The sequence below is a fragment of the Oryx dammah genome, unplaced genomic scaffold, assembly GCF_014754425.2.
Source record: "Oryx dammah isolate SB20612 unplaced genomic scaffold, SCBI_Odam_1.1 HiC_scaffold_8, whole genome shotgun sequence".
Lineage (NCBI taxonomy): Eukaryota > Metazoa > Chordata > Mammalia > Artiodactyla > Bovidae > Oryx > Oryx dammah.
The window spans coordinates 42,314,834-42,595,261 of NW_024070192.1; the positions used below are offsets into that span (position 1 = coordinate 42,314,834).

Genomic DNA, 280,428 nt, shown 5'->3' on the forward strand with positions numbered 1-280,428 from the left:
TCTCACCCACCAGGGCCGGCTGGACATTGCGTGGTGGTGGTCCGTGCCGTGGCAGCAGTCCCGGGCCTGGGAACAGCGGGCAAGATCCCTGGCCTGCCGGAGTTGAGGGTACCGGAAGCTTTCCGAAGGAGGTGTAGGAGGCAGCCAGCCTCAGTTCAGAAAGAAGCACGGTGATATAGGAGGAGGTAAAATTGCCAGATCTTGGTGATTCGCTGTGGAGAATAAGGGAGGCTCAAGGGCTCGTTTTCAGGCTGCGCAAATATTGATCTTTAATTACATACTGGACCTGGGTCTGCCCTGAAACAGGACAGGTGGGGCATCCATTCACTGAGAAGAGGGACATAGATAAGTGAGTCGAAGAGAAAGATAATTTGGTTGTGGCCATGTTGTTACTGAGCAGAATCTGCAGCATGAGTGGAAAAGTCCAGAAGGCAGTTAGGTGAACACGTCTGAAGATGTGGATTTGTGAGGCATCCGTGTTTGTTGGACGTGGAAATTTTGAGAGCACAAGGCCTGTGAGAGATCTTGGACGACCTCAGGGGTCAGGGGAGGAGGGGGCTGAGATATACAGGTAGACAGCAGGAGTGTGATGTCTCAGAAACGCAGGGAAGGAGGGGGTTCTGCTGTGTCAGAACACTAAGTGGTATCCTCCTGTGACTTGTGAGAGCAGCTGTGGTTGTTGGAGGCAGGAGCCGGATGATGACAGGCCGGCAAGGAACCAGGAGGTGGGGAAATGGAGGTAGGGAGATACACAAGATTACGAACCGGAGGAGAGAGCCGGGGCAGGAGGTGGAGGGAAACGTGCTCAAGAGAAGGCTGATTTATCTTCTTTTCAAAGAGAGACCAGAGCACTTTCACGTGTCTAGATGCTGCTTGAAGTCTCTGGGTCGGGGGAGAGGTTGTCCAGACAGGAGTTGGAGAGAATGGATCAGGGTTAGGTCAGAGGTGCACTGTGCTCCCCAGGGTAGAGCACGAGGACAAAGAAACAGTGGTCAGCGTGGAGGACCCAGCTGAGATGTGTGGCCCTTGATCTGGGGGCCTCTCCCAGGCTGTGTGCTTTGCTCCGTTGTGAGGGCTACACAGAAAAAGGCTGTTGGGGTGAAAGTTAGGAAAGACAGCATTGATGTTGAGGAGTTGAGCAAGAGAGTGATTGAAGAGATGGAGCAGGCTGTTCGAACAGGATAGGGAGTGGGTGATATAAGGCCAGAAGGGGCTGGTAGACTGGGAGAAACTGGAGAAGTGCACGGATTTGAGGCCTTGCAGAGGCATGACTGCTAATGCGGTGGGAGAAACTGGACGAATGAGCCGGAAGGATGGGCGAGTGGAACAAGTGGTACAATGGCTGGGTTCTGGGTATCAGGAGGAGGTTCTGCCCCAGGGAATCTGGCTGAAATGGAATGGAGGGGAAGGTGTTCGGAGATCACAGAACAGAGAGCCCAGAGCTTGGGGTGGATCGACCACAGAGGCCACTGTGAGCCCATGGCCATAGGCTCAGCGTGTAAGGGGAGTGGCTAGGAAGGAGGTGAGCATGGGCTGAGGTCTGGCTTGAACCTCAGAGAGCGGAGGGGAAATGGTGTGGAGGTGGCCCTGGGGAGTAGGGAAACTGGTGACCCCACTTCCTGACCTTGAACTCTGTGTGAGATAATGTGTGAGTGTGAGAAAGTGAACAACCTGTACTGGGGCAGGCTGTGCTGCTGCTAAGTCGCTTTAGTCGTGTCCAACTCTGTGCAGCCCCATAGACGGCAGCCCACCAGGCTCCCTCATCCCTGGGATTCTCCAGGCAAGAACACTGGAGTGGGTTGCCATTTCCTTCTCCAATGCATGAAAGAGAAAAGTGAAAGTGAAGTCACTCAGTCATGTCCGACTCTTAGCGACCCCATGGACTGCAGCCCACCAGGTTCCTCCATCCATGGGATTTTCCAGGCAAGAGTACTGGAGTGGGGTGCCATTGCCTTCTCCAGGGGCGGGCTGTGGGAGAGCCCAAATCTCAGGGGCGGGGGAGCCAGGTGTCAGTTACTGCAGGAGGTGAGGGCTGAGGGTGTGGAGGGCTTTGTGAGCCCCATAGTAGAGGGGTTTGGGTTCTGGTGAGGAGTGGGTGTTTACTGGGGAGGAGAAACAGCTGGGTGGAGGAGAGGGCCCAGCAGGAGAGGAGTGGAGATTTCCTCCTTGGTGGTGAAGTGAAGTGAAGTGGAAGTCGCTCAGTCGTGTCCCACTCTTTGCAACTCCACAAACTGTACAGTCCATGGGATTCTCCAGGCCAGAATAATGGGGTGGGTAGCCTATTCCTTCTCCAGGGGATCTTCCTGACCCAGGAATCGAAGCGGTGTCTCCTGCACTGCAGGCGGATTCTTTACCAACTGAGCTATCAGGGAGGGCCTTCCTTGGCGGTGAACAAGGGATAAACATTATCAGAACACAAGGTTCTGGTGTTCCTGGGGCCTCTAGGGGGCAGGCAGAAGCTCTCTTGCGCAGATGCACTCAGGACAGGCCCTGGCCACAGACCCCCTCCCGCACCAGCAGGAATGGCTAACACCTGCTAAGCTGTACTCCATGCAGACTAACTGCTCGCTGGGGAAAGGGGCCTGGGGGGCCCTAAGCTGGGGTTTGCCCAGGGAATGTGGGAAGTGTACAGCTGTTAAAGTCACTGTTCCTCTGAAAGCATCTCACTCAGCCAAGCTTCTTATCTGTAGATAAAGATTTTCAAGGCCAGGCACTTTTGAAAGGCCCTGCATCCAGCGAAACCTCTGTCCAGCTGCTGTGTTCAGCTTGAAATTCCTGTAGTAGGGGCCCCAAAGCTTGAAACGGTCAGAGAAGGCATAGAAGGTAAATGGCCCGGGGGAGGAGGACACAGCTAATAACAGATTCTTACCCAAAAGAAATGTTGAGTAAAAGAATGACTTAAAAAAAAAAAAAAGTTCTGAGCAGCTTCCCTGTTGTGAGTGAGAAGAGGTGATGACCTTTTGGAAATTATTCATATCGTGATAAGACAAACACTGCTAGCTGGACAATGGACCCCCACAGTGGTGGGAAAAGAATTCTAGTCTTATAACTCCAGCTAAAAGGCACTTAGAGAAGGTCCGAACTAGACCTGCCACCTGCCTCCTGAGCAGCAACTATGCAAGGCCCTTTCCTCTTGTCGACTTAAATGCGCAATGTGAGAGCTGTGAGTTAAGTTTTATTGGAAAATGCAAGATGAGGACTGCAGCCTGGGAGACAGCACCTCAGATAGCTCCTGAGAAACTGCTCCAAAGAGGCAGCAGGGGACAGGTCAGTCTGTATATGATATTGGTGAAGGAGGAATACATGCAATGAAACATATTTTTCCAGAAACTTACTTCTAGTTTTGTGAAGCTTTTGCTAGTCATGAGGAAAAGTCGTCCCCACGAACAATTTTAGTGCTTTACTAGATATGAGGAGGAGATACAAGGATTGGGCTCATAAAGTTGACTCCTGAAAATATCTTATCTGAAGACCTGTCCTGCCAGTTTCTCTTCCCCAGCACAGAGTGCCTCCTTTCTGTTCTCCACCCTGGACTCTTCATGGGTATTGAAAATCAGCTATAGCAGCACATGGTTTAATCCTTAGAAGTAGATGGCAAGTGCCAATTTGTAGTTGACACTCTCCTCTCTGCTTTTGTTTCACTCTTCCCTCTCCTTAAAATGCTCCCACCCTCTTCACCCCAACCCAGCCTCCATCCCTAGTTGTTTTAAGGCCCAATGGCCCCCTGCCCTGACTGCCTCTGAGTGGGGGTGGCTGCTGTCTCTGAGCCTCTGCAGTACTGCCTCTGACACATTTGCTCTTTTCACTGATTGTTTTCACTGATCTGAGTCTGAGTACCTGTCTGCACCTTTCCTGCTAAAGTCTGGGTTCCTGGACCACAAAGACTGTGCGACCGGCATCTTTATTTTACTAAAAGCCGGGGTCATTGTTGAGTGAACTACATGTGACAGTGAGGCTCCTCTGTCCACCGAGACAGAGACGGTCACCCAGTGTAACTGTGAAGGGTTGGATCACTGGGTGTAAGAACAGCCGACCGATGGCAGGATATAGACACAGCAAATATCAAGAGGTTCTGCTGCTAATGGAAAGCGGTTAGACCTGGCTCTAGAATCAGCAGGGGGCTCCACACCTCAAAGCTAAAACATGTCTTCATTAGTAAGAGCTAAGATTCTGTCAGTGCTGGAAGCAGAGCGAGGAGGCTGGGTTATAGAGTTGGGGGGTGAGATTCAGATGGATCTCTCTGCAGATCCGTGGGTTTTACCTGGGCAGAGGGCAGCTGGCCCCCTGACTTGAGTGATTACCTCCTTTTTGTGTCAAAGAAGCTGTAAACTCATGTAGAGCAGGTGGGGGTTAATTCTGAAAGACTTGTTTAAAATTTGGGTCTTTTGTTGTTTGTAACTCTTTTTGCATTCATGTTGATTTTTTAAAAATACTGCATTAAAATATTATCTGTTCCGAGGACTGACTTTGGGTGCCCATCCAAATTGTGTGCCTGAGGTGTCTCACTCACCTCACCTGGTCCCAGCACTGGCTCTCAGGTAGGACTGGGGTTAAGTTTGATTTGGGGGAGAGAGTGTTAGGTTACTGGGGCTGGCAAGCTAAGCGTAGTAAGTCTTTTGATTTGATATCAAGGCAGCAGGGAGACAGGTAGGTGGGATTACAATAGTGTTCCAGGAGGATTCCTCTGGCCCCTGTGTGTGCAAGGTGGACTGATGTGGGGGTCGGGAGCTGGGGAGGCTGGAAGCAAGATATTAGTGTTTGTCACTATATCATGTATTTCTAGAACTTTAGTAGTTAGCAAAGGAAAGGGCTGGAAGTATCAAGATAGGTGTGTCTCAAGTATATTTGGTCGTGGAAGTAGTGGGGCCCATTTAATGAAAGTTAATATTTTTCACTTATGGAGTACCTACTGTATACATAAGAGCAATGGTTGGCAAATGTTTGCTATAAACAGAGCAGACCGTATTTTAGTGTCTCTGGGCTCATCTCTGTCTCAGCTACTCAACTCCGCCATTTGTTAATGGGAACAGCAATAGGCCACGTGGACACGAGTGAGCCTGGCTGTGTTCCAGTAAAACTTTATTTATGAAACCAGGCATTGGGCCTGATTTGGCTTGTGGCTGTTGTAGTTTACTGACGCCTGCTCTAAGGCATTGCTGCCTTTGTGGTCAAGGCCAGGTAGCTGTGGGTTCTAGTGAGTGAGGAAAGGAAGCATCAGGCGGTGTATGGGTCATCCTAAGGCCTAGTGTACACACACCCTAAGGCCTGGAAGTGTACACAGCTCTTCCCATCACATTCCATCAGAGAGGATTTAGACAGATGCCCACATCTTCCCACCAGGGGCCTGGGGATATACTCTGGCCTTGTGCCAGGGAAGGAGGAAGAGGAGAGTTCAAGGTCCATGAGCAGTCTTTACTCTTAGGGGGAAGCACACTGACTGGAACTGCCCACCCTGGCCAGGCCCTTTAGTAACCATTCGCATGAGTTGTTTTATGACAGGAGATCCTGGTAAGGAATATGGAACTAATAAGCCACCACCAACCGGAAGAGTTTGGGAGAGGTCAAAAGGAGACACCGCGTGTCCGTCCACTTCCCAGAGTCCCTCTCACTAGCATCCATCTTGGCTGAGCAATGCGTGCGCCACCAGGAAAGACTCTGAATTAGAATGATTGGCCAAAGACAACCCAGAAACTAATCCCATCACCATAAAACCCGAGACTGTGAGCCGCAGGGCAGAGCAGTTCTCCTGGGTTTCCTTACGCTACTGCTCTCCACCCGGGTGCCCTTTCCCAATAAAATCTCTTGCTTTGTCAGCACATGTGTCTCCTCGGACAATTCATTTCCAAGTGTTAGACAAGAGCCCATTTTTGGGCCCTGGAAGGGATCCGCCTTCCTGCAACAAATGGCAACTCTGGCAGGGACTCTTCTTCGCTGAGACTGACATCCTGACCACTCGGGGTACTCAGGGGCCAGCTTGCCTGCCAGTGGACCAGACCCAGTGGCTGCAACTGGGACCCTTTTGTCCCAGGTCTCCTCCTGACACGGACAACTGGCCAGAGTGCCCCGACCAGTAAGGAACAAGAGACTATTGACCTCTCTCCCCTTCCCTCTCTCTTTCCTCTCCTTAACCCTTCCTATCCTCCCCCTTTTTTCTAGTCCCCCGGTCCTGGACGCAGGAATCTGGTCGAAGGGCCCTCAGCCTGAGCTGAGGATTGGAGACTGATCACCTCCTCTTGGCAGAGAACTCGAATTCTGGTTCTGTTCTGGTCTGATTTCTGGTAGGGCTGAGTTCCAGTCCTCCCTTCTCTGGAGGCCCAGGGTAAAGTCCCATAACGCCTGGGTATCTGCAGGTGGCAGGAGATGTCTGTAAGCCCACCCCTTTTGCTCCCCTCTCCTACTTCCTCCCCCTGCTTCTTTCAACCTGGCTTCCTTTCCTCCCTTTGAAATCTTTGAAGACCTGAGATGTTTTCCTTAAAGGGTTAGTACTTGAATCTGAAGTTCTGTGTCTCTATAGGAGGGTTTCTGAGAGACTGTATTCTTATATTTAAGGGTGTGTCTGATGAGGACTGCCAGATTTATATGTGTGTGTTTTAACTCTGTGTTCTGTGTTGTGATTTTTGATGCCCATTTTGCATTGTCTGGCCACCACTTGGTTTAGACCTGCCGCCATTTTGTTAGAACTAGATTTTCTTTCCCTGTGCCTTGAGACCAGGGCTCTCAGGAACACTTATCTAGACCATCTCTAACCCCTGACACTGAGGAAAAATGGGAAAAAGCCTTTAAAACTTTTATTTATTCTGTTTTTTATAAACTAGTAAAATTTATATTATAATATCTAATTCATGACTAAACTTAGAAAATGAAGCTAGATCTTGCATTGTATCTGTCTAAATATGTCTCAGTGTGTCTTTATCTCTGGATAATATTTTTGAGATTAATTTATAAATGAGCTCTATTTAATTGGCTTAAAAAAAGGTAAGTGCTTACAAATCAAATAATTCTAAATTAAACAATAAATTCCAGGTTCATGTGAACCGGTAAATATTCAGTATTAAATACTTCAGAGGCCCCCTGAAACATCCCAAAGAGAGATATTAAACTGTGTTTATTTGGTTGGTTAAATTACATGAAGAAGATTATCAAATGAGTAATAAATCCACTCATGTTATAATGTATGGTAAAATTACTAATACAGATATCCTAGAAATTATATGGAGTTCTTTTTTTTTTTTTTTTTATGGAGTTCTTAACATTCTGATATGTCCTAGTATTCTAATGGAAAACCTGACAACTTCACAAAAGTTAACGAAAGGACTGAATAAACCAGAGAATATGCTTATAACTTTTATGGTTTCTGTCTGAAAAATTACAGGTTTAAATCTTACGTTTTCCAGGGGTAGAGAAAACCTTCCTCTCTAATTATGACAATATTTGGTAAAATTGTACATTATAAACAAAACAATTATATTTTCTCTCTGACTCCTCCAAAAATTGGAAACTCTTAGGTTTCCAGTAAGTGTATCAAATGAATTAGGAAGGTTATCTCACTAACAGGTACAAAAATCTCAAGAAATTTTGAGACCTTAAAAAAGAAAAAATTCACTTAGATTTGTTAGGCAAAATCTGTGATAAGCCTTTGGTGTGAGTTTCCCAGCCCTGTTTTATTTTAAAAGTTCAGTCTGAGACTCCATAAATGTTTCAGCAAAATAAAAAGTCTATGATCAATTGCTGCTGCTGCTGCTGCTGCTGCTGCTGCTGCTGCTAAGTCGCTTCAGTCGTGTCCGACTCTGTGCGACCCCATCGACGACAGCCCACCAGGCTCCCCTGTCCCTGGGATTCTCCAGGCAAGAACACTGGAGTGGGTTGCCAGTTCCTTCTCCAATGCATGAAAGTGAAAAGTGAAAGTGAAGTCGCTCAGTTGTGTCCAACTCTTAGCGACCCCATGGACTGCAGCCCACCAGGCTCCTCCATCCATGGGATTTTCCAGGCAAGAGTACTGGAGTGGGGTGCTATTGCCTTCTCCGCTATGATCAATTATGGTTATATAAATCATCAGACCAAATTAGTGAAAACAGATCTATTTTGCAAACAAACTAGGCTTAATTTGGTTATATTTGATAAAAATGAGGGTAATTTTAGGGAGAAAAAGATGTTTCAATAAATGTTAAATCCCAGTTTGTTAATGGAGGTCTGCATATAGTAAAACTCATTTCTTGGATAGATCTTTGCTGTTATGTGATATTAATGTAAAATTTAATTAAATTCTTAAAGAACACCCTAAATTTGTTTCTGAAGCTTATCTCAGTAATCTATCTTTGGATGAAGATCAGATGCCTCATGACCTGCAACCAGGACTGAAAAAAGACATAGTTTAAGGGACTGTCTCCAATCTGGATGGAAGGGCTTTTTTATCAGGTACTCTTAACTAGCTCATGCACAATGAAACTAAAGAAAAATTAACTCTTAGACTAATTCCAACTTCCAAAGGCCCCTACATTGGATTGGTCTATAGAGAAGATAGCTGACCTGATCTCACTTAAAATGATGCTCAAACAGAGGAGAAACTACACTACATCAGGATGAGAACACAATGACATCAGAGGTAGACAGCTTACCCAAGATGCTGGACCTGATTCATATGATCATTTATAATGTTTCCTTGACTTCTTAGACCTTTGCATATAAATCAAATGCTTTTCTATCATAGGCCTGATCCTATGCTAGTTTTAAAAATCAATCCAATTGTTGGGTTTGTGGCCAATTATCTGTGTCTAGTTCTGGGTTACCTTTGCAAAATTCTCTACTACAAGACTCTAAATGGTTGGCCCTGAAAAAATTTACTTAAAAAAAATTATAGTCATATTCAGGTCACTATGATATTTCTAGATGGGATCCCCTCATTGGGCCAATTAATAATGTCTTCTCTGACTCTGGCCATAAATTTGAGCTTTCTTCTATTACTCAAGCTCAATCAGAGCAACAAGAAAAGTTTCAACAACAACAACAAAAATCTCCCACAATTATGAGATAGATTTATATAAATAACACCAGGATATGGTAATTTAGGTTTAAAGTCTCCTCTGTGTTGAAAACAATTAAATCATACTAAAGATAATCAGTCTAGTAACACTAAAAAACTGGACTATGTGCATTATAGACAGTGCCAATACATAATTTCCCTAAAAGATAAAGATTCTACAGAGCAGTCTAAGTCAGATGACCTGAGATATACTGGGCTACATCTAATGAAAGCTCTTAAGTCTTACTTGTGACTTTACTAATACTTCTGGCTATGTTATTTGTAACATAACAAATATGTTATTTGTAAAACATTCACCTGTTTTACAAAATTGCTATTTCTTACACTGCCAAATGTATGACTGAGGCCTCTGATAATATATTGTTCCATATGAGATTGATGATGGTAACAGTGTAACTCTATATATGAAAAAAGCAACAAGAGATATTTTCCTGGACCAAGAGGCTAGTAAGACAGGTGGTCCAGAAAATTTTGGATACTGTTTTATGGCCTAGTCCAGTAACAACACATTGAGTGGCTTATCAACAAAATCTTTGCCAAACCTGAGAATGGACATTCTCAGCACCATGAGATAAAATGGTCATGAAATGCCCCACTCAAAATCATGGTCAAGTTTATGAACAAAAAAGGGCTCTGCCAACTGAAAACTGACACTTGCCATCTACGTCTACAAAGATTAAATCATGGCCACTGCAACTGCTGACTTTCAATGCCCTTAAAAAGAGTTCAGGGTTAAAATCAAGAATGAAGCACTCTGTGCTCTGGAAAAACCCGGCAGAACAGGTCTTCAGATAGTTAGATCCTTTCAAGAAAAGATTTTATGAGTTCCAATTCTTACATCTTCTCATACCTAGAGAAACACTGACGTCATTAATGGTGACATCAACTTTGGCTATTAAAAAAAATTTTACAGTTAAAAAGTCAAAATAGAGTGGCTATGGTTCAGACATCCTGGAAAATAACTAGGTGACACTATGCTGTAATTTCAGATTAGACGTTGTATTGCTAACAGTTGAGTTTTCTGAGTTGTGTCAGGCTTAAATGCCACCATTCTCAAAACAATGTCTGCTGAAAGCTAGTAACTGCAACCTTACTTTTTATAAAACTAGGCAACTGGCTACCTGGCTACAAGTCTCCCCAAAGTGCCAGGTCCAGACTGGGTTTCAGGCCTATTATTCTAAAAATAAATGAGATTTATTTTGTCTATTAAAATTCCAGTTATCCCTCCTCCAGCTACTTCTAATTGGGTCTGTTACACCAAAATGGCAGACCAAGGGATTAGGATTTTAATCATACAAGACTCAGATCTAGGACTTGGAACTCAGGAATACTTCCAATTCAGTGTCTATTCTCCAAGCTGAGGCAGTCCTATGCCCCATTTTGATAGGAAGTTATCACAGTCATAGTTGCCCAGTTCCCTAAATTAAAACTGAGCAGGACTCTGTGGGGCTCTGGAGTACAGACCTGTTCTGTGTTCTCCATTTCTTGTCTGTAGGATATAGGCTTCATTCAGCCTCCTTGACCTGCCCTGAGTTCCAAAGGGTGGATTCAAACAATTGCTAATCAGGGAAGGGAGGGGATACAGAAACAGAAAAAACAATCAAAGGTTGGTACAGCCTCCAGATAGGGTCCTGGTTCCTACTCAAAAAAATATACATAACAATGTTTTGAGTTCTTCTATGGAACTGGGGCCCCCACCCAGGTAAAAGATGATAACTTCAGACTGAACACAAGATTCCTCGAACACAGCTCTTTTTTCCTCACCACCAACCAATCTAAAAGGGTCACAGACCCTGCAACCGTCACCCCAAATGTTGCCTTCTGTTTCCAGGGACCAGAGATGACCATCCTGTTAGGTCTCCTGTTTGGACCCTGTCTATTTCATCTCTGAAAGGGGCCAACAGTTTCAAACTAAATTGCTGTTATTACAAGGGTGAATGCTGGTTTCAGGCAAAAAAATACCTTGACTTAGATCAGGTAAAAAGAGACTTCTGCTCTACTAGACAGGCCTATGCCCATGCACAACAAAAAGAAGGTAAAAGAAAGAGACCTCCGCCCCAATTCCCAAGAAGTATCTTGAGTATAAAGTCTCTCAAGAGAGAGTTGTTAGGGGAAGCACGCTGACTGAAACCGCCCACCCTGGCCAGGCCCTTTAGTAACCATTCGCATGAATTGTTTTATGACAGGAGATCCTGGTATGGAATACGGAACTAATAAGCCACCACCAACCGGAAGAGTTTGGGAAAGGTCAAAAGGAGACATCGCGTGTCTGTCCACTTCCCAGAATGCCTCTCGCTAGCATCCATCTTGGCTGAGCGATGCGTGCGCCACCAGGAAAGACTCTGAATTAGAATGATTGGCCAAAGATAACCCAGAAACGAATCCCATCACCATAAAACCTGAGACTGCAAGCCACATGGCAGAGCAGTACTCCTGGGTTCCCTTACCCTCCTGCTCTCCACCCAGGTTCCCTTTCCCAATAAAATCTCTTGCTTTGTCAGCACATGTGTCTCCTCGGACAATTCATTTCCGAATGTTAGACAACAGCCCAGTTTTGGGCCCTGGAAAGTGTCCCCCTTCCTGCAACATTACCACAGCTCCGTTAGGGGCAGTTTCAGAATCTTTTTGGAAGGTATGTCCACATTCTCAGAAATTCTGATGAATCCTTCACTAAACATCTGAATTTATAGTGTAGAAGTGGAGAAGGAAATGGCAACCCATTGTAGTATTCTTGCCTGGGAAATCCCATGGACAGAGGAGACTGGCGGGTTACAGTCCATGGGGTCACAAAGAGTTGGACATGACTCAAAAGATTAAGCAAGCATAGTGTAGAAGGAAGGATAGAATTAGGGGATCACTATTATCCAACCACTAATGTGATAAATAATTGGGGCAGAGATCATCAATAGATGGCACTGGATGAAATTTACTGAGGAACAAGATGTGGTCTCAGCATCTCTCTCCATAGATCACTTAATTACAAAGAGAAAAAGTATCTTCACCACGGAGCAGTCTGGCGACCACCACTTTGATCAAGTGATCAAATTTAGTATCATCAAAAGTGTGACAAACATTTGTGTCTCCAGGTTTGATGGAATACATCATCTCTATAATAAATCTTTCCAGAAATGTTTAACCTAAATCTAATCATGAGGATCTGGTCCCATCACTTCATGGGAAAATAGATGGGGAAACAGTGGAAACAGTGTCAGACTTTATTTTCTTGGGCTCCAAAATCACTGCAGATGGTGATTGCAGCCATGAAATTACAAGACTCTTACTCCTTGAAAGGAAGGTTATGACCAACCTAGATAGCATATTCAAAAGCAGAGACATTACTTTGCCAACAAAGGTCAGTCTAGTCAAGGCTCTGGTTTTTCCAATGGTCATTCATGTATGGATGTGAGAGTTGGACTGTGAAGAAAGCTGAGTGCTGAAGAATTGATGCTTTTGAACTGTGGTGTTGGAGAAGACTCTTGAGAGTCCCTTGGACTGCAAGGTGGTCCAACCAGTCCATCCTAAAGGAGATCAGTCCTGGGTGTTCATTGGAAGGACTGATGCTAAAGCTGAAACTCCAGTACTTTGGCCACCTCATGCGAAAGAGTTGACTCATTGAAAAAGACCCTGATGCTGGGAGGGATTGTGGGCAGGAGGAGAAGGGGATGACAGAGGATGAGATGGCTGGATGGCATCACCGACTTGATGGACATGAGTTTGGGTGAACTCCAGGAGTTGGTGATGGGCAGGGAGGCCTGGCGTGCTGCAATTCATGGGGTCGCAAACAGTCGGACACAACTGAGAGACTGAACTGAACTGAACTGAATCATGAGGAAACAGTCACAAAAATCCAAATCTTTGTAGGGAAAATTCGACATGATAATTGGCCTTGCACCTTCATAAATGCCAAATGCCATGAAAGAGAAGGCAGAAGGACACTTCTATATTAAAGGATGCTAAAAAGACATGAGAAGCAAGTGCCAAGACATCCTGGCTAGATTCTGAATTGGAAAAAATAAAAGCTAAAAATGAAAATTTAAAATTTGGGGGATAGCTGGAGAAATTTGAGTATGTCTTGTACATTAGGTAATATACTAATTATTAAATTTCTTAAGTATGATAATTGTAATTATGTTATTAGGAGATACATTAGGAGTGAAGTGTTATGTTTTAGGAAAAAGTATATAAGCAATAAAGCAAATGTGGTAAGGGTTTAAAACTGATGAGCCTAGATGAAGCATGTATGGACTTTTACTATTCCCTTTCTACTTTTTAATTTACACGTATTTCCTTCCTTCCTTTATTTATTTGGTCGCACCAGTTCTTAGTTGTAGCACATGGGATCTAGTTCTCTGACCAGGGATGGAAAGCAGGCAACTTGCACTGGGAGCTTGGAATCTTAGCCACTGGACCACCGCTGCTTCCTCTGTAGAGGAAGTAGATTTGACATTTTTTCAGAAGTTTTTGCCAGGACACAGATAGCCGAGACTAACTGCCCCCAAATAAAAGTTTTCCTTATTAAATGGCATCATCAATTTTAAAAAATAACTGAAAACTTTTCTTTATTGCCTCAAGAATAATGAAATTAATTATTTTCCCTCAAGAAAAACATGAAAACTATATAAAAATTTGATAAGTGTTTTTCCAGAGGACATTAACTTTATTGTAAGATCCTAAGTGGAATACGTTTAAAAAACTATTATGACTAATTAATGAGTTCATCCAGATTTTAGGATAGTTAATAATATACAAAAATCAGTTGTAATTTATATATTAGCAGTGAAAAATCTGAAAACAATTTCATCAAAATTACTGGAAGTAAATTTAACAAAGGAAAGGCAGGATTTGTAGGGCTTCCCTGGTAGGCTACAGTCCGTGGGGTCGCAGAGTCCCACACGACTCAGCGACTTTCACTTTTCCCGAGGCCCTGATGGGCGAGAATTGACCAACCTGGGTAGTCTGACTCAGCCAGTCACCCCTTCCCGGGTGTACCGGATCGAGGTCTGGAAACCCCCTCCAGCCCCTCCGTCTGGTGGCTCACGCGTAGAGTCTGCCTGCAATGAGGGAGACTCGGGGTCAATCCCTGGGTCGGGAAGATCCCCTGGAGAGGGACAGGGCTATCCACTCCAGTATTCTTGCCTGGGAAATCGCATGGACGGAGGAGCCTGGCGGGCTGCAGTCCATGGGGTCGCACAGAGTGGGACACGCCTGAGCGAGCTAACACAGTAGGCCGCAAGAGATGCCGGTGCTCCTCAGGCCACGCCCTCTGTCCTGCCAGCGGCTGCGGGTGGGCGGGGCCGGCCGGGGCTGGCGGGTGGGAGGAGGGGCCATGGCCGAGGGTGTGGCCCAGTCTGAGCGGGCCTCCGCCGGACTTTCTGCAGGAGTTGCTGGACTGACACCTGCTAACGAAGAGGAGCTGTCACCTGCTGCTGTCAGTTCTGTCCAGACAGAAGTGAGGAAGCAAGAAAAAAGGCAGTGGGAGCCACGAAAGGAGGGATAGCGGAGATAGGTGAATGGAAACACCCAGACCAGGGCCATCCCCTGCGGCCTACAGCTCTGCGGGCATGCTGCCACTGGTGTGCTTCCAAGCCCTTTCCTCCACCCTGATCCGGGATGACCTTATCTCAGATCCGTCACTCATTCTGCAAAGACCTTTTTTTCAAGTAACGTCCCTTCACGCACTCTAGGGGACACATCTTTTCGGGCCACCATTCAACCCACTATGTTTGTATAAAATGGTCCTCTCATTTTAGGAGATGACTGAGGTCCTATGTAGACAGGCGATTTAGGTAATTAGATTTTAAAAAAAAAAAAGCTAAATGGAAAACAGTGTGGAGGTTCCTTAAGAAACTACAAATGAATTGTAGCCCACCAGGCTCCCCTGTCCATGGGATTCTCCAGGCAAGAATACTGGAGTGGGTAACTATTCCCTTCTCCAGGGGATCTTCCCAACCCAGGGGTCAAACCCCAGTCTCCTGCATTGCAGGTGGCTTCTTTAAAACTGAGCCACCAGCTCAGAGTTGCAGAAAAATGGAGCTTGCTACACCAGCTGGGTCCAAGGAACAGGTGTAGGTACTCAGGGTCAGGATGGATATGGGACTGCAGCTCTGGCTTGTTTGCTAATCATTTTAACTGGCCCCTGAGTGGGAGACAATTTCAAGAAGACCCTCTCCTCTTGAGAGGGATCTGAGTGTCAGGGAGAGGAGAGGTAGCGTGTGGAGGCAGGGGCCTGGTACCCGGGGTGCTGTGGAAGCCTTTGGAAGACCCAATGAAGGGAGGTGGCACAGAGTGAAGCCCAGGTTACAGACTTGTCCAGGAACAGCTGTTTGTTAGTTGAAATCCTGCTCTGAGGTGCTCATGGTCAGGTCTGACCAACAGGTGGCCTGGGACCCTCTGCCGTGAGGGCTCTGTGCTGAGCTCTGTTGAGGTGCCCACCCAGATGGACCCTGTGCCCTGGAGGGGGCTACCCATAAGAGCCCCATGGGCTGCTGGGTGCCTGCCCAGGATCTAGGAGTCAGGGCGAGGAGGGCTCAAGGAGGGCCGGAGACAAGCCCTGATGCCTGGGTGCAGTGGAAGCCTCTAGAAGAGCCAGTGGAGGGAGGCCACCCAGGGTCACTGACATGTCCAGGGGCTGCTGTTTGTTCAGGTCCTTCTCTGAGGTGCTCAGGGTCAGCTCTGACCAGCAGGTTTGGCAGGGGGTGCTCTGCAACCAGGGCTCTGCGTGGGGTTCCTGTGTGCCCAACCCTGCTGGGCTGCCTGCGCAGGTGGGCCCAAGCCCTGAGAGGAGTCTCCTTGGGGGAGCATCATGGGCTGCCCAGGTGAGTCCTATGCTCTTGAATGTGTCTGCCCACGTGAGCCGCATGGGCTACTGGGTGCCTGCCCAGGTGAGCTCCAAAATCCTGGAAGTGCCTGCCTGAGAGCCCCACGCCCTGGGAGGGGTGTGTGAACTAATGTTCTCTCTTTGCAGCTGGCACAGAGCTGCCTAGCAACTCCCCCAGGGACACCACTGGGGTGAGATGAAACAAGGGGAGGTTGCAAGTCCCTGAACCCCCACCTGGGCCTGGGTGAGAGCGACGAGGTCGGCAGGTGTGTGTTGGCTGTTGAGCTGCATGAGGGAGGCCCCACGGCTACCTCTTGTTTTTTTCCACTGACACTGGGGAGCTTCCCACCCAGGACGGAGGGGCCAGACTGCCCTAGGTGGGTAAGAGTTCCTGGTGACCCTGCAGGGGACATTGGAGGGAGGGACCAGGCAGGAGGGGAGTGGGCACCCAGGCAGAGCCATGGGGCTTAGGGCCCCAGGGGGTCTCCTTAGGTCTAAGCTGGGAGTGGATGAGCGAGCAGTGGTGAGCGTGACCCAAAAAAGCCTCCCTGATGACATGAGGCTGAACCCCCTTCTGGGTGACAAATCTCCCAGGTGACCCCCAAAACAGGATTGTAAGACAAATCCTGTTAAAAGAAGGTCTTGTAAGATGAGTCCCGCTGAGGAGGAGGTTTTGCGAAGCTAATCCCCCTAAGAGTAGGCTCGGTGAGCTCGTCCCCTCAGAACAGGGAAGTGGAAGGTGCCAGGAGTGGGCCCTGGTCGGGGGTTGGGGGTGCAGTCCCTGCTCTGTGGCCCCACGTCTGTGCTTCTGAACAGGTTACTTGCCTTCTCGGAGCCGCGCCTTCCCGGTCTGTTCGAGGGGTGACGGCAGTGTGGATTGACTAGTGAGTTGCTCAGAACAGGGTAGCGGGGGTCTTGTGGGGATCTGCGGGGTCAGCAGAGGGAATCACAGAGTCAGCACTTTTCAGAGGAGCCCAGGGATGGGCTCGGTTTGGCGGGTCCTCCTGTTTGCTGAATTGGAGATGGGGAAGCCCCGGTGGGCAGTGGCAGGTTCATCCCACCTCAGAATCTTCTGGGCCCCAAGGCCCAGCAGCCCCTGACCCCTGTGTCTGGACCCCCAGGGGGCAGGTAGGACAGGCTGGCCGCCGCCTTCCTCCCCAGGACGTGCGAGGGGCAGGCTGTTGTCAGCAAGGGCAGAGGTGGAGGGGGCGTCCCACATGGGAAGAGGACATGGCGGGGCAGCTTGTGTATGTGGACGTCCACACCAGGAATGTGGGTCCATGCGGGGGGTACTCGGGCACCAGGAGGTGCAGCTGGGGGGCCTGAGTGGGGAGGCTGGGGGGGGGCCCGGGGGGGGGGGGGGTCAAGCTTTGCTGATGCTGGGCCTCAAACTTCGCCCCCCTTCCTTCTGGTCACTGGGAAAGAGGCGCTGACGGGCGTTGGTAGAGTGACAAATTTTGTCCCCAGGGTTGGTTCCTCAGGCTCTTGGAGGGAAGCCCATGGAGTGCCAGTCCAGCCGTGCCCTCAGGGAGGCTGGAGGGAGTGGGCAGGAAGCGCTGGTGTGGCCAGCACCTGTGCACAAGCTTCCGAGCCTGTGTCCAGAGGGAGCTCTCACCCTGCACGTGGGGTTCCGCTTCTAGTGGGCTCGGATTATTTTCTAGACACAAAGTCCCAACATCCTGTGTACCCACGGCCGGTGGAAAGGCACATCCGATTTGGCGCCCAGTGCTGGCCTCTGGGCCCCTCCTGACCGGCCGCCCGACCGCCAGTGTCATCTTGTCATGCCCGTGTGTCGGGTGTGGGGGGAGGAGAGCGAGTGGTCCAGCCCCCCGATGGGTCAGCCGTCCTGTGGCTGTGCCCTCCGCTCATGCCATGGGCAGACTACCGTCCCTTATAGATGGGCAGGTGGTTGGTCTGACACCTGGGGCCAGCATGCGGAGGCGGCATGAGGTCAGGGAAGGCTCTCTGTGTGGGTGCAGATGCTGCCGGGAAAACCCGAGTTCTTTGCTGAGAACATTGAGGGGCACTCAGGCAGCAGGGCAAACAGCTTGTTCTGGGTGCTGTTGTCAGGGAGTGGGGATATAGACAGGGGCTCAGCCTGCGAAACCCCAGGACCTTGCCCAGAATGGCAAAAAGAAGTGGTTCTGCTACCTACTACTGGAGGGAAGGAGCAGACTTGCTAGGAGGAAGGCTCACCAGGCTCAGCACATGCTCGTGTGCTCAAGGCTAAGACTGACCTCAGATGGTCTCAGCTTGAAGCAGGATTTTGGTTCCTGGGCAGAGATTGAAGTCCGGCCATGGCAGTGAGAGCGCAGAATCCTAGCTACTAGACCACTAGGGGCCAGTGAGCCATGTAGAAATGAATTTCCACATAGAGATGGAAAGTAGTGAAGCCAAGTGTTTATCAGGAGGCAAATGAGCATGTATGGGTAGACCATGGGCATCCCTGTGGTAGTGTGAGTCACTTTTATGGGGCACTTTTAGGGTTCCCTTGGCCAGTCTTCTTGCTTTGCCTGATTGCCAACTGATAGACACTTTAGTGGCTTCTATATCTTGGCTGTTGTCAATAAAGCTGCCATGAACTGTCTATCGTGCTTATGATTTGTTGTGCTTCCTAAATTCAGTGATTCCTATGATCAAATGTAAGACAATTTCAGCTATTATTTAATATTGCCCCTCTTGTATCCTTTTATCTTTGGAACTCCGATTTTATATAGACCTTTTTCACTCTACCCCTCGTGTCAATATCTTTTATTATTTTCTGTGTATTTTTGTATTTCTGTTGAATATGAGGCAGTGTATACTGGGTAAATTTTCACAAGTTTTAGTTTTTCTTTGATTGTGTTCAATCTGCTGTTTATTTTTACTTTCAATGACTTTATTTTTCATTTGTGTGAGTTGATTTCCTTTCAGATTTGCCTGGTGATATTTCAGTGATTTTAGTCCTTGATTGGCTTTTGGATACCTTCATTTAAAAAAAATTATCTATTTTTAATTGGAGGATAATTGCTTTACAATATTGTGTTTGCTTCTGCCGTACGTATATCAACGTGAATCAGCCATAGGTATACATATGTCCCCTCCCTCTTGAACCTCCCTCCGACCTCCCACCCCATCCCACCCCTCTAGGTTGTCACAGAGTACCTGATTTGAGCCCCCTGTGTCAGGTAGCAAATTCCCACTGGCTGTCTGTTTTACATACCGTGATGTGTATGTTTCCACACTGTTCTCTCAATCCGTCCCTCCCCCACTGTGTCCACAAGTCTCTTCTGTGTCTGCATCTCCATTGCTGTCCTGCCAATAGGTTCATCAGTACCATCTTTCTAGATTCTGCCTATATGCGTTAGTATATATTTTTCTCTTTCTGACTTACGTCACTCTGTACAATAGGCTCTAGGCTCATCCACCTCATTAGGACTGTGTTTTTTTAATTTTGGCTGTACTGGGTCTTCATTGCTGGGTGGGCTTTTCTCTAGTTGTGGCAGGTGGAGGCTACTCTCTGGTTTCAGTGCGCGGGCTTCTAACTGTGGCTTCTCTTGCTGCAGAGCACAGGCTCTAGGGCGTGGGCTGCAGGAGCTGCAGCTCCCCGGCTCTAGAGCACAGGCCCAGTAGTGGTGTACAGGCTTCGTTGCTCCGTGGCATGTAGGGTCTTCCCAGATCAGAGATCAAACCTGTGTCCCTGCATTGGCATGCGGATTCTTTACCACTGGGTCACCAGGGAAACCCTCTAGATATTCTTCAAGCATAATCAATTTGTATTCTTCATCCAGTACTTCCAGTATCTGAAGTGCTTGGGCTGTAATTGTCTCTTATGTATGCGCTTAGTCATGCTGTGCTTAGTAGCTCAGTTGTGTCTGACTCTTTGCCACCCCATGGATGTAGCCTGCCAGGCTTCTCTGTCCATGGGGATTCTCCAGGCAAGAATACTCGAGTGGGTTGCCATGTCTTCTTTCAGGGAATCTTCCCAACCCAGGGATTGAACCCGCATTGGAAGTGGATTCTTCACCAGCTGGGCCACCAGGGACGCTCTTACATACAGTGGCTTCTTTCTCTGTGCTTTGTAATTTGGTTGTGAGCTCCTGTTTGGGTGGGCTCTGTCTATGAGAATCTCTGGAGCCTTAGTTAAGGATGCATTTCCCTCAAAAGAGCACCTGCGTTTGCTTTTGCCAGACACCCCAGGGCACTACCAACTGAGGGCATTTTAGGTTCATATCTTGATTTGTTTCCTAAGCCTTGATGGCAGCATAAATCTGAAATCTGATGACATGTAAGGGCACATTTGTGGTTTAAATTTCTGTGGAGGACTTTTTCCCCACTGGAAGCTGAGGCTGTAACAGACACATTTCACTGTGGCAGGTAGGATTTCCCCCCCCCCCCCCCGACAGAGCTCTTACTGAAGGTACAGCCCTGTTAATGTCTCAACTACACGTGGGAGCCTGTTTTAATTCCGTATCTTGCTCAAGGCCACATATCTTGTCTTCCTTGTAGCTGTTATTAGCCAAGATTTTGACTTCTTTGTGCCTCAGTCTTTCTCTGAAAGATAGAGCTAATAGTACCCATGTTACAGGGTTGTTGTAAAGTACTTGGAGCAGGGTCTACTGCTGCTGCTAAGTTGCTCCAGTCGTGTCCGACTCTGTGCAATCCCATAAATGGCAGCCCACCAGGCTCCCCAGTCCCTGGGATTCTCCAGGCAAGAACACTGGAGTGGGTTGCCATTTCCTTCTCCAGTGCATGAAAATGAAAAGTCAAAGTGAAGTCCCTCAGTCGTGTCTGACTCTTCACGACCCCATGGACTGCAGCCTACCAGGCTCCTCCGTCCATGGGATTTTCCAGGCAAGAGGACTGGAGTGGGGTGCCAATGCCTGGTCTGGCATATAGTAATTAGTCAATAAACATTAACTATTAGTGTTAGCTGTTATTTTTACCAGTTGGCAAAAGGCCTTAGGGAAGTAGTGGCTCGTGATTTTTTTTAAAGAATCCCCTCTTTCTGTAAGCTCAGCTATTTAATGTTTGTTATAATCATCAAGAAATCCTGGGTGTTTATGTAATTTTTTATTGTTGGTGATGTATAGCTGATTTAGAATTGTGTTAGTTTCAGGTGTACAGCAAAGTGACTCAGTTATATACATGCATCCATATATATGGTTTATTAGAACATATTGAATATAGTTCCCTGTGTAGTACAGTAAATCTTTTATTTTGTATATGGTAATGTACACCTATTCATACCACACTCCCAATTTATCCCTCCCCTCCATTCTCCTTACCGTAAGTTTGTCGGTGAATCTGTTTTGTAAATAAGTACATCTGTACTTTTTGTTAGATTCCACATATAAGTGATACCATATTTTTCTGACTTGTTTCACTGTATGCTAATCTGTAGGTCCATCCACGTTGCTGCGAATGCTATTTCACTTATGACTGAGTAATATCCCATTGTGTATATGCACATCTGCTGTATCCATTCATCTGTTGATGGACACTTAGGTTGCTTCCATGTCTTGGCTGTTGTAAACAGTGCTGCTGTGAACACTGGGGTGCTTGTATCTGTGTGAATTAGAGCTTTGGTCTTTTCTGGATGTATGCCCAGGATTGGGATTGCTGAATCATATGGTAACTATTTATAGTTTCTTAAGGAACCTCCACATGTTTTCTGTATAGTTGTTTGCAAATATCATCTACATTGCTTGAAATAAAAGTTCAAATATTTTTGCTGCACTTAACAAGGTCCGAACATGACCAGTTGCAAAACTCAGCTTAACCTGCAAAACTCAGCTTAACCTGATTCTTGATAGATGAAAAAGCGTGGGTGTTAATGATCTGGTCATTCTACTGGTCTTTATTTGCAATCTGTAGGATGATGTATGCTGTGTTTAGCTGCTCAGTCATGTCTGCTTGCCACCCCATGGACTGTAGTCCACCAGGCTCCTCTGTCCATGGGGATTCTCCAGGCAAGAATACTGGAGTGGGTTACCATGCCCTCCTCCAGGGGGTCTTGCCAACCCAGGCCTCCTGGATTTCAGGTGGGTTCTTTACCACCTGAGCCACCAGGAAAGCTCTGATGATGTATATGAGACATTAACTTTTAAGACTGTTGTTGGTAAAAATAATTGAATGATAAGTTTTGGTAAATAATAGTATAGAATGAAAAAAGGTTCACAGACGACTAGACAGGGCCACATCTGAATCTGGTAAAAGTGAGGAAGCTTGTATAGCTAAGTACCTCTTGATTTTTTTCAGTGTGTCTTCAGTTCAGTCGCTCAGTTGTGTCTGACTCTTTGTGACCCCATGAATCGCAGCACGCCAGGCCTCCCAGTCCACCATCAACTCCCGGATGGAAAAAAACGGTTAGTTTTTTAAAATGTGTTTTGAATATTTTGCTTTTAAAACACGTGTAGTAAAGTGAAAAATGATTTAGAAATCCTGTACTACTACTACTACTACTGCTGCTACACGTAAGAGCAATGGCTTATCTGGGGGAAATTTGGTTGGTTCTACCTTGAGTTATTTTTCTTCATGGAAAAGTCATGACAAAGGATAAAAATATAGATAAGAGGTAATAAATTCAAGTTACTCATTGTTTGCTTTCATAATAAGGAAGTGGCTCAAATTAAAAGCTTTAGCTCTGTGTTCATGTGGAACCACCTTCCCCAGCAGTCCAGTGGACAGGACAGGGGCAAGCGGAGGCTCCTCTCTAGTTGCGGTGGGTGGGCTTCTCCTTGCTGTTGCTTCTCCTGTTGTGGAGCACAGGTTTCAGTTGTTGTGACACATGGGCTTAGCTGCTCTGGGGCAAGTGGGATCCTCCTGGACCAGGGATCAAAACCTGTGTCTCCTGCAGTAGCAGGCAGATTCCTTACCACTGAGTCACCAGGGAAGCCCCCACGATATAGCTTTTAAAAAGAAATCACAATATTGTCTTTATTAAGATTTTTCTTCTCAAGGATAAGCATTCTCAGAAACTCTAAGGTAAAGCCGCTCATTAAAAAAAAGTGTAATTGCTATAATTAAGAAATGGATAAAAATAGTTGGCTGTGGCAATGAAGAGCTGTGAAAATGAGTATTATCAAAACATAAGTAAAAATAAACCTATTTTTATTACTTAGAGATCTTTGAGTATTTCCCTGAGACAGCAGGAGGCTGACCACTGTTTGAATCTATTGAAGTCGGCTGCTTAAGATAAAACACCGAACTCTTAGCAAGAAGATCTGTGTGTTAAACATTCTACCAACAGCAACCTGAAAACGTGATTTACCACTTCCTTCCAAGTATCTGGGCATTGTTCATTCACTGGCAAAGGTCACAAGAAAATGTTATCACTTAGGTGTTTGATTCTCAAAATATTTTAAACCTGAGAGACAAAAACTGGATGTTAAATCAGTGAGCAGTATCAGTTTCTTCAATTCAGCCCTGGCCCCAAAATGGAAAACAAGACTGAACAGCATTTATTCACTGGAAATTTTTTTACTATTTTTTCCTTAATGGTGTGTCATTTAAAACATTGCGATAAAACTATATCAAAGAATGGAATGCAAAATGCGCATGAATTCTGGACCTGAGAGGGGAGTGAGGAGGACTCTGATTTGGGGCTTAAGTAAGTGGGTGGATGGTGAAGCCCAGGGTTGAGGGGTAGAGAGCAGACAGAGGACGGTAACTGGAGTCATTTGCTTCCATCTTACCTGCCAAAAAAGAAAGGCCTGCTGCTGTACTGTCCGGGGCACTACCCTGGCACTGGTCCCCCTGAATGTGAATAGGCTGACTCAGGGCACGACTCTGGCACCCCTTGCCCCCAAGCAAGTCATTTTCCTTCCACAATTCCTCATGAAGTGCTCAGGATGGCCCTAGCTTGTTAAGCCTCAACTATTTTGCTAGTCGAGGAAGTGGGAAAAAGAGCTAATGGGGCAGTAAGAGTGATGGGGGAAGAAACATTAATTTCATTTTAAAAAATAACTTATTTGGCTGTGCTGCATCTTAGTTGTGGCATGTGGGATATACAGTTCCCTGACCAGGGACTGAACCCAAGCCCCCTGCATTGGGAGCACAGGATCTTAGCCACTGGACCTCCAGGAAAGTCCCTTAATTTCATTTTTGACATGGGTGAGGACCTATAAGATACCCAAGTAGAAATTTCTAGTAGCTACCTAGAAGAATCTGGGTATAGAGATAAGATTTGGGGTCATTGTCTTACAGTCAACGAAGGCAGGAGGGTAGATGAGGTCACAAGGAGAGTGTGTCCAGCAATGGATCTTGGCTGCACACTGGAAGGACTTAGACAAAACCAAACTACAACAAATTGATGCCTGACCTCACCTCCAGATTCTGGGGTGCAGCCGTGAAATTTCTGAAAGTTCTTCAGGTGATTCTACCAAGTGACCAAGTCAAGAACCATTGACTTTAGGATGAAAACCCAGGACTGATCCCTAGCCCAGAGAACACAACACGTTAGGATAAAGGAAGGAGCCCGTAAGGGAGAGTTGTGGCCCCTAAGAGGAAAAAAAGAGTTGTGTTTCGGAAGCCAAGGAAAGATCTGAGGAAGAAGAGGTGGAAGAGTCATTGCAGGGAAGACACTAAACGTGTCCATTTACTGCTGTGCTGTCTAGACAACAGTCACCACCACAAGCTATCTTAATTTAAAATCCATGCAAGTTATGCATCCTATTCTTTAATATATTTTAATATAAGTAATATTTAAAATTACTCACCATACAGAAAAAGAAAATCCAAATCTTATGAGCTAGCTCAAGAGATTATCTTCATATTCCAGGTTCTTATAACTTAAATTGCAAACAAACTGCAGCTGCTTCCAGCCCTGACTTTCTGTCCATACTGACTACTGGCTGTACACACTGCACATTTTTGCAATTATCAACAATTTTAAATTAAAGAACAAGGCACAACCCCCTGGTTAGATGAATAGGTTTTAGTGGGAATAGGTCAAACAAGTTTTCTTTAATACTTACCTATGAAGAAGTACACATGGTATCTACAACCCCAAGAGTATTCTTGCTTTATCCAGCCTCAGGGAAAGTATTCTGAAGTTAGGCAGTCTAACACGATAGGCTGGTACCAGACAGGCAGTCTGGCATTGAGTCTTGATCACATCACCACCCAGCTGGGACGACTTCTTTAGCCGGAAGGATGCCAGGGGCAGGAGGCAGAAAGGAAGCGGAGGGAGGGGTCAAGCCCCCTGAGCAGTCTGCTGCTTTGGAGCAGTCCACTTTTGTTTGTTTAATATAATGGACTCTACTATATTGGAGTTTGATTTCACAAGAAAATAGGATTAAGAAAAGTTCGAAAACCACTGGGTTAGATTGACTCTAAGGTCTGGAAAGATGTTCAAATTGCATATAAACAGTATCTCTGAAATTAGTTAATAAGTTTTCAGTTATGTTTTTGGCAATCTAAAGTCTCTGTGAGAAGGTTAAAAAAAAAACCCACAACTAATTTCTTCAAAAGTTGAAATGGAAATATAAATAGGTAATGTCTCAAAACTTTGCAAATGCAGGCTGCAAGCTATACTGAAGAGAAAATAAAGGAAATAAAACGGCTGATACATCTTTTTCAAATGTCACATTTAATGTTTTCACCACTGTACTTCAAATCTACATTGTACAAAGTGACCAGTAAGTGTGCCACGGTAATTGACCAACCTCTGAGATTGTACCTTTCACACCAGTGTCTTCTTGGGCTCTTTTGATACTAAACACGTTTCTCATTCAAGTGAATTGAAATGCTTCAGTTGGGTTGATTCTCAGGAGCCTCGTAAAAAGAAAACAAAGATATTGCACCATCTTTGTTTAGTAATTCAATGTTTGTTTCTTTCACAGCAAATAATTACTTCATTGAAGTTAAAACTTCCAAACATAACTTATTAATAGTCTTCAAATTCAGCTCAGATCACTCAAGATGAAAATACTCTGCTAAATACAGATAACTTACAATAACTTTAACAGTTAATTGTCCATAACACACACCAAGGTTTTTCCTAGACCAATTTTAAGACGATCCATTAGTATTCCTTGTACAGGTGAAAAACGATCTTCAATTTTCTTGTCTTTTTATTTTTAATATAAAAGTTGGAAGGGACATTCAAGTTTCAAGTCTCCACATTGAACTTAAAAAAAAAAAAATAGTCATCATCAGCATGTGGAGGTAAACAAGCCAAGTTGTATAACTCCAGGAGGTAGAGGCCTTCAATTTGTATTCATATATACATATGCACAGAAGAATTCAGTGTTCCAACAGAAAAAAGAATTTGTCAAAAAGTAATAAGTTATTTACTACTGTGACATTTCAAGACTCCCACAGCTTTGCCTAAGGACACAAACACATTTGACATAATTCCCTATGTGCCTTTTTTTGTGGCTTAAAAATTTTTTTTAATTTGTTTTTATCTTTATTTTTTTTTTACTGTCCAGTGCAGGAAAAGTCTCACAAAATTTCACAGACCTAAAATGTGCAAGCTAGTTCTCTCTCTATACAGCAATGTTGGGATTCTTTTGAAATTAGCCCAGAAATGAATTATTTACACACATGAAAGATGCATGCTTGGGGATTCTTTTATGTAAGAAAGAGCAGAAAAACTTCTAATAAAAATAGATTAAATATATATATATATATTTATACTGGGTAAGGAAAACAAAAGTTTAGTCTCTCCTAGTCACAAACTCATTCTCTCTACCCACAACATTGGATTTTAGACAGCACACATCACCGTCACGGCTCTAATGAGAAGCTAATTATAGGGCTTGATCATTAGGTGGCATGCCCCCCTCCCCCACCCCCCAGGTGCAGCCACGATCAGCTCACGTGGCTCCATGATTGGTCGCAGGCAAGGTTTCTAGATTCTTTTGTTTTAGAAAACCCCAAATTTTCAGGAATGGCTCAAATATCAAAATGTATGACTGTCCTTTGCGTGTGTGCGTGAACAATCTCACTTCATATTTTTAAAAAAGAAAAAACAAACACAAAAACCCCAAACTCCCAAATTTGGTTCAATTCTCTTTTGTTCTGAGGTGAGCCATAACAGCTGCACTAAATTCATAAAACATGTGCAACTCTGGGTAAAATATTTTTTCTTCTAAAAGCACAACCACTTTACAAGATTAAAAGTCTAGTAACATTTCTAAATATTATTCCTATCATACAAGTAGTGGTTGTTAATTTAAAACTTCATTAGTAAAATTACAGTACAAGCATGATTAACCTCCAGAATTGCAAATCCCAGACTCCAGTGGAGAGCTACATAACATCTTCAGTAGTACATTATCTTCCACCGTCACTCCCACACCAGAGGAGATGGGGGCATCTCAGACGGCTGAGCGACAGTGGAACTGGAAGAGAACAGAGAGACGGTGAGCCGGCTGTAAGCACCACAAAGGGAGTTCACTGCTGCCTGTTTCCCCCTCTTCCTCTTAAAAAAAAAAAAAATAGGGAGTTTTACCTGTTTCACTTCTCTAACGGTGCTTCTATCTATCCACCTCCAGAGGATATGGGGGTGAATAAATGAGATAGTCTGTGTAACGTGCTTTCCACGGTGCCTACTTCATAATACGAATGGAAGCTATTATAAATAATAATGCCTATAATCAACTGGGAAAATAATATTAAAGGATACAGAATTATCCATTTAAAAGTAGCTTCTCAAAATAAGGTGATTTTAAGTGGGGACCTATTTTGAATGAGCCTCATAAGCATTCTTTTATCAAGTTTTAACTGATAATCATTTAGCACTTGTTATCCACAGATCTGTTTTGTCGGTTATTTCACAGGTCTGTCTAATGTTGTCTGTCTAATGTTGCCGACTAAGATTACAGACTCGAGGCAGCTGGTGTCACCCTGCTTCCTTGGGGCCCAGGATAATGAATAACTTGCACCTGAAAGGCATTAAAACACTTGACTGACTGGGTCACTGACTCTTAGGGAAAAATTTAAAACAAAGTAATTTAAAACCACAGAGAAGTAAAAATGCAACTTCATTCCTTCTTTCTAAGGAAACATACATGGAAGGAATGAAAGACGACTAAAAAATTCTTGACCTTGGTTCAGTAAATTCAATCCCCTTCAACACTATATCCAGGCCACTTAAAAGGAGGAAGTGTGAGGGGAAGGGAAAGAGAAGCGAGGAGGAGAGGAAAAAGGAGTGGGAGAAGGGCAGGAAGAGCACGGCCTCTCAGGTCAAAGACCCCCTACACGCTGCTCTGGGATACCCCAGCCAGACCTGTACACCTTTTTCCTTTGCCGCCCGGCCTGATGTAAGCCTTTGTCAACAGAGGGCGCCCGAGGGGCGCTGCAAGGCCACGGCGTTAGGAAGCTGCTTTCCTTCCAGGTTCTGGTGTGCCTTTTTTCTGGGGGGGGGGGGGCCTTCGGTCTACCCAACTTTCTCTGTTCCCAGCAGGCTCTGTGATGCACCAGCTCAGCCCACCCCTTTTGAAAAGTTTCTTCACCACCCTCAATGCTGTGTTCCTGTGGCAGCTAGCTACTCTCCAAAGAGGTCCAAATCTTAGCCTGGGATGGAGGGGCTTCCTCTGAGTTCTGAGTTTCTCTCTGTTCACTCTCCCTGGTCCAGAGGGAGCGCTTGCTTTTCTGCATTTGCTACTTTGGACTCCTCAGCATCCTCTTCCAGACCTTTGAGTGGTTTGCCATCTTTTCCTAGTTAATGCTTGTTATTAAATGTTCCCTGTTCGTATTACTAGATGGGTTTCTTTCTCCTGTTGGACCATGATTGATACAAGGAGTCAGGGAAAAGAAATGAAGAAGAAAAGGACAAACAGAGCATGAGGCTTGCTAGGTTCTAGAGGAGGCTTATAGCTCTTGAGCCAATCAGACTGTTGGCTTCTTTACTAAAGATATATCAGCAGTCCACCTATAAAATATGATTTTCTTGCTTGCAGTTATCATTAAGGTGGTGGGGATGGTAGTGGGAACTGAAGTGACCACGTCCAACTCCAGGACAGTGGCTGCTGCAGAAGGACGATCCCCACGCACTTGATCAGGCAGCATAATGGTCATCTGGGGAAAAACTGCCAAGGCAACCACAGTGAACTGAAGTGAGAGTGGAAACACATGTTCACATTTTACATGTGCTTTTGAGTAAAGCCAAAACTCAGAAACTTTCTGTTGGACCTTTTATTCATGTTATCTAATCTAAATAAAACAAGAAATACGCTGAATAATAAACTCACAGTGGCATCCTTTCAATTCTAACAAGGAAGTTTGAGTTACACACAGTTACCTAATAAAGCTCTTAAAAGCAGCGGACTGAGGGTTGATGCAGAGAGGCACTCGGTTTCCTTTCTGCTGTTCCAAAATGAACTGGTGAATGATTTCTGTGGAGAAAACAAACATCATACAACCCATGCCAATTTGCAGGCCTGGGAGCAGTGGATTCTTGGCTTAACTCTAGTCAGCATCTGAACGGCATTTCCTAGTGGTTTAGTTAAACCAAGCACACACGTCATCTCTCGGGCAGAATTCAGTGGAACTTTCCTGAAACCAAGACGACAGGTGCTGCTAAATGCAGGCCAACGCTCCCAAAGTGGCATTACAGGGGCTGGAAATCCCACCCGTGGGAGGTGTAAAATAGTGTATAAATTTGAGAGTGCCTCTACTGGGTTGGCATTATACAGGAGCTCTTCTAAACTGCTGGTAATTATTGCCTTTTTGAAAATCACTTAAAAAACCTGAGTTGGTATTTAGGTACATAGTTTCAGGCTGGTCACTTTGGGGACAATTCTTTTCTAAAATGTCCTAGAGCAGACACTTAAAACCACTCAGAATTTTGGATATCATTAACCCCCACCCCAATAGGAGATTGTGTCAGGATATTTTATGACTAGACTATCAGAAATCCTCTTCTTGTCATCATCTAAGGAATGATTCCCTCAGTGGCTGTTTATTCTTTTTAAAGCTTTGCATGTTATATAAAAAAGTCCAATATGTTTCATTCCATGCAATCACACTGAGTGAATACATATTAAATATATTGAGTCACAGTAAGTCAGCTCTAAAAACAAGAACAAAATGTTCATTCCTCTGCCAGACCTTCCCTTGGATATAAAATCAATGTTTTTATAACACACATAGCTTTCTTGGCTTATATACTCTGGACAAACGGCTATATGCAAGTTTTTAAAAATAAACATATAAAGGAGCTTTGATCACCATCCAGACCTCAGCTTTCCACAGTTACATAACAGAAAATGTTAGAGTCATCCCACCTGGCGGAAAGCCAAAGAACACACTCACCTTTAACCTGTCGAACAGAACTGAGGTTCTTCTCAAAAGTGTCATCGAATTTGGGGTTGGTGACGGGCTCAAAGTCACTGGTATAAACTCTTCCAGTAGAGGTGGAAAAGCAACATTTACACATACACGTGTGATATCGTAGTCGCCCTTCATCTAGGTAGGGGTGGGCTAAGGCATCCTTAGCGGATATTCTTTTGGACTGAAATCAAATTGAGAGACCAGCACATCAACACTACAGATAAACAGAACTGTCCATACAGGATCTTTCATGAGCCACAGTGGCTGCTTTATATAACTTTACACTTATACAACTTTACACTTAATTTACGTACGGTACATCCTGCATACAGGAGTGACTGCAGATGGTTGAGGGTAAGAGGATAATTGAATTTAGAGGCAGGTAATACAGCAGTAAAGGGAGTTTTTGACATAAGACAAGAAGCTACTGTTATAAACCACCACACGCTGCCAGAAAGCACTTAGAAATGACTTTCTGCTAAAATCCTGAAAAGTTTCCTACCTTGAAATGGATGTGTGCAGGGTCAAAAATGATAAATATCATGACATTTAAATATGCAATGCTTTGGAAGGGATACATTTACATTTTAAGTAACAGTTGTATTTTCTAAATATGTTTCAGCACTTAGATGTGAGCATGGTGGCAATTTTACAAAGCTGCTTGAAACTTTTATCCTCCTGGACACCAAATCAACTTGAGCAAAAGCCTGACTGAAAGCTGCCGGGGTTAGGCAGCAGCTAATAGCCTGCATGCCACGTTCTGATATCCATCCCAGGGTGAGTATCAGCAGCCTGGGGTTTTCTGGCACTTCAGATCAGAATACTGAGTGTACTAGTTTCCAGTTACATACACCATAAACTTTTAAACTTGCTTCTCCATGAAAAAAGAATAAAGCTGTCCCTTCTTGTAGCTCAGTGGATATGTCAGTGGATTTTAAAGGATTTAAGGATGATTCAGTAGTAGAGAGGAGAACACAAACTGACCCTCTGCCCTGCTTCCAGTCTGCCAGCACCTCACATAACACAACGAAAAATGAGAAAACCATTTGCATTCAAACCCAAAATAACTGGATCCTCCAACTGATTCTGGTCCCTCAAATAATAGAATGTTAAGTATTTCCCTAAACCTGGATTCCCTAGAAAAACACATTATCTCTGATTTTTTGCTATGCTAATATTAAAAAGCCATGTCATGACCTTTTGGGATACGGTAACAAGAGAAATCGGCTGTTGACCTACCAAGAAGAGTTGAATGTGAACTTTACAACCCGGTTTTGTTCCTTTTGCTGCTTATGTTTTGTTATTTGGTGACAGCATTTCTAAAGTCTGACACACTAACATGCTTAGCAACTAAACCTTTTCTTTTTTCCTAAATGAGTCCAACTATTCCCAGAGGCTCTGCTGGGATCAAGGTCTACTGTCAGAACCAAAAAATACAGGACAGTGCACCTTGCCTGGTTCTGGACCCTTCTGAGGCCACAGCATCTCCAGCCAGGCTCACATGCAGGGTCGAGAGCTCTTTGGCTTTTGCTCACTGGTTACTGGCCAAGTCTATTTCTGTTTCTGAGTGAGCATGGCTGATCATGTCAAAACTGGTAGCAGCAGTGACTGAATCTGGGTTTTATCATACAACCATTAAGTCATTTCTGTCAGGCGGCAGATGTCAGAAACTGGGTCCCTGTCAGCTGTGAACCAGCAGATGGAACCTGGTTTCACTGTCAGTCTTGTCTGTCTAGGGATTCTGGTATCTCCTAAAATTTCAGATGCATACCTGGAGAGATTTTGGTGTTTTCCTAACTATGGATGGCATTCTGTATGTTGTATGTTCTGTGGGTACTAGGCCTGGGTCCTCTGAAGTGTCTCAGAGGCTTTACAAAAGAAAAGCCTTTGAACAAAAAGTAAATCAAATCCCTAGCATGCAGTGATCAATTTTCATTTCTCTAAACAAAGTCTCTTTGAAGTGAAAAAAAAAAATCACAAAACTTCTCAGATTTAATAGTGATGTTCTTTTGAAGTATCTGGTGTTACATAATTATGTCCTCTATGTCATAATTACATCTTGTTTCTTGATCAACATCTGTAATAGGTATGGATACTTGTTTTTATGAGATTCTGTTGCTTTATCAAAATTGGCTCTTCTAAGTTTTGAATAAGAGTGATAAAATTTTCCATTTTACAAATATAAATGGATATACTTTGTATACTTCTGAGAGGAGTTAATACATCATATTATGAGATCTCTTAAAATCAAATGGAGCAAACTCCTATTGCAACTGGCTTTTAGAAACAATAACAACATGTTAAAGACTATAAAAAGAAATGGAAAGATATAAAAACATTATTCTTCCCTATGAATGAAGTATTTTGGCTCTTTATAAATTTTTTCTTGCTCAAGTTGTAACTCAAAGATTAAAAAAGCTTTAATTGTGAGTTAATACTATTACTTAATTCCTAGACCACAAAGTAAGCAAAATACTTCTCATAAACAACTTAAAAGTTTTAATAATTGTATACGACTCTCTGGACAAATCAGTATGAGTTAATAGTTAATAAAAATTTAAAAACATCCACCTGTTTTCTTTCTGATTTTACAGTCATGTACAAATAATGCTAATACAATATTCTGGTTTATATAAATTTTAGGTTTTTTTCCCTTCATAAAAAGCCTAATCATTTTGAATTTTTTTCCTACTGGAAAAATTACGTGTTCAACTAAATTAGATAAATGATAATAGGTAATGTGTTTCTAAAAAGAAATTAATTTTTTGTATGCTAAAAATTCTAAAGACTTAATGAGTCAACTTAAAATGTAAACTCCTAATTTTTAGTTAACATTAAGACCTTACTAATATTGAGTTAATATGTGGTCTTGGATATATGGGCAACATAATTTTAATATATGCAGGCTCTTAATTAATATATTATTTAGCAGCCATCAACAAACAGTTAAAAAAAAAGATGGCAAATACCTTTGCGTTAAAGTACATATGTATTTAAAAAGCATAAAAGAAATGTGTGATGAAAGAAAGATGTGCATATTAAGATAACAGATATGCTTTTGTTCATCAAGAGAAAAAAGTGAATAATTGTCTAAATTCCTAATAATTATTGTTGTACTTTTAAAATATTGCTTATCACTGTTGTCTTTAGATAAATTAAGGTCTCTGGAGATTTGTTTAATGTCTTCACTATTTTGAGGTAATGGTTAATCACATCTTTTAAAATTATTTATTGTACTCCATCCCTTTCAGTATTGTTGGTATTATTATAATAAAAGAACCAGCGCCTTTTCATCTCATCATCCCCTGGTTGTTTCTGCTTTTTCCTTATATTTGCCTAAAGGCTCCTGCTACAAGATAAAGATTAGGAGTTGAGTCTTCCATATGAACCATCACAAGGATCTCTGTAAAGAAATGTGATCAGGTACTCCTGACTGTTGTCTCTGGGGTACAAACTCATGGGTACAGCTGCTTATCATCACTACAGACAGCCACAAGGAGCAGACGCGAGGTAATAGACTGCTTAACCCAAGATCAACAAAATAAGAATTAACTACTTCAGACTAAATGGATTAAATAAACTTATTTAATTATGGCTAATGTTCTATTTTAATGGCTTAAAAAAAATCTCATTTCTTTCTTTCTAATGTATCATTAATTCTCAAATTTAACAGAACAAAATCAGAATGAAACATTCTTTAAGCTAGATACGGAGCTCTAGTAACTAGAAAGAAAAGAATCCCTAATAAATCATTCATAAACTAAATTCAGTAAGACCCTATCCTCCTTACTAGATAAATCAAACCTTTTTGTACATAAATCTAATTTGTAACTATGACCACACCAGAAGTTTCATTTAATTAAGTGTGACAATCCCACTGCTGAAGAATAAGGACTACATTTCACATGCAGAACTGACATCTGAAAGGCCTCTGGGGAGATGAACGTGGCATCCAATCTGTGGCTTAGGAAAAGGGCCCTAGAGCTGTAAAGACTATGAGCTCTCAGCAGGTCACGGTCATTAATAAACGTGGGATCTCAGAGAAAGAGGATACCTTACAGCTACAAGAAGTGCAGGTAAAACCTGGGACAGGTGAATTACATGGTTCCTCATTCCTAATCTAAGTAGAACTAATAAAGAGAGTAACATATGCTTGACAAATAAATTTAACCTCAGGGCTTTTAGAAAATCCTCTATGGGCAGAGAGAAATTACCTTTGAAACCTGAAATTCATGTGCCTCTAGTTTTGTTAACCATACAAAAGGTCTTTATGTATTAATCAAAATCTCCTGTGAAAGCTATATAGATAAACTTGCCAAATAAAATAGCAAACTAATGACACTAAATCACCAGCTCATTCAGCAAGTTATGTGGCTGAAACTGTCCTTAATGGCAGGAACTTGACCACAAGAAGGGACTGTGCAAAATAACTGCCACTTTGTCTTGCTCCCTGATCACTAAGAACCTCATATACCAAAGTAAACAAACAAAAGGAAAATACCAAACAAAAAATCCACTTTGTACCAGGAGATGTGATAGCAATAACTTGATCACTCTGACTGGTTCTTGTTCAGCCACTTAGTTGTGCCTGACTCTCTGCGACCACATGGACTGCAGCATGTCAGGCTTCCCTGTCCTTCACCATCTCCCAGAATTTGCTCAAATTCATGTCTATTGAATTGGTGATGCTATCCAACCATCTCATCCTCTGTTGTCCCCATCTCCTCCTGCCTTCAATCTTCCCCAGCATCAGGGTCTTTTCCAATGAGTCAGTTCTTCACATCAGATGGCCAAAGTATTGGAATTTCAGCATCAGTCCTTCAGTAACTATTCAGGATTGATTTCCTTTAGGATGGACTGGTTGGATCTCCTTGCAGTCCAAGGGACTCTCAAGAGTCTTCTCCAACACCATGAATCAAAGGTATCAGTTCTCTGGTGCTCAGCCTTCTTTATGGACCAACTCTTAAATCCATTCATGACTACTGGAAAAACCATAGCTTTGACTAGACAGACCTTTGTTGGTAAAATGATGTCTCTGCTTTTTAGTACGTTGTCCACGTCTGTCGTAGCTTTCCTTCCAAGGAGTAAGCGTCTTTTAATTTTATGGCTCCAGTCACCACCTACAGTGATTTTGGAGCCCAAGAAAATAAGTCTTTTACTATTTCCATTGTTTCCCCATGTATTTGCCATGAAGTGATGGGACCAGATGCCATGATGCTGTTTTTTGAATGTTGAGTTTTGAGGCAGCTTTTTCACTCTCTTCCTCTTTCACCTTCACCAAGAGGCTCTTTTAGTTCCTCTTCACTTTCTGCTGTAAGGGTCATGTCACCTGCATATCTGAGGCTGTTGATATTTCTCCCGGCCATCTTGATTCCAGCTTGTGCTTCATCCAGTCCAGCATTTGCATGATGTACTCTGCATGTAAGTTAAATAAGCAGGGTGACAATATACAGCCTTTATGTACTCCTTTCCCAATCTGGAATCAGTCTGCTGGTCCATGTCCAGTTCTAACTGTTGCTTCTTGGCCTTCATACAGGTTCTCAGGAGGCAGGTAAGGTGGTCTGCTATTCTCATCACTTGAAGAATTTTCCAGTTTCTTGTGATCCACATAGTCAAAGGCTTTAGTGTAGTCAGTGAAACAAAGTAGATGTTTTTTTGGAATTCTCATGCTTTTCCTATGATCCAACAGAAGTTGGCAATTTGATCTCTGGCTCATCTGCCTTTTCTAAATCCAGCTTGAAGATCTGGAAGTTCTCGGTTCACATACTGTTGAAGCCTGGCTTGGAGGATTTTGAGCATGACCTTGCTAGCATTCTGGTCCCTCAAGTAAAAAAACCCTGTTTCCTACAGACCTGGACTCCCTAACAAATCATTTTTATCCCTAATCTTTGTTCTAACCTTTGCAGATTTAATAATCAGGTACAAAGCTGCTGTTTCTCACTGTGAACAAACCAGTGTAAACCTAACTGGTAATTTTGTGGGTATTTTTTCCCTTTAAATATCTGTTGTGTTTTGTATTGGTGACTTCCATGTACTCTTGGCAAGTAAAATTTTCTAAATGCTTTCATTTAAAAAAATCTTCTTTGACAATAGTTATTGGCACAGACGTGATAAATATTTTTCAGATGAATAAATGAAGAACTGAACTTTGCCCCAGAGGAGTCAGGTCTAGAAATGGCATTTAGAAAAGCCACCATTTGAAATGTTATGATAAACCTAGACAGCATATTAAAATGCAGAGATACTACTTTACCAACAAAGGTCTGTCTAGTCAAAGCTATGGTTTTTCCAGTAGTCATGTATGAACGTGACAGTTGGACCATAAAGAAAGCTGAGTGCCAAAGAACTGATGCTTTTGAACTGTGGTGTTGGAGAAGACTCTTGAGAGTCCCTTGGACTGCAGGTAGATCCAACCAATCTATCCTAAAGGAAATCAGCCCTGAATATTCACTGGAAGGACTGATGCTGAAGCTTCAATACGTTGGCCTCCTGATGCAAAGAACTGACTCATTGGAAAAGACCCTGATGCTGGGAAAGACTGAAGGCAGGAGGAGAAGGGGATGACAGAGGATCAGATGATTGGATGGCATCACCAACTCAAAGGACAGGAGTTTGAGCAAGCTCCGGGAGTTGGTGAAGGACAGGGAAGCCTGGCATGCTGTCCACAGGGTTGCAAAGAACTGGACACAACTGAGCGACTGAACTGAAAACCCAGAGTAAATACTTCCTTATGCAATACAATGGGCAGATTTTTTTCAAGTAATGTTAAAAAAAATTTCCCCTAACTTAGCCTGGTGTCAAACTCCTTTTACAAATATTGAGATAAATAAGGATGATGCCCTTCCTTCTCTCTCTTCACGTAGTATTATGTGTTACTACTCGAACTTCTTTGTGATGGGGGAGCATGATAAACTTCAGGCCCCAATTACATGAGTTATCTTTTAAAAAGTCATTATTTACATTGCCCATCTGTTCAAAGCCAGGATATTTTTCTTAGAACACATTTTTAATTCATTAAAATAACATAAAAACAAACACTACTTACTGGATCAAAGACCAACATCCTACAAAGGAGATGAACAGCTTCATGTGTAGCCTGGCTAGACAGGGTATAAAGTACAGGAAGAGATGGCTGCAAAAAAATAAAGAATTCAAATATGTGAGCGAGTCTTTGTGTAAGTAGATGTGGAATAGAACCAATTTATGACAAGTTAAGTACCCAGCTCTAAAGATGTGTGCAGAGAAATCTCAACTCAAAGGAGATGAGTATTCCCCTCATTAACCAGTCTTCAAAAGCAACAACTGACTTTCAGTGCATATTTTATATTGCATGATTACCCATTGAAGGTCAGAGTACAAAAGAGCCTATGAAAACTGAAAGGTAATCCTGCAAATATGAAACCCCTATTAGCCTTATATTATACACACTTTGGCAAGGGAAAACCAAACATGCCAAGGGATGGGAGAAAAGATTAACAGCCTCGGCCACTTGCAAGTAAACTGTGCAAGTAAGCATGTGAACGATGTCTTATGTCAACATTACCATAAAGTTGCCAAAATGCTGAAGGAGCTTTAGGACACTCAGGAATTTAGAGTCTTCTAAGAAAGCATGACACTGCTTTTGCTGGTTCCAGCCATACTGCCTTTAGCACTGATTACTCACTCAGTAATTGTCTTTTGTATTAGTAAGTGGCAGGCATATCCACACACCCATATCTAACCCTTTTGCACTGAGGCAGGAAGATGATTCTAATGAGCCTGGAAGCCACAGAGCTTATAAAGCTGTTAGTTTGCTGCTTGGCAGATGAATGGTGTCACTGCTCTCTCACTCAAGTAACACTGAAAGGTCCCCTTGTATCTTGACCACAGCCTTAGAATCCTGCCATGACAACTACTAGCATCAAGTATTCTATGTATCTGCCTCCTTGCAACAGTTAAGCCGTATAGGAAAATCCAACAAGAATAAGAAGACACCTCAGAATCACCAGAGGATAATTATTCACCTTACAGATGTTTTCTTTAGGATCCTGAGTTAACAGGAGATAGAAGGAGATGGGAGTTCTACTTCACTAACTAATCAACATGTCTGAATCTCAGTTCCCTAAAAAGAGGAGGCTGGACTAAACAATCTCTGAAGTTTTGTTCTAACTGTACAATACTTGATAGGATTACTACAGATGAAAAGCACTATGCTCACAGAACTCATACATAGTTGGCATTCAGGTATTTGTAGACCAGTTTACTACTCCTGGGTGCATTCACCAACGAGTAAATATGCAAGCCTATGGCAGCTCTAAAATTATTTGTGTTAGTCAAGAGAAGGAGTGGGGGTTGTGGAGAGTGTAGGGAAAAGGTTTTAACCTACGATTTAACTTACACATATTTTCTTTAAGAATTTTTTTATCGTAGAAAATGAAGTCATTTGATAATCTTGAAAGATTCTGATTCTTGGTTTAACTGAATAGTTGTCCTCTTTTTCACTGATTTGTATAGGCAGACAGCCAAATTCCAGTCAGTTTTTACTGACCAAAATGTCTCCCCGTAAGTAATTCTTTTCCTTCCACTCTCAAAGTGAATCTACCCCTCATCCCATTTTTGTGGTGGAGGCAGGTTATGCCTTAAGGAAGGTAATACTAAATACTGGAATAAGTACTAGAAAATGTGGCTTCAAGTTTTAACTCTGCCATCACTAGACTCAGGTAAGTGACTTGCTTTGGCTCCCTCATCCATTATACTACTCCAGTACAGACCTGCCTACCTACCAACATCGCTGCTAATCCTGACATCCACGAAGTGCCAGGTCCTGGGCTAGATGCTGAGACAACAGAGATGATTAACACCTCTCTGGTGGGCAAGGAAAACATGAACAAGCAGTTCTAGAGGCCACTGAATAGAGGATCTAAGATAAATTAGAAGGCAAAATTTATGACTGGAGGACAAATGGATATGGGATGGGGAATTTGTGAAAATCAAGAGTGGATGTTTAAGGCTACCTGAAATATTACAAATCCACCCTCCCCCCAATATTATTTTTCTTTATAGAAGTATACCCCAACAGATACATTAAAAATAACCCTAAGTTTCATTTCAGCCTTAACAGTAATTTGGTATGCTTTCTCCTTTTCTGTGTTTATAAATGGATGTTAAAAAGAGGCCCAGAGAAAAAGAAGACGCAGTTCAGTCATGCCAATACCTTTCCCGAACGATAACTATCAATAACTTAGCCTTGGCTCCACAGGAAAGATGCAATACTACAAATGCTGCATTTCTTTTTTTTTCTGCACTCTGTGGAGCCAATGCTAAGAAGTTTGAATTTCTCCTCAAGTGCAATAGAATCAATTTGAATAAGAAAAAGTAGAAGTTCAGCTGCTGCTGCTCAGTTGCTTCAGTCATGTCCAACTCTTTGCAACCCCACAGAGTGTAGCCCGACAGGCTCCTCGGTCCATGGGATTCTCCAGGCAAGAATCCTGGAGTGGGTGGCCATGCCCTGCTCTAGAGGATCTTCTCGACCTGCATCTCCTGCCTTGTGGGCGGATTCTTTACTGCTGAACCACGAGGAGGCCCAGAATGCTTAGAAATATGCCTTAAACATCTCCTTTGGAAAAAAGGTTCTGCCAACTCCCCCAATACTCACACACATTACTTTTCTCCCTCTGAAATATATGGATCCATTATATATGGGTCCATTTTCTGTTGTTCTTCAAGTTTGTAAGTCACTCAGGCCATGCAGGAGTGAGCGGGTGCCGTGCCGAGTCATGAGCACAGGAAGGGTTATGAAGAGTGCTCCAGTAACGACTATGAGTAATTGCCACTGAAATGAAGCAAGGATTAGCCCCTGGCTCGAGCGAGAGGCCCTGGGTGATAGATGCCAGTTATCAAGAGCCAACTTCAGAGTGTGGTCACCGCAGCAGAGTCGGCCAGGCTGTGCAAGGCCCGTTGGAGATTCCTGATACTCTTTACCTGGCAGCAGAGAACCTGCGCTCATCAGTCAGCAGCATGAACTGAACTGCACCGTGTGCGTGCACTACAGTAAGCACTTTGGGGTTACACAAAAGAAACCCCCATCTGAAAAATAATAAGTCTGAAATGCATGAACTCTCTACAGTACTCTGATTCTCTTAACTGGAAGATAAAGTCCCTGACAGGAGATGGGACTATTTTCACCTCAGTGAAAATATTTTACTTGTATCTGACACAATTAGCTGAGAACAATCTGAGGAAAAATGAAGCTCTCAACCTTATGACATGAACAAAGGGACTAAGGGCTGGTAGGAGACTTCTCAATCCTATCAACACAGCAGAGCCTCAACAAGTATCTGCCTTAATAAGATTCCTGGGCCGTGGCAGCTAAGATTCCCTTCATCCAAGATCTTGAGTTGTAGTTCAGTTCAGTCGCATCTGACCCTTTGCGACCCCATGGACTGCAGCATGCCAGGCTTCCCTACCCATCACCAACTCCCGGAGCCTACTCAAACTCACGTCATGAGTTGTAGAAAAGAGTCAATACATAGAAAATACCAGTGTTCCTGTCTGCCCATTATTTCCTAACCTTAAGGGACCCAACTCCCTTTCTCACTCTCAGGTCAAGTGATTCAGCGGGGCTTGATTTCAGTCTCCCAGCTGCAAAGATGAGCAGAGGGCTTGGCCAATCAAATGATGTCCTGAGCACCACCTCTGCTGCCAGGATGATGTACATAGTAAAACAGGTTGGAACAGTCAATGGCTGGCTAACCCAATGCACCCTCCCAACCCTTTTATCCTTTATCTCTACTCTTATTAACTGGGATAGAAAAAACACTTTTTTCTTTTTTTTAAAAACGCCTTTCTTGCCTTCTGAGAGGCCACATGCCATACAGTTCTGGACAATAACACATAAGCAGAGGTTTGCTAGGCAGGCTTCTGGGAAAACGTTTGCTTTCCTGAGAAAAGGAACAGATACTGCTAGTGCTCCCTCTTTGCTCTGCTTTCCTGCACTGAATATGGATATGGTTGTGGAAAAGCTATTGTCATTTTGTGACTATGAGGCAATAGGAAAGAGAGTATGAAGTCACATGCCAAAGGTGAAAAAAGAAAGAAAAAAAATAGATCCTCGATGACATAATTGAGCTGCGACGCCATCACCAGACTGCCTACCTCTGGGACTTTGATATGAGGTAAAAATAAACTTCTATTTCTTTAAACCAGTATAAGCAAGGTTTTGGGGATTTCCCTGTAGCTCAGATGGTAAGGAATCTGCCTGCAATGCAGGAGACTCAGGTTCAATCCCTGGGTCAGAAGATCCCCTGGAGAAGAAAATGGCAACCCACTCCAGTATGCTTGCCTGGAGAATCCCATAGACAGAGGAGCCTAGTAGACTACAGTCTATGGGGTCGCACAGAGTTGGACATGACTAAGCGACTAACACACAAGCAAGGTTTTCCATTCCTCATGACCAAGTACATTCCTAACAGAATCAGAGACCCTCCAAATACTTTTATGAATCTAGTTGTGAAAGCTCTTTCCTGGATTGATATGCTAATAGAACGTAGGCCTAGACTGTTGGCTCCATTTTGGCCAACTCATGGGGGAAAGCCTGTTCTGAAAATGAAGCCAAAATACAGGAAAACAGAACAGAAGAGAGGCAAAGTTTTGGTATGAAATGTCATCTGACTACCTGAATCCAGCAGAGCCCAAAGTCAGTGGTAGCTCAAGACTTTTCAGTTACATGAGCCCTAAGTTAAGTATCCTTTTTGGCTTCAGTCAGCTTTAACTGAGTTTCAGTGGAAAGAATCCTGACTGATAAACCACCTGGAAGGATGTATATTAATCAACCAACACAAGTATATTAATTTGAGGCAGTAATCTGTGACTTTAAGAAGATAGCCAATTAGGTTTTCCTTCTGTATATGTGTATTTTTTAAAAAGTCCCAACAAACAATAGGATATATTTCTGTTTGTACAAATGCATAGAAAAATGTCTGGAAAAATATTCTCAAATTAATCCAGAGGAGACTAGGATGACGTGGAGGTAGCTGAGAATGACTAACTCTGTACAATTTTTATTTTACATGTACCCATATTTACCTGCAAATATACAAACAAAATTTTAAAAAAATCTCCTTTGAAGGTATATATGCCAGGTATTGATAAACTAGTTTAATATCCCTGATACTGGCCAGTAAATTGAATATAACAGATCTTGTTAGATCTTTCTTTGAATATAAACCTTCCTCTAGGTTGAGACTATGCTCTTCTAAGGGAGTCAGCGACCTCATCATTTCAGAAAGATGTACCCAGCAGGGGGCTGTTTAAAACACCATCTCTAGTAGTAAATCTACAATTCAGGCTGGTTTTAGAATATAACACGCTTTACCCATTGCCTTTTTTGCCTGTAAAAATGGAAGCTCCAGATTCACACCAGAATCATAGACAGGGAACTCCAAAGAAAAGGCAACACCTTGATCAAATGTCTGGCAGGTAATCTGAGGACTGCCAAACTCGGTCTGTCACTTGGTCTATCAATTACATCAACCAGATCTTCTAACGATCAATCAGATCATCTCAATGTCCATTGTAAAAGAAAGCAAGGTGAAGCCCAGGGAAGAGTTGCCGAGGCTCCTTGGTCAAGCATTCTCCCTTCTGTCTCGGTTTGTTGTTCCTAGGAAAAGTATTCCCCTTACTCATTCTTCACATCATTAAGCTGTTTTCCCAAGGAGATTAGGAAAGTGCTTCTAAAAATGCTGCTCAATCAACAGGGTGGAGATAATAACCATCTCATCTTTCTCAGCAGTGACTTGGCTGGTTGCAAGTAATATTGATCAGTGCAAATCTGGCAATCTCTCTTCATACTTCTTTTCTAATAACATTCACATCTAATTCTGTGTTAGTGGAAAGAGTGCAATAGAAACAGTTTCACATTCCTCGCTGGAATAAGAGATACCGGGTATTTTGGCTCAGTATGTGAAAATGACAGCTTGATACACATATACAAGGTTATGGTACGGAGGTCAAGGCTCCACCCCCGGTAACTTGTCCCCAACAAGGCAAAAACCAGGAGACCAAAGCCAGAGGTCATTTACTAGCAAAGGTACTACAAAAATACTTTCTCCTACAGCACCGGGAATTACTATATCCTATTGGGTTTGACAAATAGTTTAACATTTTACCTATGGCCATGACATTAAAAAAAAATTAATAAAACATACATGTAATGTTTTTGTTTAAAAATTCTCATCTCGTTATTCTGTGGGAGGGAAACTCTGCCCAAACAGATGGTGACCAAATACAAGGCCCCCCTGTCTCCTCTCACCTGTTTATGAGGACCCCTGAGTATGTGTGCCTTAGCGCCTTCACAAGCCGTCCTCATTGCTTCCAGTGATGGTGTGCCCAAGAGATCTGTGATCAAATCCAACTATGAACAGGAAATACAGATGGTTAGTAAGCTCATGGAAACAACCTTTCGTTACTCTTATGTCATATCCTGAGAGATGAGGACCAAATATGGAGGGGAGCAGAAAACTTAAGGGAAGTTCCAGATTAACTGGTAGGAGCCTCTATTTTCACTTTCTGGACTATATAAAAACAAAACAAAACAGAAAAATGTTCACTTGGGATGTACATGACAGAAATAAAGAAAATGGTTTTGGCCACCATGGCATTCCAAGGTGACAGTAATTTTTAAGTCTGTATGTGCCTGCTGTGTGTCTTCATACCATACATAACCTTTTACATTGGTGAAAAGCTGTGGTGCCCAGAAAACTGTGATACTGTGTAAGGCCACGTCTAGTTAGCTGGGCCCAATAAAAGAGACCAAAAAAAACAGTCTTCTCACAAACAAGCCCTTGTAGATAGCAAACTGCATTAACAATTTTCTGTAAGTGCTATGATTATTCTAATCCAATTAGCAATGACATCTCATTCTAATTCTTCCAGGATGGAAAATTCTTACCTAGAGAATACTTCTCCTTGTTCTGGGATTTCCAAATATAAAGCACTATTTCTTGCACTTAACTAAACCATGGGGTGGCCCTCAGTATCACTGCCCTCCAGGATAATGGAGTTTGTCAAGTGGCTTGTTTTGCACAGAATTAAACATCTCTGTGCAAAAGCTTTCTGGGAAAAGTGACTTGGCAATACGTTTGGACCTCTAATAAACACAAAAGGAAACGAGCAGTTCATGAAAACAACTAGAAATATTGAGAAAGTTGTCTAAAATGGGTCAGATCCAGGCTTCCCTGATGGCTCAGTGGTAAAGAATCTGCCTGCTAATGCATGAGACACAGGTTTTATCCCTGATTTGGGAAGATCCCACATGTCTTGAAACACCTAAGTTTGTGTGCCACAACTGTTGAGTCTGTGCTCTAGAGCCTGGGCTCTGCAACAAGAGAAGCCACCGTAAAGAGAAGCCCTTGCTCGCCAAAACTAGAAAAAAACCCAGGCTGCAATGAAGACCCAGCACAGCCAAAAATAAATAAAATTATTAAAATGGCTCAGATCTTTGGATAAGAAACATTTTAATGAAGTCTGCTGATACTATAGCACATAGGATATTTATTTCTCAAAGAGAAAATGCTTCAGCAAATATTTATTAATACTTCCATTTATAAGTTAGACTCTGTTTTTGTTATAGATCTTGATTTCTCACTCCAAAATACAATGGTGACTGACAGATGTGAGTTCTCCTTCAGTGGCTACACCAGACTGAAAAACTCAAGACCTTTGTTATTTCTCTAGCAAATGAGATGTTTGAATCCTGTTCCAGTTGCTTCACATTCTCCTTTGTACAGTCTTTTCAGCACTGGGTCTTTGTTGCTGTGCATGGGGTTTTCTCCAGCTGTGGAGAGCGGGGGCTACTCCCTAGCTCAGGCTTCTCTTGTTGCAGAGCACAGGCTCTAGGTGCATGGGCTTCAGTAGCTGGAGCTCTTGGGTTCTAGACTGTGGGCTCAGTAGTCGTGGTGCATGGACTTTGTTGCTCCGAGGCACGTGGAATCTTCCTGGATCAGATCAGTGATCAAACCTGTGTCTCCTGCATTAGCAGGCGGATTCTTACCCTCTCTACCACCAGGGAAGTCCCTACTTAAGCTCTTCTGTATGGCAGCTTATGTCCATATATGACATGTCATCTTATAGGTAAGGCTGTTAAACTCTACTTTCTAAAGAAATTGAGTAATAAAGTGGATATTATCAATATTACCCAACATTAGATTTATATATGATAATTTTTTTATCACCACCATCAATTTTAAAAGATGTAGACTTAAACAAAAATGACTGGATGTATAGCAGAGAAATAAATTTAAATGTTGATCAGAGCATATACAGTTTCTAATGTATCAGTTAACAATTCTTGGTAGACAGAGCATAAAGGAGATGGCTTCATTTTTCATCAAGTGCATGAATTATTTACAAAGATACACAGTAGGCAGGGTGATCTTTTCAAATGTGATCAATCAAATCTTAACACTCTCTTGCTCAAAAACAGACAGCTCTCCATCACACTTTGGACAGAATAGAACCCAAAGTCCTTATTAGGTTGCCAAGGTCAGGCAGGCTCTTTTTCTGTGACCTCATCTCCTACACACTCTTCCTTCATCACGCCATCACTCCAACACACCCACACTTGTTCCTGCCTCAGAGGGTTCTCTTATGCTGGTCGTCCCTTTTGTCCCAGGTGTGCTCCTGGTGTCACCTGCATCCAGGCACCTTCTGGCTACCCCTATGCCTGGAATATCTGTTCCCGATATCTGGCTCCCTCATTTCACTTGAGTCTCTCCTCAAATGTTACGCCCTCAGACGGCTTTTTAGCACTGCTCTGGCTCCATCATCATTCTCTATCCCTAACCTGGTTTAATTCTTTTTGATAGTACTTATCATTACTTGGGATTGTATTTATTTTCTTTGAAAAGATATTTGTTTGAACACGTCAGGTCTTTGTTTGTATCATCTGGGATCTTCCACTGTGGCGCACAACTCTCTAGTTGTGGGTCATGAGTTCAGCAGCTGTGGCTCGCAGGCTTAGATGCTGAGGCATGTGGATCTCAGTTCCCCGGCCAGGGATCGAATCCACGTCCCTTGCACTGGAAGTGCAGAGCCTTAACCACTGGACCATCAGGGAAGCCCTCCATACCTATTTATTTTCTGTCTCACATGAAAGTCTCAGAAAGCTTTGTCTTATTTACAGCTGTACCCCTCATACCCTGGCACACTGCCACCACCACCACCATAAGTGCCAACATTTATGGAGTGCTTACCAGACTCCAGGCCTTAGTGTTGGCTCTGCTACCTCATTTGTTCTGCACAACAATCCTCAGAGCAGTTTAACTTGCCCAGAATTTGACTGATAGCAAGTGGCAGAGTAGGATTTGAATCCACCAATTGGATTGTACAGCCTGACTCACCATTATTACATTCTTCTCATGCAAACAAGACTGTTAAAATTTTTATGAATAAAAAATACTTAAGAATTAGACCAAAGAAAATGTGGGTAGTAACGAATCAGTTTATAAAGGCAGACAGTTAAAGTACCACAAATGGTTTCCAACATTTTAATCAGCTTCTGATATTCTCTGCCATATTTAAATAATTTAGTCCAATAAAGGTTGGAAAGGGTTCTAAATGTTCATATTTAAAGAAGTCACTCAAAATTTATATTCTAAGCACAAAGTGTAAGTACATTAAGTCACCAAATACATTTTCAAGTCAGATCCATTCAGTTAGAAAGAATAGAGGCTCTTGAACCACTGAAGATTACACCTGTGCAAACTGTTACAGCGGAGTCTGCTGCCATGCATCAGTGCGTGTAATAAAGTCAACATTCCCTCTAATAGGCTCGTAAGCTGCAAAATCAATCTCTCTGTAATCTTCCTAACTTTCTGAATTTTAAGAGAACTTGAATTTGCTAAAAGCAATTTAGACAGTACAGTGAATAAGCCCAAGATGGTTTTTCCTTTAAATCTGTAATAGAATTGAAATTTCCTAAAGCCTCAAGTGAAATCATACCTGCTGAATGGGACTCTGTGCCTGAAACAGTATTCTTCGTCCTAGTAGTTCTGCAAAGATACATCCGACAGACCAGATGTCAATAGCATTGCTGTAATGACGGCTGCCCATCAGGATTTCTGGAGCCCGATAATACTGAGTAACAACTTCCTGAGTCATATGACGGGATTCATCTAATTCTTCCACTCTGGCCAATCCAAAATCACAAATCTAAACAGAAGAGATTATCAAAATGTTGTCAAATGGACAAATATATATTTACAAGTGGAATAGTAGAACAAAATAATAAAAAACTAAAACATTGACAGACCTCTGAACTTTGCAAAGTTTTCAATCTGATTATTATTTGGATGAGAGGGAAGAAAGTCTCATACTTCCATATTTCTATATAGAATTATTGTAAAGACAAGCTTTTCAGTTTTCATTTGTTTTTAATTGGTAATTAATGAAACAAACAAAAAGCAGTTGAATGTATACTTTTAGGTTTAATGAAGAAACCAAGCTAATTTATTTTCAAGGCTGCTTATGGAGGAAGATATTATAAGGGAAGAAAAAGACCTCCTGAGCTAACTATGTTCACTATTTTTTTGTTTTTGGCCGCACTGCATGGCTTGTGGGATCTTTGCTCCCTGATCAGAGATGAACCCCAAGCCTTGGCAGTGAAGCCATCAAGTCCCAGCCACTTACACCACCAGGGAATTCCCATATGTTCACTATCTTTATGGAATATACACAGTAAAATTTCTTCAAAGCTATGGGTTTCTAACAGAGTCCTGCTGAATCCTAAGGTACTTCAGGAGTTCCATGAACATTTTACCTAAATTTCACATGAATCTATAAATATTTAAAATATTAATTCACAGTCCAATGTGTGAATATGTCAAAAAGTAGCACACTGTAGAATACTAATGCTAACAGGTCCCTTCAATTCTTCATGCCATAAACATTTAATTAACTGAATGCCTATTATATTTTAGGCAGTATGCTAGAACATAATAGTAAATGAGAAAGACTGGTTAATTCACCTACAAACCTAGGAATAAATCTTTTCTTGTGCTGTTTATTTATTTTTGGCTGCGTTGGGTCTTTGTTGTAGCACACAGACTTTTTTTTCTCCTCTAGTTATAGCTCATGGGCTTGGTTCCCCTGCAGCACGTGGTATCTTAGTTCCAGGACCAGGGACCAGGGATCGAAGCCATGCCTGCACTGGCAGGCAGATTCTTAACCACTGTACCACCAGCGAAGTCTTGCCCTTTCTGTTTAAGTGAAAAGTTTTTGGAGGCTGCAAGGTGAGCTGTTAGTAAACGGCAGCAGTGCCACCACCAGCAAATTTTGCTTATTTTCAGGAATTGAGGCTTTCTTGATACTGGGCAACCAAAACAGAAACTGGGAGCACTGAGGAAGAGATAAGAGAGGAATGACCATCTAAGCTCCAGTGTTCTCATTGATTAAGTCTGAGTCAATATTATTAATATAACTGACAAAATAATACTTATCTGCCTTCTAAGTTGAGGTCCTAACATAATATTTTATTTGAAAAAAGGATCTCGTAGCTTAAAAAAGCAATGGAAAACTACTGCTTTAAAGATAACATATTTTACCCCTAATTTTTTGCAATCTTTATCTTTTTATCTTGAATCTACTATGTCTGGTCACATCAAATGAATGCATGTCTGTATGTGGGGACAAATCAGAATGAAACCAACATCTTTGAAACTTAAAATGAAAGTACATTTTCAGACCACACAGAAAAACTATACCAAAAAGGAAAACAGGCATATGTTGTTTATTAAATCCTCCCAAAGACCAGTGTTCAAATAACACATAATATTTTAAAACTCTATTACTTGACCAAAAATTTTTAGGCTATCTTTTAAAACAAAACAAAAAAAACTAAAAATCCACTTTATTTCTCTGGTATTAGAACAAAACAAAACACCACCTTAACCAACAGAAAATGTTTTCTCTTATAAAGCAGGCCTTTTGTTTAAAAAAAAAAAAAAAAAAAAGATCTGGATTCATTTTTTGGCAATTTATCTGGAAGACAGGCTAAATCCAAAGTAAGAAGCTTACATGATCAGGTAACCAAAAAGATATTGCAATTTCCAGCAAAATTATCTGCTTTGTGCCTAACAGTAAACAAAATAGATTCTCAATCTGAAAGGATGATTTTTATTTTTTTTTGTTTATTTCTTTTTTTTATTTTGAAAGGATGATTTTAAAAATGTTTTGTCATAATTATTTTCTACGAATTTTTACATTTGAGAAGAGAGAAATAGCATCAGTAGATTGGCAATCTACTCTAGCTTTTAAAAGTAGGCTGCTAAGGCAAGTTAAAGGAGCAGAGCAAAATTTCAATTTGTTCTGATCTATATGCTGTTTATTCATAAATGACATTTTCTTTTAGTTACTCTCTCATGTAGCTGGAGGTTACAATACCATAAAAGACAATTTAGAAAATGGACTGCAAGTAGTTAACGGCATCAAGCATGACAGGCTCTACACAAATGCTTTGTGAAGTTTTCCAACCAGAAACTGAAATAAGCAGAAACTGGTTTAAACTGTCATATAAGTGACTTGGTCTGCATAAGCCAAAGAATTTCTGACTCTAAGGTTTTTGATTATTTTAAAGAAAGAATTAAAATGGGTTATGGAGATAAGGTCTGAAGATGTTTATCACACTGTGTTTCAACAGTTTGCCACTACTCTATTTATTTTTGGCTGTGAGGGGACTTCGTTGCTGTGTGGGCTTTTCTCTAGCTGTGGTGCCTGGGTTTCATTACGTTGGTTTCTCTTGTTGCAGAGCATGGGCTCTAGGGTGTGTGGGTTTTAGCAGTTGCGGCACATGGGCTCAGAAGTTGTGGCTCCGGGGCTCTAAGAGTATGGGCTCAACAGTTGTGGCATACGGTCTGAGTTGCTCCATCGCACGTGGGATCTTCCCAGAGCAGGGATCAAACCCATGTCTTCTGCATTGACAGGTGGATTCTTTACCATTGAGCCACCCGGGAAGCCTGGTTACAGCTCTTTTTATTTTTTTTTTAAATTAATTTATTGGGCTGCACTGGGTCTTAGCTGTGGTAAATGGGATCTAGTTTCCTGACTACAGATTGAACCTGGGCCCCCTGCAAGGAAAGTTCAGTCTTAGCCACTGGACCACCAGGAAAGTCCCACAGTGAAAAGCAACAGGGGAGTGAACTCAATGACCTATAAAAGGAAATTTTACTTTGGTAGTTTTTACTTTAATGGTTTTTGGGACAATTAATTATCTGTGGAAACAAAAAGAATTAAGTATAATATTAGATGTTTTCAAGGAAAATATGAAAAATAGGTGTTTTTAATCTTTCTAGACTTAAAACAGGATCAGAGTTCTTTACATATAGAGTGAAGGGAGTTTTTTTTTTATTCAAAAGCAGTTTAACACACTAGTTTTTAAAGAAAACTGGCCCACAGTTTAAAGAAAGCATTTAAAATAAAAAATGAAATTCATTTATATACTTGGTTTTAAGGTTTAGTTTAACTGCCAACAGGATAAGTACTATGACAGTTGATTACATTTAAAGTAGGCAACGTTTATAAACAGTTCTTTTCTTTTTCAAATATATCAGTTGAAATGTTAAGAATATTTACTGTAGACTGAAGCACCATATAATACTGCAGCTGCTCATAAAATAAGTGGAATTTTAATTTGCTTTCACAGAGATGACTCAGCTCTAGGAAGGTCCTTACCTCTAATTTCTATAATGGGGAAAGATGGTGGGCCCTTCACTATTTAGGAGGTCTGTTAAGACACATTTCTGTTAGGGAGAGGGCAATGCACACATGTGGATTTTGCTATTTGTGAGGCACTCTAACAAAAGACAACAGGGGTGGTACTGCGGTGAGAGTAAAACTGAAATTGATGTCTTGAGATATGGGGGCTGCTAACCATAATAAACCCTGAAAGCAATACCCCTTCAGAGGGGTAACTGAGGATTGGCCACTACATACTGTGGAAATACCTTTGACCCTTTTCTGGCTTAGTATTTTCACTTCTACATGTTTCTATTTCCCTACTTTGCTGCCTTAGGCAAACAGCATATAAAAACATCAGCTGTGCAAAAACATACAGTCTTCTTAAAAGCCACACTTGATTGTCATGTAAGTAGATGCTTACTGGTCTTCCAATCTTTTTTCTGATACATACTTTCTTTGTAATGGAACAAGCTGAAAAGAAATCACCTTCTCTAGTCTTCTTTCTAGTCACATTGCAATTCCGATTCCAGTGTTTCCAAAATATGTGCAAAATATCAGGAAGAAACCATGAGCCAAGACTACAAATTAAGTTACTGTTTTGTCCACGACTAGTGATATTGGTGGAGAACACTGGGTTCTTTAATTTCTGGTAAAGTGATGAGAATAAATTTAACCATTTCTTTCACAAAAACGTGTTCTTAAACACACTCTACATTCCACTTGTTTCCTAGATGTTTAAATAAAATGAAAAGCTACCTTTAGAACACAGTTGCTGTTCACAAGGAGATTCCCTGGCTTAATGTCTCGATGTAAAATGCCAGCTGAATGGAGATATTTCAAACCTGAAATAACAAACAGATTTAACTGCAGATATTTAATTCCTTTACTCAACCAATGATTTTGGGGAAAACCATAGAAACAAGAGTACAGGATTTTAAATTGTTCTCTAAATAACTGCATAATGAACATTATTAAAAGCTTGACTTAGTCCTATCTCAAAAAACTGTAATTTTGCTACAGTAAAATAAAATGTCATCAAAGGTTTGCACAGTCTAGAGATAATGTCTATAATTTGAAAGATTATTTAGGTTTAAGTATAGTTAAGCATTCCAAGCCCTGGAGTTAAGGCTGACCAGACCAATAACCTTGAACAGTTTCTAAGTGTGGCTCCTGGAGCACTGGATATTCTGGATACTCTGAAGCTGATTGTGAGCTGCTGCCACAAAATAGTTCCCATTAACCAACAGCAAGCCTTTTCCAGGACAGATTTTCACTGATTAGACAAAATTCAGAAACTTGCCGTCTGTTGGTAGTATTCTCTACCACTGAGAATCAGGAAGGTAATTAATTACTTTAAAAATATTTTTGCTATCTTTGTAAACTCTGTGGGCTTTAGCAGTGCTAGATAAAAAGGAACAGCTTCAAGGCTGAGTCTTCTGAATAAAAGAAAGCAAATCACATTTTCTACAATGTTAAAGAAGATCCTCTATCCAGTATCTTCCCTCTGCCACCTCCCCCACTCCCAAGTATCAACAAATCTACAGAAGGTGAACTTTCTAGTTTTAACACTGTGTATGTGTTTTAGTTCCTTTGGCAGATGCTTTTCAATTTTTATAAGGAATGTCTTAATTCTTTGAATCCTATGGGAGAAAACATTTTACTAGGTAAGAAAACTGTTTCAGCTTTAAACAGGTGTAATGCCAAAAATCTGAAGGACACCAGAGGGCCGGAGGAAGCCCCAACAATGTCAGCCCAAACTGTTTCTCCATCACGTCAGTGCTCCTTAATGAGCCAGGCTGGAGGGTGAGTGAGCTGGCTGTTTCTGTCAGTCTTCTCCACGCTTTGACTTTAAAACTCATTTTGCTTTTCTAGAGTGGAACTCAGGCATGCCTGCCAACTCTCAGACCAGGCCCACCTACTGCCGGCTTAAAGAATGTATGTCATCCATAGGAAACACAGTTCCTTTTCAGTTAATCATCTGATGCCAGCCACATACTCCTACTAAAGGCTATTCAGTGGAAGCTTTGTGGCAAAACATCCTGCTTATGTACCCCCCGAGATTAACCCCCTTGACTACCTAATGAATTAGATAGGACCTTCTCTTCCATCACTGAAAATAAGAACCATTTGGCTACCCTTAAAAGCTTCTTATTTAACATCAAGTATAGAGAGTATTAAATATACTTCGGTTTTTTTTTTTTTTTACTTTTTATATTTATACATTTTTAAAAATTAATTTATTTTTTATTTTACAATTCTGTATAAATATACTTTGGTCAGAAGAAAAAAAGTTGTTAGGTAAGAAGTTAGCCTTGGAAGGTCAGATTAGTTCAAATGAAAAGCAAAACATTTCATTTATACAGTGACACTACCTTTTTCTTCACAGAGAAAGTCTTACCTCGCAAAATCTGATAAAGAAAAACTTTGACATGATCTGAGCTGAGTGGTTGAGGAGAGACGATAATTTTATGCAGGTCACTCTGCATCAGTTCTGTGACAACATATCTTGAGGTTTTTAGTTAAGGAGAGTTCAGAGAATTCAGCCCCCAAACCCTATAAATTAGGTACCAACTCTAAATAAATAACTTCTCTTTTTAAGGCTGGAAAAAGCTTTAAGGAAAGAAAGCTTTAGGACAGCAGGAAGAGAGGTGACAATTCCAGCCCTCCTAAGATGAAAACACTGCCAAAACAAAATTTTAAAAAGTTAGAAGTTAACAATCAAGTGACTATAATTAGCACTGTAAAAGAGAAAAATAAGGGTAAATATTTTCAAAGACAGTCAGATCAGGAGAAATGTGAAGACCAGCAGTCTCAGGGTCTGTTCAGACATGTTCCTGGAGTGTCCTCTGAATCCAAACAAGAAAGAGTGCTGGTCTCAGGCTAGGCCACCATGGCACCAAAGCAAAAGATGTAATCCATCCATAACAGTCGCTTCAAGTACTCCGAAAAACATGCAAAATGGTTAGTTCGTATCTCAGTCTCTACAGTCTTCACAACTTAACTTTTATTATTTAACTTCTTATACGTGTATACCTCCCGTACTTAATTTTAAGCTTCCTATGCTTTGTACTCAGTATATCCTCAGGGTTTTGCACAATTAACATGAGGCAGATGACCGAAGGCTAGGGCCCAGGGAGTAACGGAGATGTGGAACTCTCTTGGTAAAGACACTGTCTTTTGCTTATCTAGAAAAGGACAGATTCGTGACTTACCCCTGCCTTCAGTAACAACTCCTTAAAATTTTAGGCAAATTTTATGATTTAAAAGCCTCCTTCAGACAAGGGAAGAGGGCCTTTGAGTTTAGGAGGCTCTTACAGGATTTAAATTCTTTTGACACATTCTATATGTGAAAAGAATCTAAAAAAGGGTGGGTATATTATGAATGATTCACTTTACTATACAGCAGAAATTAACACAACATTGTAAATCAACTGTATTCCAATAAAACTTAATAAAGACAAACGAATAAACAAGAAAAATAACCCAAACAAATCCTTTTGACACCTTGTAAAAGTTAGTTTCACATTCTGAGTAAAACACTATGGTTTCTTCCCCGGCCCTGTGCACCTGAAAACAGGGAAAGGCAAGACAAAAAATAGCCAAGTTAGTTTGCTTTCTTACATATTTCCTCAGATCCTAAAATTTTTCTATGAGAAAGATATTATGGAGGCTGGAGTCTCTGGGTGCTCACCATTAGCTATAAAAAACTAAAAGGATCTGAGGCAGGGGCTCTTGTTTCAAAACTGGCATGCTCATTGGAAGGGTAAGTGCTGGACCTAATTTACATTTTCAAAAAGTGACAGGTTTTGTATCTTACCTTTCTGAGCTTTAAAAAGTCTCTTGTAGTAAGTGATTATTTGGGGACTTAAAAACACTTTTAATTTAATGTTTCAGCACAAACAAGAAGGAAAAGGGACAACTTGGGCATAGGGAGAATGAAAAATTGGTAACAGCTGACATACACAGTCGGACAACCCCTCCTTTATGAGACATTTTCTCCAAATGGCTAGTGGAACATTCGGCTCTGACTTTCCTTCCCCCTTTCTGTTTGTTCCCTCTCATTCCCTTTGTTGGTGCTCCTTCCCAACCACTTACTGTTGAAATGCCCCAGGGCTTGGTCCTCTTCAGATACTCACTCTCTAGGGTAATCGAAGAGAGTCCCATGACTTTAAATAAACATCCATGCTGAGGACTCCCAACTTTACATCTCTAGTAATTTTCTTGCCTCAAGTCCAGCCTTGTATATTTAACTGTCTACTCATCATCTCCAATGGATGACTCACTGACGGCTCAAAATAACATGTCCAAGATATTCTGTAAGAGCCAGGGAAGAGCCAAAGACACCATAGCTTAGCTCCTGCTGTCACCGGGGAATAAGGCTTTATTTGGTCTCCTGTGGGATAGGAAGACACCTGAACATCTTTACTACTTCTAACGAAGGCCTGAAAGCAATTCTGGGTTTAGACCTACGTGCATCCCTACTTTCTAAGATACCTGGTGTCTCCAATTCCTTAGCTGCTTTTATGTTCTGAGCAAGAAGTAACCTGCTTCTGGGTTCTCATTCCTGCCAGTAGAGGTTTCTGCCTCTTCTAGTATGAATTCCTGGGGACTGTAGGAAGGATTTGAGCAATAAAGATCTGTGTTTTATCAAACGTGTTTTCAGATGGAAACTGTTTACATGTTTATTGGCCACATATATGTGGGAGTATGAGAGGAGAAAAAAGAGAGGAGGGGTGAAGAGAGAATTCTTTAACTCAGTTTTCTACTGGGGTGATACTTTTATTTATAGAAGTGCCTTACATATTAAGGATATTAACCCTCTTGTGTATACTAAAAAGTCTTCCCCGCCTCCGCCCTGGGAAATCTTAATCATAGGATAGAGACAGGGGAAAAAATTTTCTATCTGCACCATTAAGCTTTAATCAGAGGTTCTAATATTCTTGAGTTGGTTCCAGAAATCTCAAGGGATGAAAACAAAGGAACATTACACAGGGAAAAAACAGAACAGAGCAAACACAGAAAAACTTCACAACTGACATCCCCGTATTGTCAACTTGTGGTTTTACTCAGGAAAAGAAAACTCCTAAACAGAGTACTTATCTGTATGGGATGTCAGTCATGTCTTCTGAGTTTACTGACAATTTTCTTCTTCCTGCCAGGATTGAAAAGTTCTTACATGGAAGTGAAGAGCAGGTTACATTCTATTCTATTTCACATATCTACAAAGCAGGCAGCCAAGCTGCAATGCCAGAATCTTTACTGTGACTGGTGACAGTTGGTATGGATACAAACAGCAGAGAGAAAACATCTTAATTTTCAAGTTATTGGGTTGATTGAATTCATGGTGCTGGCACTTGAAAGATCTTGCTTTGACTTATAAAAGGAAAAAAACTGATACAAAAGCCAAAAACAGAGAATAAGCATGAAATAATGTCATATGCTTTCTTCTAACAGTAACTACATTTTCAAAGAAAAGGGAAAAGGAAAACATTGTCTGGCTGGAATGGGTACTATTCTAACCAGATATTTTACAAATAATTACTAATTTCAGAAAACACTCTTATGTTTAACTTAGCATTATGAAACAAGTATTTCCAGGTCAGGGTGTTGTTCCCACCTTGGACCTACCGGATTTGAACTGATAATGTTCAACCATTTTGACCAACAAAAATAATTATTTCACATGGTTCAACCTAATACAGAGCAAGGTATTAACAGACAGCAAAAACAAAACAAGCCCCCCAAAACCAAAATGAACCTGAAAGACAAGGTGTTCAAAATGAATATAAAGGATGACTTCAAATAGTAAGTCAATTCTTCTACACTAAGAGCACATTATGTGCATAATTTCTTACAAAATATAAACCAGCAGGTACTCCCTCTGCTAAACACAAATGACCAGATTATCATGTTACTTGTTTTCAGGATCTGTGAATTTAAAAAACCTTTCATTCAATCTCCTGTTATAATATTTAAGAAAGAGTTTAAACGAGTGTTACTTTCATGTCTCTGCTTCTTGAGAAGATGACAGTCAGCGTTAAAAAAAAAATGAGGGTAGTGTTTAATAATCTCTTAATTTAATCAGAAAGTCCAGGGAAAACCACATATAGCCCAGGCTACCTTGACAATTTCATTTACCCTTGTACAGAGATATTTCCCTTCCTCTAATATCTTTTAAATATAAAAGTCTGAGAAATTTTAAAAGTATACTTTTTACAAAGTAATCACAACAGCCACTCTGCATAGAATAAGTTTTGTCAAGCTTTAGTTTAGCAAAATAAAGTCTTCAGGGTTGGAAAAAATATGTTTCACCTCAGGGATAAAGCAAATTTTTTCTTCACAGAAAACAAGCCAATGGCCAGGCCAACCTTTAAAAATTTTAACTTCTCTGGAAAAATACAATTCCTGAATTGGCGATTGAACAACAGAGCTGCAGAAATTTAGAAGCAACACATACCACTTTATGATAAGGTTTCTGCTTTGCTCTAGCAGAAATCCTCTAAAGTCTCAATCCCCAACATAATGTCTCCCAGATGTCTCAACTAGTTGCCATGCCAACTAAAGCAGCTTAAATTAAATGAGGGCCTGAAAAGGCACCTGCACCACTCCAGGTCTGTCACACATTAAATAAAGCTCTCTTGACAGGGACTCGGAGGTGCCATTAACTTGAACAGCAGCTATCTGATTATTGTTTCTGAGTAATTTAATGAGGGTCTCCAAATAAGAAAAACAGGGTGCTCTTTCCCTCTCTCTGTCCTTCTAAATGGGACAGCCTCTCCAACAGCTGGTGCACCCACTGGGTCACTGACTTTGCTATGGCCTTTAAAGTTAGCATTGGGTAAAGGTAAATCACAGAATCAAAGTTAGGACTTTCAGGAGAATATTAGCAGATTAACCATTCTCCCTTATTAAAACTCATCATTAAAAATGTGGTTGTAAAAAACACACTGTGCATGGTATGCCAACCTCACAGTGATTTGAACAGCCCTGCTATAAAATAAATTGCTGCTGATTGCAGCAATTAGTTAACTAGCTCCATGAAATATGGATTTCAAAATGTACTGATTTGCTTCAGAAAAACCAATGATGCAAATTAACAATTAGAAATGCAAGGCGGGGGACGGTAGCAGCTCTTGATACCTGAAGGTGCCCAAGAGGCCCAAGTGTATCTGTGTTGTTTTAAAGAGTTAATTTTGTGTAGGGTTTTGTTTTTTTTTTTTTTTGGTAATACTGACATTTCAGAAACTTCTTTATATGTAACGGGGTAGAAAACAGTCCCTTCACTTCTTTCTCAAATATTACTCGTCAATGGAGAACATCAGTTAACAGAACACAAACTTAGTCACAGAGAGGTTATGGGATTTACCCAAGGTCACATTCCAAGTTTGCAAAAAGCCTTACTACCTTATGCTTCCCAACTCCCAGCCCAGCGTGCGCTCTATCCCACAAAGCCGCATCCTGCTTGCCTCCTATTCCCATTTCTTAACCACATGTCACACAGCATGCACACTACTTTGCAATAAAGAAAAGCTGAATTACTTTTAATTAAGTGCTATGAGGAGAAGAAAAGAAGAAAGGAAGCTAACTTCCTGTTGAAGCTACTTATGTGCCACTTTATCACCTCATTTCATCCGTGTATAATACCTAATTTGTAACTATTTCTATTAAGATATGAGCACATCGAGGCTGGGAGAGGTTCAGCTGCTGACACAGAGGTTGGATTCACACCTATTTTGTAATGATCCCTAAGTCGGACCTTTCTGTGAAATTCTGCCTCACTCTGTTTACTGTCAAGAGAGAAAATGAAATTCCTAAGACCGATCTACTTTGCACCTCAAAAAAACCAGATTCCAAAAAAACAATCAAATTCACGACTGGGTTACACGATGGAGCTTTTAGAATCCCTCCCTCACTATGTGTCTTAAAATGAGAAGTCACTCTCCTCGTTCTCCAACAAATACCCAGAATAGCAGCATGTGCCAGACATGGGCTCCGTTCTAGGCACTGAAAATGTGAGGGAGTGTAAGAGCGTCACTGCCAAGATTGAGTTCATAGCCCACCAAGGCAAGTGGACAATCAAACAAGCAATTACAACAGATTCACTCAAAGAACACAACAATGTCATGGCTGTTGATCTCGTAAAGCCCCTTAGGCACTGCTTTGGGACTGAATAAGGCAGATCTGCCATCACAGAGCCAAGAGGAGTTAAGAGAAGCAAAGCAGCACAACCAAGACACATTCTTCTAAAAAGAAAAACCTCTAAATTATTAGAATTGCTAAATGCCAGTAACTACAGAGATTTACACCATCAGTGAAACATGTGAGAAACCATCCCGGTTTCTTCGGCTCATACTGAACTTCTCATTAGATGCACATTCTAATTGGCAATTTACCTATATCTATAAAAACACACAAACATGCATTGTGCTCAGTTGCTCAGTTGTGTCCAACTCTTTGAGACCCCATAGACTGTAGCCCCCAGGCTCCTCTGTCCATGGATTTTTCAGGCAAGAATACTGGAGTGGGTTGCCATTTCCTACTCCAAGGGATCTTCCCCACCCGGGGATGGAACCTGCGTCTCTTCCAACTCCTGCATTGGCAGGTGGATTCTTTGCCACTGAGCCACCAGGGAAGTCATGCATTAGGTTTCCTAAAATGGTTCACCTTAAGAATTAAAAAAAAAAAAAACAAACACACAAGAAATAACAAAAATAGAAGCAATGAACATTTATTGAGTTCCCTCTATATGTGAGGCACTTTGGAAGCACTTGCTATGAATTATCTCTTTGATTTCTCACAGCACAAGTTAGGTTATTCTACAGAACTGTTCTCTTTTTGAGTTTTAGGCTTTCCTTCTGGAAGGAACTGAATCCAAAGGTGTCTGAAGTAACTGCCATGCTCTTACTCATTTCCTCTAGTACCTGAACTGTAGTCTTGGTTCTGTTACTAACAGGTCAGACCTCAAATAAAGCACCCTTGAGCCTACTATGTGCTACTCTTAATACAGATCACCTCATTTAATCCTCATAACAACCTCATACCACTCCCATACAACAGATCTACGTTGGGGGTGAAAGAATGTCAGGTTGACAAGCTAAATAATGATACTCCTTTTGCCAGCAACTGAAAAATAATACAAAGGTTAGAAAAAAATGATGGATACAAGTTTTTCTACCTCATACTCTCTCTCCCGTGTTACTTCATTCAAATTTTATTCCTTTATTCCTTCTTTCTTTTTCCCTTTTTAAAAAAATCTGTATTTTGGCCATGCCATGTGGCACGTGGGATCTTAGTTCCCGGAGTGGGGACTGAACCCTCGCCCCCTGCATTGGAAGAGCAGAGTCCTAACCACTGGACTGCCAGGGAACTCATTTCACCTTTGTTAAGCTACAAAACTAAAACTGACAATTCAATTAACACTTTCCTATGCCAACGAACCATACACACTTACTTGAATAGCTTCATATTCTCTATTTCTTCAAATGGATAAGGAAAACACAAAAAATTAGCATATGCACATTAATGTGTGTATATACATATATATAAAAAGAAGCCCCAGCTAACTTTGTGTAGTGGTATCCCTTGAGAAGAAAATGAGGAAGAAAACAAGTCTGAACTATAGATTGCTGGAAACATAGGACAGGTTTTAGTGGGAGATTAAATTAAAAATGTAAGTTTATATATTATATTACATTAGACATGGTAACAAGTAATTACTACTAAATGAAATCTGCCACAGACAGGGTATTAATTTTGCTTCTGCTTACAATCTTCTTTTTCTTGTACAAAGTTTTTCTTTTTTTAAATTTTTTTCTATTTCTTTCCTTTTGTTATTAAAAAAATCTGGATTTCTAAATTATGGAAGCATGTTATCATTAATGAATTATAAAATTCAGCCTTAATGACATGATATTCTTTAGAATAACGCCCATCAGTGTTAGCAGCTGAGTTGTTAGTGCATAGGGCCCAAGTATCAATATAAAATGCAGGACACCCTGCTGGACACCCACAAAGGGTTGCTGCAAAATAAAATGTGTTTATGAGGACAGAGTTTGAAGCAGAAAAAGCAAAAGTAAGAAATCTTCTGAGAATCAAAGAAATGAGGTAAGAATATATTAGAGATACCAGAAAGGTGGAGAAAAGAGAGGCATGTTTAGGATTAAACACAGTTTTGTACAATGTTCTTTGATGCCAGAAAGGATTATGGGAAGAAAACTAGGGAACTAATGTAGATAGAGTCTGGTCGTCAACTGCCCCTCAATGGGAGGCCTCCCCTGACCTCTCGCTTCAATAAAAACAAATCTGTACCACGATCAGTATTTGTTAACCTACCTTTATGATGCTGCATCTACTTTAGAAAGTAATTTAAGAATGCATGACAATCAGTCTCATGCCAGAAAGCCCGGCTACTCCAACTGTCAAAGGTAATTCCACAGAAAAAGCTACATAGTCACCACAGAAACAAATGCTGACATTAAATTCTGACCTTCAATTATGAGAAAGATGATTGAGTCTGTCTCTGTTTTTAGGAAGTCATGATTACTCAAGCAGTCTCAGAGGCTGCAGGACTGGTGCCAACACCATCATTGTTTAACCATTATCATTAGCATCAATAAATACTGACTGGGTACCAAGGGGTGTAGAGAACATGCTAACTCAATGACAAAACAGAGAAAAAAGATGAATGAATGCAAAGCAACATTCATGAGATTAGAAAAAGTGTTAAGACTGACAAGTAAAAATCAGGTAGAAAAAGTAAGAAGGAAGCAAAAACATTTTAAGGTACATGGCCACAGAAACATGATTTTTAAAAATTGCTATTTAGTTTTCTATGTGTCAGACCTCCAACTTAAAGTTAATTTGTCTCATCTATTCATAATTACTCTAAGTCCTATTAACATTCCCATTATACAAATAAGCAAAGAGGTTTAGAAAGGTGAAGAAACTACCCAGAAGTCATACCTTGTACACAGCAGAGTTGGTGCTAAACCCTAGCTTTTGTTCTTAACCTGTGCTTTGTCTTTCAATAGATGAAACATCAAAAAAGGTGAACAAAATCATTCTACTTGAGAAGAGGGCAGATTTTTAGAATGAGGAGTTAAAACAGAATTTGGTAGTTGGAGACAGTGTGGTGTAGGCTTTGGAATTAAAGACCAGGTTAGAATCTCGACTTGGTCACTTACTGGCTTGGTAACATCAGACAAGTTAAATAACCTCTCTTGAGTTTTTGCATTTATAAAAGAAACACAGCAACATCTACTACACTGCTGGGTCCAGATGCTGTATGTGAATCACATATAAACGTCTGACACATAGCTGCTGCTACCATCATCACTGTTATGGGAAAAACATGTAACTTTATTCTTATCTCCTCCTAACATTTCCCTCTCCCTACCCAAGGGAAAGCCAAAAGAACCTAAGTTAAAAAGAAAAAAACAAAAAAACAAAACAGGCAACCAATTTAAAAAGTTCCTTTAAGGTACTGATCTTAAGAAATGAATCCTAAAAGGATATCACTGCTGAAAAGGAAAATTATATTCACTTCTTATTAACAGGTCTCTTGCAGTTTTCTTGGCATACTGCATACTACTTTTGAGAGAGGGTTGGTTCTGGAAGGACTGGAAACTCAAGGGAGCAATTAAAAGTATTAATCGCTGTGAGACCTCTACCCATGGGACTCCTGGTTTTGGCAAAGAACTTCTAGTCACCTGGAGTTTCTCAGACTTGAACTCAGGGTGGCAAAAATTAACTATTAGATCGGCATCTGCTAACTGGTTAGTATACCACATATCCAGAACACCACACACGAAATAAAACTCTGCTAGGCTTGTGCATATCGTATTTCCTTTGGAAAAATGCCACTTCAACCTAATTCTATTATCTATCATCTGGACAGAAATGGTATGGACCTAACTGAAGCAAAAGATATTAAGAAGAGGTGGCAAGAATACACAGAGAACTGTACAAAAAAGATCTTCACGACCCAGATAATCACGATGGTGTGATCACTCACCTAGAGACAGACATCCTAGAATGTGAAGTCAAGTGGGCCTTAGAAAGCATCACTATGAACAAAGCTAGTGGAGGTGATGGCATTCCAGTTGAGCTATTTCAAATCCTGAAAGATGATGCTGTGAAAGTGCTGCACTCAATATGCCAGCAAATTTGGAAAACTCAGCAGTGGCCACAGGACTGGAAAAGGTCAGTTTTCATTCCAATCCCAAAGAAAGGCAATGCCAAAGAATGTTCAAACTACTGCACAATTGCACTCATCTCACATGCTAGTAAAGTAATGCTCAAAATTCTCCAAGCCAGGCTTCAGCAATTGAACCGTGAACTTCCAGATGTTCAAGCTGGTTTTAGAAAAGGCAGAGGAACCAGAGATCAAATGGCCAACATCCGCTGGATCATCGAAAAAGCAAGAGAGTTCCAGAAAAACATCTATTTCTGCTTTATTGACTATGCCAAAGCCTTTGACCGTGTGGATCACAATAAACTGTGGAAAATTCTGAAAGAGGTGGGAATACCAGACCACCTGACCTGCCTCTTGAGAAACCTATATGCAGGTCAGGAAGCAACAGGACATGGAACAAGAGACTGGTTCCAAATAGGAAAAGGAGTACATCAAGGCTATATATTGTCACCCTGCTTATTTAACTTATATGCAGAGTACATCATGAGAAACGCTGGGCTGGAAGAAGCACAAGCTGGAATCAAGATTGCCGGGAGAAATATCAATAACCTCAGATATGCAGATGACACCACCCTTATGGCAGAAAGTGAAGAGGAACTAAACAGCCTCTTGATGAAAGTGAAAGTGGAGAGTGAAAAAGTTGGCTTAAAGCTCAACATTCAGAAAACGAAGATCATGGCATCTGGTGCCATCACTTCATGGGAAATAGATGGGGAAACAGTGGAAACAGTGGCAGACTTTGTTTTTTTGGGCTCCAAAGTCACTGCAGATGGTGACTGCAGCCATGAAATGAAAAGACCCTTACTCCTTGGAAGAAAAGTTATGACCAACCTAGGTAGCATATTCAAAAGCAGAGACATTCCTTTGCCGACTAAGGTCCGTCTAGTCAAGGTTCTGGTTTTTCCAGTGGTCATGTATGGATGTGAGAGTTGGACTGTGAAGAAAGGTGAGCAATGAAGAATTGATGCTTTTGAACTGTGGTGTTGGAGAAGACTCTTGAGAGTCCCTTGGACTGCAAGGAGATCCAACCAGTCCATTCTAAAGGAGATCAGCCCTGGGATTTCTTTGGAAAGAATGATGCTGAAGCTGAAACTCCAGTACTTTGGCCACCTCATGCGAAAGAGTTGACTCATTGGAAAAGACTCTGATGCTGGGAGGGATTGGGGGCAGGAAGAGAAGGGGACGACTGAGGATGAGATGGCTGGATGGCATCACCGACTCGATGGACGTGAGTGTGAGTGAACTCTGGGAGTTGGTGATGGACAGGGAGGCCTGGCGTGCTGCGATTCATGGGGTCGCAAAGAGTCGGACACGACTGAGCGACTGAACTGAACTGAACCGAACCATCTGGGTTCTCTTGCCACCTCTGAGTGATGTATCAATAAGAGGAAAACTGTTAAGTAAACATGTAATTATTAAACCCACACCAACAATTCAGTGCACTTAACTTTTAATAATGGTATTATATATTATACACAGAGCAAACCAATGTATTAATAAGTAGTACTTAAATTGTACTCTGGTTAAAATTCAGATTCATGCTAGTGTGCTACAGGTTTATTAAGTTCCCTGAAGTATTGCTCTTAAATAAATTGAGTTGGTAGCAGGAGACTCAGCTGGTCTATGAAGTGGCTAAAAGCCCCACTGCTTCCCTATATCCTCCAATTAAGGCAGGTCTGATAAATTTAGTGACTTCTGAAACCTCTGGGTCTCTATGTAACACGTCTCCCTGGTGTCTACCAACCTTAAAAAATAAAGTCAGAACAGTGGAATAGGACAAAAAGACCAAATAAATAGCCCTATGAGCGTCCCCAAATCCTCACACCTGAATTAAAGAGGCTAATAATCAGAAGGTTAACTAGAAGGTTAAGCAGTTCAAGAGAATGATAATGGGGTTATGAAGCTTTTCAGGGGCTCAAATGAGGTATGGCTTTGTTGTTATTCATTATTACCCTCTAATAGTTGGGAAGGCTGGCAGCATTTCATTCCCCACCAGCTGGGAAGTTTTAGAGGTATATTTATTTTGTAATAGAGGTGGAAAGACTAAATTCTAGCTTTAGGTTTTTTTCGCATCACCTGAAACACAGGTGTTTCAAAGAGCTGGTGTGAGTAAGTTGTTCCTACTATAGCAACTCTCTTCAAAGCAGAGGGAAAAAAATTCCAAATGTGAGTTGGAACTTGAAACAGTTCTTTTAAAACCACCTCAGGATTTGCACATATACTACTGCTGCTAAGTCGTATGAGTTGTGTCCAACGCTTTGTGACCCTATGGATTGTAGCCCACAAGGCTCCTCTGTCTGTGGAATTTCCCAGGCAAGAATACTGGAGTGGGTTTCCATTTCCTCCTCCAGGGGATCTTCCCCACTTAGGAACTGAACCCACAGCTCCCGCATTGCAGGTGGATTCCTTACCACTGAGCCATGGGGGAAGCCCTAAAATACATAAGGCCAAAGTAATCTTCCTGTAGCCATGAAGGGACTACTACTAGGAGACGTGACTACTACTTTAGGGCATAACAGGGGAGTAGTCTTTGTGCAGAGGATTAGTCACTGGACCGCCAGGAAGACCCAAGGTGACTGGTTGTGGGATGATAGGTTGAAGGAGGAAATTATGTCTTTCTAATTAATAAGAAGTTTGGTTAAGGTAATGGAAAAAGTAGTAAGAAAGCTATAATGTAGATGCAGTCTGGATGGGAGGCTTGGAGGTGCCGGTGAGATGTATACAGAATAGATTTTCTGTATACATCCTGAAACAGTGTTTCAAAGATCTGAAAAAAAAAAAAAAAAAAAAAAAAAAAACCGAATGGCAAAAAAAACTAAAGCTAGAAGAGACCAGGTAAGAGAATATGAGGTACTGAGGTTGACAAGCCACTCTTCATTAACAGTTAACATTTAAAAAAACACACGTCTCTATAAATGGGCTAGGTAGTTACTGATCAGCCATTACCAAAGTCCATTTGTGATGAGGACTTGCTAATACCATCTGTTCATAGCTGGCTTGGCGCACTTTGCATCAAAAAGTCCATAGGAGTTTCTATTGTCTTCCAACTTCACTAAGTTCTACTTCATCTATAAGGCCTTTCCTTACTATTTTTTTGCACTAGTTAAGTACTGTTCTAACTATCTTTCCCAATTTATTCCTCAAAATAACTCTATGGGGTGGTTGTTGCTCATTTGCTCAGTCATGCCCAACTCTTTGCAACCCCATGGATTGTAGCATGCCAGGCTTCCCTGTCCTTCTCCATCTCCTGGAGCTTGCTCAAACTCATGTCAATTGAGTCAAGTGATGCCATCCAACCATCTCATCCTCTGCCGTCCCCTTCTCCTGCTTTCAATCTTTCCCAGCATCAGGGTCTTTTCCAATGAATTGGCTCTTCACATCAGGTGGCCAAAGTATTGGAGCTTCAGTATCAATCCTTCAAATGAATATTCAACATTGATTTCCTTTAGGATTGACTGGTTTGATCTTGCAGTTCAAGGGACTCTGAAGAGTCTTCTCCAATACCACAGCTCAAAAGCATCAATTCTTTGGCACTCAGCCTTCTTTATGGCGCTACTAAATATTTTCATTTTATTAACCAGGAAATTGAGGCACAGAGAGGTTAAGTAACTTGTCCAAGAAAACACAAGTAAAAGGCAAAGCTGGGATTCAAATCTAGGTTGTCTGGTTCCATGCTCTTTGCCACTATGATAGATTTTCTATTACCTCAAGCTAGCAAGAATGCTGACAAGGTTGGCCCTGGACTGATCAAAAGATTTTGAAATAAACAGAAGACAGGGAGCTTGTTCCCATTTTATGACACGACAGTCACTGAGCTCAAGATCGCTCTTGTCAGGTAGGAGAACTAATGGATGATGAGAGCATGGTAAGGAGAAGGAGCAGAGAACGGGACTGATTTTAGAGTGCTGTTATTTAGGCTCTAACCAAGAACAGATATTGGAGGAGCCATCAAGGCTTTGAAGGCGAAGAAAGGGAGATACTTGCTTGTCAATTTCCTAATATAATAATCCTGCAATGATGGTCAATTTTCCATAATCCCATGTTTGAGCCTGCCAATCAGTCTGTGACTTAGATTGTTTCCACCTCTCAGACAAAAGAGAATAAAGGTAAGAATAAACTCATTACCCAGTTCCTAGAGTCAGTAAGAACCAGGGGAGTTTATAAACTATTACAAATAAATGATTGCTATAGATAAAGGTTATGCAAATGTCATAAGAAAGCACTACTATATAAGCACTTTAATAGAGAGTTAATCATTCTGGACAGCTCAAGGTGTGCGTATGTGTGAAAATCTGTGATGTGGTCTTATGTTAAAAACTACCCTATCGGGTTCAAAAACTCTCACCATCTAAAGTTCAGAACTACAGTGGGTTGAAGTGCCTGCTTAACTGAAGTCTGAGAACACATTTAATGTTCTATGTGCAATGAGCAACTGAGGTTGTGTGAGAAACTATTAATGATGTGTTAAAAGCTTTCCGAAAGCAAAGTAAAGGTATTTAGCTGGTTTAGCTGAGTTGGGAGAATAAAATGGAGAACACAAATTATTTCCTCCAGAATGAATATAGACAGAAAGCTTTGAAAACACAATTTTAATCCCTGACTTCAGATATTAAAACGTGGGCAATTCTTCCTTCCACTTCATACTGGACAAAGACCAACACTAAACCAGATTATAAAAAAGAACTCTTGCAATATTAAATATCAAGTAGGAGACATGTTGGCCAACAATTTAACAACCATTTAAAAAAGAAAGTCTTCCATCTTCATGCAATATAAGTTAGAACAAATATGAAGATCAGGTGACTTTTCCAAAAGGACACAGTGAATTTTTGGTTTAACGAACTATAGTATGTAGATACCCAAGTTTGGTTCCTAAAGCCACAGATTCTCTATGAAAAGTCCAAGAATGACAGTTAAAACATGCTTAAACTCATGTTAAGCACTAATTCTGAAATCCTGCCATTCTTGTTGGAAGGAAAATCTTTTAACCATAAATATGCGAGACTTAATAGGTATCATTTTCCTCACATTTTTTTCTTTCAAAATCAGGACCCATGGAGGATTCATGTCAATGTATGGCAAAACCAATACAGTACTGTAAAGTAAAATAAAGTAAAAATAAAAATAAATAAATAAATAAATTAAATAAAAGTTAAAAGGGCTAAAGAAAAAAAAATCAGGTCCACAGCGGGAAATTTCAATTGAGATCTCAGATATGTAATGGCTTCAGAAATAAAAATGAGGGGTATTAAATAGCACGATAAGGAAAAATCTGGTTTTTGGATATTGTTGATTTCAAACAATGCTTTCCAAGTGAAAGAAAAACAGCAATGCATCACAGAGAAAATTGCTTTCTCGTAACAAATGGTCAGCTCTAAATCTCATCATCTTTTTTGCAACAAAAAGCATGGGCGCCTTTGCAACTAGAAAAAAATTGGTGTGTGCTTCAATTAGAATCACTGACCTTTTCTGAAGCATGCCTGTGCTTCTCTATAGAAATCAATGGAATAAAAGGTCATGGTGTTAAAATGCTTGAATATAACAATCTCTTTCCCAGGCTAAGGCAAATTCCTCTTCTTTTTAAGGTAACTAATTTGTTGTATAGAATGTCAAAAATCAAAAAAATTAAAACCACCTTTAATTCGCAATTTTCAATTGACTAAAAAAAACAGTCAATTCTACCATATGAAAAAAGAAAAAAAACAAAAACAGAAAACTGGAAAGCTGTCATTCTATATCCTGTTGGCTGAGTCCTTGTCACTAAAGCTATAACCACATATGCAATGACAGAAAAAGCATCCTAGAATATGTGATATTATTTCAAACCTCAGTCTTGTCTTCTCAAAGTGCCCTACAGAAGGCAAAGGCAAGTTTCTGTATCTGTCAAATGTTGGTAGTAGAGTCTGGGGTTATTAATTTTTTGTCATCATAGCCCCCAAAGCAAATAAATGCAGACACACACAAACCCAGACATTAAGAGCAAGAAACAGAAGCAGAATTAAAGACCGAAAGAGTCACTACTTTTTCTGGACATAATATATATATTTGAGAGAAGTCTCTCCCCAAGATGAGAAACATTTTACTTCTCCAATTTTTTTTTTTTAATTAATGAAGAGAAGGGACAAATTCTTCAATCCCCACTTCACCCCTTCACAGGATAAAGAGGCACCTATCAGTCATATAAACTGCCTCATGCTTCTTATTGTCAACGGGTCCTCAAATTAGACCTATCCACCCTTTCTTAGGGCTTCCCTGGTGGCTCAGATGGTAAAGAATCCACCCGCAATGCAGGAGACCTGGCTTCGATCCCTGGGTTGAGAAGATCTTCTGGAAGAGGGCATGGCAATCCACTCCAGTATTCTTGCCTGGAGAATCCCCATGGACACAGAAGCCTGGTGGGCTGCAGTCCATGGGTTGCAAAGAGTCAGACACGACTGAGCAACTAACTAAGCACACATACCCTTTCGCAACGGGTCTGAAAAACTTACTTCTATGTCCAGACGATCTGGTTTCAAATGTCCTTCACCCAACAGAATTTGACAGCAACTTACTCCAGTCTGATTGTAAAGGTGCAAGAATGATGTCATTAAAACCTGAGAGTAGATTGCTATCAGCAGTATAAACCACCACAAACAGCATTCTGAAGGGAGGACAAGCCTCTCAATATGCCAAGCTACAGATGCTTCCTTAATACACCTGCCCAGTGCCACCCATCACAGTGAAATTCATTTTTGGTTGAAGATTTAAAAAAGCTAAGTTATTAAAAGGAATAGGGCAGAGAGGATTCAAAATATACAGAGAACAAAAATCTAGAATAATCTGAGAGGTATATCAAAAGTCTGTTTCTGAGTATTTTCTATGGCAACTGGGAAGAGACAAAAGCTAAAACAATGGTCCATTTAAAGGGATTTGCCTCCTCTGTCAAGATATAAGATCTGCTATGTATCAAAATACATTTTAATGAATTTGGGGAAAAAAGATATGAGTACCTTATCCACTTGTTCACAGTACCTACTTTCTAACATTTATGGAACAAATACTCTATCATGCAATTAGATGTACCACCTTCAGCACTGTTCCATACTGCTATTTCATTAGAATAGCTATACAAAAAGGGTTATATGGACCCACAAATAGAAACCAGAAACCGCCTAAAATTTTGTGAAAAAATATGGAAAATATATCTATCCTGAAGAGAAGTGAGAGTTGCTGTCATGTCCGACTCTTGGTGACCCCATGGACTGTACAGTCCATAAAATTCTCTAGGCCAGAATACTGGAGTGGGTAGCTGTTCCCTTCTCCAGAGGGTCTTTCCAACCCAGGGATTGAACCCAGGTCTCCCACACTGCAGGCAGATTTTTTATCAGCTATCAGGAAAGCCCCATATCTATCCTACTAATATGCAATTGATCTCATATGAATTGATGTAGGAAAATGTTTTATTCTATGAAAATTTTAAGTTCCAGGTAAGTCCTCCAAACTCTTCTTTTGTGGGAGAGGGACGGAGGGCAGGGAAGTTTTCATACATAAGAAAATGTGGTTAGTATCTCTATTGTAAACTTGATTACTCTGGTATTATAATTATTTCACAATCGTCAATCATCTCTTTTGAACCATGAACTCCTTAAGGGTAACAGCAATTGCCATTATACTTGATACTACCTGCTGGTACCTCTTTCCTGAGGGTAAAGTTCTAAAGTTAAGGCATAAAATGAACACCAAGTATCACACACACAAAAAAATCACCTGGGAAGATACCATGTTGGAGACCAACATATCAAACTCTCATTAAATTCAACAGTATTATATTCTCTGGCATTGGAACAGAGTGCTGTTTTCTTTGATTGAACCCCGTATGAAACAGACGGCTTGTGTTAAGGGGTCATGGCACATAAAAGTACCTCTCTTAACACCAGTATCACACTCAGTTTGGTGAAATGCTCTCACTGTGGGAAGCATATGGGAGCTGAAACTAACTGAGGGTACAGTACATCTTGATTTCTGTCTCATACTCATTCTGGAAAAGAAGGTAAATAAGTGGAATTGGGCACAAACTACATTCTCTCTCTTTTAACCATGTTAAATTCAAAAAACTGTGTTGAATATGTTTCAGTTTAAATGCAGGACTGTGACTCCACCATAAGTTCAAAAACTCACTGTTCAGAGAATGAGTGATGCAGAAATTTTGGGTGATTAGCTCAAGGCAGAGTCAAAGGAAAATATCTTTAAACTTCTCACACCTGACTTTGAATTCTGCTTTTTCCACTGCTGATGCGTCAGCATGAAAATAACATTGGAATTTGAGACCTAAAAAATATATTCTCATTTTCTAAAGTTTAACAGCAAATGAATTAGGTGTTGACATTTTTAAGATTTAGTTAATTTGGCCATCAAAAAACATGTATAATGGATTTATATGAAGAGCATCAACATGATTTGGGTAACATGGTCTCCATTTAAAGAGCTGGTAAGTAGAGGAGTAAGCTGCCTTTTCTCCTACCTTTTCTAGACTATGGCTGGTCCCACTGCTATGCTTAAAAACCTCTTAATTCAATGGTATTAAGCACATTCACAATGTTATGCAACTATCACCACTTCTGATTCTAGAACTTTTTCAACACCCCAACAGAAACTCTTTGTTAAGTTTATAGAATACACTTCTGATTCTGTCATTCCTCACCACAAAAATCCTTCACTGGATTCTAAAGTGCCTACTGAATAAAGATGAATTTCCTTACTTCAGCATTCAAGGCCCTCCATGACTAGGCTCCAACTAGCTTAATTTCTCACTATTCACACATTCTAAACTCTAGTCATTCCCTAGAAGATGCTAATACTTACTCCATCCATTTGGAATATCCATCCTCCTCAATGATAACAATCCAAATCCTTCTCATCCTTCAATACTCAACTAAAATGTCTTTTCCTACATGAAATCTTATGGTTTTTTCTGTGTGAGGCAATCTCTTCTTTTAAATCTTCTGACACAATCTACCATACATAATAGTTATTTATTTAGTTCTTATCTCACCCCACTGACTGGAAGGAGAACATTTTTCTTGAGGGAAAACATTAAGAGGCAGTACTGAGTTAAGAGCATTCTTGACCCACCAGATCAGTCAACATGGATTCAAATCCCTTGATCAAGTTATCTACCTCTCTGAGCTACAGTTTCTTCATCTTTAAAATAAGAGTGAAGTATTGAGAATAATTTGACACACTAAATTTTAAAAAATTAAACAATTCATCAATTTATCTCTATAACCTCCACAGAGATTAGTATTAATACAATGTTAAATATATAACAGTGCTAAATGTTTGGCCACATGAATAAATAAAGCTGAGGAGATATTGACTAAGGTGGTTAAAGTTAAGAATTTTGCTGTTCTTGGATTGTTCTACCTAACTTTTCCTCTGTTTTGCCTTTCTAAGTGTCTGTCTTAGGCTTCAGTGCTAAGGAGCCAAACTGGTGATGGTGGGTAAATGAAAGTTTTTGTTTAAAAACATCAAATGCTTTTCAAGTAATCAGCTTGGAAACTAAAATGGGAAAGAGTGAAAATCAGATCCTCAGTGCTCTCAGGATATGTAGATTTTTTTCTATCACTGTACTTTCCAATCTATATTATTTATATGATTGTATCATCCACTAGATTACAAACCTGTTTAAGTCAGACACTGTCTTATTCAACAAATATCTATTTAGCACCTACTATATGTTAGGTACTGTTCTAAGTGCTGGGAACACAACAGTGAGCAAAACAGAAAAAAAATTCCTGGTTCTAGGAACATAGTTGATGCTTATGTTTATAGAATAATATGAAGAGGAAATTTTAACAATATGGAAATCTTCAAAATTCTTAAGATGTAGATTTCCAGTCCTCACTGGTACTTTTGCTGCAGAAAGAGTGCACTTATATCTGCATTTACACATTTTATATTTTGCTTGTTCTTAGCTTTTCACTGGCTCCTAAGGTTCCCTGAGGGTTACTGAGCTCTTTCATAGCACTAGGGAATTACACATTGTGTATATAAAATGCAGTCTACTAATACTATCAATTAAACCACTGCATCTGGGAGCAGTTTACTCAACAGTATTACATTACTGCCGACCAAAGACTTTACCTGGCTGAAATGGATATGTAGGTTCCATCGCTGCCTTTATGACAAGAAATTCCTGTTTAAACTTTGCCTGCACAAGCCAAACCTATTATTCAAATAGGGACACTTCAGAAAGTAAAAGAAGAAACTTATTAATACCAGGACATAAGGTAAAACCCAGGAGTCCTGGCAAACGGCAGCACACTGTCATCCCGTTAGACTTCTCATTTCTACTGGTTTTAGGCTGTAATTGTTTCTAGCACAGAAGACTTATACCATGCATATTCTTTTCCATAAAATGTTAAGACTGTGTTTCAAGTTAAAAAATAATTTTTTCTTAATTATTACAGAATATATTTTTTGGTGGATATATTAGACTTTAAAACTGTGAAAACACAAAAGCTAAAAGATACAGAGGTCAGGGTAGAACTTATTGCTCTTTCCATACCTGATTCATCTGCTGAACTCTGTAGGAAGGTTACTGTCTTTTTAAAAGTTGCATAAGGAGTTATTTAAGGACGCATGGTCTTTTAAAACCCAAGCTAAATTTTTGGTGGGCACTGATATAGTCATTTTATTATAGTTTTAGTGAAAAACGGATGATTAACTGCAGTGTTCTTGCCTGGAGAATCCCAGGGACGGGGGAGCCTGGTGGGCTGCTGTCTATGGGGTCGCACAGAGTTGGACATGACTGAAGTGACTTAGCAGCAGCAGCAACTGCATGATATACACGTTGACACTTATTGTACACTTGATTACATCAAAACGTTCACAGACCTCAGATATTCTAAAATGATGTTAACTATTCTATTACCTTTAAAAAGATCTTCTGGTTTAAAATATTGCCTGCTGAAACTTACATATGTACTATAACATCCCAATTTTCTAGTCTTAGAAAAAAGTGTAATGATATGGTACTCTATGTTTAAGATTACTAAAGATAAATTTCTTTCCATTATATATATTTTTGACTCCATAAGTGGGCTTTTTCATCGATGAAATATCAGACATCCATTAGATGCCTAGCAATATATGTATTTAGAACTTACCTAAAACAACAGAGCCTCCAAAATAGTTTCTTCAAAGCACAATTCCAAGATCACATATTTAAAATTCAAAATATATATTCTAAAAGCCTTCAACTTAAAAAAAAAAAAAAGGCACTGTCTAAAACCATGTTTAATGTATATGCCATGATTCTGAGATACTACAGAGGGAGCTGCTGGCACAGATGGATAATGTATTACACTGAAATCAAATAGGAACTTGAGATCCTATTAATCATTCAATACTTTTGTGTTTTAGGCAGAAGTTTTCTTATTTTTCAGAGGGAAACTGAGGGAAATCTTTTTTTTTTTTTGCTTTGGCTACAACAAATTTATTTGTATTAAAAAGCACTGGACATAGAAAATGTTCTATTTAGGATATTAGAAAAATCAGGCAGAGCACAAATGCAACTAAGGCATTTCTTACATTTCCATTTAGCTGTTCTAAAAAAAGTAATTTCAGTATTTTTGTACCCCAAGCTTCACCATGTCTTCTTTATTAAAAAAAAGTCTTTATAATCCTGTGGCAGCTTTGGTTTAACTCTTTTTATGTTAACAGGATTTGTTTTGTTTTTTTCCAAATGGCACAACCACTGAAAAGCACCTTTTTTTCTGTGCATCATTCTACATATAGCTAAAAATTGTACAACAGAAAAAAGAATGCCGAGGTTTTAGGTTTGAAGGTTTTTCTATCTGTAGCCAGCTAGTAACTGTGAAAGCACAGGTGTCAATCTTTTAACCTAAAGGTAAATAAAGTAAAACATTTAAGTAAATGGTGTACTAGAGGGTTCCACAAATATTCCATGGCAAAGGCTTTTAATACAAACATTCATGAACAATTTTAGGGAAAGGAATTTCATAGAAACATTCTGCTAGCTAATGAAATGGCTGAAATCAGCTACCAACAGCTATTACATCACCTATGCCACCCATGGTTTTAAACCGCAATGGTGCTAAATTTTCGCGGCTCTTTAAGTATTTGAAATAATAATGAATCTAGGATCTCCCATACTCAAATTATGAACAACAATAATAATAAGCATTGAGAATTCTTACCTTATAATAGTAAACATTTTAAAGGAATAACAAACCCAAGTATAAAAAATTAATGCCTGATGTAAAGAATTCATGCTTGAACTATAAGACAGACAGACAAGAATATAATGAATTAGCTACGTTTTCAGTGAAGAAAATCTGCAAATACTTGATATTTATTAAAAATACCCATATTCACCAATTATCTTATATGAAAACATTCTTTCCCCACAGACGGCCTAAGTGCAATAAAGGGTTAACAGCAGCTCTGGGTTGCCCCAAACTTACACATTCCATAAGTCTTTAGGACTGACTGGCCCCTGAGAAATAACCTTTGAACTCATGCAATATCCTGCCTCGTAAGAATGTCTTAGCATACCTGATGCTTTGGCCACACCAGATGGCTTATGCTAACAATGTGATTTATGGTGAACACCTGTTTTCGTTCACCTGGGGCCCTGGGCCAGCTGTATTAGTTCAACCTCTGGGTGAGAAAGGAGGAGGGCTAGAGACTGAGTAGCTAAGGTCAGTCCTGAAGGCTCCCTGACCTCCAACAAAAACCCTGGACACCAAGGCTGAGGTGAGCTTTGCTGGTCGATAACACTTTACTCCTGTTGTCACACACTTTTGCCGCAAGAATTAAGCACTATCTGTGCAGTTTCACTAGGAGAGCACAACTGGAACTTTGTGTCTGGTTTCTCTTGGACTCTGCCTCATGTAGCTTTCTCCTTTGCTGATTTTAATCTGTATCCTTTTGCAGTAATAAACTGTAACCATGAGTAGAACAGCTTTCCTGGGTCCTTGAGTCCTTTCACCAAATCATCAAACCTCAGAGTAATCTTGGGGACCTCTGACACACCTGTAAATCCAGTAAAATTCTTATTTAATAAAGAAAACTTCTTCATTTCCAAAGAGGCAGAAACGATTTTACACACTCACAGGAATGCCTTCTAATATATGGATTCCCTTCCCACCAACAGAAAGGATAAAGGTGGTGGCTCCTGGCCAAACATACGAAGTTACTTGTGCTGAATGAAACAAGTACTGCCCCCCTCCTACCAGCTTCCTTCTTTTCTTCAATCAGGAGCCATGTTATCGCCAGAAAGTCTAGGAAATGTAATCATTAATGCTCTTACATCAGTTGCTACTACTAATCTATAGCTGAGAAGGAAAAAAACTTTCTCAATCCTCCCATCCTTAATTTTATATACTTAAAAAAAAAAAAGATTTCTTGCATCATGTCGGACTGAACTGGTGTCCTCTGCATTGTCTTTTAACCAATGGACCACCAGAGAAACCCCTAATTGTTTATATACGTTTAAAGAAAAAGTATGTCGGAACCATCTTGCCTGGCCCAAGATCTCATTTTTGAATATTAAGAGGTTTACAAAGACACTCTATCAGCCAGAGGCTGGTCAAAGGTCAGTCATTTCTTGAGAATGTGTAGGAGTAAGGCGCCCCAAGTTCACCGAGTTAACCCTTTACTGCACAGAGGGATGAGTTCCATAAAGGACTAGTAGGTTGAAGTATCACCAAGAATTACAGTATTCAAGAGCTCTCTTTAATTTTCACCTTACCCAAGTGGTTAAAAAAAAAAAAGAGAGATCAGTATTATCTTCTTGACTGGCAGTTGTTGTACAGTGACAAAGGACTTTACCAAATTCTGTTACAACACAGCTGCCTCAATGGTTTCATCAGCAAAAAAGGAATAGCAATAACCTATCTCACAAGGATGTGGGGGATGAAGTGACACATCTATTCAGAAGTCCTGTTTTGTGGTATCACCACTCAGGATATATTGATAACGTTGAGCTTTTTCAGATACTTGGGATTTCAAAATTACCTGGTTCTAGGCACTCAACCACTTCTGCAAGGATGAGATTTAATATACTTCAAGGCATGAACCCCTGAAGGTGCTAGAGGAACAAATTAATTAAAAAGTTGTTCCCTTCTTTCACATTCCCTGGTTAGGATACATTTCTTCAAAATAGTCAATGTGTGGAGGTTGGAGTATGTCAAGGGCAGAGAGTACCTGGGGAAAGGAAAAAAAAAAAGCAAAATTTAGAGGAAAAAAAAAAAAGAACCATAATAACATAAATGCAAAAAAGTATTCTTAACTCATTAATGATTTCAGGCTTCATTATAATTGCCCACTAAGATGAACTAAATTTATCAATCAAGAAACACTGAAACATTAAGACAGGCTTTGTAAAATTACTATCAAAGACAATTTTAGCTACACCAATAGGAGAGAGGCAATTGGGATATACTACATGCTACCAAACACCTGCACAGAAGAATGCTGGAAAGAAACAGGATTTGCTTTAAGAGCGTGAGAGCTCTATCTACCATTCATCCTTTATCCCTCTGTTCAAAAATGTTTACTATGTGTATTTCATCTGGGAGGCTCTTCAGTAAAACTGATGAATAAAAATAACCACCCCACTCTCTTGACTAGGGGAGAGGAAGGCATTAAATAGTTAACAAAAACGGAGCTGTGACATTCATTATCATGAAGGGAAAAAGTACAGAGCAGTGGAAGAAAAAGCTTCCCTGAAGGAACACTAGGAGTGGCAGGCTGAAAAGGAGTTGGTCAGGCAGTGTAAAAGCACTGAGGCAAGAAAGAACCTGGAGGATTCTAGAAACAGAAATGCCAGTGCTTATGGAACACAGAGGGTGGGAGGAAAACAGACTGGGATAAAACAGAAGAGAAAGGCAGGAGTTATATCACACAAAATCTCTAAATTACTGTAAGGGTTTTGGATTTTATTCCAAGTTACAGAAAAGGAAGTCACTAGGTGGAAAAAAGAAAGACTTTAAGGTATCTGAAATTCAAGTCCTTTATAAAAGCTGCACACTACCAATGTGACTTCTGCCACAGAAATGTAACAAATAGGCCTTCTTCCCCTACCAACTGTCTACCAACTCCTTTAAGCCCCATCTATGACATCACACCTAAGAATTCAAACCTATCTTGCTAATGAGAAATATCAAGCTCAAGGGATACAGAATAAGGTATTTAACAGAAAATAAATAGTTATTTATTTAGTAGTACAAGTTCATATCTCCTGATCTTTAGCTTAGTTTTTCAAGAAAAAATTTATTATGGAGAACTTCAAACATATAAAAGTGGGTAGAATGATATAAAAGAATACTCATGTAATCAAGACTTGGCCTTAATAGTTATCTACATGTGACCTTTCTCCATTCATCTATACCCTCCACTCTCCCTGTATAATTTTTAAGAAATTATCAACTGTACATCAGTAAGCATCTCTAAAAGCTAAAAACTTTTAAAAAGTACAATGAACAAATCTGAAAACTTAATGTTTTTCAACACCATTAAATACCCAGTGCTCAAATTTCTAAGTTTCTTATTTTTTTTTTGGGGGGGGGAAGGTGTTAATCTAAATTAGGAGCTAAAGAGGATTTACATATTGTGGTTGATGCATATCTAGCAAGTTTTACCTATAAATTTCTCCTCTATTTCTTTCACTTTTCCCCTTGCGATTTATGTATGGAAGAAACTTTGTTCATTTTATTTAACTATTTTTATTTACTTGGCTGTGTCGGCTCTTAGTTGTGGTACACAGGATCTTCGATCTTTAGCATGTGAACTCCGAGCAGTGGCATGTGGGATCTAGTTCCCTGACCAGGAATTGAGCCAGGCCTTCTGCATTGGGAGCACAGAATCTTAGCCACTGGACCACCAGAGAAGTCCCTTGTTCATTTTAAAGGTTATTAATTTTTTTTTAGCCAATAATTTGTTACTTTATAAAGTTTTTAATTAAATGAAACCTCCTTTATTGAAAAAGCCTTCACTCGCTTAGGGCTTCCCTCATAGCTCAGTTGGTAAAGAATCTGCCTGCAACGCAGGAGACCCCGGGTTGATTTCTGGGTCGGGAAGATCTGCTGGAGAAGGGATAGGCTACCCATTCCAGTATTCTTGGGCTTTCTTTGTGGCTCAGCTGGTAAAGAATCCACCTGCAATGCCGGAGACCTGGGTTCGATCCCTGGGTTGGGAAGATCCTCTGGAGAAGGGAAAGGCTTACCCACTCCAGTATTCTGGCCTGGAGAATTCCATGGACTATACAGTCCATGGGGTCCCAAAGAGTTGGACACGACTGAGTGACTTTCACTTTCACTCACTTTAATACCAGTTAAGTATAAAGGTTTTAAAATAGTTTAGATGTTTATAAAGAGTATCTTTAGTTTATAAAGAATATCTATATTTCCTTTCTGAATTAAAATGTTTATACTTGGAAATCTTGGTATAAATGGAAAATAACAGATTTTTCAGTTTCTTCAAAGAATAATTTTTACCATATGAAAGATAAATTACTTCATTTCTATATTTTTAAACACCTATAATTAGCTGGTGTCACAAATTCACATAAATTCATTTCTCATTATGTGACAGAACAATTTTTAACATGAATATTTGATGCTTTGAGGAAGGCAGTTAGAAATTAGTGTTTTACTTGACATCTTTTGGACTCTAAGCTCTGTATCTGAACAACATACATCCTGTCTTGGGGGGAAAGAGAATGCAGTGAGTGACAGCGTCCATTAGACAAAGCTATTTTACACTTCAAATCTATCTGCTATAATTAGAGGTTATCTAAAGGAAAGTGACAACCATACATTTTAAACCTTGATAGAGAAGAATGAGGCTTTCTTACTCCAAATTTTATGAGGCTTTCTGTAGAACAGCCATAAAATAGGGTTAGACGTTTGCACCAAAGCATTTAGCTGTGATTCTTGGCTTTGAAGGTATAATACTTTAAACTCTGTCTAGAATTTTTAAATGCCCAGTGTCTTATATTCCTGTTCTTTCTACCTCAAAATGTTTATCAGATGACAGCATTCAGTGTTTCCAGGTGGCAAAACAGTGCTTAGAGATGATTCAGGAATCTCAGAAGTGATGTAAATGAGTTAAGTGAGAAGGAACATTAGCAGAGTTTCAAACCCCAGACTTAATGCCTGACTCACTATTTAAATAGTCCAAGTCCTTCTATAACCCCTCTATTATTTATGGGAATAAAGTATGTAAGATTAGCCTTATGATGTAAATACGAGGTCACTTGTAAAGAGTCAAAGTATCCCAAAATACCACAGACTCAAGACTCTGAGGACCTCAAACACACAAAAAGCAAGCTGATTTGTCTAATTAAAAAATGAACTAAAGCTCCATCCTGAAATAATGGTCATTACCAGTGTCTCAGCACATTTCTCAAATCTTTTAAGAGTTGGACAAAAGCTCATTGTGGTAGCTGCTTTTCAGAATTTTAACCTCTGTGATGTTAGAAGATTCACTAAAATTGGTTACATTAGTAAATGGCTTAGTGGGTTTTAAGTTAACCCTTTATCAATAAAACAATTGCTGTAAATAAGCTCAGTCCTAAATGTAAAGACTAAAAATGTAACTGTTTGTGGAATTCAAATGTAATTAATTCAAATCCCAAATTTAAGCAAAGGAGCTCCCACCACCTCTCCATTCTCTCACCTACCCCTACCCCCAATAGATTTTAAGTTGTTTAAGGTAGAGAATGTTATTTTTTTGAGCTGTAACATATAGTAAAATATACAGATTGTAGTGTATAATCTGAATAATTTTTATACACATAAAGTATATAACATGATAAATTTTTATTCCACGGTTAAAAGCTAGATCAAGAAATTAAGGATTTTTCAACATCCCAGAAGGTCCCCTTACTCCTTTCTAGTCAAAACCCATACCTGCTCAGAGGTTATCACTATTCTCACTTCCATCACCATGGATTCCTTTTGCCTGTCCTTGAAATTTACGTAAATTGAATCATAAAAAATCAAGTCTTTGTATATGGTTTCTTCCCATTTACTGCCTGTGATATTCACCCATGTGTGAATCTTCAACCTTTTTATTGATGTGTAGGATACCATCATATCAATGGAATATAACACAAAGTATTTATCCAGAGAACTGCTGGCAAACTTGGTGGTTGTTTCTAAATGTTATTACGAATAAAGCTGCTATGAACATTTCTGTACATGTCCTTTGGTAGATATGTGCAATCATTTGCCTTGGGTATACCAAAGAGGAGAACTGCTGGGTCACTGGGCAGGGGTATATTCAGCTTTAGCAGAAACCGTGGCAGAGAACCACCAATTCTGACTCCGTGTTGACTGTTTCTTTGACTTGCTGTTCGTTGCTGTCGTTATTATAATCATACATCAACGACCTGTCTCAGAGGACCCTGGCCTTCTGCCTGACTGACAAACTAAAGTGCCTTTGTTCAGCTCACAGAGATAATCTGACTCTGTCCACTGTGAATGGTTGCAAGAGATTAACACATCTCTTCCACAGGCAGGCCATTCCAGTAGATGTTTTATAAGACTGGTGGTCTTTTTTACTTTCCTCCCTCACTGGCTCTCCCTCTCTGTTCTGCCTTTTGACTTTAGTTCCTCAGCACTTTTCTCTCTGGTTCTATAAAAGAATCTGGCATCTAGATCCCAACAAGATGGTTACTTTGAGACGTTAGTTTGCCATCTTTTCGGTCAGTCGGCTTAATAAAGTCGTATTCCTTGCCTCAGCACCTTGTCTCTGATTCATTGATCTGTAGTGCGAGGAGCAGAGCAAGCTCGGACTTGGTAACAAATAACCAGTTTTCCTAAGTGATTTTACAAATCTACATTCTTACCATCAACAATAAGCTTCAGCTGATTCACATTCTCATCCACATTGGGTATTGTCAGTCTTTCACTTCAACCATTCTGGTGGGTATATAGTAGTATCTCACTAATCTTAACTTATATTTCCCCAATGACTAACAACTTTGAGCAATTTGTCATAGGCTTATTAGCCATTTGGTTATCCTATTTTTGGTGAAATTCTTAAGTCTTTTACTGATGGGCAAAAATTTTTGATTTGGAGGAGCTCTTTATAAGATGTATAATGTTTGGATACAGAATTTACAGTCTGAAAAAACATCAAGTAAAATATTTATTTCTAATGGTTTTCCTCAAATGGTAAACATTTATTTTAAAAATTGTTCTATTACATAATAAATTCTGGAAACAAGTTTTTTGCTGGATGATGTCTGAGGTCTGTCTTTTCTTTCTCTTAAACTTCTGTGTTGCACATACTTAGTCACTTCAGCTATCCGACTCTTTGTGATCCTTGCCCGCCAGGCTCCTCTGTCCGTGGAATTCTGTCCAAGAATACTGGAGTGAGTTGCCATGCCCTCCTCCAGGGAATCTTTCCAACCCAGGGATCGAACCCAGGTTTCCTGCACTGCAGGCAGATTCTTTACCATCTGAGCCGCCAGGGAAGTCCCTTAAACTTCTGATGAGCATCGATTTTTAATGTCAATGGTGTTCTAGTTATAACATTTTTCAAAAAAATGGTCAATGCTTTACTTGTCTAGTTAAGAAATCTTTGCTTATCTCAAAGTCGTAAAGACATTTTCCTGTGTTTCATTCCAGAAGCTTTGTTATTTTACCTTTCACATTTAAGTCTCTGATCCATTTTGAATTAACTTATATATATGTCATGAAGTAGACCTCTTTCATTGTTCTTGTTGTTAGGTCGTGTCTGAATCTTTTGCGACCCTATGGACTATAGCCCATCAGGCTTCTTTGTCCATAGGATTTCCCGGGCCAGAATACTGGAGTGGGTTGCCATTTCCTTCTCCAGGGGATCTTCCCCACCCAAGGATCAAACCCTTGTCTCCTATATTGGCAGGTGGATTCTTTACCACTGACCCACCAGGGAAACCCAGATTTTTCCAAATGGGTATCTAATTGATTTTGGTATACTGAAATTGCCATCCACTCCCCTCTGGATTGCAGTGGCACCTATCTTATAAATCAGGTGAACACATATGTGTTATGTCAGTTTATAGACTCTATTCCATTTATCTGTCTATCCTTGTACTGCCTTGATTATTACAGCTTCATATGTTTCAATACCTGGATGTCTGAATCTCCAAATTTGTTTAACTTCTTCAAGATTGTCTTGACTAGTTTAGGTCTTTTCCATTTCCATAAATTTTAGAGTGTATGTCAATTTCCAAACACACATACACATAAAACCCTGCTGGGATGCTCATTGGGATTACCTTGAATATATAGCTCAACTTGGGTAAAGCATGCATATTAACCACAGTGAGTACTTCAGTCCATGAATACAAGCTACTGTGTTATTATAAATGCATCAAGAGTACCACAAGATTTAGGCATAGAACAAACAAAACCAAATCCACTGATAAGTAACCTATTCTAATTATCCTTTGCCCTTTCATACTCCTTAGCAGCAGAACCATTAGCATTAATAATGTCTGTAACCAAACAGCTTGTCGGCATTCAGAGAAGGGTCCTATTGGTATGACTCTTTTTCCTACTTATGAACCCAGAAAGGCCTTGTTTGAGTTTAGTCAGACTATACAAAGGAAAACAAATGATTCGTCTTTGCTGTCTCTACCTCCTCTTTGGCCTCCTCTACTCCAGAACTAAAAGGTTGGGAAGAAGTACCTCCAAGAAAGATCATTGAGGGTATCATTCTAGACTTCAAGATTTCATATCTTTTTCCTGTCACTCTCACTTACTCACTTACTCTTCAATAGACTGTCTACCTACTGTGTGCTTAGTGTTATTACCTAAGGACAAGAAAAACCTAAGAACTGTATAACAAGGGCACATGGCAGGAACCAGTGGGTCTTAAGGAGGCTCTGGATGGTCTTTAGAGGACTAGCTAATGTCTAAAATGAAATAAAAATTGTGTGCATATGTATTTTTCCAAAAGAGGGTACCCAGCATTCATCAGGTTCTCAAAGACTGAAAAAACCCTCACTCACCACTTTTCTATGCTGTTAAAATGACAACCATGTCTGTGAAGTAGAGAATATACAGTCACAGCCCAAATTCTGCCTAGATACTACTGAGATGCTACTAAACTGCTGAACAACACTGATCTTTAGAAAGGTAAACCCATTTCTGGCCCACTACGTTACTATACCCCAGTGGACTTATCCTATAAGATGAACAAACTTTAATGGAAAACAATGTGTGTGTGTATATCTCAATCAGTCAGATCACCTGAAATCAATGAATATGATACAATGACTTTGAAGTTCTGTTCAAAAGAAAATCCAAAGTCTTCCAGGCCTCTGCAGCTATTCTTTGACACAAACAAAGTCATTCAAATTAAAACCCAACCTTCCTGCAACGGCCAGGTGAATCTTTCTAAATGCCACTTTCATCACGACATTCCTTTCTTCTTCTTCTAGTCAATCAAATATTAATCTCAAAAGGCTCATCTTAAGGTTTACCTTCTCCCTGTTAAAATCATCTTTGAGAGTCTAAGTCCAGGACAATTACTCTCTTTTTCTTAATAGTACAATACTTATCTGTCATCTTTCACCTGAGAAGCTTTAAAAAAATGTACTGCTACCTGTAATCTCAACCCCAGAGATTACAATTTAGTAGGTCTAGGATGAAACCTATGAATTTGCATTTTTTAAGACTTACCTTACTTTGAGGTTTGGTTGCCCAGCTTTTCACTCTGCACAGAGCAGTGTCCTGTATTAATGTTTAACCATGCAGGTAGTCCTCCCCCAGCACTGTTATCACAGTATTTATCACATTACTAAACTCCCCGAGGGTAGCAACCCCTAGAAGCTGATGGAGTTTAGGGATATAGGATGCGCACAATAAATGTTTACTGAAGTAATGAATATGGGCTCTGAAGCAAGACAAATTTAAATTCCAATCTTGTGCCACCTTGACCTTGGGCAAGTTACTTAACTCTAAGCTTTGGTTTCCTTCTCTGCAGAGTAGGGATAACAAGCCCTATCAGACAAGATTTTTACATATTAATATACGTAAAGTGTCTACATACTTCCTGACACTCAGTAACAAATGCTCAAGCATCTGGTCTACTTCCTTTAAAAAAGGACCATATTTTAAACTTTTTTTTTTTTTTTTTTGGTATTCTCCATATGACCTAGCACTACACTCTGTACACAGGACACAATTAATAAACATCCGCTGCCTTAACTACATCAAATACCAGTTGCCTCTTAGATTGGCATTCCACACATACCAGGTATGCTGGCCCAGAGATACTTCTGTAGATTTCAGAGCACGGCACAAATTCATTATGTATAAAACAGTGGTGCCATGATGTCTTCAGCTCCAACTATCTGCCTCACTTTCAAACATTCCCAAAGAAGTCCAAGCACTCTTTTATGATAGAGCTCAGGAGCTCTGAACAGTAGTTGCTGTGTGTTAATATGTGTGATTTTCAAAAACGCAGTTTGTTTCTTTTCTCACACTACTCACTCTGACACTATCTCTGTAACTTAATTAGCTGCTCTATAGGAATGAGTCATGAGCAAAGACAGTAACATATACAAATAGTGGACTATTACACCATCCCTCCTTTATGAAAGAAGCCAAGATAGGTCTGAATATAATAAACCACTGAAACCTGTAGTAAGTGAATTTCTGATGCCACCTGCAAAATATTTCTTTCCCATGGATCCCTTTACTTGAGTCTCTGACAATGTATACAATACGGTGTGTAACTCTTTGATGCTGGGTTGGTATTCACAAGGCAAATTTGAGAAATAAATAACAAAGCAAGCACTAGACATCAATCTAAAATCACTTCCAAAATTTCAGGAACTAGTCATGAAATAGCAACCGGAATGATGTTTTCAAAATTACTGAAACAAACACACACATTGTTAAGCAGTTCCAACTGAATAAATGACACAACAATAACTTTCTAAAAAAAGTTTAAGGAAAATGGATTGGGGGTGGGGGAATCAGTAAAATGAAATATGTCAAACCAAGGAGCTTCAAATAAAAACACATTGTAAGTCTGATATTCCCAGTTTTACCAAATACTTCAAACTTCTATAAATTGTGATTCACACTTTGGCCAAAGTTCTTAAAGTTCCTGTGCAAACCAGCAGTCAGATTCACAAGCAATTATTATTTTCCTGACTTTTATTTCAACAATTAAAACAGCACAGGTTGAGAACCAAATGTAGAATTCCAGGCAGTTTTTCTTTTCATATTAAATTAACAGTCTAACACTAACATCCGCTAGGTAAGTTTTACATATATCAGACTGTTAATTCAGGATTAGTTGAAGAGAAGCTCTCTCAAACCACTATGATTCTCTTTCCCCATGAGTCCTGACATCTCTAGGCAGAGCAATAAATAAGATAACCCATATTATCTTTAACTGCTGTATTTTTTTTTCAGAGGAAAAACTGTTTTCTTTTTTTTTTTAATTTTTACTTTACTTTACGTTATAATACTGTATTGGTTTTGCCATACATTGACATGAATACACCACGGGTGTACGTGCGTTCCCAAACATGAACCCCCCTCCCCCCTCCCTCCCGATAAAAAACTGTTTTCTTCTATCTTTAACTTAACTCTGATTTAAAATACTAAAAGATAAAAATAAGGCATTTAAAATCAGGGGCCAGTTACTTCTATTTAAATCACTCAGACTACATATTATACTCTATTTTTACATCGAGTATTAGTACTGTTCCCAAGCTAAGTTTTAACATTTACTTTATATCAATTAATATTTCTGTCAATCAATAAATCCTAGAATTCATTTAAATTTGCTCATTCACAAAGAAGGTCTATTTTGTCTCAGGTTTCCAAATCCCTTAATATGGTAACATACCCTTTTTAATGTACCCTTTTTAAGTGCTCTTTACTAACATAATTAAACGTGCTTAGGAAATAGTTATCCCAAACACCAACTTCACTTACATTATCATGTTTAAAAAAACACAACATCTTCAATTCCCGGAAGACCCTTTTGCAAGAGACCAGATTCTGGAAGACGTTGGGCATCTTCTTGAGTGCTACTCTCTTTCCATCTCTTGGATCTGTTACTGACCTAAAGACACAATATTTAGGGGGAGAGGAAAAAAAGACAGAGAAATCAATTCCAAACTTTGCTCTTCAACGTTTCATCCTATGACAGATACCTATATACTGAAACACTCAATACTAAATCCACTTAATAATGCTTAAGGTATCAGTGAGAAAGATTAAAAAAAAGTATAACCAAACAGAATGTTTAGCCCACCCAACTCATTTGCCATGCTGCTTCTTTTTTTAATTCCCTAAATTTCTATAAAAACTTTAATCTTCCGGAGAGGTCACTTAGTGATACATCTGAGGTAGAAGGGTTATTAACGGTAAAGCTATTTTAAACATGAGGGGAAAAGTACAGAACAGTAACATGATTGAAGTCAAATTAGTTTTATGCTTTATTTTCAGAACCAAACGTGGTCACTTTTAATTCAGTGTAGAGACTACAATTGCAGTATTTCTTATGTAAATGAACATCTTTTAGTAATACGGTTTCTAGGACATTTCAGGACACAAGCATGTCCCCTCGTAAGTCTGAGTGGGAGTTTAGGGGTGTGGCATCTCGGTTATGATAACATCTCCCCTTTTGTTTCTCAGTTCTTGGTATGATAGCTGCCTCCTGCAGTTACTCTCTAATAGCTCAGTGTCTCAGTGTCTGCCTTTTCTCTCTGCCTTCTAACATCTAAATTGCCAATTCCTTGCATTACAGTTCCCTGTGTTTGAAGTACTAACGTGTTTTCTATTTTTCTGACTGGACCCAACTGATACATATTAAGTCGAAGTTTTTGGTAATTATGGCCAATTGGCCATTTGGCTAACTGAGCTTCCATGAATTAATCTAAAGCTTTTTTGCCTTCTATCCATCATGGATGACTGGTTGTCTTTGTAGAATTCATTCCTGTCAGATTTATTTTGCTAGATAATTATCACTCTCGGCTACCGTTATCTTTCATTTTCTCTTTCAGTCATTCAATGATGTGGTTCTTCTTCCCAGATTTCTATCATTTTGAAATCTGGCCTGTATGTCACCAATGCCTTTATCTAAGTTATTAATTAAAGTTTAGAACAGGACTGAGGACAAAGCTCTTCAACAGATATAATACTAGAAGCCATCTTTATTCAATTAATTATTTACTTAACTACAATCACTCAGTTTATTTCTTCTTCTTGTCCAGGACGAAATAAGACACTCATCAAATTATTTTCCTGAAAATAAAGCATTCCTTTTATTTAACTGTCTAAAAATCATACCAAACTTCTTTATGAATATAATCACTTCTTTACAAATTTATCTTAGTGACTGCTACTTCATTTCCTGAGTTCTCGTTACTCATAAATGGTGCATCCTAGTATTTTTAAAACAGCATGAGGACTCTACTTTCTCCCACTGACAGAAAATTTGGTAAAACAAGTATTATCATTTTTAACTCAATAGCTTGAAATGTAAGTCAACTACGCTGAGACCTAACATTTTTGACTGTTGTTTAAAAAAATACCAAGCAAAATCCACAATACTGCTTAGAATCCACATAATCCAGGAAAGCAAAATACGAAGGAAACCAAATATATTATATTGACTATTACATTTTTTTTTGTATTTAAATATCTGGTACCTAGATACCAGAAGATAAAGTCAATGAAACAGCAAGGAAAGGAAATTCTGGGTCACACACTGCATAGTAGTCACTGCCTCTTGAGTCTTCTTTAATGGAGGACAGTTAATTAGCATTTCTTTGTCTCTTATGACATTGCTATTTTGGAAAAGCACAGGCCAGTTATTTTGTAGACCACTCCTCAATTTGGGTCTGACATTTTCTTAAGATCAGATTCAAGCTGATGCTGTTGGCTGCTGTTGTGTCGACTCTGCAACCCCATGGGCTGTAGCTCACCAGGCTCCTCTGTCCATGGCATTCTCCAGGCAAGAATACTGGAGTGGGAAGCCATTCCCTTCTCCAGGGGATCTTCCTGACTCTGGGATCTAACTGGGGTCTCCTGCATTGCAGGCAGATTCTTTACCATCTGAGCCGCTAGGGAATGTATTTTTTAACGGGAATGACCCAGATGTCTTCTCAGTGCATAACTTTAGTAGGCACATGAAGTCAGTTTTTCCCATGACTGATGATAACTGTGATCATTTGGATGAAGCGTTCTTTCAGGCTTCTACACTGCAAAGTTATTTTTTCCTTCTGTCTAACTGTAAATATTCCTCATCAAACTCTGACCCACTACATTTAGCATCCATTGATGGCTTTATTGCCTGAATCAATGATCACTACGATGTTGCCAAATGGCACTTTAGTAATTTTTAATGTCTAATAATAGTTAGCCTGCACAATAGTAATTTTAAAAAATGAGTAAATTGATTTAACACAATACCCTTTCCAAAGGCCTCATGCAGCAAAAATTCTTTGCAACTTCTGACTTCACTGACTTCTTGACCCTACCATGGTGAGGAAAGCTGTTCTAAGATAAACCCATTCTTGGCTCAAGGTTAGTACCATTTCTTGTAATGTTTTAAGGTAAAATTCACAAAGCAGCATTTTATTTTATTATTCATGCAAAAGCCAGTCATGCCTGTGGCTGGTAACAATATAACTCTAATGAATGTGAATGGCAGTGCAGTAATTTCACGCCATGTTGAGTTTGTTCTCTCTTAACTTGAGGTAGCAGATGCTTTAGTTCAGCACAAACAGTAGCACAGAACACAGATAAGTGTGGAAGCCTGTTATACAGGAATTCTTTTATTTTCTTTGTTATTGAATGGCTTGCTGTGCTTAGTTTCTCTGCTGCTGCAATACCCTGGTTATTTCGACTGCACTTGTTAATGAAGCTCCTGCTGTAGAGATAATGAACAACATTTAGGCAACTTTCCTCCTTTCAGAAAAAGGGAGTTATCCTTCGCCCTGCAATTCAGTTATGACCAGTTACTTTCTCTAAAATACTACATTCTCTAAATAAAACAGTGCATCTGTCCTTTCATCTGCTTACCTTCACAGGCATTCCAGTTATACTAACAGGCACTTCCTCAGTTTTAAATTAACATTTGATTCTATAAACACTTAGAAGTTTTCAAAAGAGAAAAAGAAAAACAAGGTTTTAAGGGTTGTGAGAAAGAATCCTTTCTTATATCTTCTTGGGTTCATCAATCCTTCTCTGAACTTAGAATATAAGTTCAACTGTTTTTTAAACAGCCAGAAGAATCCATGAGCCATTCTTCAGAGAGATACAGTCAGTCAAAAGAGTACACTACCAAAACAGGAAGCCTTTTAGATCTGGTGTGGTTGTTTTGTTGTAGAGTTTTCTTAATCCCAGGAAGCTGAGACCAGTGCCACAAATCGGCTTGTATTACTGACAAGCAGAAGGGTTGAAACGAAACAAGAGTGAAAGTTACTACTGGGGATACTTTTCAGGTACTAGAATGTTACATTACAACATCTTTTAATTAGTATAACTAATCAGCAAGAATCTCCTAGAAATTAATGCTCCTCATTCACTTTATGTGAAGAATCTTTCCCCTCTATATATTTTAGCATTTTTTTTTTTTAGCAGTTTTAAAGTTCATGGCTCTGATACAGGTTTTTAACTATCCAACAAAAATAATAATTTATAATGAGAATTCTTCAATTTGGATTAAGAAATTTTTCTTCTAATTCTGGCCACATTACCTTGTAATCAGCAATCCTCTATTTTTTTGTTATATACTACAATTACTATGTCAACTGTACCAATACAATACACATCTCAGTAACAGAACCTCCTAAGTGTTAGTTGCTCAGCCATGTTCAACTCTTTACAACCTGCTACACTCTAGCCCACCAGGCTACTCTGTCTATGGAATTCTCTAGGCAAGAATACTGGAGTGGGTAGCCAACCCTTCTCTTCAGGAGAACTTCCTAACTACACTCTAAATGTTTAGATTTTTCCTTCACATTCACGGGATTCACTTCCTTAAAAGTTATTTTTACTTGTATTTAGATGAAGTCTGTTGAGAAAACAATAGCAAAAACTATGAGACAAAATTTTTGACAACAAATAAGTCTAGAAAATGTTTAGTTGTCCTCAGTACTTATTATATGTTCATGGACACTACAGGTTAAAGAATATGGAATATTATTTATACGACTCTTTCGTTTTTCTAACCAGATCTTCAATAAGCTCTAGTCTGTGTGCACTCTGACATAATTTACAGAGTTGCAAACTATAGTATTTAGAAGAACAAATCTCCTAAGCTTTCCTGCCCCCACCCAAAAACACATTAAAAAGGTTTCTCATCTTTCATATTTATATAATCTGTTCCATCAGTTGGGTTTTTCTGATGTTGGTTTTTCTTTTAAAATGTTTATCCAAATTTGGTATTTGCTGAGTTAGCTCTATACATGAGAAAGCAATCTTTTTCATTTTATTCAAAATATTTATAAAATAAACGATCCTCCAATTTTTTAATCTGAAAATTACAAGGAAAAAAGGTATTATACAGTAGCCAAACCAAGCAGTGAAACAGTTCATTCTTTTTTCTCATATCCTAATATTACTGATTGGGAGAAGCAAAATAGCTACATTTAACAGAAAGAGTTAAAGGGGAACTTAAACATCCTCTAACTCTGTGCTTAAGTATAACAGCAATGATCCCAGCAGATGAGAGCTAGCACTGAGCCATTCTGATCTATAGTGAGACACCCAGGGGTGCTAATAAGGGAGGAAGAATAAAGAATAGGCAAGCCATCCAAGCAGAGACATTACTTTGCCAACAAAGGTGCATCTAGTCAAGGCTATGGTTTTTCCAATGGTCATATATGGATGCGAGAGTTGGATTGTGAAGAAAGCTGAGCGCCAAAGAATTGATGCTTTTGAACTGTGGTGTTGGAGAAGACTCTTGAGAGTCCCTTGGACTGCAAGGAGATCCAACCAGTCCATTCTAAAGGAGATCAGTCCTGAGTGTTCTTTGGAAGGGCTGATGCTAAAGCTGACAGGCCAATACTTGGGCCACCTCATGCGAAGAGTTGACTCAGTGGAAGACTCTGATGCTGGGAGGAATTGGGGGCAGGAGGAGAAGGGGATGACAGAGGATGAGATGGCTGGATGGCATCACCGACTCGATGGACATGAGTTTGAGTGAACTCCAGGAGTTGGTGATGGACACGGAGGCCTGGCGTGCTGCTGCAATTCATGGGTTCGCAAGAGTCGGACACGACTGAGCGACTGAACTGAACTGAACTGAATCCATCCAATACCAAGCAGTCATATTTACTGTCAAATACTTGTTATTGTAATATCTAACTTTAAGGCCTCCTCAACTCCCCATTCCAATAATCACTGAATAAGTTAAACTATAGGTGAAAAATTATCTAATGCAAATTATTGTCTTGGGACTATTTTATGGTGCCTGAGATCATGAATTAGTTCCATCCTTACTGTAGATGCTAAAAGACATAGAGACTCTTTCCCTCTCAGTCACCGTCAAATATCTCTGTAAGAGTCTGACCTGCCTGCACAAAAGCTGCCACATTGTCTTTCCAATGTTAGAGGGTGATCATGACACATCCTAGTCTGCCAAGTCTAGGAAATTTTCAGGGTCCACTAGCTACCATTTATCCTAGAAACACACCAGTGAATATCGTATGGGGAGGAAACCAGTTGCAATGAAGGAAAGGTATCTGTACAAAGCCACAAAGGAAAATAATACACAACTGCAACTCCTTCTTGCATTTTAACAACTTTGGGCAAGAGGAGGTCACAAAGGGTAACCAAAACTAAAACTACGTCATACAAAAATGTACTTACTTTTAATCCCATTGATGACTTCATGAAAGATATGTATTCAGTAACAGGATCAATGATGAATATAAAGATTTTCTTTTTTAATTAAAGAATGGCAATTTTTGTTACACATTAGTTTTATAAATGTAGAAGATGTAAAATGAAAGAAAAGGACAGTTTTATTCATGTGGTATGTTTATAGGATTATGGCTTTACTAATGTCAAAAACTGTAATAAATTGTGCACATCAGAAAAAGTTTTGTTTTTAATTGCCAAAGAGAATGCGTTACCATTTAGTGGTTAAGCTAATATTTTAATAACATAAACTATAAGTCTCAATGTGCTATTAGTTAAAAGCAAACTGAACACACCAACAATAAAGTCTGTTTTGGAATAAAAGGGAAAATCTGAATATGGTTTAAAATTATGACTATAAATTAAATTTCCCTATTTTCTAGAGATACATATTCTTATATATACATAAGTGAAAATGATATGAGATCTAATATTTGTTTTAAAATACTTCAGCAATAAAGACTGTTGAAATGAAGCAAATCTTAGTTACTGAACCTGAGTGGTAAGTTGTCATTGTTTAGTTGCTGAGTCAAGTTCTACTCTTTTAGGACCCTGTGGACTGTAACCCACCAAGCTTCTCTGCCCATGGGATTTCCCAGACAAGAATATTGGAGTGGGTTGCCATTTCCTTTTCCAGGGGATCTTCCTGACCCAGGGATCGAATCTGTGTCTCCTACACTGGCAGGCAGATTCTTTACCACTGAGCCACCTGGGAAGCCTGGTTAATGGGATCTAATTATTCATAAGTAAAGAAAAAGTATGTTTGCAAAATTGCCAAATAGAAAAATTAAAATGAAAAAATATTTAAATTTTATAATAATGTTAGAAATAGCCAAAACTGGGATTAAAGAAAAGTTATGCAAGCCTTCTACATAAAAGTACTGAAAACACATCACTGAGAGAAATTAAAGATATAAATAATGAAGAGATATACCATATTCATGAATTAGAAAGCTATTTAATACTGTAAAAATTTCAGTTCTCCTCAAATTGATTTATAGACTCGAGTTGAAATTCAAAACATAAAATGGTTTTCATTTTGTAAAACTAGACAAATTAGTATAAAAGTTTTTATGGAAATGAAAATATGCCAAGGAAAGCTAAAAGGAAAGACACTCTTAAAAAGAATGAGAAGGGAAAATTGCTCTCCCAGACATGAAGACTTACTATAAAGCCATGGTAATTTAGCCAGTCTAATAGTCCAATGAAACAGAAATATGGCGCAAAAACAGATTCTCCCATATATAGACATTTGGCTTATCATAAAGCTGGCTATGCAGACAGAACAGCCGTCTTAAGCAAGTTCGTCTCAGCTTCAAAACTAAACATTGCTCTATAATACTGAGTCTCAGAGTCTGCAAACCATGTTTTGGTTTTTCCAACTAGATCCATGTTAAGACTCTGCTAATAAAGGGCTTTAAGAGCTGCTGCTGCTAAGTCGCTTTAGTCGTGTCCGACTCTGTGCGATCCCATAGACGGCAGCCCACCAGGCTCCCCCGTCCCTGGGATTCTCCAGGCAAGAACACTGGAGTGGGTTGCCATTTCCTTCTCCAATGCATGAAAGTGAAAAGTCAAAGTGAAGTCGCTCAGTCGTGTCCGACTGTTAGCGATCCCATGGACTGCAGCCTACCAGGCTCCTCTGTCCATGGGATTTTCCAGGCAAGAGTACTGGAGTGGGGTGCCATTGTCTTCTCCGTAGGAGCAAGGCTAGGGTAGCAAAAAAGGAACAAAGGGCTCTTATCCAGTTACATACAGAACCGTTAATTAATTCAAATGGCCAATAAACATGAAAAGGAGCTTAACCTCATTAGTCATTTGGGAAATGAAAATTAAAACCAAAGAGAAAGTATGACTTAACCACCAAAATGGCTAATGTTTAAAAGTCTGATAATACCAAATGTTTGGTGAAGATGTGATGCAATGTCAATCCTAATACATTGTTAGTAGAAGTGTAAATTTATAGAATCACTGTGGGAATCAGGTTGGTTTTATATACTATAAAGGAAATAAATCCATACTGGAACCCAGCAATTTGACTCTTAGGTATACACCCAAAAGGAATGTGTGTACCTATACACTAAAACACAAACAAGTGTGTTTGTTTGTGTTTGCAGCCATATTTGTAATACCCTTAAAACTGGAAATAACTCAAATACCCATGCACAGTAAAATAGATAAACTGTTGTATATTCACATAATGGAATATTTTACAGCAACTGAAACAAACTACTGCTATATGCAGCAACACAGACAAATCTCACAAACACAATTTTGAGCCAAAGAAAACAGTCACAAATGAACAGTAAGATTTCTATATAAAAAGTATAAGCAAAGTTAAACTCTAAAGGTTTAGGGATACATACTTAGGCAACAGAAACTATTAAAAAAGGAAGTGGTTACCAAAAAAGTAAGTACAATGGTTATATTGAAGGGGGTTACTTAATGATGGGGGTGGAGCAGAGAGGACTCCTGGGTGCTGCCAATGACCTATTTCTCATATGGATGCTGGCTAGAGGTATGTGCTCTGTGATAAATCACTGAGTTGTATGTTTTATTTTGTATTCTTTCTGTGTGTTATAAGTAAAAAGGTAAAGGCTAACCTCCCAATTAAATCTGGGCATTAAAAAAGCATTTTAGATTGAAATCTATATAATGAGTAATTTTTAAAGAGGTTGAGTCTTCCTTCCCCCTCCCCATAAAGATACACATCTACACTAGCCCAATAGATTCTGTCATACCTTTCTTTGTGCCACTGGTTCATTCTGAAGAGAGGAGTATACATAATATCTTCCTTATGTTTTGATAGAATTCCAAAAGAATTTGCTTGCTTTAAAAAAAAAAACACAAACGTTTTCTTCATCATTACACAAGAATATGCTATTAAGGAGCATTCCACAGAATGCTGTCAGCAGAATTATAGCAGAACTACAGTCCCACCCCTAATCTAATCACAATCTCCTAACTTCTACTGTGAAGCAAAATGCTGAAGCAGCTACAATATATAGATGTGCTTCAGGTTTCTAATTAGTTGGCCTTTTAAAAATAACCAAACCCCAAAATACTGCAAATACAAAACAGGAGGCAAGATTCCCAGCTGTGGCAAACTGAAGAAATCAGCAAATCTTCTAACAAAACTACTACAAAACTGGACAAATGTGCCAGAAACAACCATTACCAGGCTCCAGAAAATAACTAAAGTCAAGTGACAAATTTAAAAGTGTTTATGAAAAATGTGGAGTTTTGGGTAAGAACAGAGGGAGTCAGAGGTGTCATTGTTTGGGGTTCTTATCCACCCCCCACCCCCAAGACACTCTCTGCAGCAGTTGTACCTGAGCAGGGCTGGCCACAGAAACCAGTGGCTTCACTGTCTGAGATTGCTGAAGTAATTTGAAATGGAAGGCAAAACCTCACACCCAGGGGCACTGACAGTTAAACTATTAAACCCAACTAGAAAAGAACAGATAAAGTTTACAGCTCTGCTAGCCTGAGCCTGCTGTCTCAGTTGGGAAGAGGTACAGACTAACAAAAATCCAGAAATTTAATGAGATTCTAGAAATGAGAGCCACAGGGGGCTTCATAAACTCTGCAGGTTGACTGCAGAGGTCCTAAACTACCTATCGAGGGCTGACTAGGAGGCTTCCTACATATAAAGGGGAAAATGGGAAGCTTAGCAGAAAGTAAAAACTGAGGCGTACTTGAAAACCTGATAAGCACCCTAAGACACTCACAGATGCTAAGCATAGGGTAGAAGCCTTACTGGAACAATATGTTTTGAGCACAACTTTTAACTTAGCTGACTGCTAAGCTATGGGACCCCAAGAAGGCTAGGGTAAAAAATAAAAAGAGATCTGGCATATTAAGTCAAGTTACTTAGATATTAAGCAAACAAATATAATAACAGCAATAATGACAATCTTCAGAGAGAGGAGGGAGGAGGGCTGAAGAGAAATCAGATCCAGGATTGTTACAATGTATTATCAAATATGTCCAGTTTTAACAAAACAAATTACATGTTAAAACACACACACACACACACACATACACACACACGCACAGAGGAAAATGTGACCCACTCAGAGGGAAAAGAAGCCAAAAGAAAACTATTTCTGAGTGGGTCCAGATATTGTACTCAGAAAAGTTTCAAAAGCAATTATAAACATGTTCAAAGAATTAAAGAAAAATATGATGACAATGACAGAAAATCTCAATAAAGAAATAGAAAGTTACAAAAAAGGAAATCAAACTCTAAAAGTTGAAAAGTATAATATTAGGAACGAAAAACTTATTATATGGACCCAAAGCAGATTTGAGATAGCAGAAGGAAGAAAAAAAAAAATAGTGAACATAAAAGACAGATCCATAGAAATTACACAATCTCAAGAACTATTTGTCTCAAGAGAGGAAAAAGTTTGAAAAAAAAATGAACAGACTCAGAGACCTATGCAGTAGAAGTGAGTGTACCAACATACATCTAATGGGAGTACCATGAAAAAATGGGAGAAGAAGGGGCAGGGAAAAAAAACGGAAGAAATAATGGTTTCAAAATGTCCAAATCTGACGAAGAACAATATACAAAGCTCAAACACTCCCAAGTAGGAGAGACACAAGAGTTCTGTACCAAGTTACTTCACAGTCAACCACAGATCAAGTTAAAGACAAAGGTTAATAATTGAAATACAAAGAAAATAATGAGAAAATGAAGACCATTAATGATTGACTTTTCATCAGATATAACAGAGACTAGATAGCAGTGGAATACTAACTGCAGTGGTAGTAGTGGCAGGGGGGCAGCAAAATAGCAAAGATGTGCATAAACAGAACAACTGTTGGTTTTAATAAACATAGATGTAATATATCTATGACAATAACAGCACAATCGGGGAGGAAACTGAGCTATACTGGAGCAAAGTTGTTGCATTTTACTAGAATTAAAAGGGTATTAATCTGATACAGACAGTTCAGAAATTAAGATGCATACTGCAATTCCGGGAACAATAAAAAAATTACTAAAAAACCAAAAGAGGATTAAAAAAAAATCAAGAGTTAATAAGTGAAATGAAAAACAGTTAACACAAGAATATATTTTTGAAATATGAACTTGTTTAAGACAAAAGATAGAAAGGAAGATTGTAGCAACAAAAGAAACATGAGATATGTAGACAACAAATACTATAGCAAAAAGGCAAATACAAATTCAATCAATCAATCAATTAATTATATTTGGAAGCATCACTATGGACAAAGTTAGTGGAGCTGATGGAATTCCAGTTGAGCTATTTCAAATCCTAAAAGATGATGCTGTAAAAGTGCTCCACTGAACATGCCAGAAAACTTGGAAAACTCAGCAGTGGCCACAGGAATGTTAAAGGTAAGTTTTCATTCCAATCCCAAAGAAAGGCAATGCCAAAGAATGCTCAAATTACCATACAGTTACACTCATCTCACGTGCTAGCAAAGTAATGCTCAAAATTCTCCAAACCAGGCTTTAACAGTATGTGAACTGTGAACTTCCAGATATTCAAGCTGGATTTAGAAAAGGCAGAGAGAACAGAAATCAAATCGGCAACATCTGCTGGATCATCGAAAAAGCACGAGAGTTCCAGAAAAACATCTGCTTTATTGACTACGCTAAAGCCTTTGACTGTGTGAATCACAACAAACTGTGGGAAACTCTTCAAAAGATGGGACCGCCTTACCTGCCTCCTGAGAAATTTGTACGCAGGTCAAGAAGCAACAGTTAGAACTGGACATGGAACAACAGACTGGTTCCAAATCGGGAAAGGACTACATCAAGGCTGTATTGTCACCCTGCTTATTTAACTTTTATGCAGAGTACACCATGCAAAGTGCCAGGCTGGATGAAGCACAAGCTGGAATCAAGATTGCTGTGAGAAATAGCAATAACTTCAGATATGCAGATGACACCACCCTTAGGGCAGAAAGCAGAGGAATTAAAGAGTCTCTTCATAAAAGTGAAAGAGAGTGAAAAAGTTGGCTTAAAACTCAGCATTCAGAAAACTAAGATCATAGCATCAGGTCCCATCACAAACAGATGGGGAAACAATGGAAAAAGTGAGAGACTTTATTTTGGGGGGCTCCAAAATCACTGCAGATGGTGACTGCAGCCATGAAATTAAAAGATGCTTACTCTTTGAAGAAATGCTATGACAGCATATTAAAAAGCAGAGACATTACTTTGCCAACAAAGGTCTGTCTAGTCAAAGCTAAGGTTTTTCCAGTAGTCATGTATGGATGTGAGAGTTGGACTATAAAGAAAGCTGAGTGCCAAAGAACTGATGCTTTTGAACTGTGGTGTTGGAGAAGACTCCTGAGAGTCCCTTGGACTGCAAGAAGATCCAGTCCATCCTAAAGGAAATCAGTCCTGAATATTCATTGGAAGGACTGATGATAAAGCTGAAACTCCAATACTTTGGCCACCTGATGCAAAGAACTGACTCACTGGAAAAGACCCTGATGCTGGGAAAGATTGAAGGCAAGAGAAGAAGGGGACGACAGAGGATGAGATGGTTGGATGGCATCACTGACTCAATGGACATGAGTTTGAGTAAACTCTGGGAGTTGGTGATGGACAGGGAGGCCTGGCGTGCTGCAGTCCATGGGGTCCCAAAGAGTCAGACACAACTGAGCGAGTGAACTAAACTGGAGGTTTCAATACCCACTCTCAAAGACAGAATTAAAAGAAGTGATGCTTACTCCTTTGAGAAAAGCTATGACAAACCTAGACAGTGTATTAAAAAGCAGAGACATCATTTTGCCCACAAGTAGGAAATCCAATTCAGTAACATAAAATCCAACCTCTATTCATGATTAAAAAACAAACATTCAACAGACTAAAAAAAAAAAAAAAATTCTTCAACCTGATAAAAGGCACATGAAAAACAGAGCTAATACCTTTCTTCAAAATGAGACTGAATGCTTCACCCTAAGGTCAAGGAACAAGGCAAAGATGTCTGCTCCAGCCATGTCTATATGAATTTTACTGGAGGTTCTCCTCAACGGAAAAAGCACACCTCCATTTAAAAAAAAAAAGAAAGAAAGAAAAAAAAACATCTGAATTGGAAAGGAAGAAGTAAAACTGGTTTTATTTGCAGATGACATGATCCTCTATGTAAAAAATCCTCAGTTCAGTTGCTCAGTCATGTCCGACTCTTTGCAACCCCATGAATCGCAGCACGCCAGGCCTCCCTGTCCATCACCAACTCCCAGAGTTCACTAAACTCACGTCCATCGAGTCAGTGATGCCATCCAGCCATCTCATCCTCTGTCGTCCCCTTCTCCTCCTGCCCCCAATCCCTCCCAGCATCAGAGTCTTTTCCAATGAGTCAACTCTTCACATGAGGTGGCCAAAGTACTGGAGTTTCAGCTTTAGCATCATTCCTTCTGAAGAACACCCAGGATTGATCTCCTTGCAGTCCAAGGGACTCTCAAAGAGTTTTCTCCAACACCACACAAATACACAAAAACAGTACTTGAACAAACAGGTTTATCAAGGTTGTAGGATACAAGACTGTTATACAAAACCCATTTTTTTCTACATGACAGCAATAAACAGTCTGAAAATGAAATTAAGAAGACAATTCCATTCACAACAGAATCGAATAAAATACTCGAAGAAGTTTGACAAAAGAAATGTAAGATGTACATACTGCAAACTACAAAATACTGCTGAAATAAATTACAAAAGATTTAAAAAGACAGAGAGAACACTTCATATTCATGAATTGGGAAATTCAATGTTAAATAGCAATCTTTCCATAGTGATCTACAGATTCAGTGTAATTCCAATTAAAACTGGAACCCTCACATATGACCGGTGGAAATGTAAAATCCACTTTGGAAAGCAGTTTGGTTGTTTCTGAAAAAGACAAAATAAACTTACCATATGATCCAGCAAATCTACTCATATATTTACATAAGGGAAATGAAAATATATGTTCACACAAAGATTTCTATGTGAATATTCATAGCAGTATCATAGCCTAAAAAACTGGAGTCAAATCCATCAACTAGTGAATGGATAAACAAACTATGCTACATCTATACAACAGAATAAAAAGGAACAAACTACTACTTCCTTGTAAGTGAAAGACGCAGCTCAGTCGTGTCCGACTCTTTGCAACCCTGTGGACTGTAGCCTACCAGGCTCTTCCCTCTATGGGATTCTCCAGGCAAGAATACTGAAGTGGGTTGCCACTTCCTTATAAACTACTACTCAAATGGCTAAACCTCAAGCATTATGCTACTGAGAGAAGCCAAACACAAAAGACCACACAATATACGATATCACTTATAAGAAATTTTTGGATGAGACTTTCAGAGAGACAGAAAGCATATCAGTGGTATCTCAGGGTTGGGAAATGGAATGAGTGACTGACTACAAAATGGTTAACTTTTGGGGGTGATGAAAACGTTCCAAAATTGCATAACAGTGGAAATTTACTAAAAATTACAGAATTATATACTCATGATGGATGAATGTTTTAGCATATAAATCATGCCCCACTAACACTGTTAAATCATCAACTCAGAATACTGTTTACAATATTTTCAGCCCTACTGTGATTTCATGCTATATACTTTTCCCCCTTGATATTTATACAGTTTTTTCCATTTACCCACATAGATTTCATGTCAATTCAAAGAATACCAGCTGACTATGACTTTTACCCAGATTCAAGAACTACTGCTTTAATCACAGTGCTTTTGTAACTTAAGGTACATGAGAATTACCCACGATTCTTAAAGTCTTAGAGTGAAGACTGATTTGCTATGTATGGGGTGGTGAAATGAGGTTCTGCAATTATAACAAGCTTCTACGTGATACTGATGTTGCTGGTGGCAAGGTATATATATGTATCTTATAAGATATGAATCTTGTTTGGTTAAAAACTAAATACGTCAGGTAAACATGGGATCTTAGTATATTTGGCCCTCCCCTGAGCCAGGGTGTAAGACTTCATTTATTCCAAATTCTTTGATGTTTGCCATTGAAGTTTTGTTGTTCACATATACACACTAGGCGAAAGTATCATGTCTAATGCCCAATCTTCGTGACTGCCAAATAGGGAAGGTTTCAACTGACTCTGGGGGGCAAGGCATTTTGTGTCCTGGTCCTGTGGGACTGTCATGGGTGGTGTCATCTAGAAAGAAACTCATACTCCATCTAGTGCTTTGATTTTCGTTACTGCTGCTGGGGACATTTCTACCTCACCTGGCCAAGTAAACTTGCAAAGAAAGATGAACACTGTATATAATCCTTCTTATATGAGAATATATAAAATAGATAAAGTGCAGTTCAGTCGCTCAGTCGTGTCCAACTCTTTGAGACCCCATGGACTGTGGCACGCCAGGCCTCCCTGTCCATCACCAACTCCCAGAGTTTACCCAAACCCATGTCTATTGAGTCAGTGATGCCATCCAACCATCTCATCCTCTGTCGTCCCCTTCACCTCCTGCCTTCAATCTTTCCCAGCATTAGGGTCTTTTCAAATGAGTCAGCTCTTTGCATTGAGTGGCCAAAATACTGGAGTGTTTCAGCTTCAACATCAGTCCTTCCAATGAACACCAAGGACTGATCTCCTTTAGGATGGACTGGTTAGATCTCCTTGCAGTCCAAGGGACTCTCAAGAGTCTTCTCCAACATCACAGTTCAAAAGCATCAATTCTTCAGTGCTCAGTTTTCATTATAGTCCAACTCTCACATCCATACATGACTATTAGAAAAACCACAGTCTTGACTAGATGGACCTTTGTTGGCAAAGTAATGTCTCTGCTTTTTAATATGCTGTCTAGGTTGGTCATAACTTTCAAGGAGTAGGCATCTTTTAATTTCATGGCTGCAGTTACCATCTGCAGTGGTAACTATGTAAATGTTGTTTTTTAAAACACTAGAAATGCACTGCCAAAAAAGTATTTAGTATGTAACATTGTAAATAAGTGTATGTTTATTGTTATATAATCTATTGTTAAAATACAGTAATATACATTAATTGAAAAACTGTAACTTCACTAAATTCAATCACTATGCTGTTGAATTCTTTAAATTTTCTAGGTATGTAATTATTACCTGCATTGTGATCATTTAATTTCCTTCCTATGTTTATCTTTACATCATTTTTTTTTAAATACATAACTGGCTGACAATTGATACGAGATTTTTGTTTTGTATTTTAATGGAAGATGCCTCTACTTTTCCATTTGGGCTGATGTCAAGTTTTAGTGACAAAATACACAGGGAAAACTTTTTAATATAAAGAAAACTTATTTCCTTTATATATTTTAGAGTTGTTGAAAGTGAGTGATTTTTATATTTTTAGAACCTCTTAAAAATATTTTGGAGGCATAATCATTTCCATTAATTTCCACTTTTAAGTTATCAGGTTATAAATCCTTGAGGGCAAGGATTCTACTAAACGTTTTAGTGTATCTGCTCAGTGCCTAGAATATTATACCCTGAATGTTGGTTTAACTGATTTTACCACTTCTCCCAATAATGAAATGAACTAAGGTAACAGTTTTTCTTACACTAAAGCAATCATGAATTTCCATACTAAATCTCACCTGATCTTGGTAATTTTTCTTAACATTGAATACCTTTTGATATGCATTCTATTTACATTATTTTAGTACATTTTTTCCATTCATCAAGACTGGGCTTTTTAAGAGTTACAATGTTGTGTTAATTTCTGCTGTAAAGTCAAGTGAATTAGTTATACATATGTATATACACACACTTTTTCATATTGTTTTTCACTATGGCTTATCACAGAATACTGAACATAATTCCCTGCTGTATGCAGGATCTTGTTTATCCATTCCATATATAATAATTTGCATCAGGTAATCCTGAACTCCCAATCCATCCCTCACTTACCCACCCTCCCTCTTAGCAACCACAAGTCTATTCTGTGTCTGTGGGTCTGTTTTGTATATATGTTCATTTGTGTCATATTTCAGATTCCACATATAAGTGATATCATATGGTATTTGTCTTTCTGACTTACTTCACTTACTATAAGCTCTAGGTCCATTCATGCTGCTGCAAATGGCATTACTTCATTCTTTCCATGGTATCCCACTGTATATATGGACCACATCTTCTTTATTCGTTCATTTGTTGATGGGCACTTAGGTTGTTTCCATACCTTGGCTGGGCTTCCCCGGTGGCTCAGCAGTAAAGAATCCACCTGCAATGCAGGAGATGTGGGTTCGATTCCTGGGTCGGGAAGATCCCTTGGAGGAGGACATGGCAACCCAATCCAGTATTCTTGCCTGGAGAATCCATGGACTGAGGCTCCTCATGGGCTACAGTCCATAGACTTGAAAAGAGTCGGACATGACTGAAGTGAAAGAACACACATACACGAGCCCATGTCTTAGCTGTTGCAGACAGTGCTGCTGTGAACATAGTGGGTACATGCATCTTTTTGAACTATAGCTGTGTCTGGATATATGCCCAGGAGTGGGACCACTGGATCATCCGGCAACTCTTTTTTTTTTTTTTTGAGGAACCATGGTACGGTTTTCCACAGTGGCTGTATCAATTTATTTTTCCACCAACAATATAGGAGCATTCCCCTTTCTCTATAGCATCTGTTATTTGTAGATTTTTAAATGATGGCCATTCTGACCAGCTTGAGATGGTACCTCACTGTAGTTCTGATTTGCATTTGTCTAAAAATTAGTGATACTGAGCATCATTTCATGTTCCTGTTGGAAGACTGGCCTTCATTTTTATATTCTGTCCTTATCAGGCACCACATCTGTCTGCCTCACAAAATAAATTAGTAGCCTTCAGTGTTTGGTAGCTATTTATATGATGTAGGTATTATGTGTTATAAAATACTCACTAGTGATCCTAATAACTTATCCTGTGTTTCCTATTACAATTGAGCTATTCAAAATATATAGCTATATAATGTTCTAAAATTTTAAAGCCTAGTTTTATAAACGCTATCCATTTCCCTGGTGGCTCAGAGCATAAAGCATCTGCCTGCAATGTGGGAGACCTGGGTTCGATCCCTGGGTCAGGAAGATCCCCTGGAGAAGGAAATGGCAACCCACTCGGTACTCTTGCTGGAAATCCGATGGACGGAGAAGTCTGGTAGACTATAATCCATGGGGCCGCGAAGAGCCAGACATGACTAAGAGACTTCACTTTCATTTTCATCCATTTCCCTAGTTATCTTAATTTTGTCTACCTTATTGCTCTGTTGTTTTCTTAGATCCTTTTGAGATTAACTATTATATACAGAACTTTTTTTTCTTATCGAAATAAACAGGTAGAATTGAACAAATAAGTTTAGTTCTGCCAGTCTTATGAGCTGAAATATTGGTGAGGGGGGTTTTTATGTTTACCAAGTAGTACATAACCTTTTGTAGTAAGCATTTCTCCTTTTCATTTAGCTGAAAACCTGCTATGCTTTGCAACTTCTTAGTTTATTGTATCATAATCTGAAGATGCTGTATTTAAAATTTATGCTAAAAGTATTTACTAAAAAATTCAGTTCAGTTCAGTTGCTCAGTCATGTATTCAAATCTGTACACTAAAGCACATATGCCTACTATTCACTTCATTCTCTCAAAAATTTATCTTATTGTTACTGAGAACAACTTTTGATTTATTTGATTTGAAATTTTAATGGTGAGATGCTGTGTCCTAATCGAGTGCTCTGGTATATAGCTCTTGCATTTATTAGATTTTGTTTCCCATTGTTTCCTGTATGTAACCTAGAAAGTGTCTGCAGGCATGTAAGAATGGTGTGTAAGACATCCCAATTTTACAAAGGAAATTTGGAGACAACCACTTTTGTATTTTCATTATATATGAATTAAAAGTGAAAACAGTAATGTGCATGAAAACACTTTTGTTCATATAAAGCACACTGCATAACAAACAATTTAGTTGAGGATAATAAGCTCTGAATATGCAGAAATATTATAAAAACTAAGATAATTTTGGGGGGTGCCGCACAGAGTGGCTTGTGGGATCTTAGTTCCCCGCCAGGGGTTGAACCCACACCCTTGGCAGTAAAAACGTAGAGTACTAACCACTGCACTGCTAGGGAATTCCCAAACTAAGACAATTTAAGAAATAAGTAATTTGAGGTATGTTTTCAATAAAATAGATATAATGAGGTACACAAATCATAATTTGACATATCTTATGCTAGGTTCTTCAACCATAATATGGATGTTTTAGATGCAGGATAATTTTAGAAAACATATTGTGTTTGAAAAAGATGTAAAGACTATAATATACTCTATTTTTTGTTTTTAACTGTGATAAACAGTACAATAAAGGAAATGAAATAAATCACCCCCACAGAAACATCAACATTGCAAACTAACATTTTTCCTATCTTGGTATTCGAATAGAGTACTAAATTCAGCCTTGGCGCTGGGCAGTAAAACCTGCTGGCATGATGCAGGGAGCAAACCGGCTCTAAATGAGCAGGGTGATCATAATTAGCTATCAATGTCTACCCCAGATCCACCTGGGGAATTGAGGGTGGAATCATATGTTGCTAGTAACAGATAACAAGGGCTTTCTTCTATGGCCAATGGATCGGTAAATCACCAGGTCTTCTTTATCACTCACTCAAGAGAGGGCAGGGGGAGGATTTGGCTGCCCAAACACCTGGCAGCAGTGTAACTGATGACTGACTCCTTACTTTTTCCCAAATCTATTTTTCACCAGCAAATGACATCTGTACCCTTTGAAAAGTAATCCATATTTTCTCCTACTTGAAAAGACAGCAGGAGGGAAGAAAACACCATCCTAGGTTTAGATCTGAAAGCATTCTAGCCTTTGGACCAAAAAATGATTTTAAAATTTTATGTTGCCAGTTTATATATATATATATATATTTTTATAATACATAGATTATACAATTACAAACTATAAAATCTCAGATAAAGAGGAATGTATTTGCTTCAGCCACAGGTCATTAGCCATATTTGAAAGCCACCTGTTACACCACAGCTAGAATATCAGGTGTAAATTATTACGTAGTAGGAAGATTTTCAATCTTCCTCTGGGATATATGAATTTGAAAGACAGCATTGGGTGAAAGGAGGTACCTGTTTCCTTTCCATTCAGCTAAGACAGAAAACTCTGAACCAAGGTGAAGATTCAGTATAGCAATTAAGAGACAGTCATGCAGAATGTAGCTGAATAAAAGAAAATGGTCTGCTGCCTGGCATTTTACTGAGAACACCTTAAAAAAAAAAAAAAAAACACCTGAAGAACAGAAGGCTGGCGGAACTGAACTGGGATTCAATGGTGCAACAGTTTTAGTAGTGGAAGGTCAGAGAAGGTGACCACAGAAAATTGTAAAATGAATTTAAAACGAGGACAACGAGAGTTTGTTTTCAAAGAGTTTCTTTTGCTACTCATATCCAAATGGTACCCCAGGGAAAAGAAAGGCTTTCCTAAAACTATGAGATTCCATCTACAAAGATTTCAAAACTATTACTACCATTGCCTATCAAATAACTGCAAATTACTTCTGCATGAATCCTGAGTCACTCCTTGAGAGCCTTGCTCTGCTTGTTGTCAGTTTCACTTCAGGAAAGATGAAACTAACCATCAAAGTCATGAGGATGAGAAATGTCAAGTTCGTTTGCCAAAAAAAGTCTATCTGAAAACTACCACTTACAACATCTAATAATGATAACTAAAACCTAGCCCCAGTCTTCCAATGACTGGCCCCACTTTGATAAAGTAAAAATGATTGTTTATATATAGCAGTTTGTTATCAGGTCACACAAATCCCCAGGAGAAACAAACCAGAGAAATAAGAATTACCCAAGGCCTACTCTCAGAAAGAAGTTAGAAAAGCAGCTTTACAACTACTCCAGTGGTTAAGAATCTGTCTTGCAATGTAAGGGACGTGGGCTCAATTCCTGGTCAGGGAACTAACATCCCATGGGCCTTGGAACAACTAAGCTCCCCTAGCTGCAACGAGTGAGCCCGCACACTCCAGAGACCATGTGCCACAACTAGAGAGTCTGTGTGCCACAACTAAAGATTCTGTGTGCCCCAAGGAAGACCCGATGCAGCCAAAGAAATAAATTTAAAAAACCCAAACTATCTCCCTTGGAACACTAGTAAGTTTAGGAAGAGAGTAGATTTTCTTGCCTGTTTTCTAAAGTATTCATTCAGAGCTTAGTTTCAAAAGTTCAATGACATTAGTTTGCTACGACTGTGACAAACAGACAAAATTTAAAATGTAAGCATATTTCCAAATCCATTATCACATCATCTGCAAATATACACAAACATTTCCTTCATTAAATCTCTAGGACTTCTAAATAATTTAATATATGGCTGAATACAAATTAACTTTCAAACAAAAGTTTTCATAAAACAAAGTTTCAAACTTCAGAAAAAAGAGTAAAGCATAACCTTAAAAAGTGAGTGCAGAAAGATTTTAACTCAGTAAAAAGGCATGCAATGCATAATCTCTATGTCTAAACTTCTGGAGAGAAAGCTACAGGACCTGTCACTCTCACAACATTTTTAACACTATATATAAAGTTGCAAGAATGATACAAAATAAAACTTCCTTCTACTTCAGCATGGTTGTTTAGAACAGAATGACAACTTCTAAATTCTCTTAAGCTGGACCAAAAAACTAAAAAGTGCTACTTGCCTTTTCAAATGGCTGTTCTTAAAGTCTTCTAAAGAGGTACTATAATACATAGGAAGGTAGAATAAATTTATATAACACTGGAAATGTTCTACTAATCTGCTCTGCAAGGACAAAACCTTTTTCAATGTCAAAATCATATAAAAAATGAAAAAAAAAATAATAGGGAAAAAAGATCCTCAATGATTCAAGATATGCAGCAATAAATCTAATAAAGGGTGAGGATAGATAATGGTTATAGATGGATAAAAATGTAAATTTTACTGAAAAACACAAAAGATAACTTGAACAAACAGAATAAACCATGTTCTCGAAAAAGAAGAGTGTAGCAGATTGTATTTTCCAAAAATGGCCACAATAATAAACCATACTGGAAAAGAAAAACAAACAAACCAAAACCAAAAAACTTTTCCTCTTCTAAAGACACTGCTGAGAAAATGAAAAGGCAAGTTACTAAATGGGAGAAAATATTTTTAAAACACCTGATGAAAGGCCTGTATGCAGAATACATATATCTCTTTCAATAGTAATATGATTAACAATTTAAAATGGGCAAAAGACTTGCATACTTTATAAAAGAAGATATGCAGGTGGAGAATATGCACAAGAAAAAATATTCAACATTAGTAGTCAAAGAAATGCAAATTAAAACCACAGTGAGAGTCTACTACACACTGGCACTAGAATGGCAAAAGTGTAACAAGACTGACATTTTTAGCACTAACCACATCACATTGTCAAATGCAAGCTCATAAGGGAGTGGGGAAAAAAAGGGACTGACAAGAGGAGTGGTGAGGACTTGGAGCACTTGAACTCTCATACATTGCTGGTGGGAATGTAGAATATACAGACGTTTTGAAGAGCAGTACAGCAGTGTCTTACAAATAAGCATATACTTAACACATGACTGAACAATTCCACTTCTAGGTATTTACCCAAGAACAATGAAAATATATATCCACATAAAGACGTGCACACAAAAATTCATAACAGCATGATTCATAATAGCCAAAAATTCAGTGCCCTCCAAATGTCTATCAAGTGATGAATGGTAAATTTTAGTACATACATAGTATATATAATACAACTCAATATTACAAATATTAATAAACAACATGTTGAATCTCAAAACACTACGCTAAATAAAATAAGTCAAACACAAAACATGATGTACTATTTGAGTCCACCTGGTTGAAACTCTAGAAGAAACAAGACTACAGTGACAGAACGAAGCCCAATGGTTGCCCGAGGCTGCAGTGGGAGAGGGGACCAACCACAAAGCAATGGGGAAAAACTTCTCAGGTTACAGACCCATTCTAATGTCTTGATTGTGACTGCACAAATATAATTACAAAATTCATCAAAGTCTATCGTTAAAATGAGTGAATGTTATTGTATATAAATAAACATTAAGAACACACTATCAGAAAACAAAAGATACAGTACTCCACTAGTACAAAAACTGATATTGAAACTAGGAGCTATTATTTTTTCTGAAACTGACTTTGCAAAAATTACCCTATGATGAAGAGCATTGAGAGTAATTTGGCATTGTATACCCAAATTCTTTAAAAACAAGTGGACCTTTTGACTCAGTAATTCTATTTCTAGGAATTTTTTTAACAAAGAAATAATCAGAAAAATTAACTAAGACTATATACAAGAATGGTACCACAAAATTTTTCATAATGATGACAAATAACTGGGAAAAGTCTTCTATGTCCAACAACAGGTGATCGGATAAATGAGAAGACATCCATTCAATTAAAATGATGTGCCCAATAATATATGTATCCTGACTGATATACAAAAATACACTTAATTGCTTCTATGTTGGTATCTTTCACAAAAATGTTTATCCTCTACCTGTGTGAGTTATGGTTCAGAAACTATCACAACAGTCAGATTTCTAACATTAGAAGAAAACTAATCATTCCTGTCCTCTTTTACCCCAGTTTGGGCATATGAGATTATATTTTCTATTTAATTCTTATGATGATTAATGAAAAGAAAAAAAGAACCTTTGGACTTTACTCTGTATTGTCACAGAAGATCTGATATGAGCAACTATTTCATTTCAAAAGAGCTCCGATCCACACATTTAATTAGTTATTTTAATAATTTACTTAGAGTTTGCTCAGTAAAAGATAAAGGAGTAGCAGAAGGTTCTAGTACACTTTTTAGGTTTGTATTACTTGGGCCTCAGTTCCTTATCTATTAAGGAAAAATTGCACGGTGCAGGATTAGGTCATTTCTAGTTCTAAGGAAGACTAATAAACTAAAAATCAGTCAATGATTTAAAAAATTATAGAATCAGCAAATGCAAAGTGCCAAGAAAGAAAGCTTTGTCAACTAGTTGCGGATACCATGTAAACATTCATTTAAAGGGGGGGAGGGTGGGGAGAAAAAATAAGATCCTTATTAAATCCTGGTGAATTTAAACCCAGGGAACATTCACTATCAATCTGTCAAGGAGAGTAACAAAGGCAGGAATCACAACTAACAAGAGAGAGATCCTCAATGGTTTCCTAGTTGCTAAAATTTAAAGTTAATTATCTTACTTGAAGACAGTGTAAATGTATAACATCTGTCATTATAACCACATCAGCATCAGGAAATAAGATGTCTAATAGTCCCTCAATTATTATTAACAGGTAATTTCAAACAGAAAAAAACAGTATACTAACAGTTATTCAAGCCTAATAATTTATTGTGCCTGCTTTATGTTTCCCAATTCAATGAGGTTCATACATTCAAGTATATATTCAGGCATTCAAAGTAAGGATAATTAATTTATGAAAATGGTAACACAGCTTGGATTTCTACCTAACAAATAGTATCATGTGTAACAAATCTGCCCTGCAACTCAGTGTAACTCAAAGACAGTAAATAACCTATGGAAAATATAAATCTGACTGTAAAGAAAGATTTGAATTTCATTCATTTAATGCCAAATCAAGTTTAAATATACAAATACATAAGAAATGAAACTCATTTATTAAACCTTAATAATTACAACTAAGGTATAAATATTATACATTAAATTTTTCCGTAATCAACTATCTGAACTATCTTCACAATATGAGCATTTCTGTGTGTATGTACAGTTGCCTTCAGAAATTATGTGATAAAAATAACTTGTAGCAAGGTATACTTTGGTGCCTCAATTTTAAGTTAAATTATTAATACATTCCAAACCAAAGTGAAATACAATGTGGAATTTTTTTTTTGGGGGGGGGCACACCTTGCAGAACCCTAACCACTGGACCACCAGAGAGTTCCCCAATGTGCAATCTAAGAAGATGATACAAGTAAACTTATTTATGAAACAGAAACAGACTCACAGACTTTGAAAACTTTGGTTCCCAGAGGGGAAATGTGGAGGGATAAATTAGGAGTTTGGGATGAGCATATACACACTACTATATATAGATAATAAGGATCTACTGTAAAGCACAGGGAACTCTACTCAGTATTCTATAATAACTTATATGGGAAAGGAATCTGAAAAAGAATAGATATATGTATAACTGAATCACTTTACTGTACCTGAAACTAATGTAACACTGTTAATAAACTATACTCCAACATAAAATAAAAATTAAACAAGGAAAATAAACAAAACAACCCAAAGTGAAATACAAGCAGTTGGCTCAAGCAAAGTTCTATCAGATGGAAAAAGAATAAAACTATCGTTAAAAGTGTGGCCGTGGATGGTGATGAGGGGATGTCATGCTGCAACATATGACACAGCCAGACAAAACAAAGCATAAAACAAGGGAAAGGGGCCATCCTAACACTGTTTAGACCCCGTACTGTCTCATTTATGCATTCTACAAGGCAACTACTGGGAGAAGAATGCACCTCTTATTTTCCAACAGAAAAGGAAATGATTTCTTTATCTGTCAATAGTAAGGGACTTCTTATTTTCCTGACATTGTATTGTGCTGTGCTAAGTTGCTTCAGTCATGCCCGACTCTTCGCGACCCTATGGACGGTAGCCCACCGGGGTCCTCTGTCCATGGGGGATTCTCCTGGCAAGAATACTGGAGTGGGTTGTCATGCCCTCCTCCAGGGGATCTTCTTGACCCAGGGATCAAACCTGAGTCTCTAAAGTCTCCTGCATTGACAGGGAAGCTCTTTACCACTAGTGCCACTTGGGAGGCCCTTTCCTGACAGTAGTGATTTGTAAAAGTAAATTTTTATTAGCGTCTCATTTCTTTATTGAAGAAGACAAAGATGTTTCCTTTTTTTTTTTCCCCCTTTTCTCTCTGCTGTTTGGAAATAGAGGTGGGAGTGTGGAACTAGAGAACTGTCTTCAAGATCTAGAGGGGCTTTTGACTGACATCAGGGGCCCACTGAAAGTTTGTCTTTTGATGCCCAGGTGTCAGGATTCTAACATTAAAGTTAAGGCAACCTCTCAGTCCAGATGGTTGACAAACACATTCTCCTTCAGGACTTCTTTGATTATATCTCCTTAGGTCCAGAGATCTGAGGATATACTGTAGGAGGATTTTTTTTAATTTAAGAACATTTTAACAACTCAAGTCTATTCCAAGTAAGGTACAATAATAATAGTTCTGTTATTGGACAGCACATTTTTTAGGCTTGATTATGTAAAGTAGGGCCAAAAGCAAACTATTATATATTGTACTTTTTTCTCATATGTGAAAGTATAATTTTACACAGTAGAATCATGGACTTACATATTTTGTGATCCTCTTCAAAAACAATGCCTATGTTCAGTGAGTTGGTGTGAAGCTCAGAATGCTCTCTGAGCCTTGTTTCTAGGACGGTGGTGAGCATGTTCATGTCACAGAATGCTGTTTAAACTAGATTCTTCTGAAACCAGTTAAGCAGCTATCATTCTTTTTCAACTTTTTCTGAAGAAGTATTGATATATTCTTACCTATAAAAGAATGCTTGTGCTGACAACTGCTTGAATATCTGCAATAAGTAAAGCATCACCATGAGTATGCAATTATGTTTTATCTATGAGAGATACTTAGATGGAGAAACAAGGGAAATTTTCAAAAAGTAAATTCTCCATTCTGGTTTTATGACTTTAAGAAAAGAGCAAGAGTTACAGAACAGAACAAGAGAAAAGCACAGGAACATACTTGAGGGGAGATGACTTTTCTGTTTGAGCCAGCTATTTTAGAAAATCCTAGAATACTTACAGTGAGTGTCAGAATACCATCTGGCTGTACTATTGATGTAATTTTTAAATGTAACTTTAAGGATTGATGCAATCCAGGGGGAAGTAGAGGGGAGGGAAAGCCTACGGGATAATCACTTCAATGATATTTATTTCAACTGCAGATTTGGCATCATATGATACTTAACATCCTGATGAAGTCAATTTTATGGACACCTTGCTTTATAATAAAGCCCTTGAAGATTAAGGAATTACACAACAGCAGTAGGATCTTTGTCTCTAGAAGTGAGCCTTGGATAGAGAGATGCACATTTTCCAAAGAACTCTAAAATCTCTTTAACTATGTGAGTTATAGTCTGGGAAAGAAAGAAAAAACTAAAATAATCCCATCACTAGTAGAAGCTACTAATCTGTGTTAGACATGGAATGAATTGGATATACTGCCATGTAGAATGGTCAGCGGACTCTTTCCTAAGGTCCAGGTGTCTAAGCTGACTATCCTTCTAGTTTGAAGGTAATGCTAGGGGAGAGAAGGAGATAAAACAGAAGAACGAGGACCTGGACGCAGTAACAGCAGTGTAGTGTGACATTTAACAGCACCAGATATAACTCAAGTCTCTTCTCTCATGAATATAGTCCTCTCTTAGTGCACAAAGCAACAATTTCCACTTGAGGTGGCTGATGGCTGTTACTTGTGTCTTCCCAGTGTTCTTTCTCATCTTATTCTGATAGCAGATCACATTCCCCACCATCCAAAAAGGCTTCTTAGGAAACTGAAAAAGCAGAGTTAGGAGAGGTTCCTTTTCCTCTTTCATTAAAGAAGAGCTGTAAGGGTGTGTACTGAGAGCTTCCTCTACCACAAGGAGAAACCAAATCAAGAAACTAATCACAATATGAAGAGAAAGAGAAAGGAGACAAGAATCCTGATCATTTTCAACTCTAAAATTTCATTTGTATCTAAGACTAGTTCTACTTCTATCCATCCTGAGGTGTGGTTACGTGAACCAACAAATCTTTTTCATTGAGTTGAACTTTTATAATCCAAGAGACTCAGCTCTTACACCAACTTTTACTAGATGCTCATTTTCACCTGTATAAAAATATCAGCTTTTGTCTCTCCTTCCCATCCCCTCACAGACTATAAACATTGTAATTTGCCCCTCCAGCAAACCCCTAGATGTCACTGTCTAAAATAATCTTTTTCAGATAGTTAATCTCTTTATGACTCCCATTATATACTATCATGGATGCAAATCAGTAGCTTCTTTGTGAACTCCCCATATTTCTCCCCAAACTACTTCCATTTCTGGTATGTAAGCCTTGGACTCAAAGGACAAGTGGCTATAGCTGGGTTAATTATGCACAATTTATAAATATACCCATGACAGTCATTTCAAAGGTGTAAAAGAGAAAAGCAGCCTTTTTGAAATGTGTTCTTGTTCTTAGATTCAGGACAGGAACAATTTGACATCAACTTTCAAACTACTTAGGCTGCAAACTACTTCTGGATTTGTTTCCCTGGTGTTATTTGTTTAGAAATCTGAAGAAAGAATGTAACCATTCCCCATATAGCAAATCCTAGAAACTCATGGAAAATTATAGCCTTTTCAGAGAGCTTAATTTCACTTCATATAAATAAAAACAAATCATTTTACTTGTTCAGAGGTTATTAAGTATCATCTGATGATATAACTACTACTGGCAAAATTTGTGAATCTATCATGTTCTAGTAAAAATATTACAGCTTCTTTCTGCTCTCCTTGTTACTGAGCAATAGTCACTTTTTTTCAATCTTTCTTGTCATTCTCTTTTTAGAGATGTCAAGTTAAAATTCTAATGTGTTTTAATGCAGACCATATCCTGACTTAGGTAGTCTGACAGCTGAATAAGGCCTGGCACAATGTTCATCAATTATTAACACTAGCAGGAACCATTAAAGAGTCTAGTGCAACATCAATAAATTAACTGAACAAATGAAATAAATGAATAGTGAGAGCCTTTGATGTGCAATTTTCATGGGGAAGACTGTGACCTTCATTTTACAAAAGGGAGAACTGATGCACAGAGAAGTTAAGAAATTTGCCTTGGGTCACAGAGAATAAATGGCAGTACTGAGACTGGATTCAAGTCTGTTAAACTCAGACAGTATGTGTCCTGTTTTCTACACCAGGCTGCTTTCTCTGAACTCTGAAGGTCTATGAGGCAGCAATTCCAAAGCTGTTCTTCTACACTTTCTAAGGACACCTCTGATCACAATCACATTTCACAAAATTTTTTTTTTATTATAAATCACTCTTGATATGCTTATAGAGGAAGTTAAGGGAATATGCAGTGAGGACAGGGAGGGAGAGTTAATGGGGACCGCCCACAAAAGCTCTACTTTTGGAAATGCTATTATATATAGATCAGCCTACTTTAAGAGTGCTCAATTTTGGTTTCATTAAGTATGTATGTATTTCAGAGCCAGAACTATATTTAAGAAACGCACTATATACTTTTCCAGCATTTGGTCACAAGAATATTTCAAAGAAATCAAAGTCCTTTGTTTCATTATTGTATGTCCCCACCTCCCCCCAACTCCCTTCCCAGCCAGTTATTATTATTAGTTGGGAGATAGCATTTCTCAGAAATCAAGATTGAGAAAACTTTATAACAAAAATCAAATCATTTAGTTTCTTAGCTGATTCTACACAAGGACAGGACAACTTATTTCACCTTTATCTCTCTACCACTTGTTACACAGTAGGTATTTGTTGAAAGGGACGGCTCTACTAATGTACACAAGGTTAGAAAAAAAGGAGCTTTACAGAATATTGTTCACTGAGCTTGTGGATACAAAAACCTTAGTAACGGAAAGATAAACCCTAAAATACTGTTCCAAAATATTGATGTAGTTAATGTGAACAAGAAAATTCCTTTGCAAACTATGGTTTCCTCCAAAGAGAAAAGTAAGTATCACCAAAACGGAAGAATTACCACACACTAAGAAAATGTTCTAGTCTGGTTTTCATTTGTTGTAAAGAAACATGTATATCCATAAATTTTCTGAAATTAACATATTAAATGTTACATTTCGATTATCTAAGTTTCTTTTTTTCAAGACAATTATGCTGAAAGCCTTCTCTTCCCCTTCATCCTCCCCTTCCCCACCTCCTCCTTTTTTTTTTTTAAAGCTATAAACGACACACCAAACTTAATGTAATAAGACCAGAAGCATAAGAGCAAAAAAAAGCTGACCCTCATAGAGGTATATTTTACTTTAGAAATGGGAAGGAAAAGCTGCTGTGCAGGTGCTACATGTCACCAATCCAAAGAGGTCTGTTCTTTGGCAGCACATTTAAGAAAAATGTGTATACTGTTAGTTATAATGATTTCTAAGTCTTGTTCAACAGGGGCATCTACCTGGCAATATTTCAAGAGATGATAAAATGACATTCAGGACACAGAAGATAGGCTAGCTGTCAAAAAGAGAAAAAAATCTGATCCTAGCACAACAAAGGCTTTTTATTTTGGAAGATATGTAACAAGTGCATTACTTTAAAAAAAAAAAAAAGGTTAAGAAGGGGACACTGCCCTGTATGATCTATTTTACTTGGATTAAATGCCATAAAACTTGCAGTGTGTCTTTGGGATACCTCAAGGATAATCAACAAGGGTCTCCTAAGAGCAAAAAGAATGGTCCCACACACACTCATTTTACAGAGTGGTATGAAAACTTTGATCATTACTTTTTAAAGAATACTAATTGGAAATAGGTCTTAAATCTATGGGAATAATTTTATTTGGTAGATTACCAGAATGTAGCTAATGATGTGGATGAGATTTATATGGGTGCACTTATATTTAACAAAATGGAAGCCACAGAATCTCTAAGAACTATCCTGACCTTATATTTTAGACACAAATATAAACAGAAATTAGACACTACTCACTGCCCAGATAAAATGCTGGCCACATCTGCTTCAGATACTTTTGTTAAAATATTAAATGTTATACAGATATATCAAAAGACTGCCTGTCTCTTACTTTCTCCCTGAGTTAACCAACATCCTGACTCTGCTGTGAATCCTTGATATTCATACTTTAAAATTTTTGATATATGTGACTATCTCCATAAAAACAGATATAATTATTGTCTTAAAATTTTATATAAATGGTATCACACTGGCCCAAGTTTTCACATACAAATTGCTTTTCCTCCATAATCAGTCTTATTTTTAAAATTTATCCATGTCAATCCATCTAGATAGAGTTCACTCATTTATGTGCAGCATAGTATTCTATTATATGAATAAACTATAAGCCCACATAACTGAGAAATTCACTGAACCCCAAGCAGGAGAAAATGATATCAAGACAGATAATAATAAAATTGTTTAAAACCGGAGGAGCATGGGGGAACTAGATTCAAGTACGGTCAAAAGGCATAAACTGCAAACAAATAAAATACTGAGGATGTAACATACATGATGACTACAGTTAATCCTGATGTATCATATGTGTGAACACTGCTAAGAGAGGAGATCCTAAAAGTTCTCATCATAGGGGAAAAATTTTATCATACTGCACACCTTAAACTTATACAGTCCTGTATGCCAATTATATCTCAATAAAATTGGGATGGGGGGAGAACTGCTTAAAACTATTGATAAAGAAAATCTTAAAAGAGGTAAGAAAATAAAGACACACTACATGCAGAAGAACAAAAGTAAGGATTACAGCCTACTTCTCAATGAAAATGACGACACGAAGACGACACTGGAACATCATCTTAAAAGTACTTAAATGAAAAAAAGTCACCCTAGAACTTCATATCCAACAAAAATAACTTTCCAAACCAAAGGTGAAATAAAAACATTTTCAGGCATGCAAAAGCTGGAAGAATTCATCACTAGAAGACTTGCACTGTAAGAAAGGACAAAGGAAGTCCTTAAGCAGAAGGAAAATGATAACCAGATGAAAACCTGGATCTACTCAAAGGCATGAAGAGCACAGGAATAATAACATAGGTAAATACAAAGATCTGTTAGTATTATTTAAATCTCCTTAAAAGATAATCAACATGGATTCATGTCAATGTATGGCAAAACCAATACAGAATTGTAAAGTAAAAAAAAAAAAAAGATAATCAACATATAAAACAAAATAAGAACACTGTGGTGCAGGATTTAAAACATCTATATAAAACAAAAAAAACAAAAAAAGTCTATGTGTAAGTAAAATATATGACTATAAATATATGAAATACAGTACATTCTATGATTCCATTTATATAAAATTCAACTTTATGTAAATAGATTTTCTAAATGCAAACTAATTTATAGTGATCAAAAGCCTGGAGGTGGGGTGGGTGAGATAGGGAGGCATGGAAAGGAAAGATTACAGAGAGGTTAAAGGAATCTTGACTGAGGTGATAGTTTCCTGAGTGTAAACATATGTCAAACTTATCATACTACATAATTTAAATATGTAGTTTTTTGTATGTCAGTAAGTAATCTTAACCTGTTTTCTAAAAAAGTTACAAACTTGCTGTTGTAAGATAATTCTGAGGACCTAATATATAAAGTGCTGACTGCAGTTGATAATGCTGTATTATATAATTAAAATTTTCTAAAAAACTTTAATATTTTCACCAAAAAAAAGAGTAAATATATGAGGTGATAGACGTGTTAATTCAATTGTCATAATCCTTCCACAAAGTATGTGCTATGCTATGCTTAGTCACGCAACCATGCTTGACTCTTTGGAACCCCATGGACTGCAGCCTGCCAGGCTCCTCTGTGCATGGGGATTTTCCAGGCAAGAATACTGGACTGGGTTGCCATGCCCTTCTCCGGGGATCTTCCCAACCCAGGGATCAAATCCAGGTCTCTCACGTTGCAGAATTCTTTACCATCTGAGCAACCAGGGAAGCTCAAGAATACTGGAGTGGGTAGCCTATCCCTTCTCCAGGGGATATTCCCAACCCACGAATCAAACTGGGGTCTCCTGCATTGCAGGAGGATTCTTTACCAGTTGAGCTACCAGGGAAGCCCTCCACGAAGTAAACATATATTAAACCATCACTTTGTACACTTATGTTTTACTTCTATCATTTCATATGCCATTGAAGATTATATGTCAATGTCAGAAGGGAGATACAAGTATAAGATCAGAATTTTAATAATTAATTTTGATTTGAAGTATTAGTATAAACTCCTGGTGTTATTTTATCTTAAAAAGACTGTCCACTCAAAAAGCCTTAGAAACAATGACCAACCCCAAAAGAATGACTATTTCTATTGCCCAGGAGACTTTGAATAAATGGCTGATTCCAAATTTAGGGTAGGAAATCCCGACCCAGGAATCGAACCCAGGAGTCTCTTAATGTCTCCTACATTTGTAGGTGGGTTCTTTACCACTATCGCCATGGTTTGCTTACCATAAATCCTTAAGTTAATAATATTAATTGGTCACTGTTGGAGGATGGCAGTGAACCAATTTATTATTCTGAAAACAAGATAATAGGGACAAATCATGCATTTAAACCTATACCATCTATACCTACCAATAGGTAATCAAAGAGAAGAGGAAGTTTTACTTTACAGTAATATTTCAGCTAATAAATGAAGAGGAAATGGTAGAATTAGAATATTACCATTTTGTAAACATTAACAAATCAATGTATCTCAGCTTTAATCATCCATGCCTACTAATACCACAAGAGGAGAGTCAATCCATATTATGTGTCTCCTGCTTAAGTACAAACCACTACCTAGTAAAGTAGTCATGCCCACCCATGGAAATAAGAATAAAAAAAAAAAAAAATCAAAGTCTCTAGATCCAACTCCTAATGAACAGAAAGCACAGTAGAATAACATGCTAAACCACAAGGATGCAACCAGTAAATCTCAGTAAACTAAGAAAAAAACCATCTAGACTCCTTAAAAATTAAATAAGAAAAGAGAAATACAGAGAGGTAATCACCCCCTTGATGTGAGGCATTCTCAAAGTATTCTAACCTTTTCTCCTTGATGACTTCATCCACTGTATTAAGCTATAAACCTGAGAACTGATGACTAAATCTCTTAGAGCTGACACCACAGACGTGACATGGCCTCATCACAGATTATAGTACTAAAACAAAATCTTAGATATCATCCAGTTTAACCATCTAATGTATTCACCTAAGGCAAACAAAACAAAAATGAATAAAATCCAAATTTCTTAACATTCAAAGTCCAATCTCTGTTTCTAGTTTTCTCTCTTCTCTCCAAATATCCTATTCTACTGCCAAACTTGGGAGAAGGAAATGGCAACCCACTCCAGTATTCTTGCCTGGAGAATCCCATGGACGGAGGAGCCTGGTAGGTTACAGTCCACGGGGTCGCAAAGAGTCGGACACAACTGAGCAACTTCACTTTCACTGCCAAACTAGGCAACAGTTGTTCCCCAAATATGTTTATATGCCCTTACTTCATCTGTTTCCCTACTACAGCCCCAAACTACTACTTTCATTAGCTGGAACAGTCCCATTCATGGGACCATGAATGATTTTCTTTTCTGATTTACATTCCTCTGTACAACAATAAATGGTCAATGATCAGCATTCCTCTAGTACACTGATGTTAAGGATACAGTATAAAACTCACAAAAGGACCAAGATATAACCAAATCTTTCTTTCCAAGTTTAAATCAAATACCAATTGTTAATGCTCTGTTTGTTCCAAATTTCCCAAACTCTCATTTGGTACATACTTAAATAAAGGTTAAAAAATCAAATCAGATAATTTTTGAAGTTATAAGTTTTAGGCATGCTAGAAACGGGGTAGTAACTTTTACATAATAGTAAATTCTCCTTTTCCTGATAAACATAACCACTTTTTCTTCAAGGCAGCAATTCAATTCAGTTCAGTTGCTCAGCTGTGTCCAACTCTTCGCGGCCCCATGGCCTGCAGCACACCAGGCTTCTCTGTCCATCACCAACTCCTGGAGTTTATTCAAACTCATGTCCATTGAGTCGGTGATGCCATCCAATCATCCCACCCTCCTGCCTTCAATCTCTCCCAGCATCAGGGTCTTTTCTAATGAGTCAGTTCTTTGCACCAGGTGGCCAAAGTATTGGAGCTTCAGCATCAGTCCTTCCAATGAATATTCAGGACTGATTTCCTTTAGGATTGGCTGGTTTTATCTCCTTGCAGTCCAAGGAACTCCAACACCACAATTCAAAGGAACCAATTCTTCGGCACTCAGCTAGCTTTCTTTACGGTCAACACAGCATTATTCACCTAAAAGACTACATTTCCCTTCTTTTCTGCAGCTACTGTGGTCAGATGATTTGATTTTGTCCAATAAAATATAGACGGAATTGTGTGATTTCCAGGAAGGATCCTTAAAAGCAAACTAGTCATGTGTTTTTCTTTGCCTCTAAGTGGGGTATGACTGAGTGACTGGGGAGACAGATAAAAGAAAAAATCTTGTAAACCCTTTTGTAGCTTTTGAATCTTAAACCATGAATATCTTGAAAAAAAAAAACCACATTAATTTTTAAAAACTATAGTGACTTTTAAAAGCTATTAAAAAAACTTTAGTGAAAAAAATCTTACATTACAAAAATATATTTCAAATTAGTATATCTGAGCTCAGAACATGATAAAAAAAAAAAACTACCCCCTACCATTTAAGTTTAAATGTATTTATTTGTGAATGATGCTGTGAAAATACCCTTTTTTTTGGTGGGGGAAGGGAGTACTCAAAACTCCCATTTTGCAGGTTGAGGTTAACTTTATTTATTCCAAGAATATCAGTCAGAAACTTGCTAAGAGGATATGTCAAAGGACAAAAAAACCAGAAAATGTGAACTTCTTACTGAATCAGATAAATTAAGATTTTGAATAGCTGAAATAAAGCAATTTTCCTAGCAACACATTTCTGATCAGTCATTTTTGAACTCTGATCAATTTTGTGTAGCAGTCACAATACTGCAAAAGATATGAAGAGCAATGATACAGAACATTTAGTCCTGTTGACAAGTCACAGCCTAGACAGTTCAGAAGCCTGAAAGACTTTTAACACCACTGCCCTCTTTCTGGATTAGCAGTTAAATGGCTGAGTTCTTTCTGTTCCCAACTCATACCACTCAGACTTTCAGACTTGACTCTGGAAATCAAGCCTCTTCACCGGTACACATAATTCTGAAAACAAATGTTAGACTTACTAACACAAGACAATTTTCTTCATATCAAACAATACAAAGGATAGTATCTAAATGGGGAAAAGCAGATTTAACATACAACATATAGATGTTCTTTTCCTCCATTTATTTCTAAACCATGTGACTATTATTTCAAACAGTTCTCTGCATACAGTTATCATGATCAACCAAAATCCTTTTAGGAAGGGCCACCACAGAAACTACTGCATTTAATTACACAGTATAACCCATCTTAATGGTTAAAAATTTCCTTCTAGATGACTATTTAGGTGTAACTTTTAGGATAAATGAGAAAACTCTGAAATGTGCACCTGCATATGTTATGTTACTTAGTCATTACAAACATGCTATTTCCTCAATGTTTACATTTTAAAGCTTTTACAGCCAAAAGCACTCTACTCAATTCAAAAACTGACAGGCTTTAGGAAAGACAAATAAACCCCTTTGGACCATCAACTGTAGAGGTCAACATTAAATTCTGCTCTTCAATTTCATCTCACAATCCAAACTGATCCCGCAATAAGAAAAGCCACAGGAAACCCAGGGGACTGTGCTTCCCGTTTCACCCCACCTATATTTTTCCCCAGCTTCCTATTCACAAAGATAGGGAGGTATCCCAGTCTCACACAAAAGGAACTGATAAAAATTAGATGAACATATTAGCAGAAACTTACAATTAGGCATCTGGCCTTGTAAAGATGCATTTTGCTAAAGTATCTTCTTACAATCCAGGTAATCCAAGTGAATTTTAATCTGCTATGCTAGCACCCTTTAACACCTAATACTGTTTAAAAAATACAAGACTGCTTAGAGAACTATTTTCTTTGGCTGAGCTCTCAGAAAAAGCCAATTATAATATATTGCAGATGCACTATGTATGAATTTTGGGGGAAGGGGGACATTTCCTCTTGCGTGGCTGACAAGCTTTCAGTGATGAGGGATATAAAAGCATCCCTAACACATGCTCTTGAATGGTGATTTGCTTTGCTGTTCCTCAGTCATTAAGCCATGTCCAACTCTTTGTGACCCCATGAACTGCAGCATGTCAGGCTTCCCTGTCCTTCACTATCTCCTGGAGTTTACTCAAATTCATGTCCAATGAGTTGGTGATGCTATGCTATCTAACCATTTCATCCTCTGCTGCCCTCATCTCCTTCAGTCTTCAATCCTTCTCAGCATCAGGGTCTTTTCCAATGAGTCAGTTCTTTGCATCAGGTGGCCAAAGTACTGGAGCTTCAGCATGAGTCCTTCCAATGAATAGCCACGGTTGATTTCCTTTAGGATTGACTGGTTTGATCTCCATGCAGTCCCAGGGACTCTCAAGAGTCTTCTCCAGCACAATTTGAAAGCATCAATTCTTCTCAGCCTTCCTCACAGTACAACTCTCACATTCATATATGACTAATGAAAATGCCATAGCTTTGACTAAGCAATTTGCTTAGGGACTCAGAATTTGCTTGGAGATGTCAGTATCAAATTAAACCCGGTTAACAAGAAACTTTCAAATCAACATAAAAGCCTTTGCTTTCACAGTATATATACATCATCCGTCTATGTGAAGGGTTAACAAGAGAGGCTTTAGGATAAAGCTCAAAGGTAAGCTTTATTCAATTTTGCCCCACAATGGAAAAGACTTCCCACCTGTTCTCTGTGGTTTATATTTATTACTTTGGGGGGAAGGGTGGATATTCTAATTTTTTAAATTCATTTAATGTTGTATTATAATTATCTGCCCCAAGCAAGCAAGTATAATAATCATCACTTTTTCTTTAAAAATCCAGATCTACAACTGATTACTTCAAGGAATCAAGTCCACTGATTAAAAGCACACAATTAAAAACATAAATAAAATGAAAAAAAAAAAAAGCAACTAGTTCCAACATTTGGATGCTTGGTTTTCTGTTTTCAACAAACTGCCAAAATATAGAGCAAGATATATACTATGCTGATCTACCAATATGGTTTATGAGATAATTCAAACTAACAGAAGAATTAACATACCCGCAGATGCTACACTTGATACTCTCCTCATAGTGCTGCTCACAGGGGTTCTCTACTATTAAAACATTAGCAGCATCAACTTACCCTGCATTCATAAGTGTACTACAGTCCAATAATAACCATAATTTTCCCTAGCCAGACTAAATGATAAATTTCAACGTAAATAATGACTTCTTTCAGATGGTCACAGCCCTAGCTTTGTGGGATTGAGGGTGGGGTATTAGGGATACTTTCAGAATCAGATGACAGTTAATGGAACATCTTCTTAAAAGTCACACACACACACATTTTAATTTTCTTCTGTTGGGTATACAATGATGTAAACTTCCATTTAGCTATCTTCACCAAAAATAATTATATATAATAATTACAGGAGAAAAAAAAATACTACCTCTTGGATTGAAGCAGTCCTTTTGTAATTTTAGCTGACTGAATGAACGGAAGTATTAATATGCTTCATTCAATACCACTTCAGCTGCTTATTCTTTTCAGTGTTTAAATAATAAATGCACACTTTAAGGTAGAACATCCTGGTAAGAACTGTTTCATAAAGCTAAATTACAAGATGCTAGAGAAAGACTGGAATTTTGTGACTCTATTTGTTAAAAAAGAATCTCCTTTCAAAGCTTACAGGAAGAGAACTGTGCTAGTAACATAATGTAAGGTTAATGTTAAAAAACATGAAAATCTAGAATTCATTTATCATCTCTGGTATGAATGAATAATAACACATCACTGACAAGAAGAAGGTGAAGTTTCCAAACATTATCTTATTACTCCCCTCCATACTAATGCAAGGTTTAATGTAACAGTATTCTCTGCATCAAATCGATCAAGACGCCCAATTTTAATCTCTAGATTAATGTTTTAGATTAATTTACAGTGCCAGATGCCTAATAGGCTTAGAAGCAGTTATAATTTAAGTATTCCAAGACAATTCACCAGAATGACTTTTGTCCCCAAGGGCTGGCAAACGGGAAGGAAGGGAAAGGAGGTTTGTATTTAATACCATTTTATTTGCTTATTATTTTCAGTGTTTAAATAACAAATGTACACTTTAAGGTAGAACATCCTGGTTAAGAACTGTTTCATAAATCCAAATTATAAGAAAGAAAAGCAAGAATAGGAAAAGGAAAGAAAGGGGGTGTAATGCTAACAAAAGAAAGCACCAAGAAGAGGAAACAACAGAAAAAGGGCAGGCATGACACACGGTATTAAATCAGTGTAATTCTATGTATATCTCTGACTATAATCCTCACTCTTTCAAGCTACATTTTTAATTCAGAGGCAGACGAAATAAGGACAGAGAATAAAATATGTCAATGATGAGTGAGTTCAATTACCACTTTGGACTCAATTTGGTAAGATACAGGACAAATATTTAACTAAAATGCAGTGACTACCAACCCTATTCAGCCCTAGTTCTTTCCTTCCATTGCTCTATAAACCACAGGTTCTCTGTATTTAATTAACTTTCAGCTTAAAACACATATACACAGATGCACAAAAACGAGGGTACTCTTCATTTTTGTGCATCTTCTCCATTCTCAGGCAGAATACCAGGAAAAAAAGCCCCTTTTCTGTTAGAAAAGAATATAGGTCTCTCCTAATTATTTAAGTGAATCACACTAACTTTAAAAGTATTCAAATTTTAAGTTATCATTTTTTAAAAAAACCCAGTCTCTAAATCAGAAATAACCTGAAAGGACTCATGATCCTTTTTAGCCCCCAAACACTGGAACTATCACAAATGTCAGCAAAACAAAATTCTTCTTTCCTCAAAACAACTCACTTGATTTATGACACATATGAAGAAGGAAAACAAAAATGAACCTTCCACATATATATGTGGAAATACTACACATATTTAATTTAAAAATAAGTTAAAATAATAACAATAATTTGTTATTGCTACCTGAGAAAAAGTTTTTAAAAGACAGATTTTGTTTGTTGATTGCTTTAGTCTGTATTTATATCTACCCCATTCCAAAACAAATGAGAAATATCAAAGGAAAAAGATTTTTTTTTTTTAAAAAAGAGAAGAAATAAGAGTCTGGGAAAGGGGAAAAAAAATAGGAAAGTTATGAAGTAAGGATGGGGGGGTGCCTAGAAGATGGTGTGTACACAAAACATAAGGTAAAACAGTCTACATTTCTTAACCAAGGAGGCTGTACATTTGGCTGTGACCCTTAAGAGCAGTAAAAAAGAAAAAGAAGAAGAAAACCAAAAGTATTTTCGCTCAGATGCCCAATTTTGTCAAACAAATCTGTGAGCACGATAGTTCTGTCTAAAGTTCCAAAGAGATTCAAGAATATAAAACAGAGATGAACTTGAGTCACACACTGTAGAGACGCTGTTGTTTAAGCAGTGTTAAGATGCTGCCATACAAGTTGTTCTTGCCTATATATTTAGGTGCCGCATGGAAACAGCCCCCTAACACACACAAATGGGGAAAAGTTACTTTCATTTCTAGTAATTATTTAACATTTGATTCACAATTTCTGGCAATTGCAAACCAGTTAAGTGGCAGACCTTTTACAAAAGGAACTGCTAGTTTCACATAAATCACCTTACAAAGAGGAGACTTCTATTGGAATAACATCAAGAGTCAGTTGTCTGGATGAGCTTTAATGCTGAGTCTGTTTCCTAACATTTTAAAAAAACTGATTCATCTGCCAGATCACATAACGTAAGCTCACAGGCTAATACAGCCAATACTCCCCCTTATGAGCAATGTAAATTATACCATATTTCATTAACTGTAAGATGCCATCAATGGTAAACGTGCCATTATTTGATGTACCACCAAAAAGGAAAACCACACACGCTGCCTATTAAGTTGTGGGATACGACTGACTGTAAGAAACATCCTGATTGTGGAGATGTTACAGTATAAGTGGATATGAGAAGAATGTTTACATGTGAGCCATGCTCCTTTGAGCAACACGAGTCAGCTTGCTGTCCGTCCACTGTTACCAGCACTTCCTCTTGCCTTCTCTGACCTGGGCCTTTCTCTAACTGTTGTCATCCCCACTTCTGCTCTAGTTGGTCTTCTCGCCAACCTGTCTGTACTCCCTAATCTCCACTCTCTACTCTCCCATCTCTTTTTCCAACTACTACTTAATTCTTTTCCTCATCTGAACATCTTAAATTATGAGAAAGAATGCTAGGCAGAAGGGATATGTGTTCACAAAATTAGCTTCTCCAATAGACTCCTTTATTTTTTCCTATTGTAGGACAAGTACGTAAGAGCCACAAAATGACTATGGAACCTTGAGGGGAAAGCAAAGGAATTCCTGAAGGCAGAAACAAGGAGAAAGCATAAATTCACAAGAGTGAGGAACACTATAGCCAAAGCTTTCTCTGGAGTTACTGGCCAATCCTTGGGGGACAAAAGTCTTAGGTTTTAATAGGCTACTTGCTGAGATGACAGGAGGCCACCTTGGGTCCTACCATAGAGACAGACTGGGTTAACAGCACATCTATAAATACACCAAGACTTCCCAAAAGGCTACATCCTTAGTGGTTGAAACAGGAGAAAACTCGTTCTACAGAGGGAGATGATGGGAATCAAAATCTTTACTGGCTTTGGCTCATGGAAGAACAGTTAAACGGAAATATATCTCCACTATAATTCTTAGCCACAGTCTTCACTGCTGTGGGGCTAGAGACTTCCAACTGGTTGTGTGGCTTGAACAACTAAGGTAAAAAATTTACTTAGAAATAGGTGTACTCCTAGACAATCAAATTATCTCTGAAAAAAAATCTGATTTATAGCCTCAAAAAATTACAAGTTTCAAAGACCATGAGCTCACAGTGAGCTCACAGTTTAAAAAAAAAAATCACAGGAAGAAACAAGCACTTATGCATCACAGTCAATGAAGAGCAAACTATAGAATCAGACCCACAAAGACTGCAGATAATTCATTTATCAGATGCACAACATGAAATAAATATTTTTAATATGCTTGAAGAAACAGGGAGAAAAGTATGATCCGTAAAAGAAAAAAATGATCAACTGGCTTCATCAAAATCATAATGTCTGTAGCACAAAAGACACTGCTGAGAATTAAAAAAAAAAAAAAGAACTATAGGAGAAAATATTTGTAAGTCACATATTTGAAAGAAGATGTCTATCCAGACAGGGGTGGTGGCAGACAATACCAAATGCTCATAAGCACGTGGAGCCACTGGAACTCTCAAACACTGCTTATGGGAACACAAAATTGCAATCACTTTGTTAAATAGTTTGGTGTTTCTTATGAAGTTAAACATACACTTATTATTTGACCCAGTATTTTCTCCTAAGCATTTTCTGAAGAGAAATGAAAGCATACATCCACACAGATTTGCCTACTAATGTTCACTGCAGTTTCATTTATAATAGACAAAAACTGGAAACCCAAACGTCCATTAACATGAGAATGGATTAAAAAATTGTGCTATATAAATACAGTGCAATACTAGTCAACAGAAAAAAGGAACAAACTATTGGCCAATGCAACATAAATCTTAAGGACTGAAATATGTGCACTGGATTTGGTACCTAGCTGCTAGTTAATATTTAATAACTCACCGGTCATTTACTTGTCAGCGCAGTTTGAGTTGTAAAAGTGTAAGAAAGATGCATAGAGTTGACTGGGAGTAAATGAGAAGTGAAGAAGCAGAGAAAATAATTGAAGACCAACCTTTCAAGGAGCTTGGCTGTGAAGAGAAACAAGATTAGGTTTGTAATCTAGAAAGACGGTAAGGATTGAATTTCGGGGTGAGTTCTGAACAAGTTTATAGGCTATGGGGAAAAGTACTACAAAGAGACAATGACTGACAATCTGAGAGAAGATAATACATGGAACAAAGCCTCTGGAAAAACTGGAAGAGAATATAGGATTCAGGGACAGAAAAGTAGAAGGAAGCTGAATAATGTTGACACACATTTGTCTGTGGGTAGAGCAGAAAGTCATCCATCCTTTGGTTTTATGTTCCCTGTGAAACAGAGAATGATGTCATCTGTGGAAAGTGAGGAAGAGGTGGAGTAGAAACTTAAGAAGAGTGAAAGAGATTTGAAATAGCTGTTGTGGGAAGTGGAGGACAAAACTGACCTGTATAAGACTCGAGAACACCGAAAGGCCAGCAAAAGTTATAAACCATGTACTATGTTCAACTGCCATATAAAAGTTTCTGAATGTCGAGGGATGAGCCTCAAGCAAGTAAAGAGAAAGGTACTTTCATCACTGCTGTCTTGTAATAATGTTTGTGGTCTGCACCAGAAGTACTGACCTCGTACTACAATTGCCTTCTCCCAACTTCTGTTTCTACTGCAAACCACTCTCCTCGGTACTGCCTCTGCACCTCATAAAAAGAAATCTGATCATTTTAATCATCAGTTTAACTTACTCAACAGCTTCCTAGATTCAAATAAAATCTGAAGGTATTAAAATACAAACAAGGTCCTTCTTAATCTCATTTCTTAGTAATCACTCTCATCTATCTCATCTTTCATTTAAACTAATTCTGAGCCCCCAAAAGTACTACTGTCTCTTATGTCCCTATGACTCAGTACATGAAATTCTGTCGTGCTCTCCTTCCCCCTTCATCCTTTGACTTTTCACCATCAAAGTTTAACTCAGTTGTCACTTCCCTAATTAGGCGTACTACAAAAAATGCACTGCATAACAACACAAGCTACCATTCACAATACAGTGCTCTAAGAACCATCCCCTTAGAGTCGTACAAAGTGAGGCCCTGGGTAACCCACCTACATCTTCCCACTGTCAGCATCCTGGACCTGTTTGTATGTACACCTTAACCATAATTTGTTTACAAAGATTCAAGTAAAAGCTTCTTCAAAGTAAGAATTGTGTTAGGGAAGCCTCCTTGGCCTCACAAATTGGACTAGGTACTATAATCACTCTGTTTTCCTCCATAAAACAAAGATGCTAAGTGCTAATAGACAACAATAAAAACTAATATTTATTGAGAGTTTCCTATGGGCAAAGCACTATACTCAGCCTTTCACATGTACTATCTCATTCAAATTCTTGCAGGAACCTGAGATAGGTACCATCATAATGCCTACTATATCAAAGAGAAGATTGAGATACAAAGAGCTAAAACATTATTCTGCCTTGACCTTTCTCATGGTGCAGTCTTTCAAGGGGTAAATGAACACTCTTTTCTCATTTGATTCAGTTTAATTAAATATTAGTTTTCAAATGCACTTCTCAGGGCTTCTCATTTTGTCATGATTCCTTTTTGCTAACTCCCTCTGTGTCGTAAAAGCTCCAGAAGAAACAGTAGGGAATAAGATGTTCCCTATTACTACCTGAACTTTTATGAGGGTGAAGGGATAAATCTTCCACAAGTTGGACTCTACAAACATCTCTGAAGAAAAGAATTAGTAGTTTTCTTTATATAGACAAACACAGATAAAATATAAAAGGACTTTCAGGCTATAAAGTTCTCTCTTCTTTCAGGAAAGCATTTTAGGGAATGTTTTAAAATAAGAAGTTCACTAAGAAAGATACAATAAACTGATTTGCTTTTAAAACCCAAACCCTGAGAAACAAAATAAGAAAATGATTAGACAGGAAAAAATTGGATACATATATAAATCTTCAATTTTGAATTACTTTTTCTCTTGGAGACTGTATTAAGCTTTATAATTTAAGTACACTAGCATCAGATATGAATATTACTCACCCATGAATGTAAAGTGTGCCAGTTGTGTTACAAAACTGGCAACGTAACAGAAAAAAAAAGATAAGGGGTGGATTGATTATTGTCTTAACAAAACAGTCATCAATGTGTCATAATTTAACAATTTTTGCTAAAAGTGTTTATTCCATGGTTTATTATGCTAATTATTCAACACATGTGGCTCCAATATTAAACTTTTCATCATTATCCAGAGATACCATAGTTCATTTTAGTAAAATTTAAAATGTCTACCTAAAACATTAAACAATTCCAAGTTTTTCACTTTCTAATAAGTAAGGATTTTTAAAAAATCTATTCACTTAAAGAATCCCCAGTCACCCTCACCCATCCACCCCCAAGATCTAAGTGTTATAGGAAGCTTAACAATGATACTTACATTCTGTGAAAGAGAACCAAATGAAAGGAGATGAGATAAAGTTAGTAGTATTAGACACAGAACTTTTGACCAAAAGGGCAAGAGGGCAATAAAACTTAGAATTAAGCCACTAAATGAAGACTATAGAGTCATTACTGCAAGGATTCTAAGAAAAAAATGCCAATAACTCACCCCATCTCTTTCTCTTTCTCTCTTTCTGGGAGTTCAATACCCTATTCTTATTTATGCAGTTTCAATAGGCATTACCCCTCAAATCTTCCCCACTAAATTACATGGGATTATTTTCTAAAAGATTAATTTTAAAACAAGTTGAGAAATCCAAAATATGCCCTGTATAGCCAACCTGAAAGAATGCACCATCAACTACCGGAGCATTAACTAACTGAGTGTGCTGGGTAAGTGATCTTTCTGCCCCTTCTACATCTACAACTAAAAAATAAAGCTTCTAAGGAAAGAAGTTCTTCTAGTTTTGAGGAAGAATGGATCTTCATTAGATAGTTACATGAAGTATAGAGACCCCCCATAAGCCACCTGAACTTTAACTACTCTCATTTAAGTTAGGACAGTCTCCCAGGTGGCTCAGTGGTAAAGAATCCGCCTGCCAATGCAGGAGACATGGGTTCGATCCCTGGCTTGGGAAGATCCTCTGGAGAGGGAAATGGCAACCCACTCCAGTATTCTTGCCTGGAAAAATCCCATGGACAGAGGAGCCTGGCAGGCTGCTGTCCAGGGAATTGCAAAGAGTCAAACATGACTAACCATGCACGCATATAGGTTAGGAACTCAAGTGATACAGAAATTTCATACAAATTAGCTGGTGCCACTTTCATCAAAACTAAGGCACCAGAAATATTATCTCCAGGATCATTCAAAACCATTATTTTTAAAATGTCTTTTTTCAATTTTTTTCTAACTATAAATATACCATAGAATTACAGAACAGTTAAATGCTAAAACTGGAAAAACTAGTACTTCAAACATCCAACTCTCAACAGATGGAACCACTGGGGAAATCTATGTAAAACTATTTCTACAACCATCTCTTACAGACCATGTTTATTAAGAATTAGTTATCTGAGGATGCAGCTTTTAAATAATAGCAGGTGCTCAGTATTAAAAGTCAGGGGTTATTCCCTAAAATGAAATTTCTCAGAACTCAGGTTCAGAAAACTCAGGTTCAGAATAATTACAGTTTAAATTAAGAGAAAAACATTTATTTTAATAGAAAAGAATCATTTGTATTTGGTAATGTAAATAAAGTGGTTACACTTATGTGAATATCTTTGAATCTATCATGGACACAATAAAGTTAGCTAGAGAAGAATTTTAAAAGCATACTACAAAGAACCATTTTTATATTAAACCCTGTTCAAAGTTTCCTCTGGCTTGAGGAGCCTGAATAAACGGGACAACATGCTCTAAAGTATAAAGATTTTGCATAAACTTTTATCATCAGTTCCCTCAAAGATTCATTAAAATACTGACAAAGAATAAAACAAATTCATCTCAATTCTTTGTCATATTTTTTAATTAGAAAAAGGAACCAAATTTGCTTATATCGCATTCTCTATTCATACCTTTTTAATGGAATTCAAAGTGCTTTATTTATTTATTGCAGTATGCAAGATTTTAGTTCCTTGAGCAGGGACTAAACAGAATATTATTTAGCACTCAAAGAAATGAGCTATCAAGCCATAGACATGGAAAAACCTTACATGCCTATCAGGAGGTGAAAGAAGTCAGTCTGAAAAGGCTTCATATTACATGATACTAACTACATAACACAAAAAAGGAAAACTATGGAGGCAGTAAAAGATCGGCAGTTGTTGGGGGTTTGGAGGGAGGGATAATGAATGCATGCAGCATGGAGGATTTTTAGGGCAGTGAAACTATTCTGTCTGATACTACAATGCTGAATACATTTGTCAAAATCCATTCAATGTACTACCCAAGAGTAGTACCTTACCAAGAGTAAGTAGTACCTAATGTAAAAAAATACACACTTTGGGGGATAATGATGTGTCAGTGTGGGTTCATCGACTGTAACAAATGTTATCATTCTGGTTCAGGATGTTCTTCTTAGTGGAGGAGGCTGTGCATGAGCAGGATCAGTGAGTTTACAGGAACTCTCTGTACTTTCTGTTTAACTTTGCAGTCAAAGTCAAGGTTTAGGTTTTAAACTAAAAACTAAAGTCTATTTAAAACAAACAAAAAGCTAAAGCAGATTATACACGGTGATTAACTGGGACTTATCAGTAAAGTGAGGTTGAATCAATACTTAAAAGTCAATTAATGTTCATTATACATAAAATAGATAACTAATAAGGACCTACTGCATAGCCCAGGGAACACTTCTTAATATTCTGTAACGACCTACATGGGGCTTTCCTGGTAGCTCAGCTGGTAAAGAATCTGCCTGCACTGCAGGAGATCCCAGTTCGATTCCTGTGTAGGGAAGAATGCCTGGAGAAGGGACAGGCTACCCACTCTAGTATTCATGGGTTTCCTAGTGGCTCAGAAGATAAAGAATCCACCTGCAATGTGGGAGACCTGGGTTCAATCCCTGGGTTGGGAAGATTCCCCTGGAGGAGGGCATGGCAATCCACTCTAGTATTTTTGCCTGGAGAATCCCCATGGACAGAGCAGCCTGGCGGGCTACAGTCCATGGGGTTGCAAAGAGTTTTGGACATGACTGAGCGACTAAGCACAACAATGACCTATATGGGAAAAGAATCTAAAATAGAGTGGATATATATATAATTGATATACTTTGCAGTACAGGAGAAACTAACATGACATTGTAAATCAACTACATTCTAAAAAAAATTTTTTTAATTAATGTTTAACATCCATTCATGATAAAAAAACAATTAAATGAGGGATAAAAGAGAACTTTCTCAATCTGATATGGAGCGTCTGGAAAAACCCACAGCTAACACACTCAGCAGAGAAAGACTGAATGAGTTCTCCTTAAGATCAGGAACAAACAGGGAAGTCTACTCTTGCCCTAGAAATTAGGCAAGAAAATAAAGCAGCAAAACTGGAAATAAAAAGTAAAACTTTGCAGATGACATGACACTGTATATAGGAAATCATGAGAAATATATTTATAAACCATTAGCACTAAGAAAAACCTGTTCAACCAGGTTGCAGGGCAAGATTAAATGAAATTAAGAAAGCAATTATAATATCACTGAAAACAATAATGAAAAAAAAACCTGAAGAATAAATTGAACAAAGTGTAACAACATATTCTGAAAGCAAAATTGAAGAAATTAAAGAAGATCTAAACAAACAGAAAAACATCCCGTGTTCTGGATTAGAAGACTTAATATTGCTAAAATGACAAAATTCCCCAAACTGATTTACAGTTCAATATAATCCCCAACAAAATGCCATCTCTCTCTTTTGTAGCAAGTGGCAAGCTGATCCTAAAATTCATATGAAAGTGTAGAGACCTAGAGCAAGTCAAGACAATCTTAAAACAGCCAAAGTTGCTAGCATCTTATGGTCAACTAATTTTCAACAAGAGGGCCAAGGTCATTCAATTAGGAAATAATTAGTCTTTTCAACAAATGGCAATGAGACAAGTAGATACCCACATGCAAAACAATGAAGCTGTACTCCCTACCTCACACCATACAGAAATTAACTCAAAATGGATCACAGACCTAACTATATAAGAGCTAGAACTATAAAACTCTTAGAGAAAACAGAAGTATAAATCTTCATGATCCTGGATTATGCAAAACCTTCTTAAATATGACACGGAAAGAGCGAAAGACAAACAGATAAATTGGACTTCATAAAAATTAAAAAAAAAAACTTCTATGCTTCAAAGGACACCATCAAGAAAGTTAAAGAATAGAATATATTTACAAATCATATATTTGATAAAGGACTGGTATCTAGAATACATAAAGAACTTAATTTCAGATGTCCAGAATAGGCAAATCTAGAGAGATAGAGAGGTTAACAGTTGCCAGGGGAAGGGGTAATGGAAGCAATTTGCTAATAGGTATGAGGTTTCTTTTAGGGTGATAAAAATGGTCTAATTTACTGTAAATATGCTTTAAAAAAAACATTAAATTGTATAGTTTAAGTAGGCAAATTGCATAATGTGAATTATATCTCAAGAAAGCCATTTTTAAAAAAGCAAGTAATAATAAACACAAAACTCAGAATAGTGGTTTCCCCTTGGCAGAGGAAGTAAGGCAGAGCAATGGGGTGGATATGTTTTAAGGGCAGCCTCAACAGGGTTGATTTTATGTTCTATTTCTTAGGCTAGGTTGTGGGTTCATGTACACTTTTTAATTATTCTTTTAACTTCTATCATGTATCTTTTATATATATCAATATTACATTTGTTTGTTTAAAGAGCACAGGCCTGGGTGAGGCCTCTTCTATCATTTTGTTAGCTATGAACACTGAGACAAGTCAGTTAGACCTTTCTGAGCTATAGCTTCCTCCTCTAAAAAGAGGGATGCTATCATTGTACTTCATGTTTACAATAAAGAAATTCTTAGTGTTTCTTTTAATTAGAAGTCTGACTCTTTGTGATCCCATGGGCTGCAGCATGCCAGGCTACTCTGTCCATGGGATTTCCCAGGCAGTAATACTGGAGTGGGTTGCCATTCCCTTCTCCAGGGGATCTTCCTGACCCAGGAATTGAGTCCAGGTCTTCTCTACTGCAGGCAGATTCTTTACTGTCTGAGCCACCATTAAAGCCCTATTACTATAAAATCCAAAATGAAAATCCACTTTACTGCCACCTCACTATAATAACCATTGTTGGTAGAAATCTTTTCAGACTTTCCTTGAACATAGGAGTGAATTTTTTTTTTAAGGGGATGATCTTTGACATTGATTTTCATGTAATAAATTATGAGTATCTTTCAAAGTTAACCACTTCACCATTCACAGACATTTAGGTTGCTTTCAATCTGGGACGTTTTTCTGCGGGTCTTTTTGTCTTTTCTTTCAGACTTTTTTAATAATGTATTTTACCAACATATATCTTAAATTTCTACACAGACAAACCTGATGTTCTTTTTCTTGCTTTGAAATCAAGGCAATACATCTTTTCCAAGATGATAAATAATTATATATTACTTTCTTCTCACTTTTTGGCTTTTTTTCCATTTAAATTTTTAATCCACTTGGACTTTATTGATGAGTAGAGATGTAACCTCCTCACTCCCCACCACCAGCTAAACACCCCAACACACACATGAAATAAATCAGCGGTTCATTGGAGCTGGCTCAGACTGGCTCCTGAGAAACAGTCACATTTTCCGGAATTCTGCAAAGCTGACTGTGAAAAATTATAAAAAATTAAATTATATAAACTAATAAGGAAACAAACTATAATTAAAATAAAGATAATAAATACTCAGAAATAACAATTCCTAATTATTTCAGAATGATTTATGCTCTCATGGTTAACATCGACTTCATCTGTATGGTGAAAACGGTTTACGATGGTGTGCTACCATTTTTCCAATTCAGCATTTAGTGGCTTCAGCTTGTGGCCTGAAACCGGCCATTATAGGACCACAGGAACTGGCAAGCTCTACAAACTAGAGTTTCTTAATTTTTCAGAGACCCTGCTGTTCAGCATAAACCAGCACAACACAGAAATCAGCCATTCTTTCTCACTAACTTTAAGAAGATCTCTAGTACATGGGCTGCAGCCTGCCAGGCTACTCTGTCCATGGGATTTCCCAGGCAGTAATATTGGAGTGGGTTGCCATTCCCTTCTCCAGGGGATCTTCCTGACCCAGGAATTGAGCCCAGGTCTTCTCTACTGCAGGCAGAGAAGACTGCAGTCGAGAATAAATCTGCAATTTATTCATAAATTTATAGAAGAGAATAAGGAGCTTAGTATTTGGGGGGTGGGGGTGGTGCTAGCATCAGACTGCTTTGGAATGTTTTGATGTAATTAAGTGATACTTGAGATAGTTTCTATTTCTCAACATAAGATGACAGTACTGCACTGAGAATGTTATTTTTCCTAAACAATTTAACAGCATTCTTACTTTAATGTAGATTATAAAAATAAAAGGCTATTTTGGTAAATAGTTGGTTATTGTATATTATTTTTAGATTAGGGCTCTTTACTCTTAAGAAAAAAAAATCCAAACATAATACAAAAATCACTACTATCAGACAGTCTAAACATCACTGTTTTCTCATAAAAATTCATTTCATGAGGAAATAGGGATCTACATAATGGTAAGAGCCAGCGATACTACTCTTCTTTGACAGTCACCATCAAGTACAAACTTAGCATTAGCAACTTTCAACAACAAACACGTAATAAGTACCCACCAATGACCACAATAGGTTCTGGAGACACAAATGAGACATGGCCCCAGCCTTTGAAGCTCTCATCATTTTTAATGGATTAGTGGGTACAGAATGTGTCCTAAGTGATTATAAGCATTTGCTTTGATTAATACTGAGAGGGAAAGAGAGACAGAAACAGACTGAGTTTCACTTAAAATAAAAAAAAAAAAAAAAAAAAGTCTGCCCACCTATAGAGACAACCTGATGTGCGTTGATAACATCTTCAGTATCTTACACCAGGTAAAACACCAGTGTCTCTATTTCAATGTCCTTCCGCTGAGGTGCTTTAGGAAGTCAGTGGTTTATCCGCAGACATACTACCAAGTGCCATCAAGTAAACCAGTGTCAGCTGCACGTATCTTCCTTACCTGTCTCAGGTCATCTCGATTTAGACTCCAGCTACCTCCTTCTAGGTGTTTATGTTATGAAGCTATGCAATGTAAAAATTGGGTGGATGCAATAAAACAACTCACTTTTGCACATAAGCTAAAATACTTTCAAAGACTTGCTGTCCAGCTGGGGTTTCTGGTTAACAAAATATCTCATATTGTAGCCCAAGGAACAAACACAACAGCCGCCCTTTTCATATACACAGTGATGATTTCAACCATTTCTAATTGTTAATATTTTAAACTTTAAAATCTATCTCTTAGGGATTTGTGCTATATATAGAAATAATCATTACCCTTTGGGAAACAATGGCTCATTTACTGAAAATGAGTTTAACAAAGGAATTATTTGGTACTGAAAAATACAGAGCAGTGAATTGGGTGACACAAATCACAACATCATCAGCTCATGTGACTGTATTAGGGTAATTTCCTTAAAAAAAAAAAAAAAACACTACAGTAACTTAAAATTTAGCTTCAATAATCTAATATCTTCAATCATGTCCTCTGTCATAAAACTGTGAAACCAGATCTTAGGTTCTTAATTTGAAAATGTCCCTTTAATTCTCAATTTGAGATAAATACCACAAAAAAGAAAAAACTCTGCCGAATGGAATATTTCTATTCTGCCTGAAGCCTAGTTTTGACTGGTATGTTTCAGTTGCACATTTGATTCACACTGAATTTTGTTTTAAGTATTAAGAGAATAAATAGCATTCCAAAAAGTCACAAGCTTGAAAACTTCCAGTTCCTTCTCTAGTTGGAGATCTTACAAAACTTATTACATGGAACAGTGAGTTGATGCAGTGACCATAAGTTTCTTAACACTGTAAGTCTAAACTTAATTGAAACCCAATCTCAGAAAGTTCTGTAAAAACAGCCTCGAAGTATATAAAGCAAAAAGTCACAAAATGTTAATCTAGAAGAAAGGTTTATGGGAATATCACTGTACAATTCTTTCAAGTTTTCTGAGGCTTAAAGTTTTTCAAAAAATAAAAGGGGGAGAGGCATGATAGCCTCAAAGCAGATACAGAACATGATTACATACATGAAGAGTGAGCTATTTTCAAAAGCCCTGTAGCTCGTATCATTAAACTTTTACCAGAAACCTTAGTCACTGGCACACAAAAACTGCCCAACAAAGTATTCTAAATATCGTCATTTTTTCTTTCAGAAGCATTGTTCTTAGTTTCATTTATAGGATTTTTGTTTTTCTTTTTTTTTGTTTGTTTGCTTTTAGAAGAACACCTCCTCCACTTTCAATGGGCATTAACTTGGACAGGTATTACTGGTAAAACAGCAAAGGAGCAAAGGTTCTGGCTCAGCCTCCTACCAGTTGTATGACCTTGAACAAACCTCTTAGCTTCTCTGCGTCTCAATTTTCCCACATAAAATGAGGGAGTTACACTAGATGCATTCTAAAGTATCTCCCAACTCTGTAATTCCGTTCAGATAGAGCTCTAGGCTTGTGAGAAAGAAAAACTAGCCCTCAAAGAGGAAAAAATGGCCAAAATCTACCTTTGTAATGTTGGTGAAACAAACAGGATTCCAAATTGTAAGCACACAATGTAATAATCATGATCTCAAACTTTAAAACTTTAACATTATTATAAATGCACACATTCCAGATTTTAAAAATTGAAAAAAATTATACCAAAATACTATTAGTGGCTATCTCTGAGCTACAGGTTAAATACAGCTTTTCTGTATTCTCCAAGTTTCCTACAACAAACATATTATTACTTTGATAATAGAGTGAAAGGAGGGAGTTGATAAGCAAGGAAAAACCCTCCTCTTATGTGCTAAAGGAAATTTTACCTTTGGAAGGCATTCTAGAATTGGAAAGAATTTTTTGAAAACAGTTGGGTGTTAATCAGAAAAAAAATCTCTGGTATAGTCATTAACTTGATACCTATCATAATCATTCAAAAGCTGTTGGTTATCTGCCCTAGGTTAGTAAACTTAAGGAGGTACTGCATTTTTTCTCGTGTACTGAAACTGGTAATAATAATGACAACTAATGTATACCTAAGTGCCAAGCACAATTCTAAGACTTTACATATACATTGATTCACTGGATCCTCACACAACCCCATGCAATAGATATACCATTATTTACTATCTCCATTTTACACAGGACAACCAGAGGTTAAATAATTTGCCCACAACTAATAAGGGGCAGAGTTAAGATTTATATCCAGGCAGTCATGAGAGTACAGCCTCTTAACTATTTAACCATCCTGTCCTTTTGTACTTAAATGTTCTGCTCAGGTCATTCTTTAACTGCCTTTTGCTCTCAAAGTTCATCTAAACTACTTTTCTTTAACCTGCAAAGAAATAATATTTAAGTACTGGGATAAAAAGACTGGCCAACCTTTTAACTTGCTAGCTGAAAATTATGATTCATTTTTAAGTCATTACTTCAAAGGTACAGGAAGTATAATTTAATCTCCACATATATCACAAGGTAAACAATACGATAACATCTGAGGGATTAAATATGTAGCATTAATTACTAAGTTAAAATTGGAATATCTTAATAAAAGAAGACACTATTGATTGACATTAATTTGTCCTCATGAATCATCTGTGAAAAGAGCCCCCAAAACCAAATGTTGGACCTTTCTAAAATTTCAATCTTACTGAAATGCCATTATAAACCATGTTGTAATTAACATGGTTTGGTTTTTAAAAGAATGCATCAATATTTATTTTGAATGCTGGCCTTAGTACACACCCAGTTATCTTCACAATAACCTCAAATACTATTAACATGCAGAACCTGGGACAAAGAACACAAAGGAAGCTACCAATTAAATGCAGTTGAAGGTTCTCACCTAATTCTTAGGCAATTCAAATCCAAACCAAGTATGCTTTTTCTGGCCAGTACCATCACCTGTCAATTTTTATGGTTTCTGGGTTACCTTTAATAAAAGCTCAAATTTCCTCACATCTGTGTTACTAAATGTCTAGCTCTGTCAAAGTAAATACAGAAATCAATAGTTTCCTATTTTAAAAATTAAAAAGAGAAGGAAGAGAAGTGAGAAAAAAAACTTTGCACTGGGTTGCCTGTTAGCTTAGATGTGCAATCTGACCATCACCTGATAATTGCGCCCTTTGGGTACTTCTGTACTGGTAAGATAATCAAGTGAAATTAAGTCACCTTTATTTCAACTTACTTATACAATTTGCAAATCTGTAGCTCTCTGCCATGGTAGATTAAGAAAATTAGCATGTAAGAAAAATCACCTGCTTATATAAATTGGAGGATGGTTTTTATCTATACAGACAGAAAAAAAAAATAGCTGCAATCTGGGTCAAATGACTAATTTTATCTATTTGTTCAAAGGTCTCCCTTCACCTTTTCTCTGTAGCTCAGAGCAAGAATTTTAGGTCAAGGAATGGATAAACAAAAAAGTATCTGTGTTGTCCATTCTCCTGTAAGAAGTTTGCTGCCTGACAATACTGAGCTCTATATTACTTAAGCTGAAAACAAGACTGAGAACTTTAGATAACAAAACCACAACACTGAGAGAGGAAAGAAAAGAAATCAATGGAGGATATCTGATCTAACTGGCAAAGAAAGCAAACATGACAAGGATCAGGTACCAATTTTACCTTCTGCTACTTTAAGCAAACAGGGCTTCAGAAAAGGAAATTACTCCAAATAATTCAGGGCAGGCAGGACAACTTCTCTACAAAGAACATTACTCCACTTTGCTCTATAAACACACCGGGTCAAGTTCTTCTGAGTCTGACATAAGTTAGATGAATGTGTTCTTGCTCATTTAATGACTATTTTCCCAGCATTCGTTGCTGGAATTCATCCATCCCACTTATAACTGACTCCATCTCCAGTCCAGGAGTGCACCTGACCGCTTTAAAGTAATCTTATCCATACTGACAGTGATGGGTTAAGAGATGAGCATACAATTCAATAAAGGCTAAAGACACTCTAGAACTGGGCTGGTCAATAAGCCAGTCAATAGTCACTGGGCTACTGAACACTTGAAATTTGGTCAGTCCAAACTGAGAAGTGTTCTAAGTGCTAACATACACACTGGGTCTAGTATATTTTATACGGAAAAAAAAAATGTTAAATATCTAATGATTTTTATAGTAGTAACATGTTGAAATGATAATATTTTGGATATATTGAGTTAAATAAAATAGATTACTAAAATTAATTTCATTTGTTTCTTTTTACATTTTTAACATAGAAAATTTAACACTGTGTTACGTAGCTTGCATTATATAGTTGGCCCTTGAACAATGTGCAGGTTAAGGGTGCTGATCCCTGCCCAGTGCAGTAAAAAAAAAGCTATGTATTAACTTCTGATTCCCCCTAGACTTAACTTCTAGTAGCCTATGGATGACTGAAAGGAAGCCTTACTGATAATCTAAAAAATCGATTAACACTTTTTGTATGTTATACATACAATATACTGAATTCTTACAACAAAGCAAATTAAAGAAAATGTTAAGAAAATCATAAAGAAGAGAAAATATATTTGTAGTGCCATTTACAAAATTAATCATTTGTCAGTACCTTCATCAATATTGTCTTATATGATACAAAACACTGTAGGTATTATATGTATCACTAACACTAGACATCCAAAATGAAAAGATAATGTGAAAAAGAAACATTTATTTACAGGTATAACTATTCACGCATTGATAACAAAGAAGCAGTATAGGTTTATAGCAGACTAGTTTAACCAATATGAGTGCTGGAAACACACGTTTTAAAAAGACACCTGTGATGCTAGGCTGATATTGTTTCTCCAACTATGAGTGAAAGGGGGTGGGGCATACTGTACAGTAATTATTTGAAAGCAAAGTTAAAACAATAAAAAAAACTAATACACTATTAATTCTATATTAATATCATTCACCTTAGCCTGTATAAGGAAAGACTAGTATCTATACCTATCTTACACCTTCATTACATACCTTTTACTTAATTCTTTTGATATTTCTAAACTACAGGCTTCATCTGTGAGTTTTTCAAACTGTCACAAATCTCAAGCTTCCAATATGTTTTTTAAAATCTTCAAATTAAGTAGACCTATACAGTTCAAACCCATGTTGTTCAAGGGTCAACTGTGTATTGAGGCATCGAAGGATTTTATAAACGAGGAAACCAAGACTCAGAAAAGTCAAATAACTTAATCAAGGTCATAGAGCTGTTGGTAGCAAGGCAGGGACCAGAACCTTGTCTCCTCAGTTAGTACTTTACTACCTTGTCATTAAAAAGAAATAATCTTGCCAAGGAAATGGTACCTCAAATATGATAAACATCAAATTCTCTGGTTTAATAAACTAGAAATAACAACTTGGGATTTGGGAGAATTTTATTAACAATAAAAGTGCTGCTAATATTGGAGACATTCTTTAGAATCAAATATGTATATATGTCAGAGGGGGGGAAAAATCATACACATTTTCTCCTGTGATCTACTTGCGAAATTTAATGGCCTTTCTCCACCTTCATTTTCTCTGACTTTATCTGCATCAAAGATTACTACCATCTTCCTAACAATCTTCTCCCATGTGCAGGTTGTCAATCACTGTTTCCTATCTGATTACCCTTAGTTTCATCTCCAATAATTTCTTCCACCTACAACTGAGAACATTCCCTTGGCCCAGACCTCAGCTATCTCTGTTTCCACTTACATAGCCTTGAAAAAAAAAAAAAAAAAAAATTCAATCTGAACGGTCACTCTTTTACTCAAAAACTTCCAGTGGTTGCCATTCCTAATGTTTCAACCTTTTTCATTATTTCCTGCCCCCAGGAGTGTTTTCAGACATTTTCCCCTCCAACTGCTCTCCCCTCAATGAAATTTTAATACTACAGATACGCTGCATATCTGTTTAGGTACTGTATGTTATAAAGGGTCTTTAAATTAAAAAAAAAAAAAAAAGTTTTCTTTTTCCCCTCTCCCCTGTAGCAATGGTATCTTATCTCTTCAGCAGGACACTCCAACCTCTTCAGGATTTAGCTCAAGCTTGCATCTCCACCCTCATCTCCTGTCACCTGCACTGCAATTGATATTCAGCAGCCCCAGCCCTGTAAGTCTCCCTTATAAGGGCCCATCGACCAATAATTCCCTTTCCCATTAGTTGACTCTCTCTTCTTTTTTAAACTTTTATTCTTAAAACTCTGTTGAGGTATTTATCTCTTTGAGGAAGCATCCATACCTTCCACAGAAATCGCTCCTATGTATTCCTAGGGAGTATCTCTATTGTTGCACCTACGGCAGTGAATTGTAACTAACCATTTACAAATCTCTCTCCCCAACTAGATCATAATCGCCTTTAAATCTTTATCATCCAGCACAGTGCCTGGCAAACAGTCAACACACAGTCAATGAATATTATAAGAACAAGTGAAACTAATCTATCCTTACATTTTTATTTGACGGTTTCAAATTTGGTTTCAATTCTCCATCAAGACTCTTGAGAGCAAGGATGTATCAGTTCATACTGTTTCTTTAACTGTAAACACCTTCAGGGCAACATCAAGACTTAAACATCTTTATATCCCAAGCACAGTAAAAGCTTGAAAGAAGTTTGTGAAATTATTTATACAACTAAATATCCTCATTAAAGCCTACCAACAGTGCTGCTCTGTAGCAAGTTGACAAGACCAGTGACCTCCAGCCATGTCAAAACCTTCTGAATGATTCAATTAACCAAACTTATTCAAAACACAGATGTGAAACTGGGTTTAGGTAGAGATCACCAATCATGATCAAAGGCAGACATCCCTGTACAGAGTCTCTCTACTCACACCACTACAATTAACTATTAAATCTGAACTCAATACAGTTTCCTGAGAGAGTTCATTTTTTCATAATGCCAGAGTGCCAGATTTTTTTCTTAAAAAGTTCTGAGCTAGGTACCTCAGAACTACCAGCTAGGTCTATGATAGTCTGTCACGTGGCTTATTGACAGTATTACATCTGTTGCCTCAGGCACCCTGTGTGTTACCCCCCAAGCAACAAAAGGATCAAACTGACAAGCTATTTTATTTAGAAAATCATTGTTGATCTGCATTAGATGACCCAATCAACAAATAATGCACCTGAGTATTACGGAAGCACAGGGAATCGCAAGTAAAACCCAAATATAATGTAAGGGACTTCTACTCAATGACTTTTTTCTGTTTGGTTGGATGACAAATGGAAAAGTTTCTCTGGCCTTGACAATTTGCATCAAAGAAATCAAATCAGCATATTATACAAACAGTTGATGCTTGAAATGCTAGGACAGCAACAAATCTAATAAAAACCACCAAGAATAGATACTCGATTCTAAATATAAAAGTCAGTGAAACCCTAATGCTCCAAGTTATGAAGATAATAAAATACTCTAGTATTCCATTAGAAGACAGCCTTTTGTATAAGGAACAACAACACTACAGTTGGCTATGCTTTGAGGGTTAGATTCCAGAACTCAAATATTCAGTTAATGTATTTTGCAAATATTCTCCTAGCATAGCATATAAAAGAGAACTATATATACCACTATTTCTTTTTCAGGACATACACCAGTGGTAACAACTGATAGCTATAAGAAGTTGCAAGTAGTTCTGAGGGAGACTGTTGTTTTAGCTTGTTTGAAAAGGCAATTCCTTCTGAAATGTATTTTTTTTAGGAAAAAAAAATTTTTTCTTCCAAGCTGATATTCAATAGAACATAAAAATTTCCCCTAAGAATAAGTCAAATTTCTTTTGTTGTGTTTAGGTTTTGTTTCATTTTCGGTTTTTGAATAAAATCTGCATAATCTTGTCCAGGAGCCCAACTACAACACGACTTCCAATGTTACAGGTTATGGACTTTCAGTGACCAAGAAACCAGTTCACTGTCATTAGACTGTGTTCCTTTTATTCTCTCTCTGCCTCCTTGACTTTATCACCATGAACCTGCAGTTTCTAAAAGTAAGTTCGTTTGTAGTTAAAACTAACAATATAGATTTCCACATTTCTAGTTTCACACGGATGCTTTGTTATGTCTAGAAGAGCAACCGTTTCCTTTTTATGGTGCAGGCTCTGGTTCTTCAAAGCTCTTTTCACAAAGCAGTGCCCCCCCCCCCCCCCGCAAAGAATCCAGCTGTGGCTGTTAATCTTGGCTGATAGAGCAACTTCTCAATGCTACAGATTCCTAACCTGGAAAAGGGAGCTAATAACAAAATACACTTTAGTCCACTACTCTTTCTGATGCAACTAACACCAGCATTTTCCCAAAATTATCCCCAAAGCATCCCCCAACTTTCCAAATTTCAGTTTGCTACTTGGGGAGTAAGAGGACTGGAGAAAACATCAGAAAATACATGATGCCTCTAATTTTCACAAGATGAGGAAGCCAGACAATCTCTGCCATGCATTAAGGATTTACACTGAATAATTTTTCATTAAACCACACATATTTCCCCCACCTCACTGGGACAGTCTTTAACAATTCACACCTGTTCATCCATACTCAAGTAAAATGAATTTCCACTAAAGGTAACTTTGACAACAAGGATGTCCTTCATTTGTTACATTCTGAGAAAAAAAAAAATTAATTTCCTTCCAGGTATAGAAATCTATAATACTGCCTAAACGAGTACAGATCTGGCTAGAACATCTACCAAGTCCATGTAAACATATATATTATGCTTTTAAAAAATGGTTGCTTTTGATTAATTTAGAGAACAGACTACTTAACCCTAACTCTTAATTCAACCTCTTGGCATATAGCAGAACTAAGGGGACACTCTATGGTATTTAAAGTTATGCCTCTAAAAAACAGTGGGTTTCTCTGCTGGCTCAAACGGTAAAGAACCTGCCTGCAGTGCAGGAGACCTGGGTTCGATCCCTGGGTCTGGAAGACTCCCCTGGAAAAAAGGAATAGCTACCCACTCCAGTATTCTTGCTTGGAGAATTTCACAATCTGCATGTTGATTTTACCTGATAAATCTGACCATATGTGAAGCCACATCTATGCACATTTACACAAGTTTGATTTTCCTACCAATAATAACCACAATAAAAAACAGCTAACATTTATTGAGTGCTTACTGTGTGCTAAACAGTATACTCAATGGTTTACAAGGATTACCTTCATTTAATCCTCAAACCAATGTAATGAAATGAATGCTATTATTATCCTTACTTTATAGATGAGAAACAGAGAGAGGTGAAACAATATGTCAAGATCACACAACTAGTAAGTAACTAAGTATCACTACAGTGATGCTTGAGTTTCAAACTTCATATAAAAGTAACCTGCTGAAAGTATTAGAGTAATACAATTCAAAGTTCTCCAACTTAACTTGGAGAACAAAGGCAATGAACTGAATGCAATCCCAGACAAGTGAAAAAATGCTGATTTCATATAGTAGAAGCCTTTCTCAGATTATCATCAAGGTGGCAATATGTACCATTAATTCAGTCTGATATTTTTGGCTGCCAGTCAAAACTGCTTGGGTTCTGCAGTTCTCAAACCTTTCTCATGTGGTCAGTTTCCCCAATTCTCAAAAGTATACACTTCATGAGCCCCTGAAGGCTTTATGTTGTAACATTCTTTGTCCCAAAGTTGTTACATCTTTAAGAACAACCTAACTTACTTTCCATCTGGCAAATGTTAACTACAGACAAAAAGGTATTGACATTATTCTCACAGAACAAGTGAGGTTCTGTCTGTGAGTTGTTTTGTGCTTTGGTTTTGCATTGTGAAAATATCCATAAGGGCATTTGGAAGCCTTGTTATCTGATAAAGAAGGTCAAATTATATACGATGCTTTGATAACCCATGAACAATATTCTATCGCTGGCAATGAATGTATCTCAGGCTACCCCATGATCATATTACTAGGTAAACTGGAATCTTTACTTTGAGATAAAGCACAGCAGACAGTTGTTAATGAAACCTTAATTGAACTGTCAAAGCACCACCTTTACCAGCAAGCTAATAGGTAATTCACTACTTTTACATAACTGTCCAATACTGATAAGTTATTCCAATAGTTAAATTCAGCAGAAAGATAAATCAAGCCTGGTAGACTAAACTGTTCAGTGAGAAATCAGAATGGTAAAATGCTGCATCACCTCTACAAATATCTCTCCTTGTCTACACGGAGGAACAACAATATCCCTCAAAATTATAAGCAACACTTAGCTATCAGTTTAGTACCACTGGGTACACGTTCAGAAAAAGAAACGAGAGCGCATGCAGTTTCCTCTCATATACCATGACAGAAGGAAAATATTTGCAAAATGCATTAGACATATTTGAGCCTAAGTGAATCTTATAATGCCCAAGTAGTTATATGGTGCTTTGAATTAAATGATGTGTCATTAGGAGAATATTTTTATGTTCTATTTTAACCACTTTAGAAAATAGTTGTTTCAGAGTCATTAAGTGCTTTCTAAATTAAAAAGAAAAATCTTCACAGTTAGTTAAAAAGTAAAAAAAGCTCACTAACATCTTTAGCTTGGGTTTGAAAATACTAGTGCAATTCACTGTGGTCTGTCATTCAAATTTCTAGTTTTAACAATCTTACTTGGGTCATACAGCAATTAAATTTCAAATATAATCAATTCAGACAGCAAGTTATAAATATGTAAATACAAAAATAGAAGAGTATTTGCATACTAAAACACACACCTGGAACTCTTTTCCTTTTTTTTCATACCGAATTGTATTTCACCTGTAACAGCTGATAAAAACATTCAATGCAGCTAAATAGAAAAACTTGGTTAAAGAACAAAGAAGGACCTGACCAGATCAAGTAGCCAAGCAGCAAAGATGCCACAGCACTGTGCTGGGGAGAAAAAAAGTACTCTAGCAGGCCCAGTCACTACTTTCATTGGGCTTACAAATGTGATCAAACAGGGCAAGTACAAAACCAGTGGTGCACAGTGGAAGACAGTCACAAATGGAGGTGCTTCAAGTACATGGAATGAACGCCATGGGTGGTAGAAGGGCTCAATCAAGGAAAGAATCTAGAATGGATTCAAATCAAACATTTGGATTTTCATGTACTGGTAATTTAGAACACCACTACCAGGTGGGATATGTTTCAGCACTCCGGTTCCTTATCTCCCTTCCCTTGGAAAAAAAAGAAATTCCCTCAGCACCAACTTAAAGTTAAAACTTCTACAAACCCCATCGCCAGTTGATAGAAATGAAGAGCAAATAACACCTTTAGAACATAGTCAAGAATCCTGCAACCCATTTCCCTGTCAGCACATCTCCAGTTCTTAGCACTGTATGCAAAGCACTAAAATGAAAGAGCATCCAGGTCTAAGAAAATCCAAACAAATTCTCAGTAAATCAATGACAAAATTACAATCTTTTTCTTCCCCTCAGCTTTGAAATCCTCGAGGGTTAGAGAAGGAACAGCAGTTCACCATGTAGTCCCTGAGGATAGGATGTGGAAGGGAAGACAGGAAGGCAAGAACAGGCAGGTCCCTGAGCAGAGACTGAAGAGGAACCATTACCAGCTACCCTCTTTCCCACCAGGAATCCCACACACCTTGGAGAAGAGAGGACTGCAGCAGCAACCTCCTTGGACAGCTCACTGGGAAGACACTGGACTTTACCAGGTTAAAAAAAGATGGATTGGATCACTTAGTAGCCTAGTTTATAAAATCTGAAATGTAAATAAAGATGGCCAGATGTAATGCAAAAATGAAATTCATATCAATTACAGCCTGAAAAGCAATGATGAAAGGAGACGCTCACCAGGCTAGTTCCAAAAGAGTTCATTTTCCCTAGGTGATGGGGGCTTTTCTAGACATTAACAAGAATCTTTTCTTTTTTTAAATCAGGGTATAGTTGAAGGAATCTATTTCTGAAGCACTGAAAACATCAATTCATCTACTCACACCAGAATACTTAAACTCCTTGGGGATTAAAAACTCCGTTCACTCTAGTTTTGATAGAAACAGGACCCTACAATGCTAAATACATTTTACTATTAACTACTAATCTTCCTAAAAAGAATAGACAAAATGACAAAATGTTACATTTAAGAAGCCCTCAGACTTAAAAAAAATACACACTAGCACTAGCAAAAATAGAGCAGTTTCATGTTTTAAAAGTACACTCCCTACTACAGCAACCAACCAAGGGATAAGAGCAACTCGCAAGCCACTAAATGACACTAAACCATTACACTGAATGTGGGCCACTGCATAGTTACAGTCTAGTGACCTCAATTGTGGTCCTCATGTGTGATGCTATATTTAATGCATTCTTATCAAAAGGCTAAAGCTACATACTTTCCAACTGTAGCTTTATAGGTTTAAAATAAACCGCTCAGTCATGAAACGACTTAACTGGTTCAAATATGAACCCTATCTTCCTTTGGGGATCGCAATCACAAATTAAGGAATGAAAAGAGAGAAAGAGCAAAATAGTTGTCCAAAGTATACCCCAATGACCAGACTATGGTAAGGAATCCAGTTTGGGTCAGTTGTGACATCTGCTCCAGTTGGGCAACTGATTCAAACTCAATCAAACATAAGGGATGGCCAAGGTCTGTGGAGGAATAAGCGTTCCATGCATTCACCTATTTACTGATTCTCCATTCAGTGGCTTCCTTAGGTTCTACACTGTAAGTTTGGTAGACAACAAACTTCTGTGAGTTCCTCAACAGAGGGTGCTCCACCAAAACTGGCCAGGACTTCAAAGCTTAAGCCTAGACAGCCAATGACATCAGGCCTCTTTTACACGAAGGGTGACTTCCCATAGTTGAGTTGAGCAGCTTGTTCCACTTGGGTCGACATGGAGAAAAACCATGAGAAAAGGCCTTGCCCAGCAACCTTGAGAAGAAACCAGAAGTCGTGACTCTTCCTTGGATACTCACCAGACGACACCAAAGGCTCCATATCCAATAGGTCTATCCGGCTCAATATCCAGCTGCTGTTGTGGATGATGCGAGTGCTGATGATGGTGCGCCTTAACTGTGGCAGCTGCGGCAGCCTGTACCTGAGCTGGGGCTGCTGCAGCTGGTCCTGGAGCCTGACCCGGTGCCGGTGATGGGAAGTAAGGCTGCTGTTGCCCAGGGTTTAACATGGCTGCAGCTGCGGCCGCGGCGGCGGCTGCCGCAGCTGCCGAGGAAGTATGCTGCTGCACGGGGTGGACCGCAGCAGCCGACCCGGGATGAAGATGGTGCTGAGGGTGGTGGTGGTGGTGAAGGTGAGGAGGAGGGAGGTGTGGAAGGTGGTGGTGATGGTGGTGGTGGTGCCCTGCTGCTGCCGCAGATGTACCGCCATTGTAAGCCGCCATCATTTTTGCGTTGGCTCTTGCGCCACAAAGAGACATTCAAAAAAAAAAATGCCCTTTGATTGGAAAGCAAACTGGGTCAAGCTGTCATTTGGCCATTTAAAAATGAAGGAAAAAACCACTCACTCCACCTCCAAAAAACATGGAGCGGAACTGGCTTTATGTCTTCATCAGTCAATCCAGACAAGTTAGAGGATCTTGGTGTTTAAGTTGGGGGTGAGCGTGTGTGGAAGGGTGTGGGTTGCCCCCCCAAAAAAAATTAAAAGAAAAAGAAAAAGGAAAAAGGGACCCCTTCCCCCCAGGTTTCCTGCCACAAGTGGATACTAAAACTCCATCCTTAATTCGGGGGAGGTTCCAACTTTGAATGTGGGAATGAAGGCCAAACCTCCCGACCTCCTGAACTCCACACGCGAAAAGGATCAGGTAACACACCACCCTTGGAATCTTGTAAGAGGCTTGACTCATCTACCCCTTCCATTCCCACATCCTTTTCTAAACACCTACCACCTCCTCAAAAATGCAACTGAAAAAAATTCCACCACCCCAAAGTGAAAAGATGGGGGGAAATGTTCAGGGGAACCAGCTTCCCCCCCTCGAACTCTCAGGCCTTCCTACATCTCCCCCTACTCCTCGTCAGGTTGACCTGATTGGGGGGGGGGGGGACTAAACTTTCCCGAACAGAAAAGAGCCAGGGAAGGAGGCAAGAGGGACAGAGTGAGCAGAGGAGGCGACAGGGCAGGACAGAGAGGAGAAAGAGAACCGGGGCAAAGTGAAGGTAAGGAGGTGCGGGGAGGAACGAAAGAGAGGTGGGCAGCACTCGGACGCCGAGACAGAGGGAACCGCCCCGGGAGGAGGTTAGGGTCCCAGGGCCAAAGAATGGGAGCCCCGGGAGGCGGGCGGGGTGCAGTCGGAAGCGGACGACTCCTGCCCCCGCCGCCGGCTGCTTCTGCTGAGGAGGGTTGGGGGGGAGAGCGGGTGGGTCCCCCCGCGCGACGGCCCCCGCAGGGCTCAAGGCTGCTCCGTCTCCCCCCCTCCCCCCCACCCGGCTTCCGTCCCCGCGGCCGCTTTCTCCTTAGCCGCCGTGGCCGCTTTCTCCTCAGCCGCCGCCTCCTCAGCCGCCGGTGCCGCCGCGGCCGGACTCACCTCCCCTAGCAAAGCCGGATAGAGCGGAGCCAGCGGCGGACACGCGCAACCAGCCGCCGAGGCCCCGCCCCCGCCTCACACTGACCGGCTGCCCTAGCCAATCCACGCCCACCTGTCCGCGTCCGCCTCCAATCCTGGGCCGGCAGCTTCAGACAGGCGCACTGTTCGGCCAGTGGCGACAAGATGTGGGTCTCCTGGGGAAATCCCGCCCCCGACCCAGGATGGGCAGATAGAAAAACCAATCAAAAGGCAGAGTTGGGCCTGACCGACAAGGCCAAAAGCGAATTAAACACCAAAGATCTCCGTGACATTTTCTTTCGCCTCTCTCTTTTCTTTTTCTTCTTTTATTTTTTTGGCAGGAGCAGGAAGCTGCGTGCTAATCCCGCCTGCAAAAGCTGGAGGAGAGGGTTGGAACGAAAGAACCAATCGTGAGCTGGGGAGCAAGAACAGAGCAACCAATCATTGGCTTGAAGAGGAAGTGGGCTGAGACTGGAACCAGATAGACATTTGATTTGACAAATGAAAAAGGAAATTGATTTCGGTCCCACCCTTCCGATCTCCTATAGGTCAGGATTGTGGAGAATCGCTGTCATATCAACGACGACCTCCTCAAGGGGCGGGCCAAGTGAGAGGGGGTGTGGTTTCAGAGAAGGGGGCGGGACCTAGAGGAAGAAGGCGGAGTCCAAATCATCCATTGATAGGAACCATCTACTATCTCTTTTAGAGGCTTCAGGTGTGGAGAAATAGGTGGCGCCAAGAGAGGATGTCGAGCTTCAGAAACTCAATCAAGGTTACTCATCAGGGCAATCAAAAGAAACTCAGACTGAAGGTTCATAACCTACAGCTGGTCTTCCATGGCTAATCCTCAGTGGCAAAAAGACATTTTTCCAGTTTTCACAACTAACACGCTCATGGAACAATAGGCCTATAGATATAATTAAAACAACAAAAATAATAAACCTAACTACAAAGACTGTAATTTTATCCCATCTTTCTAATAAATTCTAGTCATTGAAAGTTTACTAAAATAAGCCTTTCACTTTCACATAACCTCACTTACATAAATCTACTTTTCTTTAAAAATACGAAATAATAAGCTTATAGAACTTTACCCTTACTAACTCTGTGCACTCAGAACCCTGGAAATCATTGTTGATTTCTCTCTTGCCTGCCCACTCCGCCCCTTCTAATCAATCATCAAGTCTTAAACACTTCTGAACACTTAAACACATGGGCTTCCCTTGTGGCTTAGATGGTGAAGACTGTACCCTCAATGCAGGAGATTCAGGTCCAACCCCTGGCTCGGGAAGATCCCCTGGAGAAGGGAATGACAACCCACTCCAGTATTCTTGCCTTGAGAATTCAACTCTGGCTGGCTAGAGTTCATGGGGTCGCAAAGAGTCAGACTCAATGGAGTGACTAATTGTCACTTTCTATCAAACACACACAAACATACACACAGCCTTCTCCACAGTTACCATGAAATGAAGTGAAGTGAAGTCGCTCAGTAGTGTCCGACTCTTTGCGACCCCATAGACTGTAGCCTGTCAGGCTCCTCCGGCCATGGGATTTTCCAGGCAAGAGTGCTAGAGTGGATTGCCATTTCCTTCTCCAGGGGATCTTCCCGACCCAGAAATCGAACCGGAGTCTCTCACATTGCAGGCAGTCGCTTTACCATCTGAGCCACCAGGGAAGCCCACAGTTACCATGGTATTACCTAAATGCATGCCACTAGAATCTTTAATTATGATCTCCCTGTCTACAGGGCTTCCCTGGTGGCTCAGCTAGTACAGAATCTGCCGCAATGTGGGAGATCACAGGAACCTGGGTTCCATCCCTGGTTTGGGAAGATCCCCTAGAGAAGGGAATGGCTGCTATTGCTGCTGCTAAGTCACTTCAGTCGTGTCTGACTGTGTGACCCATACACGGCAGCCCACCAGGCTCCTCCGTCCCTGGGATTCTCCAGGCAAGAACACTGGCGTGGGTTGCTATTTCCTTCTCCAATGCATGAAAGTGAAAAGTGAAACTGAAGTCGCTCAGTCGTGTCCAACTCTTCGCAACCCCATGGACTGCAGCCTACCAGGCTCCTCCATCCATGGGAGTTTCCAGGCAAGAGCACTGGAGTGGGGTGCCACTGCCTTCTCCGAAGGGAATGGGTACCCACTCCGTACTCTGGCCTGGGTCGCAAGGAGTCAGACACAGCTGAGCAACTTTCACTTTCCCTGCCTATAGGATCAGTCAGTTCAGTCGCTCAGTCATGTCCGACTCTTTGCGACCCCACGAATCGCAGCACGCCAGGCCTCCCTGTCCATCACCAACTCCCGGAGTTCACTCAGACTCACGTCCATCGAGTCAGTGATGCCATCCAGCCATCTCATCCTCTGTCGTCCCCTTCTCCTCCTGCCCCCAATCCCTCCCAGCATCAAAGTCTTTTCCAATGAGTCAACTCTTCGCATGAGGTAGCTTAGCATCATTCCTTCCAAAGAAATCCCAGGGCTGATCTCCTTCAGAATGGACTGGTTGGATCTCCTTGCAGTCCAAGGGACTCGAAAGAGTCTTCTCCAACACCACAGTTCAAAAGCATCAATTCTTCAGCGCTCAGCCTTCTTCACAGTCCAACTCTCACATCCATACATGACTACTGGAAAAACCACAGCCTTGACTAGACGGATCTTTGTTGGAAAAGTAATGTCTCTGCTTTTGAATATGCTATCTAGGTTGATCATAAGTTTTCTTCCAAGGAGTAAGCGTCTTTTAATTTCATGGCTGCAATCACCATCTGCAGTGATTTTGGAGCCCCCCAAAATAAAGTCTGACACTGTTTCCACTGTTTCCCCATCTATTTCCCATGAAGTGATGGCACCAGATGCCATGATCTTCGTTTTCTGAATGTTGAGCTTTAAGCCAACTTTTTCACTCTCCTCTTTCACTTTCATCAAGAGGCTTTTTAGTTCCTCTTCACTTTCTGCCATAAGGGTGGTGTCATCTGCATATCTGAGGTTATTGATATTTCTCCCCACAATCTTGATTCCAGCTTGTGCTTCTTCCAGCCCAGCATTTCTCATGATGTACTCTGCATATAAGTTAAATAAGCAGGGTGACCATATACAGCCTTGACGTACTCCTTTGCCTATTTGAACCAGTCTGTTGTTCCACGTACAGTTCTAACTATTGCTTCCTGACCTGCATACAGGTTTCTCAAGAGGAAGCTCAGGTGGTCTGGTATTCCCATCTCTCTCAGAGTTTTCCACAGTTTATTATGATCCACACAGTCAAAGGCTTTGGCATAGTCAATAAAGCAGAAATAGATGTTTTTCTGGAACTCTCTTGCTTTTTCGATGATCCAGCAGATGTTGGCAATTTGATCTCTGGTTCCTCTGCCTTTTCTAAAACCAGCTTGAACATCTGGAAGTTCACGGTTCACATATTCTGCAGCCTGGCTTGGAGAATTTTGAGCATTACTTTGCTAGCATGTGAGATGAGTGCAATTGTGTGGTAGTTTGAACATTCTTTGGCATTGCCTTTCTTTGGGATTGGAATGAAAAATGACCTTTTCCAGTCCTGTGGCCACTGCTGAGTTTTCCAAATTTGCTGGCATATTGAGTGCAGCACTTTCACAGCATCATCTTTCAGGATTTGAAATAGCTCAACTGGAATTCCATCACCTCCACTAGCTTTGTTCGTAGTGATGCTTTCTAAGGCCCACTTGACTTCACATTCCAGGATGTCTGGCTCTAGATGAGTGATCACACCATCGTGATTATCTTGGTCATGAAGATCTTTTTTGTACAGTTCTCCTGTGTATTCTTGGCACCTCTTCTTAATATCTTCTGCTTCAGTTAGGTCCATACCATTTCTGTCCTTTATTGAGCCCATCTTTGCATGAAATGTTCCTTTGGTATCTCTAATTTTCTTGAAGAGATCTCTAGTCTTTCCCATTCTGTTCTTTTCCTCTATTTCTTTGCATTGATAGCTGAAAAAGGCTTTCTTATCTCTCCTTGCTTTTCTTTGGAACTCTGCATTCAGATGCTTATATCTTTCCTTTTGTCCTCGGCTTTTCGCTTCTCTTCTTTTCACAGCTATTTGTAAGGCTTTCCCAGACAGCCATTTTGCTTTTTTGCATTTCTTTTCCATGGGGATGGTCTTGATCCCTGTCTCCTGTACAATGTCATGAACCTCATTCCATAGTTCATCAGGCACTCTATCTATCAGATCTAGGCCCTTAAATCTATTTCTCACTTCCACTGTATAATCATAAGGGATTTGATTTAGGTCATACCTGAATGGTCTAGCGGTTTTCCCTACTTTCTTCAATTTAAGTCTGAATTTGGTAATAAGGAGTTCATGATCTGAGCCACAGTCAGCTCCTGGTCTTGTTTTTGTTGACTGTATAGAGCTTCTCCATCTTTGGCTGCAAGTAATATAATCAATCTGATTTTGGTGTTGACCATCTGGTGATGTCCATGTGTAGAGTCTTCTCTTGTGTTGTTGGAAGAGGGTGTTTGCTATGACCAGTGCATTTTCTTGGCAAAACTCTATTAGTCTTTGCCCTGCTTCATTCCGTACTCCAAGGCCAAATTTGCCTCTTACTCCAGGTGTTTCTTGACTTCCTACTTTTGCATTCCAGTCCCCTATAATGAAAAGGACATCTTTTTTGGGTGTTAGTTCTAAAAGGTCTTGTAGGTCTTCATAGAACCGTTCAACTTCAGCTTCTTCAGCATTACTGGTTGGGGCATAGACTTGGATTACTGTGATATTGAATGGTTTGCCTTGGAGACAAACAGAGATCATTCTGTCGTTTTTGAGATTGCATCCAAGTACTGCATTTCAAACTCTTTTGTTGACCATGATGGCTACTCCATTTCTTCTGAGGGATTCCTGCCCGCAGTAGTAGATATAATGGTCATCTGAGTTAAATTCACCCATTCCAGTCCATTTTAGTTCGCTGATTCCTAGAATGTCGACGTACACTCTTGCCATCTCTTGTTTGACCACTTCCAGTTTGCCTTGATTCATGGACCTGACATTCCAGGTTCCTATGCAATATTGCTCTTTACAGCATCGGACCTTGCTTCTCTCACCAGTCACATCCACTGCTGGGTATTATTTTTACTTTGGCTCCATCCCTTCATTCTTTCTGGAGTTATTTCCCCACTGATCTCCAGTAGCATATTGGGCACCTACTGACCTGGGGAGTTCCTCTTTCAGTATCCTATCATTTTGCCTTCTCATACTGTTCATGGGGTTCTCAAGGCAAGAATACTGAAGTGGTTTGCCATTCCCTTCTCCAGTGGACCACATTCTGTCCGACCTCTCCACCATGACCCGCCCGTCTTGGGTTGTCCCGCGGGCATGGCTTAGTTTCATTGAGTTAGACAAGGCTGTGGTCCTCGTGTGATTAGATTGACTAGTTTTCTGTGAGTATGGTAGCTCTCCTCTAATCCATCATCCACTGAAAGCATTGCAATCTTTTAAAAACACAAGTCTGACCACACCCCTATCCTTGAAAAAGTCAATAAGTCTAAATAGCCCAGCCGGATCTGGTTCCCGCCTCCCTTCACAGCCTTATAGACTCTAGACATCCTGCATTTCTTTCAGTTTCTCAAATGCTTTGTTGCCTCCATGCATATCATCAGCTCCAAACACTCCCCACTCCCATTCTAACTAATACTTCTGGTCTTCACTTCTCTTTCTGAAAAGATTTCCCTAACCCTATGATAGAATACCTGTTTCTGTTAAATATTTCCATAGCACTACATCCCTCATAGCACTGAGGACTGTTTATTTATTTTGAGAACTCTTTTAATTTTCATTGTTTACTGAGTTTGACCAGGACAGGAAGCTTCTCTGTTCCACTCAGTGTTCCTTGAGTCTGGTTCCTTGAGCCGTGTCTAAAAGGTGAAGGCAATAAAGATTTGTATGCATTTCTGAGAGCAGAAGTGGGTGCCAATCCAAGCTCTGCTATTTACTAGCTGTATGATTTAGGCAATTTAACTAACTTTAAAGCTCCTGACAATATATGTTCATTCTCTTTCAATCAGATTCTCGGGGTGTGGAGGTGGCAGGGATCTGTTTAATAAGCCCTCCAGGTGATTCTTATATACACTAAAGTTTGAGAAGCACTGGCCTAGAGCAAAGCGGCTATATTCTTTTTTATTTTTTTTTTTTGAGTCTTCCTAAGGTATTGGAGAAAACTCTTAAGAGTCTCTTAGACTGCAAGGAGATCCAACCAGTCCATTCGAAAGGAGATCAGTCCTGGGTGTTCATTGGAAGGACTGATGCTGAAACTTCCGTACTTTGGCCACCTCATGCAAAGAGCTGACTCATTGGAAAAGACTCTGATGCTCGGAGGGATTGGGGGCAAGAGGAAAAGGGGACAACAGAGGATGAGATGGCTGGATGGCATCACTGACTCGATGGACGTGACTCTGAGTGAACTTTGGGAGTTGGTGATGGACAGGGAGGCCTGGTGTGCTGCAATTCATGGAGTTGCAAAGAGTTGGACACAACTGAGCAACTGAACTGAACTGACTGATAATCTGTTATCATGACACAATCTAGGCATACTGAGATTCTTCTGGAAAATATACCCTGCATATTAAAAAGCAGAGATATTACTTTGCCAACAAATGTCCATTTAGTCAAGGCTATGGTTTTTCCTGTGGTCATGTATGGATGTGAGAGTTGGACTGTGAAGAAAGCTGAGTGCCAAAGAATTGATGCCTTTGAATTGTGATGCTGGAGAAGACTCTTGAGAGTCCCTTGGACTGCAAGGAGATCCAACCAGTCCATCCTAAAGGAGACCAGTCCTGGGTGTTCAGTGGAAGGACTGATGCTGAAGCTGAAACTCCAGTACTTTGGCCACCTCATGCGAAGAGTTGACTCATTGGAAAAGACTCTGATGCTGGGAGGGATTGGGGGCAAGAAGAAAAGGGGACGACAGAGGATGAGATGGCTGGATGGCATCACTGACTTGATGAAATCACTGACTCGATGGACGTGAGTCTGAGTGAACTCCGGGAGTTGGTGATGGACAGGGAGGCCTGGCGTGCTGTGATTCATGGGGTCGCAGAGTGGGACACGACTGAGCGACTGAACTGACTGACTGACTGAAACTTTGTTTACTTTTCACTCTCTAGTATAGCACCTGGCACCTAGAAAGGGCTCAATGCATGTGAAATAAAGAAATACATCCAAACCACCAGAAAGTTATTGCATATGAAGAGCTATTTATTCCTGCCACAAATATTTACTGAACACCAACTATATCTAGGTATTGTACTAGGTTCAACAATACAAAAATAAAAAGTGAAGTGTTAATCATTCAGTCGTGTCTGACTCTTTGTGACCCCATGGACTGTAAGCCCCCTCATCTTCTCTGTCACTGGGATTCTCCAGGCAAGAATACTGGAGTGGGTAGCCATTCCATTTTCAGGGGGTCTTCCCGACTCAGGGACTTAACCTGGGTCTCCTGCACCACAGTCAGATTCTTCACTGTCTGAGCAACCAGGGAACCCCAGGGAGATGCAAATTAACAGTCTCTTTCAGGAAGGAGCTCTCAGTGTCTGATGCAAGAGTTTCCAAAATGATGTGTGCAGACTCTAAGTGGTGTACAAAATGCACAGCTTTCTGGGCTCCAGAAAGAAATAAGTACAACTTCTATTTCTGCTCTTTTTTATTTCATCTTTTTAAGGCATCCATTTGGTCAGTGTTTTATAATGTGCATAATATAATACAGAGTAGTGTTCATGTATATTATCTATAAATAAAAGTATGTAAATTGGAGATTTGTGCTCCAAAAATTTATCAAAAGTATTGGGAAATCACTAGTCTAGTGACCATTAGGTCATTTAGGTCAGCTCTGTCCAGTAGAAATATAATAAGAGTAACATAAAAAAATTTTAATGTTCTAGTAGTCACATTAAAAAGACAGTGCTCTGTGATGACTTAAATGGGAAGGAAATCCAAAAAAAAGGGGGTGTATAATATGTATAGCTCATTCACTTTGCTATACAGCAGAAACTAGCACAACATTGTAAAACAACTATACTCCATAACAATTAATTTTTAAAAAGTTAAAAAAACTAATTCTATTTGTAATTTAATATTTTTATCTAACATATGCAAAATTTGTCATGTTAAATATATAATCAATGTAAAAAAAGATAGTGTATATATAGATATTGATATAGATACTAAGTCTTTGAAATCTGGTACATATTTTGCATTAATAGCACATCTCAACTGATTTAAAAATTCAATTTCTTCTATCATACTGCTCACATTTCAAGTGCTCTATAGACTCATGTGGGGCTTCCCAGGTGGTGCAGTGATGAAGAATTTGCCTGCCAATGCAGGAGACGCAAGTTTGATCCCTGCATTGGGAAGATCCCCTGGAAAGGGCAACGTACTCCACTATTCTTGCTGGAGAATCCCATGGACAGAGGAGCATGGCAGGGTGCAGTCCATGGGGTCACAAAGAGTTGGACACGACCGAGTAACAGCGCACACACACAGCCTCATGTGGCTAGTGGTTATCTTATGAAACAGCACAGATCTAGATTATGGATTTGAATCCCTGCTCTGCCACCTACTAGCAGTATGATCTAGGGCAAATTCCCTAACCTGTCTTAGTCTGAATTTCCTTGTCCATAAAATACAGAGGATCCCTGACTTCTCCAACTGTTGTGATGATTCAAATAGACAGTCATGGAAAGCACAAGCCCAGGGCTTGCCTGGCTCCTCATGGGTGGCAGTAAGAGGAGTGGTTATTATTAGCATTACAATCCAAGGCAAAGTGTCCTATGTGTCAGATGAGAAACATACTTCAGGTACTGCTCAGTTCACGTCCCCAGCATTCCATCCATGGGGAGCTGGCCTGACGGACACTCAGTTCCCCTTAAACGCATCACCAGACAGTACAATATCCAGCCCTTTCCAATCCATTCCATTTTCGGGAGCTGAGCATGATGAACAAGAAGTCGGAAGTGACTCAGCAGGATAGCACTTAACGCCTAAAAAAGCAAGCAGGACATCAGAATGCATAAGCAGGAATAGAATGTGCAGGAAGTGGGAGGTGATCTTCCCTTTCTTCCAAGAACTGGCTCCCCTCATGAGCTGTCTGAGGAGGCTATGCGACTTTGGGCAGTTAACATTTTTGAGCTTTAGTTTTCTTCATCTGTTTTGAAGTAGAAAATAATATCTACTTCAAAGAGATATTGAGAGCATTAAATAGGGCCATGTATTAACATATGAAAGACCAAGCGCAGTGCCTAACATAGATGACCCGCTCAATCAGGTAGCTTCCTTCCCACTTCTATGTTTTGGTTACTGATCAATTTTTTTCCCCTGGTGTCTCCATTTCCAGGGCTTTTCAGAGAAATGGGGCATGGTAAGAAGCTGGGACCAGGTAAGGCCAGACAAATCCAAGTTCATGTGTTGTCCAGGCCCCCTGAAGCTTTGGGCCTTTCTCCCCCAGAGCCAGGCTCCCACTCAAGTCAACAACATAGCTTAAACCCCAAGACAGCTCCTGCTCCCTTTGCACGAATCTGAGAGCTTTGGCCTCATCTTACCCCTCTCCCAGAGAAGGCAATGGCACCCCACTCCAGTACTCTTGCCTGGAAAATCCCATGGATGGAGGAGCCTGGCGGGCTGCAGTCCATGGGGTGGCTAAGAGTCAGACACAACTGAGCGGCTTCACTTTCACTTTTCACTTTCATGCATTGGAGAAGGAAATGGCAACCCACTCCAGTGTTCTTGCCTGGAGAATCCCAGGGATGGGGGAGCCTGGTGGGCTGCCGTGTATGGCGTTGCACAGAGTCGGACACTACTGAAGTGACTTAGCTTACCCCTCTCCATCTTTTAGGCCTGAGGTGAAATGTTCATCCCAACTCCAAACCTGAAGACCATACCTTAGTCCTGACTCATGTCCTAGGCCAAGAGAATCAGGCAATGTCCAACAATTTTCTCCTTCCCAGGTTACTAAGTGATGAACATTTTCTCTTAAAATTAGTTTTATTAAAAAGTTTAAAACTATGTGATAAAATTGCAATGTTTAACAACTGTAGGTGCCTTTGGTCATTTTGACTTCTTAAATCAATAAATGAAAGTATAACTCACATGCACTGGACATACAATAAAATAAAGCATATTTCATAATGTTGTATAGGAAATATCCTATGAATTCATTTTCAGCTTGGACTCCAAATGTAACAAGATACTTTTCACTAAAAGGACAACAGTGAGCCTCGTACAAAACTTTCACCTTTCCACTCCCAAGATATCCAGTTGCAGAGATCAGCCTCCAGAACAGAATAAAAGTTGTTCTTTCTAAAAGCCCTTAACTGAGTTTCCTGATGGCTCAACAGTAAAGAATCCACTTGCAATGCAGGAGATGCAGGTTTGATCCCTGGTTCAGGAAGATTCCATGGAGAAGAAAATGGCAGCCCACTCTAGTATTCTTGCCAGGGAAATCCTATGGACAGGTGAGTCTGGTGGGTTGCAAACAGTCAGACATGACTTAGCGACTATACAACAACAAAAAACCCTTAAAGCAGTGGTCCCAGGTTAGAAAGAGAGCTGCAGCCTTAAATACCCATTCCTAGAATAGCTGCTGCTGCTAAGTCACTTCAGTCGTGTCCGACTCTGTGCAATCCCATAGACGGCAGCTCACCAGGCTCCGCCGTCCCTGGGATTCTCCAGGCAAGAACACTGGAGTGGGTTGCCAGTTCCTTCTCCAGTGCATGAAAGTGAAAAGTGAAAGTGAAGTCACTGAGTCATGTCTAACTCTCAGCAACCCCATGGACTACAGCCCACCAGGCTCCTCCATCCATGGGATTTTCCAGGCAAGAGTACTGGAATGGGGTGCCATTGCCTTCTCCGGTCCTAGAATAGCAGGTGAAACCAAATTCTTCAAGAACCACAATGAGCACTGTGTAGGCAAAACTAAGACTGATTTCCAAGTCTTGCTGCAAATTGGAATCATCTGAGGATCTTTAAAAATTACTGATGCCTGGCTTCTGTGGTGTGGGGGTAAATGTTTACCACTCAGGTCTTGAGAAAGGAAGAGGGAAGAAACGTGATTTTTTAACCCATTTTCATGGTATAAAAACTTCCACCATGGTTGGTTTCAAGCTACCAAAATGAGTTTGCAGAAGGTGGACCTGGGAAGACAGCCTCCTAAGGCACGTGGCAGCTGACCACTGCCTGGTGTTCACTCTCATTTAACCGATATGGGCTCTGGCCTGGGTATCAGTATTTTTAAAAGCTTCCCAGGAGATTTTAATGTGTGTGCAGCAAGCTTAGAACCGCTAGGCTAAAGGGCCCCATAATAAAGACCCAGAGGCAAGAAATAGGCCACTTGACTGCTGCTACTGCTGCTAAGTCACTTCAGTCGTGTCCAACTCTGTGTGACCCCATAGGACTATCTTTCAGTAAAAAATGTAACTGACAACTCAAATGTAACAGTTGCCTCCTCATGTCGGTACATTTTCCTTCCTCGAGGCAATGTTCCACAGGAAACTAAATCATTGGCAGAAGGTCACTCAGTGGGCATGGTCTCAGGGCACAGGGTGGAGGTGTGGAGGGGAGGCTGGTAGGACCTCTGGCTGGTGGCCCTCTAAGGCCCAAGGTCCTTTCACCAATGTAATTGTCTGACTGGAGATTCCTGGTGGTGCTGGAAACACTGAAATTCTCCCTACACGACACCCCTCCAGGGATGACACAAGTCTATTAAAACCATCTTTATTCTGACTGGGTGGCAAGCACTTGATTTGCTTAATTCTTAATTGTTCCACTTTCAGCTGTGCTGACTGGACCCTAGTCATTTCGGTTGACGTGTACCTAACTCTCCACAGGGGAGGTGAGGCAGGAATGGTGTTTTCTTCTGGAGATAGCTGACCGGGCCCCACTGGCTTATTTCCCTTCTGCTTATTTCCATCATGGCGCTTATCACACAGCATTACGGATGTTTACTTGTCTGATGCTCTGGGAGCTCCCTAAGGGCAGAGACTATATTCCTATTTTTCTCCACATCCCCAGTGCCCAGAGTTGGTTCTTAAGCTGAAGTGAAATGAACTCATCCATCACATTATGAAGTATTTTTTTATCTTATTTTTTATTTTTTATTTTTTTTTTTTTTCCAAGAAGCACATTATTTTATTTACAGTCCCACTGTTTTATATGTACATTTATGGGCTGTCCAAAAGCACTTTTTTCTTTAAGCAATCCTGGAAATTTTAAATACTCTAAGCAGCTCCTGAAGATCAAGTTGTCAAATTCACACCAAGGACAGTCTTAGGTCATCTTCACGCTTCCAGATAGTTAAGTATTCAGTTGGCAGCAGTCTATGCTTCCAGCGTCCATCTTTCACCTGCAAGGACGGTGACGCTCATTTCCGCCAAATTCCGCGCCGTGACATAGTTATCAAGATCTACACCTGAAACGGCACTCTCGCCTTGACCCGATTTCACACCGCATGGTCGGCATACGTGCAGTTACACGGTGAAGCCTTTCCCTTGCACACGCACAAAAGCCCCTCATTAGAAATTCCCTGACACGCAGTCGATGATCTCAAAAGCCCCCACCTCCATCGCCCCGTCTCCTGGCGTGGAAAAGCAGACTCGGGGCCGCTTGGAGCCTCCTGAGGTCTCAACGACAATGTGCCGGAGGCCAAAGCAGGCCGCTGCCCTCCACGCGTTCAGGTGCCGGGAGCATCTTGCCCGGCCCGGTTGCGCCAGCAGCCTCCCAAGACTCAGGGAGGCCGCAGAGCCCGGCCCGGCGCCCGGGCCCTCAGAGGGCCGGCTGCGGGACGACCCGAGCCATCCGAACCTCTAGCAAGGGAATATGCCCACCGCGAGCCGAGGCCAAAAAAAAGCTATCTTATTTTTTAAAAAACACAAGCAATTCACAAATAGATGCTTGTTTTAAACTTTTCAGTTTTCTATTTAAGAAAATTCTCCCTTAACCCTGTCTTCTAGTCCTACTCTCCTTGGAGGTCACCACTATTCTCAGTTAAGTGTGCATGCCAACTAGACTACTTTATGGACATTTACACACACACACACAATTAGAAATATATGGTTTTATTTTTGTGTATCTTAAAAATACATGCTGGGCTTCCCTGCTGGCTCAGTGGTAAAGAATCTGCCTGCCAATGCAGGAGACGAAGGTTCAGTCTCTGATCTGGAAGATCCAAGGAGCAGCTAAGCCTGTGTGCCACAACTATTGAGCCTGTGCTCTAAAGCCCGGGAGCCGCAGCTACTGAGCCCACGTGCTGCAACTACTGAAGCTCACACCTAGAGCCCGTGCTCCACAACGAGAGATGCCACTGCAATAAAAAGCTGGAACATGGCCACTGGAGAGTAGCCCTGGCTCTCCTCAACTAGAGGAAAGCCCAGGTAGCAATGAAGACCCAGAAGACCCAATAATAAAATAAAAAAGAAATAAAAAAAAAATTAAAAATATGTGCTATTATACTACACATCTAGTCTTTATGACATGCGTTCTCACTTAACAATATGTTTTGGATATCTTTTCATAATTATCTATTTATTGTTCTGTTTTGTTCTTTCAACATGTGTTCAAAAGGAGACCCTGAAACAAGGATTTAAGCACAAGTACTTTATGTGAGAGGTGATCTCAGAAAATAGCGGTAGAGGGATAGAGAAGTGAGACAAGGAAAGGAAAGAAGCCAATGAAAAGTGTTTTATCAAACAAGTGATCACTGTAGGTAATCAGAGTTCAAATCCAGGGGGAACTCTAGGAATCGTTGTATGACCTGAGTGTGGAACCCTCTAACCAAAGAGAGCTGGGACATCTATCCATCACCTCCCATTTACTAGCTACTTCCCTGGTGGCTCAGAGGCTAAAGTATCTGCCTGGGTTCGATCCTTGGGTTGGGAAGATCCCCTGGAGAAGGAAATGGCAACCCACTCCAGTACTCTTGCCTGGAGTAATCCCGTGGACAGAGGAGCCTGGTGGGCTCCTGGGGTCACAAAGAGTCGGACACGACTGAGCGACTTCACTTTCACTTTCTCTTTCCCGTTTACTATTGGTTGAGGGCTCTTTTCAGATACGGATTAATTTCTCCATACTTTTGATTTGTCATGCACCTGGGCAGAGAGTGCTCTGGTGGCAAAAGTCCTTAGACAACTGAGGCAGGTGCTAGCAGTTGAAAGTCTGAGGGTATAACAGAAACATCATAAATCCCAGGTTCTACAGACAGAGTGGGCTTCTATAGTGAAGAGTGGTTCACGGTAAAGAATCTGCCTGGCAATGCAGAAGACATGGGTTCTATCCGTGGGTCAGAAAGATCCTCTGCAGGAAGAAATGGTCAACCCACTCCGGTATTCTTGCCTGAAAAATCCCATGGACAGAGCAGTCCAGTGGGCCCCAGTCCAAGGGGTAACCAAGATTTGGACATGGCAACACAGGTAGATAGAGCACTGAAGACGTCTGCTGTGGAGCAGGGGTGCCTTACTTTATCATCTCATTCCCCATTTAAGTTGTTACCTTTTTTATCTTCTATAAACAAGGCTTCCACAAGTGTTCCCATTCATGCTGCTTAAACATATGCAAATATTTCTTTAGGATAGATGCCTGCAAGTAGGTCCATCCATCATACAATGTTTCTATTTTTACTTTTCCAGGTGAGAGAAAGCCTACTGTGATCCACTCTGAACGCCAGGCTGCCAGAGTGTGAATGTCCTCTCTACCATATCTTTCAATCTCCCCTTTCAGGAATTTTCCCATGACTGAAGTGATGGGGGCATCTAATGACTTTCCTAGAGCATTGATTGGGATTCCTGTGGCCTCGCCTTTTTCCTCTACAGGCATCCCTATGACTTTACTCTTGTCTTCTGCCTGCAAAACCTATTGCTTCTGGTATGTTTAAGATTATAAGTTGTCCTCTAGTAATAAAAATAAAATTTTAGAGCAAATGCTTCTATTTGGTCTGATACTTCTCCTCTATTTACTTGCCTAGGCAGGCCATCATTTCCAAATAAAGAGCACTTGTTTACAACCTGAGACAGCATCTGGGCAATCTTTTTTATACAGTATCTGGCACAAAGTCACACTTAGGACTTAATAAAAAGTTTCAATTCCAAAAACCAATTTAGATTTTTACTTTTTATATTCATTATTGATCTGTAGTGTACATGCAATAAATATTTTAACTTCAATGAATTTTGACAAACATACATAGTGACACCATGTAATCACTACCCCAATCAAAATACAGAACATTTCTATCTGTGTCCCTTTCCAGTCAATCCTTCCACCCTTGACCCAAGAAAACACTTTTTTTGTTTGTTTCTCATCCCTGTAGATTAGTTTTGCCTTTTCTACAATTTCATATAAATTGAATTATACAGAACTTCCTCACATATAAGTATTCTCTTACTCAAAATGTTTTTGAGATTCACCCATGTTGTTGCATGTATGAGTAGATCCTTTTATTATTATTATTGAGGAATATTCCATTGCATTGGTGGATCACACAATTTGCTTATCAGTTTATTTCATCAGCTGATGAACTTTGGGGTTATTTTCAGCTTTGGGCAATTATAAATAAAGCTGCTATAAGTTTCTGTGTGTAGATTTTTGTGTAGACATTCTGTTGAGTGAAGACCTAGAAATAGGGTTGCTGGATCATAATGGTGCATGTTTACTTTTATAAGACACAGTCAACTATTTTCAAAGTTATTGTAACATTTTACTTTTTCACCAACGAAGAATGACAGTTCCAGTTGCTCATCCTCACCAACACTTGGGACCATAATCTTCTTAATTTTAGCCATTCTAATGGATGCATGGTGATATCATCTTGTGGTCCTAATCTATATTTCCCTTCTTACTAATGATGGTAAACATGTTTTCATATTCTCATTGGTTATTTGTATATAACTTTTTTGGTGAAGTGCGCATTTGAAAAGTTGAGGGTAGATATCCTTTATATATTCTATATACAAGTCTTTTGTTGTATATACCAGTCTACAGATTTCCTTTCAACTTTTCTTAACAGTGTTTTTGATGAATACTAGTTTTAAATTTTGATAAAGTTCAGTTCATCCATTTTTTTCTTGTATGCTTTGGGTTTTGGCATCCTCTCTGGATGCCAAAAATCTTAAGATTTTTGCCTACCTTAGGGCCATAGGATTTTTTCTTATTTTTATATTATTTACATTTAAGTCTATGATTCACTTAGAGTTTATTTTTGCATGTGATGTGAGGTAAAGGTCAAGGGTTTTGGAGGGAATGGTCCCCCTTCTTTGGATATCTGGTCGTTCCAGCATCATTTGTTGAAAAGATTATCTTTTGTCCATTGAATTACCTTAGAACCTTTGTTAAAAGATAATTTTACCAAATATGTGTAGGTCTATTTCTCGAAACTCTATTCTATTTCACGGAACTGTGTGTCTGTCCTTATGCCAATGCCATATTATCTTGATTAATATAGATTTAAATTTACATCTTGAAATCAGGTAATTTAAATCTTCCAATTTGGTTCTTTTTTTCCAGAATTATTTTGTTTATTCTTGAACATTTGCATGTTCACATAGATTTTGAAATCACCTTGTCAAATTCTAGCCAAAAAAAAAAAAAATAGAGCCTTCAAGTACTTTGATTGGTATTTCATTGAGTTCATAGATCAATTTGAGGAAAATTGACATCTTAACAACACTGAGTCTTCTAACTCATGAACACAGTATATCTCTTTGTCTATTTAGGTTTTCTTTCATTTTCCCAACTAATGTTTTATACTTTTCAGTGTCTAGGTCATTAACATATTATTTTAAATTTATCTGGTAGTATTTCAACATTTTCAGTATTATTGTAAATGGCATTGGTTTTTTAATTTCATTTTCTACTTGTTCATTTCTGCTATATAGAAACATAATTAATTTTTACAGCAACTTTGTAGTCTTTGGCCTTGCTAAATTCATCTATTAGTTGTAGTAGATTTTTGTTCTAGATCTTTGAAGATTCTCTAATTTTATTAATCTACAAATAAAAACAGTTTTATCTCTTCCTTTCTAATATGTCAGCCTTTTGTTTATTTTTCTTGCCTTATTGCACTAGCAAGGACCTCCAATGAACTGTTTAATAGAAGTGGTGAGAATAAAATTCCTTGTCTTGTTCTCAGTCTTAGGAAGCAATCTTCTAACATTCAATTTTTCAGCACTGAGTATGATGCTATAAGTAGGTTTTTTAATAGATGCTCCTTGTTAAGTCCAAGAAGTTTCCCTCTAGTTTTAACCAGTGAGTATTTTTAATTTCATTGTTTACATTTCACCATGCTAAAAGATGTCAGAACTCTAGGTCTTGGTTCTATTTTCTCTGGTAGTATTATGTAGAGAGTATGGTTTTGGCATCAAATAGATTTGAACTCTCCCACTTTCCAGCTACATGACCTTATTTAAGTTCTCTATCTTCATCTCAATCTCCTCACTTGTATAATAAAGATGGCTGATTAATTTTCCAAGTTTATTGTGAATGATGTTTGGTTTCTTTGTATATATCTGGCACAAAGTAGATACTCAAAAACTTTATTACCCCGTCTTATTCCCTTGCTTTCTTTTAGTTATATACTTTTGACTTTATAATGACATTTATGATGTCTACCTAAATTTCACAGTAGGGTTTTTAAAAATGAGTATTGGTCACAGAGGAAGGTCAAGATCTCATCAGTGAATGACAATTTCATGGTTCACCATAACGTGTGACATCGAATCAGGTGCTTCCTTCTGCTGACTGCAGAGTCCATAATTATTCCCAAGCTAAGATTTTCTGGGATTAACATGTTGTCCCAACCACTACAAAAACAAACGTACTGTTGCAAATGCTACCTAATTATATCATGTTCACTTCTTTTAATAGAATATCCAGAAAGGATGATTCACGGTCTTGGCTCCAATTCAGATGTACAGAGAAACTTTACTGTTAGTCCATACACAGGCCTTTCTGGCCTGGAATTCTCCTGCTCTGAACACAGCGCGAGCCAAGGATACTAGGGCAAAAAGTGTTATAACTCCCAGAGCTGTGATTCCAAATGCCAGTCCCAGAGCAAATGCCTGATGAAGTGTTTCACACAGACCTCTGTAGAACAGGAGATACAAGGTTGATTTGTGAGTCCTTCATAGGACTAAATGTACTGTTCCTTATTCTGATATTCTCTTTCTCCTATCTTTTTGGTGTGAAAAGGATGATAGCTATTTATTATTCTTATTTGTTGTTTTATGATGATAGTTATTTATTATCCTTATTTGTTGTTTTATGATGATAGTTGTTTATTATCCTTATTTGGTAAAATAAGTTACCAAAATTATCTTAATAAATTGCACTGCTGCTGCTAAGTCACTTCAGTCGCGTCCAACTCTGTGTGACCCCATAGATGGCAGCCCACCAGGCTCCCCCGTCCCTGGGATTCTCCAGGCAAGAACACTCGAGTGGGTTGCCATTTCCTTCTCCAATGCATGAAAGTGAAAGTGAAGTCGCTCAGCCGTGTCCGACTCTTAGTGACCCCATGGACTGCAGCCTACCAGGTTCCTCGGTCCATGGGATTCTCCAGGCAAGAGTACTGGAGTGAGGTGCCATTGCCTTCTCCGAATCTATTGCACACCACCAATTAAAAACATAAGTTACTGGTCTGCTTGGGAAATAACAGAGTATATTTTCCAGAAGAATCTCAGTATGCCTAGATTGTGTCATGATAACAGATTATCAGTCAGTTCAATTCAGTCACTCAGTTGTGTCCGACTCTTTGCGACCCCATGAACTGCAGCACGCCAGGCCTCCCTGTCCATCACCAACTCCCGGAGTTCACTCAAACTCATGTCCGTCGAGTCAGTGATGCCATCCAGCCATCTCATCCTCTGTCATCCCCTTCTCCTCCTGCCCCTAATCCCTCCCAGCATCAGAGTCTTTTCCAATGAGTCAACTCTTCCCATGAGGTGGCCAAAGCACTGGAGTTTCAGCTTTAGCATCAGTACTTCCAAAGAACACCCAGGACTGATCTCCTTTAGAATGGACTGGTTGGATCTCCTTGCAGTCCAAGGGACTCTCAAGAGTCTTCTCCAACACCACAGTTCAAAAGCATCAATTCTTGGGCGCTCAGCTTTCTTCACAGTCCAACTCTCACATCCATACATGACCACAGGAAAAACCAGAGCCTTGACTAGATGGAACTTTGTTAACAAAGTAATGTCTCTGTTTTTCAATATGCTATCTAGGTTGGTCATAACTTTCCTTCCAAGGAGTAAGCGTCTTTTATTTTCATGGCTGCAGTCACCATCTGCAGTGATTTTGGAGCCCCCCCAAAATAAAGTCTGTCACTGTTTCCACTGTTTTCCCATCTATTTCCCATGAAGTGATGGGACCAGATGCCATGATCTTAGTTTTCTGAATGTTGAGCTTTAAGCCAACTTTTTCACTCTCCTCTTTCACTTTGGTCAACAGGCTTTTTAGTTCCTCTCCATATATCACCATTATTACTTAGGGAAACTACGGACTTGTTTGGAGTCACTTAGAATTTCAGCCTCTATCCTCTAACCAGGAGTGTCCACTCCAGTGACAAAACTGGGAGGGACTGGATGCAGAGGGCCTGTGATGCTCTACTGGATGGAGGTCAGCCTTGCCTGACCTGAAAAAAGTGTAACTGTCAATTTTGTGTCTCTAAACAGGTAGATATATTGGAAAAGTTGAAAAAAATAAAAATGAACAAATGTCAAGAGAAAGGGCCCGCAATGACATGTTGAATGTTTGGGGGGAACCCAGAGTTCATGGAGAGCCTGCTGTAGGGCAGAGAGAAGAATCACGAGTAAGAAGAAGCTCAGCCAACTTGGCTGAGGCTTAACCTTATAAGCCTCTGTTTCCATAGCTGCTAAGTGGAAATGATCACCCTGCCTTGTCTCTCTGGAGTGTTTGCTTGTGGATTGAATGATAATGGATAGGAGAGTGCTTTGCAAACTACAACGTCCCAGACAAATTTAAGAAATGACTCTCTCTTACTTTGTTGACAATTGAAAAGGCAATATTTCTAGACATATGACATAGCTACAAGCAAACGCTCTACTGAGAAGAGATGATGGAAATGTACATGGCCTGTAGGCTAAACACTGTCAGAACGTGTTATCACCAAATAAATCTGGACAATCGAATTTTTAACGCCATGCTTGCAAGCCTAGTAACTAGGCAGAGAGGCTCAGATCTGGTGAGACGCTGGATGCAAACCAGGGTCTGGGGCTCACAAAAAAACACCAGGGTCTCTGTCAGCTGTCTATACCTCCATATTCTGGATAAACTTCTCAGAACACCTTTGGGCTACAAAAATATGCTAGTGTAATTTAAGAAGATATTTTATCTGAAGACCTAACCTAGCATGAGCAGATTTTTCAAACAACAATAAATTATTTTAATTGCCCTCAAGTCTGTGCTGTTAGAATATACTCATATCAGAGTCAGTTCTTTAATAACAGTTATGATTTATTAAGTGCTACCTATTTAGGGGGATTCTTAAGTTCTTCAATATATTCTCATTTAATGCTCCCAACAGACTTATGAAGAAGGTATTATCAGTATCTCCATTTTCAAGATGAGGAAACTCAAGCAAGTACCTTACCCAAGGTCATGACTTAATTAGTGATGGAGACTGGATTTGGACTAGGTGGTCTCTTCCCAGGTTTAACCTATACTACTCTTCTGTTTTTATCTTACATGTGCTTTATTCCAGACACTGAACCATAAGCTACAGGGATTAACAAAAACAAATCTATGTCCTTGAAAACACTCAACCTAGTAGGGAGGTTGCTGTTCAGTCACTCTTTGAGACCCCATGGCCTGCAGCATATCAGGCCCCCCTGTACTCTACTATCTCCTGGAGTTTGCTCAAATTCATGTCCAGTGAGTCAGTGATGCCATCCAACCATTATCCTCTGTCACTCCCTTCTCCTCCTGCCCTCAATCTTTCCAGTATCAGGTGCTTTTCCAACAAGTTGGCTCTTTGCATCAGGTGGCTGAAGTATTGGAGATTCAGCTTCAGCAACAGTCCTCCCAGAGAATATTCAGGCTTGATTTCCTTTGGGATTGACTGGTGGCTCCTTGCAGTCCAAGGGGCTCTCAAGAGTCTTCTCCAACACCACAGTTTGAAAACATCAATTCTTTGGCACTCAGCCTTCTTTATAGTCCAACTCTCACATCTGTACATAACTACTGGAAAAACCATAGCCTTGACTTGACTCCACAAAACCTTTGTGGAGAAGTGTAAGTACTACAATAGACATACTTATCCCTCTCCCCTAATCTCCTTCCCTCCATAGACTCCTTTATCAGCATCCAACAAACTACACATTTGCTTATTTATTATCTGTCTCCTTCTAAAACTATAAACTCCACGAAGGCAAGGGTTTTGTTCTATTCACTTCTGTATCCTAGTACCTAGAGGAATACCTATCAAGTAAATCTACATAGTAGCTGCTTTCAAGGCACCAGAGTAAAAATTAAATAAAAATGAACAAGAGAGGTCACAAAATATCATATGACTCTTTCTTGATGATCTGGACGGATAAGATCTTTGTAAAATGAGGTGTGCTGAGAGTTTAAGGGAGAAGAAAGAACATCAGCTGGAACTTAAATATCCTGGTGTTGTTCTAGGTGTATATCCATATACACACCAGTCCTTCCCCCGATCTCCCTCATCCCTTCCAGTCCCATTAAGAGGATTATCCTTTTCCATAAGTTGACATACCTTCACACATTCTGTTCCCTGTCTTACAGGGCCCTTCCACTCTGTCCCCCTGCCTCTTGCCCTCACTTCCCTTCTGCTTTACCACCTCACTTATATCCTTCAGAACTCATATTAGCTATTGCTTCCTCATTGACATGACCCCCTTCCGTATTCCCATGGCACCCTCTAAAGTGATTCAACATTAGAACCACGGTTTTACTTGTTCATGGTCCTACACTGAAGGCTTCTTGAGAACTGAGTCCATTCCTCATTCAGTCTGTATTTCCAGAACCAAACACTGTGCCTGGCATGAGAATAAGATTCACGAAAGATGTTTAATGGCTAATGGAAGAATCAGTCTCTTTGTCTCTCTCTCTCTCTCTCCACACACACACACACCACTACACCTTGGTGTGGGGACTACATCCTCTGCTTCCAGTACCCCTTTCTCTAAACTTATAAAAGCTCTCCACATGGAAGTTTCTCAATAAATTCTGAATAAGAACAACTGTAGAAATATAAAGAATAGGGACTTCCTTAGCTATCCAGTGGTTGAGGTGCCATGCTTCCAGTGCAAGGGGTGCAGGCTCAATCCCTGGTCAAGGAACTAAGATCACACAAGCCATTAAAGAAAAAGATCCCATATGCCATGCAGTGTTGCCAAGAAAATAAAAATATATATTTTTTCTTTCTCTCTATATATAAATAAAGAATAATACAATGAGAGTACTTATACTTGCAATTATAAAACGTGTTACAAACCTATACAATACTGCAAAGTAGTGTGCTAATTGCACAAGAATAAGTAGGCCAATTAATGTAACAGAATAGAAAGCCTCTAACAAAAATATGGATGTATTATTTTGTGAAGATAGTGATTTCCAATCAACTAGAAAATGAAAGATCATTCAGAAAGTGCTGGAACAAAGTGGTTAAAGACCAGGAATAAAAATAAAACTTAAATCTCTGCACATACTATTCACTAAAGTAAATAAAGATGAATTCAATAGTAACTCCTGTTATTCTTTACTATGTGCAGATCTAAGTGGGCTTCCCAGGTGGCACTAGTGGGGAAGAACCTGCCTTCCAGTGCAGAGGACGTAAGAGGTGCAGGTTCAGTCCCTGGGTTGGGAAGATCCCCTGGAGTAGGAAAGGGGGGGGTTGCACTCCACTGTTCTTGCTGGAGAATCCCATGGACAGAGGAGCATGGCAGGCTGCAGTCCATGGGGTCACAAAGAGTTGGACACAACTGAAGTGACTTAGCACACGTGCACACATGTGCCAGACCTGATACTGAGAATGTCACAAGCATTAACTAATTCAAGCATGATGACAATTCTATGATGTTGGAACTATTGATTTTATTTCTGTTTTCAGGGGAGTAAACCCAGTCTCCAAGGGTTTAAGTTGATCCAAGCTCTCATAGTTAAAACGTGAGGAGAACTGGTATTCAAACCCAGGGCCAGATAACCCTATAGCTTTTACTTTTACCAGTACACTGAAGAAGTACATCTCACTAAAGAAGTGTGAACACTTGAACCACAGAATTACCACTAATATTTACGTGTCATATCTCCTTAAACTCTTCTGGTCTGTAACAGTTTCTCAGACTTTTCTTTTCTTGATCATCTTGAAGGTTTTGAGGAGTACTGGCAAGTATTTTGTAGAACATCCCTCGATTTGTGTCTGATGTTTTTCTCAGTTAGACTGGGGCTATGGATTTTTGATAAGAAGGCCTTAGAGGTGAGGTGTCACTCTCATCACATCATATCAAGGGCAAATGCTATCAAGATGACATATCGCTGTTGATTTTTACTCGGACACCTGGCTGAGGTATGTTTGCCTGACTGCTCCATGGTAAAGTTACTCCCCACCCCTCTTCTGTCATGCCATATTCTTTGAGAGCAAATCACCAAGGACAGCCCACACTCAAGGTGGAAGGGGGTTGTGTTTCGACATAGCTTCCTGCCTTCCTTAGCAAGGTACCTGACTTCAGAACAGCGTTCAGTTTTAGAGCCGGCACTATAAGATTTTTGTGGGCTGGCTATTGACATTTTTTGGAGGGTGCCTTTACAAACTACTCAGTTGCAGAGGATCTCATGTGATCCCCTTGAGATTAATAGAGGGGGTGAGAGCCTACTGATGGACAGATTTCCAGGGCTTACTGATGACATGTCCCTGTTCTAGATCAAACTCTCCCCAGCTAAGCTCGTATCTTTTCTCTTGTGTTTCCCCCTACCCCAACCAATATCTTTATAGTAGGGCTCAGTAAATGTTTATTGCCTGATGAATTTTTTAACTTAATATACTCATTTGCCCAATTGCAAGGTTCTCCACGGCTTCATTATGCTGACACAAGTCAGCACCTTTAAAAAAAAAAGACATTGACATATATTCACTTAAATAAATTAATGTACCCATCTCAACTGTTCTTTCTGGCTATATAGAAAGCTCCCATTCCAAAGCATGTGATTCTAATACTGGAAAAAAAAAATATGCTTTAGGCTTTTTGCTGATACATGTGTTGTAAGCATTAGATGAAGAGACGTAAAACCATTTTATACAGTACTTGGCACATAGTTTGCACCCAATAAATATTACTACCGTTATGGAGAAGTTGTTGTTGCTTAGTTGCTAAGTCATGTCCAGCTCTTTTGCCACCCCATGAACTATAGCCCGCCAGGCTCTTTTGTCCATGGGATTTTCCCAGGCAAGAACACTGGAGTGAGTTACCATTTCCTTCTCCAGGGAATCTTCCTGACCCAGGGATCGAATCCACATCTCCTGCATTGGCAGGAAGATTCTTTACCACTGAGCCATGAGAGAAGTCCTATTGGGAAGTACCAGGTCTTTTTTTTTTTTTCTCAGTATTTATTAAGTATGCCATTTGTGCCAGAGACTGCATGAATGGAAAGGTAAAGAGAGAGTAAGGAGATGGAGTGAGAGGTATTTCGTGGTTTATTAAACTACAAATACAAGAATACTACTTCTTACAGGAATGGAAAAAGTGCTAGAAATACAGTTGTAAGTAAAGTATAGAGATACCAAGGGAACATTTCATGAAAAGAAGGGCTCGATAAAGGACAGAAATGGTATGGACCTAACTGAAGCAGAAGATATTAAGAAGAGGTGGCAAGAATACACAGGAGAACTGTACAAAAAAGATCTTCACGACCAAGATAATCACGATGGTGTGATCACTCATCTAGAGCCAGACATCCTGGAATGTGAAGTCAAGTGCACCTTAGAAAGCATCACTATGAACAAGCTAGTGGAGGTGATGGAATTCCAGTTGAGCTATTTCAAATCCTGAAAGATGATGCTGTGAAAGTGCTGCACTCAATATGCCAGCAAATTTGGAAAACTCAGCAGTGGCCACAGGACTGGAAAAGGTCATTTTTCATTCCAATCCCAAAGAAAGGCAATGCCAAAGAATGTTCAAACTACCACACAATTGCACTCATCTCACATGCTAGTAAAGTAATGCTCAAATTTCTCCAAGCCAGGCTTCAGCAATACGTGAACTGTGAACTTCCAGATGTTCAAGCTGGTTTTAGAAAAGGCAGAGGAACCAGAGATCAAATTGCCAACATCTGCTGGATCATCGAAAAAGCAAGAGAGTTCCAGAAAAACATCTATTTCTGCTTTATTGACTATGCCAAAGCCTTTGATCGTGTGGATCACAATAAACTGTGGAAAATTCTGAAAGAGATGGGAATACCAGACCACCTGACCTGCCTCTTGAGAAACCTGTATGCAGGTCAGGAAGAAATGGTTAGAACTGGACATGGAACAACAGACTGGTTCAAATAGGCAAAGGAGTACGTCAAGGCTGTATATTGTCACCCTGCTTATTTAACTTATATGCAGAGTACATCATGAGGAACGCTGGGTTGGAAGAAGCACAAGCTGGAATCAAGATTGCCAGGAGAAATATCAATAACCTCAGATACGCAGATGACACCACCCTTATGGCAGAAAGTGAAGAGGAACTAAAAAGCCTCTTGATGAAAGTGAAAGAGGAGAGTGAAAAAGTTGGCTTAAAGCTCAACATTCAGAAAACGAAGATCATGGCATCTGGTGCCATCACTTCATGGGAAATAGATGGGGAAACAGTGGAAACAGTGTCAGACTTTATTTTGGGGGGCTCCAAAATCACTGCAGATGGTGATTGCAGCCATGAAATTAAAAGACGCTTATTCCTTGGAAGGAAAGTTATGACCAACCTAGATAGTATATTCAAAAACAGAGACATTACTTTTCCAACAAAGGTCCGTCTAGTCAAGGCTATGGTTTTTCCTGTGGTCATGTATGGATGTGAGAGTTGGACTGTGAAGAAAGCTGAGCGCCCAAGAATTGATGCTTTTGAACTGTGGTGTTGGAGAAGACTCTTGAGAGTCCCTTGGACTACAAGGAGATCCAACCAGTCCATTCTGAAGGAGATCAACCCTGGGATTTCTTTGGAAGGAATGATGCTGAAGCTGAAACTCCAGTACTCTGGCCACCTCATGGGAAGAGTTGAGTCATTGGAAAAGACTCTGATGCTGGGAGGGATTGGGGGCAGGAGGAGAAGGGGACGACAGAGGATGAGATGGCTGGATGGCATCAGCGACTCGATGGACATGAGTCTGAGTGAACTCTGGGAGCTGGTGATGGACAGGGAGGCCTGGCGTGCTGCAATTCATGGGGTCGCAAAGAGTCGGACACGGCTGAGTGACTGAACTGAACTGAACTGCACTGCAGTGAAGTATAATAAAAATGTGCATCTGAAAGTAGTGTTAGAAACCGAGCACATAGAAAAGGTGAGCTGGACCCAACTGCATTTTGACTTATTTATTAGAATAAACTTAATGAGCATCTACTAAGTGCCAGGTTCCATGTTAGGTGTTGGGGATACAACACTGAACAAGAAAGATTTGGTACTTGGTGTTGCCAAGTTTACTGTCTACTGCTCATTGATAACTGATACAGCAGCTAATAAAGACATAAAGAAGTAAATAGGTAATGACAAAACACGATAACTACTACCCATATCTAATAGACAACTCAAACTCAACTTGTCCAAACTGAATTCTTTGTTTTTCCTTAACGTGTGTGTTTTCATATAACATGCATGTTCATAGCAATGCTATTCACAATGACCAAAAAGTGGAAAAGAACCCAAATGTCCATCAGTGGGTGAATGGATAAAGCAACTGTGGTATGTATATGCAAGGTAATAGCACTCAGCCATAGAAAGAGATGAAGTACCAATCCATGGTACAATGTAAATAAACGTTGAAGACATGCTAAAGGATAGAAGCCAGACCCAAAAGTTCATATATTGTATCATTCTGTTTATATGCAATTTTCAGAATAGGTAAATGCATAGACACTGAATGAGTATTGGGAGTTGCCAGGGGCCCAGGGAAGGGAGAGTGGGGAACAATTGCTTAATGGTACAAGGGGTGAGAAAATGTTTTAGAAGGTAGAGATTGTAGTTGTATAACATTATGAGTGTGTTATGTGCCACTTAATTGTTCAGTTCAAAATGGTTCGTTTTATGCTATATGAATTTCACATTTTTTAAAAAAAGAATAGTCCGTTTAAAAGGGCTATGATGTCACTGTTGGTTGAAAAGTCAGTTTGAGACATATCAGGCAGGACCTTACAATCAAGCATCATGGAATGTCACATTGTGTTTAATCAAAAGCCATTTACCATGAAAACCACTGTCTCAAGGACTAGAAATACAGACCAGAACTTTCTCAACCTATAAAACAGGAGCTGGGGCAATCACTTGAAAGAGCAAAGAATTAGCTCTGCGGGTAATAGACTGCTGCTGTTGTGTGTGCTCAGCTGTGTCCGACTCTTTGCAACCCCAAGGACTGTAGCCTGCCAGGCTCCTCTGTCCATGGGATTTTCCCAGCAAGAATACTGGAGTGGATTGCCGTTTCCGCCTCCAGGGGATTCTCCTGACCCAGGGATCGAAACCGCGTCTCCTGCAGCTCTTGTACTGCAGGCAGATTCTTTACCCACTGAGTCACTGGGCAAGCCCTAATAGATGACGGTGCCTTAGGTGGCCTGATTCTTCCTTCTCATGACAGAGATGCTTTTATCGATAGCTCATGATGGACCAGGTCTGATTGTTGAGGCTCCCTTGGCGATGGGCACTACCAATCCTTGCTTCAGCAACTTTCTTTCATCTGTGTTTTCTTGATTGACAATTTCTCTTTCCTCTGCACAACCTCCCCATTCAATTTGACACATTCTTTAGGACTGGGCTTCCCTTGTGGCTCAGCTGGTAAAGAATCCGCCTGCAATGCGGGAGACCTGGGTTTGCCCCTTGGGTTGGGAAGATTCCCTGGAGAAGTGAAAAGGCTAACCGCTCTAGTATTCTGGCCTAGAGAATTCCATGGACTGTATGGACCAGGGGATAGCAAAGAGTTGGACATGACTGAGTGACCTTCACTTCATTCACTTAGGACGGTTAATACCTTCAACTACACAGTGGAGTCACCCTTCTCCTTCAGGTAACTACGCATATGTCTAATCCCATCATTGTCTTATTTAAGGTCCAAGTTGTGTGTGTGTGTGTGTGTGTGTGTGTGTGTGTTAACGGGCACCTCATCTATAGACTTCATGTATCCACAAGACTCCTAAAGTAACCCAAGGGGCTGGGCAATTCTCAGTTCAATGGTTCTCAATTAGGGCTAGAGGTGAGGGTACCATGGGAGAGGAAAGAGTTGAGAATAAAAATCACCTAGGGAATTTTTCTGAACTGTGCATGGTTGACTCCTTACTCCACTGCCAACTCTGATAAACTAGAGGGTTGGAGTGGCTGGAGAGGACAAGTATGAGCATTTTGGATAAACTGCAGAGGAGATTCTGAAAATCTTCATCTTCCTCCAAAATACTTGTGAGAACTTTCATATACCTCAAGTGAGCCACTGACTGTGGCTGGAAACTTGAAATACACAGACTCTTGTGTCAAAGGAACTATGCCTTTTGGGACCCTAGTGGTCCAGTGGTTAAGAATCCACCTTGCAATGAAGGGGACAGACTGTCAATCCCTGGTCGGAAAACTGGGATTCCACATGCTGCAAAGCAATTGAGCCCATGGGCTCCAGAGCCCACGCTCCCCAACTAGAGAGTCCATGCGCAACAACAAAAATCGTGTGTGCTGCAACAAAGACCCAATGGAGCCAAATTAATATTTTTTTAAAAAAAGGAACTGAGGCCTTAATCTATGAATCTGGAGCCCAGCTGCTTTTGAAAATACAGGGCCATCCCCCAAAACTTCCTTGGATACTTCTCCATCAGCCAGGTCTTTGCCACTATTTTTGTTTCAGAACCACCCACCTAGTTGAGGCTTTCTTTCTCAGGAAAGGCATTTACCCAGCAGAGTTCTCACCCACCAGAAAGTGGTAAAGATGAGGACTGGAGGAAGTGAGAGCTGCAAGGCAAAAAGAATATCTGTCCCCTGATGACTGATTTCCTCCTAACCCCCTATAATTATTTCTTTGCATCAGGAAAGACTGACTAAATGGTTTTAGAAAGTGAAGGAAGGCGAATGAGAGCACAGTCACACTTGTGGAGCAGAAAAAAGACAGGTTGTCTTGTGGTGGTAGAGAATAAAAAGACAGGTTGAATCTCCTTTCTGTTCAGTTCAGTCACTCAGTTGTGTCCGACTCTTTGTGACCCCATGAATCGCAGCAGCATGCCAGGCCTCTCTGTCCATCACCAACTCCCGGAGTTCACTCAGACTCACGTCCGTCGAGTCAGTGATGCCATCCAGCCATCTCATCCTCTGTTGTCCCCTTCTCCTCCTGCCCCCAATCCCTCCCAGCATCAGAGTCTTTTCCAATGAGTCAACTCTTCCCATGAGGTGGCCAAAGTACTGGAGTTTCAGCTTTAGCATCATTCCTTCCAAAGAAATCCCAGGGCTGATCTCCTTCAGAATGGACTGGTTGGATCTCCTTGTAGTCCAAGGGACTCTCATGAGTCTTCTCCAACACGACAGTTCAAAAGCATCAATTCTTCGGTGCTCAGCTTTCTTCACAGTCCAACTCTCACATCCATACAGGACCACTGGAAAAACCATAGCCTTGACTAGACGGACCTTTGTTGGCAAAATAATGTCTCTGCTTTTCAGTATGAATCTCCTATACAAGTGGTCAAATACCCCCAACTCCCTTGGAATTGAGATTAGTGAGATAAGCAGAATGCAAAGACCACTTTGGGTTGTTCCAACTGCAGAGGGTGGTACTCATTGGAGTGAAGATGATTCTTTTCCATGGGAGATTTGGAGGATATGCAGGAAGACAAGAAGCCAGTGTTAACTGCTGGCATTCTAACAGCTTTGAGTTGCCCACTTGATCTTTTGGAATAGACAATAGTAATTTATGAGTGGTTTTTAGCAGTGGAATTTTGTCTATCAGCATATCAATAAGCTCCTTTGAATAGAGGGAGGGATAAATTGGCCCCCCACCTGGGGGACTCATCTTCTGGTATCATATCTTTTTGCCTTTCATACCAGCCATGGGATTCTCTAGGCAAGAATAATGGAGTGGGTTGCCATTTCCTCCTCCAGTGGGCCACGTTTTGTGAGAGCTCTTCATATGACCCGTCCATCTTGGATGGCCCCACAAAGTATGCCTCATACCTTCAGTGAGTTACATGAGCCCCTTCTCCGTGACAAGGCTGTGATCCATGAAGGGGAATATACACAGTACTGTAGATAAAACAGATAAACAAGGATCTACTGTATAGCACAAGGAACTCCACTCAATAATCTATAATGACCTATATGGGAAAATAATCTTTAAAAAAGTGGATACATGGATGTGTACAATTGATTCACTTTGCTGTACTCCTGAAACTAACACAACATTGTAAATCAATTGTATTTCAATTTTAAAAGGGAAAGAAAAACCACACAAACACAAAAGATGCTATAGCACAATCAACCAGAACATGTCTAGTGACAATCTCTGTTCCAGCCCTTCTCCCTCAATCTTCCTCCTTAAAACCGAAGGCCACCCTCATAGCCTCACCTTGACAGGTGGTCAGCATGGGGTAACTGAGTGCTTTAGAACTGCAGTTTCCAAAATAAAATTGATTCCTTTGACAGATATGGCCAGGTATCACAATCTGCTCTCAAGTCAACCAAAAATCAGGAAGGGATTTTTTCTGCTGGGTTTAGTTTGTAACCTGGCCAGATGTGGCCTACAGAAATCTTTTTTTTTTTTTAAGTATTGTTTAAAATTTATTTATTTGCCGCATCTCAGTTGCATCGCTTGGGATCTTTTCTTGTGGCACACGGACTCTCCTAGTTATGGCGCGTGGGCTCAGTAGCTGGAGTGCATGGGCTTAATTGTTCCAAGGCATGTGGGATCTCAGTTTCTGACCAGGGATTGAACCTGTGCCCTCTGCATTGCAAGATGAATTCTTAACCACTGGACCACGAGGGAAATCTCCAGAAATCTTTTGTTTGGTCCACTCGATATTTTAAAGTTTTAATTTGAACCAATATTTAGGAATCCTGATTCTTGATGTTTAAAAAAAAAAACCAGAAGTTCCGGTAATAATGCACTTCTGTATGACAAGAATTGATTGTAATTAAGAAGCATCTTCTTTAGACAGTTCACCTTAGTCCTCACTACTCTCACAGGACATGAATGAACCTGCTGTTTTACCCAGTTGAGCTTAGACCTCCTTCAGTGTGCATGTAGCAGCCAACAAGTCCGAGGACACTTAAAACCAAAAGGAGGAAGCATCAGCCCCCTATCTAGAAAAGCCCAGGAAGAAGCTTCGCGTAAGTGCAAATCCCCTCAAGTTGTAGTGGGGAAACACATGGGAAGTTCCCTGGAGATAAATTAGAAACCCTCCTGTAAGATACACCAGATGGTGGAGAGTGTAGCGGCTGCTCTGCACTAGTCCTGAGGAGGTTACGTTAAGCCCTGAGGAAACAGTTATCTCTTACCTCCAACAAGTTTATTTCTAGGCTCATCAAATATGCAGTAGTTCTCAACTGAAGCGAGTGTGTTGGTGTTGAGAAAGTATTCCTGGTATTGACAGACGTTTTCTGATGGAGAACCACTGCTGCTGCTGCTGCTGCTAAGTCACTTCAGTCGTGTCCGACTCCCCTAACCCATTTCCAAGTGCTGTGTGTGATCATTTCCATGGGGACTGTAGTTCCTCCTTCAGAATCGTGCCTTGGCTCTGAATTCCTGAGGATTATTTTATAACCACAAGCAGAAGAGGGAAGCCTGAGTCTTATAAAGGTTGCCAAGAGCAGTGGTTCCCAGATCTGTCAGTGCACGAGAATCCCCTAGAAATCTTTAAAAATTTAGATTCCTTGGCTGTGTTCTATACCTACTGAATTAGAATATTTGGGAACAGGGTCTATGTATTTGCATTCTTAACATGCCCACCAATGATTCTGATGCAGCTGTTTTAGCATCAGCTTGTGCTTTTTAGGACAAACTTTGAGAAGCACTGGCTCATGAATGTGAAGACTACCTCAACTTTTATCCTGGAACTAGCAACCCTGTGTCCCATAGTCAGCCCCTATTATACTATCAGAGCCATTTGCCTTATTGGAGTACCTGAGGCCACAGATAGATGACTGTTAAAACTTGCTATCCCTTGAGTGGTCTTGAGTAAGTTATAACCTCTTCTCAAGTTTTAGCTTCCATTTGTATCTGTCAAGGTTATAGATTTTTCCAGTGGTCATGTGTGGATGTGAGAGTTGGACTGTGAAGAAAGGGGAGCGCAGAAGAATTGATGCTTTTGAACTGTGGTGTTGGAGAAGACTCTTGAGAGTCCCTTGGACTGCAAGGAGATTCAACCAGTCCATCCTAATGGAGATCAGTCCTGGGTGTTCATTGGAAGGACTGATGTTGAAGCTGAAACTCCAATACTTTGGCCACCTGATGTGAAGAGCTGACTCACTGGAAAAGACCCTGATGCTGGGAAAGATTGAGGGCAGGAGGAGAAGGGGACGACAGAGGATGAGATGGTTGGATGGCATCACCAACTCAATGGACATGGGTTTGGGTGGACTCCGGGAGTTGGTGATGGACAGGGAGGCCTGGCATGCTAGGATTCATGGGGTCACAAAGAGTCGGACACAACTGAGCTACTGAACTGACTGACTGACTCTATCTGTAAAGGGGATACGAATGCTACCTCCCAGGGCTGCTGAGAGGACTTGATGAGATGACCTGTGTGAAATATCTGACTGAGTAGTTACAGTAGTTATACAGTAAATATGGATGCACTTTCCAGAAGTGGTATCAACTGATTACCCTTAGAGAGTCCCAATTGGGAGGACTCTTTTTCCAGGCACCCCAATACAAGAGTGCTAATGTTAGCCCAGGGCTCAGGTAAAGAGATTTAAGACCCCAATTTAAGGAGGCCTGAAGATAACATTCAGGTTTTAATGTTTTGACTTTATATTCAATGTTTAGGAATCTACTCTAGTTGTTAACATACATATGGTTCAGTTCAATTTTCTTAAAACAAAACAAAAACTGTCTCCTATAGCAACAGTTACTCTTCTCTTACTTCTGTAGTCCATGCCTCTCTCTATGGAAAAAGAGAAAGAAGCTATATGCTCTCTTAAGCTTATACTCTTAGGCTATATAATCTCAGTATGAGTCCAGAAGATCAAGACCCCCTGAATGCACCCTTAACTCCTTAGTAATTTGTGAAAAGCTAAGGCAGCTACATGGGTTTGGGTGGACTCCGGGAGTTGGTGATGGAGTTGGGAGCCCTGCTGTGCTGTGGTTCATGGGGTCGCAAGAGTCAGACACAACTGAGTGACTGAAATGAACTGAACTGAAGGCAGCTACACAAGCATTTTCCCAAGACATGAAAAACAAAGCCAGAGAGAATCAAACGATAAAAGGCATTAATTTCAATCCAGTTGCTGCTGCTGCTGCTGCTAAGTCGCTTCAGTCGTGTCAGACTCTGTGCGACTCCATAGACGGCAGCCCACCAGGCTCCCCTGTCCCTGGGATTCTCCAGGCAAGAATACTGGAGTGGGTTGCCATTTCCTTCTCCAATGCATGAAAGTGAAAACTGAAAGTGAAGTTGCTCAGCTGTGTCCGACTCCTAGTGACCCCATGGATTGCAGCCTATCAGGCTCCTCCGTCCATGGGATTTTCCAGGCAAGAGTACTGGAGTGGGGTGCCATTGCCTTCTCCGTTCAATCCAGTAGGGGACCACTAGTAAAAAACTGTAAAGTTACACTCTTTTCAAAGCGTAAGCTTATATATCAGAATCAGTCTCCATAGATAACAGTGCAACATTTCCTAAAATTTTGAAGATTTGCTAAATGCTGAACCTATGGACTCTGACTCAAGTGGTTAAAGAAAGCTGTGGTAAGAAGAGCAAGAAAGGCAAGGAAACCTTGATCAGAACCACGGGTAGAGGGAGGTTCCAGAATTAAGAGTAAGGAAGTCAGGGAAGGAGCTGTCCATGCACTCGGTGCTGATACCCCCAGCAGGGAACCAACCCATTATGAAACAACAGGCAGAAGCAGTGTCAGTCATTCTTGCAATCCTAGAAGAGCCTTACCTAGTGAATTTATGCACTCCAAATGGGGGTAGAGGTATTCCTAAATCAGATGGGATGCACTTGTGTCAGATAAGACTGTCAAGGCCTGATGCCATTGCTCTTCCTAGACATAGATAATGACACAGAAATACCACCAAGGGCATGGGGATATCACAACCTCAGAACCTCACAAAGGGGAATGGTAATGAAAGTGACATTTATTGAGCACCCAAATGCCTTTGCTAGGTTCTTTACTTCCAATGACTCATCTTAATTTTAAGAGACAAATATCATTACTCTCATTTTCAGTTGGGGAAACCAAGACTCAGAAAGGCTGAGTAAATTTACCCAGTGTCACATAGGTATCAGGTGGTGTGTCCCTTTCTTTGAAATGCAGCCTCTGTATATGAAATTGTCTAACTTTCAAACATGTATTCCTTGGCCACATGAAATTTACCTAGAGCTGAAGTTAAGAACCTGGGTGGAATCATGCCTATTTGGATGGATGTGCTAAGTCACTTCAGTCCTGTCCGACTCTTTGCAACCCTTTGGGCTGTAGCCCTCCAGGCCCTCTGTACAGTATTCTCCAGGCAAGAATAGTGGAGTGGGTTGACATACTCTCCTGCAAGGGATCATCCTGACCCAGGGATCGAACCCGAGTCTCTTATGTCTCCTGTGTTGGCAGGCGGTTTCTTTACCACGAGTGCCAGTCAAACTCAGGTGTCAGATATTCAAGCCAGAACCTGAAGGCAAAATGTTAACTCCATTGCCCCTTCTGAATGGTAGGAACATTTGGTGAAAAATGACCAACCTAGATAGCATATTTAAAAGCAGACACATTACTTTGCCAGCAAAGGTCCATCTAGTCAAGGCTATGGTTTTTCCAGTAGTCATGTATGGATGTGAGAGTTGGACTGTGAAGAAAGCTGAGCACCGAAGAACTGATGCTTTTGAACTGTGGTGTTGGAGAATACTCTTGAGAGTTCCTTGGACTGCAAGGAGATCCAACCAGTCCATTCTGAAGGAGATCAGCCCTGGGATTTCTTTGGAAGGACTGATGCTAAAGCTGAAACTCCAGTACTTTGGCCACCTCATGGGAAGAGTTGACTCATTGGAAAAGTCCCTGATGCTGGGAGGGATTGGGTGCAGGAGGAGAAGGGGACGACAGAGGATGAGATGGCTTGATGGCATCACTGACTCGATGGATGTGAGTCTGAGTGAACTCCAGGAGTTGGTGATGGAGAGGGAGGCCTGGTGTGCTGCGATTCATGGGGTCGCAAAGAGTCGGACACGACTGAACTGAACTGAACTGAACTGAATGCTTGTTTTCTTCCTCAACCAGAAATCCATCACTTGTAGTTACTAATAAGAAGTTTATTGGTAAGAACTGGAGTAGGCCATGGCACCCCACTCCAGTACTCTTGCCTCAAAAATCCCATGGACGGAGGAGCCTGGTAGGCTGCAGTCCATGGGGCCACTAAGAGTCAGAACACGACTGAGCAACTTCACTTTCACTTTTCACTTTCATGCATTGGGGAAGGAAATGGCAACCCACTCCAGTATTCTCACCTGGAGAATCCCAGGGATGGGGGAACCTGGTGGGATGCCGTCTATGGGGTCGCACAGAGTTGGACACGACTGAAGCGACTTAGCAGCAGCAGGAGCATTGGTAAGAACAACTCTGCCAAAAAATGGAGATGGTCTCAATTCTGATATCCTTCCCCCTATGGAGAGAACTGGAGCATTGAATATACCCCAAATGAACTCATGTCTCCCCTCATCCTACTTTTCCTCTTGTCTTCTCCGTCCCACCTATTTTAGTTAACAAAGCTGCAAATCTGTGATTCATATTTATGCCTGTCTTGCAAAAATCTACAGACCTCACCAAAATCTACCAGTTGTTTTCGTTGTTTCTCCATGTCTAGCAAAACAGTAGCTACTCTTTGCTACTCTCCCATTTCTATTGCCACTGTTCTAGTTCAGGTCATCAAAATCTCCTGCCTAGGCTTTTGTAGCAGCCTCTGAACTTGTTTCCTTGCCTCCGATTTTGTCCACCACTACTCTGTGAAAGTAGTCCGAAGTGAAATGAATCTGACTGTTTTCCCCCCTGCATTTAGTGTAGAGAGCTGTGGATCCTAACTACTTGGGTTTGAATTCTAGTTCTGACAGTTATTGTGTATCCCTACACAAGTTACTTAACCTTCTTAGTTTCTTATACCTTAGTTTCTATATCTGCAAAGTAGGGTTGATAATCATGCCATCTACTTAAAAAAAATCATTATTGAGGATCAAATAAAATAGTATTGTCCATTGCCTTATTTTTCTTGTTCCCTTTATGGCGAAACTCCTTGAAAGAATTATCTGTACTCACTGTAACTAGTTTCTTTTCTTTATCTTTTCTGTTTTTAAAAAACTTTTTGTAGTAAAAAATTTCAGACATACACAGGAAAGAAAATTATTTAATATATTCCCATGTACCTATCACCTAATCTTCAATAATTATTAATTTTTGGTCAAGTGTTATTTTCTTTTCCACCTCTTTTCATGAGTTATTTTGCAGCAAATCCAGGCATATTTTGTTTGTAGATATTTCAACACACGCCTCTAAGAAACAAAAACGCCTTACCCAAACTTCAATACTATGTCAAATCTAATGAAGTTAACAATCTTTTTTTTTTTCCTCAGTTTTTGACTGTGCTGTGCAACATATGGGATCTTAGTTCCCCAACCAGGGATCGAACTCACATCCCCTGCATTGGAAGTACAGTCTTAACCACTAGACTGCCAGGAAAGTCCCAATAGTCATTTTTAATATAATCAGATATCCAACCAAAGTTAAAAATTTCAATTATTTCCAATGTCATTCTTTCCCTCCAGTTTGTTTGAATTAAGATCTAAATAAGGGTCAGTCACTAATTTTTTTAAATTTACTTTTAACTCTCTTTCAATCTATAAGTTTCCCCCCTTTCCGCCCCTCCATTTTTGTGATTTTGTTGTTGTTGTTGATGAAATGAACCATTTTTCCTGTAGATTTTCCCATAGCCTGGAGTTTCCCGATTGCTTCCCTATGGTGTTGCCAAGTGGGTTCCTCGCTCCCTGTAGTTTTTACAAGTTGATGTTAGATCTAGAGGCTTAATCAGATTCAGGTTCCTTTTTATTCAGGAAAACATCTTTTCCTAAAGCTAATGGCAAGCATTGTCGAGATCCATTCACTCATCAGGAGCTGCAAAATGATAATATTCTACCATTCCTTCCTTACATGCTAGCTGAATATTTCTATAAAATGAAACTCCTCTTCAACAATGATTTGGTTACCCTGAGAAAAAAGAGGATAAATATAAGGTTTCCCCCTTTTATGTATTAATTTTCAAAATACTGAGTTGGTTCATTTTCCTTCTGAACCTTCTCTAATCATGATTTCACCCCCCAACCACACCACTGAATGTACTCTTGTTGAAGTCACTACCGAACGCTATGTCGATAAATCCAACTCTATGTCGATAACTCAGTTCTTATTCTTTCTATTGGCCTGTCAGCAGCCTCTGACCTGAGGATCAGCCCCTCCTTCTTGGAACACTTTCCTCCCCTGGCTTTGAGGACACCACACTCTCCCAGTTTTCTTCTCATCTCACTGGCCATCCTTTCTCAGTCTCCATTGCTGGTAATTCCTCCTAAACTTTTATGTTGTTGTACCTCAGAGCTGTCTTTAAACCTCATCTCTCTACATACACTCAACTCCCTTGGAGGTCTCATCTAGTTTCATTATGTTAAGATATCATTTCAGTTCAGTTCAGTTCAGTCGCTCAGTCGTGTCCGACTCTTTGCGACCCCATGAATTGCAGCACGCCAGGCCTCCCTGTCCATCACCAACTCCCAGAGTTCACTCAGATTCACGTCCATCGAGTCCGTGATGCCATCCAGCCATCTCATCCTCTGTCATCCCCTTCTCCTCCTGCCCCCAATCTCTCCCAGCATCAGTCTTTTCCAATGAGTCAACTCTTCGCATGAGGTGGCCAAAGTACTGGAGTTTCAGCTTTAGCCTCATTCCTTCCAAAGAACACTCAGGACTGATCTCCTTTAGAATGGACTGGTTGGATCTCCTCGCAGTCCAAGGGACTCTCAAGAGTCTTCCCATTTATATGCTAACTATTCCTGCATTTACATCTCCAGTCCATATACTGTCCTCAAACTCTAGGCTTATATAGAACTGTCTACTTGTTATCTCTACTTAGAAGCCTAATAGGCTTCTTTAACTTAATCTGTTTGAAAGTGAACTTCCAATTTTCTCTTAAAATCATCGTCATCAATATTCTTCCCCATCTCGATTAATGGCAACATTCTTTCAATTGCTCTGGTCAAAATTCTTGGAGTACCTTTTGAGTCCTCATTTTTGCTCATTTGCACAAATTACCCTTATCTAATTTGTGAGAAAACTCATCAATCCTAAAGGAAACCAACTCTGAATATTCATTGGAAGGACTGTTGCTGAAGCTCCAGTACTTTGGTCACTTGATGCAAAGAGTTGACTCATTGGAAAAGACCCTGATGCTGGGAAAGATTGAAGGCAAAAGAAGGAGGTGGCATAGGATGAGATGATTAGATAGCATCACTGACTCAATGGACATGAATCTGAGCAAACTCCAGGAGATAGTGGAGGACAGAGGAGCCTGGCCTGCTATCATGCATGGGGTTGCAAGAGTTGGACAGGACTCGGCAACTAAATAACAACAATAATGTTGATTCTCCTTTCAAAATATATCCAGGATCAGATAATTTTTCACTGCTACTACTCTGGTTCAAGATACCATCATCTTTCCCTTGGATTATTGCAGCAGTCCCTGGTTCATACTATCATTCTAGCCCTCTTCATTTTTTAATTTAATTTTTTGTCTGCAAGGCATGTGGGGTCTTAATTCCCTGACCAGAGATCGAGCCCACTTCCCCTACATTGGAAATGTGGAGTCTTAACTACACGGAAGTCCCTGTCTTTCTAGTCCTTATCTTCCGTTTTCACTTGTATGGCTACCAACTCAAAATTTGAGGCTCAACTCAGTCAACTCAGTCATCTCTTCTTCACAAAGCAGCCGGAGTGAGCCTTTTAAAATACATTAGATCATATTACTTCTCTCCTCAAAATGCTCCCAAGGTTCCCATCATACTCAAAGCCAAAGCCCAAGTCTTCCTTACTGCTTACAAGGCCTGACTTGATCTGCATCTTTTGTTTCTTCTCTGACCTCACCTACCAGCTTCCCCTCATCTGTCCTATTCTAATCACACCAGCCTTCTTGAACAAGCCAAGAATACTTTTGATCCAAGGTCTCTGTATTTGCTCTTTTGTCTTGGAATGATCTCTTTCCTATGCTCTTTATTCTCTTACTTCCTTCAAATCTTTGCTCAAAAGTTACCTTCTTCGTGAGCTTATTCCTGACTTCCCTTTAAAAAAATGCATGTTCTCCAGCACCATTATGCCGTCTTCCTGCCTCACTTCCTCCATCGTATTTATCACCATTGAACATACCATCTATTTGCTTCATTTATTTTGCTGGTTTGCTCCCCCTACCCCCTGAAACACACACACTTGAATGTAAGTTGCAAGACAGTGGAACTTATATCTGTTCTGTTCTGTCTAGTGCTATATCCTAGAGTCAAGAATAGAACTAACATATATGTAGCTCAGACAGTAAAGAATCTGCCTGCAATGCAGGAGACCCGAGTTCAATCCCTGGGTTGGGAAAATCCTCTGGAGAAGGGAGTGGCAATCCATTCTAATATTCTTGCCTGGAGAATCCCATGGACAGAGGAACCTGGTGGGCTACAGTCCATGGTGTTGCAAAGAGTCAAACACGATTCACAACTAACACTGCTATATGATAATACTTCAAGGATGGCTTCACAGGCTAAAACCAGTACAGTTTCACAGGGCCCACTCTCAGAAGGGAGAGCCTGTGCAACTGGAGTTTAGTGCTCTGTGGTTGCAGTCTTGAAATTATTTTTGTTTTTTATAAGTCAGGTCTGATGGGACAATGGAGCATGCTCTTGGAGTCTAGAACCCCAATTCACATGTGATCCCACCTCTGCTGCTCCTCACATCTTTGGAATGATTTCTTACCTACCTGCTCCTCCTCCCCTACCCAGCAACTACTGCCATCTTGGGCCCCAGAGGAGATTTTGGCATGGACATGGTGAAGGTCGCAGAGTCAGACATGTATGTGCCCATGGCCCAAGTCTCAGTGTGATCAAATGCAAGTCTGTGTGCCTGACACACAGCGAGACCAAACAATATCGAAATGTCAGAGTTTGGAGCAGAGAAAGGTTTATTGCAGAACCATGCAAGGAGACGGGCGGTTCATGCCTTAAAAAAAAACCAGCTCCCTGAAAGCTTAAAGCAAAGCCCTCTTATAAGAAAGGGGAGAGAGGGGCAGGGTTAGTTGTTGCAGTCTTCCTGGTGTCAGGTCTTTTGAAGTCAGGTCACAGTCAGTTCACCACATTCCTATAAATCTCCACCAAGACAAATGTTGTTCTCTGTTCTGACAAGAAAGAGGCTCAACTTTTGTCCTCTGAGGTCCAGGCTCTGGCTAAGGGAAAGGAGATCCCAACCTGGGCTGGTTATCCTGCCTGAGGGTGTTCGTCCAGCAGGCAGTCTGGATCCTCCCAGCAGTGCCCAGGCCCAGCTGCAGAGGCAGATCTCAGCTGGTGACATCCTCAGAGCCCATTCTCAGATCCTGCCCAGCCGTCATCACTGAGGGAGCCAGATGACCAGATATAGCTGGCCCTCAGGTTTTTAAACTGCAGAGAATCATTCATAGGGGATCTATAGGAATACATGTTGTAAACAAGCACCAATCAGGTGAATTCCCAGCTCACAACAACTCCCCTTCTTTGAGACTAGCCCCAACCACAGAGGTGGATCAGAAGAAATGATGTGTAATGTCCTTGCAATTTAACCCTGACCTCTGGCCACCTCTTGTCTAATGTCTAGCAATATTGAACTTTAAGTGCTTGAGTTCATGTGCTCATCAGTTGTGTCCAACTCTTTGTGACCCTATGGACTGTAGCTTCTCTGTCCATGGAATTTTCCAGGCAAGAATACTGGAGTGGGCTGCCATTTCCTACTCCAGGGGATCTTCCCTACCCAGGGATCGAACCCACATCTTCTGAGTCTCCTGTATTGGCCGGCGGATTCTTTAGCACTTGGCCACAGTTGATCTAAGTTGAATCAATTTCTGAAACTTGTACAGTGAGACTGAAGCTGGTTGAAGCTTTGCCTTAATAGCACTGTCCATATACTCCAGTTGCTGAGGCCTCCATGGACTGCAAACCATGGAGACCGCCGCTGCTGCTACCATTATGTCTTGGAGCTGGGGACAGGGGAGAGGTTCACTGTTACTTCAAGGCCTGTGCCTGCCCAGGGGCAGCTGTGGTGAGAGCTCTGGACCTCTGCAGGATATAGCCCTTAGCCTGTAGCTGGCCCCTGAAGTTCACCTGCTGGTCCGACACCAGACGGCCTGAAGGGCTCAAGGCAGAAGGCTGAGATCCACCTCTCACCCCACTCTCTGCCAAGAGGACCACTTCCAGGCTCACTGTTGGCAGAGCGGGACCTCCAACCTAGCGATAACGGCAGCGCTATAACAGTTGCGCGCTCGCACTGCCTCTATTACATCAGAATGGGGCATGGAGCATCTGTGCTTGCCCTGCTAGTATGTCTTTGCTTCAAGAATGCAACATTAAAAACAGCAAGTAAAAAAGATACCATGACGGTGGAGAGAGAAGCCACAGAAGAAAGTAAAAATCTTACTGCTTTTGAACAAGGGCCCCCACATTTTCACCGTGTACTGAGCCTTGCATATCATATACTCCATCCTTGTTGTGTTCAATAAATATCTGCAGGACAAATGAATGGATAATATATGTAAAGATCTTAGACATACCAGGCATGTGGTAAGCATCCTGTTGAAGTTAACAGTGATAAGCTATTGCCTATGAGTGATCATTTCTTTCTTCTAGTTTATCATTCAGGTTACATCCAACTATAGTTTTCTCCCTCCCTCCTGCTGTTACTGGCACATGTGTCTTTGCTTATTGTCTTCCCTGCTGGGAATTCTCTTCTCTTTTCCTCTCCTCCACTTTCACTTACATGGCTACCGCTCAACTCAGTTATCCCTTCCTCTAGAGAGTCTTCTCTGCTCATCTTGGATCACATTCTTCCCCTCTGTGCTCCCTTAACACTCTATTCTCTTCCTCTATTAATGCTCAGTTCTTCCAAGATGGGTCAATAGCTAAGCTCCATGCAAAGGTCCAGGGCTTCATTTGGCAGGATTTGGATGTGGCTGTGTTGTCACCTGAGTTAGGTACCTAGTTTGCTAAGAGTGAGCCCCCTTCCCAGCCCCCAGCCCCTGAGTTCAATAGTTGCTCTTCCTCTGCCTCACCCTTGTCTGGAACCGGGTTGATTGCTCTGCCTTAGTCCCCAGAGCCCCAGTAGGACAGGGATTGCTTGACCCCCAGCCTACTATTGGGATTCTGACACTCATCTTAGATGCAAAACTGGACATGCAGTTTCACTGGCATTGCATTGTCTTAATTTAGCCTTATGCAGTTTATTTTGTGTGTGTGCTTTTTAACATCACTGAGCCTCAGCATTTTTATCTTTGAAGTGGGAATAAGAATGTCTATCTGGCAGGGTTGCTGAGAAGTTTTAATGAAGAATGCCAGCCCGTAGTAGGAGCTTGGAAAACGTCTGCTTCCCCTTCTGCCAGGTGTGATATTGGCGACTGGCATGGGCCATCCCCACTGGCATAGGCCTCCTTGTTTCCATGTTGCTGCGAACACTTTTAAGCTGCCCAACTCCAGCCTATATGTCATGCTGGTTCTGCCTCAGTGTTACTGACTATCTCCCCAGTAGGTCCTCTTGGCCTCAGAGAAGGAAAAAAAAAAAAATCATTGTTTTGGTTCAAGTGTGATAAACAGTGATTGACAGGCCTGAAAAAGAAGCTGTTGAATAACAAGGAAAAAAGCCTCTAATTATTCCCCTTAACCTGTCTGTTATCCTGTCTGTTCAATTCATTTTTTGACAACTGTCTCTCCCCACCACTTCGTTGCTTTAACTGTTTAGGAATAAATTGTTTTGGAGAAATGTGCTTTCAAATAAATTTGTTAAAGCTAAAATGTTGACATTTGTGAACGTCTCTATGTTCTGATTCTGAGCTCTCCTGCTTTCTGCTGAGGGACTAGGAGTCACTCTTTTCGGGGACTCATCAGTGATGGCAGCTCACAGGGGCACCTGGGTCCAAGAGGGAGTGACCGACTTCTAGAAGGTCTCGAATCCTTCGGTTAACTGGGCGATCTTTGAGCAATCTCTTAACCTTTTTAAAAAATTTTGTGACCTTGCCATTTGGCATGCAGAACTTCCCCAGCCAGGGATTGAACCCATCCCCTTACAGTGGCTGGAGTGGAAATGCAGTCTTTTTAAAAATTCTTATTTATTTGGCTGTGCTGGGTCTTAGTTGTGATACTTAAGATCTTCCATCTTCATTGAGTCATGCAGGATCATTTTAGTTTCAGCATGTGAACTCTTAGTTTTCACCTGTGGGATCTATTAATAGTTCCCTGAAAGTGAAGGTGAAAGTGAAGTCACTCAGTCGTGTCCAACGTAGCCCACCAAGCTCCTCCGTCCATGGGATTCTCCAGGCAAGAATACTGAAGTGGGTTGCCATTTCCTTCTCCAGGGGATCTTCCCGACCCAGGGATCGAACCCAGGTCTCCCACATTGCAGGCAGACACTTGAACCTCTGCACCACCAGGGAAGCCCTAATAGTTCCCTGACCAGGATTCAAACCCAAGCCCCCTTCAGTGGAAGTGCAGAGTTTTAACCAGTGGACCACCAGGGAAGTTCCTCCCTTACCCTTTTGAGACATGGCTTCTCCATCTGTAAAATGGGCACACCCTACATACTTCTTGGAATAATGGATGTAAAAGCACTTTAGAATGCAAAGGATTATTAATATTCTTACGTGATACTCAGGATACTGATCAATTCAGTGAAAGAAAAAAGAATGACTGATTTAGAGCTGGTGCCCTCGGCTCCTGCTCTTGGAATTCAGTCTCTGACACTGGCTTCTTTGGCAGCGTCCTCTGCCTACCCCTCGCTCACATCACTCTAGTGAAGACAGTCAGCCAGCTCTTTAGGTTACTTCTGGGCCTGGCCCTGGGGCAAGAGTGGGGATGTAGGAAAGTGAAAGTGAAAGTTTCTCAATCGTGTCCAACTCTTTGCAACCCCATGGACTATACAATCCATGGAATTCTCCAGGCCAGAATACTGGAGTAGGTAGCCTATCCCTCTCCAGTGGATCTTCCCGACCCAGGAACCGAACCAGGGTCTCCTGCATTGCAGGCGAATTCTTTACCAACTGAGCTATCAGGGAAGACCTTGGGATGTAGGAGGGGAGGGGAAAAATGTCTTTTAGGAGGAGGAAGGAGGCAGGGGAACTCAGGATCTTCCTGTGAAAGTTCAGGTTATGTGGTCTTTATCATGGTTCTTGGTTACCCTACCCACATCACTAGCTCATCCTTCCCACTGTTGCTGGGCCCTGGGGACCCACAAGTTATCCTCATGGTCATTATCAGTAACCTGGACATGGTTCAACACTTGAAGTGGGCTCTGTTGGTGGTGAATCCATTGTGGTCTGCATGAAGTCTCTAGTAGGTGATGTTAAGTGGAAGAGCCTGAATCAAGAGTGGAGATCCTACTGAATAGAGTCTGCTTTGGGGGGTTGAGTTGATAGCTAAGGTTCACTCCTTAAGAAGGGATCTGAGGGACTTCCCTGTCGATCCAGTGGTAAAGACTCTATACTTCCAATACAAGGGGAATGGGTTCGATCCCTGGGGAACTAAGATCCCACATGCTGTGTGGCCAAAAATTAAAAAATAAAGATAAAAATAAAAAAAGAAGGGATGTGAGGATTAGATTAATAATACTAATAATGAACATTTTGAGTTACTACCATATCAGGCAGATGCCAACAGGGAGGGGGGTCTTCCTGTCCCTCAAGATATAGGTAAAATTGGTTTCTCCCCACCCAGCCTACTCTGCAGCCTCTAGAAATCTGAACTCCTCCTGCAGATTTCTGCATCTGGAGATGTGTGCTTCCAAGGTCAAATATGCTTTCAGACTTCTCTGTCCTTCCTTTTGCACTAGATCGTCCCAGACCTGAAATCCAGGGCACTTCCTCCCTTTCCACAGTTGTGACTTCTCATATCAGCCTTCACGCAGTCAGAGTGTAGGATGCAGAGGGACTCAAAGCGAGCGGCCCACACAGTGCGATTGGAGAAGCTCTCTCTCTCTCCTCTCCCTCCCCTTTTCTTCTTTCCTTCTCCATCTCTCACTCCCATTCCCCTCTCTCTTTCTCCTCCCCAACCCATCCTGGCTTGCTTTGAAACTGCCATAATTTTCCTCTCCTCTATGAATGAAAAGTAATTTCCAAATGCAATCTGGTAGCCTGGACTGGATCCTGGAACAGAAAAAGGCCATTAGTGAAAAACTGGTGAAATCTGAGTAAAATCCGAAGTTTAGTGAATAGCACTGTACTGTGTTAATTTCTCAGTTTTGGCAAATGTCTCGTGCAAGATGTAAACATTGGGGGAAACTCGGTGAAGGGTGTATGGGGATTCTCTGGACTCTCTTTACAATTTTCCTCTAAATCTAAATTTATTCCAAAACACACAGTTTCATTTGAAAAAAAATTTCCTTCTCCTTGCTGATATTTCAGCAACACCGCTCACAGTCCCTGGGCTTCCCCCATAGCTCAGTTGGTAAAGAACCCACCTGCAATGTGAGAGACCCCAGTTCGATTCCTGGGTTGGAAAGATCTGCTGGAGAAGGGATAGGCTACCCACCCCAGTATTCCTGGACTACCCTTGTGGCTCTCCTTGCGAGAGACCTGGGTTTGATCCCTGGGTTGGGAAGATCCCCTTGAGAAGGGAAAGGCTACCCACTCCAGTATTCTGGCCTAGAGAATTCCATGGGGCTGCAAAGAGCTGGACACGACTGAGCAACTTTCACTTCTCATGGTCCCATCTCCTACCCTAAGCTCCTTGTCAGGGGAGTTTCTGAGCAAACGCAATTCTTATCTTAATAGAATTTCTAGTGCCAGCTAAATAGCACAATTTCCTGTTTTCCTTCAAGTGTATATTATCTTACTTAACCTACATAGTGGCAGATATTCCTACTCTTAGTTTCCAGATTTGGAAACGAAGGTTCACTGTGGTTAAGTATGGGTTTCCCAGGTGGTGCTAGCGGTAATGAACCCACCTGTCAATGCAGGAGATGTAAGAGATGTGGGTTTGATGCCTGGGTGGGGAAGATCCCCTGAAGGAGGGCATGGCAACCCACTGCAGTATTCTTGCCTGGAGAATCCCATGGACAGAGGAGCCTGGCGGGCTATTGTCCATGGGGTCACAAAGAGTCGGATGTAATTGATGGGATTTAGCACACACGTATGTAGTTGAATACTGAGTGAGGCACACCAAGCAGCAGAGACAGAATTCAAATCCAGATTTTTAGTCCAAAACCCCTGCTCTTAACTGATGTGTTAACCTTCCTTCCTTTTCTTTTGGGAGGCGTTGTACTCTTAGATCAGGATTTAACCTCCTTATATCACAAGAGCAGTTGCCCTGATAATCATATTGTGTTAATCATCTACCCCATCCATCCAATAATTCAACAAACATTCATTGAATGTAACCATGGTGTGTGCTGGCTGTGTACTAGGTATTAGGGTTCTGGAAATAAGGAGGACATGATTCCTGCCTTCGAGGGGCTCTAATCTGATAGAAAAAACAGGAGATCATTTTCAATGCAATTAAACAAGTTCAGCTATAAAATGGTACAAACAAGGGGCAATGAGGGAGCTATGAAGGAAGAGATCACCCATACCTTGGGTTCCAGGAAAAACTTTATGGAGGAAGAAAAACTTGATTTGAATTTCTAAAGATGAATAAGCATTTTCCAGGAGGAATCAGAAGTAGGTATATGATTCTGGAGAAGGAAATGGCAACCCACTCCACTATCCTTGCCTGGGAAATTCCATGGACAGAGGAGCCTGACGGACTACACTCCATGGGGTCGCAAAGAGTTGGACATGACTGAGTAACTAACACTTTCATATGGTTCTGCAGGTCAATGAAACAACAGGAACAAAGGCATGGAGGTGTAAAAGGACATCCAGGGACTTCCCTGATGGTCCAGTGGTTAAAAATCTGCCTTCCAAAGCAGGGGACACAGGTTCCGTCCCTAGTCAGGGAACTAAAATCCCACATGCTGCGGGACAACTAAGCCCGAGTGCCGCCACTATTGAGCACAAGTGCTGTAGAGTTTGTGCTCTGAAACTAGAGAACCTGCCCTCTGCAAGGAAGACCCAGCATAGCTGCCCCCCCAACAAAGAGAGCATCCAGGAGGTGTCAGTACTACTGCCTGCCAGGAACACAGAGCATCTGCCGGAGGGTCATGGAGAGTGAAGTGAGAGACCCATAAGACCAGGTCGGGAGGTGGGGGTGAGGCTGCTAAAGAGATTCGATTTTATCCTGTAGGTGACAACAGAAGGGCAGGGTGAGTTTTAAGGAAGGGAGTAAGTGACATGGTTGGGTGTGTGGGTTTGGCTGACTTGAGAGCAAGGATTAAAGGGTTCTTCTAAGTTTGTCAGTACTTTGCCTATTGTCAGGCATAGCTTCAACAGTGCTGGATTAGGTAAACCTGGAGTTCAACATGTTTATCTGGAAGCCCAACCGTAGGGACAAAGAATGAAGTCAATACTGAGAGGGAAGTAGAATTTAGAGACAGAGAGGTTGACAAAGTTCCTCAGAGACATCACTTGAGCCCCTGATTCCAGATGTGCTTGAAACCATCTCTAACATAACTCCACTCCATCTTCTGAGTTCTATGAGCCAACACATCTCCTTGGAGGAAGTGAATTTGAGTTGGGTTTCTCTTCAAGTTATTGAAACCCTCTGTTCCTCAATTTCCTCCTCTGTAAGATGGAGGTAATAATATTACTGCATCACAGGACTTCTGAAAGAATTAAATGAGATTTTATAGGTATAGATATACACACATGATGCACAGTACTGTGTCTGGCACATAGAAAGCACTCAATAAAAGTTAGTTATTATTATAATAATTATCATCATTATCATTAAACTCCTGGGCTTAAGCCCAGAACCATCAGTCTGAGCCTACACTCTGTGTCGCTAGCAGAGGGACAGGTGTACTTTCCATCAGCTTATTCTCCAAAGGCTTAGGATTTGGCAGTTGCTGGTAGAGCATTTTAATGTGGCTCAGTGTTTTCATTTCTGTCGTTTTGTTGTACCTGCCCCCTGAGGTGGCTGAAGCAGAGAAATCCCCAAGAAAAAGAAATAAAGAAAATAAGCAGCTGTGATGAAATCCCCTTGTTATTCTCTAGGTTCAAACTGTTTTTTAGGGTATCTTTTAGTAAATAGACAAAGATGTGGTACATAGTGGCTCAAAGCACAGGGAGGTTGTGGCCCCTGGAGGTGAGAGATTGGATGAGCTGGGGTCAGCAGGTGACAAGAACAATATGAGCAGGCTTTGCAGACAGCAGCCGGGGCAATAATCTTTTTTTTTTTTTTTTTTGACTATGCCTCTTGGCCTGCAGTGATCTTAGTTCCCTGACCAGAGATGGAACCCGAGCCCCCTGCAGTGGAAGCGCAGAGTCTTAACCCCTGGACTACCAGGGAAGGCCAAACATATTCTTTTTTAAAATTTATTTTTGGCTGTGCTGGGTCTTCATTGCTGTGCTCAGGCTTTCTTTAGTTGCGGCAAGCAGGGTTTACTCTGTAGTTACAGTGCTCAGGCTTCTTGTTGCGATGGCTTCTCTTGTTTTGGAGCACAGGCTCTAGGCTTCAGTAGTTGTGGCATAGGAGCTTAGTTGCTGGATCGTCCCAGACCAAGGATTGAACCTGTGTCCCCTTCACTGACAGGCAGATTCTTATCCACTGGGAAACCAAGGAAGTCCCAAACCCCATGCATTCTTGGGTAGCTGTTTTTACATTCATATAACAACATGAAGATTACCCATCAATTCGAGCTGCAGATATTCAGAAGTCAGCTTGGAAAACGCTGAAGATTATTTTAAACTACAGGTACCAGACAGCTGGGCTGGTTCCTCTGGCAACTCTGTCAATCTCAGCAAATCTGAGTTAGAGTTGTGGGAAGTGACAGCAGGGGAAAGCTTGCCCAGAGCAGCATTCCTCTTGAGTTTGTAGCAATTGAAGAAAAACCTTAAGACTATGCAGACCCACCCATGGACCCCATCAACATGGCGAATAAGAAGCGTCTTTCTGCTATCAGTGGGCTTCCCAGGCAGCGCTAGTCGTAAAGAACCACTAGCAGGAGACATAAGAGATGTGGGTTTGATCCCTGGGTTGGGAAGATTCCCTGGAGGAGGGCAAGGCAACCCACTCCAGTACTCTTACCTGGAGAATTCCACGGACAGGGGAACCTGGCAGACTATAGTCCATAGGGACACAAAGAGTCGGACATGACTGAGTGACTTTCACTTCCCTTCCCTTCCCTTCAGTATCTCTGCTTGACCTAGAGGGGGCTCAAGAGAGGCTTGCATCTCTAGTTAGTCTGTTTTAGATAGCACTCTATTTGGCTGGAACTTCCTTATGCACGGGTCTTTCTGGACACTTTTCCTGACTTTCTACCAAGGGGGCACTGGACATCTTTCTTACTCTTTCTTCATCCTCTCCCTGGAGAGCTGGGGTGAAGACCTACCATCGACGTTTTCATGAGCACCTTGGGTTATCTGGTGCAGATGGGCTATGGATCAAGCATTTAAACACACTCCTTCACAGCTTCCATGGATGTTCTCTTCCTTATCTCTGTTACTTGTCAAAGGATCCCTTTCCCTTTGTTTTTAAAATTTTTATTATTTTTGGCTGGCATGGCACGCATGGCATGCGGAATTTATTTCTCTAACCAGGGATCAAACTTGTGTCCCCCGCATTGGGAGCCTGGAGTCTTAACCACTGGACCTCCAGGGCAGTTGTGATCCTTTTGCCTTTAGACATGGACTTCTAGGTCATATAGAGAAATTAATTCAGCTTGCAGAGACTTGGGAAATTTATTACCCTCATGAAGCCAAGTGGCCCCACAAGAGCAAGTGATGTGACATCTCAAGTTCATTGATTAAGAGATTTAACAAAGACACTATAGATAAGAAATTGTTATTATCTTTTCCACCTCTTATCAGTCTCTTCTGTTGCATAGAAATCTCTAATCCATAATGAAAAGTAATAAAAAAGACATCCAATGGCGCCCTTGTTGGCGCTTATGTTCTTTCTGATTCCTCACAATAGAGAGCACCACTAAGGTTACTCTCAGTTCCAGAGGTTTTCACCACCCTTAAGTCCTTCACTATGTTTTAGGTGGCTCAGTGGTAAAGAATTTGCCTGCCAATGCAGGAGACCCGAGTTTGATCCCAGGGTTGGGAAGATCCCCTGGAGAAGGAAATGGCAACTCGCTCCAGTATCCTTGTCTGGGAAATCCCACGGACAGAGGAGCCTGGTGGATTGCAGAGTTAGACATGACTGAACAACTAAACAACAGGTAGTTTAGGGCCATGTCCACCTCGGGGAAGGAAGGCAAATCCCTTGCTTCAGACACAGATAGAAGGTGGGACGGTAGCTTCTGGCCCATTGGCAGGCTTTAGTCCCTTTCAGTTTGATCAGACCTCCATGTGGTTAAGATTCTGTAGCATTATCTTAACTAAGATCTCTGTGACTTATAACACTCAAGTCTAATGTTTGATTCTCATAGCCTTCCAAGGAGTGTAATTAATTAGTTAATTCAGCAAACATTTATTAAGCTCTTACTGTGTGCTAGCTCTTTTTTTTTTTTAATGTATTATTTATTTGACTGCTTCGGGTCTTTGTTTCATCCTGCGGGATCATCATTGCATCATGCAGGATCTTTCGTTGCAGTATAAAGACTCTCTAGTTGCAGAGTGTGGGCTTCAGAGCACGTGGGCTTTGGTAGTTGTGGCACACAGGCTTGGTAATTACAGCATGTGGGCTTAATTGCTCCACAGCATGTGGGATCTTAGTTCCCTGACCAGGGACTGAATCCCTGTCACCTGCATTGCAAGGTGGATTCTTAACCACTGGACCACCAGGGACGTCCCTCTGCTAGGTCTTTGATATAAAGAGAATGAGTACATCAGACAAGACCCTTGCAGTCTAGGGGCTTGTCCCTCACAGGTAAACCAAGGATCAGAGAAGCCAAGTGATCTGCCAGGAGCTGTAGAGCAAGTAGTGGCAAACGCAAAATTGGAAAACCAACATCCCTTTTCATTTTTGTCTATGCAACTTGGTTACTGAGCTCATGATCTCTTAGCTTGATATCTTGAGATACAAGTACAGGGACAAGGGCTTTTCCTACAGTGGGGTCAACAGATTCTGACTACTCCCCTCCACCCTTGCTCCTCTGAATTAGACTCACTGATGCTTTCTATGTGGAGTCTCAGTTCCTCCAAACTCTCAAACCAATCCTGCTGGTCAAGGTTTTCCTCCATTTGCAGTCTTAGGCCAGTGGGTCCTGGGATTAGTCTTGCTTCTTTAGACTTGGATATGGCGTGCTTGAGGGTAAATCTGAATTCTCAAAAAGACACATTTTCAGTTCCCTTTTATTCCCTTCTTTTTCTTTCCCCTCCCTTTTCCCACTCCCAACCCCCCTATGCTGGCACCATTCTGATGATTAGGCTTCTGCCTGGGGGGCCCACAGAGGACTCTAGCTCTCTGTGGGAATTCAAGCACTGCCCTAAATCCAGCTTAAGTGACTGAGGTCCTAACACCTTATTTAATTATTAGCAGCTCTTTTGCTCTTCTGGCATAGTGAAAAGAGATACTAGGTCCTTCTGGCTTGACTTTTGCTGTGAAGAGACCAGTTATCTGAAGCCAAGAAGGCTGAACCCACTTGGAATCCTTCCGCCATGATCTAATCTGTAGATTGGGAAGATTTGATGCCTGCACCAGCTAAACCACCATGAGCATGAGCTGATCATTTTGCATCCAGCTACGTGGTTGTTCCAGGGAACGCTCCAGGGATTCAGCTCCCTCAGCTTGGTCCTTGCCTGCTCACAATTCTGCCAGCTCCTTGCCAGTCATGTGACTGTGGTCTCAGCTCACCATATGCCTGAGTCTACTTGAATGAGGTCCAAGATGGATTTTCCCTGACCCATTTATCCTCTTTTGCCTTGTGGTCAATCTTGTGCGTGTTCTCTGGGGGAGAAGAATGAGACCCTCTAGCTTTTACCAAGGTCATTCCAGGAGCCCTGTTGCCCTTGTTACAGTGATTATTCCCAGTGAGCCACCTCAAGATGATGTGTGCACATGAGCAGAAAAATATGTAGGAATTAAATGACCCAGTGTAGGTAAAGCTTTTTGCAAGGCGTCTGAGATAGTAGGGAGCAATCAATCAATTTGTTCAGCGTTGGCTCTGGGAATCTCAAGTACATCTAGCGTGTAGGAAGCATAGTTCAGGAGCCCAGGAGACAGGTGAACCAGCCTAACCACAGCTGGCTAGGAGTGAAGTGAAGGAGCAAGGGATCTTGACAGACTATTTCCTTTTCCATCTTCAATTTGTTTTTATACTTAGAATTTCTGTGGACCTTCCTGCTGGTTTAGGCACCCACTTATCTAGTCCTCAGTAATGTCTTCCCTCCAATTTACACAGCAGGTGGAGAGAATCCCTAAAATGAAACATATTTCCCTTTTGTCCAAAGCATTTGCCACCACTCCCAAGTCGTAGGAGTCATGGTCATTGCAAAGTGGGACACAGCTGAGACAGAAACCAGGAGTGTGCACACGTCAACATGCTAAAGAGAACCAGGTTCTGGAGTCAGATTGTTTGGCTTTAAATCACACCCCTGCTTGTTATTAGCTATGAGATCTCTCTAAGCTTCAGTTTCTGCATCTTTCAAGTTTTGTGAGGTGTTTGACCCAGCATTTAGAAGGGGCTAAGGAACTAACTCAGATGGTAAAGTGTCTGCCTAGAACGCGGGAGACCCAGGTTCGATCCCTGGGTCAGGAAGATCCCCTGGAGAAGGAAATGGCAACCCGCTCCGGTACTCTTGCCTGGAAAATCTCATGGACTGAGGAGCCTGGTAGGCTACAGTCCATGGGGTCGCAAAGAGTCGGACACAAGTGAGCGACTTCACTTCGCTTCTTCAAGCAACTGATTGATGTCAAATATTTTACTATCCTGTTGGTAAGGGACTCGAAAAATCAATCAGGAGATATAGTAAGAGTTATTGCCCAGGAGGAAATTAAACTTCAGGAAGAGAACAAAGTCAGCATGTATGGGCTTTTTCTGTTGTGCTGAGTCTTCACTGTGGTGTGGGCTTTCTCTCATGAGATTGTAGTCAAGCTGTTGGCCAGGGATGTGGTCTTATTTGAAGGCACACCAAGCGTGGACTCAGTAGTTGTGGTGTATTGGCTTAGCTGCTCCTTGGCATGCCCCTCTTAGTTTCCTGAACAGGAATCAAACTCATGTCTCCTGCATTGCAAGACAGATTCTTAACCACTGGACCACTGAGAAGTCCCAGTGTGTATGATTTTTTGGGGGCTGGTGGCAGTAACTGATTCTGTCAAGCACACCTCACAGACGGCCACCAGTGTTTGCTATCTCCTCGTGTCCGTGCCCTGGTGTAATTCCCTCTCTTTGAGTGACTAGTGATTCATTTCTAGCAAATAATCCAGCAGAAGTGATATGACGACACTTTCGAGGTTAGGTTATAAAAAGACTGTTTTGCACCTTATGTGCGATCTCTCTTCCTCTTTCTCTTGGGTCGCTTGCAGTGAGGGTTGCAAGATGCCATGAGACCCATGTGTCTGGGCAAGAATCTAAGGGCTTTAGTCTCATAACCACTTGCACAAACTTGGAATTGGAGCCTCCAGTTCTAGTCAAGCCTATGAGACCACATGCCTGGACAAAAGCTTGACTACAACCTCATGAGAGAACTCGAACCAGAGGCCCTCAGCTAAGCCACCTTCAGATTTCTGACCCTTAAGAACTGTGATAGAAAAAGTGTTTTTATTTTAAACTTGTAAACTTTGGGCATTTTTTTTTATACAGAGAGATAATATGTCTTTACTATCGTGGCTTTTAATTTAGTTATCTTTTGCCTTGGGACTTTTCCAAAGCCCCGCTCAGCCTGGTGGTAATTAGAACTGGGAGACTGTAGTGTGTTGAGGGCACTGGAGTTGCAGAAGATGCCTGGAGCAGCAGAAAGTAACTTCATGATGATCTCATCTCTCAGAGAATGGTTATGGAGGAACAGAGAGGCTGGAGAATAAAGCCTCTCTGTGGTGCAAATCCAGCTGGGCTGGGGACAGCCTTAGGGCTAAGCCTGGGTTGAAAGTAACTGTGGATGTCCCCATGGCAAGGTTTGGGCTCCCATCAGGTCATAAGGAATGGGATGAAAAGTGACAGGGAATGGAGGCAGGGGCATAGAAACTGGATGCACTGTCATTAGACTCCAAAGGTTTGTAACATTGAACAAACTGTTTCACCTCTCTGAACCAAATGTTTAAAATAGAGATTATAATAATCCACTTTGAAAGGTTCTTTTGAAGATTAAATGGGTTAAAGTACACAAAGTGTTTAACATAATGCAGGTGAATAGTTAATTGTTATTATTCCTTTGGAAGGGGCCCAGTTTGGGGGCCCTGCCTGGATTGTTTCTGCTGGAGCCTGGGGTCATGGTAGGGACAAGCAGGATCTTCCAAAGCAAGGCTGTGGAAGGCCATTTGATGAGTCTCTCCCTGAAAAATAAATGCATGGGTAAAAGGCCAATGGCGATACCAAGAGGCCACCTCAAAAAGGAACCAAAACACAGGACAATTCATACGGAAAAGCCCAGCAGTCTACTGAACACGAACACACCTTCAGATGGGGCACAACCCTCATTTGACATGGAGAAACTCTTAAGGACAGCTTGTTCTAAGACATCAATGAACAAAAATGGGGAAAGTTTCTCATCTAGAAGTCATGACTCATGGTGCTCCAGAGAATTCATACAGCAGCAAAACCCAGGAGGGTGAATTCACACCTCATTGATGTTGGCAATTTTATACTAAGGAGAAAGCATCAGTTTAACGAGTTGGAAAAACAGATATTAGAAGAGAAGTGATGCTTCAGAAATGACACCAAAGTATTTGTGAAAAAGATTATACAAAACTCATAATATAAAATAGACATGATTGATCACAGTTGGATATAAATATTTAAAAGGATGAATAAATTGAGTGATAAAAACATATGTTATCACTTCCCAAGGTTTGCAGGGGTTATGTTCCTGAGTCTATTACATTTAGAAAGGTATACCTGTGTTGAAGTTATATGTGTGAATTTAACTTAATTCTGAAGGTGAAATAATATATACAAAGTCCTACAATGTACATGACTTGATAGAGTGACTTAAATATGACCAGACTCTGAAATATTTGAAACATTAGTAGGTAGAAGAAGAAAAAGTGCTCATTTGCAATTTATAGTTCATCGTTTTGTGTTTTAGATTTAGAGACCTTAATTCACCTTTGGGGAAGACTGCTGCTTCAAGAAAAATCTCAGAATAGCCCTTTAATTATCTAGACGTGTAATGTTATACTTATCGCTCTTGTAGGCAATGGTGATGTCATTCATTGTTAAACTGACTGTAGATATTGATAATGTAAATTACAATGTATAAAGCTACCATTTTTTGAATACTTACCCTGAAGTCATAAGAACTACGTTGGGATGCTCATTTAAATACAGATTCTGAGCCCCTCCCTACAGATTTGATTCGCAAAAGCCCTGGAACCCATAGGCAGGCTGAACGTTCCTTAAATCTTATCATGAATATGCTGAATAGCAGAAAAGGCAACTTGCCCAAGGTCACAGGTAGTAAGTGGTGGAGTAGGGAACAGAGCTCAGGTCTGTCTGATCCTCACTTGAGTATGAAAATGCTTGCATAGAGGGGGTGTGAATGTCCTATTAGACTGAAAGTACAGGAGCAGTATGGCACCAACAGAGAGACAAGCCTATCAACCACCTTGGGCAGCCATAGGCATCTGTCTTAGGAAACACGTCAGGGGCATAAGTTGCCCCAGTCTGTGAGTACTTAGGTAAGTAACATAAGCCTGGCCCACAGAAGACAAGCCATTTATCCTAGCAGGCACATGAAACTACCAATTGAATAGAAAATTATCACAAAGAGGCTGCCATCCCAGACCAGCAAGGAGAATTCATGTTGCACAACTCTCCTCCTTCTATTAATACTAAGAAACGAGTAAATGCAAAGTGCCGGATGATTTGGTTTCTACTTCTTTCTCCGGCCCATGACTTGTTACAGTCTCAGTTACTAAGCCATAAGGACTCTAACAGGGCAGAGTCCTAACATTTTTCAGGCAACCCACTGGCCAGATAGCTCTTTCTTTTAGCCTTAGATTCTTCCCATTTTCTTATGTGATCAGCAGGGATGCTTCTCAAGCCAACATGATGTAAACTTTAGATCTTTTTTATTTCTATTTTTTATTTCCCAGAACCTAGTGTGATGCCTGACACACAACAGGCATCCAGGGAAAGTTCGCTGATGGCCTGAATGAATGAACCAGTGACCAGGTGTGGAAGAGACTCATGCATCTGCAGTTCAGCCCCCTTGGGCATCCCCCTTTCTGGTCTTAAAAAGTTCCCTTGAGGCTTCCCAGGTGGCTTAGTGGTAAAGAATCTGCCTGCCAACGCAAGAGACAACGGGGTTCGATTCCTGATCCAGGAAGCTCCTCATGCTGGAGAACAACTAAGCCTGTGCACCACAACTATTGAGCCTGTGCTTGAGAGCCCAGGAGCTGCCACCACTGAGCCCCTGTGCCACAGTGTGCCCTAGAGCCAGTGCTCCGCAAGAGAAGCCACTGCAAAAAGCAGCCCGGGTACACAACTAGACAGGGGCCCCAATCACCACAACTAGAGAAAAGTCTGAGGAGCAACTCAGCACAGTCAAAAATAAATAAATAAATAAATAAAATTATTTAAAAAGAAAAAATTGCCTTACTCTGCACCTGATGTCATCAGTCAGGACAGACGAGGAAACTTTGGCACATATACCTCCTTCTTAAGGGAAGCCCCTGGTATGAAAACTTGTAGCTATAAGAATAATAAATTGTGATGATGGTTGGTTCTTTCCAGACATCTGTGAGGAAAGATAAGCAAGACCTCAAAATAAAGGCCTTACAATTGTGGGCAGAGCCTTCAAAAGGCTTTTAAGAATCCAAACAGTGCAGGACTGTCACAAAAGACAGAAAATTGTTTCTGACAGTCATAATTATGCTAAAAACAAAACAAAACAAAACATTTTAGTGTGTTTCCTTCCAGTTAAAACTCAACTTTCAAAAAACAAAGATCACGGCATCCAGTCCCATCACTTCATGGCAAATAGATGGAGAAACAATGGAAACAGGGACAGACTTTATTTTCTTGGGCTCCAAAATCATTGCAGATGGTGGCTGAAGCCATGAAATTAAAAGATGCTTGCTCCTTGGAAGAAAGCTATGACCAACCTAGACAGCATATTAAAAAGCAGAGACGTTACTTTACCGACAAAGGTCCGCTTAGTCAAAGCTATGGTTTTTCCAGTAGTCATGTATGGATGTGAGAGTTGGACTATAAAGAAAGCTGAGCACCGAAGAACTGATGCTTTTGAACTGTGGTGTTAGAGAAGACTCGAGAGTCTCTTGGAAAGCAAGGAGATCAAACCAGTCAATCCTCAAGGAAATCAGTCCTGAATATTCTTTTGAAGGAATGATGCTGAAGCTGAAGCTCTAATACTTGGGTCGCCTGATGCAAAGAACTGCCTCATTTGAAAAGACTCTGATGCTGGGAAAGATTGAAGGCAGGAGGAGAAAGGGACAACAGAGGATGAGATGGTTGAATGGCATCACCGACTGAATGGACATGTGTTTGAGCAAGCTCCAGGAGTTGGTGATGGACAGGGAAGCCTGGCACGCTGCAGTCCATGGGGTCGCAAAGAATCAGACACAACTGAGCAACTGAACTGAACTGAAATTCCATTTATCTTTCTTCACGTATTTCTTTCTTGGAGTGATTGTAATGCATATTTATTTTTTGAATCTTGCTACTTTTTATCCCACATAACATAAACATTTTTCTGAGTTGTTATAAACTCTATACATATCAGTTTTTGCAATGCGAGAGACCTGGGTTCAATCCCTGGGTTGGGAAGATCCACTGGAGAAGGGAAAGGCTACCCACTCCAGTATTCTGGCCTGGAGAATTCCATGGATTATATAGTCCATGGGGTCACAAAGAGTCAGACACGACAGCAACTTTCACTTTTAGTGGTTGACTTATAATCCATTTTATGGACGTACCAGAATTTATGCAACGGTTCCTCTATTGTTGATCATTTAATTTCCAATTTTTTCCTTATTATAAGTAAGTAATTCTTCAAAGAAGATCTTTGTGCATTAAACCTATACCATAGTTAACTAGGGGATCAGGAATTGAATACTAGATCCCAGAGAGATTCCTGACACTCCTGAGAATCTTGAGTCTATATCATTGCTAATTTGGGGGATTTCCTCTTTCTTTCTGAGAAGCTAGGCTCAGACAGGCTGAATACAAATCTTTGCTCTGGCATTAACCAGTGTGAACTTGGGTACCTAGGTTGACCTTTTCAAGTCTTGGTTTCCTAGCTGTAAATTAGGGATGATTGCAATTTATTCATGGGTTATGTGAAGATGAAGAATAATATATGCAAAGCTCAGTACTTGGCAAGGAGTGTGTTCCATAGATACTGTGTGTGTGCGTGTGCTAAATCTCTTCAGTTGAGTCTGACTCTTTTCGACCCTATGGGCTGTAGCCCGCCAGGCTCCTCTGTCCATGGGATTCTCCAGGCGGGAATACTGGGGTGGGTTGCCATGCCCTCCTCCAGGGGATCTTCCTGAACCAGAGATCGGACCTGCGTCTTTTAGGCAGGCAGTTTTTTTTTTTTTTTTTTTTTACCACTACAGCCACCTGGAAAACCCCTCCATAGATACTAACAATTAATTTGTTAACTTTGATTATCAACAAGGATAGAAATTTCCACATATGCTCATTATCTGTTTATATTTCTGTGTATGTGTATATGTGTGTGTATGCATTAAAATATAGTATTTGATTATTGTATTAAAAAATTTTGGGGGGCCACACTGCACAGAATTCAGTGTCTTAATTCTCTGGGGATCAAACCCATAACCTCTGCACTGGAAACACAGAGTCTTAACCACTGGGGAAGCAGGGAATTCCCAAGATACATATTTTATTTTATTTATCTACTTTTTATTGAAGAATAATTGCTTTATAATGTTGTGTTAGCTTCTGCTGTATAACATCATCAATCATCTATACACATACACATATCCCATCTCTCTTGAGCCTCCTTCCCATCAAGATATGTTATTTTGGATCGAAGAAAACTAAGCCATAAGGGACTCTAAGAGTGCATATTTATCAGGCAAGCCCCTGGACAGATAACTCTCTGTCAAGATTCATCTAATCCCAAAGAAAAGCAGGCACTAGCACCCTAGAGTTTCTAGAGACCATCTCTCCTTTCCATTCTTTTTTTTTTTTTGGTTGATAAATTTTATTTAAGAACTTATACAAATATTCCAGATTGAATTTTAATCCTCATCTTCCTCCTGTTTCATCTTGATTAATCTGGAAATAACGCAATTCATAACTTTCTTTGCTGTTAGTGACTACAGCTAACCAATCACGTAGATTATTCTTCTTCAAATATTTTTTGGTAAGGTATTTCAAATGCCTCTTGGAAAAGGGTGCCTCGGAAGTTACAGCGATCTTACTCTTGTTTCTTTTGATGGTTAGGACACCACCACCCATGTTGCCAGCTTTTCCATCCACCTTGATCCTCTCCTGAAGAAACGGCTCAAAATTGGTGCTATCCGTGATCCCATCTTTTACAGATGAGTACAGTCCAGGGTTAACTTCAGGACCTGCTACCTTTTGCCCTAGCTTCGCCACGAGCTTTCTCACAGTCGCCGTGGCAGCAGCGGAGGCAGACATCTCCACTAGTTTTAAGATAGATCATCTCATCGTATGTTTCCTTTAAGACTAACTACATTCTTAAGTGTGATTTTTATTGTGTTGAGGGACCCTGTGGAGCATATCACTGTTGGTGGAACAAATTCAGAGGGAAACATGGGTTTAATGTCCAGAAATCTGTAGCACCACTGACCTCTCTAGGAGGACATCTCTCGCTAAGGCAACTATGCCCAGGGCAAGACTCTGGGGAGCCTGAGCCCTGTAGGAGCACAGTGCAGCCGTAGCAGCTTCCCCTCCCCCTGACAGCATCTATAAATCCATTTCCCATCTTGTAATTATGTCTCATGTAGTAATTAGCCCCTTCATATCAATGAAGCTAAATTTCCCTGTGTAATGGAGTGAAGCCTGAGTGTAGGAGACAAATGGAAATGCAGCTTTGGGTGGGGGGTAGGTTGGGGGGGTGGGTAGGAGGTACCTCTGAGAACTCCTCAGGGTCAGGGAGGACAGTCCTTGCTTGCAGAGCCCTGCGGTGTGCCAGGCACTGTGCTGGGCCCCTTGCACCATGCAATTTCTTAAAATCCTCACACTGACCTTTCTCTCTAGCACCTGCACTTTTTTTTTTTTTTTTAGATTTTTTTTGATCGTGTACCATTTTTAAAGTTTTTATTGAATTTGTTACAATATTGCTTCTGTCTTCTTTTTTTAAGTTTTGGTTTTTTGGTCCTAAGGTATGTGGGATCTTACCTCCCTGTACCCCCTGCATTGGAAGGGGGAGTTTTAAGCACTGAACTGCCAGGGAAGTCCGATCTAGTGCCTTCCCTTTTGCTTTTACTGTCAGAGTGCAGCTTCTGCACACTCCTTCAGGTGGAAAATCAAACCCAACAGACGACACTTTCTGCCAAAGCCCCTGTGAGTATTAAAGAGAGAGGTGCTGCAGAAGCCAGCCAAGGTGAGCTCTCAGAGGGCTGCTTCCCTCCCGGAATTTCACTCCACAGCCCGGAGGCAAGCATGCATGGAGCCAGCATCAGGGTGGGACAGAAGCTCTTAGGGGTCCCAGGGGCTCAGGAGTCCAGGAGCACAGGACCCCGCTGTAATGGGAACATTTGGAGGATCCCAGCAACGCTCGGGAGAAGGCAATGACATTCCACTCCAGTACTCTTGCCTGGGAAATCCCAAGGACGGAGGAGCCTGGTGGACCGCAGTCCATGGGGTCGCTAAGAGTCGGACACGACTGAGTGATTTCTCCTTCACTTTTCACTTTCATGCATTGGAGAAGGAAATGGCAACCCACTCCAGTGTTCTTGCCTGGAGAATCTCAGGGACGGGGGAGCCTGGTGGGCTGCCGTCTATGGGGTCGCGCAGAGTCGGACACGACTGAAGCGACTTAGCAGCAGCAGCAGCAACACTCAGAAAATCAGGCAGGAAAATGTGGGCGGAGACAAGGCTGGGGGCGGGGCAGGCAGAGTGGGCGGGTGCAAGGAGCTACCACCCTTCATCTCTCCCCCTCCATCTTCCTCCTCTCCTTTCTTTTTCCTCTCACCTCTTCTCAAGCCTTTCCTTCCTATAATCAGGTTGTGTTTGGGGAGACATCCATAATCTTGTAGCTTGACAGAGAATTTGTGTGGGAGGGGAAGGGCCAGCACAAACTATCATGAAGGTTAAGAGAAGGGTAGGAAGGACGTTGGATTAGCCTGGAATCCTTGAGCAAGCTACTTAGATCCTGCTAAGTCCCTTTGTTCCCTGATCTCTAAAATGGGGATAATAACCACACCTTACCGGACTGAGGAGAAGGTGAAAGATACTTCATGTTGATTCCAACATGTGCTGGTTTTTCAGTGACCTGTGGAGGGAAACATGTATCAATGCATGTTTAAATATATGTGTCTACACATCTCCAATTGTAGACATACAATTTACTAAATGTATGTATTTTTATCTTTTAGGAATTTAAACCCACCACATATAACAACTAGTTACTGCCTGTTAACAACTTACCCTATGCCGGACCCTATCTAGGATCTCTTGTTTCATTCTCAAAACGCTATAAGGTAGATATTATTAGTCCCATTTTACAGACTAGAAAACTGAGACCCCAGGTTAAGAAGATCTCCCAAGGTCATGGGCCAAGTGAGTGTTAGAGCTCTCTGAAATAGACCTGAATTCTGAGTCTTTAGTCTTAATCATTGTGGTGTTTCTAAGAATCTGAGATTTTTCATGTTGTTGTTCAGTCACCAAGTCATGCCTGACTCTTTGAGACCCCATGGACTGCAGCATGCCAGGCTTTCCCCTCTTCTCCTTCTGCCTTCAATCTTTCCCAGCATCAGGGTCTCAGGGTTTTTCATAACCAGATGTTTTTGGACTCAGAGGGAGGATATTTCCAAACACCATTTCCCCCAGGGCTGACTCCCCGCTTCCAGTCCATCATGGCTCTGGCTCAAAGACATCTAAGGCAAGAAGCCAAAAAGGCTTTGGGAATGTGCTGTGAAATTCACCTCCACAGAGACTAGGATGTTTTTCCAGCTGTGTCCCCAACACACAGGGGAGAGAGAGCCTCAGCTAGGGCCTCAGGCTCAGGGTCAGAGTGCAGGGCACTGGCTGGGTGACTGCCCCCATCACACCAGAAGGTGTCTACCTGTGGAATGGGAGGTTGCTGTTTCTCTCTCTCCACACTGCATTGGAAACCTCTGTGCCTTCTCCTTTTGCTGCTTCTTCATTTTTGACCAATGCCCTCTTATCTTCATTATACAGAATTCTAGAAGGGCTCACTACAGGCCTAGCTCCTTGCCAGGCTGGGAGACCCCTTCTCCATCTTTCCAGTTCAAACAGTGAGTTGATAGGAATTTCCTGACAGTACAGTGGTTAAGAATCCAACTTCCAATGCAGGGGATAAGGGTTTGGTTCCTGGTCGGGGAACTAAGATCCCATATGCCACGGGGCCTGGGTGCCACAACTAGAGAGGCTGTGGCCAAAAATAAATAAATATTAAACAAACAAGCAAACAGTGAGCTGGCAATGGATGAAGGGTAGCAGTAAGAACCGGGCTCTGCAGCCATGGGTTCAAACCTTGGTTCTGCCACATGCCCTGTCACTTGACCTCTCATGGACTTCAGTTTCTTTCTTTTACTTTCTTTTTTTTTTTTTTTTTTTAAGAAAGAGCTAATAACATCTATATTTTAGGGTCGTGCATGCGTGTGCTAAGTCGCTTTGGTCATGTCCGACTCTTTTCGACTCTATGGACTGTAGCCCACCAGCCCCCTCTGTTCCTTGGATTCTCCAGGCAAGATTATTGCAGTGGGTTGCCATGCCCTCCTCCAGGGATCTTCCTGACCTGCCGGGGTCCAGCCCCGGTGGATCCAGGTTGATTCGAAGGTGGGGACGGAGTCGGCGTCCTTGGAAATAACTTATTTAATTACAGATAGAGAGGGATTAGAAAATTAGCAGAGAAAAAGAGGCTAAATAACTTGGTTTATGTGGGATACCAATAAAATTCCAAGACAAGGAATTGGCACCATCTACGATGGGCCACCGGTGCCACTTGAATATCAGAAGGTGCCCCTCCTTGGGCTCCTTCTCGTGTGGGCTTGAAAACTGGGGCAAGTAAGCAGATGTGGCGAGTGCCCACGCTCCAGATGGGAATTCAGCCAGAAAAACGGGGAGCAAGAAAGAACGACATGAGGGAATCAGTCTTTCCGGAAACTGATCCCATTTCTTTATTTTTTGGTTTGCTTATATACCTTTTGTTATACATAGGGATGAATACAGAGTCACGCGGGGGTCAGCAGTCCTGACCTTTATCAAAATCAGGTGCTTTACATGAAAAAAGGTCTTAGGGATTTTACATCATCTTTTGGCCATGAGACCTGCTGACATTTTATGATCCTTTCTTTCTGATAACCAAAAAACTTATTTCTTCCAAGGATGTTTTTTCTTAAACCAGGCACCATCCTCCAAATAAAGTTGCATTCCTATAGGGTGAGGGTGTAGTGAGTTACAGTCAAGAAAGGAATTTATTTAACCCAAGGTTAACATGATTAATCTTAAAGGTTAATACTTATTTCTCCTATATGCTAGTTATATCCATTATAAGGGCAGGGAATATGGAGATTTAGCAGTAAACATCAGCCCAACAAATGAAAATCCTTTCCCCAATGTTCCCCTTAAGATCTATTTAGTCTTAAGATAGTGATAAAGTTACATTTTTACATAGCAAGGACATAGTGATTTATAACAAAGTACAGTGATCTATTACAAAAGAGAAAATTCATTAACTCAAAAAGTCTAGTATTGCTAACCTTAAAAACTACTGTATTTTCCTTTTCTATTTTCCAAATACATTGATTAATATATTCCCAGGTACCTAAGGATATGGAGGCCTGGCAACAATCATTGACTCAACAATGAGAAAAGCCCTATGCTAATTAAGACTTTCAAAATACTCCAAACTCTCTGTGCTGTTTATGGTCGAGAGGTAGTAAACAGTCATGTGCCTAGTGGCAGGAGTATAGATAATCCTGTCACACAAGCTGGTCTGTCAGCAGAGAGGTTTGACCTGAGACACCCTTGTCACACCCAGGGCAGGGAATTAGCAGTAATTATTGTCACAACAAATGAAAAAACCCTTCACCAATATAATTCCTAACCAACCCACTATACTGACAATTTCCAACTTCCCAAAGGAATTTGCCTTTACTAAGTCTAAAACATCTCGTGCCTCTCAGGTTGGGAGGCTGTAAACAATCACATGTGGCCGGACGAACCTATACAGGCAGGCTAGGTAACCTTCAGAGGAGTCCGTAAGCTGAAACACTCTTGTCATGCCCAGGAATTTTTATTGACTTGGAGCTGCAAGTTAACTCCTTCTCCGAGAGAAATGGTGATGGGGGAGGCCCCCCGTAAAGTCAGAGGTGTAGGTGAGAGCATAAAACAGACTCTGGTTATGGAGGGGTAGATGCTCGGGAACAGGGCGTTTCCTGAGGCTTGATCACGCCTTTGCGTATGCCAACCCTCCTTCCTCATGACCTTTGCCATGGGCGGAGTTCCTCACGCTGGCCCCCGGCACTGACCCACGGATCGAACCCACATCTCCTGTGACTGCTGCATTGCAAGTGGCACTGAGCCACTGGGGAAACCCTTTAGGGTAGTTGCTGGTATTAATCAATACACACGAAGGACTCAGTACAGGACCAAATATATACTCAGTGCTCAGTTGCTCTCATTTTTACTCCACATCAGAGACTTCACAAGATGCTTTACACACACAATTCTCATTTGGATCACACAACAGCCCTGTGAAGTAGAAGTCATTTTATCCCCATTTTACAGATGAGGAAACTGAGGCTCATGGAAGTCAGGTCACACAGCATGTAAGAGCTTGGGTTCAACCAGGACTGCCTGACTTCAAAGCTCCTGCTCTTAACCTCCTCATTGCACCTTCCCTCAAAGACCTTCTCATAAAGAAAGTTGCATGTGTCTTCCTCCTCCCTTTCTGGGGCTTCCTAAGGGAAACCTCCACCATCTGAGGCTGCAGGTGGCTCGTGTCATGTAATGAGAGGTGGGGGCAGTGTGGTGCTGGGGACCTTGTGGTGAGCTCGATTCTGTGATTACCCAGTTCTCATCCAGCACTCATGCTGGGGATTCTGCCTCCAGACTGATCTGTAACAGGTCTGGGGTGCCTGGCACAGTCAAGATGGGATCTGAGGGCTTTTAAAGTGATGAGAGCAGACAGGGCAAAAATAAACATTTGCATTAATCCATTATCCTAACCATTATCCTAAAGATAAGTGCGATCAGATATGAACCTTGCTGAGACTGATTTGCCTAAAATAAGAATCTTATTTGCATTTTTCTGATTTTTCCCGACTTTGTTTAGCCACATTGAGACAGCTGCTGCTGTCATCGAGGACAAACATCTGAAGTGGATGGATACTGCCCACGTGCATTTATGGGGCATAGTACCCTTCCCACCCACCTGTGAGTGTGTTGTAATCTCTTTGACACAGGGGAGAAGGACGGTTTAGGAAGTTCAAGGTGACAGCTCTGGCTTGCTAATTCAGGGTCAGCCTTTCAACTTGCCTTTGATCATCTTTTTAACTTATGTAGAAAATATCTATGGAGTCACAGAATCTGCCAGGGTAAACAGGCTTGAAGAAGATCCTAATAGTTTAGTGTCTGATTTAAAAGACATAATCTCTCATCTCTTTTCTTTAAAAAAAAAACTTTTAAAATGTAATTAAAAAAAAATTGGGGGGCTGTGCTGGGTCTTCGTTGATGAGTGTGGGCTTCCTCTAACTGCGGTACGCGGGCTTCTCATTGTGGCGGCTTCTCTTGTTGCAGAGCACGGGCTGTAGAGCACGTGGGCGTCAGTAGTTGCGGGCTTAGTTGCCCTGTGACATGTGGAATCTCCCAGGACCAGGGGTCAAACCCATGTCCCCTGCAATGGCAGACAGATATTTTACCACTGGATCACCAGAGAAGTCTTCTCCTATCTCTTTTCATTAACTATCCATATCAACCCTAAGAGGTAGCTAGGGCAGGTATTTCCTACCTGCCCCCCCCCCCTCATTTTACAGATGAGAAAACAGAGACTCAGTGAGGTGAAGGAATATGATTTAGTTTATCTGCTTTGTCAATAGTGTCCAAGACCCTTTGACTCCCAACCCTGGGTCTTAAGACTTCTTTCCAGAGTTCTCTGCCGTTGGGCTCAGGCATTTGTGAGCAACTCTGAGAAGAACTACTTCTCTCCCAGAAGAAGACTTGGTCTTGGTCACACAGATAACACTACATCTTTCATCCATTTGATCTTCAGTGACCCTCCGTGGGGGGAGACAAGGCAGTGAAAATAGCTAAGAGTAGGTGGTGAGCACTTGTGTGTGCTTCCTGGAAGGACTGATCACGAACCACAAAGACCTATGAGGCCATAGTGTCCAAGCTTCAGAGAGGTCCCACTGACCCCATTCCTAGCTTCAGCCTGGAGGCCAGTCCCCTCTATGGACAGCCCCTCTTCAGCTTGACTTGATGATTAACTTTGTAGTGGAAAGAACATGGACCGCAGAATCAAATACTCATGGGTTGAGCCCTAGCCTTGCCATCAATGTCTGCTGGTGTTCATAAGGGGATTCTCCATCCAGAATCTAATTTATTACACTATTTCATTTAGTCCATTATTTTACTTAATTTTGCAGCACTGCCATGAGGCAGATTTCTAGTATTATTGCTCCTGTACCAACTAGAGGAAAAATACATCTATAGAGGTAAAGGCTAAATAACTTATCCAAGCTAGACAGGCTTGTTTCTTGAGTCCAAACATATGTATATATTTAACTTCAGGAAAAATAGATAATGCATCATTTGGCTCAAAATTCAAAAGATATAAAAAAAGAAAACTGAAAAGTCTCTTTCTTACCCTTTCTTCCAGCTAGCGAGTCCACCTTCCTGGAGGCAATAAATGTTACCAGCTCCGTGTGTTGTCTTACAGAGACTTGTTATATATATATACATTTATATGCAACCAAAGAGGTAAGTCTGTTGTTCCTGGTTTTTTCCTTTTGTGAGTGCATAAATCCTTTTGTTTTGTTTTTGAAGAACTATTGTTAAGGTTATATATATATATATATATATATATATATATATGACAACAGTACTGTATTGATTTTGCTCATATTAATACCAAGCAGTATTTTTAGTTAAACATGCTATATTCTTTCCATTTCCCTGCCTCTGCTCTTGCTTTTCCCTCAGTGCAAATGTGTGACTCCTCACTCATGCTCCTTATCTGGCAAGCTCCTGGGCATCTCTCAGGATGCGGCACAGACGTCATCTCTTGAGAAACCTTCCTCAACTACCCCCTCTCCCCACTGAAGTTTATTCATTTCCTTTTATCCTCACATTTCCCACACTTTTTAATAATATTTTTTAAAATAAGCTATTATAAAAAAATTAAAATAAGCTATTATATTCTCAAATAGCCCAATAGGTCTCAGGAAACATTCATCTACCTGTCTGTCTGTCTGTCTATCTATCTACCATCTATCTAATCTATCTATCTATAGGGTTGAAGTTCAGATCTTTTTATTTAAGTGTCAGTATTTTGAATACAGTATTCTATTTCTTGCTTTCTGAAAACTTTTTGTGATAGAAAATTTTCACACATATATAAAAGTAGAGAAAGTAGTGTGCACTCCCATTTAGCTGTCAGCTCGCTTCAACAATTATTGCACATGCCAGCCTTGTCCCCTCTCCCCTTGATTATTTTAAAGCAAATCTCTGACATCATATAATTTCACCCGTAAATACTTCAGTATATATCACTAAAGGAAAATGACTTAAAATATAATATCTATCTCATGTAAAAAAATACAAACTATCAGTATTCAGGTTTCCGTAATGGTCTCTCTCTCTCTGTTTGTTCAAATCTAAACTCAGAGGTCTACATATTATATTTGGTTGACCCCTTGCTTTTTATCACCTGACAATACTCTTGGAGATCATTTCATAACAGAACATAAAGAATGGCTTTGTTCTTTTTTCCATTGCAGGGTATTCTTTGTAGGGCTGTAGTATAATTCATTTAACCAATTTCCAGATAGTGGACATTTAGATCACTCCAAACCTTTTGCCATTATATTAATAAACAATGCTGTACTGAATAACCTTGTAAGTATGTCACTTTGCACATGTGGGAGTATGTTTGCAAGATAAATTCTTGGAAGTGGAATATGTATTAGTAACTGCAAAGATTACTGGTGGTTCATCCTTGATGGAGGTGGTACCCACGCAGTGGATACTTCCACCAGCCATGTGGCTGAGAACACTTTCTCTGTCCCCTTCTCAGAAGCACCATCCTCTCAGACCTCTGTCTGTGCAATTGCCTTTTCTGTGGATGTCTGTGGATGTTCCATTTCACTTTGTCCATCTGATGAACTCTTGTTCTTCACGACTAAGCTTAGCTCCCTACCAGGGTTTTGGGTTGGCACTCACCCTGTGCTCCCAGAAATCCCCTTTTCACAACACACATCACACTTCATACTGAGTTCTCATTACTGACTCATCTCTCTCCTCCACCGTTAGTGAGGTCCTTGAGGGTGTAGTTCCAGGCACGCAGTAGGTGGTCGACGTGAATTGGTCCATTGAGGTGCTGAAGGATTGAGAGTTTAGGGTATAATCTCTGGGTCTTATTCTGGTGGGAGTTCAGGGACTTCTGCTGTTTCCTTGGGTGGAACAAACCCAGAGTCATGGGTACAAATCTGCTTTCGTAACCCTCTGACACCCAAGTATTAAAGCCCAGAAAACCACCCAAGCTCCACATTGTCCAGCCCAGGAGCCTGCAACAGATGGCCTTGTATCACTGAGGCTGGGACGTCTGATTATCTTAGACCTACAAGTTGTTTATGGATTCTGACCTTTCAGATTGTTTTCTATTTAATCTGAAAACCTTGTGTTTTTTTGTTTGTTTGTTTGTTTGTTTTAAATCTAGGATTTCTTCCTACCCCACACATGAAACCATCATCCTACAAATTATTATTCTCTGGATGGGCAGGAGCGGAATTAGTCCCCACAGAAGCAAGTTAGGCAGGGCAGGTGGGAGTAATCCCATGTGCCCGAGGTGGGGGAGGGCAGAGCAGATGGCTCCCCGGGCAAGCCTTGAAAGCCAGGATTAAAAAGTAATTTTCAGCGTGCCCAAAATGGGACTGCAGATTTGGGTCACCACAAATTAACTCTTTCTGGACTGTAGGCTGGAGATTCAGAGTCAAGAGGCGGTGTCCTGCCTCAGGGAGGAGCTAGGTGAGAACCCCTGGGTTTCTCCTTCCTGAGCCCCCTGGAGATCATCTCCTAGGTTTTTCCTTGCAGAGGGAGCTCAGGCCTTCAATATCATCCTCTTCCAAGAGACAAGGCTCCTACTTCCCCTCTGAGTGTGGGCTCTGTCAGCCTCCTAAGGCTGGGGGAGGATTTGTGCCTCAAGAAATTGAATTCTTACCAGTGCCCCACAGAGGCATCTCATCCTGTTATCAAAAGTATCTCAGGGGGACTTCCCTGGTGATCTAGGGGCTAAGACTCCACCCTCCCAATGCAGGGGGCCTGGGTTCCATCCCTGGTCAGGAAACTAGATTCCACATGCCGCAACTAAGACCTGGTGCAGCCAAATCAATAGACAATAATTTAAAAGTACCTCAGGTATTTGCCTCACGACAGACAAAGTGCTGCCTCGCCAATTACTTTCGGTGCTAGAGACACTCCAGTTCTTTCCCGATATAGGATCTAGAGGTATCTGCGCCGCCCCTAGCAATAATTCCTTTGCCTCAAAAGCCAATGTATTTTTAAATTCTGTTCCTTGAGGAAGGATGTTTCCTCCCCTGCACTCGAATAGTAAAACTGTAATGAATGGGGTTTCCTTTTTCTCTTTGTTGGCCAGGAAGCTCAGAGCCAAATTCACAAAGTAATTCCCCAGTCTCTGTGAATGCATTTTATTTTTCCACCTAGCTTGTTATTCTCGGAGAAGGCGATGGCACCCCACTCCAGTACTCTTGCCTGGAAAATCCCATGGATGGAGGAGCCTGGTAGGCTGCAGTCCCTGGGGTCGTGAAGAGTCTGACACGACTGAGCAACTTCACCTTCACTTTTCACTTTCATGCATTGGAGAAGGAAATGGCAACCCACTCCAGTGTTCTTGCCTGGAGAATCCCAGAGACAGGGGAGCCTGGAAGCTGCCAGCTATGGGGTCGCACAGAGTCGGACTTGACTGAAGCGACTTAGCAGCAGTAGCAGCAGCAGCTTGTTATTCTATTCTGATTTACATATTTCCTTTATCCCATTTTTGTTTTCCTATCTAAACTGCACTGTGTTGCCGAATGGATATCCTGGTTGTTATAGCAAATCCTTTGTACAACTAGGTAGAAGATAAGTAATTAAAAGCAGAAATAATTCATGCTTTCATTAATTAATTCAACCTTTAAAATCAGCACCTGTTAGAGGCTTAATACTATAGTAGATGAGGGGCAGATACAAATAAAATACATTTAAAGATTTATCACCTATTATATACCAGGTACTATGCCTGGGACCGTTCATGTCATCTGTTTCAATTTATGTTCAACAGCAATCTTACGACATAAATAATTAAATGAGTTGGAATAGATGAAAGCACTGAGCCCAGTGCCTGGTACAGTAAGTTCTAAATAAGTGGCAGCTATTCTTCTTATTTGGTATCATTATTCTCATTTTAAAAGAGGAGACTGTAGTTCTGAAAGATTAAACTACATTGTTGTGAGAGTTTCATGAAAATAATGAACCAAGAGCCTGGTAGATATAGGTATAGCGGGCATTTGAGGTCTTTTGGGCGACCCAGAATCCATTTTCATTTCTTTTAGTAAAATGTTAGTGAAAGTGTTGCTTGCTAACTTGTGTCTGACTCTTTGTGACCCCCATGGATAGAGGAGTCAATTCTCCAGGCAAAAATACTGGAGTGGGTAGCTATTCCCTTCTCCAGGAGATCTTCCCAATCCAGGGATTGAAACTGGTTCTCCTGCAGTGTAGGCAGATTCTTTACCATCTGAGCCACCAAGGACTACCTTTTTATTTCTTTGGGGGGAACTCGACTCCCTAACACATTTGTAGTTCATGTGCTCTGTGCCAGGGTTTCTTTCTCACTCCTGGGAAGGAGCATGTGACTCAAGCATGGCCAATCAGTGCTTTGAATTTACCTAACCACAGTAATTGGTTCGAGACTATACCATGTGACTCTGATTGGTCCAATTAAGGTGATCCTAGGATTTGTGTGGGCATTATTGAGAAGACCATTATTTTTCTCATTGCTAGGCCCAGAGTCTGACCATGGGTATGATTGGAGTGTGGGCAGTCATACCTCTTCCTTCTCTGAGTGGGGAGTCCGTTTGATAATGGAGCCAACAAGAGAATGTGGAGTCTAGGCTTTCCAGGTGGTGCTAGTGGTAAAGAACCCTCAATGCAGGAGACGTAAGAGATGTGGGTTTGATCCCTGGTTCAGGAAGATGCCCTAGAGAAGGAAATGGTAACCCACTCCAGTATCTTTGCCTGGAGAATCCCGCAGACAGAGGAGCCTAGTGGGCTACAGTCTACGGGTCACAAAGAGTTGGATACGACTGAACAGACTTAGCATGCATGCACACAGAGATGGAGAGAGTGAAAATGGGTCCTGAAGATATTACTCCCCTGGGTCAAGCTACACCTGAAGCCCACTTGATCTGTTCCAGAGTAGTTTGCTTGCTTTACTGATAAATTCCTTAAAAAAAAAAAAATTTAAACCTGTTTGAGTTGGGTTTCAGTTACCACTAAAATGATCCTAATTTATTAAGGCATTCAGTAACATTTTGTTCCTTTTCTTTTTCCATCGAACAGACTTGCCCAGTGTCACAGTCCTTGACACTGTGACAGTGTTTGAACCTGTTTCTGGCCCCAAAGGCCATGTATATCATGTTCCCTGAGACAGGAACTTGCATGTAGGTGGGAACAAGACAGAGACAGATGAAATAGGTGGACAATGTGCCATGGGGGGACAGCTTAGCCATTGTGTAAAAACTGTGGGCAAGGGCTTCTGGAGCACTTTCCCTCCACACTCTCCTCCCCAGAATCTGTAAATGATCTGGGAGAAGCACAAATGCTGCTTCACAGACATGCCAGCTGGTTCTGTGTGTTTCTACACAAGGAGCTGATGCTTTCTTTCCCAGCTGATGTAAAGGTAAAATCTTGCCTAGAGCTGAGGCTGGATGAAACAGTCAGAGATATATCCATAGCGCTGGACTCCGACTCCCCATGTGACCTTTCTGGTTGAGTCATCTCCCTCCTGAGATGGGCTTTCTCATCTGCACAATGAAGCTTGGCAAATGAGGTACAAATGAGATCTCATAAATCATTAAGCCTGAAGGTAACTTCTGGGTAGCCCCACCCAGATAACTGCAGAACTGGGCCTCTCTCGCTGGTGTATCTCGGAGTCCTCGAGGGTGTTTGTGAATAAGCCCAGTCTTACACCATCTCCAGCTTCCTGGAGAGACCCTCTGCTCCCCCAGATCAGGGCATCATGTTGCCTAGAGCTCCCTCAGTCTGTGGTGTGTACTGCCCCACTGCTCTGCACCTTTGATGAGGAAGGGAAGTCCTTTCTCCATGCCTTAAAAAAAGAAAATAATTTGGCTGCGCTGGGTCTTAGTTGTGGTGTGATCTTTAGCTGTGGCATTTGAACTCTTAGCTGAGACAGTTAGGATCTAGTTTCCTGAAAAAACCCCGGGCCCCCTGCTTGGGGAGTGCAGAGTCTTAGCCCCTACACCACCAGGGAAGTCCCCTGTTCCTGTTTCTTATAGAGAGACTTTCCAGGGAGTTGTGTGTTTTTCAGGTCATGGAAAACCTATAGGAAAAGAGAGCCAGGCTGTGAACTATTGGGAGGCTCGATGAGGCCCTGGTTATGCAAATTTTATTACTTTCCTTGCACCTCCCTGCCTAGGGACGTGCACCAAGCTACACATAGGAGGAGGAAAGAGCCAGTGTCCCCACTCCAGCACAGCTTCAGCAAGTGTGAAAGATGCTTTGTTGCAGGCAGCACATTCAAAAGAAATAAGCCTGGTAAGACAAAATTCTGCCAGGGAGATGCTCACCCAGTTTTAACACTCTGGGCAGTGAAATCACATTCCTTTGCTTTTTTTTTTCCAACACCGAGTGGCATGTGGGATCTTAGTTCCCCCACCAGGGATCAAATCTGTGCCCCCTGCAGTGGAAGCATGGAGTCTTAACCACTGAACCACCAGGGAAGTCCTTCACAGTTCTAATAATGAGGTAGGGCCCACCCCATTCAGGATACAAAAGTGATTCGAAGATGGTGCTGGTACATATTTAAAAACTGGCTCTCCAGAAAAAAATATATATGCTTCTTATAAATTTGGTATAATTTAGTATAATTGATGTATAAGTTTATTCTAAAATGTTATTGCTAGAAAGGGTATGTAGGACACTATTCATAAATAATAAAATACACAATGCTTCTTTGTAAATTCCATATAGTCTGTTGAATCTCACAATGCTTTTATTGACCTTTGTTGAACTCTTGTATCCATAGTCCATAGTCCAACTATGGTTGCAATTCAATCGTGATTTGACAAAATCAGACTATGTATAAATGCTTGGTTATTATCCAGTTCAGCAAAGAAGGCACTCATGTCTCTAAACAAGTGAGTATAATTCCACTATGAATGTTGGTTGATATTTTCACTTATGTTAAGGAGTAAGACAAAAGAGAAACAACAAAGACATATATCAGAACTTCATCTGTTCATCAGTGATATAGAGACTTCTTTGCTGAATCAGGTAGTAGTTTTTGAATGCTGGAAGAGTATGTCCTCAACTTTTTGTACTCATCACAATGTCACGATTATAAATACAACATGGGTTTCAATTGAATCTGCATTATTAACATTTTCTCCATCATATTCTTTTTTTTTTTTTTCTCCATCATATTCTTGTCTATACAATCAACAATTTCCATGGTATAAATCCTCCCACCATGGCTGATTTCAATTTACCCATGTTAAGTCACTGAATGGGAAGGGATGCAAGATAGGAAAACATTACATATAATATTTCCACCAAACAGACTCAAGAGACATGAGTAACCTCAAGAGCATAGATGCTTATAAATGTAGTAAAATAATTATAAAGTGGTGAGTTTTGAGTATATATTACCTTTGTTTTTATGTAATTTGTTTCACTATCAATATATATAATTAAAAATTTTTTTTTGGCCACAGCACGTGGTGTGCAAGATCTTAGTTCCCCAACCAGGAATCACATCCATGCCCGCTGGAGTGGGAGTGCAGAGTCCTAACTGCTGGACTGCTAGGGAAGTCCCCTATAATTCAGTTTTTAATAATGGCTGTATTTAATAACCAGCTTGCAAAATTCCTGAAAATTTAACAATTGGCTCTTATGAACCAATACAAGCTGGCTCTGTCACTCCACTGCCAAGGAGAGTGGCAGATCGCACTCCTGGCTCAAACCACATTTGGTTAAGAGAACTAGATCAATCGCTCAGCATACTAACACCAGACGAACTTTTAAGGCCGGTTCTGCTTTCCTGTGTGATATTATTAGCTATGCGGCTGAAGGGGTCATGCTGGGTAGCTGTAGATCCTCCAAGCCAGTGCTTCCAGCCCTGCATCAGCAGCTTCAGCATAACCCCAAGCATTTTGGAAATGCAAATTTTCAGGGCCCTTGCCAACCTACCGAACTGAACTATCCTCAGAGCTTCTGGGGATATTGCCCTGCTGCCTGTTCCCGAAGTGTCAGATGCAAGTTCCAGGTGTTTCTGATGTACCCTCAATTTGATGTTCTTTTCTGGGGACAATGGGAATCCCAGGTGGCACAGTGGTAAAGAATCCACCTGTCAATGTAGGGGACGCAAGAGATTTGGGTTCGATTCCTGGGTTGGGAAGATCCCCTGGAGGAGGAAATCGGGACTGTGGTTTGAGGAGTCTCGCTCTTTGGTGTGCCCCACATTATTCTTGCCCCATATTGTTGATGATGGAGGGTCAGCTTTTCAGTTCAGAACCTTTGTTATTTCTTGGCGTGCTCAAAGCAAAGCGGTTATGAAAAGAGTTATCGTCACTTGGTTCCCACGCAAGGTTACACCTCCATCCAATCTGCTTTGTAAAATGGTGCAGTGGGACAGGTGTTTCTCTGGCTTCTGTACCCCAGGGCTCAGTGCTTACATGATCTCTGTGATCGGTATTCTCTGGTGCTGTGAACACAGCAGGGGCAGTTTATTTTCATTTAATTACTTCGTTTATTTATGGCTGTGCTGGGTCTTCATTACGGTGCACTGGCTCTTGGATACAGCACATGGGCTTTTCTCTAGTTGTGCAGCAGGGCTTAGTTGCCCCACCACTTGTGGGGTCTTAGTTCCCCAACCAGGGATTGATTGAATCCCTGTCCTCTGCATTGGAAGGCCGATTCTTAACCTTTGGACCACCAGGGAAGTCCCAAGCCCAGGCACTTAAAATTGCTTTTAGTCAGGAGCAGGGCTTCCTGCTTTGACTGGGGGCTTAATGTAGACGCCCCGTTTGTGCTGTCCCATGACAGTGACTCTGATATAAAAATTAAACATTCCTCCTTTCCTGTACATTAGCTGAAGGGACAGAAATCCAGGGTCAAATGGACATAAACAAGAAATAATTTTACTTTTCATAACTGAAGTCCATGGGCTTTGGAACTGGTTGGTTTAGAGGCTCAGGATCAGCATCATGGACCCAAGTTCTTTTTCTCTCTCTGCCAGGCCATGCTCCACATTGCTCCACCTTTAGGTTGTTCGGAAGATGGCTGCAGTGGTTCCAGCCATCACAACGAGAGTGCAAAGTCCAGAGCAGGGCTTACTGACTGGGCTCTATGGACAAACTCAGGGAGCCATGAACCTGAGTGGGAAAAGAATCACACCACTAACTTCTAACTGAAATTTGATGTTTCCTTCAATTATGAGTGTAGGCCACAAACTATAGGAGCATAGTATACTGTGGCTTTGCCATCAATAGAAATCACATGTATTTTCACATATAGTTGTGAATATAATGTCAAATGTTATTTATTTTAACCCCACTTTGAAGTTATAGTAGTTATCAGACCCATCACTAGATCTTGATATTGAATATATTAATAAAATATCACATATATCATAAATATTGTTTTAATATTTTAATAACATTACATTGTAATTGTTTGCATGTGATTTATTTTATGTATTTAAGAATATTATTCTTTTTTAGAATATGTTTAATATTTTTTAGGGGTCCAAAAAATTCACTTGACTGTCAAAATTTTTTCTAAAGTTTGAGAATCCCTACTGTGGAAGAAGAAATGAGACCATCTCCTCCCATCTTTCTGGTGTTTCTCTCAAGAAATAGCACATTTCATTGGCTGGAACTGGGCCACATGACATCCTTGAGCCAATTATTGTGAAGGGAAATGGAATTACCTTGGATCAGTCAGGTCCACTCTTGGTCAGGGCCCGTGGTCAGGTTTCCCTGAGGCATGGAGCTACTTGGAGAAGAATGGATATGAGGACAAATCTGGGCTGTGATAGGAAAGAGGGAGGGGAGAATGGATGCTGGATAGTCCCTCAGGTACTGTGGCTCAGGTGTAGCTCAGATCTTCATTGCTCTCTGCTGCATATCAGAAGGATAAGACTAAGATAAAAAGAACACTTAGCAAGATGGGCTTTTTTTCCTTTCCAGAAAGTTTCTAGAGGAAGGCATGCATATGCTGAGTCTTAGAGAATGAATAAGATTTGGCCAGGAGGTAGATGGAAAATTATTCCAGAATGTGGAAATAGTATGCACACAGGCTGGAGACATGAGAAGGCATGTTGTGTTCTGGGAACTACAAGTCTTCAATATCTGATAAGAAAGGGAATGGCAAGAAAAGAAGCTGGTGAGACGGAGTGGGGCACCAACAGGAAGGGCATTGGGTGCCAAGGTTGGGTTAGAATTGTCCTGGAGAAGGCAGGTCATGTCTGAGGGACTTTAAACAGAGCAGTGACATGATCTTATTTTGTTTTTCTTCCTGCAAACTCATTCTGATTATAGATAGAACAGATAGAAGGGAGCAAGGCTGGAGGCAGAGTCCAATTAGGAGCCTGTTGTTAAATCAGAGAGGAGAGATAGTGGTCTGAACAAAAGTGGAACCGGTGGGGCAGGAGAAGGATGAATGGCCCTGACAGGACATAGGGGGCTGGTTGCACGTGGGATGAGGGTGATGGTGAGGGAAATAGACAAGACTCAGGTGACCCCCACTTTTGTGACCTGAGTCAGTGGTGGATGGTGGAACCACTCACTAAACAGGAGACAGGAGGAAGGCTTGAAACCTCCATGACTTTTCCATGAGAACCATGATGCTGAAAGCCCCAAGATCTTTGTAGAAACAGGAAGATCTAGTAGGAGAAGGGATGACACTCAGTGATATAATTTTGGTTCGCTGCTCCAAAGACTCACTGAAACAATACAACCACTAATTCTGTCTCCTAGTACACCAGGAAATGGAAGCTTTGCAGGAAAACCAACTTGTATTATAATTATGGGCTTTTCAATAAGCATCATGGGTGATATTTAGCACCAAACAATGAGGTGTTGAAGACCTTACTGCTTTTGGTCCTGTTCATAGAGTAAAATCAGACTCAGCAGAATTCAGGGACTTTTAAATATATTTGGAAAGTGGCTCTGAGCCAAGGTGCCTGCCACTTTAGAGAGTAAATTATCAAGGCAATAAGAGGCTGAAACTTCAGCCTGGGGAAATGGTTAATTGCTTTGCCCTCTAGTTATTGTTTCCATCCTATGCTTACTGCAGAGGGTAGCCTTCCAAGAGAGGGGCTGTAAATTTCATAACAGGCGGGGGTGGGGAGAACCTATATTGAGGTGGGGTTGAGGCAGGAAAGGCAAGCAGTTATTGATGCCAAGGTTAATTATCAATCATGGAAAATATGCACTTTTTTAGGCAGTGCTGTCTAACAGCACCCTTCCTTCCATTTTGGCTTCTTCCTCTGTTCTCAGTTCCCTTTGCACGTAGTCACATGTACCCATCAGCCAGCTTACACACAGGAGGACTCATTCTACAAAACCTTGGGCTGGCTATTGTTTTAGATGCTTGTATGCCCGCAGGGTCTGTAGACATGGACGTTATTAGTCCAAGTCCTATAAAGAGGTTGCCTGAGCCTGGAAGGGAGGGGAATTTGGCAAGAATGGATACATATATATGTATGGCTGAGTCCCTTTGCTGTTCACCTGAAACTATGACAATATTGTTAATCGGCTACGTGCTGTGCTGTGCTTAATTGCTCAGTCGTGTCTGACTGTTGGCAACTCCTTGGGTTATAGCCCACCAAGTTCCTCTGTCCATTCTCCGGTCAAGAATACTGGAGTGGGTTGCCATGCCCTCATCCAGGGATCTTCCCGACCCAGGGATCGAACCCAGGATCTCCTGCATTGCGGGCAGATTCTTTACCAGTTAAGCTACCAGGAAAGTCCTAACTGGCTATACCCCAATTCAAAATTAAAAGTTAAAAAATAAATGAATAAAAGAAAAAGAAAAAGAGGACGCCCGGCTTGAAGAAGCACATTTCAGGAGGAAGTAGATAACTGTTGTTTTCATACATGCCCCACCCCCGCCCCACTCGGTACTGAGACTTCTGTAGTGGTTACTATTGCTTAATCTCTTGTCCTGAGTTTTGAGATGGGCGGAGTGTATCAGTGATGTCGGCCCTGTTCTTAGGAGCCGGCAGGCAAAGGCTGGCAGGCTTCACATGACTTGGGCTGTTGGGGCGGGGGCGGAAGTGGCTGCTGCTGCCGCCGCTGGTGCGGGTGTTCCTGGTGGGTGGGGTGGTGGAGAGACAGGTGGGCTCTTTCGCACGCTGAGCTTTTGTGAAGGCGTTTTGTGCTTGGGAGCTGTTTGTGTCTTCGCCTTGCAAGCTGTTGGATGCCTCTGCTCCAACCGAGGCCAATTCCCCAGCATGTGGCTCTGCTCAAGTGCTGCCTTAGGAAGTACGCCCCTTGCAGCCAGGCTTGGCCCCCCCCCCCGGGGGCTCTCTCTCCAGCATGAACTTTCTGGCAGGGAGCAGGCATGCAGACGGCCTGGGCTGTTCTGATAGCGCTGGCACCAGGAGCCAGGGATACAGAAGTGCCTGAATCGAGGGATCAAGTCACAGGAGATCAACCCTGGGCTGTGCTGGCAGTGGGCCCCAGAGTCCAGGGGTCAGAGAGGGGGTTGGAGGGGTCTGCCAGCAGCAGGAGTGTGAACTCTGCTCCACAGGCCAAGACCATGTGCCCTGCCTCACTGGCCTTGCTGGAAGGCTGGTGGTCTGCAGCTGAACCTGGTCTGATTCAGATGAGGGTGGAGGTACCTACCAGACCATCAGTTCCCAAAGCCCATTCCACTAGACATTCACTGAAACTAAAAAAGATGAAAGCATTCTGAGATTATATAAAATGAAGAAACACTGAGTTAAAGGGAACTCTCTTTACTGAAAAACTGCTCAAACTTATAATTTACTGAAGAGTAGAGTAAACCTTTAGGCAGGGATTAGGCTATAAAATGTTTGACTGTGGAAATTCTCTTGTAGCATCTCTTGGTGTGGAGGGTTCCCTAGATTATGCTTTCGGAAACCCTGCCTATGTTTTCCTTGCATACTGAGTTTATGTGACCAGGCTGGTTGCTCAGATCCTGGTACCAGGGTGGTGGATTTTGAATCCAGCTATTCGTGGGGCTACTCTAGGCCTTTAACTTCGGTATTTCTTGCAATATCAGTTTAATCAATGTGTCTGAGAGAGTCTCTTGGGAACCCAGACCTCTTGACATTAAAAATAGACTAAAGAGGGACTTCCCTGGTGGTCCAGTGGCTAAGTCTCTGCACTCCTGATGCAGGGGGCCCAGGTTTGACATGATCCTTGGACAGGGAGCTGGATCCCACATGCCACAACTGAGTTCGCATGCCACAACTAAAGAGCCCGCAGGCCGCAACTAACACCAGGTGCAGCCAAATAGATAAATAAACATTAAAACAACAGCAATTGTTGCCCCTGCCCCCAAGACTGAAGATCTTAAGCTGCTTAGCTCAGAATTGGGAAGGTGAGGTCATGCAGTAGGAGTAGCTAAGAGGTGCCTGCCTGTGTTTGCGGTAGATGCCTCTGTGGCAATAACCTCTGACCTAAATAGTAGAGAGGGCAGAATCAGTGTGGAGATGAGCCTGCAGAGAGGTCAAAGTCACTGTCACAGGCCAGAGTCAGATGGAGCAAGGTGGTGTAGCTATAACAAACTGGGCTCTACAGTTGGCCAAGACCTCATTCAGACCCTGGCTCAAGTCTTCATTGGATGTGAAATCCATGCAAGTTTCTTAACCATTCTGAGCCTGTTTTCATAACATTTTTTTTTTTTAGTCGCACAGTCATGTCTGACTCTTTGCAATCCCATGGACTGTAGCCTGATCCGCTCCTCTGTCCGTGGAATTCTCCAGGCAAGAATACTGGAGTGGGTTGCCACTTCCTTCTCCAGGGGATCTTCCTGACCCAGGGATTGAACCTGGGTCTCCTGCATTGCAGGCAGATTCTTTACCAACTGAGCCACTAGGGAAACGAGTTAAATAATAGATCTACCTTCCAGGATATTTGTGAGGAATAAAGGAAACAGTACCTGACCAATATCTGACCAGCTACAAATCAGGAGCTCAACCAATGTCTTTTTAAAAAGTTCTGGGCTTCCCTGTTGTTCCAGCGATTAAGAATCTGCTTTGCAATGTAAGGAACACTGGTTAGACTGCCGGTCCTGGAAGACCCCACAGGCCATGAAGCAACTAAGCCCGTGGGCCACATCTACTGAGCCTGCACCCTAAGGCCCATGATCCACAACGCGATGCAAGTACTGAAGCCCTTTCTACTAGAGCCTATACTCTGCAACAAGAGAAACCATTGCAATGAGAAGCCTGCCCACTGCAACAGAGAGTATCCCCCGCTTGCCACAACTAAAGAAAGCCTGTGTGCAGCAAAGAAGACCCACCATAGCCAAAAAATAAATAAATAAAAAATTCTGATAGAGGAACAAATGAGTCCGCTGACAGAAGGGGCCAGGGAACGGATGTGCACTGCTGTACACTGAGGCAGGCAGAGAATAGTGTTGATGGGTGGATGAATGGATGGAGTTACCTTGGTGCACTCAGGATGGGTGAGTTGAAGGAGAGAGGTGTATAGAATTAGCTTTCTGCTTCTGCAACTTGCGCTGACCTGGCTTCAACTTGGCTTTACTATTACTAGTCAGTGTAGAGATGGGAGAAAATCATCCACATACATAGTCCACTCTGACCTGTGCCATTTGGAGTCTAGAATCCCTTGACTTGCTAGTGTGGTTCTGCAGCTGGGCTGGGGAATGAGGGGTGAGGTCCCTGTCACTGGAGGGCTGGCATCAACTCATCAGAGGGAAAGAAAATGTCAGTGGCATTTTGGGATGCCTGGAACTTAGTGACCCGAACCATGAGATCAGCCACTCACCCTCTGGCTGTCTAGTCCCATCTCCGGAGGTGACTCACATCCTAATGGGGGGAGGAGGGGAGGTGACGAGCAGCTGCTGCTTCTCCTCTCTGTGTGTGGCATCACCTCCAGGCCAGGCACAGGCAATTTGAGGAAATGATCTGAGGCTTCAGGTGAGGCCTGAACATGGTGAAGCTGGTTGAGCTATAGGACGGGAATCAGGGGAGGAGCCGGGCAGTGAGGGATTAAGGCCACACCCAGCCCATTTCTAAGAGCATCCTCCTTGATGTACAAAGGCTTCCCGGCCAATCCCTGCCTGGTTCTCTGAGGGGCAATCGGTGAGGTGAGGGGGCTGGCTGGGCTGTTTAGTCTGGTCTCCAGAGTGGCAGAAAGAACTCGAAGGGGTTCTTTCTGGGTTGCAGGATATGGGTCAGGCAGTGCTTAAATCAAACCAGAAATAGCATCAATAGCCAACCTATCATTTACTAACCTTTCCACATACTGACTCACTGAATCCTTATAACCCTACATGGTAGGTTTTCTCATAAACCCGATTTTACAAATGGAGAAACTGAGCCAAGGTTGAGTCACTTGTTAGAGGTCCTGTTGGTGAACCCAAGCAGTATAGCTCCAGAGTTCAGGTGCTGAAGCCCCACACTCCCATAGCATTCAGCAGAAATGGGATTCAGTGGTGGGTGAGGTGAGACGCATGGGAAAAAGTATGCTCTCCTCATCTGGCTTGGTCTGAGCTCTGGGAGGCAGGGTTGTGGTGGGCAGCTGGCTCACGAATGAGATCAGGCCAGAGCTGAGTATCTTAAGTTCTATGGTCTTACAGCTGAAGCCAAGAACCACAGAAGCAGCTCAGATACATGTTACTGAGTAAGTTGCCTCCGGTTTTGCCAGTATGTATTGCCCCAGCTTCATGGATGATATTTGGGGGATGGAGATAAGTTTTTCTCCTGGTCCTGTACCTGCTCTCAGGCATTTCACAGGTAAGAGGATTCTAGTTCCTGGGAAGGAGGAAAAGAGCCCTGGCTTTAAAGCTATACCAGCTTGGCTGAGCTTGAAATCCAGCTCTAAACTGTAGTAAGTGTGTGACTTTGGCAAAGTTATTTAAGCTCTCTGAGCCTCATCTGTAAAACAGGGGTAGTAATATGTACCTCATAGTGTTATTTTTTAAATGGAAGCATAGTTGATTAACTATTCATAGCATTATTATGAAGATTAAATGAGATGATGAATGTACATTATATAGTGCCTGGTGGTAAGCGCTCAGTGTAAGTACCCCCCACCCTGATACTTGCTTTCTTCTCCCTCTTTCCTGGAAAAATATGGTTCTTTGTGGTTTAAAAAAAAAAAAAAAAGGCAAGAAAAGGGCAGTGCAGCTGCAGGGCCTGCAGTCTTCCTCAAATGCCTATGGCAGGACTTCCCTGATGGGCCAAGGTTAAGAATTGCTTTCCAATGGAGGGGACTCAGGTTCAATCTCTGGTCAGGGAACGAAGATCCCATGTGCGGTGGGGCCACCAAGCCCACCGGCTGCACCTGCTGAGCTTGCAAGCTACTAGAGAAAAGCCCTCCTGCTGGAACTAGAGAAGCCTGCGTACCACAAGGAAAGATCCTGCTTGCCGCAACTAAGACCCAACACAGCCAAATACATACATACATACATAAATGAATAATTTTTTAAAAGATGCCTATGGCAAAGGAGAAAATGATTTCTGCTCCTAGTTGTGCTTGGGGAGGACCAGAGTACAAAGAGAAACCCGCTGGCCCCGCATGGCTGCCTTTCGGTGCTCATGACCACTGTGGCATGGATTTTGCCCCAAGGCCTGACACCAGAGACTACACACAGTCAGAATGGCGCTGAGATGGGCCTGAAGAACAGCTGGGACCCCGGGCACCTGCAAGAGGGCTGAGACCAGAGGAGGACAGGATGGTGAGCCCCACCTGGCAGGATGGCCAGCCTGTTCCCTGGGCACCAGCCAGCAGTGGGGTCCGGGGCTCAGCCCACTCCCTACCTTCTCTTTCCTTCCCTGGAAAAAAAACAAATCAGTGACGTTATCCCATAGATGTTCAACTTGCACTCTGAGCCACTAGGGAAGAAAAAGGCTGCATAGAGAAGGCCGATGGAATGCATTCATTCATTCACTCCTTCCACTAACATTTATGAAGCACCTTTTTCCTCCATATGTGTCTCAGGCCATAAGGCTACTTATAGAAGCCTCACTTCACAAACAGCACACTTACTAGCAGCGTGGCTTTCGCCAAGTCACTTAACTTCTCTGGACATCAGTTTTTTTTCAGCTGTGTGATGGGTAAGAAGACACCTACCTGGTATATGGCAGGTACTCAATAAATATTGTCTCTCTTTCTCCCTCCACCCCCTGCTTCCTTCCCAAATGTCTGTTGAGGGAGGGAGCACCCAAGGCTGTCAGCACCCATTTACATGGGATTTTGTATAAATCTGGGGTGTCTTTTAGCTGGGGCGGTGGAACCACTGCCAGAGGCCCACTTTTGTCTTTACTTCCTCTGCTAACCATGTCTGTTTCAGTTACCTTTTTTTTTTTTTTTCTAATTTATTTTTTTGGCTCTGTCAGGTTCTAGCTGTGGCACTCGGGATCCTTCGTGGTGGCACATGGACTCTCTAGTTGTGCATCAGCTTACTTGCTTCCTGGCACGTGGGATCTTAGTTCCCCAACCAGCAATCAAACCTGTGTCTTCTGTATTGCAAGGCTTTTCTTAACTGCTGGACCACCAGGGAAGTCCCTGCTTCAGTTGTTTATCGCTGCAAAATGAATCATCCCCCAAAGCAGTGGCTTAAAACAACAGTCATTTTATTATTACCTCTCATGCTTCTACAGATGAACTAGATTTGGAAAGGTGGTTCTCACTCAGGATCCCTTGGACAACTGCAGTCAAATAGTAGCAGGATCGGGAGTCATTTCAAAGGCTTTCTCGCTCTCATGACTGGCATTGATCCTGGCTGTTGGCTAGGATCTCGGTGGGGGCTGTCACCCAGGCACCTACAATGTTGCCTCTCCATGTGGTCTCGGCTTCCTCACAGCATGGCAGTGGGGTTCCAAGAGTGAGGGTTCCAGGAGAACCAGGGGGAAGCAAAAGTGTCACTTCTGCCATAGTCACAAGTCTGCCTAGATTCCAGTGGAGGAAATAGAGACCCTGTCTCTCAGTAGGGGAACGATCAGCTGTCAAGCTGTAGGAACAAGTGGGATGGGAGATCTTGTGGCAGTCATCTTGGAGATACAGTCTGCAGCACTGCCCAACCAGAAAGGGTGTTCAGAAGGAAGGCTTGTGGCTGGGCTCCCAGGGTTGAAGTTGGTTGTGCACAGAGAAGCACAGGTCCCTTGAGAAGAGGTTTTGAGTATAACATCAGCAGTGGGTTGGGGGGGGGTGGCGGAGGGGGAGCGGTTTAGTTACTACCAAGGCAATTCTTGAAACTCTGGGATTCCAGAATTGGATCAGATTTTCCCAAAGGGCAGTGGAGCAGAAAAGGAGGAAAGGAAGAACAACAGAGCCTGACGTTAGGACTTAGGTTTAGGAAAGAGCATCTCATGTTTTCTCGTTGATGGCCTGGTCTTCCTCCAGGGGACGCTACTTAAGCTACTTGAGGAAGCCCTGGGGACTCGCCTGATGGAGAGCTACACTGGGGTCAGAGTTCAGTGGGCACTGACTCTGGCTCCAGGTAAGGTGGCGTAAGCCTTCTCCTAGCTACTCCTCAGCATCGGGAGATATTAGGTTGGTCTCCTCTCTGATAGGCCTGGGACAAGCCTGCCACCTGCATAAACAGAAATAACCACACAAGTCCACACCATTCCACCTGCTTCTAAAGACTAAATAAATACGAGAGTGAGTTTGGAATTACTCTTTAAAAAAAATAATTCTCCAGGCAGAAATAGAAATGCAGCCTATGGAAATATACATGATCACTCTCCATGGAAAGTAGAAGGAGCTCTCCCTGTTCCACCTCCCTGTGAATGAAGCAGAGATGGATCTACTGAAATCAAATGTATAAATTATCCATGGATGGGAACAGGCCGTGGCATAAGGTGTCTGGTGGGGTGCTGATGGAAATAAGAATGAGGCTTGAAAGATCAATTCTGCTTTTGACTCAGCTCCAGTTCTGCTGATGTCCCTGGGCCTGCCTGGCAGAAATACCCTGACTTATCAAATTAGAAAATCCCCTCAGCCCCAAGCCTTTGGAACATGCACCTTCAAAGTAATTGCTAATGTTTTGGATGATGTTTCTGTGCATCACCGGGAATAATAAAAAGGCAGTAAAAGTTTGAAGGCCATATTTTTGTTGCCTGATGGCTGATGTAAATCAAACCCACCTCTTCAAAGGGATAGACAGGAAGTTTTATGGTGTGGCTGTAGCCTGCCAATGAAAGAGGGGATGCTGACTTCTGGGGACAGTGTTATTTGCAATCCAGCCATCGCTGGGTGACCCTCAGCCTGTCAACCCTCAGTTGACCACTCTGGGCATTTTGCTCTTCCATCTGTCTATCCCTTCCTTGATTCACTTATATATTCAGTTAACTTCATGAGCTCATAGTATGTGCCAGACACTGGGCTATATGCACATATTTGCCGCTTAAGAAATAGAATCGACACAAAGATGAATATAGCAAATGCCTGTCTTCAAGAAGTTCCATGTCATAGAAACATAAACAGATAAGTTGCAAAATCCTCTTGTTAGTATTAAACCAAAGTGCTTTGACTAGAGGGTTTGAAGATGGATAGGTCTGTAAAGGAACAGAGATTGTTTTGCCTGACAAAGAGGATTATTCCCTACTAATGATCATCTGGCCAGAGCTTCACAAGGCGTCCTCAGAGAGTCTTTAAAATGACCTCTGCTGAGAAAGTAGAAGAGGGAAGAAGCTGAGATTGTGGCAGGAGCTATTTAGGTGAAGTAAACCAGAACTTGACCGTGCATTTTGTAGGTGGACGAGGGAGATGGCCACAGCTGACATGGTTCCATGAGGTCGCTGAGCTTCTCTGTATCTCCAGGGCCTTGCACGGGGCCTGGCTCAAAGAAAGGGCCATTTTTCTTTAACAAATGAATAAACAAATGATCTGTTACCTGATGTTATTTCAGGATAGAGCAGATCCCGGCCTGCTTGTTCAAGGAAGGTAGACACTTACCTGGCAGGAGAGCAATGTCTGTTGCCCTTCCCTGCTTTTGATGTTGTTATTTTATACCCATTTGAATGGATGGCTCACTCCCTGTTTTTTTACTCTTAGAGTGTAATTGCTTTACAATGTTGTGTTAGTTTCTGCCATACAACACAGTGAATCAGCTGTAAGTATACATATATTCTCTCCTTCCTGAGCCTCCCTCCCACCTTCCCCCCTACCTCCCACCCCTCTAGGTCATCACAGAGCACCAAGCTGAGCAACCTGTGCTATTCAGCAGCTTCTCACTAGCTATCTATTTTACACATGGGAGTGTATATGGTATTGCTGCTTTCTTAATTTGTCCCATCCTCTCCTTCCCCACCTGTGTCCACAAATCCGTTCTCTACATCTGTGTCTCTATTTCTGCCCTGCAAATAGGTTCATTGATACCATTTTTCTAGATTTCATATATATATGTTAATATACAATATTTGTTTTTCTGACTTCACTCTGTATGGCAGACTCCAGGTCCATCTACATCACTACAAATGACACCCATCACTCCCTTTTTAAAATGATGCTATTCTGGATATATGCTGGATATAAAAATATACAGCAAAGTATGTATATCTTAACTGAGCTGCTCAGTGAATTTTTACATATATCCACACCAGATCAAGAAAAACCACCCACAGATCAAGAGAGAGAATATTTCCTGCTCCCTGCAAGGCTCCTTCACGCCCTGCAGAGGAAATCGCTTTTCTGACATCTTTGCTAATTCTTTCTGTAGATTCTACCTTCATAGTCCCACCCTTCATGAAAAGAAAAAAAAAAAAAAATTGAAAGGTAAATCTGTCTTCAATCTAGGGAAAAAATTAACAAGTTGATGTTTCCTTCCTGACATTAGAAAATCAGTAAATGTCAGCTCAGGCAGGGGGTTGGTGTCTGGAGGTCAAGAGCTCCTCACCTTTTCCGGAAGTAGAATTCCTTCTCAACATCTGTTTATTCCACAGATCCCAAATAAGAACGGTTGCCTTTTTAGTGTCTTTTTGATTAAGAAAATAACAACCGGGGGCTTCCAGGGGCTGAAAGAGGAGGAAGAGTGGGAACTTAGTGTTTCATGGCTAGAGTTTATTTTGGGATGATGAAAAGGTTCTGGAGATGGATGATGGTGTTGGTTGTACAGCAGTATGAATGTACTCACTCCCACTGAATTGTATAGTTATAAATGGTTAAGATGGTATATGTTGTAAATATTATAACATATTATAAAATAGGTTTGTTGTATTTTACCACAATAAAAAAATAAAAAAGATAAAGTAGCATTAAAAAAAATTATTTTTTTCCAAGCCATGAAGCATGTGGGATCCTAGTTCCCTGACCAGGGATTGAACCTGTGCCCTCTGCAGTGGAAGTGTGGAGTCTTAACCATTGGACTGCCAGGGAACTCCCATAAAGTATCATTAAATATAGAAAATAATGAACCAAATTCCCATGAATTCAGTGACTGTTTTAAAACATATTTTTATTTTATAAATAACCACTGAGTTTATGTTCATTTGAAAAACAATAGTACATTTGAGCATGAGGGCTATTCTGTCCCCCAACAAACAGTGCAGGGTACACACAAAGGCTCCTCGACCTTAGCAAAACCTGCAGGACCCCTGCCTCCTCCCAGTGGCTGAGACCCAGGGATTGAGATCAACTGCTCATTCCAGCAACCCTGCAGTTGAAGACACCCTGGCTCAGAGAGGGAAGTAACTCGTCCAGGGTCATGAAGCCCATTGGGAGCAGAGCCAAGATAAGACCTCTGGGCTCAGGTCCCTCTGGCAGGTGCTCTGATCTCTGCACCACCTCTGTTGTGCACCAGCTGAAGACCACGCGTGCTCTTCAGAGCCTCCGCCTTCCGTTTCCTGCAAATACTTAATTAGAAGCAATTCCCAGCTCGGCGACGCCTCGATCACCAGTCCCATCAAGGCAGGAAGTGGGATGCACAGCCAAGAGATGGGGCCTCTCAATTCCTTTGTAATTTGAGCCTGAAGCTCGGCGCGGGGGTGGGGTTGGGGGGTAGGGGGCTGGTACAGGCTCATTCTTATCATTCAGGCTGTATGATGGCTCCCGGGAAGGCAGACCCATGCCCCTGGAGTCCCAATGTTCAAAGCCGGGGGCCGGGAGTCTGGTTTCAGAATAGAGGTCCTATCAGGAGGCGAGAGTGGGTGCCTTGGCTATTTCGGCGAGAGCTGACACTAAGGGATTCTTCTCTCGCACAAGCTGTGCAGAGCATTTTGTATTGTGGGCTGTCCGGCCCCCGCCTTTCCCTTCCCCAGGCTCGCTGGCTGCTGCTGCTGCTCCCCAACCCCCTCCCCGACACGGCACACGGCTAACAACATCCAATTAATTCAGGATAATTTGGTTCATTACAAGCCCTGAGACTGGTAACAGTGTTTTCTCCGAGTGCAGCCTTCCTGGAGTTTCTCAAAGAGGCCACAAGGCTCTCAGGCTGGGAGAGGGGAGAAAGGGCAGAGTCCTGCTTTATCTGCCCGGGTGGATACCAGGGAGATGGTGGGTGCCTTAGACGACTGGGCTGGGCTGGGCTCACACTAGCAAAACACATTCTTCCCTGTGCCCCCACAGCCCTGGTTAAAAATATGATTGGAAATGGGGACGTGGCAAGACACCCCAGCAGGAACATCAGGCCACCCTCGGGGCCTGCCAATAGGCACCATCCTTGCAGGGCTAGAGATGTCAGTTCTGTGCTGAGTGGGCCCAACTTGATGACCGTGGGAGTTCCCGCAGGGGCTTATGGGAAAGGAGGCCCTGGCTGTGGCCAAGACCCAGCAAAGCTAAGCAGGCAGCTGGCAGGGACTTTTTTAGGGGAAAGATCTTTTTTTTTTTTTTAATTAGTTTACTTATTTGGCTGCACTGGGTCTGAGTTGCGGCACACGTGATTCTTTAGTTGTGGCATATGAACTCAGTTGCGGCAAGTGGGATCTTAGTTCCCTGACCAGGGATTCAACCCCAGACCCCCTGCATTGGTAATGTGGAGTCTTAGCCCCTAGAACCAGGAGGGAAATCCCATTTTTAGGGGCCTGATCTCTGGTGGGGAGGAAATGCTTAAGAGAACTAGGATCTGCCCAGACAGGGAGGGACTGTGGAAAGAAAGCTGGGTCCTGGGAGCAGGCTGGGGCAAAAGACCAGGCAGGGCTTCTGGGTCGGGCAGGTCAGGACTGGACCTATATCTGTACCTTCTTTACCCAGCATGTGACTGTGGCTTCCTTGATCTTTAAAGTCTTTGATTAAGGGCAAGAGAATGATACCTCATTCATTGGCTTTTGAGAATGAAAGAGGGTGATGGGAGGCCTTTGATGTGATAGTTAAAGAGAGGAGACTCAGCCGCCAGACTGCCTGGGTTACAATCCTGACACCACCACTGTGTGGTCTTGGATAAGTCACTGCCCCACTCTAAGCCTCGGTGTCCTCATCTGTGAAAGGTGAGAACAATAAGATCTGCTCAGAGGTGTGTTGTGAGAATGAACTGAGCACTTTGAAGAGTCCTGGTGCACAACGCATGTGAGCTTTTATTACTTTTTTTTTAAAAGGTTTTTTTTTTTTTTTTAATAAGGACCATTTTTTAAAAGTATTGAATTTGTTACAATATTGTTTCTGTTTTTTTTTATGTTTTGGTTTTTTGGCCACACTGGCCCTCCAGGATGTTCCACTGTTATTACTTTTATTGATGATGCGTGTAGAGGACCCAGCACTCTGCCTGGAAGGAACACCCTGAAGAATCTGAAACTGTCCCATCCTCCTTCCTGATGACTTAAATTCCACGTTTTTTAATAGATCTCCTACCTATCTCAGAGGATGTCTGTAAGGCTCCTCCAGAAAACCTGTACTAAGGACTCTCCTCCCACCCCAGGAGGAAGTGATCTTCCCCGACACCCCCAGCTAGGATGCAGACTTCCATCCCAGCCCTGGTACATGTGGGTGTTGGGGGTTATTCTCCTCTAGAGAGCAGGGACTGTAAGGACTAGGGCATCTCAGCACCACCCCACCCCACCCCCACCCCCAGCAACCTGATGTGTGAGAGGCACTCCTGGGGGAGCTTTTGGGGTGAGCTGGTGTGGGCTCAAGGGTCCTGTTAGCCGGATCAGGGGGAGGGCACACGGGAGAATGAATGAGAAGCTACCTGTGTCGGCGAGTAGCTGCCCTGTGAGTGGGGAGCAGCAGTGCTCAGGCCCACCCAGGCCCCGAGACTGCCTCTTTCCCAGACACTGGATTCTCTTGAAACCCTGGGGACACAGCGGAGGAGAGAGCAGGACTGGAACAGCAGGGGAAATGAGGCAACTACACTCCCATCCCTGCTCACCCCCTAACCCTCCACCCGACCTCCCACCCTTTGGTTAATCACCAAGTCTGCAACGTTAAAATCTTCCTGGGAGCTGTTACAAATCCAGAATGCCCAGGCCTCACCCCAGACCAATTAAATCAGAAATCCCCGGCGGAGGAACCCAGGCGTGCGTATTTTCTCGTGAAGTCCTCAGGTGATTCCACTGTGCAGCCAAGGTTAAAAATATCAGATCGTCTGGGGAGAGACACTGTTTCAGAGTCTCAGGGATCGCAGGATTGGGTGATGTGTCTTAGCAGCCGCATTGACTCAGGTTTCCAGCCTTGCTGTCTTAGAGGGGAGATGAAGAGACTCACTGATGCTCACTGGGCATCCACTTTGCACAGAGTCCCTGTCTGGATCCCAAGGGAACACGCCAGTAACTCACAGCAAAGATCATTATAACAACATTTATTAAGTACCTATTATGTGCCAGGCACTTAATAACATTGACTAATCCTCACCAAAATTCACACAATTTTAATTCCCATAGAGATGAAGGCTGTATGGATGCTGTCAACATACTGTTCAATTTCACTTTCATACAACCAAGGTTGCTTATTATAAACATCTATGAGTTTGGCTTAGGAGATTTTTTTGTTTGTTTGTTTATTTTTTCTGCTCAAGAGACCTGAGCATTCTCTTTTTCTGTGGCCAAGGGAGCATTGTCAAGCAAAGATGGATGAAGCCTTGGTGAATAAACACCCCAGTTTTTTCATCTCTTGGAGGGTATTTTATATACCAGTAACTCAAACTTTGTTGCATGTTAGATCGTCTAGGGAATATAAAAAAATTTTTGATGCCCAGGCCTCATCCCAGACCAATTAAATTCATGTCTCTGTTGGAGGATTCAGGCACCTGTATTTTTTAAAGCTCCCAGGTGATTGTAATGTTCAGCCAAGTGGTGAACCTACAGTCTACATGTCTCCCAGAGTTTTCCATCAGTTCTGAAGTCCAGTGCCCAGTGTTGTGACTTGCTTAATAATAATGTACCCTATTTGTGGTGCCTTCCTTTTCCCTGTCTAACATCCCCATTTGTCTCCTGGAACTTCCTGGCATTGCCTCCCAATACTCTTCTTTTTTAAAAAATTTTTGATTTATTTATTTTGCCTGCACTGGGTCTTCATCGTGGCATGCAAGCTGTTGTTGCAATCCACTAGCTTTTCTTGTTGCGCAGCACGGGCTCTAGAGCGCGCAAGCTCAGTAGTCCTATGGGCTAAGTAATCATGGGCTAAAAAAGCAGCACATGGGCTTAGTTGCCCCAAGGCAAGTGGGATCTTAGTTACCCGACCAGGGACTGCACCCACATTCGCTGCATTGGCAGAAGGATTCTTAACCACTGGACCACCAGGGAAGTCCCCCAGTATATTTCTTATATTGAGTCCTGCTTTTAGGATCTGCTCCTGTGGCACTTGAAACTGAGATCTGACATGGCTAAGTGTCTTACCAAAAGCTTCATGGCAGAGGCAATATTTAAATTCCCAGTCTCCACAGACTTTGTGGTATGAGGGAATAGACAGGTATTTAGCAAACTATAAGAAAAAAGACACGAAAGATCAAATAGATCTTCAAACAAAGGCTAAAGGAACATTAAAAAAAAAAAAATCCAAACCAGCAATTAAATGTTACTGGGGGTTTGGAGAGGCTCCCCAGAGTTGAATCATTTATGTTAGGCAGATAAGAGGGATTTCTCTAAGTGGAATGTGGGCAAGGTCTTCGCCAGTGTGGGGCCAAGACGAACAGAGGCTCAGGGCGGATTTGGATGGTGAGTGGGCAGCAGGCATGTGGAGTGAGCTAGGGCTGGAGGAGGCAGGTGGTGGGCTTAGGCAGTCCCTGAAGAGCAAGAAGGTCCTCTCGTCTCCCAGTCCCCAGGATCTTTCTTTAGCCTCCCACACCGGACCTCCTTCTAAGGCATGGTTGGGCAAGAGTCCTCTCTCTGTTATCTTTTATAAATCTGTGAGGGCAAGGGGCCAACTAAAGGCATACTGGGGGACGTGAGTGGGGAGGGGAGAAAGAGGTCCAGGGATGTGAAGTCCTGACGGTGAACCTGATGAAGGGCACTCATGCCAGGGGCACAACGTGCCAGGGACCATGTCAAGTCCTGATGGTGACACCGATGAAAAGCACAGCTTCCTGTGGGCACAAAGCACCAGGGGTCTAGGGTCCACCTGATCTCACCCTGTTCTCTCCTCTCCCCACCACCTCTCTGCCCCTTACAGCACTAGCCTCCTTGTGGTCCAAAAGGTCGAGTCTGCCCCTGCTGCCGGGCCTTTGTTTCTGCTGTTCCCTCTGCCTTGAGAGCTCTTTCTTCAGATCTCAGAGTCATCTCTTTTCCCCATCAAGCAGAATTCAGCTCAAACAACGCTTCCTTGGAGAGGAAGTCCGTCTGGACTATCATCTCACATCTTTTCTCCCTCCCCACGAGTCTCTCTCGTATCACTTCACTTTTTATAATTTATTTTATTTACTTAGTTTTTGTTTGGCTGCACTGGGTCTTAGCTGCAGCATGTGGGGTCTTCCATCTTCATTGTGGCATGTGAGATCTTTAGTTGCAGCATGTGGGATCTAGTTCCCTGACCGGGGATCAAACCTGGGCCCCTTACATTGGGAGCACAGTCTTAGCCACTGGACCACTCATCTGAAATTCATCTTTGATCTCTTTCTGTTTCCTCCCTTGTCTTGTCAGTCTCTCCCTTGAAGCTTCACGAGAGCAGGTAGGACTGTCTCTGTCACGTGTATCTGTCCCCTCAGCTCCTAGAACAGTGACTGATTGAGCTGGGCGGGCCCAGAGGCCCATGCAGCAGAGCCGGGGGACAGGAGAGGGTCTGGGTGAATTCTGTGGGGTGGGAATTCTGGTGAGCTGTTTTCGCTCTTCTCCACGCCTTTGTGAGGATGAGCAGTGCTGAAGCAGCCAGGCGGGTCTGAGTGAGCAGCTCGTAACGGTGACCAATTGATACCGAGAGAGAAGGGCTAAATCAGGTTAAGACCCAGCTCTCCCGGGTGGGTGTCAGGCCATAAATGGCTTCCCAGAAACTCAAGGGCAATGGTACAGCTCCACCCCACTCCCAGCCCCGACTGCCTGCAGGGGCCCCTTTCCCAGCTCCAAGAGGCCAACCCAGCCTACAGGTGGTGGTTTCTCTGGGCCATTGCTTTTCTGCTGCTCCCTCTCATTGCACACAGAAGAGCGCCCTTTCCTTCTGCATTTTATTTCTGCACCCAAGGTCTGAGGTGGCCACGCTCATGCTGACATTTAAAGACCCAGCCTGGAAATCAATCAGCGTGGTCTGTTCTTCAGTGCCCCGGGGAACCTGTGTGGCTGAGCCAGGTCTCATCTGGCTCACACCCCATTGATTTGTAATGGTATCTGTGGGCTGCTGAAATGACGTGTGGAACCTGCTTTGAGAAAAACAGGAGGCTGTGTAGCCAAGTGGCCAGGAGCCTCGGAAGCCAGAACCCCCTTAAATGAATGGCAGCTGCCTGTGTGACCCAGGCCACTTGCTTTACCTCTCTGAGTCTCAGTGAAAGGAGTTAACTGGAGTATCTGCAATGAGCCCATGAACTTAAAACATGGGAAATGCCACCTGCTCATAGTGCTTTATAAATGCTAATTTTTGTCTTTGGACTGGGGGTAGAAATCATACCCACCTTCCAAGATTGTTATGAGGATGAAATGAAACAATTCACGTATATTAGCCCTCCCACCCTGTATTAGCCTCTCACACTGGATCTCATTCTAAGGCATGATGGGGCATACACCATAATACACGTATCATGAAATAATTCATTTGGCATGTGGTAAAAACTCAATAGATGTTAGTTTTGCCCTCACAACTTAAAGGAACACAGTCTGGTGAATATAAACCAATATAAGGTCCTCTGAAACAATGACAATCGTTAGAAGTAAAGAGGGTTTCATTTAGGAATTTATATCCTCCCTAACTTTTTAGGAAGATGACCCTTGAACAGAGCAAGGTTGCCATGACGCTGACAGAGATCCAGGCAGGGGGAAGCCGCTTTGCCTCAAGGAGCTGGGAGGCCATCAGGGTTGGGGGTAGGGTGGGGGGTCATGGGTCCCCATGTGACTATCAGAGCCTGATTAGTCAACCGTGGGAGGTAGAAATCCACCCCCCACCCCCGCCCCAAGTAATTCTGGGCTCCCAGTTTCAGATACAATGTCCTTTTTATATCTACCCTGTGTTTGGGCCAGGCCCTGATCGTATGCCTGTTTGGATTAAGGGCAAAGGGGACAGAAGGCAGGGAGGGAGGATTAACGATTACCCAAGTCCCATAAACATGAGCAGAGACAGCCCTCAGGACTGGAATGTGACTAGAGAAAAGGGCCTGGAGGAATGCTGCGTCTGTAGGAGGGGGAGGGGAAGCGGCCATCACTGGGCTCGGGGCTCTGAGTTTTACATATGTTCACTTTGGCTGAAAACTCTGGAGCTTGAGCCGAAGTGATGTGTCTGAGGTCACATGGCTAATGAACAGTGGAGCCTGGATTTGAACCTGGGTTGGTGGATTCCAGAGCCTGTTTTCCCCACTGACTGTGCAGATCATGGAGCAGAGACACAACACATCTGCTGAGGTTTATCCAACATTCTGCAAAGGGAGAGTGTGCTGTGTTAGGGAGATGCCAACGTTCAGGTCACTAAAGAGCAGAGTTCTGTTCTGGGTCAAGGTTAGTGTGCTCATGGCTTTGTGGACAATGCCTCCAGATCACCATCCCCTGACTTGGGTTTTGTGCTGATCGTCAAATTATAATTTACTTCCAAGTGCGTGCGTGTGTGCGCAGTTACTAAATTGTATCTGACTCTTTTCGATCTGATGGACTATAGCCTGACAGGCTCTCTGTCCAGTGAATTTTCTAGGCAAGAATATTGGAGTGGGTTGCCACTTCCTACTCCAGGTGGTCTTCCCCACCCAGGGATTGAACTCATGTCTCTTGCATCTCTTGCCCTGGCAGGTGGATTCTTTACTACTGAGCCACCTGGGAAGCCCTTAGTTCCCAGGGGTCTTGCTAATAGGAAGAGGTGTCCTGGATGCAAATGTACTTGGTCCTCCTCCTGGTAGGGCCAGCTTCTACTCTGACAGCTTTTGGATTGTGTGGCAGAGTCGGGTAGAGGAAAGAGTAAGGATTTTAGAGTAAGACTGTCTCCTTCACTCATTAGTTTGTGAATTCCTCTCTAAGTTTCAGTTTCCATCCTTATCTGTAATATGGGGTTTAATAAGTTCTACTCTGAGGAGATATTGTAAGAAAGGCCTAACCCAGTACCTGGCACTCAGTTAGGGGCCCAATGAATGGTAGGTAATTTTGAAACACAGTAACATTCTGATTTATTTTATTTTATTTTTTTTCATTCTGATTTATTAATCAGCTTTTTGTGAGTTGGTCTCTCAGTCACTGGGTAGCAAGAGAGAAAATGTGAGAATTCCATTCGATTCTAGAGATCTAGTCTCCAAGATGCCAACCCTTGAGAATGCCCTGGGAGAAGCCAACAGCCAGAGCAAGGCTTGACCCTGAGGAGCTTTGGGCCTAGCAGGCCACTGTGGTCAGAATCCCTGGGATCCAGATCCCCAGAGGAGCAGGGGAGATGGTCTGAGGGAGGTTGGTGGCTGAGCGTAGACAAGTATCTGAGGAGGAAAACTGAAGGCCAAGGAGCTAATGAGTCCCCAGCTCTGAGAAGACCCCAGGAGGCCAACTATGCTGAAGGCAAGAGGCCTGGGTGCTCAGGAATAGCTAAAAAACCACAGGCCGAACCATTCCCATCTCCATCAACCACCTGCACGTCCACAGCCCCTGGTGAGCTTGGTAAAAGTAGATTCCTGGTTCAGTGGTTAAGACTCTGTCATTCCAGTGGAGGAGACAGAATTCTGACATGCCATGCACAGCCCCCAAAGACATTTTTTTTGTTTTAAAAAACTTTTATTTTCTAAATTGGAAAATTTAAATCATTTGCCTAAAATCTAAGTGAGTTCATGGTGTACACCTTGATTGGATCTTCTGGCATAAAGAGCATGGGATGGCTTCCCATATTCCTTCTGCCTACCTCTCACTTGCTCTGCACACCCTAAGTCATTTGTAACTTATTGTTACTGACTCTGAATGGAAGTTTTCAGTTGCTCCATTCTTCCTCTTTTTGTTGAAGCGCTATCGATGGAGGAATTACAACTTTAGCTGCTGTGATCTGTGTTGTCTGACTAGCTGGTGTGTTACTGGGTGCACTTCCCAGGGAATTAATCCCCTAAGTGTAGATGGTAAATGATGAAAACCTGGGACATAAAGAATGATTCAGGCAGCGTCCCACTGTCCCTGCGTACCATGCTCAATACGCCCAAGCTCCAGGGCCATTCATCCTCAGGGAAATAACCAAACTTTTGCCCTTTCTTTCCTTCCTTCCTCTTTGCTTCTTTCTCTTGCTTCCTCCCTCACTCCCTGTTTTCCTTGCTTCCTTCCTTCCTCTTTCTCTCTTTCTTCAAACATTTATGGAATGGAGGACCTGATCTGTGCCAGGCACTTTCTAGATATCTTTATATGAGTTCTATTTTGTAAGACTCGTAATCTAGTGGCTTAAATTATTCAAAATTCCATTTCTCTCCCTCTTCTTTCTTCCCTCCTTTTGCTTATGTCTCCTTTCCTTCTACACTTATTTCTAGCATACTGCGTGTGTCAGGCACCCAAGGTAGACCCTAAGGATATCACAGAGAATAAGATGGACAAGTGCAAACTCTTTCCCATTGCTCTTTCATTGTGTCTTTTGACCCCTGGGCATTGTCTCAAACCTGTTCGATGTCTTCTCAAATGTTCTCTCTCACATAATGAACAGATGTAGCAGATCAAAGGGCTGTGATTTGAAGATGAATTAAATTCAGGCCCTGAGTTCATACTTCTTCCCATCTCACCCCCAAAGTCCATACTTCAGAGGTGTGATTAACAGATCTGATCATGCCTTCTCCTGCTCCAAAGCCTCCCGTCATCCAGAGCCTTGCAGACATCACTGTGACATGAGAAATGGTAAAAACCCAAGTGGGGATCTCCGTGTGAGCTGAACCATGGGGAAAGGTTGGCGCTAACATTTGGAGAAGTGCTTTTCTGTGCATAAGGTGCAGTTCATGGATGGAGTGTCACAGCCAGGCATCGGGTCATGGAGGCATTTCTGCAAATGAGGAGCAGGGCCTGGGCTTCAAAAAATACCACCTCTCCTTAGATGTCCTCCAGGCACACACACACCCAAGTCATTCGTGTATACATCCTCATTCCCACCTTTTTCATCTTTGATTTAGATAAGTTTGTGCTTATATTATGCAAGCTAACATATGCTGAGAGGTAGCAGTGTTTATTTTAGGGGAAGCATGTATTTTAATAGCTTTGTAAATCACACCAGGATTGCATTTATAGCATCGTTGAGTATCTGAAGGGGTCACTTAAATATTTGTTAGACTTTGCTGCTGTAGTTTATGGGAGATAGTATTTGCTCTCAAAATTCTATTGCAATTCTGAGCAAGGCAGAGGGTGGTAAGCTTGATGCCACATCTCTGCTGTCCTCAACCCTCACCCATACCCCAAGTATCTATATTTCAAAGTGAAGGATTCTCAACAATGAATAGGGAGACTTCCTAGTGGCCCTGTGTTCCTACCAGTCTCCTCCTGTGGACCACATTTGGAATCTAGAGACCCAGAGTCTGGGCTCTAGTATCCCCTGTGGGATCTTGGACAAATAAAACTTCCTGGACTCTTTTCCTCAGCTGTTAAAAAACCAACAACATAGAACAGAAACAATATTGTAACAAATTCAATAAAGACTTTAAAAAATGGTCCACATTAAAAAAAAAAATCTTAAAACAGAAGTGAGTCACTCAGTCCAACACATACTCCAAGGAGAAGGGAGTTGAGTTCCACCTCTGGAAGGGAAGAGTATCAAATAATGTACGGGATTTCATATCCACCACAATTAGCTATTCCTAATTTCTACAGCAAGCTTGGAACAACTGTGTTGCCTGCCAAGGGAAATCTGTTTGACAAATGAACACACAAATGGGCAACAAATGAATCTCAAGTGATGGATCATTCAGGCATCTAAGTAAAGTTCAGTTCAGTTCAGTCACTCAGTTGTGTCCAACTCTTTGAGACCCCATGGACAGCAGCACCCCAGGCTTCCCTGTCCTTCACTAACTCCTGGAGCTTGCTCAAACTCATGTGCATCAAGTCGGTGATGCCATCCAACCAATCTCATCCTCTGTCGTCCCTTTCTCCTTCTGCCTTCAATTTTTTCCAGCATCAGGGTCTTTTTCCATGAGTAAGTTCTTCGCATCAGGAGGCCAAAGTATTGGAGTTTCAGCTTCAGCATCAGTCCTTCAATGAATATTCAGGACTGATTTCCTTTAGGATGGACTGGTTGGATCTCCTTGCAGTCGAAGGGACTCTCGAGTTTTCTCCAACACCACAGTTCAAAAGCATCAATTCTTTGGCGCTCTGCTTTCTTTATGTTCCAGTTCTCACATCCATACATGACTACTGGAAAAACCATAGCTTTGACTAGACTGGCATTTGTTGGCAAAGTAATGTCTCTGCTTTTTAATATGCTGTCTATGTTAGTCATAGCTTTTCTTCTAAGTTGCTGCCTTGTAAAGTAGAGACTTCCAGGGCCCGGAAAATTACATCATCCCTACCATGTGCATCCCAGCAGGCTGCCACTGCTCCAGGAAATCCCACTCTCTTGGTCTATTGTGGGGCCCAAGAATCCAAGTTTAGAACCTCTTCAAAGGTGAATGTCAAGCGCAGTCATGTTTGGGAACCCTTGGTGTAGGCAATTGTTTTACCCATTTACTTATTTATACACACATACACCTCTTAATTCTGTTTTTCCTGCTCTTCCAGCTTCCTGGCTTTACACATACAACTTTTCTAGTTCCCGTCAGGCTGCATTTCTGGTTTGTTGGAATTTGCAACTTTGAAGCTTTGCCTGTTTTCTGGACACCAGCTCCAAAAAGTCCCCAGCTCCTGACTGAGCCAGTCTCTGGGAGGGTGAGGGGGATTCAGGCTGAACCGGACTTCCTGTCAATTCTGTCTGCATCCTCATCACTTCCAGTCTTTACTACTGGATCTACTAGCCAAGTCTTTACTACCAGACCAAAAAGACGGTGGGAACAATTATTTAGATAATTCAGATATTCATTCAAGCAAATATGACGATTGTATTTCTCTTGAATGTTGTGGATCATTGTTTTAATTCTCAGTTTCACTTTGTTTCTGGATCCCTGGCCTTTTTGTCCTGTGACTCTAGTTAAATTTGGTCCCACTGATAAATATTTATGATTTAATTGTTTCCTCCATTCATGTTGCGCAGGGGGTATTTTCAGGAAAGAGGATCCATAGATAAATGAGAATTAACTTCAATCCTGGACAATATTAGAATTAAAGTGGTCATGGCAGACTAACTCTCTCCATTTCACTTTCTGGAAGAGCCCCACTCTATTTTAGCCTTCTCCAACCCCCGACACATGCAGTAGCAAGAAGCAAATTACCATTTATTAAACTCTAATTATCTTTCCTGTTTTTCAATACCATTCTCTGTCTATGTGAGCAGCACGTAAGCCTGTACTCCACTGTCATTAAATTAGCAAGACGTCTTGTTAGCATAGCATCCATATTTATAGACAGGGTTGAGTGATGCTGTTAGTGGCATGGTACAAAGTTGAATGTCCTTAATAGAAGGTTGGGGACATGTCCTCATCCTGGAGCAATCCAGGCACACAGCAGATATAAGGGATTTGAGAGGACTTAGCAAAGGCTTAGGCTGTTTTCAGACAGCTTCAAGCCTTCCCTGGGAATCTGTAAAAGTTCAGGCAGAGACATCTCACTTTGGGAGTAAAGCCCATGCTTCTTTATTTGGGTGTCACCAAGACTGGGAAGCTGACAGGAAATGACAGTGTCCTATTTATTGCTCACAGAACAACAGTTCAAAAAGTTCATTACAGAGCTTCTCTGGTGACACAGTGGAGAAGAATCCACCTACCAATGCAGGGGACACGGGTCTGATCCCTGGTCCAGGAAGATTCCACATACTGCACAGCAGCTAAGTCCGTGTGCCACAGCTACTGAAGCCTGCACGAGCCACAGCTAATGAGCCCGTGTGCTGCAACTGCTGAGGCCCATTTGCCTAGAGCCTGTGCTCTGCAACAAGAAAAGGCACCGCAATGAGAAGCCGGTGTACTGCAACTGGAGAGTAGACCCTGCTCTTCGCAACTAGAGAAAGCCTACAAGTAGCAATGAAGACCCAGCACAGCCAAAAATAACTAACTAAATAAAAGCTTTAAAAAATGCATTACAGAACCTGCTCAAGCTGACTGGGCTTGGACCACTCCTCCTGACCCAGGATGTTCACTCTGGAGCATCTGCCCGACCAAACTAGAATTCTGTAATTGCCTCCTAAGCTAGGTTACCCTCAAGTGGCTGTCAGTGCTGTAATATATGACAAGCCAAGTTCTGTATCTTATCAGCAGGGAGCGGTTAGCCATGCACCTACTTATCTAGGGTTCGTGGATAAAACAGGTCCGGTGAATCTGGCTCAACAAACCCAGGTCTGTACAAAGTTCACAGACCTTAAAGTTTACAGACTTTAAAAAAATGTATTTGTTATTATTTTTTAAGGTTACTATCTTTTTAAAATTTTATTTATTTATCAGCTGTACTGGTCTTCATTGTTCAACTCGGGCTTTTTCTAGTTGTGGCGAGTGGGGCTTACTCTTTGTTGTGATGTAAATGTTTCTCATTACAGTGGCTTCTCTTGTTGTGAACCATATGCCCCAGGAGTGGGCTCAGTGGTTGTGGCGAACGGGCTTAGTTGTCACACCACATGTGGGATCTTCCTGAAGCAGGGATTGAACCCATGTCCCCTGCATTGGCAGGCAAATTCTTAACCACTGAACCACCAGGGAAGGCCTATTATTATTATTATTTTAAAATATTATTTATTTGGCTGCACTGGGTCCTAGTTATGGGATTCCCTGGTGGCTCAGATGGTAAAGAGTCTGCCTGAAATGCAGGAGACCCGAGTTCGATCCCTGGGTTGGGAAGATCCCCCAGAGAAGGAAATGGCAACCCACTCCAGTATTCTTGCTTGGAAAATGCCATGGATGGAGAAGTCTGGTGAGCTATAGTCCATGGGATCACAAAGAGTTGGACGAGACTGGGTCCTAGTTGCCGCAAACACGACTGTCAATCTTTGTTACATCGTATGAGACCTTTATGTTGCGGTATGTGGGATTTAGTTCCCTGATTAGGGATCAAACTCAGGCCACTAAACTGGGATCAGGGAGTCTTAACCACTGGACTACCACTGAAGTGTCCAAAGTCTACCCTTTTTAATAATACAGAGCATCTCTTGCTAGAAACCCAAAGCGCAGTCTCTTCCTTCCTGCTTCCCACTGCAAAACGTTGCCCGGACTTCTGAAAAGTACGAAGATTTCCCAGTCAGCACCTTTCAACCAAATGCTGCCCAAACAGGCACAAAGTGACCTGCCCACTCCTCAGATTCCCACTCTTCCTCCCAAATTACGTTGTACTTGCTAGGTTGTCCTTCCCACCTGAAGAAGCCACATGATTCACTGACTGCCTGTCTACCCTTCCTGGCCGCCTGCCCCTGCCAATTTCTGTAGCCTCTGGGGCACCTACCTGATGAGACCCATGTCTTAGCTGGTCTTCTACTTCTTATCTTATTCATTTTTTTTTTTATTAAACTTCTGTTTTTTTCATCTTTTGGCTGTGCCCTGCGGCATGTGGAATCTGCTCCCCAGCCCCCACCAGGGGTGGAACTGGCGCCCCTTGCATTGGAAGCATGCAGTCTTAACCACTGGACCACCAGGGAAATCCCAACTCATTAGATTTAGAGTCTGGGACCCAGAAGGAACTGAAGGAAGAATTTACCCCAACATTTTCATTTAGCAGTCAGGTCTGTGGCACTGAGGCCAGGGCAGGGAGGGGGCTTCAAATAATCCAACCTCCCTTCCCCCCACCCTGCCACAGACACCTGGCGTCCCTTCACCTATTGTTCAGCCAGGGCTGGCGGCTCCCCACAGTGTAATCACCCTTGGCGCATCAACAAGCTGTACTCATTTGCATATCTAAATATCCCTGTACATAGCATACAGAGCCGAGTACATCTTCTTCTAGTGTGTATACAGGAAAAGGGCAGGGAGGAGGCAGACAGGAAAGGCAGATCACACACCCCTTCACCTGTCCTTCACCTGTTGGCCAGTTTCTTTCTTAAACCAGCTCACTCTTTCCTTATAGACCAAGCGTTGATAAACTTCATCTTGTATTTAGTCTCTTTCCATTTGGAAAAGCTAAAATGCGTCCTGATTTTCAACTCTCTTATTTTCACCTTTCCTTCTCTGGCTCCGATTCTGGGAGGAGACTCCTCATCCCAATCTTTAATAAAACCAAACACCCTAGCCATCTACCTCCATCAGCTTTATGCAAATACATAAACACACCCATCATCATTCAGCATGCTCAGAAACAGGAACTGTCTATCTATAGATCAGCTTGATTACAGTTCATTTTTGAACAGCTTGAGAAGCGTGAAAAGTCACAGGCTGAAGATAAACCAGCCCTAAATCTTCATACAGATGATCGTGACACAGGTAGATCATTTATTCTAGAAGTGTCTTGATGAGCCCCCAGGATCCAGACTAGAGAATTCTTGTCAGTTTGTAAGACAAGGGGTTGCTCTAAAGATGTCTTCTAGGGCAGTGCCATCTTAATCATGGTTGTGAGGGCAAGGGGGACTTATCTCCATCCAGCTGCCAGCTTCCTCGGAAAACAGCCTCAAAACAATGGAACTCCAGAGCAGGAGGACCAGCCCTGAGAAATAGAGTGGCTGGGCAGGAAAGTCTAGACAGTTTGGGGACTTGCTCCCAGCTGTGTCACTCATTCCATCCCGTCTACAAGCATTTATTTGCGCCTCTGCTCTGTGCATAATCCCCCGCTAGTTCTGAACACATTTATTTTAACAAATGCTTGCTAAGTGCTAATCTTTGTTCTAACTGCTTTACGAACACGAACTCAAGTTAATCCTCATCCCAATCCTATGAGGCAGGTGCTATCATTATCTTCACTTTATAGGAAATGGAGGCACAGGGAGGTTAAGTAATGGTCTCAAGATCAATCAGTTCATAATTGTGGTACTTGGATTCTAACCCAGGTAGTGGAACTCCAGGCTGTGCTCTTAACCACTCTGTGGAGTTTCCGAGTAGCTGAAACAATGAGAGGATGTACTCATGACTATTTGTTCCCTGCTTGTCTAGCATTCATTCAACCTTCCTCTACCAACAGCATCTCAGTGCTGTGCTGTCCTTAGTTGCTCAGTCGTGTCTGACTCTTTTCGAGCCCATGGACTATAACCTGCCAGGCTCCTCTGCCCATAGGGAATCTCCAGGCAAGAATACAGGAGTGGGTTGCCATGCCCTCCTCCAGGGGACCTTCCCAACCCAGGGACTGAACCCAGGTCTCTCTCATTGTAGGCAGATTCTTTCCCATCTGAGCCACCAGGGAAGCCCAAGAACACTGGAATAGGCTGTCTATCCCTTATTCTCCTCCTAAATTCACTTCTCCCCCAGGTGGTTGGGGTGGGTGTGGCCCCATCTACAGTTCCAGGGGGTGAGCCTTTATTTGTTTAGACTAATCAGCACATCTCATCCCCAGCCACCCTGATTGGTCAGGGACAGGCACATGGCCACTGAGAGGGGGTCATGGGGATTCTGATGGAGCTATCCGGGGAGACTGTCTCTTCTCGGTGATAGTGTAAGGTGAGGAGGATGAGCTGCTGGATAAGAGGAAGTGAGAATAGAACAACCATGTGGAGTTCAAGAATGAGTGTGTGGAAGGGAGAGCAGAGAAACAAAGAGACAAATCAAGTCCTCAGTAAAAATATCTAAGCTGCTGGATCAGGCTGTGCCTGAAGCTGGTAAAGTTACCTCCAAACTTTTAGTTGCCTCCCACATAGTAGGCTCTCAATAAATATTTGTTGACTATGTGAACTAAAATCCTTTTATTCATGCTGCTGCTGCTAAGTTGCTTCAGTCGTGTCCGACTCTGTGCTACCCCATAGACAGCAGCCCACCACGCTCCCCCGTCCCTGGGATTCTCCAGGCAAGAATAATGGAGTGGGTTGCCATTTCCTTCTCCAATGCATGAAAGTGAAAAGTGAAAGTGAAGTCGCTCAGTCGTGTCCGACTCCTAGCGACCCCATGGACTACAGCCTACCAGGCTCCTCCGTCCATGGGATTTTCCAGGCAAGGGTACTGGAGCGGGTTGCCATTTCCTTCTCCAGGGGATCTTCTCAACCCAGGGATCTAACCTGTGTCTCCTGCACTGGCAGGTGGATTCTTTACCACTGAGGCACCAGGGAAGCCCAGAGTGTGATACATATTTAGAAGCTATAAATTATCAAGCCTCACAGCGGTTCCTGCAGTGGTTCCCCAAACCCGAAAGAAGAGTGGTCCTCCTGGCCTGATATGGCTGCAAGGGGCATTCCTGGTCAGCCAGGATCCTCTGCCTGGGTTCCTGCTAGCTCAGGCCCAGCCTGCCTCTACCTTCTGGATCTTTATTATTAAAATCAAACATTTAGTTCTTTTTTAAAAAAAAGTATTTATTTGTCTGTGCCAGGTCTTCATTGTAGCATGAGGGATCTTCAGTTTCGACATTTGAACTCCTAGTGTGGCATGCAAGATCCAGTTCTCTGACCAGGGATCGAATCGAGGCCCCCTGCATTGGGAGCTCAGAGTCTTAGCCACTGGACCACCAGGGAAGTCCCAAGCATTTAGTTCTTTAGTCAATGCTCAGACTGATAGAACTGGGTTGCTCTCAGTCCTTGTCTGTGCAAGACTGTTCCTCTCTTTGCATCCCTGAGCTGGGGCTATGGGGTTTGCATTACTCTGCGCCTAACTGAAGGACTATGTTTGCCTTCATCTGCATTGTAGTCATTGGGAGAAGGGAGACGGGATTTTACAGCCCAATCTCTTCCAGGAGTCATTCTCTGAAAACCAAACTTGTTTATGCAGAATGATGGGAGGTGGTAAGGAAACTAACCTCCTCAAAATCAGAAGTTTGTGTCACACATTCAGTTAAAATATGAAGCTAAATCAACAGAAATGATATTTAATGTTTTATTCCACTAATCTACTGTCATGAACACTACCCTGATAGCTCAATTGGTAAAGAATCTGCCTGCAATGCAGGAGACCCTGGTTCAATTCCTGGGTCTGGAAGATCTGCTGGAGAAGGGATAGGCTACCCACTCCAGTATTCTTGGGCTTCCCTTGTGGCTCAGCTGGTAAAGAATCTTTCTGCGATGCAGGAGACTTGGGTTCAATCCCTGGGTTGGGAGGATTCCCTGGATAAGGGAAAGACTACCCACTCTAGTACTCTGACCTGGAGAATTTCATGGACTATATAGTCCATGGGGTCACAAAAAGTTGGACACCACTGAGTGACTTTCACTGTCATGAACACTTTACAGAATTTCAACCTCATACTCCCCTGGCTTCTTTGGCCTACTCTTGACTCCTCTTGTTTTCAAATACATATTTGATCTATTTGCAAATGCAAATTATCACTTTCTCTTTTGGAGGTGGTTTTTTTTTTTTTTTGGCCAGCATTGACCTCCCTCCCCTGTGAACCACAAAGAAATTTCTGGAAGCACACGTGTGTGTAAGGCTGTGTCTTGGGTATATGTAGGTGCGTCAGACAGCCTATATGTAAATAACATGTTAAGAAGCTGCTACAAGGGTTTCCCTGGTAGCTCAGTGGTAAAGAATCTCCCTGCCAGTGCAGGAGACATGGGTTCAATCCCTGATCCGGGAAGATCCCACATGCCGTGGAGCAACTAAACCCGTATGCTGCAGCTACTGAGCCTGTGCTCTAGAGCCCTGGAGCTGCAACTCCTAAGCCCATGTACTTTAGAGACTGCTCCAAAATTAGAGAAGCTGCTGCAGAGAAGCCCAAGCACCACAGCTAGAAACAAGAGAAAGCCTACGCAGCAACGAAGACCCAGCACAGGCAAAAATAAGTAAAATGATAAAAGAAGCTGGTACAATGGTTCCCAGGCCCTGGCTGGCAGGGCCTCTATTCTTCTCTCTCTGTAAGGCAGGTCTTAAGAACAGCAAAGTCCTGTTTTAAAATTTAGAGTCTACGGATTATTTTTCTTTACCCAGAGATGCTTCTGTGTTTTGTAAGCCTCCATGTCCCCACTCTTCCCCTGCATCTGTGCCCTTCTCCTGATGCCAGGCATTCAGCTTCTCCTGCTTTCCGTTACCTAGTGTAAGCCCTGTATTACAGCATCAGAACACTCTCTCCCCGTCACCTCTATTCTCCAGTCCTTGCTCTTCATCTGTCTGGAAAACTTGAGATAGTGTGACTGTCGCTTCCCTCATTGATTGACCAAGATAGAGGACCACTGTTGGAGAAAATTGGAGAGTGGCCCAGAAGGGCCCTTCTTGGCCCCTAGTTTTAGTGCAAGCATCAGGGCTGCTCCAGAGCAGCCTCCTCTCCCTCACTGGTCAATTCCCTTCATCAATCAAAACAGAAAGTTTCTCTACTTGCCTCAAGTTGCCTTCTTACTCTTGCCCTCCTCTGTCTCACCTCGTGAGTCTGTCTTTCTTCATGAGAAAATTGAGGCTTTCAAAGGTAAGAGACTCCAACTTTGCCCACTGCACCCCATCCTTTCCTTAGGAAGCTCTTTCCTCCCGTTCAGTGCCTGCCCTTGGTTCTCAATTACATCCCCTCCATTCCAATTTGGGTCATAGCCTTATCAATTTTGGAGGGGCTTCCTTGGTGGCTCAGACAGTAGAGAATCTGCCTGGAATGCAGGAGGCCTGAGTTCGATCCCTGGGTCAGGAAGATCCCTTGGAGAAGGGAATGGCTACCCACCCCAGTATTCTTGCCTGGAGAATTTCATGGATAGAGGAGCCTGGTGGGCTATAGTCCATGGGGTCCCAAATACTCCGACACAACTGAATGACTAACACTTTCACTTTGATCAGTTTTTACACGCTTTCCATTTCCCGTGTCTCTAACCGCTTCTGCTGCTCAGCCTATAAATATGGTGAAGATTTTTGCCTTATTTTGCGTGTGAGTGTTGGCTCTTAGTTCCCTGAGCAGGGATGGAACCCATGCCCCCTGCAGTGGAAGCTTCCAGTCTTAACCACTGGACCACCAGAGAAGTCTCCATTTTTCTTTTCCAATCTTATTTCCCCTGCATTCAGAAGCCATCAATATATTAGCCATATATTAGGGTGGAAGAAATATCTTCAATTAAATTAATGAAAGTCTATTTTTAAAACAAGATTTTTGCTTTTTAATAAAACTCTCCCTAACCCAAGGCCCGCTATGGTCACTCTTCAAAGTTTCTCCTTTGTTTGCCCTTCCAGTTCCTCAGAAGAGGTCTGTTTATCCCCTGCCTCTTCTTAACTTTCTGTTCACTCTTGAACTTGCTGAAACTCACTGGGGTTCCAGCTCAGCTGTACTAAATTGCTCTCATGAAGGTGACCACCTTAATTGACAAATCCATCAGACAGTTTTTGGTCTGTAACTGATTCCTTGACAGTGTTGATTAACATCCTCTTCTGTGACAATAAGCTTTCTTGATTCTCCTCCTAGATCCTTGACTGTATTGCTCAGGATCCTTTTGCTCACAGATGACAGAAGCCCAAGATGTATGGGTTTGAAAGAAAGATGTATGGATGGAACTCAGGAGTGACTGAACCAGGGACCATGGCGGCAGGACTCTCCAGGTCCTTCACTGCTTCTCCTTCCTCCATAGTGGCTTCGTTCTCTCAGATCAGTTCTCTGCATGTGATAAGAGACATGGCCATCAGTGGCTCCTGGATTTAAGTCTTAGAGAGTCTGATAATCGCTTTCTTTGACCTCAAGGTAAATATCTCAAGGAGGACCTCTGCTTTACTTACTTTGAGTCAAACACCTACCCCTGGACCAATCACTACAGTAGATTAATCACTGTAGTTAGGAAGGCAGGATTTATAAAAAGATGGCAGTTTCTAATGGAAGCACCTGGTTAGAAGAATTATTTCCAGAAGAATGATGCTTCTATGAGCAAGTAGAGTGCTGCTAAGTCACTTCAGTCGTGTCCGACTCTGTGCGACCCCATAGATGGCAACCCACCAGGCTCCGCTGTCCCTGGGATTCTCCAGGCAAGAACACTGGAGTGGGTTGCCATTTCCTTCTCCAATGCATGAAAGTGAAAAGTGAAAGTGAAGTCGCTCAGTCATGTCCGACCCTCAGCGACCTCATGGACTGCAGGCTTCCGGGCTCCTCCGTCCATGGGATTTTCCAGGCAAGAGTACTGGAGTGGGATGCCATTGCCTTCTCTGAAGTAGAGTACTAGATGTCCATTATATTGTTATTTTTTAAAATCTCATTTTCATCTTCCTGTACCACCCCCTCAATGCCAGTGTTCACCAAGTATGTTAGTTGGGATTTGGTATAGCAGTGAATAACTAGAAAAAACAACACTGACTTGAACAAAATATCAATTTAACTAACTTTCATACAAATGTCCAAATATTTGCAGTCCAGAGCTGGTACAGCATCTCTATTTTAGGAAGTCCTCTTTCAATTACTGACCTACAGTTCCCTGGGATTGATCCTCATCTTTGTGATTCAAGGCAGCATCCGAATTCCAGGGAGCAGGACGGGGGAAAGTTGTCGAGAAAAAGTAGAAAGGACATAAACTGTCTCTTAAGAAAGTTTTCAGGAAGCTGACATCTGGCATCTCACTAGCCAGAATATGGCCACACCCTGATGCAAAGGAACCTGGGAAATGTAGTCTTTATTTGGGGAGGCCATGCGCTCAGCTAAAATTTCTATTGCTGTGTATGGAGACGGAAAGAATGTAGATGGTTAGAAGTCTCTGCTGCAGCAGTGTTCCATAACCAGCTGGTTCCTACTCAGTGTATTCTTCCTGGTTCATCTCATTCACACTCAAGGTTTCAATTTTTACCTATATATTAATGACTTCCATCATCTTTCTTGACCCTGACTATCTCCCTGAACTTTAAATTTTCATATATCCAACTACTCATTGGACACTTGGATATCCTTGTGCACCTCGAACTCAAACTGACATCTTTCCCACGCAACTTTCCTTCAGCTTAAAATATATGATCACCATTAAGCCTAGGTTATAGATCATCCCAGGTTTTCTATAGAGAGGAATTGTGACAGTCATAGTGAAGAAAACTGGGATGTTGGAATTGGTCAGACCTGGATTCAAACCTAGCTCTGCTTCTCATTGGCTTTAAGAATTTGAGTAAATTACTCTATCTATTCAGTAGGGCTGCTGTACAAACTGGGTGGCTTAAGCAACAAAAATGTATTATCTCACATTTCTGAAGGCCAGAGGTCGTAGGTCAAGGATTGGCTTGTTTAAGGGTTTTGAAGGAGAATCTGTATTGTTTGCTGGCAATTTTTGGTGTTCTTAGCTTGTAGAAGTACCATCCCATTCTCTGCCTTCATCTTCACATGGCATTCGCCTTGGATGCATAGATTTCCAGCTTTCTCTTTTTTCATGAAGACACCAATCATTTTCTATGATTTTAACTTGATTACCTTTGTAAAGACTCAATCTCTAAATAAAGTCACATTCTGAGGATTAGGACTTTAACATACAGTTTAGGGGGGTACAAAATCACTGCAGATGGTGACTGCAGCCATGAAATTAAAATATTTGCTCCTTTGAAGAAAAACTATGACAACCTAGACAGTGTGTTAAAAAGCAGAGACATTACTTTGCTAACAAAGGTCCGTCTAGTCAAACTATGGTTTTTCCAATAGTCATGTATGGATGTGAGAGTAGGACCATAAAGAGGGCTAAGCCCCAAAGAATTGATGCTTTTGAACTATGGTGTTGAAGAAGACTCTTAAGAGCCCCTTGGACAGCAAGGAGATCAAAGCAGTCAATCCTCAAGGAAATCAGTCCTGAATATTCATTGGAAGGACTGAGGCTGAAGCTGAAGTTCCAATACTTTAGCCATCTGATGCATAGAGTTGATTCAGTAGAAAAGACCCCAATGCCGGGAAGGAGGCAGGAGGAGAAGGGGACAACAGAGGATGAGATGGTTGGATGGCATCACCAACTCAATGGACATGAGCTTGAGCAAGCTCCGGGAGATGGTGAAGGACATGGATGCCTGGCATGCGGCAGTCCATGGGGTCGCAAAGGGTCGGACACGACTGAGTGACCTAACAGCAATTCAGCATGTAAATTACTTAATCTATCCTTGGAGGCTAATAATACACCACATAATAAGGATGCCGATAATGAGACCCATGTTGCAGAGTTGTTCTAAGATAGTGCATGTGAACCTTCTAGGCACAAGGTTAGTGATAGACACCAGTTTCCTTCCACCTGACTATTTGCTACATTGCAATTTTGAGACCCCTGGAGGAAAAAAAAAAGTTTCAGGGCTATTATATAAACCAGAGGATGAAACTATAGTGAACATTTATTATTCTCTTTGGCCTTCCAGCTTCTGCCCTTCTCCAGTGTTTGGGGCACTTTCCACCTAATGAGTTTTAGTTTTTAGTTTTAGTTTACCTACCTCTGGAAGCCAAAAATACCAACTCTCTGGTCATCTCAGGTCAGTTGCAAGTGTGATCTGCACACTTTCTGTATACCCTTCAAGCCTGGTTTCCTAGCCTCTCCAGAGATGCCGTGAACTACCAATATCCTTTAATAAATTCATTTTCTGCTTAAATCACTCAGAGATGCAATTAAGAACATGAACTGAGATGAGGCCCAAAAGGTAGAATTTTAGACACCAGAGACTGCTCTGTCATGGGAAACGCCTGAGTAGGCCACCTGTCTATTCAGTTGAGATACTGCCTTGCACTCAGTTGTTGTTGTTCAGTTGCTAAGCGGTGTCCAACTCTTTGCAACCCCATGGACTGTAGACTGCCAGTCTCCTCTGTCCATGGGGATTTCCAGGCAAGAATACTGGAGTGGGTTGCCATTTCCTTCTCCAGGGGACCTTCCCAACACAGGGATCAAACCTGTGTCTCCTGCATTGGCAACTGGATTCTTTACCATTGAGCCACTTTATTGGTATCCAATTAAAGTGACCACTTATCATTGGAAAGACAGAAATGTGATCAACAAAAACAAGGTGGTATCAGTCACCCTCGGAGAAGGCAATGGCACCCCACTCCAGTACTCTTGCCTGGAAAATCCCATGGACGGAGGAGCCTGGTAGGCTGCAGTCCATGGGGTCACGAAGAATCAGGCATGACTGAGCGACTTCACTTTCACTTTTACTTTCATGCATTGGAGAAGGAAACGGCAAGCCACTCCAGTGTTCTTCCCTGAAGAATCCCAGGGACAGAGGAGCCTAGTGGGCTGCCGTCTATGGGGTCACACAGAGCCGGACACGACTGAAGTGACTGAGCAGCAGCAGCATCAGTCACCCTATCAAAGTGACAGGTGCGAGGGTGATGCTGGATGGTTTGGCAGAGCTGATAGGAGAACTGTTCTGGTATGCTTCTTCCACCAAGTATATAGAACCAATCACAAGTCAAGTGGTGAGTCCATCTCACCAGCTCAGAAAATTGGCAAATAACACTTAGGAATGGAGTGAATAGGGTAGAAGTGAAAGAAATTCTGACTTGCAGTCCAGGAAGGAGGAGATTATTCCAACTTGTGATGTACTCTGAAGAAAAATTCTAGCATTTGGACAGATTTCTTAGATTATAAAGCATCATTTTCTTTCCCGTTGCCTGAGCTTTTATAATTGATTCTGTTATCTTATCAAATCTTTAATAATTGTATGAGAACCTGTATAAAGTTTATGGAAGAATTTTAAAAGTGGAATGTGAATGGCAGAAACTCAAGGATCTATGTGAAGTTAAATAAAATCTTCGGTCTCTAGAGAGGTTTGATGTGGAGACTTACATAGATATAGAATTTCAGAGTTGGATTGGGCCTTCTCAGTCATCCATTCAGGTCCTTTTTATTTTACAAATAAGTAAATTAAAGCCCAGAAAAATTAATAGCCCAATGTCATAGGGCCCACTTGGTACCTGTGCCTCATTCCTGAAGAATTCTGATGCTCACATGATGAGCATAATTAAATATTTAATTAAATAATTAAATATTCTTAATTATATCACTGTCTCCAAAACCTACCAACCAATAAAACCAATCAACCAACCAGCAGATAACATACTGGAGGGAATTCTCTGGGCATCCAGTGGTTAAGTCTCTGCACTTTCAATGCAGGGCATGTGGGTTTGATCCCTGATTGGGGAACTAAGATTCCCACATGCCAGGGAGGCCAAAAAAAAAAAAAAATACAAGAGAGTGGTAATGTGGTCAGTGCAGACCGATTTTCTGTGCAGGACATTTCCAAGGAAATAGCAGGATTAGTGCGTTTGAAGTTAGATGGGTGAGTCTTATCCTTAGAAAGTTCCTTCTGAGTCCCACGTGTTATCAGACAGTCAAGGACATTTCTCATTCCAAGCTGTTTGCAAAGATCTAAAAGAAAGTGGTTATTAGACAAACAAATTGCAAACCTTTCACTAACATAAGACGAGTGTGTTAGCTGCTCGGTCATGCCCGACTTTTTGCAACCCCATGCACTGTGTAGCTCACCAGATTCCTCTGTCCATGGGATTCTCCAGGCAAGAATACTGGAGTGGATTGCCATTTCCTTCTCCAGGGGATATTCCTGACCCAGGGATTGAACTCAGGTCTCCTGCATTGCAGGCCGATTCTTTACTGTCTGAGCTACCAGAGGAGCCTAACATAAGATATAAGAATATAAATTATCTAGCTATTGTCTACTGTCTGGCTAGCGTCATGTGAGCATCAGAATTCTTCATGAAATGTGAGCTATAATCAATTCTCCAGCCTCTTCAGCCTGGGCATAAAAAACACAGTCCTCTTATCAAGAAGTTATATTCTTTTTCTGCTTGGACTTTCACTGGGTAGGTCCAACCTCTGGCTGGTCGTTCCTGGCAGGGTATTAATATGTGTTCTAATTCTCTTGTCCAGCTCCCCTCACCTCAGTTCCATATTCCTTCTCTGAGACTCCAGCTTGTCATGGGTGTTTCCTGCTGATACCAACAGAAGATGCATGACTGCTCAGGCCCGTCAGCATCTATGCTGAGGTTGCCAGTGTTCAGTGTTGAAAGCTGTTGTATCTGTGCCAAGGGTGCTGTTTCCTGTGGCAGTCAGATCCATTTCTGAGTCATTGCTGGTTGTCATCTAAGCTTCGAGAACCCAGGCTGGAGTATCAAAGGCAACAGCTTTTGCTGACTTCCTTAAAAAGTCATTAGAAGTCCCTTGACCTTGGAACTTACTTGATCCCCATACAAATGGGCTGACCCTTCCAGGTAACCAGAGGAAGGACAACCCTGAAGACAGTCACTTGACTATCACATCACCCCTCTAATCTCTGTGTCTTTGAACCAAACTGGGTTGCCTTAACTCTCTATAGTAGATTCAACTCCTGTTAGCTGTGACTTTCAGTAAGCAGAGTAACCATTCTAGGTCTTGTATTCTCAGTTTTGAAATGGAAAAAAATACTTATCTCATTGGGTGGTTGTGAAGATTAAATGAAATCAAGTATTTCACGCACCAGGCATGGAGTAAATATTCAATAGCATTATGATAAGTTATTCTTAGAAAACCCTTTAGCCCAAACCAGTTTTCTGAATACATTTGACTCCTCAGGTTACTTTTATTATTTTTTCCATTTGTGTTTTTATTTATTAAGTGCTCTCCATGTGCCTCGCTCAGTATTATCATTCACTGTCTTGTGTATTTCTCAAGACAGCCCTTGGAGGCAGGTACTATTGAAAGTCTTGGTTTAAGGCTGAGTAAATTGAGGCCCTTAGAGATCACATGGGCTTTCCCCAAACCATCTATTTGGTAAAGGATGGAGCCAAGATTTGAATCCAGAACAAATAAACTGCAAGCCTTGTGACCCTTACGTGCTTTGATATATTGTCACTCTAGGATAAACACAGCTTGGTCTCAAGCTAGTCCCTTGCTGTAAGGCTTCTTGTTTGAGGGTTGACTTTTTAAAAAGATATTTATTTATTTGGCTGCCTCAGGTCTTAGTTGTGGCATGCTGGACCTTTGTTGCCTTGTGAGGGATCTTCCGTTGCAATGCATAGACTCTCTAGTTGTGGTTCACTGGGTCAGTAGTTGCAGTGTGGGGGCACACAGACTTAGTTGCTGAATGGCATGTGGGATCTTTGTTCTCCAAGCAGGGATCAAACTCCAGTTCCTCGCATTGCAAGGCAGATTCTTAACCATGGGAACGCCAGGGCAGTCCTGGGATGGCTGGTTGTTTTTTTTTTTTGGACTACATAACTGAAGAAAATTCTGTAATGTCTCATTAGTTTAACCAGAAAATCCCCGAAGCTGGCGTTGTGGTCTTCTAGCTTATTTGTCCAGCTATGCTGGGACATGAGTACCTCTCTCATTTTCTGATTCAAGCCAGAAAAGGCATGTTACCCTGGGTAAAAAGATGTCCCGTCTCCTTAATCTTTCTCAAAAGTAGCCTTGGCTCTCTTCTTTCTTGGTAAAGGTACAAGGAAAGGGGCAGACACTTCACACCCCTCCCTCCCCACTTTTTAAAAAGATTTGCACAAATGAGATGTTAATTTGTTTATGAAATTGTCATGCTTTGCTTTATATTTTTGGAATAGCTTTTTGGTTTGATATCATTTCAATGTTGCAAGAATAGTACAAGAAATTCGCGTATAACCTTCCTTCAAATTCACCAGTTACTCACATTTTGTCCCATTTGTTTTCTCTTTCTGCCTGTTTTCCTAAACCATTAAGAAATACAGCTGAGACATCAGGTCCCTTTTACTCCTAAAACCTGCAGCGTACGCTTCCTAAGAATAATCGCGTAACTACAGTGGTTACCAAAATCAAGACATTTTATATTCATATAAGAGTATTATCTAATCAATAAATTATACCCCAACTTTTTGATATTATCAAAATAAAGTCTTTTACAAATATCTTGCCAGGTCTCTAATCCTCTTCAGGATTTCATAGTGTGTTCAATGAGCAAATAATCTTGGACAGTTCCTCAGTCCTTCTTTGTGTTTTTTTTACTTTGACACTTTTGAAGATCAAAGCCCAGCAATGTGGCAAAAGGTGCCTGAGTTTGTACTCATCTACTGTTTTCTCACCGTTTGGTTCAGGTTATATGTGTGCAGCAGAACCATCACTGAAATAATATCATGTTCTCTCTGGTACATCATATCAGTGGGTACATGATGCTGTTTTTTTTTTTTTTTCATTATTGGGAATACTAAGTTCGATTATTTCATTTTTCTTTAGTAAACACTTACCATTTTCTCTTTGTAATTAATAAATAATAACAAAATAAACTTTCTTAGTTTCAGTTTTTTCTTCTTTGCCAAAATATCTATAGCAGCCCTGATATGTGATCTAAAGTGGGACCTGAGCTTCTTCTAGAAGAGAATCCCAGTCTCCTCAGTCTATTGTCCTCTTTCTCATCTTTTTCTCTTACTTTTTGATTGAGGTATAATTTATATCTTTAAAAAAATTTTTTTAAGATTTTGTTTGATGTGAATCATTTTTAAAGCCTTGATTGGATTTGTTATGGCATTGCTTCTGTTTTGACTTTTTGGCTGCAAGCATGTGAGAAATTAGCTTCCTGACCAGCATTTTTACATATGTTTATGCCAATATATCCACCACCACAAAATATAGAATATTGCCTGCCAACTCGCTGGCTAAGTTCTTTGTGCTCTTATTAGGTAATTCTCTTTCCACAAAGGCAATCACCTTTTTATTATTTTTTTGAGTGAAAGATTCTTTAAATTCTATAGTGCTTCATAATTTCCAAAAGTTTCACACAGATGATTTCATATAATTCCATAATCACCTCCTCCCCCCCGACTCCTGTATTTCCCATCCCCTATTCTCTCTCTCTCTCTCTAATAACTGCAAGTTTGTTCCTTATATCTGTGAGTAGTAGGCACCATTTTAACCTTTACCATTGTAGATGTCTTTTGCTGTGTTTCATAGATGTGTTTGTTGTTGAACTTCATTTAACAAAATAATTCAGATGTACTTTTGTGCCTGGTTTCTTTCACTCAGCATTATTTCTGTGGGATTCATCATGTAGAGCAATTTAGTCTTTTTCATTGCTGCGTAATATTCCACAGTATGACCATATCATAAGTTATTTGTTCTACTATTGTTGGACATTTGAGTACTTTCTCATTTCTTTCTATTATTAATAAAAAGCACTATAAATGTTTGTAAATTTTATTTTAAAATATTTACTTATTTGTTGGCTGCATCAGCTCTTAATTGTAGTACACAGGATATTCTCTGTGGTGAGTGGGCTCTTTAGTTGTAGTGTGTGAGCTTAGTTGCCCCTTGGCCTGTGGGATCTTAGTTCCCTGACCAGGTACTGAATCTAAATTCCCTCCATTGGAAGGCGGATTCTTAACCACTGGACCACCAGAGAAGTCCCCAGTTGTATGTTTTAAAATGCATATAAACACTTTTTTTTAACACGTTTTTGTTGCATATCCAGGAGCAAAATTTCTAGGTCCTCTTTATTTACTTTCCTTCCCTGATGAGCTTCTCTAAAGGGTGATCTGTCCCCTGGCGGTTGCCACATCCTCGTTTTCCATTAACGTCTCATTGAACTGTGCCTGGTTTCTGCCTTTCCGATTGGAGTTACTCCTGATCAGGCCACCAGTGAACTCCCACGGGCTAAATCCAATGTCCCTTTTGGCTTCTCCTCCACCTGACCTATCTGCAGCACTTGATAACATTGACTACTTTTTCTTCAACTTCTGCACATGACTTTCTCTTGGTTTCTTCCCACCTCTCTTGTTGTTCCTCCTCAGTCTTGTTCATATGATTCTTCATTCCATGCCTGCCCCTTAAATGTTTTTCCTGCAGTCTAGTGACACAGGAAAGCCCATCTTCTCATTCTCCATTAGGGGCCTCAAATTAGTGGACCACCCAAGACTTGTTTTGATTGGCCCCCTCAATGTTTTAATAATGTTTACCACGAATGTCTTTGGACATAGGAAATATTACCTTCAATTCTCATTGCAGTAACCACCGCTTTTTATGGTTTTGATCTGAGCTAGTTCATACATCTACACTATTTTCCTAGCCTCTGAAAGCATTAGAATCTACAACTCCTCCTCTAATGTTTGGGTTTCCTTGGTGGCTCAGTAATAAAGAATCTGCTTGCAATGCAGGAGACAACAGGCTTGATCCCTGGGTCAGGAAGATCCCCTGGAGGAGGACATGGCAGCCTACTCCAGTATTCTTGCCCAGGAAATCCCATGGACAGAGGAGCCTGGTGGGCTACATCCATGGGTTTGCAAGATTCAGACACAACTTAGTGACTAAATGACCACCACCACCACCTTGAAGTTTTTCCTTGAGAGATGTTATCTTCTTCCATAATTTCAATTGCACATGGTCCAAATCTTAAGTTTTCAGCCCTCTCTGACCCTCCAGACCCATGTTTTCAGTCCTTTGTTAGGTGTCTCCATTTAGACATCCCACAGGCTCCTCACACTCAGTATGTCTGCACGAACCTATCCTCTTTCTGAAACTCCCCTTTCCTGTACTCATGGTGAAGGCACCATGATTCCTGCAGGGTTCCGAGCTTGGTGTCACCTTGGACACCTCCTTCCTGTCCCTCACCTTCCACATCCCTTTCGTTGTCTAATACCATGGATCCCTCCTTTCAAATATTTTTCTGAAAGCTTCCTCCTTTCCACTGCTACTTGTGTTGCCTTCTTTTGTCTAGATCATTTCTCATTCTGCAAATATTTATCAAATGCCTAATAAGAGTTGAGCAATGTTCCAAGCCCTGAGGTCAAAGCAGGAAGCACAAAATTAACAAGTTAAAAAATACATCCCCTAGAGAGCTTTAGGAGAAGGCAATGGCAACCCACTCCAGTACTCTTGCCTGGAAAATCCCATGGACGGAGGAGCCTGGTAGGCTGCAGTCCATGGGGTCGCAAAGAGTCAGACACGACTGAGCGACTTCACTTTCACTTTTCACCTTCATGCACTGGAGAAGGAAATGGCAACCCACTCCAGTGTTCTTGCTTGGAGAATCCCAGGGACAGGGAAGCCTGGTGGGCTGCCGTCTATGGGGTCGCACAGAGTCAGACACGACTGAAGTGACTTAGCAGCAGTAGCAGTAGCAGAGAGCTTTAGGTAGTTATCAATATTACGAAGAATGACTGGGGTGGTGGGTATGTGGGTAAGGCTACTTGAAATTGGGTAGTCACAGAAGACTTCTTGGAGGAGCTGATTGTTGAGCTGGCACCTGAACAGCACTGATAAGGAGTGAGCTACACAGAAATCTGGGTACGGAGTTCTCCAAGCAGAGGGAAAGCAAATGCTTGAGACAAAAGACAGGAAAAACTCAGTGTTTGAGGGACAGGAAGATTGCTATTGGGGTTGGGGCAGAGTGACTGAATGGAGAGGTAAAGCAGGGACCAGACAATACAGGACCTTGCACTTTGCTGTAGATTGGATGTTTGTGTTGCTCCCAGATTCATATGTTGGAAAAGCTAATGCCCAAGGTGATGGTGTTTGGAAGTGGGGCCTTTGTCAGGTGGTGAGGCTATGAGGGAGGAGCCCTCACAAATGGGATTAGTGCCCTTATAAAAGAAGCTATGACCAACCTAGACAGCATATTAAAAAGGAGAGACATTACTTTGCTCACAAAGCCCCATCTAGTCAAAGCTATGGTTTTTCCAGTAGTCATGTATGGATGTGAGAGTTGGACTATAAAGAAAGCTGAGCACTGGAGAACTGATGCTTTTGAACTGTGGTGTTGGAGAAGACTCTTGAGAGTCCCTTCAACTGCAAGGAGATCAAACCAGTCAATCCTCAAGGAAATCAGCCCTGAATATTCATTGGAAAGACTGATGCTGAAGCTGAAACTCCAATATTTTGGCCACCTGATGCAAAGAACTGACTCCTTGGAAAAGACTCTGATGCTGGGAAGGATTGAAGGCAGGAGGAGAAGGAGACGACAGAGGATGAGATGGTTGGATGGCATCACCGACTTGATGGACTTGAGTTTGAGCAAGCTCCAGGAGTTGGTGATGGACAGGGAAGCCTGGCGTGCTGTAGTCCATGGGGTTGCAAAGAGTCAGACATGACTGAGCGATTGGAACTGAACTGAAAAGGAGCCTGAAAAATCTCCTTTGCCCCATGCATCTTGTAAGGTTACAGGTATTAATAGAAGGCACCACCTGGAACCAGAAAGTGGGCCTTACCAGACACCGAACCCTGTGGTGTAATGATCTTGGACTTCCCAGCCTCCAGAACCATAAGCTATAAACGTTTGCTGTTTATGAACTACTCAGTGAACAGCATTTTGTTGCAGTAGCCTGATGGACTGACATACAGCCCATAATAAAAAAGTCTTGCCTTTTTATTCTAGACAATGGGTGGCCATTGGAAGGTTTTGAGCAGGGCAGTGATCTGCTCTGACTGATGTCGAAGGCCATTCAGGCTGCTGTGTGTCAACAGGGACTTCCCTGGGGGTCCAGTGGTTACAACATCGCTTTCCAATGCTGGGAGTGCAAGTTCAATCTCTAGTCAGGGTGCTAAGATCCCACATGACTTGAGGCCAAAAAACCAAAACATAAAACAGAAACAATATTGTAACAAATTCAATAAAGACTTTAAAAATGGTCCACATTTTAAAAAAACTTTTTTAAATCTTTAAAAAACAGAGCCAACAGTAGGAGGACAGGGAGATAGGCTGTGAGGTGCCTTAAATCCAGTTCACCCAGAAACACTGTGTCAAGCATTAAGTGTGCAAAATTTATACACTTTGGGGGAGGGCATCTCAGAAAATGCCCCTGGAGACACAGGGAAGTGGGGCAGGGGAGGGAAAGGATCAATGAAAGATGCATTGAATTACCACTGTGGATAACCAGAGCTCGTGTGCCCGAGGCGCTCTGGGGGCCAGTGCAGAGCATCCACCCTCAAGTTATCTTGTCCTGGGGATGAAGAAGGTGGGTGTTTGTACCAGCTCCCTGCAGTCAGTGGTTGAGGCAGCTGCTGGAGTGGCTGGCAGAGGTGTTGATTCTCTGCCCCATGCTGCTCTGTGGAGAGCGGGGGTCCCCCTACCTGAGAAACCCCTCAGGTAAAGAGACGCAGGTGTGGCAGCAGGCCCAGCAGAGATGCTGAGCACCGTGTGATCTGGGCACATGGGAGGCGGATGGTATGGATGCCGGAGCTTGCTCTCTGAGGGGGTGGAGATCCCCACAGGGAATCTCGCAGAAAGGAGCCTGGAAAAGGAAGCCTCATGGTTGTTGCCTATTTGAAGAGCACCCCTCGAGAACTGCTTGGGACTCCTGGAAATGACTGGAAGGTGCACCAAGCCTGTCTTTCAGCGGCCCCGTGGCTCTGAAGCTGCTGACGGGAAGAGAATCAGTGAACCGTGCTCCATTACGTTTCATGCACTTCATTCTTTCTCTAGCCCCAGGCCCAGGAAAGCAAGTTGTATTTGGAGTCTGTTTTTCTCTGGGACTGGCCTGGATCTCAAGTTCAGATCACGCCTCTCCTGCCCAGTTTAAGTTTCCGAACGCTGAACGCATTTCCCTCCCCCAACCTCTGACCTCAGCTCGATCCTCTGGACTTAAAGCGCCACCTCCGTCCCCACAGCCCCCTCTTTCTCTGTCATCTGACCTGGTCACGACCTCCTGCCGGCACACGGCCTCATCTTGCCAGCCTGGCATAACTCCCAGAAAGGCTGCCCTTGGCTTGTGCTATTTCATTTCTCTCCCTAATTTGACACTGACATTGACAGATAAAGACAAGGGAGCAGCCAAACGCCAGGGCATAGCCAGTATCATTCAAGCGCCGCCAAATTAATCCTCGGGATTCAGGATCGCATCGGCCTGCCTTGTGAATCTCCACCGCGTGGAATGGAAGTGTAGAGAGGCTTCTGCAACTGACGTGTGAAAGAGCCATTTGCCCAACCAGACAACCCCGATCTCTAGGGTGTGGGCTCCCAGAGCCTAGTTTCTGGGGAGAAGAGAAAAAAAATCTTGACATCAGGGAGGAATGAGAAGAGACAAAGTATGAAGCGCTGTAGAATTAAGATGCCTGTCTGTCACGGTTGTGCCCAAGCATAGCCCACAGTCCATGTCAGATCTTTCTTATTCCAAAGGGCAGTAGCACCTGGGAATGTCTTCCACTGTATTTATTATCCCATCCCTGCCATATGGCATATTGGGCTTCCATTGTGGCTCAGCTGGTAAGGAATCCGCCTGCAATGCAGGAGACCTGGGTTTGATCCCTGGGTTGGGAAGATCCCCTGGAGAAGGGAAAGGCTACCCACTCCAGTATTCTGGCCTGGAGGATTCCATGGACTGTATAGGCCATGGGGTCGTGAAGAGCTGGACATGACTGAGCGACTTTCACTTCGCCCTGCCATACATACAACTCGATACCAAGACGTATGGAGTTGTCTTCTGCCCCTCCAAAAGCAGTCACAGTCAAGAACTCCTTGGCCCTTGATCTTAACATCTTTATTTTGGCATTCTGTTTTACTGACTATTACATTTCCAACACATTTCCTCCCTCCCCAATCATCTGTCCCTTTGTTACTCTTTTTTCTTAAAATTTTTTTTAATTGGAGTATATTTGCTTTATAATGTTAGTTTCTGCTGTCCAACAGTGTGAATCAGCTATATGGAAACACACATCCCCTCCCTCTCTAGCCTTCCTCCCACCCACACTCCTTCCCACCCGCCTAGGTCATCACAGAGCACCAAACTGAGCTCCCTGAGCTATACAGCATCTTCTCACTTGGTATTTCACACATGACAGTGTATCTATGTCCAGTCCTCTTTCTCAACTTCTCCACCTCCAGCACATTCTTGAAAAGAGAAAAAAACACCTACTATGAGAGAGGATTCCAGCTAACTTCAAATTGGTAGAGGAGCTGGCTTGAATGCCCTTAATGGTCGTGGTGGGAGCAGAATTGGGGGTGCCCCCTGAGAAACCTTTTGGACACGAAGGAGCATCCCCAGAGTTGCTCCTGGACTTGACCCAAATCTGGCAACTCTGAAACTTGCTGGCTGCCTGCCCTTGTCGGTAATGACTGGCCTTGGGGAAGCCCCCATCGTCTCAGAGCCTTGTTTTATCCTCATCTCCTTTCTAATAAGCCTTTATCTAAATGCTAATGTGATTCCAACTTTTTGATTAGGATATTATATAGTCATCCATTCCAGAAAGACCACAATTAACAAGTGATTTTATTTCTGACTCAATATTTCTTTGTTTGGAAAGTTCATCTGTTGTGTGATGCTCCTAGTGGAAGTGGGTAGACAGAGCCACTCCTTATGGGTGGGGGGACCTCTGCCAAGTTTTCTTAAAGGAAAGGTGCTGACTTTTTATCATCGTGGATAGGGGGTGATAGTGGAGGGGGTGTGTGGTGGTGGTGTGATATTTTACCCGAAAATATTTTTCTAAGACATGTTGGCAGCTAACTGTGGCCATGTCTGTGGGATTGGGTGGAGTTTTACTTAAAGGGACAAGGCAGGCTGTGCATTATCTCAGAATTTTAACTGAAATTGAGTTATGCAAGCTAAAGAGACCACTAAGTGACAGTCTGATTCATAGAGACAGTTACGTGCATCCTGTCTTACTGCAATGCTAGCTGTGTGACTTTGGGCAACTTACCTAATCTCTCTGGACCTTTGTTTTGTCATTTAAACAATACTACCAAACTCCTGGGTTTCCCTCGTGGCACTGGTGGTTAAGAACCCACCTGTTAATACAGGAGATGTAAGAGACTCGGGTTCGATCTCTGGGTCAGGAAGATTCCCTGGAGGAAGGCATGGCAACCCACTCCAGATTCATGCCTGGAGAATCCCGTGGACAGAGGAGCCTGGGGCTACAGTCCATAGTGTTGCGAAGAGTCGGACATGATTGAAGTGACTTAGCACGTGCACACACACACACCAAACTCCTATGGTAGGTGGGGGGCTAAAATTAAATGAGTTAATATTTGGAAAGCATTTAGAATAGAGCCCAGTGTACAGGACACCCCATGAATTATATTATCTCTTTCTGCCTCTAAGACAGAGTCTTCCATCTATAGAATACCTACTAAATGTCAGGCGCTGTGCTAAGAATTTTATATTGATTTACCTTGTTTAATCCTTAAGGATACAGAGTAGTATTACGATTTCTGTGATAGTTTTACGTGTCAGCTTTGTTATCATATAGTACCTAGTTATTTACTCAGACATTCACCTAGGCATTGATGTGAAAGTATTTTGTACATAAAGCTAACATCTACAATCAGTTGATTTTCACTAAAGTAAATGACTAACAATAATGTGGGTAGGCCTCATCCAATCAATTGATAGCACAAATTGCAAAATCTGAGCTTTCCTGGGCTTCCCAGGTGGCGCTAGTGGTAAAGAAGCTGCCTGCAACGCAGGAGACGTAAGAGACATGGGTTCAATTCCTGAGTCTGGAAGATACCCTAGAGGAGGGCATGGCAACCCACTCCAGTATTCTTGCCTGGAGAATCCCATGGACAGAGGAATCCATAGGGTTACAAAGAGTTGGACATGACTGAAGTGACTTAGCACAGAGCTTTCTTGGAGAAGAAACTCTGCCTCAAGACTGCAGAATTGGGACTTCCCTGGTGGTCCAGTGGCTAAGAATCTACCTTCCAATGCAAGGGACATGGGTTCCATCCCTGGTGGGGGAACTAATATCCCACATGCCACGGGGCAACTAAACCCATGAGCTGAAACTAAGATCTGATTCAGTCAAATAAATAAATACTGAAAAAAAAAAAAAAGACTGCAGAATCATCTTCTGCCTGAGTTGATAGCCTGCCCTACAGATTTCAGACTTACCAGCCCCCACAATTGTGTGAGCATATGTGTGTGTGTGTACACATATGAGAAAACTAATGATCAGAGAAATTAAGTAATTGTACAAGGTCATATAGCCAGGAAGTGGCAGGATTTGAATCCAGGTCCCTCACACTATGAAGCTTACTTTCCACTATAGGATGTTGTCTATTGGGTCATAATATTGAGGGTTAGAGGACTTGCGATTTCAGGTCATTTAATGAAGAATAGATGGAGGAGAAAATGGCAACCCACTCCAGTATTCTTGCCTGGAAAATTCCACGGACAGAGGAGCCTGGGTAGGGGGTGGGGGTGGGACGGGGTAATGCAGTCCATGGGGTTGTAAACAGTTGAACACGACAAAGTGCACACACACACACACAGTGAAGAATGGAATGTTCTCTTACCCTCCAACTCTGAAGAAAGAGTCTAGGGGAGTGCAATTCCTCTGACCATTTGGGCTGTTCTATATTCTGGTGGCACGTGGAGCTGGGAGCAGGAAGAAAGAAAAAGGAGGGATAAAGATTTTCATCACTGGGGTTTTCGGTTGCAAGCACCAGAAACTGATTTCCCCTAAGGTGCCCAAAAAGGAAAGGATTAGAAGAATATTGTTGAGGGGACTTTCACAGGAAAAAATGCCATGCGGGCCGGACCACGAGAGCCCTGGCAACAGCCTCACCGCAGGGACAGCCTGGTGAGCCCACCACGGCCTCAGAGACTCACCCGGAATCTGCTGCTCTTCCTTCCGTGGGTGATGTGCTCAAGAGGACATCTGTCCAGCTGAGCAGCTTAGGTCATACTTGCCCCAGTCTGTACCTGGACCCAGAAGCAGGAGCTGGGCTTAGACAGGGAGGGGTGCTAGGAATTCCCATCCACAGAAAATAAGGGAGGCTCTATTTCCCGAAAGAAAATTAGGGTCCTAGGAAAAAGAGAGATAGTTGCATTGCTTGACAGCCAAAATGTAGCTTGTTGTTATTCAGTCATGTTCAATCTTTGCGACCCCGTGGACTGCAGCACACCAGGCTTCCCTGTCCTTTTCTATCTCCCAAAGCTTGCTCAAACTCACGTCGATTGAGTCGGTGATGCCATCCAACCATCTCATCCTCTGTCGCCCTCTTCTCCTCCTGCCCTCAGTCTTTTCCAGCATCAGGGTCTTTTCCAATGAGTTGGCTCTTGAAATCAAGTGGCCCAAGTATTGGAGCTTCAACTTCAGCATCAGTCCTTCCAGTGAACAGCCAGGGTCGATTTCCTTTAGGATTGACAGGTTGGATCTCCTTGCTATTTAAGGGACTCTCAAAAGAATCTTAGATTAAAAATATTTCAGGATAGGGACTTCCCTGTTGGTCCAGTGGCTGAGACTCCATGCTCC

General features: G+C 41.4%; 2 protein-coding genes across 3 annotated transcripts; both read right to left on the bottom strand.

Moving 5' to 3' along the window:
* Window positions 1–25,409: 25,409 nt before the first annotated feature.
* On the bottom strand, window positions 25,410–153,219 carry NLK (nemo like kinase). Of its 2 annotated transcripts, XM_040243950.1 has the most exons (11): window positions 151,639–153,219; window positions 86,982–87,111; window positions 77,177–77,232; window positions 53,227–53,333; window positions 51,585–51,670; window positions 47,097–47,306; window positions 43,408–43,509; window positions 37,165–37,251; window positions 30,102–30,300; window positions 29,089–29,182; window positions 25,410–27,187 (listed from the first exon to the last, which is right to left on the bottom strand). In XM_040243950.1, the coding sequence occupies exons 1-11, from the start codon at window positions 152,094–152,096 to the stop codon at window positions 27,133–27,135; spliced, it is 1,584 nt and encodes a 527-aa protein (XP_040099884.1). In that variant the 5' UTR covers window positions 152,097–153,219; the 3' UTR covers window positions 25,410–27,132. The 2 variants fall into 2 exon arrangements, with proteins under 2 accessions (XP_040099884.1, XP_040099885.1); XM_040243951.1 differs by lacking the exon at window positions 29,089–29,182.
* Window positions 153,220–213,205: 59,986 nt separating this feature from the next.
* On the bottom strand, window positions 213,206–213,601 carry LOC120866666 (60S ribosomal protein L22-like). Its single transcript, XM_040244461.1, has one exon. The coding sequence runs from the start codon at window positions 213,599–213,601 to the stop codon at window positions 213,206–213,208; it is 396 nt and encodes a 131-aa protein (XP_040100395.1).
* Window positions 213,602–280,428: the final 66,827 nt, after the last annotated feature.

Bases quoted from the DNA above. Each gene is read 5' to 3' on its own strand.
- NLK (XM_040243950.1), bottom strand. From the start codon at position 152,096: ATGTCTCTTTGTGGCGCAAGAGCCAACGCAAAAATGATGGCGGCTTAC. The intron at 53,334-77,176 runs GTATCCTAACCA...AAAAACCTCAAG, and splicing joins ATTGACTATTTTGAAGAAAT to ATATGTTGTCACAGAACTGA. The intron at 51,671-53,226 runs GTAAGACTTTCT...TTGTTATTTCAG, and splicing joins TCTTTATCAGATTTTGCGAG to GTTTGAAATATCTCCATTCA.
- LOC120866666 (XM_040244461.1), bottom strand. From the start codon at position 213,601: ATGTCTGCCTCCGCTGCTGCCACGGCGACTGTGAGAAAGCTCGTGGCG.